The following is a 278,258-nucleotide window of genomic DNA, read 5'->3' as shown; positions in this document are numbered from 1 at the left end:
CTAAACAGTTGTCAAAGGGGCCTTGTTCCTTGTATGTGCCAGGTCCAATGGCATCCTTGCTAAACTACTGGTCCGTGCCCTCGTGTTCCATCATGCAGGAGGAGAGCTGAATATTTTACAGATTTTGGTGACTCCAGGGAAGAGATAATGGCTTCACATGGGGAGGGGAAAGGCAGCAAGCTCACTGTTTGCATCTTCTGTTAATTTTTATGGTCAATGACTTTTTTCACAGCTTAAGAATGTTTTCTTCTAACGAGCAATTTTATAACCAGTTAGAAAACTAGCTTTTTGGATAAATTCCGTTGTCTAGACAAAACGTAGATCTCAAGCAACAGAGCAGTTGTGGCACCTTCTTGATGAGAGGCAAGAGCTGTGATTCCACCAGCTTCTGGTCATTTTTGTGCTGCTCCTTTATCTCATATTTTCTTTCTCTGTGTCCAAGATGGCACCCTCCTGGTGTTTTGGTTTGCACAGCTTGCTCTTCTTGATGTATGAGTCAGTGAGATGCTTAAGGACTTTTACAGAGGAAATGTCAATCTTGGTAGAAGTAGCAATGACACATTTCTGGTGAGCTCTATGCAGTGGAATGTGATTTATAGCCAGCGGACATGTTACAAGGAGAAAACAGATGCAACCTCGTTCAAAAACATTGCATTTAACGTTTTTAAATGTCAATTACGTTTAAAATTGTTAACTTTGATTGCAAATTTGGATGGTCATATCATGGGGAAGTAGGGATGTGTGATGCAAAATGCTTTGGGTTTTTCCAATTTTTCCATTGTTGTATAATAACTGCTGAGAGTACCATAATAACTACTGTTAGAAATGGGGTCTTTGGTTGACAGTCAGGTTACCCCCTGTTCAAGCAAGGACCCTCACTCTAATCAGGGTAAAAGAGACTCGCCCTCAGCTAACCCCTGCTTAGGCCCTTGGTAGCTTGCCAGAGCAGTAGGCTTAACTTCAGAGTGCTAGGTGTAAAGTATTTGTACCAACACACACAGTAACTTAATGTAAACACTACAAAATGACACAACACAGATTTAGAAAAATAGGAAATATTTATCTAAACAAAACCAGACCAAAATGACAAAATCCAACATACACAAGTTATAAATTTTTAAAGATTAAACTGAAAAATAACGCTTAGAAACACAAAATGCATCGATGAGGTGTTAACACAGCCACATAACGGAGTAGTTCCCAACAATCCGACACCAGCGGCGTCGGACACAGTCGCGTAGACCCCCAGTTACAGTACCTTGGTGAAGAAATGAAAACAAGCCGATGCGCGAAGCTGGGGATCGTGGCATTTTTGCGAAACGTTGAATCCGTGCACTTTGAACAGCGTCAGTCACCACGTGGTGCGGCGACTTCCACGGAGTCGCAGACTTCGGCGGGGCTGCAGCAATGTCGGGCCTGCAAAGGTCGTCGCGTTCCAGCGAACATCAGAGTTTGGTGCAGGCGCTGTCACCAGATTCAGCAGCGGCGGCGGTCCGAAGTCGATTTCCACCAGCTTTCCTTTCAAGGGCTCAGGGACTGGCTAGGGCACCACTTATCAGAGCAGGATTCTCTCTAGAGACTCCGGGTGCCGGCAGAGAGAAGTCTTTGCTGTCCCTGAGACTTCAAACAACAGGAGGCAAGCTCTAAATCAAGCTCTTGGAGATTTCCTCTCAAGATGAAAGGCACACAAAGTCCGGTCTTTGCCCTCTTACTCTGGCAGAAGCAGCAACTGCAGGATAGCTCCACAAAGCACAGTCACAGGCAGGGCAACTCTTCTTTCTCAGCTCTTCTCCAGGCAGAGATTCCTCTTGTTTCCAGAAGTGTTCTAAAGTCTGTGGTTTTGGGTGCCATTCTTATACCCAATTTATCCTTAGAAGTAGGCCTACTTCAAAGTAATGTCTCTTTTGAATGTGAAATCCTGCCTTGGCCAGGCCCCAGACACTCACCAGAGGGTCGGAGACTGCATTGTGTGAGGACAGGCACAGCCCTTTCAGGTGTAAGTGACCACTCCTCCCCTCCCTCCTAGCACAGATGGCTCATCAGGAAATGCAGACTACACCCCAGCTTCCTTTGTGTCACTGTCTAGTGTGAGGTGCAACCAGCCCAACTGTCAAACTGACCAAGACAGGGAATCCACAAACGGGCAGAGTCACAGAAATGGTATAAGCAAGACAATGCTCACTTTCTAAAAGTGGCATTTTCAAACACACAATCTTAAAATCAACGTTACTAAAAGATGTATTTTTAAATTGTGAGCTCAGAGACCCCAAACTCCATATGTCCATACGCTCCCAAAGGGAATCTACACTTTAATCAGATTTAAAGTTAGCCCCCATGTTAACCTATGAGAGGGACAGGCCTTGCAACAGTGAAAAACAAATTTAGCAATATTTGACTGTCAGAACATATAAAACACATTACTATACAGGGAGTGCAGAATTATTAGGCAAATGAGTATTTTGACCACATCATCCTCTTTATGCATGTTGTCTTACTCCAAGCTGTATAGGCTCGAAAGCCTACTACCAATTAAGCATATTAGGTGATGTGCATCTCTGTAATGAGAAGGGGTGTGGTCTAATGACATCAACACCCTATATCAGGTGTGCATAATTATTAGGCAACTTCCTTTCCTTTGGCAAAATGGGTCAAAAGAAGGACTTGACAGGCTCAGAAAAGTCAAAAATAGTGAGATATCTTGCAGAGGGATGCAGCACTCTTAAAATTGCAAAGCTTCTGAAGCGTGATCATCGAACAATGAAGCGTTTCATTCAAAATAGTCAACAGGGTCGCAAGAAGCGTGTGGAAAAACCAAGGCGCAAAATAACTGCCCATGAACTGAGAAAAGTCAAGCGTGCAGCTGCCACGATGCCACTTGCCACCAGTTTGGCCATATTTCAGAGCTGCAACATCACTGGAGTGCCCAAAAGCACAAGGTGTGCAATACTCAGAGACATGGCCAAGGTAAGAAAGGCTGAAAGACGACCACCACTGAACAAGACACACAAGCTGAAACGTCAAGACTGGGCCAAGAAATATCTCAAGACTGATTTTCTAAGGTTTTATGGACTGATGAAATGAGAGTGAGTCTTGATGGGCCAGATGGATGGGCCCGTGGCTGGATTGGTAAAGGGCAGAGAGCTCCAGTCCGACTCAGACGCCAGCAAGGTGGAGGTGGAGTACTGGTTTGGGCTGGTATCATCAAAGATGAGCTTGTGGGGCCTTTTCGGGTTGAGGATGGAGTCAAGCTCAACTCCCAGTCCTACTGCCAGTTCCTGGAAGACACCTTCTTCAAGCAGTGGTACAGGAAGAAGTCTGCATCCTTCAAGAAAAACATGATTTTCATGCAGGACAATGCTCCATCACACGCGTCCAAGTACTCCACAGCGTGGCTGGCAAGAAAGGGTATAAAAGAAGGAAATCTAATGACATGGCCTCCTTGTTCACCTGATCTGAACCCCATTGAGAACCTGTGGTCCATCATCAAATGTGAGATTTACAAGGAGGGAAAACAGTACACCTCTCTGAACAGTGTCTGGGAGGCTGTGGTTGCTGCTGCACGCAATGTTGATGGTGAACAGATCAAAACACTGACAGAATCCATGGATGGCAGGCTTTTGAGTGTCCTTGCAAAGAAAGGTGGCTATATTGGTCACTGATTTGTTTTTGTTTTGTTTTTGAATGTCCGAAATGTATATTTGTGAATGTTGAGATGTTAGATTGGTTTCACTGGTAATAATAAATAATTGAAATGGGTATATATTTGTTTTTTGTTAAGTTGCCTAATAATTATGCACAGTAATAGTCACCTGCACACACAGATATCCCCCTAACATAGCTAAAACTAAAAACAAACTAAAAACTACTTCCAAAAATATTCAGCTTTGATATTAATGAGTTTTTTGGGTTCATTGAGAACATGGTTGTTGTTCAATAATAAAATTAATCCTCAAAAATACAACTTGCCTAATAATTCTGCACTCCCTGTATTTCCTACCTTAACCATACACTGCACCCTGTCGTTGGGGATACCCAGGGCTTACATTAGGGGTATCTTCCATGTAAGAAAAGAGAAGGTTTAGGCCTGGCAAGTGGGTACACTTGCCAAGTTGAATTTAAAGTTTAAAACTGCAGAAACCGACACTGCTGTGGCCGGTCTGAGACATGATTACAGAGCTACTTATGTGGGTGGCACAACCAGTGTTGCGGGCCCACTAGTAGCAATTGATTTACAGGCCCTGGCACCTCCAGTGCACTTTACTGGGGACTTACTAGTAAATCAAATATGCCAATCATGGATAAGCCAATTACATACACATTTTGTATAGGAGCACTTGCACTTTAGCACTGGTTAGAAGTGGTAATGTGCCTAGAGTAACAAAAACAGTAAAATCAGAGTCCAGCACACATCAACAACCTGGGGAACAGAGGCAAAAAGTTAAGAGAGACCACACCAAGGACGAAAAGTCTAACAACTACCATCATTCGATTAAATACTTCTTTGTATGTCACATTTGTCCCTTTCTTAGCAAGACATTCCTGACTTTTAGACCTTCCTTTGCACAGATGGTTATTTAGCTCAGGTTTTATGTGGCATTCGTTCACAGACTAGCATGTGGGTGCTTTACATTGTAACAATGTAATTAAATACCTATAAATAAAGGAACTTGAAAACAACTGAGGCACTTGAGCTGTGGGAAAAGTCGGTATAACCACATGTTTGCGGTATGCACAAGCGAATAGAATGAAGGAGAGATCACATTTGGACTGTGGAGCGAAATCAGTAGCAAAGCAGGGGAAAAGAGCAGAAAGCCAAGACCTGTTACAGTGGGGAATGTTGCTTGTCACTATTATGTAGTTAACTTTTTTATGTCTTAGAATTTTGTTTTGCAGAATGCAAGACCTCTTTCTTTTTGTATGAGAGCTCTTTGACTTTTCCATGTAGGTATTGCACAAACACACGCAATTCACTGGTGCATTTCCTCTGATTTTCACATGCTTTTGATATTTGTGGTACTGCCCCTTGCATTCATTTTTAAGTGTTGCTGTTCCTCTGTATCTACTTTCAAGGAAGCGCTTAGAGATTGGCTGCTACACGGATGTGATGCCAAAATCCACTTATAATGACCCTTTCCCTGTTCTGATGGGCCTGCTTGCAATTTTTTTCTTTGTTTTGTTTATGGGGCATTTCCTGCTTGTCTATTGTTGTGTCCTGGCACCTAGGCCCACATATTAGGTAGACGACGGACACCAGAGTGATGGTTACTAGAACTTGCCCACCAGCATGTGCATTTGGCCTCTTGTATTGGCATAGTCTCTTGACCGGTGACGCCTGTGGTGGATGGGTGTGGGGGTGGGTTTAAAGGCTCTCAAGGAGAGGCTGGAGGTACCTGTGTAACTAACACTAAAACGTATCCAGCAGGTAGCGGCATCCCTCCCAGCCTAAAACATAAAAAACACAAGTCCATCTTTAACCCCTTCGCTGCCAGGCCTTTTCCCCCTCCTGTGCCGAGCCTTTTTTGGCTATTTGGGGCAGTTCGCACTTAGACCCTCATAACTGTTTTTTTCACATAAGCTACCGACGCCAAATTTGCATCCTTTTTTTCCAACATCCTAGGGATTCTAGAGGTACCCAGACTTTGTGGGTTCCCCTGAAGGAGACCAAGAAATTAGCCAAAATACAGTGAAAATTTAGTTTTTTTCAAAACAATTGGGAAAAAAGGGCTGCAGAAGGCAGCTCGTGGTTTTTTCCCTGAAAATGGCACCAACAAAGGGTTTGTGGTGGCAAGATCACCATCTTCCCAGCTGTCAGGAACAGGCAGACTTGAATTGGAAAACCCAATTGTTCAATACAATTTTGACATTTTACTGGGACATACCCCATTTTTACAATTTTTTCGGTGCTTTCAGCCTCCTTCCAGATAGTGACCAAAATGGGTGAGAAACCAATGCTGGATCCCAGAGAGCTAACCATTTCTGAAAAGTAGACAAAATTCTGAATTCAGCATGGGGTCATTTGTGTAGATCCTACAAGTGTTTCCTACAGAAAATAACAGCTGAAATAAAGAAAATATTGAAATTGAGGTGAAAATAACAGCAATTTTTCTCCACGTTTTACTCTGTAACTTTTTCCTGCAATGTCAGATTTTTTAAAGCAATATACCGTTACGTCTGCTGGACTCTTCTGGTTGCGGGGATATATAGGGCTTGTAGGTTCATCAAGAACTCTAGGTACCCAGATCCAATAAATGAGCTGCACTTTGCAATGGGTTTTTATTCTATACCGGGTATACAGCAATTCATTTGCTGAAATATAAAAAGTGAAAAATAGGTATCAAGAAAACCTTTGTATTTCCAAAATGGCCACAAGATAAGGTGTTGAGAAGCAGTGGTTATTTGCACATCTCTGAATTCCGGGGTGCCCATACTAGCATGTGAATTACAGGGCATTTCTCAAATAGAGGTCTTTTTTACACACTGCCTTACATTTGGAAGGAAAAAATGTAGAGAAAGACAAGGGGCAATACCACTTGTTTTGCTATTCTGTGTTTCCCCAAGTTTCCCGATAAAAATGGTATCTCACTTTTGTGGGTAGGCCTAGCGCCCACGAAAGGAAATGGCTCAAAACACAACGTGGACACATCACATTTTTTCACAGAAAACTGCCTACCTGTGGATTTTGGCCTCTAGCTCAGCCGGCACCTGGGGAAACCTAGCAAACCAGCGCATTTTTTAAAACTAGAAACATAGGGGAATCCAAGATGGGGTGACCTGTGGGACTCTGACCAGGTTCTGTTACCCAGAATCCTTTACAAACCTCAAAATTTGGCCCAAAAAACACTTTTTCCTCTCATTTCGGTGACAGAAAGTTCTGGAATCTGAGAGGAGCCACAAATTTCCTTCCACCCAGCGTTCCCCCAAGTCTCCCAATAAAAGTGGTACCTCACTTGTGTGGGTAGGCCTAGCGCCTACGAAAGGAAATGGCCCAAAACACAACGTGGACACATCACATTTTTTCACAGAAAACAGAGGTGTTTTTTGCAAAGTGCCTACCTGTGGATTTTGGCCTCTAGATCAGCTTGCCCCGGGGGGGGCAGAAATGGCCTAAAATAAATTTGCCCCCCGGGAAGCGACCCTTGCCTACGGGGTCGCTCCCCCTGCATGACATTGGCGCAAAAAAAAAAAAGATCCCCGGTGCCTAGTTGTTTCTGCCCTCCTTGGGGGCAGATTGACCTAAAATCGGCCGATTTACCCCCAAGGGGGACAGAAATGGCCTAAATACAATTTGCCCCTCCAGGGGAGCGACCCTTGCCTAAGGGGTCGCTCCCCATCTGTAAAACAAGAACAACAAAAATCCCCGGTGCCTAGTGGTTTCTGCCCCCTTTGTGGGCAGATCGGCCTAATTAAAATAGGTTGATCTGCCCTCCAAGGGGGCAGAAATTGCCTAAAATAAATTCCCCCTCCCAGTGGAACGACCCTTGCCTAAGGGGTCGCTCCCCTTGCGTGAAATTCACAAACAAAAAAAACTCCCTGGTGTCTAGTGGTTTCTGTCCCCCTTGGGGGCAGATTGGCCTCATAAAAATAGGCCAATCTGCCCCCAATGGGGGCAGAAATGGCCTAAATATAATTTGCCCCCTATGGGAGCGACCCTTGCCTAAGGGGTCGCTCCCCACATCTAAAATCAAAAACAAAACAAACAAACAAAAAAAAAAAAATGTTTTATCCCTGGTGCCTAGAGGTTTCTGCCCCCCCCTGGGGGCAGATCGGCCTAAAAGGCCTTAAAAAAAAAATGCACTCCCTGGCAGCGACCCTTGCCCAAGGGGTCGCTCCCTCATGCCAGTTTCATTTAGAAAAATAAATCCCTGGTGTCTAGTGGGCGTTTCAAAAGCCGGATTGCTTTACAATCCGGCTTTTGAAACGCTGAGAGAGACTTCAAAGGGAAGGAAATTCATTTCCTTCCCTTTGAAGCCTCTCTTGCCTCCTCCACGTGATCGGAAGAGAAATGCTTTGCATTTCTCTTCTGATCGCGCTGGAAGCTGAGCTTCCAGCACGATGGAGGAGGCCATCTGTGACAATCAGCGTGCGATCGCGCGCTGATGTCACGGTGGGGGGGGGGGGGGTTCGGGGTGGAAGGGGAAGGTCTTCCCCTTCCATCCCTGCCTTGGGGTGGTGGGGGGAACCCCACAGAGGGAGCGCTAGCGCTCCCTCTGGGCTCTGTGCCCAGGACGTAATGGTTACATCCTAGGCACACTAGCATTGTGCCTCAGGACGTAACCATTACGTTCCGGGCACAGAAGGGGTTAAGGATAAAACAAAAACACACTAGACACCAACATAGTCTCTCAGCCTCGAGAGGCAGTCTGCAGGCAGCAATGGACAAAGGGACAGGTGTAGCTAAGAGCACCCGGGCATCTCTGCACGCATCCATGGTATCTCTGCACGCATCCATGGTATCTCTGCACGCATCCATGGTATCTCTGCACGCATCCATGGTTTAACCAGATACACTAGGCATGAACATGGTGTAGATGGAGACCGGATCCTTGGGCAGCATGTCATTTGGGTCAAAGTCCACTCACGCAATGTTGATCGATCTTGCGTGCTCTCAAGGTGATGGAGTTGGTGTCAACAGTTCAAACTTGGTGAATCAGGAGCATTGGTGGAGACTGTTGCAGAGGTTTCTAAGACGGTGTCCTGACCCCATGAAGGACAATCCTGCAAAGACTGGGATGACATTGACTGTGTTTGGATGTCTTCCTCTGAGGCCCGCTGTCTCTTGGTACCTTATTGGTAGAGCAACTTCCAAACCATCTCTTGTGCAGAGACTCCCTTGAGGCCCTTTTCAATGGGTAGCCACAGGACTGAGTGTGGGGGCCACTGCAGGATTGCCGACAGAAACCACAGCCAAGTCATACGAAGCAACCCCAAGGGTGGATGACACATGGTCGGGTGTGCTTGCCAACAGGACCCAGGTGCGGATGGGGCTAGCAGATAGTCTCTGGACAATTGGCCCTTTGTGATATCAGGAGTGCATCCTTGGAGGTTTGCAGGTGTAAGGCTCCACTCTGGTGGTACATTGCTCCTTGGGTGGTTATGGACATGGCAATGATGGTACTGTTGCCATTTGGCAACTTGTACAACAGGTGGCGATGACTTGCTGGAGTAAGGGTGAATGGATAGACTTGACAGCTGTGTGGCTCAGTGCATAATTGGTGCAGTGCTCCTTTGGCATGTGCGTGCTAGCAGGGATGCCATCTGCTTCAAGCAGCTGGTGACAGATGGCTGGATGGTTACACTGTGAAGCAGGTACACGGTTTGTGCATGCAGGTGGGTTACTGTCCATACTCCAGCTGGACTTTTTCCAGTGACATCGCTGCACCCAGTGACTGGCTTGTGTTGGTAGATGCACTCTGAAGTAGTGGTACGAGTCCTGTGTCTTGTCATCCTGTTCATTCCTCCTCCGCACCTGTGGTTGACAGGTTCTTCAGTGTAACAGGTTTGTCACACATTTTTTTTTCTCTTGTCCCTTTCCTTTTTTCTTTGTGACATGGTGTTGTGTCACACTTTTTTTTGCTTGCTGTGATGTGGTGTCTGGCCACATTTCTTCTCTTTGCGTGGACCTCACAGGTCTGGTCCCATCTGAGGAATAGCGTCTTCTCCTCTTCGTGTAGGGGTGGTGGCAGCTTTCCACTTGGGGTTTGCAACCCTCCTCCTGCTTGTTGTGGGTCCCTGGCAACTAAGTCTTAAGGCAATGTGGGTGAGAACACTCCCTGATCAGGCTTTGGCACTATGGAGCAGTGATGGTGCAGTTCGGGTGAATTCGATCTTCTTGCATTTGGGCCATACTGGGCCCCTCCTCCATAGATGGCGGGTAACCTTGATTCTCTTCGTTCAAGGGGTGCAGTGCTTGCGCCTCGAGGCTGCGCCGTCACAGCACTTGGTCCTGCCTGGGTTTGTGCATGCTTGACCAGGTTGGTCACTCCGTGTGACACTTTCAGTGATGGGCCAGTGGTGGCCATTCAGTGCTGGGGTGGCCAGAGGCAGCAGTACAATAGTACTCTGCAACATCAGTCTCTGTCATGGGTGTCACTAGGTAGGTTGCACCTTGTGGTCTGGATGTCCTCTTGTGAGGCCTCAATGCCTTTGTCAAACACCAGTCAGAGTGAAAGCTCAGCTGCTTTCGCTGCTCAGTTCCTTCGATTCACTTTTCATCGCAGGGTCAATGGGCTTTGGGCAGGCTTGTTGAAGGACTTTAGTGGCTGGACTGGTAGGAACCGTCTGATTATGGTGCTTCAATGGCACTGTGTCAACAGTGTGAACCTGAAAATGACTGTGCACTTTCTGGCGGTTTTCTAGCTGCTGTGCTGTGAAGTCCTCCTCCTACTTGGTTTTTAGCCTGTACCTGGAGGTTCCTTTAGGCGGCAGCCGCTCTTCTCTTGGCTGGATGGCATTGTAGGCTTTCAAATCAAATCATTAACATTTATAAAGCGCGCTACTCACCCGTGCGGGTCTCAAGGCGCTAGGGGAAAAAAGGGGGGGTTAACGCTGCTCGAACAGCCAGGTCTTTAGGAGTCTCCGGAAAGCGGAGTGGTCCTGGGTGGTCCTGAGGCTGGTGGGAAGGGAGTTCCAGGTCTTGGCCGCCAGGAAGGAGAAAGATCTCCCACCCGCCGTGGAGCGGCGGATGCGAGGGACAGCAGCAAGTGCGAGGCCAGAGGAGCGCAGGTGGCGGGTGGGGACGTAGAAGCTGAGGCGTCTGTTGAGGTATTCCGGTCCCTTGTCGTGGAGGGCTTTGTGTGCGTGGGTGAGAAGTCGGAAGGTGATCCTTTTGCTGACTGGGAGCCAATGCAGGTGTCTCAGGTGTGCGGAGATGTGGCTGCTGCGGGGTACGTCTAGGATGAGGCGGGCCAAGGCGTTTTGAATGCGTTGCAGGCGATTTTGGAGTTTGGCTGTGGTCCCGGTGTAGAGGGTGTTGCCGTAGTCCAGGCGGCTCGTGACGAGGGCGTGGGTCACGGTTTTTCTGGTGTCGGCGGGGATCCAGCGGAAGATCTTACAGAGCATGCGGAGGGTGAGGAAGCAGGCGGAGGACACGGCGTTGACTTGCTTAGTCATGGTGAGAAGAGGGTCCAAGATGAAGCCGAGGTTGCGGGCGTGGTCTGTGGGGGTCGGTGCGGTGCCGAGGGCCGTGGGCCACCAGGAGTCGTCCCAGGCGGACGGGGTGTTGCCGAGGATGAGGACTTCCGTTTTTTCAGAGTTCAGCTTTAGGCGGCTGAGCCTCATCCAATCTGCGACGTCTTTCATACCCTCTTGTAGGTTGGTCTTGGCGCTGGCGGGGTCCTTGGTGAGGGAGAGTATAAGTTGGGTGTCGTCGGCGTAGGAGGTGATGATGATGTCGTGCTTGCGTACGATGTTGGCGAGGGGGCTCATGTAGACATTGAAGAGTGTCGGGCTGAGTGATGAGCCTTGAGGTACGCCACAGATGATCTCGGTGGGTTCTGAGCGAAACGGAGGGAGGTAAACTCTTTGTGAACGGTTTGCGAGGATGGAGGCGATCCAGTCCAGGGCCTGGCCTTGGATCCCGGTGGAGCGGAGGCGGGTGATTAGGGTGCGGTGACAGACGGTGTCAAAGGCAGCCGAGAGGTCGAGGAGAATGAGGGCGACTGTTTCACTGTTGTCCATCAGGGTTCTGATGTCGTCTGTGACTGAGATGAGGGCGGTTTCAGTGCTGTGGTTGGTTCGGAATACGGTTTGTGAGGGGTCGAGCAGGTTGTTGTCTTCCAGGAAGGTGGTCAGCTGTTTGTTGACGGTCTTCTCTATTACTTTGGCTGGGAAAGGCAGAAGAGAGATGGGGCGGAGGTTTTTCAGGTCGCTCGGATCAGCTGTAGGTTTCTTTAGTAGGGTGTTGACTTTGGCGTGTTTCCAGCATTCGGGGAAGGTAGCAGAAGAAAAAGAAGAGTTGATGATGGTCTGGAGGTGCGGGCGATGATGTCGTCAGCTTTGTTAAAGATGAAGTGCGGGCAAGGGTCCGAAGGGGCGCCGGAGTGGATAGAGTTCATGATGGATTTGGTTTCTTCCGTGTTGATGTGGGTCCAGTTGTTGAGTGTGATGGCCGGGGGTGCGGGTTCGGTGGTGTTTGGTTGGGTCCGGTGTCCGAAGCTGTCGTGGAGGTCACTGATCTTGCGATGGAAGAAAGTGGCGAGGGATTCGCACAGATCCTGTGAGGGCGTGATCACAGTTTTGCCTTGTGTGATGTGTCACAGACATGTTACCGCTCCCCCTTCACAGTGTCTCTGATTTACTTCATTGCGTGTTTTCCTCAATGAGAGTTGTCCGCTTGCAATGCCCGATTGTGTTCTGTAGATATGGGCCCGGCTCTGTCTATGCTCCACTTCTGCCTGCCTGCCTGTGTGTGCTAAGATTTCTCTACTCCCTCGAATTTCTGTCCTGCCTTCAAGCGTGTAGGCCAGATACTGTGCTTGTTCCTTTAAAACATGCTAAAGCTTAATTTTTTTGTTGCAGGCTTTCCCCCTAAGACAGTGGTTCCCAACCTGTGGTCCAGGGACCCCTGTGGGGTCCACGACTGCTTAGGAAATTAAACAGTATTAACAGATTCATAAAGTGCATATATAAATAAAGTGGCTAAATGTACAACTGAAAATTTTAAAACATGCTGTAAATGTCAAAGAATTTGAAATTCAAGGCTAAAAATTAAATTAGTATCCTCAGATTGATTAATGAGAGCAGTGCCGGTGCATCAAACAGAATATAGTATGGATGATGTGTGGCTTCAATTGAATTTAGAAAAGCTCCAACCTTCCTATTAATATATATATTTGTTTAGTTTATATTTGTTTACAAATTAAATAAAATGTGTTATCGTTTGTGTATGTGTTTGATGAATGCTTGTTTTTGTATTTTTTGTGTGTATTGTTTTGCGTTTCAAATCATCTACAATGTTTAGGCCAGGGTCCCTGGCTTCCAGTAATGACTCTGTGGGGGAAGGGTCCCTGGATTCCAATTAGGATTCACTTGGGGTCCCCCGTTTCCAGTAATGATGAATTGGGGGTCCACAGAAGTCACAAAGTTGGGAACCACTGCCCTAAGACATGTGGCAGAGTCCTGTTGTTGCTGGATGTCTCTAAATGTGTTTTTGTGTGTTGAATTTGGCTCACACACCCTCTAGCTGTCCTTCAGTGTACCTCACCCATGTTAAAAAAATATATATAATAATAAATGCCGGCACAGGCAGTTGTCTCTCTATTTGGCTGTGCCCTCGGTGGTGTGGCGCTGCTTATGATTCTTCCCCTCTTGGGGGGAGGGAGGGTAGGGGGTGGGGGGAAACGTAGGGTAATGATGCTGCAGCACAGTTGCTGCTTGAGGAAACAGTATTCTTCCTCTTTCTGCATTGGTGGTAGATGGCCACCAGGGGGCCTTGTAGTTCCCTTCAGGCCTGTCCTTGCTTTCTTTCCTCCCTGCCAGACATTGGTGCAGCGTTGGAAACTGGAATGTGGTCCTCTGACGTGCCTTTCTCCCTTCTCCAGTCATGGCCTCAGTGCCCACGTGCTGCAATCCGGAACACAAGGAGGGAGCCTACCCCAACCACTGTGTGTAACTGGGTGAGGTATGTGGGAGCGCGCAGGCCCCCACATGCTCTTTTTTTCTGCCCTGACATCCGTCTTTCTGATTTGGGGCCTAAGCGCCTCCTCTCCAGTGGAATGCCGCCATCTCCTTTGTGCTGTAGCTGCTCGGGTCAGGAGGGGAGAACTCTGTATCCCCTCATTAGTGTGCTTCTCAACCTTGGCACAGCAAAGACTTTCTTTTCCTCCTGGATAGGTATAGTGCTTTACCTTGCCTACCTTTCAATTTGAACACGTTTTAATAGTACCATAGAATATGTCCTCTCCTTGGCACCTGCAGACTTGGATTCTAATCTCATTTTTTGGTTTGTGGCCAGCGAGATGTTCCTGCTACCTTAAAATCATTCTCTGTAGAGTGACTGCCACTTCCGCTGAGGAGACACACAATTTTATGTCAGGACCGGAGGCTCACATTATGCTTCTCTTTCTTTACTTTTACTTTCCAGCAGCTATTCAGAAGTAAAGAAATAAAATACTACAATACCCATGATTCATAGTAGTCATGTGACAACCATTGAGACTCCCACACTTGATTATTGGGAAAAACAGGATAAGACACTGATCTAGAATTACATTTAGTCCGAGTAATAACAAAGGACACTCCCTCGAGAGAGAAAAAAACGTACCAGCCGGATCCAGAACCCTGACATCTGAAACATGCCTACCGGAAATAAGACATAATAGCATAGTTAGTTTAGCTGAAAGCTGCTTCCTGGACAAGTATTTGTTAGCCGGCAAGGATTCCAAAAAAATGCACACCACACTCACATCCCAAAGAGAGGAATATCTCGGACGGGTAGGAATAGCCATCCAAATTCCCCGAAGGAGCTTACGTGCCAGCGGAATCTCACCCCACCGGCTTACCATCCACAGGCAATGCCCGCCTAAATGGCTGATCGGAACTTATTGATGGACCTATAGGCCAGACCAGAGGAAGCTAAAAAATGTATGACCAGACTGCAATCCACAGAAGCAGGATCTGCATTCTGTCAACTGTACCAATGACACCATCGTTTCCACGCGGAGGCATAAGCACTTGTGAGTTCCAGGAGCCCATGCCTTTGCGATAAAGTCCTCAGATCTTGCAAAAGTCCTGGGAGACTCCATTTTTTTCCTGAAATTTTCCACCCCACCAGGGAGAGGATCCCTGACAGGTTCAATGGTTGGGGAAGAACTGCTGCGTCCAGCAACAGGTTATCTGTGTGAGGGATCAATACTGAAGGGGCGCAAATCATTTCCAAAAGAACTGGGAACCATACCTGCTCCCTCCAAAGCAGAGTCACCAGAATCAGATCTGCCCCTTGCCGGTCATATTGTGCTAGAACCCTGGGGATCATTATGAAAGGGGGAAAAGCGTAGCACCGGAACGGAGACCAATCCTTAAGAAAGGCATCGGTCGCCAACGCTTCCGTATCCGGACGCCAACTGAAAAATCTTTTCAACTGGCGATTGAGATGGGATACAAATAAATCTATGTCGAGGGGATCCCATTGAGCCAGAAGCACCCGAAACACCTTCAGATGCATCCTCCAGTTGCTGTGGTCCAGCAGATGATGAGATTGCCAATCCGCTACAGAGATGTCTTGACCCGAAAGGTATTCCCCTACCACCAATATCCGGTGTTGCGGACAGAAGTGTCAAAAATCTGTGGCGATCTCCGCCAGGATCTGAGACCTCGTCCACCTAACTTGTTGGCATACCTTACTGCAGAAATGTCCATGTGCAGGAAGATCCAACAGTCTGACTTAACTGGTGAAAGGCTTTGGGTTGCAAAGGAGAACACCAGTAGCTCCAGACAGTTGATGTAAGGCGCTAGTTCCACCTAGGACCAGTGACTCAAACACCCCCCCCCCACCCCTGTGGATACTGGGCCACAACATGCTCCCCAGCCCCACCGACTGGCATCGGATTCAATCACAATGTTCAGGGAAGTCATGAAGATCACCCAACTATTCCAGGCATCCATGTACTCTAGCCACCATATCATCTCTGTCCGGGATTCTCCCGAAATTGGGACTTCCTTCTGAAGGTGTGAGATCTTTAACTGTTGGAGGGCTCTGTAATGGAGGGGACCTGGGAATATGGCCTGGATTGATGATGAGGACAACAGGCCCACTACCTGTGCAATCCACCTCAACGATACAGTCGTCTTGGACAACATCGATCTCAATTCTTTCTTGATGATCCACACTTTGTGAGGGGGAGGAATCAGTTGGGCCAAGAGAGTCCACTTGGAAACCCAAGAACTCCATCCTTTGAGAGAGCGATTAAAATCTATTTTTGAGCATTGACAATGAAGCCCAGATCCTGAAGAGAGATTGTCTACTCCAGATGGGACAAAACCTGGAGGGGACTTTAAGCCATGATAATTATGGTGTCAACATAAATAATAAGACGAACACCTCTGGCACAAAGGAATTCTGCTACTGGGCGCATCACCTTTGTGAAATAAAAAGGAGACGAAGACAGGCCAAAAGGAAGGACTTTGTATTCAAAGCATTGCCCTCTCCAAAGAAACTGGAGAAAACGACGATGAGAGGGTAAAATGGGAATGGACAGATAAGCATCTTTTAGGTCTATGCGAACCATCCAGTTCCCTTTTTGTAAAAGATCCTGCAACAGATGGAAGCCTTGCATCTTGAAATTGCAGTAGATGATCCAACCGTTGAACTCTTAGAGATTCAGGACCTCCTTTCTTGTCCACTACAAAAATTGGGCAGAGAAAACCCAAAGGGTGAGAGAAGGATTCGATTACTGCACCCTTTATGAGAAGATCAGAAACCTCTGCGGAGATGAACTCCTGATCTTGAAGGGAAAAGTACATCATTGGAGGGGAATGCATTAGGGAGGGAGAACTGTAAAACTCTAGTCTGAATCCCTGGACAGTCTCTAGGACCCAGGCATCTTGTGTAATTTTGTGCCAATTATGGATAAACAATCTCATCCTGCCCCCACCACAAGACACATCTAGAAATGAGATCAATCTCTCCTGCAGATCTGGAATCTTGATAGGCGGCTTGGATTGCTTTAGCTTTGCCTCTGCGGAACCTTCCTCGACCCGTTTTTGGACGAGAGGGGTAGCAGGTATGGGGAGGGATTGGGATCTTGATAACCTCCCCTGCCTTGAAATTAAGGCCCATATTTATACTTTTTTAGTGCCGCATTTGTACCGCTTTTTGGCGCAAAATCGGTGCAAACTTACAAAATACAATTGTATTTTGTAAGTTTGCGCCGATTTTGTGTCAAAAAGCAGCGCAAATGCGGCGCTAAGAAAATATAAATTTGGACCTAAGAGCCTTGTTGGGGGGCCTTGATAGAGGTTACGGCTGGATGCCCACCCACGGAATCGTCCGGCCCCTCGAAAAAGTGGACAAAGAACCTCCTTTATAGATCCCTGTGCTTTATCCAGATTAGCATACGTGGTTGCGAATTTAGAGATTTCCTTAAGAAAGGGGAAACCAAAGAGGAGGCGCTGGGCTAATGGACCGGCCTCCAAAGTTGTCAAGTGTGCCAGGTTGGGATCCATTTTTATGAGAATAGAGCGGCGACGACGTTCACATGAAATGGTGCAGTTGGGATTTCCCAAGAAGCAGAGGGCGCACTGGGCCCAGCCTACTAAGATCTCGGGATCAACAGGGGTGCCAGACTCCTTAGCTTGGAAACCTGGTTCCAAGAGCACCGTAATGGGTCCTGCAATATCCAAACGTTTGTCCTGACACCCACACCATTCTTGGTCGATGCCCATTTTTGTGGGTCTTTGAAGTACTTCTTAAGATAAGTGACCAACGTAGGGTCGATTTCTGGGGTCTCTGTGACTTTAGAGGTAAATTCAGGACTGGGGCATTCCGATCGTTGCCGAGATCTGACTTCTTTTTAGTATTTTGTTTCTTTACTTCTGATTAGTTGGTGGAAAGTAAAAGTAAGAGAAGCATAATCCTTGCCTCTGTCCGTAATAGAATTGAAAAATTCTTGATGCGAATGCTAGAAAAAAAAATATTAAAAGGTGGTGTGGCATTGTCGAGTAGGGATCAACATAAGCATTCACATGGTTGGCACCGACAATGGAATTTTCTATTCTTACCACTAGATGGCAGCATATGAACAGCTTGTGAATAATAGTTACGGTTCAAAGCTAACTCTGAAGGAAAGTAACGCTGACTTTTCTGTGTCCTATCAAAGAAAAGACAATTCTTTTAAAAGAGAACTCAAAGCGAAACGAAAGAATGTTTTTTAAACTTTTAAACCGTACTAAATGTACTTAAAAGATATTGTAAGTAAAGAGCTGCACAGTTTCTTGAAAATAATATTTCCATAGACCGTGCTTAAAGGAAACTGTGCATAGTCCTAATGAGACAAGTACAGATAATGCGAATACAAAAAACAGCTGCTATTTTTTTCTGTTTATTAAAGCACCCCGTCTAAATGCTATCTACCGTTCCCGATGCGCCTCTTACCAGTAGAAGCTATGCCGGAACATCACTGATACATTTTAAGAACAGTCCTGATGGCCGGCGACACGCTTCTCACTTGGCTGCGCTTTCACGTAGACCTTTTGATAGTGCAGTTTCAAGAAGACGTTTTCGACTTCTGTCTGGAGGGGAAAACGAAGTAAATACAAGGACGAAATGACTGTCTCGGATATAAAATTAGAAATTCGCTTCAAAGAAACTCGCTGTTGGACAATCTTGGCCTTCATTCTCCTTTTGGTTGGACATCATGAACTTCACAGCGCTACTTATGTATAATAGTGCCCTAGAATAAAACATCGGAGGCTTTGAGCCCTGGTCCGCTGTGTTCCTGTACCCTCAATACTTGTCCTTACAGCACTAGCCTTACTGGCTGGTCTCAGCCTGCATGTGCTCCAGAGGGGCAGATGCCCAGATATCACATCCTTTTTATCCAACAGCTTAACAGCTGCGGTGCATCAGAAAAATGTGACCTGGAACTAGTTATAAGTCCTACTTTTGAGGGAACTGAGATCCATTGGTTCCTCTTATGAGAGAAGGGCAGTGCAAAGCATTCCTGTATTTCTAAACCCTAAAGGTGTGGTAGCTCAGGCTCCTTGACTAGAAAGTGCCGTCGTCTGATGTCTCCTGTGATTGTCCTATACTAGAAAGCTAAGTAATCCTTAGAAGAAATGTATGGCTTTTAATATGGCGAGCTCGAATGTTGATCAGATGTGGGTTTTCGCTGTACCTTGATGATTGAGGGGATTATTAATGTTCCAGTTAGTAAGTCTGTTGGAGCCTTTGGTCTGTCCCATGTGACGCACTTTGCTGGTCTTATGACTGTGTGGTACTAGTATGCAATGACAGCGGACCAGGTCACATTGTGCAGATTATGCAAACATTTAGCAATTTAGAGATAGTTATAGCTGCCTCTCTTTGTATGAGCTTCATCCCATATGTATTTCAGACAGGCTGAACAGGGTCTCGTCCCTCCTTCTGTGACAGAATCTTGCACTTCAGTATCTTCTGAATAGGATGTGCTTGTGCATTGCAGACATTCCAAATCAGCAGTTTTTCCTGAGCGACCAGAGCGCTTCTTGGCTACGCAGATAAATGATGACATTCTCTAGTGTGAATGTGTAAGGCCTTCTAGTACCTAGGAAGGAATAGGTAGTGGAACGTGGGGAAGAGACACCCTAATACCCAGAGCAGAACTGTGTATTCTGCCCCTGACATACGCATTGATGGGGGCTCTTCCTCCATTCCAGTGAGATATGTGGCCTAAGGCCCATATTTATACTTTTTTTGTGCCGCATTTGCATAATTTTTTGACGCAAAAGCGGCGCAAACTTGCAAAATACAATTGTATTTTGTACGTTTACGCCATTTTTGCATCAAAAAGCGGCACAAATGCAGCGCTAAAAAAGTATAAATATGGGTCTAAATCTTTTAGCTTGCTCCATTTCAACGTGAAACATACAAAGAAGTATTTGAACCTATGCTCAGTGAGGTGATCACCTCACTTAAACCTTGCATACCCCACCCATCTCTCCAAATACTACCATCCATGATCAATAATAAATGTTGCTTTCTACTCCACCGAGGCTGGTTAGGCCAGAATTGTCAGGTTTTACTCTGGTGAGATCCATGGCAGATGACTTAAGATGTGTTGTGGTGACCCAGCAGATTGACCCTGGTATAGCAGAGGTTACCCCCTCTGTGACGTTGCTCAGGTTTTTGATTCTGTCGAATGGGTATATCTACTATGATAGAGAGAATGGGCAAGGGCAGAAATATGCTGCAATGGGTTTCACTGCTCTACTCTGATTCCTAAACCAGAATCAAAATGAATAACCAATTATTTGTTCTGATTGGGATTGCAGAGGCACGAAACAGGGCTGCCTCTTGACACTAATTCTTTTCGCTCTTGCTGTGGAGCCACTAGCCTGTATCCTGAAGGAATATCCACATCACAACATTATCAAATTCTGTGCCTGGAAAATCTTGCTCTCAGTATGTGCAGCTGATATTTTACTCCTGCTTAAAGTTCCGGAGCGCAATGTAAATCCCATTATAGGTGACGCAAGCACTTTCATAAGGGAGTCACGCCTGTCAATAAAGTTAGCCAAGTCTGTGATTTTACCATTGAACAGGGACACTATGCCACCTGCTCTAGACTTTCCAATTATATGGCAGCTAGAACCAATCCCATACCTTTGCATTCAATACCACTGGGATCTTGACACTGTTATTAAGGACATTTATGGCACATATCTGACAACTATAGCATTGTGAGTGGAGAAGTGGATCAAACTGCCGCTATGAGCAGCGGGGAATATTTTGCTAATGAAAAAGGTGCTGGTCCCTAAGTTACTATAACTGTTTCAGAATACCTGGTCCTTTTGACCAGAGCCTTCTTCAACCAACTCTGGTCACTAATACTTCGCCTGCTGCGGGTAGGCCACCAACCCAGAATAGCGTGGAGTAAGATGCAGTTTCCATACAAAGAAGGCGGCTATAAAGTTTACTATTTTTAGTAGCTCGAGCACAGTTGGCACATCTCTAGTTTTTCAGCCTCAGACAATCTCCTCATCAGGGTCTGGAGGTGAGCCTAAAAGCATGGTCACCAGGTTCTTGGGGCAAGACTTGCTGAGGATTGGTTGAGAGATCTCTATGTGCTGTGAACATTCTGACATTTATGTGTCCATGATCCCAAGTCCCTCCTGGCCATGGAACATTTGGGGCCCACTACAGGCATACTTTGCCTGGAATGCTAACCAGCACTGACATTATGGTAGGTGCTGCCGTCCCGTGGAAGTATTGTGATATACCGTCTTCTTGTTAACTTTGTAGTCTTTGAATTAAGCCATGTTGCTGGTCAACTGTATAGAATGTGTGATAGTGTGACTGTTTACATTTACTTGACTGCTGTAATGATTTACTGAATGTCATGCTGCCTTAGTTTTCATTTATTGACTTGAGTTACCTTATCATAGCCTGAAAAAAATAACTTCACTTGCTCTCCCCCAGGCCTGTATCATCTTCATGGCCAGCTAGATCATGTGCAAAACTGCCCAAAACTATGCTTCTGTATACTTTGCTGATAGACTAGCTGCCTTGGGAGTACAAAGCACACTCAAAGCCAAGACATTTGTTGGCAGGAGATGAGAAAATGCAGAAAAAAGGTTTGGAGGGAAGGACTTATTTGTCTATTGATCTAGAATGTGGAATAGCATTCCAGTCAACATCAGAACTGCTTCCACCCTCCTGCAGTTCAAACAGAAGCCAAGGATGCATCTCTTCAGAGCAAGCCACCATCCCATCTGTAAAGTACCAACCTTCTGACCTCACCTTAAAGGTTTATTCATACCCATGTGGTCTCCGCCCTCATGGTCAACCTGCTATGGCTCTCCAGCTAGCTTTGCATTACAAAAATACCTGTACTTTTGTATTACGGGAACTACTCTAGTATTAGCTTGGGAGGAGACTGAGCTCCTGGAAGCCAGAATCATACAAAGAACAAAGCGGGCAGCACTACAATCATTTCTAGAAGTAATACAGGCGAGCGGCTGCGCCACCAGAGTTCTGGTCTGTGCAATAGCAGAACCTCGTGTTAGCCTCAAAGCTAAGCTTATGAAAGGAACTGCAGGTCACATGTTTTCCCATTTAATAAGTTAATTTGGATGCTATTTACCCAATGTGTACTGAACCTCAGGGCCCGCTAGCTTCTACTGGGTGTACTTAGAGGTTCACATTTGGTGGGACAGGCAGTCCAGCTCAAAATTACCTCTCGATTGTTTGACTTGCAACTGCTTACATACTAGTTCAGAGGCCTAGGAGCTGTGAGGGCTGTTGTCACATCTCTGTATCTTGAAAGCTTTTTCATCTTGTTTCATGTTCTACTTTCTAAACAGTGAGTCATTTACTCTGCGTTTGATCAAATAATAAACTAACGTTCCTCTGACTGAAAACCTTCAACCCTCTCCCCAGTAGCCTACTGGGGTGAATTTGTCAGAACTCCTCTCGAGTTGAATCTAGACTGCTTATCGAAAGTGAATGATTCTGGGAAATACAATACAGGCCCAATACACTACCCAAGGGAGCATCATGGACTCTTGTGCAACAAAGGTAATCTTCTGTGCGCCAAGCTCTCGTCATGGATGCCGTGAGATCAGAATATGTTGTGCAGCCAAGGTGACATCACATTTCTTTTGAATTCATGGATGAAATTGGAGAATTGAGTGGCGAACCCTTTGTCCGCGAGCACTTTCCTATTTCTTGATGAGGGGCAAGAGCGAAAACAGCAAAAAATAACATTTGGAGCTCTGTTTACGTTCTCTTCCTGTGACTGTCTGTGGAACTCCTGAAATCAGCAATAACAAGCAAAACGCCCACCCCTTCCTGACATCCACTTCTCCATCCAGCACCTATCAGGTATCAAATGACAAGCAATGGACAGAACTCACCAAAGTGGGTGAGTAGAATCCATTGCCTTCCAGCTCTTCACTTTCAGCCGCATAGAAACTACAAGGAGCTCTGATGAAGTATTTTTGTTAGGAGATGAGGTCTAGTTGCCAAGGGCCATATGTACGAACACATTTTCCCATAGACACAAATTGGCTAAAACCCTTTGCTACATCTGGCCCTAAATTCCTTAACAGACAAAGAGAGATCTGGGTTATAATCTCACCCTTTGCATTTCACCAAAATGCACTGACCTGTCAACAGGAGTGATGCCCATGTTCTCGCTTCCCTGAAACAACTGACATTCATGCAAGGAGTACCATGGTAGTCGGCAGTAGAACCAGGGAAGGGGGAAGCAGACAAAGAGAGAAATTGAGTCACTAGATAGCTTCACTCTACCTGTTCTTGCAGCTGGGCTTAACCTGCTCTGCAGAAGCATTGATATCTGAAATGAAAAATAACTTTGGGGCATATTTAAGAAAAGTGGCGCTGCAAGCTGTGCAGCACCACTTTTCTTGCGCCCCTTTGCACCCCCATAAAGCCACCATGAGTGCACCGTATTTAGTGTTTGTATTCCAACTTGGGCAACAAGAACCTGGCTGCAGCGTCTAAGAATCTTAATTTCCTAAAATAGAACATTTTGATGTATGAGGAACGTATAGTCCACGAATCGAAGTTGACCACCACCAAAATAAGTCTTGTAAGAGTCTGTTCTGACACTATTCATGTTCTATACCTAGTGCGTGCATTGCAGACGCAAAGTCTCACACAACACCGCTCCCACACTTTTCACACACCTTTGAGCTAACCTACCTTGAAATGAGTGTGCACCCAAAACCGCTTAAAAAAATGCAATATTTCCCCAAATTTCTGATCACTAAAGGCTTGTTCACCTAGCAGCTAATTGTTCATTCTCTGTCTCCTAAAAAGAATGTATTGCCCTCAGGCAAATTAAACGACATCTTGGCTATGGCATGATTAGAAACAATTACAGCTTTTAATTACATATCAGCAGTCATGATTTGTATTGATGTGAGTAAAAAATAGTTATGCAAGTCAGTTTAAATGTGCTTCCACAGTTTATGCTCCCAAACCAATGCCCCCAAGTATTTATTTTAAAGAAAAACAATGCATGGTCCCTCTACAAGAGAACCTCTGTTTTGAACGCTAACTGGGTTATTGGCGGTATTTTGACACAGGGGTAGGAAAAACTAATATAGTGTCCTTTCCTTCTCTGATGCTAGGTTTGTTTCACACTATGTGCAAAGTTAATAGTTGGTCTGTTTATAGAGGGGAAATGATGTGCTGACCAATATGTCCACCAACAAGTGAAGATAAAACTCAGGAGCCTTCTGAGTGGTTTGAACAGCCTGCCCTGGCTAATGAGCAGAATATTTTTTTTAAATCACAGAATAACTTAAAAAAAAGATCATTTCACGGCTACAAAAATAATACTTGATGGGCATTTCAGGTGTCTCCTAATGAGTTGTCCAAAGCTAGGTAAATACAGAAATGGGCAGTTAAAAATATATATCACAAATCACATTTATGGGGTGCCTGGATCTAGGAGTATACCGGATGGCGATATTTGATGGAGAGGCGTGAGTTTATCCTTAAGGGCATTGAGCATACAATGAGATTTTTCTATTGGCAAATTCATAGGCCTCATCTTTAAGGGGGTTTTTCAGCACCTACTAGAAAATGCATAGGTGCAAAAGATGTAGTGAAATTCTGATTCACAATAGGGGCTTTTGAACTCCATCATTGTTATAGAATAATAGAGCATTCACATTTTTAATTCTCTTCTCAGTTAAGAAAGTTTGCAAAATGGGCCAACAAATAGTCTTGGACAGTGGTTCCCAACCTTTTGACTCCTGTGGACCCCCACTTTATCATTACAGGAACCCCCACTGAATTAATATAGGAATCTGGGACCGCCCACTGAGTCATTACTGGAAGTCAGGGACCAAGGCCTATACATTGTCGATGATTTGAAGTGCAAAACAGTACAAAAAAATACAGAAAAAAGCATTCCGTCGTACACAAGTGATAACACATTTTATTTAATTTGCAAACAAAATAAAAAAATACAATTTTAAATTGAATAGGAAGGTTGGAGCTTTTCTAAATTCAATTGAACCCACACATCATCCATACCATATTTTGTTCGATTCACCTGCACTGCTCCCACAAATCAATTTAAGGATGCTAATTTAATTTTTAGCCTCCTGTTGCAAATTCCTTGACATTTACAGTACATTTTAAAAATATCTATTGTACATTTAGCCATTTTATTAATCTGTTAGTATTAGTCAATTTTCCAAGCAGTCACGGACCCCCGGAGGAGGCTTTGCTGACCCCCAGGTGCCCCCGGACCACAAGTTGGGAACCACTGGTTCAGAAGCTTTCCAGACAGTCTTTTCCTTGACCAGCTGATTTGAAAGAGCATGGTGAGAATCATATTTACAAGTAGAAACAAACATCTCTCCTGTTTCAATGTGGAATAAGCCAATGCATATGTAATATGATTCATGCAATGTTAAGCTGTTTAAGAAAACACTGTGATCCCGGTTCCCAAAGAAAGTCGTAAATTTACATCAGTAGGTTGGCATCTAAATTGGATGTAGATGTACAAATATTTAGACTTCCCAAAGACAACCATACTTACTCCTGGTAACCCACGGTGGTTGCTGCTTTCTAGTTGTGAAAATGTCGACTAGTACATGATGCAGATTTAAACATGATTAAATGCTTACCTACATGTTTTCCCTGCATTTCCGGTCATTTTTTCTGACTTACATTTTACCAGATTTTTTCCTGGTGAAATGTGCTATAGAAATAAAATGAGTGTGGTATCCCTGCATTATGAGTAATCCAGATTTGGTCGGTTGGTGAGAGCCTTTCTAAAAAATTTTGCTAAAACTTTGCATAACACTTGCACGTTCCTAAGAAAGAAACAAGCTGTTCAGTCCTTGGGAAAGGCCACAGATTTGAGTTCTCTTTGGAAGGCCATTTTCTGAAGATCATGTGCACGTACTCATGCTGTGTTTTTTCTTTTTTTTTTTAAATCAGGCCTAGGTTTACTATATATTAGCACAGACATTTACAGGGGTGGCTCCTTTGCGATGGCGAGGAGGATCGCCCCGTGGCTAAGCCAGGAGTAGAAAGATAAAACAATATTTCTTTATCGTTTTATCTTCCAGTTGCTGGCTCAGCCAGAAGCATGTGAAGGGAGGGGCGGGCTGGGCCTCGGAAGGTGGGAGGATAAGAGAGTACACCTAAGTGTGCATGTATGTTTAGCCGGCCATCTAAGGCCGGCCAAACACACATGCGCACTTAGGTTTCTCCAGCCTGGCTGTGTTGATCAGCCAGTCTGGAGAAACTGCACAGACCCCAGGGTTGTGTCTGAGTGGCAGTACAAGCATCTCAGACCAATCTTGATGCTGCTTTCATGCTAGGTTAAGCATGAAAGCAGTGCAGAGATTGCTTGGCAGCCTCTGCTGGTGTCCCAGTGAATACTGGGACACCAGAAGAGGATCAAGGCAGCAGGTGGCGGTGGCAGCTATGGGAAGAGGTACTTTAAAAAAAAAAAAAATTATTATCCCTGTCCCTCCCCTCCCCGCCCCTCACCTGGAGATTTGCGGCTGCTGGACATTTACATGCTGCATGGCAGCTCTTCATGGGACACGGCGGCATAAACGGCAGTGCTGATTATCTTTTGCGTGCAAAAATTATTTTGGAAAGAAAGGTGACACAAATGCAGCACTAGAGTTGTTTTTCACCTGAGATTGCGTGGCCCATTTTAACAATACTAAAGGTGCATTCCTGGGCATGAAGGAGGCAACCACCATTGGGTTTTCATGCAATACCAGAGCTACAAAAATAGTGTGCCCTGGTTTTTTGTGAAATCCAAACAACCAATGTATGTGGATGCAAATAAGGGACGACCAAAAGCTTGAGTACTCCTCCTAAAGGTACACATTTAAAGTAGGGGGTGGATGTAACTTGTGTAATTCTCTATAGTGTAATTACTGATAATTACAGCAAAATTACCTGTAATTATGGGCAAATATGTGAAAGCGTAATCCAGCATTTAGCGCTATTTTGTTAGTGCAAAATACACCATTGCATCCAAAACAGGCCTGAGGATGCATTTTGAGCTAAGAAAATAACACTAAATGCTACAGAACACTAATAGCAGTAGCCAGCAGCTGCTCGCTCTCTTAGTTTGTTTTTCCTATGCTCCTGCGGTAGGATATTTGCCCTAAAGTACTCTTAAATCCTCAAGGTGGCATATTCTCCTAATCTCTGGAATTTCACATCACTAGAGTAATACATAAATACTGAAATTACTCCAATTACTCTGGCGTAATAAAAATTTCACCCAGGCCTAGTTTAAAGTAGCATACCTTAAATGGTTGTCCTCAAGTTGAGCACTATAATGGTGAATGTTCAATTTTCACTCAAGATAGCAGTCACTCACCTCTGCGCTGTAGGGCACCTCTTAGCATCACTCTAATACAACGTGTTTAGTGTGCAATTGTGACCAATGACGACACCAACGCACAATTCTCAAATTTGTTTACTATTCGGGTAACCCAGCTCTGCTGATTCTCTCGCTGTCCTGGGAACATTTTGGGGAACAAGGGCCAGGTATTTTTCACCTTGTTTTCATGCACTTCTAGATGAGAATTGGCAATTTCTTGCACAGCAATAAATTGTGCTCTCCAATTTTCCATTCTAGTTGTCATCAACCATTCACGCTTGTTAATATCATGTGCATAATTAACTGAAAAACTGCAGAAGCAGTCGTGATGCAAATGATAACCACAAAAGCCAGAAAGCGCCTACAAGGCATGTCAAATGCTTTTTAGGAACCTAACTCCTCATGCCTGGTTTCAGAACGCTTTCAAATCCAGGTAGGCAAAGATCATACCTCATTCATTTTAGTATTTTCGTAAAATTGTGCCACATAATTACCAACCTGCTGCATATTTAGCAGATTTCACCAAAAAAATTGTTTCTTGCTAAAACGTATTAAAAGTTACTAAACAAAATGCGAGACATGGGGTGCAACACAGTGCCATGGTTTGATTGCATTATCTAGGTATTAAACTTGTACTAAAAAGATGCCAATTTTTCCCAGATTGTGCTAATTCCCCCATTCATGAACTAAGGTATTATGGTTTTGTTGGCAACATGAAAAGCCCTTAGATGTTTAAAAATAATTCACACCTGTGTGAAAGAATGACCCCTTTTTTGTCATGAAAATGTTATCCATTGTTCCTGCAAAGTCATCTTTCAAGTACTGTTATCTCAGCTGCAAGATAATCAAGTGGGCACTATTTAGAAGGAGCCAAAGGCCTGATGTATTTAATCTTACAGTGACTCCTACTGATATATGTAAAGTACAATACTGTTCTCCAATGTTGTTTATTAACATAAAGAGATGCTTTCAGAAGCTACAAAGTTAGAACACATGGTAAAATAAAGAACAGCTTTAAAACATTACTGGCTGTGCAGAATGAAAGAAGCTCACCTTTAATGACAACAAATGTGTACACATGGGTTTGTTTTCTGCTGAATACAACACTGCATGCTGTATACAAACCAATGCACAGAATATGTAGTAAAGCACTACATAATTTTCTTTATGAATAATTTAGCCAACCTGCCACAGAATGTACCCCTCAAATGCTGCATTATTCCAGTGGCCATGTACATGAGGAATGAGGGCCTCATGCGCCTCCGCCCACGGACAGATTCAGAGATCTCACAATTGAATAGATACAAGAGATATTTCTGAGCTAGCCATCACTAGAAGATGACAAGGGGAGGGGTTGGGTAATTTCCCCACCTCTGTGATGATAATGTCAACCTTAACATGGACTTACAGAAGGCCAGTGGGCTTGTTGTTTTCCTTAATGAAGGGCTGAATTTGCCTTTTTGGCCAGTAACCAAGGAGAATGCCTCCTTTGCACTAGTAATTTGACCAGAGGCTGGGATTCTGGATCTACTACTGCCTTTCACTGAATTCAAAACAAATCTCCTTGTAGATGTTTTGAAACCTGGGCTAGCCTCATCTGAGCCCTTGCTTCTATTCAATAAAGTCCTCAGTGACACCCTAACCAGCACTTGGTCTAAAACCTGTTCTTGCCCGCCAAAGAGTAGGCAGGTGGCCAGATGCCATAGACAGGCTGCTGATTCCTGAGATTTCCTTACCCAGCATCTCTTTGTGGTGAATCCATTTAGTTCTTATTGGGACTCAGGAGTTTAGACACCTAGTGACCTTTTACCTAATTAGCTTGCTCTGTTTTATTCCATTTATTTTATTATTTCTTTTAGCTTGCTGCCACTGTTTATATTTTATTTAAAAAAAATGATTTGCATTATCAGTGTCACTCTGAGAAGGCGTTATTAGCATCATGATCTGTGATGTACGTAGGTATTGTCATCATGTCCCTTTCTCACTCACATGTGATAGGAACATCATGCACACTTGTTAGGAATTGTTTATGCAATCGCTGACACAAGTCTGCCTCCTTATCAGTTGTTTAGGAACATACCTGCATCAGGGATCCTACATGATTTGCATAAATACATCTCACACAGACAAGATCATTAAAGGGGTTCCTTCCAGATGTCACCTATGCTGCACATCACCTTGCTGCGGAACTCAGCCTTTGTGTTACCACTGAGTCTGACCCAGAGACCCCATTACAAGGTAATAATGGTTGGGGGGCACTTCTCATGGATATGGTACTGGAAGAATAGGTTTATCATACCTAGCCCTCTCTAAGGTAGAAATTAGTTTCTTTTTGCTAGGAATTTTTTATCTCATGTTTATTGTAAGATGGTGAGGGTATTTATATTCACAACTCTCATCTTCACAATTTTACTTTTATTCCTGTTTATTATACTAATCATTGCAGCACATGCATTTTATCGCAGATTTCAGTCTTTTCAATTCACCTATTGTAAACGTTCCTGCATCTCCTTCATTGCTGTTGTGTGACTGAGACTTGTTGCTAACGTGAGAGAAGGGTAACTTCCATTCCACCACGACTTCCCTGAGAGGTTTTATCTAGAGTCCATGCGTAAGGCTGCCAGATATCACCTTTTACTGTCTGAGTTTCAGTGAGGTACTTCTTGTGAGCAGGGAGGGTTGGGCCGACATTTGTGACTTGTTGTAGGAGCGGTTAGTCACCTAGAGACAAAAGGGCTGTCATCCCTAAACCAGAAGTCTAGCTTAGGAGTGAGAGTCCAACTACAACACCATTCCAGAGTCTGGTGGTCCAGGCTTCCACCAGCATGGTGAATGTGCATTTCATTCCCTATGATCCCCCCACCCTCCCTGACAGGGAGTCAAAGAGGATTGAGGCTTTCTGAAAATAGATGATTTTATCAGCTAACCTCACATTGAAGTCAGTCAGTGCTGTGTTTTATTGGGCTGATGTTCGACCAGGCCCTCTCTGCAGGGTCACCTTCAAACTTTTTGCCTGCCTGGGGGCAGACTGGGACCAGGACAGGGAGGCAGAAAATTCCAGACACTTCTGTAGGGGAAAAATCCCATAAGTTCCTTCCACTTCAAAGTGGGCACAAGGCATAAACAGGGGACCCTGAAACCCACTCTTCAGTACGTTACTGGACCTGTGGATACTACAGAAGGTCTGTCCTGCTGCCTGAAGCCTGCCCTGTTGTGTGAGAAGTGTTTTGTTTTCACTTTATTACTGTTTGTGTGCTGCATAAATAATTTGCACATTGCCTCTAAGTTAAGAATGACTACTTTTGTGCAACACTACCAGAGGGTTAAACACAGGTTAATTTAGTGACTTTTGTGTTTCACCCTGACAAGGATTGTGCCTGCTGCTTGAGAAGGGCTCACACCCACCTCAACCAACAAACCAATTTCTCACAACTGGAATCTGCATACTCTCAGGGATTTGGCCAGTGAGGGTTTGCCGGAAGGTCAGGATGATGTTAGAGCCTCCTTGGCTCAGACCATCCAGTTTGGCCAAGATGCAGCCAAAATATGTGATCCATCCTGGCCTCGATAATACTGTTAATTTAGGACGAGCAGTTGGCAAAAGTGTGGTGCCCTCTCACCATGTGCATATGAGTTACACAGATTTCTTAGAATTACAGGTTTCCCTTATCGACGTGCCTTTTGATAGCTCACATATATTCTGCAAAAAAGCAGATTACGTCTTAGAATGCTTTAAGGATTTATGAAAAAATCATGCAACGCAGCAAGTCACCTTTCTGTGCTGCATGATAGGGAAAGAGCACGAATGCTCCATATTTAACATAATATGGCACATTCCTGTCTTCCCTGCACTGGCACACTATGTGCTGCCAAGTGCCAAAGCAGGCACCCTTGCAGCATTGTGCAAAAGTGTCTGCATTGTAAGCAGGATTGTTTTTGGGAGGGAAGGGACACTTTCATGCACAAAAACTATCCTCCGAGGCATTTTCCGCTTTCTATGTGTGCTGCTAGATCTATCAAGCCATGCAAGACCATGCAAGTTGACCTTGTGCAGCTTGTTAAATCTAACTTAAGAGTTGCATCACTTTTGCACCCCGTTGAATGGTGCAAGGCAATAGAACCCTTTAGTAAGTATGCCTCTTTATATATCCATGCTGTTGTTTCACAAATGTTACCTGTGGTTCAAGAACAACAACAGCATCATTAGTTTGCTGTGCCGCCCTACTGCCTCATCAGTTCCTCAAGCGCTCTTGTAAGTGATGCAAATGGTCTGCGCAGATTTTCAGAGATTGGGTGTGAGGAACATGATTTATTATATGATGTGGATGTGCAACCTCACTGTGTCATAAAGACATGATTCCATATCAGGTCCAATTAGGTCATTTGTAAAACCTTAGCTCAGTCCTGAGTAGAGGTGGCTCAAAGCGGTCACGCTTTATCAAAGGAAGGGTAAAGCTTTAAGAAGTACCAAAACAATTAAATAAGAGAAAAATGCAACACAATAAAAATCTGCCTCAAATTTATAATAAATAGACTCCTTAGTGACAAAATTCCACCTGAGGGTTCTGGAGATTTAAATCTTTAAAGAAAGAATAAATCACTGCTCTTCACAGAATACAATAAATCTTTGTAATCTACATGGCTCGGGGCTTAGGGCTAGTCACAAGTAACTTGATAGGTGCTCTTGTGGGGACCAACTCTTCAATGAGTCAGTCACAGGGACCAGTCAGGTCCAGTTGAAGAGTTACCTCGTGGTTTAAGCAGTCTCCGGTCCACTTCAGGTCCTTTGGTCGAACCGCCATAGAAGCGAATAGAGTGGTCCTGATGCAAGGGATGCAGTATGCTAAATTTGCTCAAGGAATACAGAGCAGGTGTCAGGGTCTTCCTGTGACCACCCCTTGGTCCATGAGCATGGGGGGGGCGACTTTGGCATCAGGGGTCGATGCCCTACAATTTCCGGGTGAAGACCAGAACAAGACCAGTTGCCACTAGTCTATTGGTATACAGTTACATGCAATAACAGTGTTTACTTTAACTTCTAGTAACCTTCATGCTGGGCCACCAAACTGCATGCTAACAACTCTCCTGGGTTCAGCAGTGTCAGTTGCAACATTTGCAGTTCAGGATTCCCAGAGTGTCCCTTGGAGCCCAGCAGCAGTCAGTCTTCTGTGAGCTGGGCTTTCAAGAGTGCAGGCTTCTCAGCTTTTAGATTTATGTTATTTTAATGTAAGTGTTATGTCTGTTATGTGCACTAGCACCCTTGAGGGTATCCTGGCACTGAGCAGGTGTATATGCCTAGCCCTGCCTATTGAAAGTTGGTTAATTGAAAATCCAGGTCTTCAACTTCTTGCAGAATTCAGAAAGAGAGGAAGAGGCTGTGATGTGGAGTTTGAGGCCATTCCAAGTGAAGTAAGGAGTAAGTAGAACAACCGTCCTGCTGATCTTGTTCTGTGTATTCTTGGGATATGTACACGACCTGTGAAGCTGATGTGTTGGTGGTTGGTGGAAGGAAATGTGACTGCTCAGGCAGGTGGGGCCTAAGTTCTGCAGTGCCTTGCATGTGTGTGAAGAGGAGTTTCAAAGAGCATTCTTATGTACTGGAAGCCAGATGAGCTCCCAGAGGTGTGGTGTGATGCGAGTTCTGTGTGGGTGGTTGAGGATGAGCCTTGCTGCTGAGTTATGGCCCCGTGTCTGTTACAGGGTGTCAAACAACTGACTTGGAGACACCATTTCTGTCTGGGGCTCTGGGACTTTTTTCATGAGTGGGACAACACAGGCATAGGCACAGTCCTTTATTTGCTAGCCCAAGATGCAGCATGTGCAGTCCAGCCTTTAGTGCAGCCTCTCCTTGATGGGTCCAGTCCTTCTTCCTCACTCTCTCCAGTGCAGATGTGATCTGAGGTCTGGGTGCCATGGGTGCTGCTTTTATGCCCACTATGAGCCTCGTGGGATTTAGTGATTAACTAGCCAAAAGGCTACCAGGTCTCTTCCCGCCTGATCCCAATTTACTACAGAGTGTGGCCTCTTAACTAGCCCAGATTGCACTATTCTACCCACTGCCAACATGGCAGAATACTTCTCTCGGTGTGTGAGGCTACCAATCCCAGCCCAGAGGTGTGGTTACGTGAGGGCTACACTCCTCTTGAAAAAACGGTTTGGCAACAATTTCTCCCTCTCTGACTGAGACGCAAGCCTGTCTGCTAAAACAAAAGTGCAGCCCCTCTCATGTGTGACTACCATTTCCCCTTCAAAGGCGTTTTCCCCTTTGATGCTCGCCTTCTACCCACTCTGACCATTTTGCCAGTCAGATGTCACACCTCTTCCCTCAGCCGGTCATTTGTTTCCCTTCCTGAGAGTCATTCATGGTTCTCACCAGGAGGGCGGAGGCCTTTCTCACGGACAGCAGCTTGTGTGCAACTATGAACGGCTACTGGAAACTTTGGTCAACAAAGTGGCTACTTTCTAAAGCTGCAATTTGTGCAAAAGTTACATAAAATTTGATTTGAGCAACAAGTCGTATTTAGTGCAGCGACTCTTTTGATACCTTGAAGTACTATATTTTGTAGTTCCATGAGGAATTTAGCACTGCTGTGTGTCTTTACCCATGTTGCCTGTGCGGTCTGTACTCCTTTTATACACCCTGTTTGACCTATAAGCCTCACTGTTTGGGTTACAAAATCTCATCCCTCGGGACTCTGCTTGCAGATACACCCACCCTTGGGCCCTATCATAATTCTGATGCTCATCCCCTGGGTCCTTGTTTATTCATGCATTTACTACATGGGCCCTGTAGCACTCGTACTCATCCCCAGGGGATATCTGTGTTAAAGGCCTCTGTATCGCTGCACTTTTCACATGTAATATTCTTGCGCACAAACCCATCCCGAAATATTGTAAGATTTTGGGAATGGCTGCCATCTTGGGTGTGGTATGATAAATACCACACCCAGTCCTTTTAGCTCTGCTTGGCTTCAGAATTCTAAGAGGGAAAGAGGCTTCGGTACTCTTACAACTTACCTGTTGAAGGTGTCGATGACTCCTGTTGTGGTCAGCTCATCTTTTACTGCCTTGTTGGCATCCACCTCCAGTCCCAGGTCCCGGCTCCTACAGAAACAAGAAAAATAAACTATACATAAAAGTAAAGCGATAAAGCAACATTTTTGTGATAGATGAAAAAATAAGAGCACAAGGTTAGTGCACAAAACTTGTGAACGTGAAGATGTTGTGTTGAAACAACCAGATCTGTTCTAATTGATTCAGGAGAAACAGGAAATTTTGTGGACCAACAAACTGCACTAGACCTGCATATACCCAGTGTCAAGAAAAAGGTTCCAGTAGTGGTGTATGCAGTTGATGGAAGTGAGTTGGCAGAAGGCCCCGTTACTAAACAAACCTCATGAATACAAATGATTTGCAAAGATGATGAGAATCAGAACCACTGAGAGATAATTCACTTTGATATAATCCAAGCATCTCAATATGGTTTTAGTTTAGGAATGCCGTGGTTAATGTTATATAATCCATGCATAGACTGGCGCAACCAGGTTTTGCGTTTTTCTTCTTCTTGTGCAAAGAAATGTTTTCAATCAAGACGAAACCAAGAAGGAAATCTTCAACACTCCATAGCTACTGCAGTTGAGAAGGAAATTGATTTACCATCACAGTATTCAGAATATATCGATGTTTTCAGTGAAAAGAAAGCGAGCTCATTACCACCTCATAGGCCGTTCGATTGTCAGATCGACCTTGTACCTGGCGCCAATATACCAAATTGTAGGATCTATTCACTATCAGAGAAAGAAAATCAAGTCCTACGAGAATACCTTGATCAATGTTTAGCCAACAAGCTAATTCGGCCATCACGATCTCCAGCGGCTTCTCCACTGTTTTTCGTACCTAAAGCAAATGGCAATTTGAGGCCTTGTATTGACTTTAGAGCGATAAATAAGATCACAGTTAAAAATAAATATCAATTACCTCTCATACCAGTCTTGTTAGACCAGGTAAAATCCGCCGTCATTTATACTAGACTTGACTTACGAGGTGCTTATCACCTAGTTCGAATTCGAGAGGGAGATGAGTGGAAAATGGATTTTTAAGACTCCTTATGGCCTTTTTGAGTATCTAGTGATGCCGTTTGGTCTGTGTAATGCCCCAGCAGCCTTTCAATATTTCCTAAACGATGTTCTGAGAGAATATCTAAACATCTTTGTCATCGTTTATATTGATGATATTTTGATTTATTCAAACTCTGAAGATATACATGAAGAACATGTTAAAAATGTATCAAAGACTCTACAAAAACATAATTTGTTTTGTAAGCTAAGTAAATGCGAATTCCATACCAAAGAAGTTGAATTTCTAGGAGTCATTTTATCACCTGACAGCATGCAAATGACTGAAAGAAAAATTCAAGCTGTATCCGAATGGCCCACACCAAGATCAGTTTGTGATATTCAATGTTTTTTGGCTTTTGCGAATATTTATCGATGCTTCATCCATCACTTTTCTCAAAAGGTGGCACCAATCACCAAATTGCTAAGAAAAAAGGCCGTCTTCAACTGGTCCGAAGAGACAGAGAAAACATTTCAAGATTTAAAAAAGGCTTTTACTACCGCTCCCATTCTAGTTCACCCTAATGTGGAAGAACCATTAATCATGGAAGTTGATGCATCGGTTGTTGCCATTGGGGCCATCCTGTCTCAAAGTCATCGAGAAACTGGACAATTGCACCCCATAGCATATGCGTCAAGAAAATGGAATGAAGCAGAACAGAATTACACCATAGCAGAAAAAGAATTACTAGCAATTCATAATGCTTTTAAAGAATGGAGACATTATCTGTTGGGAGCGAAACACACCATAACTGATATTCTGATCATAGAAATTTACAATGTATGAGTTCTGCCAGACTACTAACTCCTAGGCAACTAAGATGGATGCTATACTTTGCAGAATTTGATTTCATAGTGACTTTTAGACCAGGAATAGATAATCGTAAGGCCGATGCTTTATCTAGACAACATTCTTCAATCACACCTACTGAACAAAAACCCATGCCTATTATAACGCCTTCAAGAGTGTTGTGTTTAGTAGCTGCTGAGAAATTTTTTCATCTCATTCGTAATCATTTTCACATCACTAAGTGGCAAGAGAGGTTACAACAAGACACCAAGAGGTCTATTCAACAAGTCTTACCTCTACATGAATCTCGAGTATTCCTGCCTACTGAGGAGTTAAGAGAGACAGCTTTTCATTGGTTACACAAGCATCCTCTGGCAGGGCACCCAGGTCCTCAAAATACAATAGAACTCATGAAAAGGTATTTTTGGTGGCCTACATTCGTTCACGGCCTTAAGCAAATGCTACAATCATGTGAAGTATGTGCAAGATGCAAAATTGAACATAGCAAGCCCAAAGGGCTTCTGATACCTCCACCCGTTCCCAGTCATCCATGGGAAAATATCTCTATGGATTTTATTACTGGTCTTCCTCAAATAAAACAATTTACAACCATTCTAGTGGTAGTAGACAGTCTTACCAAGTATGCTAATTTCATTGCCTGTAAAGGGCTCCCAACTTATGACACCTCAGCGACTATCATCTTAAAAAATATAGTTTGTCTTCACGAACTTCCAAGAGTTATCCTCTCTGATAGAGGAACACAATTTTCTGCGCGTTTTTGGCAACAATGGTGCAAGGCTCTACATATTGATTCAACTTTATCTACTAGTTATCATCCACAAACGGATGGTCAAACAGAGAGACTAAGCCAAACTCTGAAACAATATTTACGATGTTATGCAACAAAGTCTCCTACAACCTGGCTGGATCTTTTGTGGCTTGGAGAACTGGCTTATAATAACTCTCACCACTCTTCAATAAACTCAACTCCTTTCTATGTTTTTTATGGGCGTCATCCGCACATTTTGCCAGTTACATTACCTGCATCTACTCAAACCACTCCAGCAGTCATGGACATGCTAACACACATGAAAAAGATGCATGCACAATTACAAACAAATCTTCATCAAGCAAAGAAAATATATAAAATGCAATATGACAAAAAACACCAGCCTGGTCCTCAGTATAAAATCAAAGATAGAGTTTGGTTATCCTCAAAAAACATTGTATTCAAAAATAAAAATATGTTTCATCCAAAATTCATAGGGCCCTATGAAGTAATACAACAAGTAAACCCAGTAACATATAAGCTAAAATAACCATTGTCTTTGAAAATTCATCAGGTGTTTCACACTTCGCTTCTTATACCTGCTTCGCCCTCAAGCGTCACACAACCTGCTCCTCTATTAGTCCAAGGTCATTGGGAGTATGAGGTGCGATCTATTCTAGACTCTAAATATAGGGGGTCTTCCCTTTGGTACTTGGTGTCCTGGAAAGGATACAGACCGGAAAAAGACTCTTGGGAACCTGCAAGACATGTCCATGCACCACGTTTGGTGCGACGATTTCATCTCCTCCATCCTGATATACCAGGCCCTGGACCGCGCTTGGGAGAGGGGTGTAATGTCAGGAATAAGGCCATGCGCGGTCCAGGTCTCGTCCAAAACTCCGCTGTGCGACAGTGCAGCACTTTATGCGCACCACTTGTCATCCCCACTTGTTACAAAGGTGGCCTTCAGTGTCGTCTGCCCTGTGGCAAAGCTCATAGAGCTGCAGGTTCAGGACATTGGTGGTCAAGATGCACTTATCAGTGCTATTCCATGAAGGGACTACAATTCCCATGTTTTTAGAGGCAGCAGCCATCTTGGGGTGTGGCAGGCCTATAAAGTCCAGCCACACCCAAGCATATTGCTCACTATTTTGAAGACTTCGATGCAGCCAGACCTCGTGGGGGTTTCTCTGGAGAAGAGCAGAGTTCCCGAATGGCAGAGTGTCATCCAATAGAAGTATCCTTGTTTCCAAGGAGCATTAACAAATGAGTAGGTCGCACTCGTAGCGGTAAGACCTTGCTGAATCCAAGTTTGGAGGAAGCCGTTACTTCCAAAAGGTAAAGTGCCCCTTAGCATAACGAGCAAAGCATTTTTAGTTTCTAGAGTACAGCGGCCTTGGCGCAACGATCAAAGGCATTTCAGAGCACAGGTGTAAAGCGCTCTTTGCACAGCAATTCAAGCGCTTCAGTTCACAGATGTAAAGCGCTCTTGGCACAGCAATTTAAGCGATTCAGCTCATAGATGTAAAGCGTTCTTGGCACAGCAAATCAAGCGCTTCAGTTCATAGATGGAAAGCGCTCTTGGCACGACAATTCAAGCACTTCAGTTCACAGGAGTAAAAGGTTCTTGGCACAACAATCAAAGTGATTTAGGCCACTTGAGTAAAAGTGCCCCCTTAGTATAATGAGAGTAGCGCTTTAAGGCAAGACAAGTAAAAAACGCTTCCTGGTATTATAAGTAAGGCGCTTCAAGTTCAATGAGTAAAAACATTTCGGTCTTTATATTTGTGAATGTGAAAGTATTTTTGAAGATTTTTCATTGTTCTTTGAAAAGCTTAAGATGTGAAAAGCATATTTAATTCTTTGAGATTTTCTAGGTCATGATCAAAGGTTGATGTTGTGAATGCAGGGATGTTACAGGATTGATATTCTGGGTGTAATCATAGTTCAAAGCTCTTGCCATGTCTTCTTTCTGAAGTCATAGTTTATTCTTCTTCCATGTTTCAAAGAAGGGGCTTTGCCTTCATTTCAAAAGGGGTCTCCATCTGATATCTTGGAGACGCATTTAGTCAAGAGTCTATTGATAAGTTGCATTTCTATGAATGAGTAAATGCATATCTGTTCTAACCTTTTATTTTCAGATCTCTCTCCCTGCTGCTCCCTACCCTAATTCCCTTCCCTACGACTGGCTACACCATAACTCTGTGCTATAATAGCCTTCTGAGTTGGTGGCGCCGGAAGGTGGGCCTTTTGTTCAGCGACGTGCAGATCCCGAGGAAAGGGCACTGTGGCACATGGTCAATCTCTCCACGTTATGAGGTGAGAGACTGGTCCTTCTCACTGTAACAACTGTGCCAGCTGCACTGAACACACGGTCAGCAGACACACTGACTACAGGACAATCTAGATACTTTATTGCCAGCCTGCTGAGCTCTGGCTATTGGCAGATCTTCCCATACCAATACACCAATGGTTTTGATCCACATTGACTTCTCTTGGGACATCAAATACTCCTGGAGCATCCTCTGAATGGCCATTGGTGCTGCCACTTGCTCAACCTCTTTTGCCTTCGCCTCTGCACTGGGCTTAAGACCTGCCATTTGAAACTATGCCAAGACAGAGGTTGGATCCAATCCTTCTGCTGCTGTTGTTGCCAGTGTTCTTGTTGCTGGTGTTGGCTGCTGTGAGACAAGGCTGCCCTCTCTTGAATTTGACGTCGGCACCCCAGAACTGCAGAGTGGGACTTTAAGCTTCAGCCATTCTTCTTCCAGGTCTCCAGCTTGCTCAACAATCCACCTCTTGTATTTTGCAACATCTCCTTCAGAAAAATTAATGAAAGTGGCTAGAATTGTTTCATACCATGGATCAAATAGTGTGGCACAGATGTACTCTTTGGGTGAGATGATGTCATTTTGCAGCCTTGCATTACAACTCAAGTGAAAGATTAAGCTCTCAACCAAGGCATGCACTTCTGTGTTTTTGTTCACACCTCCGAGTGCGAACCTTGCAGACACCTTCTTTAGCTGGTCCTGTAGCAGATGCAACAACGGTAGAGGTTGGCCCATCATACTGTCCTCCTTGCTAACTTCCTGTGTGAAAACCTCAAAAGAGAATAGCATCTGTGTCAGGCATTTGACTAGTGTAAATTAACACAAGAGTGACCCAGAATGTTGACGTGAACCTGAGTTTAAATTGTAAAGAGGCAGACATTCATATGAAACTCACTTTATATGTTAAAGCAGAAATTTCTGTCACTGAGTTAATCAGAAAGCAATGCTCAGTTACAGACAGTTAAGCAATCTGTCAGAAACATTTTTTCTTAGTTTCTTTTTTTTCACTTTTTTTTACAATGCAACCAGTACTGAAGTGTAGAAGGAACACATATATTTATTTTTGTAAGTAACCATCCAAGCATAAGCTATCTTTTTATAGTAATTGCACAGGCGCAATGGCGAGGAAAAGTGCATCCCAAGTGAAACAGATACCACAAAAAAGCAAAATACTCAGACATTCACTGTTATTTATTCAATTATTGGTATATCTACACAAAGATAACTTCTGTATAATATTCAAACAGAAACATCTATTGAGCAAATCCCTTTGTTTAAATAGAGACAAATGAGGTCTGTCTTGGAGGCTGTTGAGAAAGTTTTGACCCTTAAGAAGGATACTGGGGTCTCATCAGGATAAACAGTGACCTGGGGAATGGTTGCCTTACAATAGGGTTGCCATTATTGGTTAATTAGGAGATAAAACCACATCTTGGCACAGTGCACAGGCTTCGATTTCTGTGTATCAGTCGCAGTCAACCTTCAGTTTTCAGAGCTGCATCTCTAAAAACAGAAAGCTGATTGTGAATGATACACAGAAACCAACGCATTGAATGTTCCATGTACCTCAGTTGAAGCCTATGGACATTTCTTCACCATTGCATCTTGTGCAATTACTACAACAATATAGCTTATGCTTAGATTGTTACTCACAATAATAAAAAAATATGTGTTTGTTATACATTTGAGTATCGGTGCATTGTAAAAAAACAATTACAAAAAGTAACAAAGATAAAAAGGTTTCTGACAGATTGCTTAGCTGTCTGTAACTGAGCATTGCTTTCTGATTAACTCAGTGGCAGAAGGTTCTGCTTTAATGTATAATTTTTCTTCAAGTTAGGCATTTGACATGACCCCAATTTCTCATTATCCATGATCCTAGCTTTCCCAATTGCATCCCCTCCTTTTTGAGTGACATAGCCATTCATCTGTCTGTACTGTTCAAACAGAAGTTGCAACTTATAACAGGCGAGTTCGAATGTGTTGGCACCTCCTATGTCGGGGCTTTAACTGGTACTCTACTAGTGTGCTCAATAATCTGCAACTGCTTCCGGACTTTCAAAGAATGGCTGAAATGTCTGCAGATTCATCTTCAGGTGATCAGCTTATTGCTGACTGTGTCTTCTTTTTTGAGGAAGTTTGCACAACCAGTTTGATGCAGTGCACCAAACACAGGAACCTGAAATAGCCACCATCTGCCATGGCCTTGATTATGTTACTGCCATTGTCCATGGCAAAAAATCCAATTCTGAGACCTCTGGGTCACAGCCATTCAGACACTTTATTGTTAAATGTTTGCAGCTGTATGTGATTTCTCCATGGCAATAATGGCTACCGTTGCATGCTGCCAAATATTCTTAAAACTTTCTTCAGATACCTTTTGCTTTACCCCCCACACCCTCCAAAAGAGATCCAGTGTGCAGTGATGCACATGTAATCAGTAGCCTAACAACTGGTCCTCATGTCTGTCGTTAGGTGGATAGTGTGGAAAACACTTTGCTGCAAAGCTTTTCCAACCAATTGCAACACTGTGTGATGCAGCACTGGAACTGAAACTGTGGCAAATTAGGTCCGACTTGAAAACTTCTATTTTGGGCATATGTCTCACAAAAATTCTAAAAATCCCACTCCTTCTACAAAAGAAAAAGGGACGAGGCCAATATTGTAGCCATCTTCACATTGTACAAACGTGCCATTGGGTGGTGCGGCCATAGGGCCCCTCCTGCCTAAACTTGTCCATAATAATAGCCTGGATTTTCTTCTTTTCTGTGGCCACTGATGCAGGCAACTTTCATGAAGTAGGTTGTGGTAGACTGAAGGTGTATCAGAGGGCAGTCACTGTATGCAGTGGTGTCTCCATCTGACCCTGAGTCTACTTGTACCATCGTGAGGCCGCTGAGGTGGGAGATTCTGGCACACTGCTGGGGACAGAGCTGCATTGCATGAAGATGTCATCCTCTTCTTCATCACCTCCCACTGTTATTGGACTTGTAGCCGATGTTCCCGGCTATCCTCACCCACATTCAGCAATTTCTTTAAGGTGCTCTTCCCCCCGGATTGCATGATATTTTTTCATATGGATTGTTTGCCCACCATTACCCTAGTGTGAACAAGGCTTACCTCGACAAACACTCACATAGCAAATAGTGAATATTGCAATGTTCTCCTCCTGCTTGCTAATTGTAAAAAAAAGTCCCAAACTGGGGAGAAGTACTTTTTTGGTGGGCCAATGCCTAAAGATGAACTGGAGGTAGGAGGGTGTGTCATTGATTGCCTCTCCGCAGTCCATACTTCTACTGAGGTAGGGGTTGGTGCAGGTCTCAGCTGGGGCTTTACAAATATGGGAGTTGGCGGTGCTACCTGTGCCACATCCTTCGGAGCAGGTTGAATAGTAAAGTTGGACTCCTCTGTGCCAGCTTCCACATGACTGACTCATCATAGCCATCCTCTTCATTATCCCCTTTTGCTTGCTGGAGATCTGGGAGCCAGTGGTTCAAAAAGAGGAGGTTCTTGCTTGAAGGGAAGCTCGACCTCCTGTTCTCCTTCAACTTCAGGAAGATCTACTATTGCTGGATGCAGCTGCTGACCACTTTGCTCTGTTTCCTGAAACAATTGGGTACTACTTTGAGAAGGGTACAAATCCAATTCAACATCACTGCTTGTCAGCGTCACTATGAATGCTGTGCTTCCTCACTGACAGACATGGTCTTGGGCTTAGGGTGGGGTGGTGCTGTTGATGCAGGATTCCTGCTTCCAGATTCCTTCCCGGAGGCCAGTGTGACAGGTTCACGTCTCACAAAAAAAAAGTTATGATCAGCATACCACTGGTGGAAAGCTACATCTTTGCAATGACCACTTTCTTGGGAGCAACTTTATTTGGGACCATCTTAAAGCTCTCAGTTGGCAGTGGAACTAATCTGCACAAAAGGAAGACATAGGAGGACTGAAATCACTGTACAAGCCTTCTGTGTGGCAGTACTGTGGGTGATGCCTCTTCTTCTCTTGTTCCCTAAAAGCAACCAAGCAGGACAAACATGTAGTTAGTGAAACATTGCAATGTTGCAGGTTGAAATAGTACAGTCAAATGCAACATTAGTGTGGTATGTTATTTACATTATAAATAACAATGTATCCAAACATTGTCAAGTTAAACCACACCACCATGCCATAAGTTGTCATTTCAAATCAGGCAACACAACATACAGATATAGCTCATTCCTAAACCTACATCTAGAAACACATTTGGTAGTCAGAGAGGTGCATGGGTAAATGGAATCCTTATGGTGCATGGGTAAATGGAATCCTTAAAAACCTATTGCAGGCATTGTGATCCAGGGGAAAGGGAATAATCTTTTTAAAAAATGAAAGATGTTGCTGATGTGTCTGCAGTGCACCACAGCCAGGGTGTCCAGTATGAAATGTATTTATACCTACAGAAACTAACTTCTGTAGGACAGCTGTGCACCTTTAATTGCTGGATGGATGGATCAGGGCAAAGTGCAACATATATAAAAAGAAAGTAAAGATAAAATAAAAAATAAAAAGAAATCTAAATGAGGAGAAATGTAAAATAAAAAATAAAAATAAAAAATGACGTTAAAAAATGATCAATAATTGGTGATGTTTATATGGGACGACAAAAAGAAAGAAACCTATTGTGAGGAAAGGACATACAAAATAAAAAATGCAAAAAAAGCATGTAATAAATGCATTGTTCAAACCACATTCTTAGTATACATATACTACAATGACCCCCAAGCAGATTATTAAACTGGTATGACATCCATCCATGCAAGCATATGGCAAAGGCACACTAACTGGATGCACAAAATGGCCACCAGCCACATGGTCAAACAACAACAACAGCAAGCAAGAAGGCATGGGGAACAAAGAACTAGTGCAAGCCTATGACAAAAACACACTGGCTGATACACAAAATGGCCGCAAGCCTTATTGTCAAACAATAACAGCGAACAAGGGGACAATGCAAACAAAGGGCACAAGCAAGCCTATGGCAAAGGCACACTGGCTGAATGCACAAAATGGCTGCCAGCAACATGGTCAAAAAACAAAAGCTTGCAAGGAGGCATGCGGAACAAAGAACACATGCAAGCGTATGGCAAAAACACACTGGCTGGATGCACAAAATGGCTGCCAGCAACATGGTCAAACAACAGCAGCGACCAAGGAGGCATGGAAAACAAAGAACACATGTAAGCCTATGGCAAAAGCAGACTGGCTGGATACACTAAATGGCTGCCAGCTACATGGTCAAACAACAACAGTGAGCAGGGGGGCGTGGGGAAGAAAGAACACATGCAATCCTTTGGCAAAAATACACTGGCTGGGTGCACAAAATGGCCTCTAGCCATATGGTCAAACAACAACAGCGAGCAAGGAGGCATGGAGAACAAAAACACATGTAAGCCTATGGACAGAGACTACACAAACTGGCCCTGGCCACTTTGCATGGAGAACAAAGACAAATGGTGGCTGATGACACACACACACACACACACACACACACACTGGCTAGAAAAAGGAGGCATGGTGGCAACACTGGAAACTGCTAACATTAATTCAGCAATGCAAAACACAAATATTAACTGAGCTATAAAAAAATTTAAACAACACACACACACCCAACTATGGCATCAAATATTATCCCACATATATACTTTATGCAGAAAAAAATGAAATGCAGGCAATAGCCAACATTTTTCATTTAACCCAATGCCATCCGTGCCCTAAATGAAGTTTTTAACCATATACTACAGAAACATTTCTTTCTTGCACTGATGACTGGTAATAGGCCTACTGGTTAGATCACCCATTGGAAGTCTTGGCCACATAGTAAAATAAATAAATATTGTAAAAGTGACAAACATAAGGTACTATGCTGTGCAACAATTTTCCTTTACAAAAGATGAAAAATTAGGGAAATGCAAAAATATATATATATAACTAGGCCCCTACTTAAACTTCAGGCCACCCACCACAATTAAATTTAAAAATCAAATAAAACTAGAAATAAATACTGGTGCATGCCCTATCAAACAAACCCCACCCTTATACAATAGTCTTTTAACTTACTTTTGTGATATCACAAAAACAAAATCCTTAAATCAAAAGGTATATATCCAGGAGACAAAGAGAATGATCCTTCCACCTCGAAATGCAAGTGAAAAGTGACCAAGAGATGGACAAAACACTGGGAGGAGCCTGCTGGATAGGAACAGGAAGTTGGAGTCTCTGGGACACTTCATTCCTGTAGGACAAAAAAGTAAAAAAGAAAAGGCTTCTTGCACTAAAAAACATATTGAACGGGCCGGTCCATTAGAGAAAAAATCCACTTGAAAACCTATTTTTGAGCAGATTTAGCTTCTTCTTAATTTGAAAATCTATTCCAGGTGTGTTCATGAGCAGCACTTTATTGGCACAGTCATGGCAGGTAGCAAACCAAACAGGCACAAAATCTTGCGTGATTCGCTAGAGACCAGAGAATAATGTGCTGCTTGGTCAAAAACAAAACTTGCGTGCGCACACAGAAAAAAACCTTGCTTCACACCAAATGGCAGAATTTGGGAACTCTGCGTTATAATGCAAAGTGCCTTAATTCCGAAAACTCTGCATGCGGAGTGGAGTTTTCTGCCCGGGCCTAAAGCTTCTGCTATTTTAGAAGCAGGCTGATTCACAAGCGTAGACAAAAGCCTAATTTTCACATCATTCATAGCAACACATATAGGTGAGATAGTAGCTCCTAATATATCCAATACGGTCTGTCTAAAATCACTTTTCACTTTCTTCAAACCAACTGCATCATTTGATCCACTCACGTCATAGACGCTAGGAAACACCAAAGCTTGAGACACTTGAGGAGATAGAAACGTGTTTGTTAAAGATGCTAATGAACTCATTACAGGAAATACCATAACAGTAGCTTGCAAGCAGGTAGCACCTTCACCTGGAGAAGAAGGAAGAAAAGGACATACAAAGCAATCTTTGAACCCCATAATCTCTACCTACTTGCTCAACATATTAGTGTAAATATCATCATGAAATTCACAAGCTATGCTTTCCTTCTGTGTCAGTGTGTTAGGTTTACCTTCATACTGTAGCTAATTCAACCTCCATGGAGTCATATCCAACCTGAGAAAGGAGGCACAACAACAAGCTAACTAAAATTATTAGTGTGATTAACAAAGTGATCGGACTAATAATTTTGCAGCATTTGCTCTTAAAGGATTTCTATTGAGATAAAAAATCAAAGTAATCATGGAACTCCAAAAGTTGACAAAAATGTCTTCAAAACAATAAGAAACTTTTCTTCTTTTCTTGTTATGGCTTTGAAAACAATAGTAAAAAATCAAAACAGACTGCAAAAATGTTCACTTTCTTTTTTCGTTCAGTTTATTCAGTGCATGTTCTCAAAAAAGATTGTTCCTTTCTTATCTGAATCATTATTTGAAATTTCTTACAGTTTGGATTAATCTTTGACAGTGTTGTAGGAATTCTCAAGGTGGTTCTTCTTGGGATCACTTTCAAAAGAGCATTAGAAACAGTTTGTTCCTCTGTAAGTCTCCCATTCTGACTCTTTTTCTTCTTCAGCTACAGATGCTAAATACGTCCCTTTCAGGTGATCATACTTTCTGTTTAGGATTCATTTAATTGCAGGTCTTTTAGCAGCTAGTGATTCACTTTCACTGTTCTAGGAGTCAATTTCAATTACTTCAGGTTCATCATTGATTGGCTTTAATCATTCATTTTGCCAGTGCTTTTTTAACAAGTTTTGTTCAGTGTCTTAATTATTTCAGCCCTTGCACCTTCATTTCTGACTATCACTGATTCTTCTCCACTCAGTGATCGACATGAAATTTAAACAGCATCAGCAGTATGAATCACTCTGAACTATATCCTTCCTCTAAGGGTTCTTGTGCCTTGAATGTTCAACTCAAACTTTTCACTGTTCACTTGGAGACTACTTTCTGCTGCCACTCATGCCTTTGACTTTGACATTGTAACAGCTCTTCACTCTAATCCTTGAAAATAAACGAGTCACTATTGCTCATACCATAACCAGGATCCTTGGTCTCTTTAGCAGGAACTTCATTACCTTTATCAGTTTCACCAGTTTCACTTTTAAATTCTCCTCTTATAGATAGACCCTGTGAACTCTAGCTTGACTCTGTGAATCAGAGGTTTGTTTTCACCACTTTTGCATCCACTGCCTTCACTCTTTTTGTGTGAGTGGTGTGGATTCACTGCTAGACCCCGGCACACTTTGCAGCAGTGTTAGTCAAAAGTGTAATATGATATGGGCCATGCCATATCTCTTCCAAATAGGTTTTGTGAACATGCTTCATGATGGCCACTCAGGAACCAGGATCCAATGGATGGCATTGGATTTCTTTGGTCGCTGCTGTTGCCAAATTCACCTGATGAGAAACGGCTTTCACCATCTTAGCTAGACCATTACAGTAATCTAGAACAATGTCATCAGTTATTGAAACAAGTGTAGCTAAAGGACTGTAAGTGAATTTTATTGCTCTGCCCATCAACACTTCATTGGGCGAGAGACCAATTATTTTGTCAGGGGTTTCCGTTGCTCATCAAAACAAGAGAAAGGTCATCTGGCCATTTCAAACTAGTGACGACACATATCTTGGCAAGTTTGTTTTTGATGGCTCCATTCATCTTCTCAACTATCCTAGAAGATTGAGGACGATTACTACAGTAGAACATTTGGTTGATTTGGAGAGCTGTACAAATTGATTGCAAAATTTAATTTTTGAAATAAGAGCCATGATCTGTCTCAATCTCAATTCTCCTAACAAGAAGTTGTCAACTGTCAAACTGTCAAATCTCCTGGTGGGATAGGCCTCAGCCATTTAGAGAACAAGCAGATGGTTACAGGAATGTATTTCAGGCCATTGTGAACTGGCCTTTCAATAAAACCTGGTAAACGTCTTGCAAGTTGGTCCTATGGTTTGCCAATATGATTCATGAGGACACTAGTCCTTTTGTCTTTATTTTTTCTGACAAACCAAACACTGGTGACACAGATCATATGCAGCATTCCTAAAGTTTGAGTTTGTCCAATATTTATTAAATGTACCCGTTATGGGGTCTCTCCCTGCATGTGACTGATTATGAAAAAACATACCCATGCAATTCAACATAGTATCAGACAGTACATATTTACACTCAGGAGTGATGTAGGTACCCCGGTAAATCTTTTTGCAACCTAACATTTCACATTTCTTTTCTCATCCTCTTGGGCTTCAATGACTCCTTAAATCGAACATACTGCATAAGCAGCCTTCAGTGGTCCGTAATGGTCTCTTAGTCAGGATCCATCAATAAACAAAATCCAGTCAGTCATTCTAAAAGCTGTATCTTTAATGGCTGGACTTGGTTTGGTGTATATCTCTGTCACACTAATGCAGGCATGGTCTGAGTCATCACATCATCACCACTCTTGTCTCTGTCTTCATTATTGTTTGGAACAGGAACCAACATAGCAGGATTTAACCTTTTATTGAAATACTGGTTAGTTGACTGTCACATGCTGAGTCTGAGTACATCAGCAAAATCTCAACAGAATGTGGAACAAACACAATCAATATATGTCCCATCACAATACCTTTACTTTGCACAATTGCAACTGCTTTCACACAACTACTAAATCCAACACAGCTGATAAATAGGCCAACTGGCCTCATGACTTTTCTATTTTTCTGTCTAAGTACAGAAAGTGTACACCTTCCTCTCTCAAGGCAATAGAGAAAGAATTCCAAATTATAGTCAGGCATTCCAAGGGCAGGTGTGTTACACACACTTTCCCTTATTACCCAGAAGGTCTCTAAAAATTCATTATTGATTGGTCCTGGATCTTTAATATCACTGCGGGTCAGTCCTACTAAAAACCTCCCAATCAAGAAAAAGTGTGGGATCCACTGACAACAGTAGGCAACAATCCCCAGGAACATCCTCACTTCCCTCTGGGTGGTAGGAGGATTCATTTTCAGAATTGCAGAACCACATTCTTTTAAAAACTTTCTGCGTTCCCTTTTTCACTGTGATGACCAAGATAAACCACTTCTTTTTTACAATACTGCAATTTTGTGGGGAGAACCTTGCAACTATTATCGGCAAAATTATTCAACAATACGAATGTGTCAAGTATACAATCTTCTTTTGCCTTTGATGCGACCAGTAGGTCATCTGTAAATTGAACCAAGACTGAATTACACGACAACTGTACATTTTCTAGATCTTTCTTTAGGGTTTGGGTTTGACTACAAATCTAAGGACTATTAGTATATCCTCCTGGAATTCAATAGCAAAGAAGAACATTATTTTGGAATTGAAATGTGAATAAGTACTGGCTGTCTTCATGAAGAGAAATGGAGAAGAACACTTGGCATAAGTCAATTACTGTATACCATTCTGGCTCTGAAGGAATCTGGAATAAAACCTCAACAGGATTCGGCACTACAGGACAACATGGAATGACTATTTTATTTATTTTTCTCAATCCCTGCACTATTTTCCATTTACCTCTTGGGTTTTTAATTCCATCACAGGACAGTTGGAAAGACTGCCCAGCACTTCCTGAAGAATTCCCTATTCAATCATTTTTTTTTATGATGGGTGTCATTCCTTTTTCTGCTTCATTCGAAAGTTTGTACTATTTATTTCTGGGGAAAACTGCATTTAGTTTCATGTTTATCCTAACAGGCTTTGCACTTTTTGTTGAGCCTATGTCTTTACCAGAGGAATCCCACACCTTTTCTTTGATAGAATTTCTTAAGTCAAAAGGCAAATCATATTTGGCCGGGACTGGGAACAGCTGAAATCTGCAGTCATGTGTTTTAATTTGAAACACTGAATCATCATCTTGAGTTTCAATTGTGACACTATCCAGTGTAAATAAATCACACAGTTCATCTTTGCAAGCATGTTTTTGCCACACAAATTTCAAGGACTCAATCACACAAAATAAACTGATGATTATTTTCCATTGACCTTTTTTTAATTTAACAGGGACATCAGTTGTTACCTGATTATCAATCTGTTATTTCTAATGATTGCAACTTGAACTTCTCTTCCTGAGAAGGGTAGGTTTGGAAACTCCACGAAACAAACTGTAGAGAGGCTAACACCTGTATCTATCAAGAAAGAAACAGGTTGGCCATTGACTCCACTGTCAAATTGTGGGCCACACTGTTCTACGTCTAGAACCCCTTCAAGTCAGCAATACTCCCCGTCTCAAGTACCGTCAGTGAGAATTATTTTCTGAAGAACACTGAGGAGAATCATTACTTAGGATCAATTGATTCTGTTGTTACCCTGGAATGGTTGACAGTCGTGTTTCTAGTGCCTGGTTTTACCACAGAAATGGAAATCAATGATCTTCTATAACATGTCAATATTTGTATTAATTTCAGAATTGTTCACAACTACTATTCCACTGCCGTCCATCTCTACCATCTCATTTCCCATCTTCACACCTTACATTGACAACATCAGATTTAATGCAGCATTTTCAAAAGGCAAAAAACTCAAATCAGAACCCACCAACCAATCTCTGACATTCTTTCAAACTGCTTTACCTTGACAACCATCAGCTTCTCTTTGATCCTTCTCTGCTTCACGTCAAACCAATAACTACTGTACTTGGCAAATTTCAACATTTCAGCTATAAACCTTGTCTGCCAGCACATCACACATTGTTGATTATGAGAACTAAGCTCAGGATGCAAACCCATAACAAATTCAGAAACGAAACCCTTTCTTCCATCTTTCTCTGTATTTCTTCAAATCTATCCACTTCCTTGTCTTTTCACTCAGAAACGTAATGTGAGCTCTTAATGTTATGAAACCTAATTCTTTTATTTCATCATTTCTCAGATTCATTTTGTAATTTATTCTCATTTTTTTTATTTTACTGATGTCTACTTCACACTCATCAGCCTATTCATCATGTTTTATCATGCACCTCATTTGCACATCTTGTTGCTTCTTTGATCAAGTACCTCATTTTATCAAAATTAAGTGTCTATAATATCAACAGTATGACAATAATCTATTGATTAGGTTGTTCCTTGTAAAATTCCTCCAAACTTAATTTTTTAAAAGCCCAACAGTAATAACTATTTTTAGTAGAGGACATTCTTCAATACCAGTGGTAACAGACATGCTACTACTGGAGAAACAACTGTAGTCTCTACTGCTCCTCAGCAAAGCCATCATTGCAATCTCATGTGGGACACTGGCTATTGCACTCACAACTGTAATCTCCTGCTGCACCTGTTTCAGGGAGTACAGGACAGGGTCTCTGTATTCCATTTGTAAATGGAGGAGGTCTGGAATTTAGAAGATCATTTAAAAATGTATCCTCTTCACCTGAATCTTGTTTTTTTCTTCCTGACTCCCTCTTCCGCTTTCTGTATGTCGTCTCTTTGACTATTGCAGGAAAAACTCTTCCTCCCTTCATCGTATCCTCCCTCCGACATTTCTCCTGCCAAGCCCAATTGCCTTCAAGCCATTTCCTAAATTAACCTTTCAACTACTTCTTCATTTTCTTTCTCTCTTCTGCTGTACCCATCTGATCCCATGTGTTCAATGCCTCTAAATGTGTACGTCTAGGTAACGGATTTCTATCATTCATAGTTTGTCTCAGGAAATATATATTTCTAATGTTGAAAGTAACCTCTAAAATAAACTGCATATCCTTGTCAGAAAGGGCATATTCATGCCACTGAGAAATCAAGGTACACGTATAAAAAGCAATGTGTGTCATGATCTCATATGCGGGCATTCCCTCTGAAAGTAATTACAGACCCTCAGTAGCAGGTACACTAGGAGCTTTACTCTTTCTCAACACATCACCCATTATTTCTGCACAAAAACAATCCAAAAATCACAGAAACAAACTAGCTGACAACAATCAAACTGAGTGCGGCTATGCCAAAAATCAAACAGTCGCAGGGCATATCTGTCAGTAAATAACCAGTGACAATGCAACTCTTTGTTGATGTCTCACAAATCCCAGCGCAACCGCTTGTCTGACTAACCAATCGCAGTGCAACCTCTTTGTGAATGAGAGAACAATTGCACGGCCGTTCTCAATAAACTCACACTAAATAAACCGAAATAAACCTTTTCTGCTGACTCTAAATAGGACTCTAAATAGGAAGAAAGTCAGCAAGTTAAATTAAGATGAGTCTCAGAAACAAGACCAGCACTTCGCACCATTTGTTAAGCCCAATCCACATTAAGCAGACCCCTGTCCAGTAGCAGTCCACTTTTGGTTAATTATTTACTCCTGTGAGCCTAGGAGAAAAATACATCAACCTAGATTAGACACAGATTAGCCACACAAACTGCTAGAAATGAAAACTTGTTCATTTAGAAAACCCTACTTGTGTGCATGCAGCACCTCACAAAACACACTAAAATTTTGCAAATAAGTGAAACCATGTTATCTCAGGATCTTGGATTTCAACAAATCCGATAACCAAACCAAACAATAATAATAGCAAAAAATGTTTTTGATCCAAATCACAAATAAGAATAGAACATCAAAACAGTGATTCGAACACTAATTGAACCAAAAATCATCATCACATAACCTAAGCCTCACAAAAAGCATATTAATCCATCACTCACAATAAGACTCAACACCTTAATAACACCCCAAAACACTCCCAGTCTCCAATATCATTTGAACATATTCATACTTACAATCCAAATTGTTCAGGAACAGAAGTGCAAGTTAAGGTCCCACCAGGAAATTCCACACCGGTAGATCTACTAACACTAACGACTGGGCAAAAAGAGAACTTTAAAAGCAAAAAAGATGTGCTCTTGAATGCACAACTATCCTCTGCTACCAAAATGTGTGAGTGTGGGGTACCCCAATATTTTAAACACCCCAAAATGTTACCTCAATTAGAATGCCCTAATTTACTGATTCAGAAGAATTGTTATGAAGCATGACATCTGGGTAGGCCTGTGAGAGCTTAGCTAACATTTTTGTAATATGTGCACTTTAGTCTGGACATATACACAGGATGGACGCATAGACTGTACACATAACATGGATTAATTCCTCTTCGGGTGAATTTTTAGGTTTTACTTTTTTTGTATGTGCATTTTGGTTCCCAATGTTCTAATCTCTCTGGTTCCTCCCCTGTATATCCCTGAGGCTCTATGTTTCATGGTGAAATAATTACTGGGCAAGCTTTTATTGATAAGTGTGGGTAGAGCTGGAGACCATGTGGTATGCATCAAGAATAGCGTTGAAAGTAGGCAAGCTGTTTGGGACTGGTGGCTTTTACTCACCACCAGATGTTAAGCCATGTATGTTTTATAAATGTTCTAACAGTGCAAGTGTGTCTTGGTGGTTCCTTAGATCCGTCCACCACATAGAAATTAACTGAAAACTTATTTTGAATCTGACAAACATACGTAAGTGTAACCTAAATATTTTCCTGTAGTCCCATTACACTGAATTCTTGACTTCCTAGTCGCTGGTAGCATGCAGTGGAATCTGTCTCCAATTCTTCTCAAGTTATTTGTTTGTATTCAGGGTGATGGGAAACATTGTCTAGTTTCAATCTGAACGAGAATCCTTCCAGTATTCATTCCTCCAAGTAGGCTTCTTTTCTTAGGATGTGTTCTCCTGACATTTTAAATGTATTTAGAGAGCTCCTCAGTAATGGTGGCATTTTTTATAGAAAGAAAAGACAGCCCAGGGGGGTCATTAAACTATTTGTTTTGAGTCAGTGTATTTGGGTGACCGATATCACTTTCATTCAGGATTCAACCAAACTTTGGCATTACCTATAAAATATAAAATGGGCACTTAAATAGAATGTGAAGACAAAGTATGTCAAACAAACTCAAAAATATCAAAGAGGAGCAAAGCATGGGGGAGTACAAGGAAATAAAGAGAATGAAAGTGTAAGGGGCAAAAAGAAACAAAAGGGAATTGTAAACCAAATTGGTGCACCTACATGTCAGAGGTGTAACAAGGAGAAATATCTTTCATCTCCTAGTTACTTCCTCTTTTCATGTGTGATGCATTTTGCGGCACAAATAAAAAGAGGAATATGCCTCTGAAGATTTTTTTAGCAGGAAGGTGCACTAGGGTGCAAGGGCACCTGCATTGAGGCACCGTGTGCCAGTGCAAGGAGAGGCTCAATGTCTCTGTAAATATGGAACATTTCATTTTGGATTGACCTGCAGACAATATGTTTTCATATTTAATCTCTGGTTCAGTCAAGGGCCCACATGTTTGAGCCAATTAGTCACAGTGATTGCTTTCATTAGCGATGCAGCGTTACAACACAGCATAACTGAGCCATTAGACCGGTTACCCAGCTAGGTAACTTTTTACTTGCTGTGCCATATGCGCCCACTAACAGCATGTGGTTTATTTAAAAAGGGCATCAGAAGTGCGCAATTGATTGATATCTGGAAGATAGAAGCATGCATTCATATACATTATTCAAATGGGAGTTCTGTGCCGTTTGCAACTGGAGACCATCAGACTTCCCCAAATCTAATGGGTATTGCTTGACAAACTACTGACCTGCCAGCTCACACGGCTCTACTGAGCATCACACAGTACAGGCTCTGTACACACATATTCCAGTGAAGAGCCAACGTCACACCGTGAGCTGAAGGTGAGCTGAAACCCACTGCAGAGATGGATTGCGGCTTGCGTGCAGAGGCTCCACACTGTTCGTGTCTATCAGATGTTTTGCCACCTCCCCTGGACACGTGCTTTTTGGAGGAAAGTAAGAGGGGCTTCACAAGCCATGTCTTGTTTTAACATTTTGACATTCTCATATTTTCTGCGAGTTATATTGTGCTGTGGTTGTACTCATATATAGTGCTTCATATCCCTGATAAAGTGTCCAAACATATTACCAATGGTTAGTGTCAGGGCCGGCTTTAGGGCGGAGCGAGTGGTGCGGCCGCAGAGGGCGCTGACCTGGATTAGGTGACGCAGACCTCAGGGGGGCGCTGTGTTTAGCTATGCCTTACAAAACCTGCGATTTAAAAGCACCTGCTGAAAAGTTCCTTGTGCGTCCAGCCTTCAGGAAGCAATTAAAATGTCAAGATACCTCTTGTGAATAATGTTCCTGCTAGGGAGAGTGATAAATGTTTTGTCTAGGGAACTCTTAGACTCGCCATAAAGTAGCACAGGAGGTTAATATGCCTGCTGCAAAGAACAGAACTATATTTTATGTGGATAGCTGTGTGGATTAGTAAAGCCAGCCATTGCAAGCGCTCTGAAACAAATGAATATATGTGAAAGGGAGGCTATGGAGAGATGAGGGTAATATTTACTTGGTGGCAGTGAGTGAATCTGAGGAGGTCGTCATGGGGTGGGGGGGCCAAAAAAGACTGTCGCACAGGGCGCTAAAGCCTGCCCTTGTTAGAGTGCTACAATACGACGCAGTACTTGGTTGCAAGGATGTTGTATTGCTGTGTAGTCCACAGAGGAAGCATTCAAGTGTCGTGCTAGTGATCAGAATGATGACCTTGTCCTGTTCTGGACCCTAGCGCTTAAAAGTGTAGTGGAGTGAATTGGAGTGACAGACAGAGACCATGCAGTTTAACATATATGTTTAGCTTAGTCATGTAATTTGACATCGTTGCATTTTGTGTTCTGCTATGATGCCTTAGTTGCTTTTTCGGTGTCAGTTGGTTTCTGGACAACCATATCCCCCTGGATTGTTTGCTTTAGCCTACTCAGTTTTTGGAATGTTTATTGTGAAAGAGTCTCTCCAACTGAGTGAGTTACAGTAGACTGGACACAAACTGACAGCACTAACCACCAGTGTCTGCTCTATAAGGTAAGGCTGCTGCAGTGCAGCTATGGTAAGAGGCCATGGGCCAGTTACAGGCAGACGTGAGAACATGTCTGTGCTCGAATGTGAGGGTTGTGTGTGAGACTACTGTCTTGTGCAGCCTGGTATCTGTGTACAGGTTGTTTGTCACAGAAGGGGCCCTTCAGGGATGGTACTGGCCTGATGTAGGACTTAAAATGCAAGTGTACATTCATAGTGTATGACTATAGTGCTTACTGAAAGTCAGTGATGCTTAACTGAATTACACATTAGAAGTGAAATCTGTGGCAAAGTACATTTCCACCCCACTTATGTCTACAGGGCCCAGTAAGGTATCACCCTTAGGGTAAAAAGGCATCCCAAGTGTGGATTCACAGTCCTTTTCATTATGTCTACACTCATTATGGCACTTTTTTAATATTACCCAGGCTCAGCCATTACTGGCCAGCAGGAGGATCAAACGTGTTCACAAGCAATAGAACCACTAAGAATGTTTGACCCAGTTTCCAGGAAAGAAAGGAGAGGGGAGGAAATCTATGGCCCTCATTCCAACCCTGGCGGGAGGGACGCGGAAGCACCGCCAACAGGCTGGCGGTGCTTCCAGGGCCATTCTGACCGCAGCGGTAAAGCCGCGGTCAGAAAAGGGGATCCGGCGGTTTCCCACCGGATTTCCCCTGGCCCAGAGAATCCTCCATGGCGGCGCTGCTTGCAGCACCGCCATGGGGATTCCGACCCCCTTCCCGCCAGCCTGTTTCTGGTGGTTTACACCGCCAGAACCAGGATGGCGGGAACGGGTGTCGTGGGGCCCCTGGGGGCCCCTGCACTGCCCATGCCAGTGGCATGGGCAGTGCAGGGGCCCCCTAACAGGGCCCCATTAAGATTTTCACTGTCTGCTTTGCAGACAGTGAAAATCGCGACGGGTGCAACTGCACCCGTCGCACCCCTGCAACTCCGCCGGCTCCATTCGGAGCCGGCTTCATTGTTGCAGGGTCTTTCCCGCTGGGCCGGCGGGCGCCCTTTTGGCGGTCGCACGCCGGCCCAGCAGGAAAGTCGAAATGACCCCTGTGGTCTTTTGACCGCGGAGCGGTCTTTCGTCGGTGTTACTTTGGCGGGCGGCCTCCGCCGCCCGCCAAAGTTAGAATGACCCCCTATATCTGTTAATCAACTGTTCACACTGCATCTGGACTGATAAAGCTGCAGCCCACCGAAACAATGGAAGAAGGCCATATGTTTGAAGCCAAACATAGGAGGGCCCCCCTTTGATGTTTTAGAAGGATGTGATAAGGCATCTGTGTCAGTTGATGGCAAAGCTGAGGTTCACAAGGAAGGTCTTTACATAGGTCACTTAAAGTCACCATTGTTAAATGCTGTAGAATGTTATGCAGGAGGGTTGGGGGAGTGATTATGTGGCACCCGAGGATTAGCCAGGAATGCTTGGCTTCTAGAACTTTTCACTCCCACTTTAAAACCCCACCACAATGAGAAACAGATGCGAAGCCACCTGATGCCAAGGCATTGATGGACTTTGGGACACTGATCTCCTCTGGCACCCTGGATGATTATGGGTTTCTACGGGCCAGTGGTGCTGGCCCCCTTATGTGCTTTGAGGAACAGGTGGGGGAATGGACCTTCTTGGGGAACCTAGATGTATCCCTGGGACTTCTGAGAACTGACCTTGACCTCACTGACACACAGGTGCCTTTCAAGCATGAGAGGCAATCAGGGGCCCAGGCAGAAGACAGGTCTGGCACAACAACATCAAGCTCCCCAACAAGACCATTGTTTGCAGCAGGGTTACTGAGGTTCCTCCCGCCCCACAAAGCCCCCAGTTAGAAAAAGAGGCAGCTGGGTGGGACAAGGGCACCTGTAATCAAAAGAAAAGTGTGGCACAAAGCCACTTCTGCAGACGGAAACAAAACCTCCCTGCAGCGGCAAAGCAGTTCATACAATATTCACCCATGAGGATAAAGGAGTGCCTCAGCATCCGTTTGGGCAGTGAAAAAGTTGCATAATTTGGTTCTGTGGTGCCACAGGAAGGGAAAGTCTACCACCAATGAGTGAAGGCGTGTTTTGGGTGCTGCCAGGAGCATAGCAGCCCTTACGAGAGCCATATTGTTGTAGTTGGACTCTTGCTCTAGGCAAGACTGCTAGTTTAGGGATGACAGTACTTTTGTTTGTAGGCAACTATGCTAATCCTAGAACAAAACGCAACTGTCGTCCCAACCCTTCCGGCTCACAAGCAGTACAGCACCAAAAACTCAAAACAGTCAAAGGTGATTTGTACAGATTTAACGCATGGACTCAAAAGTGTGACATCTCAGGGAGCGTCATGGTTAAACGGAGATTACACCTTTCTCACATTAACAGAATGTCTCAATCACACACAGGCAATGAAGAAGATGCAGTAAAGTTTCAATAAGTTTTATTTTAATAAGACTGCAATCTGTGATAAGTTGCATGGGCTGCAATGATTAAGATAATGAACAGTGCAATAAATAAAATGGTAAAGACGAGAGTCATTAATATAAGGACCCCCTCCATTGTGCAATATCATGAAATACCATGAGGTGTGTGATATGTCCTGATACCCTAGCATTTAGGCCTAACCCCTAACCTAGAAGAGAGCTAGGTATGCTAAACCTCAATCTGCCAATGCCATGTCCATGAAAAGAGCTCCCAACCCTTGTTACCTTGGAATGAGGTCTCTACCTCAGACTCCGCAGGAATACGAAGACTGGGTCAGTGTCAAGGCGACGTGCCGCATCAATAGCAGCGATGCCATCTGGTCGGGATCCCTCTGACTATCTGATAACGTGAGGCGTATTTATACAGATCTACTTGGACCCCTGATGTAGGTTTGTTCCCAAACAATAGATAACAAGGTGTGTTTTGGACAGTAATTAATATAAACAATTCCCTTGACAGCATGAAGAGAGAAAGTGTAGGTGTTCACAGTAGGTAGTTTGTTTGTATTTGTCGCCTGATCTTGACGCCTTAGCGTGGTGGCACTGATAGTGCAAATCAAAACATGGGACTAAGTCAAAATGAAGCAGCCATTTTAAAAGAATCAATTAAATAAATGCGCTAAAGCAGAGCAAGCTAAGTAGGGTAAAAGTAACTGGGTGACGGGGGCACGAGTCTGCAAGCCACAGGCTAAGCTAACTTCTGTATCCCATCAAAACAAACTAGTATTCACTACACCCTCCCCATTGCCGTAACAAGTATGACGCCATATCTGGACGCCACCGAAGGTGAAATGAATCTAAATGCTAAAAATACTCTGGACTAAAAGCTAAAAGCATAAAAACTAGCTAAAAATCCTCTACAAAACATGGTACAATCAATACCTAAAAAACCTAACAAGAGATATAGGGGGTTATTCCAACTTTGGAGGAGGGGTTAATCCATCCCCAAAAGTGACGGTAAAGTGACGGATATACCACCAGCCATATTACGAGTTCCATAGGATATAATGGACTCGTAATACGGCTGGTGTTATATCCGTCACTTTACCGTCACTTTTGGGACGGATTAACACCACCTCCAAAGTTGGAATAACCCCCATAATGCCAACCATGACAAGCAAGGCAGGCAAAAGTAAGAACAAATGTATACTTTGATTTTAGTCGAGTATTTACAATAGTCATGATCTTGAAGAGCATCTCTGGAGTCACTGAATGGAAAGGACCCCAAGAAAGAGGCCACATCTTCAGATGTTAGATCGATCACAGACAGGCAGATGAGTCCACGGAGCAGTAGTGCGTAGAGTCTCTTGTGCAGGTCCACCTGCAGTAGTGTCATCCTCCATGGTGTAACGAGCCAACTCGGTGAGCAAGGAAAACTCATAGGAGTCCTCGCGAATCAGCCTTAGTCTCAAGGAGCACGACTGTGAGTGAACCCTCATAGGGGACATCAGCAGTTCTTGGTCCACAGGAGGCACCGGCGTAACAGCAAGGCACACTATTGGCAAATGTTCGAAGAAGCACCATATGCAGCGAAAGACTGGTTGCTCCCACCATAGGAGTGGTCGCATGACCAATCACGATCCAATTCCACCAGCAAGGAAGCACTGAAGATCTGAACCATCCGATCACTGCACAGTTGAGCTGGTGGCAGCAGCTCCATTGCTTTGTGTAGCTAAAAAGACACAACCACTGCAAATCAGAAGAAATAGCAGCAGTATCCCGCCAATCAATGTCAAAATAATAGGAAAGCCGCCAAAAACACTTGGAAAGAGTGAATGGATGGTCGATGGGATGACTCCGAAGACAGTCTGGAAGATGGACACGAATCCAGACCCAACAGCCTTAAAGAAATGGACAATCCTGTCTGCGCTCAAGGTATTAAAAATTCTGGATACCAATTATCTAAAGTGCTTGGGGAAGTTGGTATTTAATAGGGATTGTATCTCGGCTGATGATCCCGCAATTTGCAGAGCATACATCTCTCTAGTTGATGTCAACGCAACCTGTTTTTGAAACAGTAGTGCCTTTAGTCTGCTCAGCTTGTAATAATTTATATACATTTTATCAATGTGAGGCCGCATGTCTGATACTTTTATCTCTTGTGTGGGGGGGAATAAAACATGTCCACAACACGTAACGACCTTAGAGACTGAAATTGAGTAGGCAATTCCTGGTTGCATACCGCAACAGCTTTGGTCAGTCAGCACCACATAACTTCCATTTGAAAGTACATGAAATGCCGGTCGAATCAAAGAGATGGTAGTACCCTTAAAAAAACAAGCCAAGTTCGCGACCCCCGCATTGCAAAGGCCGTAAAGGGACACCTGTTTGCAAATCATTGAATGACTAACAGTAGTCTCACATTCGCTTCCGCTAAGAAAGACCTCTGTTTCGCCATTCAGACACTCGTAATCAAAGGGCAACTCCCACTCTTCTTTAATATAGCTATCGCCCAGTCATTCGTACCTGCCCATGGCAAGATGTTTCATGCATTTCGAAAAGGGAAAAGTGGAAATGGGCATATTAATGATGCCATGTAAGAGCCATACTGTTGAAGGACTCTCTGCAACTGTGAAAGGCAGCTTTTCTAACTTCTCTACATGGAGCATGGTGAAACTCGCTTCCCTTTTAGCCATTGTCTGCTGTTCTTTGGATAAATCAAAAGCAGTGAACAATTCACTACCGTTAATATATTTCCATGGAATTTGGCCATCTTTCAATGTCTATAACTTCCAACCTAACTGCATGATGGAACGCAGCTGACTTTGTCCATGATATAAACGGTACATGTCTGTCTGAATGATATCTACTGCAGATGACACTATGTTCGACAGTGAATAGATTCTGTTAGACAAAGTTTTCATGCCGTTATCGACAACAGCTAAAGCCTTTTCTAAGTATTCTCTATCTATCTGCCTTAAGCGCGCAGCAGCTTCGATCTGAGAGAGCTTCCAGATCTTGTTGTACATAGCATATATGAATCTTTTACGGCGTTGTTTTCTAGGACCTAGCAAAGAGTCCTGCAAGTCTACATCTTCAGAAAGAGTGTTAAGATGTTCCTTAACTGCGGCTAACGTGTTAGACTGTACCCATTGTTGGCACAGTTTACCCACACTATATATTGTAACTATACCTGTGTGTTGACCCGAAATAAAGCGAGGATCTGGCCAGCTAATCTTGAAACCCCCTGAGGAATTAAAAAAACATGTCTGACATCCATTTGTGTCCATTGCCCAAATTAACCACCCGCCGGGACTGGAAAGTGAAGAATTATAAGTACCAGCCTGAACCTTTGCATCTAGCTCTTCCTCAGTGAAATTCAGGAAGAATTGCCAATCATTAAACTCTACAGGTGTCGGGATACTGGGCATGTTTATTTCATTTACTTTTGCTAACCCCAGACAGGATGTCTGTTGAACGGTGTCATTTAAAAAGATCATTTGGACAGGAATCAGGCATGCTCTTAATAAAGCTTCCCTACCCTGTATTTGACATACTTGTGTTCCCCATACACTTTTTAAATCAACAGTGTTCGTAACCTTCAACTGTAGGAGGGGAAACAAAGGACTCTGAATAAATCAGCTTTGTATCAGTTAGCAACATTTTCCTACTTTTCGAAGGAGGCAGCTTGAAATAATATGACGCTGAATTTTTTGTGTTATGCCCAGTGAAATAAGTGAACTTGTCTAAATAGTGTTTCGGGCTCCCCACTGGTGGTGTAGAACAGTGTTCCCACTTTGTGAAGTTAAGTACTGGTCTGTGTCTAGTGGCACGGTGCAGGTAGTAATGTCCGCAGTTATAGTAACAGAACATTTCCCCATAATTCATTGTATGTCTATATGCATCATAACGTTTAAACACTGAATAGTCCTTCATTTCAGTTAACATACAATCAACTGTCTGGACATTTTTCAGTCATCAGATACAACACCAGGTGTAATCACATCTGTCATAGAAATCTTGAACACATATGGAATTTGAATGACCTCGGTAGGCCCGTATATATCAAATGGAATGTTGTCCCACACAATACCATCAGGAATTGGCACAGCTCAAATGTTCACAAGGGACAAGTCTCTTCGGACCTTATGTGAGGAATGATGTGGAATTAAGACTTCATCCACAAGCTCAACTGAGGAGCGTTCAGGAAGGTAATGACCATTTATCAGTAAAAAAGAAAACAGTCACAAACCCAGTCCATAGAAACAATGCAAAAAATGTCAAACAGAACCATGAATAGTTCCATAGGTGAATTAAATAGTTATTCTTAAGCCATAGGTACAGCTTACATGTCATTGATACATTTTCAATTGCTGGAGTGGATGAGTCTGAAGAAAAGTCATCAATGTCAATGAAATAACCAGAGGCAGTCTCTGCAAAAACGGGAGCAGGTGCATTATTGGTAGATTGATCCACTTCATGTGGAGGCTCATGCTAGATGGTGTCGTCAGTCTGTGTAGTGTTGGTGTAAAAAACAGCCAAATCTTGGACAGGTGCTGTCATGGATGCGGTAACCAGAATCAGCAAGAGTTCCTTTTCTGCCCTCCCCATGGTCGAGGAGGTGTTTGAAACATCGTTGGACATTGTTATGTAGTCCGAAGTAGCGTTGTTGAGTCTACTTTGAAGAGGTATGTCCTGTTGGGTAGTGAGAGGGAATCGGGAACTACCCATGGGACTAGGAGGTCTACTGTGCAGGATCGGCCACATGGTGAACTTTGACGTCATCAATGGAAATTAAGCTGTTTGTTCTGGAACCTGGCAGTGGTGGTAAGATGACAGTTCTGGTACCTTGTACTCCCAAGACTGGGACTGATGCTCTGTAGGATGGACCAAATTCCTTTTTCACAGCGATCTTCTCAAGTACTAGATCCCCAACTTTAGGAATCCAGCCAGTGGAAGTTGTTGGTATATCCCTTATTCCTAGGGTGGCAGCACTGGCGGATGATTTATCATCACGAAATTGCTGAAGCTCCAATAAGAGAGTGAGACATTCATTTATGTCAAAAGGTGTGTCTGCTGCCACCAAACCAGGGCCATCAAGATCTGGGACATACATAGGTATCCCAAAGAGAACCTCATAAGGAGTGCGTCCCCCCAAGGACTGTCTTGGCAGATTGTTCGGTGCTCTCTGGACCCCCATATAGGTGATGAAGCCAACTGCAGCCAAAACCTAATACTCTGGCTGTTACTGACTGCTTTAGATGATGGTTCTGCCTCTCCACGACCGAATTTCCCTCAGGATGGAATGGCGAGGAGTAATGGAGTTCAACACCCATCGTCTCCACGGTGTCCCTGAATGCCTTAGAGGCAAATGCAGGGCCCTAATCCGAATGGAATGCCACAACCGCATATCTACCGATAAAGATCAGCAAGTCTTTTATAACAGTTTGAGTGTCAGCCGACCGCTGAGGCCGTATCCACAGGAATCTGGAACAAGAATCAACAGCAACTAAGATGTATTTGTATGCACCATCAGGTTGAAGTTGACCGCAATGATCCAGGTACACACATTGTAGTGGGCTGCTGGACACAAAGAGGGATGTCTGCGGTGGGCGTTTGATATTAGAGCCCTTAATTTTCGGGCAAATGTCACAACAAAAGAAGTATTGTTTTGTCTGTTTGTATAGACCTGGCCACCAGAAGCGTTTCTGTAAGAGTGTTACCGTGGCCGAAATACCAGCATGTGCAGAAGCGACACCCGCATGTGCTGCTTCAATTAGACCTAGTCTCTGGGCTTCGTTGGGGACCGCTCGATCTCCAACCCCAGGAATTGTTGCGTAAGCAACATTCTGTGCACTGGTGTGGTATGAATATTTTGTAGGTTATGCTTTTGGGAGAGACTTGCCTTCAGCCGAAGCCTTCACGGCAGTCAGTATTTCATTATCCAGTCTCATCTGAGAATGAGTCACAGCAGCCACAGAGGCCGTAGCTACTGCGGATTTGTCTGCTTCATCAGCCAATGTGTTACCGATAATGTGTACTCCTTCACATTGGTGGGCCAATGTATATGGACACACGGTAGCTTATCCTTAAAATCAGCCACCCTTCCCTACAATGTTTTGTGTTTTATGGTGTTCCCTGTGGAATCTCTAAACCCGTTCAGCTTCCAATGATTGAGGTAATCATTGTAGGACTGGATGCAGTAGTAGGAGTCACAGACTATCAAAGTCTGCAATCCTGGCTCTGTATGTTCTAGCGCTAGAAGAAGGGCTTTAAGTTCAGCCAGCTGAGCTGTGCAGTCCCCTAGGGTCTGCGTGTAGGTATTATGAGGGTGGAAAGCTCCATCCTTCATCACTCCATTCACGACTGTGAAAGCGGCTGAATGTTGATGTTTGGTACCTACAGCTGGTTGTGCTGAACCATCAGTATAAATGACAGTATGCTATCTATCAAGTGGTAAGATATCTAGAGGAGCGGGGTACTCCTGTTCATATTGGCGATATTCTTGTGTCTGAAGTTTTGGATCAAAGGTGTTTTCAACATCATTGGTGGTCAGGGAGGTAGCCCACTGAATCCAACATGGATGTAGTGCTTTAGCGTTAGGAGCGCTTGCTTTAGTGACAGCCACTAAGGATGGCACCGGGGTAACGATAATAATGCGTTTCCCTTGGGCAAGAGGCCTTTCCTTAATGGCAGCCATTTAAACTGCGGTCAGAATTGTTTTTGTAGGTGCAAAACGTTGTTCTGCATTAGAGTATAAATGGGATTCATATGCTACAGGCACTGTGTCACCCTCGTTAAAGGTGACATAAGTAAACCCAATGGCACCAGCAATTATTCTGATGACCAAATTTATTTTGTTATCACATGTGTGTAAGTGTTAGGCTTCTAGCATGTCCTATTGCAATTCCCTAAGGATGCATGTATGTTCATCTGTCCAGTGTTTGCTAGAAAAATCTGGGCGTATTAAGTCATAAAGTGGCTTGATACGTTATGCATAGTCAGGAATGTATGTTCTGCCAAAATTAAAGAAGCCAAGTAGAGTAGGTGGGTTCAGTTGTGCACATTTCTCTAGGAAGTGTGGGACCAGGCTCTTCCCTTCGTTTGATAGTTCATATCCCAGGAACAATACACTGAGAAAGGCTATCTTACTTTTCTTAAAGATAAATTTGTAACCGAGTGCTGCAAATCCTAAAATGATCCGATCGACCCTGACAAGATGAATGGTGAGGTTGTTGTCTGTGAGATAGATGTCATCCACATAGGATAGCGCCTCGGGATCAAGATCATGTAATATTGACGTTATACGGGCTGAGAACAGTCCTGGACTGTTCTTATAGCCTTGGGGCAAACAGCAAAAGTGTTTCTGTGAGTCAAATGAGAATACACTTAGGTCCTGATTTTCTTGTGCTAAGTTTTGGGAGAAAAACCCGTTGGAAATATCCAACGTTGTTTTGTACATTTTGCGCACTATATTGTTAATAAGTGTTGTGCTATGTGAATTTTATATAGCGTATGTGCGTGTATGACTGTTTAAGTGTCTGTAATCTAAGACAATTCTGTAGGAATGATCAGGTTTTGCAACCGGGAACAACAGGCTATTCATTGCAGAGGCACAGGGCTCAATTACTCCCTGGTACTCGGGCTGAGGGAGGATTTCCCTCACTGGAGCTTTAGCTTTGTGCTAAACAGGATATTGTGGATGAAGTTAGGGTGTAGACCTGATAGGTATTACATGACAAGGAGAGTCCTTCTCCCAACTTACATGATTGCAGTATAATGCAGGAGCCTGCATTAAAGCCCAATCAACAGCGTAGGCTTGTTTTATCACCTCCGGAACAAGGTCAGAGAAAGAAGGCAAAATGACATCTTCCCCATGTGGGAGCTTACGGACGTGCTCAGGTGGCCAGTCTCTTTTGCCCAATAGGATATCACAATTAAGTTCATCCCAGAATATCACTTTAATAGTGCGCTCTATGTCTCCCTCAATTTGAATTTCTAAATCATAAACCCTATCGGGTGGGAAAACGCACCCATCCGCAGTCTCAACTGCAATGAAATCGCTAGTTGCTGTCGCATCCAGATGATCTTTCAGACTCTGGTGACATATCGTGACCTCTGCTGCGCTGTCTAACAGTGTCACTGCCCACATCATGTTCTTCAGCAATGTTCTCAAGTGTACTGGCATTTTTAATTGACAGTGCTGCCACCTTTTTCTTTTTAAACTGTGGCTTCTGTTGTGAGGACTTATCTTCTTTTTTGTTTGAAGACTGTAGTGAGTCTTTCTTTTGCTTCACGTATTCAGGACGTCGGTCAGGACGGATCCCTCTCTCACTACGTCTATCCGGTGCATCCTGAAAGGAATGAGAGGTACGTGAATCAGTATATCTGTCAGGAGTTTTTATACTTTCTCTGTTTCTGAGAGTAAATCTCCTTTCAGAGTTCTTCGGATGTGGAGAATCTGCTCTCTTATTTTGACGTTCTTTAAAATTGCTTCTGCTGATCCCAGTGCTTCTTAGTATTTTCCTATATTTGTTTATTGTTAATACATTGTATTTCAAGCTTTTTCGGTTTGGCTCCCAAACTATCCCATCCTATACTAGTATATGTATCGGAAATAACTTTCGGTAGTTCTCTCTCCTCATCCAAATATGGAATCTCTCAGAGACGCTGGCGTATAGCCAGTGCTACCGCTTCCCTTTTAATGTTACTGGGTATTATTGAGGAAACTGTGTCGAAGTTACGCATTAATTTCACCCCAAATCTAGGGCTGGTGCAGCCCCGTGTTCATTCTATATTTGTTTTAACACTTACGGTAAATTGGCAAGTGTTGGGGTACCATATGTGGTAGTGTGTATTGCAGCGAAGACTGTACCCCATGTGGCACAGTCATCCACCGAGGGAACCATCCCAAAAGGCAAGCATATAGTGAGAATTCTATGTTTCACCTGTGGTCCCGTATGGGAAAACACAGCTTCCAGCGATTTGTTTTCTGGGCTATTCAGAAAGGTATTTTCTCTTCTTCTGTGGGTACTTTACCCATAATGGTATGTACTGTTTGTTGATTAATCCCAGTAGCCAATTGATATCCAGCAGGTGCTGGTGGTGCTGGACATGCTGGTGTCGTGTTTAACGTTCGCATTACGAACTTAACAAGTCTTCTATACATTGTTACTAATTCAAGATATAAGTTTTGCAAGTCTGCTGCCTGCATATTTTGTATATCTGTGTGTATGTGGCAAACATAGGCCACGTTGGTCCATCATTACCTAAGGGACCTAATCTCACACATTGTATTACATGTGGCAGGGTGCCATTAAACCAGTTCTGGTGTTCTTGATAAGTAATCGGAATCTCAAGATACTGGTATGCTTGGTACCGTTGAGGTACGTTTATAATTCTGTGTGTGTGAAATGTGAATGATCTTTGGTCTTCCTCAGGAAAGGTGATGAAGAATTTTGCCTTATGTCATCCTAAGCCTGCCAGGGAATTATGGTCATAACCCCAGGAGAGGATGCTCATTGTTTTAAGCATTCTTGCAGCTGGAGCTTTTACTTATAGGCTCTAGAGTGCAGTAGACCCCTGTTGTTAGCGTTGCTCCGGCTTGAAGGCTTGTGCCCTTTTATCTAGATAAATATGGTCTGTTTTATTATTCATTTTTATTCTTTTTAGCAGTACTTGCAGTTTTTACATTTTATAAGAAATTCTGTGAAAGCATCATTATCAGTAATATACGTATTGGATTGTCATCATGTCCCTTTGCTTCACGTTAGATAAGAACAGAATGAAAACATGTCTGTCATTTTGTTATGATATTGCAGATCCACGTTTGTGCATACCATCTAATACTTAGGTACATACCCATGTCAGGATGTCTGCACAGACAATTACATGGGCCTTATAAAAACACTCTGTGAGAACAAGCTCATTAGAGGGGGTTACACCCAGGATATTCCATCTATATTGCACGTCACTTTGCAGCAGACCTCAGCCTTTGTGTCTCCACACTGCCTGATTTGGAGACTGGAGGCCGACTTTGTTCTAAGGTAATGGGGGTTGGGGTGCTTTTCATGGACATGGCTTGGGCAAATTAGGTTTATCATGCCTTGCTCTCTTTAGAGTAGACAGTAGGCTTTAGGGAGAAATTTGTATATTCATGTTTATCGCAAATGTTGGAATTGTTCATATTCACATCACTTATTCTCACAATTCTAATTTTGTCTCTTGCCATTATCCTAGTCATTGCAGCTCATCTATTTTATGGTTTATTGCAGTCTTTTCAATAAATGTATTGAAAACAGTTCTGCATCTTCTTTCTTGCCTGAGTGTGTGTAAGAGACTAATTTCTAACGCGAGCAAAAGGGTAAGACTTGTTCTACCACAATTGTCCCCGAGAGGCTTCCAGAGTCCATGTGCTAGGCTGCCAGAAATCACCTTTACTATTTGGGTTTTGGTGAAGTGCTGTTAGAAAGCTGGAAAAAGATTGGGCCGACAGCTGTCAACTAAAGTAGGAGTGACTCAGTCGCCTACAGAGGTTCTGCCGCCACTAATCCAGCAGTCTCATAGAGATTTGAGAGTCCTACGACACTGTTAGCTGCTTCTAAAGCTACAATGGTTGTATGGTTAAGGTGGAGGAAAGTCTCTATTATTCACTGAGTTGTTTTGATAATGTTTTCTTTATTTTGACACTGTAATGGTATATGCTTTAATTAAGGCCATGAAAAGATTTTATTGACAAGCTAGAAGAAACCCACCTTTTTCTGATTTTGTGATTCGTCTATTTTCCACAAGTGATGCCTGCACATTTAAAAAAATCATCCACAATAGAAGTAAAAACACAGTCCTTGGTGTGGTGTTTGTTTTCTTGTTTTCTTGTTTCTGTTTCCTGACAAGAGGCAGGAAATAGCCTCTTGTCCCCTGCTCTGTGCCAACATATTTGGCTACCAGTTTGCCCAAGAGGTCTTGAGCAGGGGCACAGACTAACCTCCTTCAGTTTGAATGCTGGACTGCTCTCAATTCTCGAACTCCATGCTGTGGGCAAAACGAGGAAAATCAGCATGTCTCTTTCTTTCTTTCTTTCTTCTTTTGGTAATCTGCACAGCATATCTCAATGACTTGCTGGGATAAACCACATTGATAAAACACAAGCAGACATCATCAGTGTGTAAACCTTTTCAATATGTTTTTCTGTAACCTTGTAACCTCCAGCCCGAGTCCCCTTAAGAAAAAAGTTATTTAGCAATATCAAGGCAGTCCTTCTTTGTTTAAAGGTAGCATTCTAAAGAAACAAGTATTTGCAATACAATAGGTCTCGCATTTGCTTGAGTTAGAGCTATTGCCATTGTAAATTCATAACTGTGCTTTTCTTGACACATAAATTGGTCAACTCTGCCTCCTAATTTAGTCTTTTCCTGGCATATAATTCCAGTGGCCCTGCATATAACTAAAGCACTCCCATTTATCTTCTTCCTCTATCTGCAGCAACAAATGAATTTAATCCTAATTTAAATCTGACATGCTAATTCCAATAGAATTCCACTTTCACCACCCCACCATCAGAGTTGCTGGCTGGCTAACACAATTCCCCAAAAAAGACACAAGACAGCCACAGAGGAGAAATAAACTTAGCAGGTCACCGAAACATAACAAGAGTGTTCTAGCAGTCATAGTGTAATAAGGATGCTAAATTGGCCTGAATCATGGTCATAATTGTAATAAGGAGAAATTATAAAATCATATGCAATTATCATACAAACCTTTTTCAGAAATAAACTTTTGGCATTAGACTGTAATGCTCAAAACAGCTCCTTTAGGGCACCATAACAAAAATATCATTTGTAGGAAACATGGTCATGTAAACATATTGTTAGCCTCTAGCATCGACATTGGCAGTGCAAAAAGAAAAATGTGCTAGAAAGTTAAAGCAACTGATTGAACTTTGAGAACGCATGCTGTCAGGAGAGGAGACAGCATTCAGCAACATTTTTGGCGACAATAAATAGATAAAATATGGAAGACCAGGGGTGCAAAGAGCAACAGGATGAAGTAGAGGAGATGTTGGTAAAAATGAGAATAGAGGCAGCAAAACGAGGGAAGGAATGGCTACGCCAGGAGATGGCAGAAGAAATGGAAGAGGGGCACTGCGAGCGGCGGAGAGGTGAAGGCTCAAGCTCACAAGAGGAGGCAGGTGCCTAGGCGTAGAGCCACGCAAGCGGCGGAGAGTCGATAGCAAACCTGCAAAGAATGCTATCAGGAAAGGACGAGGAGTGAGTCCGCTGCCTGCAGCCACCATGGCGGCTGTAACTTGGAGAAGTCATCAAAGGGTGAGCATATCAGTGCAATAGTTAAAGAATGTCTGAACTTGTTTGCCCCACTGTTATTCAGTAGAAAAGGCGCAAAGTTAAGTCAGGAGCATGAGGGGGTGAGGTTAGAGGATACGAGACCTAATGGTGGGAGAAGTACAGAATGGCAGAAAGACAGGCGCAACCAGTACAATACTGATGCTAGACATCACACACTCATACACCTTTGCACTTTTGTGCAAAAGGTATGTGTGTGGCGCTAGACAGTCTGATTGCACACTGCTAGGAAAGAGAGCAGCAGTTGCATATCTTAAAACATAGTGTTCTGTGATGATCTCTTTCCATAGCACAGCACAGCAACTCTAGTAGCAGAATAGCACTATTTTTTTTATTAAATTCCACCCATATGCTTGCTAAAAACTTAAAGTTACCTGATTACGACTTGCTATGAGGGACATAATTTTCCAATACCAGTATGAAATTGAACACCAAATGCATTCTGAAATGGATAGTTCTACGTCACGTCTATATTAGAAATTGGAGTACAGTTTATGTTTAACAAGCAATAGCAAATACAACATGTCTCACCTTTTGGCTGCTAAAGAACTCATACTGAAGACCTATTGGCTACGCCAATGCTTTTTGTCAGTGTTGTTGTTGTGTTTCTCTAACAATCCTTTCCCCCAATTTGTAATTTAACTTGTAGTATTTAGTAGTGTGTGTAATAAAAGTATTTTTCCTTTTTATAAAAAGATACTGACTGGACAATGATTTATTGAGCGTTGTTGTGGTGTACCGGCAATCCCAATTAAGAGAGACGCTTTGTGTCATAGGCCACTCCTCTTACGTATGTGCCTTAGCTACCTTTAGTTATGCTTCTTCAGCCACGCCCCCGTGATAGCCCCTCCACTGTTTTAACACCACTTAAAGCATTGCAGCCAGGAGGGATGTTCTGTATGCTGCTGCTTCAGATACTTTACAACTGGAAATCAGTAACGTGCGTCTCAAACAGATTCATTTTAAATGCGGAGGAGGCCCCACATTTGCAATTTATTTGTCTATAAATGATTGCACCCCGTTTTTCCAGGACATATTTTCTGCAACACAGTTAAAGCTCTGATGTACGTTTACATCACATGTGACACAAACATGTGGCAATTTAACAGTTATGTTTATTGGTTTAGAAACTCTTACCATGACTGCTAGAAGTTTTTTTTTTATGAAAATGCTGTTTTTTGCTTCTCTAACGGTATGTGAGGCTCTTCTACCCATGCCTACTATACTTTCAATCAAGAGGGCTGATATACGTTTAACAATAGTTAGTAAACACAATTTTGCCAACACTTTTAGAAGGACTGTACCAGCACTTCTTTTCAGAGAAATTCTTAGTAGTGCGTCCAGATCTTTAAAGGGCAACAGCAGCACTTCTCAGCAGGGTTGCTCTACCTTTAGGCAAACAACACCGCCGTTCTCCAGCTTCAATGATCTGATTTTAATCAAACAGCCTTAGTAATTCGGGGAACAGTTAATGTACTTTTAAAAGAACAGTACCAGCCTTCTCAGCAAGGACGCAGTACTTAAAATGGAACAATGTCTGCACTTCTCAGAAGAGCTGCTATTCATAGATGTTCAAAGGACAGTTCCTGGACAGTAAGAGGCCTGCCATGCTGTGCTCCTGTACTCTTAACATAGCAACATAGATGGTGGCCACATTTATGGGCTGTGTGGTGCAGGGCAGCACAGCAAGTCATTTTGTTGTGCTGCTCTGCATCACTGTGAAATGGCAGGAATGTGCCCTATTTATCCAATACGGTGCATTCCTGTCCTTTCCCTCTGTGCTGGCGCCCTTTTGGCTGCCTAGCGCCAACGCAGGCATGAGTGCCTGTGTTGCATGCACCTTCTTGCACAAAATTAATCCTGAGAGGCATTTTCCTCTTTCTATGTGTGCTCCAGAATGCAGCACGCATAGTACCTGAATGATTGTCCCTCCCTTGCCATGTGATTCCAGTGGTTCTGACTATACCTAAACAAGGTAATATGGGTATTTCTCAGAAGAGATGCTCAATGGCTAATATGCCAGTATTTTATACTGCTAGTTATATGGAACTTTTCATACCTCTTGTGAGGCCTAAAATGTATGGGCTGCCATACTTCTAATGTGGCAGTGCTGGCACTTCTTGGAAGGGTTGCTAAACATTAAGGGTCATATTTACGAGAGACTTGTGCCACTATTGCGTCACTTTTTGAGATGCAGTGGGCGCGCAATCCTTAGACTCATATCCATGAGGCCACGTAAAGCCACTTTACATGGCTTTGAATGGCCTCATATATATGGAGTAAGGCACGGCAGCACAAATCTCTGCATTGCCTTAGTCTGCGCCAGGGAAGCATTCCATGGGCATTGGGGTAGGTGTTCCCACACAACACCCATAGATTTTGACGCACCCCCAGATTTACAAGAGGTTGTAAACCTGGTGATGTGCCAAAATCGAACGCCTCCCGAGGGGAGGAGCAACAAGGAGAAATATATTTTATTGCTCCCTGTTTTTTCCTCTTTCTATGTGTCCTACATTCTGCAGCACACATACAAGGAGGAAACAGACTCCCAGGATTATATTTTTGTGCATGAGGGTGCCCCTTCCTGCACAAAAATAATTCTGCATGCAACGCACACACCCGTGCACCATGATGCAAGGGTGTCCGCATTGGCGTTAGACACTCCATATTGCACCAGCGCTGAGGGAAAAGACAGGAATGTGTCATATTCATTAAACAGGGTGCCTTCCTGCCCTTTCACTTTGATGCAGGCCAGTGCATCAAGCCAAATCCCCACACATCTGGCCCCGTGTATGTCAGTATTTCCTATGGCAGTATCTTAATTTGAGAGCGGGCTGCTCTGGGTTTAATGGGACAGTGCCACCATTTTTCGATAGGGCTGCTATACATTTCATAAAACATTACCTGCATTTCTCAGCAGGCTGATATACTTTCAATAGGACAGTGCTTGTACTCAGCAGGTCTGCCATCCTTGAACACCACAGACACTTTTAAGCAAAGCTGCTACACTTTGAATAGAACAGCACTAACACTTCAGCACAAAGGCTACACTTTAAACTGGACAGAGGAGAAACTTCTCATTGAAATGCTGCGTTTTCGCTAGGATGGTGTCTGCCCTTCTCGGTAGGGCTTCCGGAAACTACAGGACACCAGCAGTGCAAAACGTTACAGAAGTAGGCAGGTAAAATGTTATGTATATGTTTGTATGTGGCAGAATTACTTTACATGAAGATGTAAAGGGGTGTGTCAGTGGCGGTCCAGCCCCTCACACTCCGGTCCAGTGACGTCCCCAGGCCCTGACACCCTGTACCAGTGACGTCCCCAGCCCCTGACACCCTGTACCAGTGACGTCCCCAGACTCTCACATCCTGTGCCAGTGACATCCCCAGTCCTGCACTATATCATCCTGCCCAAGTGACGCCCACAGCCCCGGACACCCTGTGCCAGTGACGTCCCCAGCCCCGCACAGCTCTCACGTTGGTCATTGTCCGTCAAGCTGTAAAGCTTTGCACAGCACCGTCCTTTAATCCTGTAAAATAGGCTTAGCTGTAGCAGTCACATACCAAGAACACCCTGAAACGACCCCTGCGTGTCCGCATTCCCCGCCCTAACCCAGGTGCGCCTGAGCTCTGTGTTTCGGACCCTGGTGCGTGCTGGTCTCGCGCCCCCACCCCTGCGCTTCCGGTCACGGTGAGCACATTAAATATCTCATAATCCAAAGCACTGAAGAAGCTGTAACAATAATGACGGGCGTTTGAAGGGCCCCACCCAGGGCGGCTTTTGTGGCCTGATGCTGGAGCTAGGGCGGCCCCTGCAGCGCCCCCTGCCGCCTGCTGACACCTTGCAGGTAAGCCACACGAGGCGCTGCCCGGCGCTGCGTGAAAGCAGCTTCCCCTGACCCGCAAGGGGCGATCCGCACGGCTGCAACAGGTATGTTTTAGCCCCCGCTGTGGCTGACGCTGGGGGAACGTGTGTGCGTGCTTGTGCGTCAGGGCCGGGGGTCGCTCCTAGATAAAGGGTAGGACAAGGGAAGTGAGAAGGGGGGTAGTAAGAAGGCAGTGGTACAAGGATTGGTAGGCGGGGGGGAGAGTACGTATGGCTTTTCTGTTTTTAACTAAGTGAGAGTTTAAAATTGAGCGTCGAGAATACCAGCACAGAGAGGGAGCGGTTTCTGGCGCAGTTTTGGTCGCTTACTCCGTTGGCTCGCCGTACCGTCTCCTCCGTCTGATAAGTTTATTTTTTTTATCTCGGAGACGTGCCTAACATCTGCTGCTGGTGTAACCTCGGGAGGGTGAACCAACCCCTATCTACGTGAGATATCGCAACCCCACGGCGAGGGTGGGGGTTGCACTAAATAACTTAGTACAGTATAACCCTGAACCACATTTCAAAGCTGCGGCATAAACCACCACAGGTGTACAAACTCGGCAAAACTACACCAGGTGCACCAGCCGGACACTGACTTGCACCAGATCTCCAGACTCGCAGATCAGTGGAAAACGACTCTACATTAGTCAACACAGTAACACCTTGCATCAGACGTCCACGCGCCGATTAAAACACGTCCAGGTGGCCATTCAAAAAACTCCCTAGATGCATCAGCCGGGGCTCAGTCTTGCAGGGAAGCCCCGGTTCATCAAACGTCTACACCTGATGCAAGAGCTCAGACCAAAGCACGCACATGATGCCCACCTTCATATCAGAAGAAACACACACACACTCACCCAACAGTGCAAAACCCGGCCCCAGACTTGATGGTAAAATCTAGAGCCAGGTATCCGTGCTAACGAAAATCCACACCAGATGCATTAACCCAAACACGGATATCCACGATCAATTAGCGGAAAACTACAGCTCATTATACAACACAGTCCCCACCTGTCCTAGACTTCAAATATCTCTGATGGAAACCACATCCAGGTGCCCAGCGCAACAAAATCTACACCAGATGCACCAATGCAGACAAGAGAAAGCACCACAGGTCCACTCTCAGATCAGAGGAAAACATCCAGTAAATTACCCAACACACCAAAACTCTGCACCAGTCTTCAACGCTCCCAAGACGGTGCCCAGGAGAAATAAGTGTTCAGGGAAAGCTACACCAGATGCACTGAGGTGCAGGCACACCCTTGCAGCAAATGGCCACACCGACACCAGTGGAAACCCTATACCCAATAGCCCAGCCAGTAAAATTCAGCGCCAGACTTCTCACCTCTACAAAACCTGGGACAGGTGCAACAGGTCTGATAATAACTTACAAACTGGCCACCATATTAAATCACACCTGACCAAGGTGTCCAAGACACATTGATAAAAATCTTCACACAAGCAAAGTCCAGCAGCACATGTTCTAGCCAAGGAAGAACTTGTGACAACGAGCCTCAGATTTCCCAGCATAGGTTCAATCGTGCAGCAAATGCCCCAGACAATACCCTGCACAAGCTATGCTTGTCATGCCAAAATAAACAACGGCAATGCCAATAGGTCTCACCCTGGCAAGCCCGCAATGCTGACATTTTTGTGTAAATATATGCAAAAGTTATTGAAAGTTCCAATAAATTACAAAAGTAAAAATGCCGCAGTCTAACAGTCGCCTGAATATGTTTGCAAAACAGTAAGCAAAAAACACCATCATAAAAATACATTAAAAGGAAAATGAAGATGAACTGAAAGCAGAGATTCATTCGCCAGTCCAGTGAAATAACAGAACAAAAAGCCCCCCGCCCTAGTAAAGTACATAGATTGGCCCCGATCCGGACTTACTCAGGAGCTCACAGGCCTGGGTTCTGTGCTGAGGGGGTCCCCTGGAACTCAGGGCCCCCTGCACCGCAGGGGCTGCGGGGGCCTTTGTTACACCACTGCACATGTCTTAGCACAGAGGTGAATTTGTGTTTGTGTACAAATAAAATGCTATCCCTTACAATGAAGAACGCCACTGACACACATTGACTGACTCATAACACCTTGCTGTAGTTTGTGGTCGGCTGAAGACATTTATTAATGACACTTGTAAAGTCCAAGAGATAAAGAGGTCTGACTGAAAGCCCATATATGTATAAGTATTTTATTTGTATGAATCATTTTGCTTGAAACATGAGGCTTGTAAGACCCCTAAAGCAAACTTTAAACCAAATTTAAATGGCAATAGATGTCACAGTCCAGCCAAAAACCTGAAAGAGATGATTAAGCATGCACATGATGTCCTAGACTATAAGCAAATAACCTTGCATGAAGTGCTAGCGCTGGCAAAATAGTGCACCAGACGCACAACCTAAAAAAAAAGTATTTTCAAAATGTGTTTATTTTCAATGCCCTTGATCTTCAGACATCTTTTGACAAGACGCTTGTAGCCAAAAATTTGTAGCCAACATGTGTTTCAGTCACTGGTGAATTTACCAACGACCAGTTGTAAATCTTAAGCAGCCAAAAGTAGTCAAAATTCCAAAGATTACACGTGGATTTTGGAGTACTCTCTTTAGCAACTTCACATCATATAGTTAGAGGATACACAAATTAAAGCAGAAGATAATATTCTAATATTTTACACATACAGGTGTATGTTATTATTGGTGTGCTCAACTTGATAAATAATTTTGAATTTTGACTATTTATGATTTATAACTGGTGTTAGTCGTTGGTAAACTCACCACAGCGACGTGACACATGTTGGCTACAAGTTTACAAGTTTTTGGCTACAAGCTTCTTGTCAAGAAATGTCTGAAGATCAAGAGGATTGGAAATAAACGAATTTTGAAAATATGGACTTATTATAGTGGCTTGTACTAATTTAAGTTGCTCAGAAGGTTGTAGTTTGATGGGGACATCTTGCGGCCTTGTAAAGTGGTTGGATGCACCTTCTTCTCCTTTGTAGCAACTGTTGTTGATACTATTTTCTGTTGTACTGCAGGAACAAACTATTTGCGGCAATCAAAGGTCTAGCCACCCTTGTGTTTTTTTAAACTAAAAAAAATATATGCATCGAATCACTAGGCACAGACGAAAATCAGCACCAGATGTTCCAGCAGAGATGCATCTTAGCACCAAATGCCTCAACTCGGACACAAACCAGCAACATAAAGCAAATGTCAGCTACATTCCTGGATCAGAACAATTGTGCATGAATAACCATGCAGCCATTGTCTCAGCTCAGGCAAGAACCTCCAAACACGGGCAAACCTGCACCAGTTATCCATCTGTGCAAAACCAAGACATTTGCAACAGATCTGGGAAAGCCTCTATCAACTATCCTACTTCCAAACAAACCCTACCTAATATAACCCTGCTAAGCATAAATCTTATGCTATACATGTCTTCCAAGTTAACACTTGAACCATTTGTCCCGAACCACACACAATTCTACACTGGTTTTCCAATGGCAGGCACAAAAACTGGTCTAGATACCTCAGCCCAAAATACAGCCTTCTAAACTTGGGCAAAAATATGCAACATGTTTCCTAGTACTGGCAAAGCATGTATCATATGTCAAAATCTATTCAATAACATTCATTTATATGTCCCAGCACAGAAGCAAACCTGTTACATTTGATCCGCATGCTTAGATTAATGCTTCACTAGATTTTACAGACCCTACCACTGATGGCTCAGGCCAGTCACGATCTCAAAGACATAGACCTGATGAACCAGACAAGGCAACAAATCTGGACCAGATCCTCAGGTCAGACATAAACCTACGTAGGATATTTCAGTTCAGCCTTCAACATATAACTGATCGGACAGCCTAGACAAACAAGCACTGGCAAAGCCAATTGGTCGGGTATTTCATGTGTGTATTCATGAAGAGTGAGCACAATAGAGAGAGGAACAGGAGGGATCTAGCAGCAGCGAACAGAGGGGATAAAAATGTCCCTTATGCAGTTCAATGCATTCAAATAGAGATGGAAAGGTACACTAAGACAATAGCATTAAGTAAGGCATGAATATTCCACCAGTGTGAGCCACGACCTGATTTACAAATTCTCACACCAATGATTGTAAGAGACTGGTTGGCTGAGAGGGGCACACCCAAAACCCCTTTCTATGTATATTGTTAGCCATATGTCCTCTTGACTTCTGCACAGTAAAAACCCAGGACTAAAAGCCTGAAAAAAATTGCTCCAGTACAATGCTGCACCAGACATCATAGCTCAGACATTAACCTGCACTAGGTGTCCTCGCCTTTAGCTAAAATACCCGCACCGGAAGTACACATGCTTGCAGAAATCTGCACAAATACCCTGGCCAAGAGACACGTCTGTACCACATGCCTCATCCCAAATTTAAACCTGCACCAGATTTTACATAACAAGTTGTAAGTAGATCAGTATACATTCAGATGTTTGTCAGTAACCACTTGCAGAAATCTTGCCCCGTTTATATTTTAGGAGTCCCGCTTGTTATCATCTGAATGAAGAAGTAAGTGTGCACGTCCTTTTATCAGAGAGTACATGATAGTAGAGGTTGGTTTGAGAAACATTAGCACTTTTTTCAATGATAAAACTCAAAAGGAGATGAAAATATCCCCAAAACAGTTTTTTCTCATTGTTTACGCATTGTTTACTGCTTTTAATGAGAAACACTGTATAGAGACAGGGCAGTCTCCAATGTTCGGATCAGGACAAGCGTCACTATACAAATGCCCTCAACAGAGTGAGAGGCTCAGTTAATCAGCCCATCGACCTATAGGGTTGTTAGGGGGAGATTTAAGGAAAGTGGCGCTGCATCCAATGCAGTGCCACTTTTCTTGTGCCCTTAACGCCCCCCTAACGCTACCATGGATGCGCCGTATTTAAGATACAGTGCACTATCGTGGTAGTTGGGGAACTAGCATCAAAAAGGTTGATGCTAGTTTGCCGCTTTCAGGATTAGCGTAGAAAATGTTGACGCTAGTCCTGCAAAGTATATAGAGGTCCATTTTAATAAATGATGGGGCATATTAAAGGTCATAGCGCCACCTTGCGCCACATTTGCGTCATTTTGTTTACGCAAATGTGGCCCAACGAGGCCAAAAACGCAGCACTATATTTACAAAGAGGCGCAATGCTTGCATTGTGCCACTTTGTAACCCTTTGCACCACATTATGCCTGCGCAGGCATAATGTATGCAAGGGGGGCATTCCGGCGCTATGGGGGCCGCAAAAATGGCACAAAGGAATCTATGAGATTCCTTTGCACCATTTTTATCAGCATTTTTTAATGTCTTCTAAGTGCAGGCGTAAAAACAGAGGCTCCCATTGAATACAGTGGGCCTCAAGGTGCTTTGCAGGATTAGCGTCATAATTTTGTACTCTAATTCTGCAAAGCACCGGACTAGCGTAAAAAATTATGACGCTAGTCACCCTAACTACCGCCATGGTGTGCCATATTTTAAATATGGCGCTACCATGGTAGTGTTAAGGGGTGCAAGAAAAGTGGTGCTGCACTATGTGCAGTGCCACTTTTCATAAATCTGTCCCAATGTGCATCCTTTGAATGCCTGCTCAGAGCAGGCGTTAAAAAATGCCGCTAAAAATGGTGCAAAGAAATCTTTTAGTTTCCTTTGCGCCATTTTTTCAGCCTGGCGCAGGTGTGATGTGGCACACGGGGTTACAAATTGGCGCAATGCATGCATTGCGCCACTTTGTAAATCTGGCACACTGATTTTTGTAGCCTAACACCACATTAGCGTCAAAATAATGGCGCTAATGTGGCACTAGAGCTTTTTAAATATGGGCCGTAATGTTTTCTGCATTAGGTACTTTACTCACTGAGCTGTGTTCCACACTTGGGGCCTACTACTAGTTGCATGGTGCAGGGGGCTGAATGACCATGGTTGTAATTATCAATTCTGGCCGGTGATTTATTCCTGTGTGCGCACAATTATGACTGGGCAAAAGCCACGCTGACCCAGGATTTTAGGGCCTATTTTGGAATCTCTATCACTGATTCAGGGGACGTTTCTGTTTCCATTTACCACATGCTGTGACTAGGTGGCAAACAGGAGTGGGGAGTCAATGCAGGTGGGGTTGGCGGGAGGAATAAGGGCAAGCTCTCGTGTGGCGGGGGCGTTCTATGCCCCTCCCATTGGTGAAGGAAGGGGACAGATCAGAAATGTATTGTGACTGTGCTCTTAGATCCTACCCTAGAATCCAAGATGATTTTACTGGATGAAGATGCAAACCCAGTAAAATGGCACCTAGAGTTTCCCCATACTGTCATTTCAGGTGCGGGAACATCGGGCCACATGAAGTCAGCTGTGTGCAATCCCCTAAAGTAGTGGTTCTTAAACTGTGGTCCAGGGACACCTGGCAGTCCGCAAAGACTATTCGGGTGGTCCATGACGACTTAGAAAATTATATAATATTAACAGATTTATAAGTGCATATAAAAAAAATCGAAATGTACAATCGAAAATTGTAAAATGTTATGTAAATGTGAAGGAGTTTGAAATTGAAGGCTAAAAATGTAGTTGGTATCCTCAGACTGATTAGTGGGAGCAGTTTGAGTGCATCAAACATAGTATAAAAATGGACGATGAGTGGGCGCAATTGAGTTTAAAAAAGCTCCAACCTTCATATTAAAAATGTTGATATATTTTTTTTTAGCTTTGTTTGGGACTTAAAGTGTATTTGCTTGATGAATGACTGTATACTTGTTTCTGTATATTATGTGTATTGTTTTGTTGTTCAATTAATCGAAAATGCTTAGGCCGGGGTCCCCAGGTTCCAGTAATTGACTCGGTGGGGGTTCTCGGATTTCAATAAATACTAAGTGGGAGTCTCCAGGATCTGGTAATGATTAAGTGGGAGTCCACAGAGGTCAAAAGGTTAGGAACCATTGTCCTAAATGTACACTGCCCCAGCCCGACTGACTAATAATCATCTCCTAAATGGACCTGTAAATGGTTTGGGTTCCTACATTGGATGTGCTGATATAAACTCCTGTTATTTGAATGGTGTCTAAAGGCAGTCTATAGGTCTTACTGAAGGTTGGAGGGAAAAACATTTTTCCAGTTTTCTCCAGTACATCTCCTATAGCAACAGAGTTCCGTAATGGCTGTCCTGTCCATTGACAGTTTGAAAAGCAAGCAATACCAGTTATTTGAAAAATATCTTGTTCATGTCTATAAATTAGCAGTATTTGGGAACTGAACTTTGGTGATTTTCCTGCCCTTGGGAGCGATGCATTTCTGACTTCTTCCAGGATGGAAACGAGCAATCTTTATGGGCCTTCCTAAGTGTTTTCTCTGTCCAGTCGCCTCGTAGTAAAAGTCAGAGATTCACTTCTGTCAATAGCAAGAGAAAATAAAATTCGGTGGTTGGGAATGGGAAAGCAATATCATTTCCCCCAAATCAGTTGAGGTGTCAGGAAAAAAGTTTCTCCAGGGTTAAAAAAAAAAAATTCTGTTGAGAAAAGTGAGGAAAGAATTTAACACGTGAAATTGCACTCATGTAAGACATTTTCACGTGCTTAATTGTAAATTCTGTCAAATTGGTCGCATGAAAGTGCCTTTACATTAGCAAAAATGGGAATTCGTCCAAAAATTATAAAACCCGGGAGTGCTGCTTGGAGCCTGCGGCTGTCATAGTTTCCTCTTAATATGGCAACCCCTGAGCATTCTGTAAATCTACACCTTAACGTGAATACATACTATTACTGTTTGCGAACTAAACCGTATCTCGCCTTTCATAAAATTGCCTCACTACACAACTCTCATCAAGAGTTCCCCGATTCTAGGGAAGGGATGCTCGTAGAAGGCACGTCAATTCACCATAACGCCAGGGGTAGCAGAAAGCGACATCAAACGCCCTTTGACCTTCCCTTACGCTCACACACTCGTTCACACATGCACACACATTTACACATACTGTACACACAATCTTTCTCACATAAACAACCCCACTGTCAGCACGCACGCAAGATACATTTACATTTTTTTTTTTACTTATTCAGCTACTAGGGGAGGCCATATTCCAGCTAATAGTACTTCTTTTTTATTAGACTAATAGTGAGTAATGTAATATTATTCACTAATAGTGTAGTAAAAATAATTGCCAGAAAACAAGGGGAGTGGAGCACCAAGGGAGCTGTCCCTGTGTTACTGCAACTGAGCTTGCCACCTCTGAGGCCAGGGGCCGCACAGGCAGTGCCAGGGGTCGCAAGGGGCAAGCCAGCGGTCGCAGCTGCGACTCCCGGCGACCACTACATGGCATTCATGGCTAATAGGCATGAATCTTCAGTTCTCTGCATTCAAATTGGGGATTATGATTAGCTTCCCATGGAATGGGAAATAACAAGCGGGACAGGTAATACCAGCACCAAATTTGCACAATATTATTTTTCTAAGGGAAACAGCCTACTTCAATCTGCATCAATGTATCACCTGCTTATAGCAGGTGGCGAATGGGTGCGAGGTCTTTGTTGAGGCCCGTGGTGTGAACGGAGAGTGGGAGGAGAGAGGGCACAGCCTGTAAAGGGAGAGCTGGGGCCCTTATAGAAGAGCAGGTCAGACATGGACCGGTCACAGAAGCAGCCATCAGCACCGAATTGCCAGGTCCAGATTTTGTGGCCCTGGGATGACGGAGTCTGGTATTTTTGGAACTGGTAATTCCAGGCCCGGGGACAGGAGGCAAGAGCGAGAGCGGCATCACCTCCCCAGGGTACTGCTCCAAGGCTCACGTCACTGAGGCTCTTGCAGCAAGAACTCAGACACCTGCTAGTCTCTAACCCGTTGGTCGAGGATGTGGCTCCAAAACTGCACTGAGCAACAGAGCTTGGCCAGCAGAGAAGCGTTCTCCCCTCCGACCCTCCAAACAAATGTTGAAGACTGAGCTAAATAGGACATTTTATAAGGCCATACTGTAATTACTGGGAAAAAAGGCTTAGGTTTTACTGACAGTTCTAAAATACTCCAGTACCACACCGTCATGCTTTGCCAGACCAACCCTCCCAACAATATTCTGAGGTTGTCTCCAAATACATTTTTAAAGAAAATGGCCAAGCATGCACTTTTACAATTTCCCTTTAAATTGATTTTACACGCAGTTCGGATAATACGGTTGTGCAATTGAATATGGCTGTCTACTAATATTCCAACTGTTTATTGCAACTTGATTCACTTCTATTTTCCACTTCCATTCAGTTTTCATCCTTTCCATCTGGCATTCTTAGAATATGAGTGAGAGGTATTTGAAAGGGACAGGAAGGGAACATCTCACAATCTCCAGCTTTAGACAGCAGAGCTGTGACTCACATTGGACAGGTCTACGGGCCTAGACAGCACAGCTGCTGCTCCAGGCAGACAGAAGACATACACCTTAGTTTTCAGTAAGCCTGGAGGCGAAGGACGTTAGGTTACCGTAAGGGTATCCTGGCTCTGAGCAGGCGTGCATGTGCCTAGCCCTGCATATGGTGGGTTTGTTAATTGAAAAAACAGGTCTTCAGCTTATTGTGGATTTCAAGAACAGAGGAGGAGGCTCTGGTGTGGAGTGGGCGGATGTTCCATGCTTTAGGAGCGGTGTAAGTAAATGCTCGTCCTCCTGATCTGGTTCTGTTTATAAGTGGGATGTGTGGGATTAGGGGTCCTGTGGAGCGGAGGTGTTTGGGTGATTGACAAAAGAAGATGCAACTATTCAGGTAGGTGGGGCTTAAGTTATGTAATATCGTGAATGTGTATTTGAGGAGTTTGAAATGAGTGCATCTGTGTACTATGAGCCAGCGGTGCTCCCCGAGGGGTGGTGTGATGTGAGTTCTTTATGGGCAGTTGAGGATGAGTCTGGCTACTGCGTTCTGGAAAGTTTGTAGTCTTCTAGTATATTGCATGGTGATCAGTGCATAGAGGGTGTTCATTTAGTCCATCTTACTGGTGAATAGGGTGTGAGGGACATCCTTTATAGTGTTGCTTGGGGGCTATTTGAAGATCTTCCTCAACATCTTCAGGGTCTGGAAGCAGGATGCAACGATGGTACTGACTTGTGTGTTCAAGTCCAGGTTGCTCTTGATGATTATTCAGAGGTTCCTGGCATGGCTTCTGTGTCCGAGTTCAGCCAGCCACCAGTTGGAGTCCCGTGGTGAGGTGTTCTTGCCAAAGATCACTGCTTCTCTATTGTCAGTGGTGACCTTGAAACAGTTGTCTTGTATCCAGTTAGCGACTTCAGTCATGCAGGTGGTGAACTTGTTTCTTCTCCTGGGGATCTTGTCCAAGTGGGAGAGTATGAGTTTCGTGTCATCTGCATAATAGAGTATGTTGATGTTGGGTGCTCAGATGACATTGGCAAGAGACCATGTATGGTCTATCTTGGCCATGTATGTGTTGAAGAGAGTGGGGTTGAGCGATGAACCTCAAGGTACTATACAGATGAATTTGTAGGCTTCCAAGGACTAAGGAGCCAGGCTGACAGCTTGTTTTATATCGGTCAAGAAAGGGACGATTGTAAAGATAGCATGTGTGAAAGATGCCCACGCCATCATTCAAGGAGGTTTGTGCTTCAGATGCTAGGGTTACCCCCTAAAGGCCAGCAGTATGTTATGCAGTACCTCAGTATTTCCAAGATGTCTCTTCAGTCCAGGGACAGACCCCAAATGGCTTGAATGGCCATCACCATGCAAACAGTGGCCACTTTTAGGTCAGAGAGGCATATGTCAAGGTTGGCCCTGTATGCCAGGGAGACCACCCATATACAACGGAAGGCCTCATATGAGAGTGAGTTGGTTAATGGAAGAGCATGAGAGAAAGTAAGGCCAGAGAGTTGAAATAGGCTCACTGTCAGATACCAGAGGACTGAAGAGTGATTTCATAGGGTCAGTGATAAAGATAGATGGGGAAAAGAATACTGGTAGGTAGGTTAGGTGTGTATGGATGAAGAAGATTGGGTGGGGGATGGAGGGTGTGGAAGCAAAGAGAGTGGGATGGGTATTAGATGGACATGATAGAAGTGAGGGTGGTATATGAGGCATCAGCAGGAGAGGAAAGGAGAAGAGGGTCTATGTCTTGTGCTGTGGTTCAAAGAACAGTGCATGGGTACGGACTGAAGGGCGGTGGAAGGAAGATATGGACTGGACAGTTTTAAAGGCAGAAACAGAACAGTTGCGGGTTGGGCATGAAGATCGTATGTCATGGATATTTGGATATATGGTAATGGAAATATTAGGGAACCCATTCATGAAGGTACTTAAATGTAGTAAAGTTATGAGTGTGGAGTTTCTGCACATGTGGTAGGGTCTCCACACTTGGCGGAATCTCCACCTCGAGAACCACAGTGCAGAGATCCACCCCGAGTGGGGAGATTCTTCCTTGAGGAGGGAAACTCCTCCACAAGTGTGGAGACTCCACACTCATAACTTTACTACACGTAAGTACCTTTGTGAATCAACCAGGCCCAAGAAGAGCAAGCCAACAGCCCGCAGGTAGGTTGAAGGAAAAGTTTCTGCCAGGAAGATATAGAAAGTTATAGTGATATTGGATTAAGAAAATAGAAAGAAAGATACAGGGGAGCGAGGAAGCGGGCTTGGAAATTGTACATTGAATGCTTTGGGAAATTGTTTCTCCAAGGCCCAGGAACAGATGCAGGAGTGCTGGGAAGACTGTAGATGTTTGTGTCTAAAGAAGGATATTGCCATACAAGTTATGCCATAGAAATACATTTTGATATTTTGTAAAGAATATTCAGGTTATTACATTTATGATGGATGATATTTTGACAACAGTATTCTTGTACCACACCTTCACCCAGGAGAGGCAGCAGTGTATGCACACAATACCAGATATCATGACTGGCAAACAGACGAAATAAGTCTTTAGGTTCACCTAGATGTGGCTGAAGTGAGAGAAAACAGAAGGTGCAGCTCCCAAACAGCATCAGATATTACGAGTAACCCACAGATATAGGAAGTGTGTCAATCGTGGTGGAAGTGTAACCTTGGGTAGAGGCAGCTTCAGCTTCCAAAACCTGCCAGATAATATACCTAACCAAGAAATAATAGGACCCTATGGATCAACCAGGAGCAACAAAAGTGCATCCTTATAAAATACACAGCTTCCAAAATCTCCCAGATATAATGAGACTTTTAGTCAACCTAAGAACATTTTGGATACAATGCTATGGAAGTTGCAGCTTTAAAAAACAACCAAGTATTAAGGGAAGGTACACTCTATTAGGTGTCTATGAGACTGAGGTCTCATAGAAATGCAACCCTAAGGAACGTATAACTTCCAGACCCCAGTCATGAAGAGAAACAATGGGTCCACCCAGGAACAGCAAAGAAAATACAATGTCCAAACTCCCCAGATATTGGGAGTAACCAATAAAAAAAGGTGTTGATTTATATTTTTGTGGGAAGAGGTATGTCCCTCGGGATGACAGTGTACATTACCTCTGCCATCCCACGATACCTCTGCCCTTCAAATCTACAGTTGTCCATCAGCCCCATGGACAGTTCTAAACATTGGCAGGAGCCACTGTGACAGCAGTTATTGTCATTATTGTACATTTTTGACAGATGGCTCCATCAAACATGACGGCCCTCCATCAAACTTTTGAAAAGTTTTACATGTTTCAAAAACAAAGTTTGTTACTGAAAAATGTTAAACTAATGACCTTCCCATCATGAGAGTTTCCTCCCATGGTGTGGTCATCATTATTTTTGTTCTAAATTGGCCGGGCAGCGTTTAACAACCTGTGCTCCATCAGCCCGTCGCAGGAATGTCAGCAACCGAGCCAGTGGAAGCTCCGTTGCTGAAACACTTATGGTCAGCCTGCCTCTAAATCAGACGGCGACTGAGAGTTTGGCAGAGAGAATACTCTGTCAAGTTACGACAGAATACCTCCTCTGCCAAACTCTGGATCAGGCCCAAGAGTCTATGGATACACCCAGGAGTGGCAAACCTGTTACCTAAGGAAGACACAGGTTCCAGAACGACCAGAGTTTAGTAATAAGCTAGAGATAATAGAAATCTAAAGGTTCATGTAGATGCTTTGGAGGTACGACTCTAGGAAAGGTCTATCTTCCGAGGGAATCCTGCAGGCCAACCGGACTCTATGGACTCACCCTGGAATGGCAGTGGTGCAAAATTAGGGAAGGCACTTTTTCCAAAAACACAAAGTATTAAGAACCTCTTTGTCCACCTAAGAGCAGCAGAGGAGAAGCTTCATGGCATCTGCAGTTCAGGAACATTAACATAGTTTGGGGTGGGTATGCTAAGTGGCAGTAGATTAAGTGGGGTTAGAGAGGAGGGACGAAAAGTCCCATCAATGCGCCGATGGGTGGGAGGTTTGTGTAGGGTAGATGGTGGGGCCAAGGCCTTTCCAGACCTAGGAGGTCCAAAAAGGAACGTCTCCCTGAACCTCTTCTACCGCTTCCTGAACAACTTCAGTGAGCGTCCTGGACTGAGGTAAAAAGATGGGAGCAGGGAAAGGTCCTAGTTTTCTGATCGCATCTCGACATTTGGCCTCCAAGGAAAACAGCGGGTCTGCCGAAGCTGAGTTCCTAGTCTTCTGAGTGTAGAGTGGACAACTGGTGGGGAACATACAGCAGGGTGGGAATGAAGCACAAATGAAGACAAATGGGTAGGCACTGACCAGGCAAAAGGACAATAAGGCTCTGTACTCTGTACAAGAGGGACTCAAAATGGCGACGAGTGGGTGGTTCTGCTGAACACAAACCTGAAGCCGGGTGGGGTAGGTGAGGCCGAGGTTATGGGTCCCCTGTTCTGGGGCTTTGCTGTTTCTCTAGTTCTACTAGAGTGAATGATCTCCATTGCCAAGCGGGCTGTGATCCGCAGACTGCTTGGGGGGATCCCTTTGACAGCTAAGTAAGTAGCTCTGGTTCTCTGTCACGTGCATTCACGCTATAATATTTCCTGTTGTATCCCTGCGCAATGACAGGTCTTGCAAAATATTCCAAAAGTGAATTGTGGTTTAACTTTGGTTGAGGTTCTGGTTCGTTAATTCTAGAGAATTTTAACGATTGTCCTTCGAAAGTATTAGCGGATCAAACACATATTTACCCTTCCTATTGTAATTTAAAGGGCGCTTACAGCGTGCAGGCAGCGGCGGCGGGTGAGATATGGGTAAGTCAATAGCGATGACTATGAATCATTAACCAAGGTCATACAGGCCGAGAAGGTCCCCGGGCTGCAGAGATGTAACGAAACTTGACGGGGCCACCATGCAAAGTACATGGAAGGTCCCCCCATCGAACTCGCTGAGGAGCTGTCAGGCAAGGGTACTTTGCTGACCGTGACCTCTGGCGCTCGGAACCACACCCCCCCACCACGCACAGCGGGGGCTGCGGGGACCTTTGTTACGCCACCCCACTGACGGCTGTACGACAATCTAAGTGGGGAAATTCGAGTCTTTTAGAAATTTCTACCAAGAACAAAAGTGATAAATCTTTACTCAGAAGACTGTTTAGCGCTGATAAAATGTAAGAATGAAAAAAAACATTGCATGTTGCAAAATATTCCGTTTGTCCCACGGACATGGCTGTGTGCAAAGTCAGTCGCTAACGACTGATGTGGTTGCCAAAAAGATAAACCATTTTTTCAAGTTCACTCATTATTTACTATAATGTATGTTGATGTATAAGTTACACATTATAGATCTCACTAAGGCTTGATGCCTTATGTAGTTTATGTAGTGCTGCATGCTTTTCTATTTATATCATGTAACACTGCTACTAAATCATATTATAAGAAACGATTCTCAAAGCCATTTGCGCACTGAAGTTGAGCTAGGGTGCCCAAAATTGCTCGTCTTACGAGTATACGTTTTGAGTTTGCTCACAAAAAACTGCAAATGTATATTCCCACAGACAGAATGATGCTAAAACGGGGTAGTTTTATATGTGAAAAAAACTCTTCATGGGGTGGAGAGTGTTCTGACAGGAGCCCGGCTGCCTTAGAAAGCAGATGAACGCCTAAAAACTGGTGAGTTTGTGGGTATTCACTTACATTTGGAAGACACATTCTCACCATTGATACAGTAAAAAAGCTTACTTTGTCGAGAGCAGGATTAAATCTGTATTTATGTGGGGTATGGTGGGTTGCAAGGCAATGGATTTCTTCATGAGAAAAAACAAAACAAATTCGTGGTAGATAAAAAAGGAAAGAAACTTTAAACGAAAAATGCAATTTTCAAAATATTTATACTTGTAACTACGCAGCTGTTACATTCATGCATGGAAAATGCTTCCACATTTGAGGAACTTGGATATTACAAAACAATTACAGAAGTAGTCTTGGAAACCGCTATCTGTCGCAGCTAACGAGAGGTGCACCTGTAATCCTAAATGAATTCCAGAATTGTTCAAATGTTCTCCAAAATTGTGCATGGGCTTAGAGGGGTAAATTATCGACATTTTTTAGAATAACTCCACAGCTGCTTTTTGATTGCAATGACATGAATATTCTTTTTAGGTTTGGCGCTAGCCGGGCCTTTTGATTTTATATTTGAACTTAAAATAGTGACTTTCAATCAGCCTGCTTCGTCCATTGGCCACCTTTACTGTCATTCAAATTTCGTTTCTACTCAGCATATAGCAAAGATAGCTCAGCCCACTTCAGCAATTTATTATTTTCTTTGTGACTAGCACAGTTCTGTCATCCTCAAAGAATGTAGTCTCCTTTATGGCCAGGGGCGTAAGACCCATGGTGTGCTTTTATTCATTATTTATTAATGTTTTATTTTAACTTTTGAAAGTCCTGGTAGTTGTCCAGCTGCTGCTACTGGGAACTTGTTGCCGCTTGCAGTGCCCCACATCCTACACGCACACTGCTCGCAGCCTCCATTTTAGCAATTGGCTTCTAACCTGATTAAAGGTGGCCAACCTTGCATGCACAAATGCACACGTGGGCAGCCACTGTTTCTGGGCAGGATTTCACCCCATACAAAGATTGTGTTGTATTGCAGCATTAATGTATTGGGCTTACTCCCCCTATGTGGAACAGTGAAGTGCTTACCTGTATAACTAGCATGCTACACTATGTAGAGTGTATTTAAAAGGATGTTGTTCTTGTTTTGCTCTTATGTGGGAAGTGTTTCCATGTCGTGGTGAGGTATATTTATCATGTTATGGGATGTAGTGTGTAGTAGGTCTCTTTATGGCATTTCATATAGTCTGCTTAGATGGTTACTGCACTGGGTTTTCCAGTTTCAGATTTTGGGCCTCATTATGAACATGGCTGTCCAGACCGCCATGCCGGCGGTGGTGGAAATTACCGCCACCGGCATGGCAGTCTGGACCGCCATATTATGAACAAGGGAAGACCCCCACAGGCGGCCCTCCACCACCTCCAGGCTACCGCCGACAGGCAGCCTGATGATGGCGGATTTCTTTATCTGACTGGCAGCGCTGCTTCCAGCCTTTCCCTGGCGGGTTCTCCTGCCAGAGAAAGGCTGTCAGAAGAGGTGCTCCAGGGCCCCCATGCACAGCCCCGTCGAGCAGGTCACTTCCTGATTTACAGGCAGTGATTTGTGCGATGGGTGCTGCTGCACCCGCCACACTGCGGCGTTGACGACGGCTCCACGTGGAGCCGTTGGCAATGTCCAGGCCCAGCATTCGGCTGGGCTGGTGGGCAAAAACACAGTTTCCGCCCGCCAGCCCTGAGGAATGTTTCGATATTTGGCCAGCGGAGTCCTCAACAGGCTGGCAGTCTGTGTTCAGACTGCCCGCATGAACACGGCGGGGATTCCCGCCGTGTTCATAATGAGGGCCTTTGTGTATAGTTGTGGCCGTGAGCTGCCATGGCTGGTGGGGGGTGGAGAGATCCGTTGGGATGGACCACATTTAATTACCATCCCATGTCTGAGTGGCTATGTGAGATGTAAAGATTATATAGATATTTGGGGCCTGCAATGAACGGACTATAAAAAAGTCCCCCAAATTGCCCAGTAACATGTGACAGATCTCTTCAGTAATTCCATGCCAGTTCATTTGACGATGTTTGTTTTTTGTCTGTAGTGTGCTGGTGATGGACAACTCTCATAGCAGATATGTCTTTTGTGAATTTGAGAGGTATACATTACAGTTTGTTGCTGACTGCTTATGGTTTTAGTATGATTGTGGGCAATAACTGTTATACATAGAAGAACATAACTATATGATGCTATGGTGAACCACAGGTCGGCCTATTTTTGCTTCCCTCCATATTGAAAGCAATTTGCTGGCTGACTTGTTTGCAATTTGTGGGTTGTAAGGTGAGGACTGCTCTTGAGGTTAGAGTTAAGTGTGAAAGCCTCCCTTTCTTTTTTAACATTGTTTTGTCTCTCTCCTGATAGAGAATTTCATCTCCACTCTACCTTCTTTCTAGCACCTTGCAACAACCCCTTCCCTGCCCCTGTCTGAGTGAAATAAGTAAAAGGTCTAGAACTGTCCAGAACCGGTCTCAGAATCAACTGTGCGAATACACAGGTACTGTCTGCAGCTTTGGTGTCAAGATGAGGCAGCAACTTCCAGCCAGGATTTTTCTCCCAGAATCTGGGGTCTCCACACCAGTAGCAACAAAAATACTCTCTAAGATTTTCGATTGTGATATTCACTGCTAACTCATCTTGCCAGGTTTGGACCAGCAATCTGCAGAACTTTGACAAAGACTCAGACGGAACTGCCTAGAGCCTGCCTCATGGGACAGAGGAACAATAGAGGTGCCCTTTCACGAGGAAGATGATGCTCAGAATGAGAAACTCCATGAAGAAGTTGAGTCGGGACAAACCAAAGACGTCTGTTGCAGTACTCAGGAAGGACCTGCACGGCTCACAAGGCTGCGGTCCATGATTCCGAAGTGTCTCCTCAGTGTGAACTAAACTATCTTCCTCCAAGACCTGAGTCTTTTGTGAAGACAAGTAGCAAGAAGTATCAGAGCATCAGAAGAAGCCGGACAAGAACCGTGGACCTCCCTAAAGGAAGAAAAATAGTGAAGGAAATCCTGCATCCACAAATAGGCCTGCACCAAGACTTCATTACTCATCGCTACCACCAAGGGTGGGCATATAGGTTGTTTGGGAGATGGCTTTTTTAATAGCTGGGCCTAAAGAAGAACCCAAGCTGCAAGATCCGTAGAGCTACGAGCAGTGTAACTTCACTGCAGCATCCTAGACTGGTACTGCCTTTGCTTACTTCGATAACCGCAAACAGCACAGGTGCACAAATCGTCTGGGCTACGGTGAAGGCACTGCCTTCTGCACTTGGTGGGCCTTTTGGTTCACACTACTGGAAGCAGTGCTGCCTGCTGACCACCAAATAATGGCCGTGTTCTTGACAATCCTATTGACAACTGGGAGTTGTCCAAACAGAGAACAACAACGAGCAGGGGACCAAAGCCCATGTCTATGTGAGGGGAGTAATCGTAAATGCTGAACCAATCAGGGCAGTCTTTCTGGAAATTCACATAGGTTACAATATACTCGCCAAAAAGAACCATAGAGACCATTTGGGAGTTTATACAATGGTTATCTAAGTTAGGCTATCCAACCAAGAACAGCTTAGGCTTTCTTCCCAATAAATGTTGAACAACTTTTAAAAAACACTTAACAGAATGAGGTGTACCTGGAGCTCACTTTTGGTATTAATATTAAGGTTAAGCCTAGGACACCAGTTACAAAAGGTTCAGATTGCCACCCAAGGACCCCGGTCTGCCATGGAACTCCTGCAAAAGTTCCAATACTTTCAACACTTTCCACCACAACTTTAAAAACTGTACTGTCTTCCTGACACAGTTATGCAGAAGACTCTAGTCACTGGAGCTCTCAATTCAGCACCTGTTAGAAGTTTAATCCACTCAAAAACATCTACAGGTGATTCACGCCAGGTTGTGTCACATTTACAAACTCCTTCTAACCCACAAATTAACATAAACTCATTTGTCACTCTTCCCAGAAGAAACGCCCTCTCTTTTTCATGCTGTTCCTCTGCTGTTTGGAACTCTCTCTATCACAATCTCGGCTCCTCCAAGCACTAGCTCACTTTCCGAAAAAAAGTTGAAAATTCGTGCACACCCTCTATAATTTTCCACTTGCATTCTCCTGAGTTTCGTGGATTGTAGGGCTAAGACACCTCTGGTAATACAATGTTGCAAGAAGAACTGGGAATCGTTTGCAATTATATAAGAATCAGTGTAATTGTGAAGCTAGAAAAAAGGCTTCTTCGTTTGCAAAGGATAACAAGATACAACCATGAAAGATATATACAATGTATGTGTGTATATTATATAGAAACAGGCCAGGTTCACTGGACGTAGACCTATCGATGACAGGTCCTCGCATGAGCAGAAGATCCAAAGAAATAACCATAAAAGCTGTATACAACTTTTATATATACTATACATGACACAAGTCAGTCTGTAACAACCGAAATTGAGTATTTACAGGCACCATCAAAAAGGCATGCCACATGTTTGTCAGCTTCACAGGGACCAAACAGAACAGAATTCTCCATTGATTGCATCTTATTTATTTGCCGTTTCTTTGCTTCCCTGTAAGGTGCATGTTCTATTCCAGAGGGACCAGTAGGAAAGGAGGAAAGATAAAGAGGGCAGGGGACAATAGAGCACATTGAAAGGCATCAATCAGGTACTTTCACTACTTTGAAAGTTGCCATGCAGTTCCTGTTTGTAACACTATGGTTCAAGGGTGGGTGCACTTGACTCCCTCTTTTGGATTGTTAGCAGGCCAGGTGGTTGCACTGCCACTCTTGTATTCAATCTTCCTGGGAGATCTAGCAGAAGGCATGATTTTGCAGTTGCGGCTCAAGGGGATTCCTGGGGGCGGGGCGAGGTGGCGCATGCAGGGGGGATTAATAACTTTTTTTTAAACTTACCTCCGCTCCTGCTCCGCGCCGCTCCTCTGCTCCTCTGCTACACACAGGCACAGACTCCCAGCCTGCCCTGTGGCCAATTCTGACACTGCTCAAAGCAGTATCAGGATTAGCTGGGAATGCCCAGCCAGGGCGCTGCCAGGCAGACTGGAAGCCTGTGCAGGGTCTCTCCAGAGAGCCTCGTGTGCATCTGTGTTTGGTCCGCCCGTGACGGCCGGCCAAACACACATGCGCTCTGAGGGAAGTTCACAATGCACTCTCCTCTGCTCGTCATCCCCAATGCCATGCCCTTTTCACAGGGAAAGGATAATAAACACAGTTTATTATCCTTTCCTTGTGAAAGGATTTCCAGCGGGTGCTGCTGGCGGGGGGGGGGCACGCTCCTCCGCCCTTATGGAGGAGCTGCCCCCGTGATTTTCTGGTCTTACCTGAACATGTAGTTCTAGTTTTGCTCTCTTACTTCTAGTCTCAGTCTATTCCATTCTCCTTCGTCTCATACGTCTAGGGTTTTGCCTCCATTGCCCTCCTAAGGGCTGGCATTAGCCAAAATGTTGCTTTTAATTAAAATATAAATGTTACTGATTCTTACTTACTGGCTTTCAGTCAGCCTTCTTCAGCCATTGGTCTGCAGTAGTATCATTCACATTTTGCTTCTGCCCACTACAGCATAGAGGCAGGCTCAGAGCACTTCCATCATTGGCTTACTCTACTGTGAGCGACAGCATTCTGCTCTGCCACAATGTGCCCATTTACATAACGAATAGCCCCCTCCTTTGCCAGGAAATACTGGTGCAATGTGTGCTTTTTATGAAAATATACACCTATGTGCTTTTACACATTGCTTGTTTTCATGCAATGTATTGTTTCATTCGTTAAGACATTCACAAACAAAACAAGCCTTTGGCAAAGTCAAAAGGACAGCAACCAACAACACAGACCTGCAGGCGTTGTTGACATCCTTGTTGTTGCGGATCTCAGACAATGAGGTGGTATGTAGTGATGAATCTGCTTGTTCCGTTATTTAGGGCCCTGTTATGTTTTACTACATTTACCTCAATCTTTTCCCTGCTTCTCTTAAACCTTTGCACTGCCTCTCTACTATTGAATGGTGGAAGGTCATGAATAACTTATTGGAATGCGCTGAAATGATGCTGCCCGGGAACTGGTGATGGGTAAAAGAGGCTGGATCCAGCTCTTGCTGGGTATCTTTATGTTTCCAAATAATAAAACTACTCTTTGATTTCTGCCGAGACATTAGTGTGCGCTGGAGAAGGTCTCTTGGTTAGTGTGTAGTGTTGTATGTGTGGAGTTTGTGGGAGAAGCAGTTGGCGTCCTCTCAGCGTGGGCCCAGCATTTGTGCACCTTTGCTCATTTTCAGGGATTTTAAGGGTTTACTTTAAGATGTAACACAGAGAATAAATGCTAATTTCCATGAAGCTGTTGTCTCATGTCTTCTCCACTGGACTACAAGCCTCACACGTTGAATGCCCACTTCTCAGTGTGCTTTGTGAACCATACAACACATCTTCAATGTTACTCATCCTTTTCCTTGTATAGTGGGAGTGTTTTCTACACTAGCCTCTTCATAACTAGGCCCTGTCTGGATGTAAAGCTTAGCTGTAGTTGAAATCAGTGAATCTTATGCAGAGCTGCTTATATACAACTGCAGCAGCCCAGGCGAGCTTACACCACCTCTCATCCCCGACAACTATGTAGAAGAAACAAGGCATGGGTGTGATTTTGCTGAGCATGTCTAATGGGAGCTGCAAATGCTTGATTATTGTATACACCAGTAGGTTGAAAGAGAGTGAGGTTTAGGGTAGTCCTTCAGTTTCTAACTCTAGTAACAGGACAGTGACATTGCCTGTTCCCCCTCCACAAGATTGAACTCCTTTTTGACTGCCTGGTGCCTGCGCCAGGCTCCCCGTTTCTGGAAGAGATTTGCATGCTTGAAATAAATAGCTTGATTGACAGCTCAAACCGACAAGGGAAAATAAAAACAAGAAATGATCGTGCTTGAAAGTAGATAATAAGTAATGGGACTTAAATTGTATTTGACCTCAGAAACATGATGTATAAAAATGCATAGGGACCATAATAATGGCACACACCTGAAAGACATTGTTGCTCAGTGCCCAAGATGTTACAGCTTGGCCTCCTCTTCTCTGCACAGAGTTGGCTCAAACTCACCTTGCCTAGAAAAGGCAATTGTGTATTTGACCTCTTGGGGTAAAGATTACATTTTCACGTCTACTCCTTGGCAAGGGTCGAGCAGAGTGAAATCTCAGTGACATCGCTGTCTTCTGCCTAACCGCCCCCAACCTATTCATCATCCACGTATGTAGAATACAGTCAGAGGGCGGGCGGCGTGTGTGGGGGGGGGGTATTTTAATAAATGTAAAAAAAAAAAAAAAACTTACCTCGCTGCTTGCTGCGCCGCTCCTCCGTCTTGCAGTGCAGGCACAGGCTCCCAGCCTGCATTGCGGCCAATCCTGATGCTGATTCACTGGGAACGCCCAGCCAGGGCGCTCCCAGGCAGGCTGGGAGCCTGTGCCAGCTCTCTCCAGTCCGGCAACTATGTGGCAGGGCTGGAGAGAGCCTACTGTGCATGTGTGTTTGACCGGCCCATGACGGCCAGCCAAACACACATGCGCACTGACGGGAGTGCATAGTGCACTCCCCTCAGTGCTCGTCATCCCAGATGCCCTGCCCCTTTCACAAAAAAGGAATAACAAACATCGTTTACTATCCCTTGGTTGTGAAAGGTTTGCAGCTTTTGCTGCTGGTGGGGGGGGGGGGGGCGCGACACTCCTCTGCCCTAATTGAGGAGCTGCCGCTGGTAGAATACCTACAGCAAGAGATTCAGTCCTTGGGAAGTCCCACAAGAGTCCTTAAAGCAAGGCACAGTGAAGGTGTCAGCAGAGAGCAAGGCATAATGAAAGTACAGCAGAGAGCAGGGCACAGCGAGGGTACAGTAGAGTGCAAGGCACAATGAGGGTACAGCAGAGAGCAAGGAACAGTGAAGGTACAGTAGAGAGCATGGCAACCAGAACAGAGTACAGCAGAGAGCAAGGAACAGTGAAGGTACAATAGAGAGCAAGGCACAGTGAAGGTGCAGCAGAGAGGAAGGAACTGTGAAGGTGTACCAGAGAGCAGGGAACAGTGAAGGTGCAGCGGAGAGCAAGGAACAGTGAAGGTACAACATAGAGCAATGAACAGTGAAGGTGCAGCAGAGAGCAAGGAACAGTGAAAGTACAGCCGAGAGGAAGGAACAGTGAAGGTCTATCAGAGAGCAAGGCACAGTGAAGGTCTAGCAGAGAGCAAGGAAAAGTGAAGGTACAGCAGAGAGCTAGGGACAGTAAAGGTGTAGCATAGAGAAAGGCACAGTGAAGGTGCAGCAGAGAGGAAGGAACAGTGAAGGTACAGCAGGTAGCAAGGCACAGTGAATGTGTAGCAGAGAGCAAGGCACAGTGAAGGTACAGCAGGGAGCAAGGCACAGTGAAGGTGTAAAGGAGAGCAATGAACAGTGAAGGTACAGCAGAGAGCAAGACACAGTGAAGGTGCAGCAGAGAGGAAGGAACAGTGAAGGTACAACAGGTAGCAAGGCACAGTGAATGTGTAACAGAGAGCAAGGCACAGTGAAGGTACAGCAGGGAGCAAGGCAGAGTGAAGGTGTAAAGGAGAGCAATAAACAGTGAAGGTACAGCAGAGAGCAAGGCACAGTGAAGGTACAATAGAGAGCAAAGGACAATGAAGGTGCTGCAGTGAGCAAGGCACAGTGAAGGTACAGCAGAGAGCAAGGCACAGTGAAGGTGCAGCAGAGAGCAAGGCAGGGTGAGGGTACAGCAGAGAGCAAGGAACAGTGAAGGTGCAGCAGAGAGCAAGGCACAGTGAAGGTGCAGCAGAGAGCAAGGAACAGTGAAGGTACAGCAGAGTGCAAGGCACAGTGAAGGTACAGCAGAGTACAAGGTACATTGAGGGTATAGTAGAATGCAAAGTACAGTAAAGGTACAGTAGAATGCAAGGCACAGCAGGTTACAGCAGAGAGCAAGTTACAGCAAAGATACAGCAGAGTGCAAGGCACAGCAAAGGTACAGCAGGGAGGAAGGCACAGTGAGGGTACAGCAGAGAGCAAGGCAGGGTGAGGGCACAGCAGGGAGTAAGGCACTGTGAATGTACAGCAGTGAGCAAGGCACAATGAAGGTACAGCAGGGAGCAAGGCACAGTGAAGGTGCAGCAGGGAGCAAGGAACAGTGAAGGTGCAGCAGAGAGCAAGGAACAGTGAAGGTGCAGCAGAGAGCAAGGCACAGTGAAGGTGCAGCAGCGAGCAAGAAACAGTGACGGTACATATTACCATTTCATCACAGGTTGTCTTTGCCGCTGTCCTTATTTAACCTGCTTTTGATTATTTGCAGTAACATTCCGCGGAGAAGTATTGTCGTGCGAGATATGCGCCCACGCCTCCTTACTGTGAAACCGCTTTGGTGAATTTTAACTTAGATCACTTCCTGTGTCACATCCTTTTGCATCCATTCTTGTCTCTGTGCAGAACCATGAAAGCACACTGACTTTAACTCTGGTGAATCAGTTTAGAGCAAGTAAATGGCGTTAACATTAAGATGCACATATTAAACAAACTGATTATTCCCAGGTAAATTGTACAAGAAATTAAGCCTCGGCCTACACAAGTCATTGATTCATTAATTCACTCATTAAGCCAAGCCCAATTACTGTTCCACGGATTTAAGTCACACGGGTTGAGTCTTTCTTCCGGCGACCATGTGTGCTTCTAGGTCTAGTGTTTTCATCACTTCACGTGGCATGTGCTGAAAGGCCACCCTTTGCATGACCACGCACCCCAGGATGCACCACCTTCAACTCTACTTCATTCTGAGGTCAAAAGCACAGATTTGAGCTCCTAATACAAGAAGGTTGAAGCGAAGAGTGCTTATCTCTTTGGTGTATATGTAAATATGTGATTGCACATTCCCGCGCTATTATGCACTAATAGATATAATTATACAGCGAGGTTTATATAAATATCTACATGTACTAGCCTTAGCTGCTTGAAATGTAATACCCAACTATGTGTACAGTGACACAAACACACATATACACACTTTTATTTTGTGTCATGCATGTATGAAAATACATTTCCCTCTTACCCTGATAGCAAACACACCCACCCATGTCTGGAAGTCAAAGCTTTTTTCCTGTTCTATTTTAGCTCTCTCACCTCCAGCCTCATTCTATTCCGTACTCCCAGGCCTCATTCGTCATGGGTTTTACCTCCAAAGATCTTTTTAGTTTTGGTGTTTCATTCATCGGTCTGCTCTAGTGTCGCTCTCATTGTGGTTTCGCCCACCACAGCACGGAGCACTTGGTCAAACCACTTACCCCACTCGTTTACCCGAATGTGAGTGACAGCATTCCCCCCTTGCACAATGTGCCCTTCCGCACAATAAATAATCCCCTGCCTTGCCAGGTACTACTGGTGCAATGTGTAATTTTCCCTAGGAAATATACATATATTTTGGCTTTTAGACATTGCTTGTTTTCCTAAGTGCATTTCTTCATACACCAACCATTCACACACCGTCCACCATCAACAGGTTGCTAAAATCCTCACTAAACTGTCTTCTTCAAAACTGCAGAGTGGCAGAAAACATAAAATCGATATTGCAGAGCTCATCACAGCTAACAACCTTAATTTCTTATCTTGCATTAAACCCTGGCTAAAGGGCGCTTCTCAGTCCTGGTAGACCTGCACATTGTTACCGGGGATTCACATATCCTCCTTGATTGGGAAAGAATCCCTGACGGAGGAGTGGCAGTGATCCACTTGAAACACTATAAATTGCAGGACTCTGAAAAATTTCAATTTTCCCACTTTCCAGTGCCTGTCGGTGTACATAAAACTATTGACCCCAAACCCACCAAACCACATCATCTGCTATGCTCCAGAGGACAATATAATTTTCATAAAATAACTCTTTGAGTTCTTCAATGAAAAGGAAATCTTCAGAGATAACCGTATCTACCTGGATGACTCTGACTTGCTTGGGAAGGCTTGAATGGCCCTGCTTTTATTTCTACTTAACAGTGACCTTTTTGAGCTCCGAACATCACTCACACACCTGAAAGGCTCCATTCTGGATATCTTGATGGCAAAAGACCTTTTGCTTGAGATAGAGTTGACAACACCTGTGTATTGGTCCGCCCACTTCCCCATCCCCTCCTGTCTTATATCCCCAAAAATGTATCACCTTAGCACAACCTACAAGATATAAACAATGGTTTAGAGACCTTGGCATACAAAGCTGCCTCCTCATTACAATCGACTCCATGATCAAGAGGTCATATTTGAGTTAATCAACAATCATTGCCTCATAAAGATTAAAAGGAATAAAAACCAAAAGCTAAACGATGAGCCTATGGTACATGGAAGAAATAATTGAGAAGATAAAAGTTGTCTGAGTGTTGAAAGCATTTGGCAAGAAATATGTTTCCCCTGAGAAAGTGGAAAAGATACAAAAGGAAAGAAAAAAAAAAAGAAAAAAAGTTCTGAGGCCAAATGGACTTTGGTCAGATTGGAAGTCAATCAAGCAAGAAACTGCTTTAAAAAGTCACTTGAAATGGTGAAACAGTATACTAACTCAGCCCCATTGGTTATTATGAACATTTACAATAAATGCTGTGAGAAAGTGTCCTACTTCTTTGAAGAAACGCATGGCTGTCTATTGATTCACAAAAAAGTCCAGGAGTAATGGATGTGACATCGCACACTCTTTAACCTCTCCCCTCCCATGACATCAACGAGTTGACCTCTTATCCCATCCTCAGCCCCTCTTCTGCCTCCGGAAGAGCAATGAGTGGAAATTATAGAAAGTAAACATGGTTCCAAGAGCTCTGTTTACTTTGGGCTCATGTCATTGCTTTCATGCACCCTGAGATCAGGGGTAGTAAAGGGTAGCAGAAGGGTTTTCCAAGCGCCATTGGAGGCTAGCAGTAGCTAAACTGGGAACTCTTCAAATTCAGCCATGAAAAAATGAGGATAAGGTTAAACTCGCTATGGCCCAGTGAACGCCATAGTCTAGTACCAAAGAGAAACGCAACATGGTCATACTTTCAAGAAGTCACTCCAAATGAAGACCTGAACATAATTTCCAAAACTAGACCTTCAATTCACTTCTCCAAGCTTATTATCTATACTTCTGAATTTAAGGATGTCAGTCCATTTACTAGGATAACCTAATTAATGCCTTGCTCACCTTAGATGAAGTCTCCTACTGTATGAAAATTGGCTAATTCACACCGCTCCAAAAATGAAATAAGATGTTGATATCAATGATCTTTACGTCGCAGCTCATACCTACTAATCCTTTTAGACCCATCAGCGTCCTTTTGTTCCTTCAAACACTCCACCCACTTAAATATTTTAAAAAGTGAAGAGGTATTGTTAGCATTGACATAAATGAGTTTACCTGTTTCTGGTAAAACGTGCATCAGAACATAGAAAAGTCTTCTATAAACCCTCCATAGTCCTCTCTAGGGGACCCCAAAGTTCCTTTGTCACTTCCACTCTTTTAAGCCTGTACACGGAATCCTTAAGCCTCTGTTCTTGAAGCCTCCATATTTTCATACAATTGCTATGTTGAAGATGATCACTTTTTCATTAAAATAGCCCCCCTGAATGACATCTCTATTTTTGCTCACCATCTCAAAGTTACTCAACTATGTACGACACACCACCAACCTGCACTCGCCAGCACAATCTTAGCAGGGGGTCACAAAACCACTGCAAAAGGTGTTGGCATCCCAACAACAGATTCATGAGAGATGATCAAGCGTTAGGTGACTACCCTCGAAGACATAAGAGAGGATTTAATTACATTGTAAGATGAAAACACAGTGGAAGTGCTGGCACTGTTTGACATATCGGCAATCTATGCTAAAGGTTGTCTTTAAATCCTCTTCCATACACGGCAAACCTGGATAGGGTAACAGAATCAGCCCTGGGTTGGACTTACTCTTTTCCACCGAGCTACTTTATTAATATCAGAAATGGTCGCACAATATCTTCAAAATTAGAAAAAAGGGTGTTTGCAGGCATCTCTTTTCAATGCTTATATATGTCCCCACAAAGGAGATTTTCCAACACAAAAAGCAGTTATGACTGTACATGGACAATACTCTAATCCACCTTTAGGTCGAGAAAAGACAAGTGTTGTATGGTATCATCGCATAGATTCTGATAACGAGGGGTGGAATTTCACTCTAAGCAATAGCTCTGGGTGGAATTCTACCACCCACAACCTCAAGTGTCTTTGTGCCTGGAATTGTCAGATCAGCAATTTCTGGACCCCAAAATTCCAGGCACAGAGCCCTGCTCTATGCTCCCGGGGGTGCAGGCAAGAGCGCAGATTTATCCCTGCCTGAACCCTGTAGCAACACAGGGGAGCACACAATACTCCTTGCAGACAGGCTCAAGCCTCCCCTGACACCTGGTATCTCCAGGTCCATGAGGATATTTCCAATTGTAGGGAGATCCTAATAGTAGTTGTTTTTTTGGTGTGAGAATATCAACCAAAATTGGTGATTCCGTCCCTCTGGCATCCCGGCATCAAAACTGGATACCTTGAAACCAGGTTCCTGGTGTCTAAAGCACCTCTGGCTGAAGGAGGACTTTTTCTGTCTGTATAGAGCTAAAACTGACATAATTGTGGGAGATTGGACACATAACACAATACCTTTGGCTTTGTCCAAGACCTGGGACAAACTTGATTTCTGACATGAAATGTAAAAGTAATGGGGTGTAGAACGTGGGCCCCCACCTCTCCTGTATACCTCACATCAACACAATGATGAATAAAGCTTTCAATGCTCAGGAGTGTACTAACACTTCTCCAATACAACCACTGGGTAGAAATGACCAAACCCCAGTGCTTTCACAAAAGGGCTAGTGCAGCAGTATCTATTTTGGTGTCCCAGAACAGCAATTTGAGAATCAAAGAAATCAAAACCAGCTCCTACCTTGGTTTGAGCCTGAAGAGAAATAACCACCTTTCTCCCAGCAAGATAGACCTGTACTGGCTCATGGTAGAGCAGATGGCCAATTTTAACACCCTCTGTCCCCTGTTTGAAACGGACAATGGCACAGTTCTAATTACCTCTAGGAAGTCCACACCATTACATCCTTCATTGGCTTCTAAGATCCAGCACCTCCATATCAGTTCACAGAGTCAAGTATAAACGAAAGAAAAACCGGGGAAGATCTGCTAAGATACAAGCAATGTACAATAGGTCACATTGGACCATCAATGGAGAACACCAATTAGCTAAACCGTTTTGAAGAAGCACCTGAGAATAGCCTCACTCAGGGGAGTTTTCCCAAACGGAACCAGCCAGACCGGACCAACCACAATTATCTACCCACAAGGATGGAACTAGACTCAAGCCAGTGATCAACCCCGCAATTCAGGGGAGCTATTCATTCGACTGTCAAGGACCAACTCCCTGAGATCAATGTCCGATCCATGCAACAATCCATGTAACGGTCATCCTTGCAAAGTGGATAAAGGTGGTGCTATGAGGATACAATAAATAAATAAGCAAATGTATGCATTTTTACCGTAGATTTCTACACCACAAATGCTCATAAATCTTCACTTGTAAATCCCACTCAAAGGGTTGGAAGCGGGCATTCCAAGATGTGTTTTGCCTTGGAAAATTAGGACACGCACAAACGTACAATTATCGGTGCAATCAAATCTGCAATCTTAACCACTTTCCACTGTGGAAGTGATCAGAGATTTACTCCAACAGATAGTTCGAGTAACTCTCCTTATAGGATGGGAAACTGAACTGATCACCCCCACATTTGGTATGAACATAAGCGGTTTCTCTATTATTTCCATAAGAAAAAAAGAAACATGTTCTCTTTGTGCTTGACGCTCCATTCCACCTGTGCAGAATTCTCTGCTATGGATATCCTTATACTGGGGGAATAGGAGCCCTTCCAAACATTGGCATTATTTAAATAAGTATGCCTGGACACCTGCATCTGGCACTGCTTCCCAGGCAAACGTTTGGTAATGTTTGGGAATTCCAAAATGTAGTAAATCAACACGTAGATGTAAGTTTATGGGCGCAGATTCACTACTTGTTTCATAAATCAAGCCCAGTGTGTTGGAGCATATTTACAACAGATTGGCATAGGGCAGCACCTCAGATCTTTTTGCTGCACTGCCCTACACCAATGTGAAAGGGGAGGAATGCACCATATTTATGAAAAATGGGGCATTCCTGTCCTTTCACCCAGCCCTGGCACACAATTTGGAGCCCTAGTGCCAATGCAGGAACCCTTGCACCATGGTGCAAGGGTGTCTGCATTGCATGAAGGATTGTTTTTGTGCAGGAAGGGGCACTTTCCTCCACAAAAACAATCCAGACAGGCATGTTCCTCTTTTTATGAATGCTGCAGAATGCAGCACACATGGAAAGTGGAAAAATATTTCTCCTTGTTACACCACCCCTGGGGAGGCGTAAGGTTTAGTAAATCTGAAGTAGCATCAAAATCTATAGGTGATGCAAGGGAAAAACCACCCCAGCACCCATCGAATACCTGATGCAGAGTAAGGGATTACAGCAGCATGCGTTGCCTTGCCTTAACCTATATCTGTGAGTCCATGATAAGCCACGCCAAGTGTCTTTGAATGGCCTCATAGATATGGCATAAAAAAAAAAGTAATGCCAAGGCGGTGCATGGGGTGTGTAAATATGCCACGATTTATTGTGCAGCAAAGCGCTACAAATAGCCCTCATTTGCTCACTTGATAAGATTTATCCAGTAGACACATCATAAATCTTAAATCCTAAAGTTTACTTTATAGGTATAGACACAGACAGATCCTTTTTTATGTAAAATAGCAGTGTTAAAGAGAAACTTTAAAGAAAGAAGAAGGAAAAGCACGAAACTGAACCCTAAGGTTTTCAAACAAAAATGGGGTGCAACACTTTTATGATTCAGACAGAGTAAACCAAAAGGTGCATGAAGTCTTGCAAGTCAAGGTGGCATCAGTGGCACATATTATAAAGTATTTAATTGTATTTGTTTTTTTTTTCTCAAAATTATTTTGCGCCTTGAACATATCGAAATACTATATCGAGAGTGTATATTCAGTGGGCATTGACAAGGTGTTGTGGAAATTTAATATACATAAGTATATGATTTGATGAGGTGGCTGTGACATGCTAGTAGAATAAGTGGAGAATAACGTAAGTACAAACAAGAGTTTGATTTGGGACTTTTTTTTACAGATTTGTCAAGTCTACCACACTAAACACTGAGGGTCAGAGGCTGCACTAGTCTCTGACGTCAGTGGAAAAATGAAGAATCCTCTAGCAAGCTTTTAAAAATTGAGTGAGTTTGTAGTTTGGGACCAAGAGCCAGCATCCCCATAAGTGAAGTTAAGGCAGTAACTTTAGCATACCACTAAGTGTTTCCAAGGTATATGAAAATGGCTGAAGCTTGTGCTTTTAACTAGCCGATCAGGAGCACACAAACAGTAAGGGCCTCATTACGACCCTGGCGGCCTAATGATTGCCAGAGTCGTGGTTGCGGTTGGAATGCTGCCAATGGGGCGGCCCAAGTGCCATATTATGACCACGGCGATAGCGCCGCGGTCGGACCACCAGCACCGCCAGTTTTTATCTAGACGACGGTCTGGCAGTTCTAATCCACCAGGGCAGTGCTGCAGGCAGTGCCACCCTGGGGATTTCAACACCCTTCTCTGCCAGTGGTTTCATGGCGGTAACCCGGCCTTGAAACCGCTGGTGGAGATGGGCTGAAAGCTGCCCCAGGGGGGTCCCTGCACTGCCCATGCACTTGGCATGGGCAGTGCAGGGGCCCCCTTGGCCAGCCCTGTCGCAATGTTCACTGTCTGCTTTGCAGGGACACCCTACGCACTACAGCATTGCCTCCGGCTCTATCCGCGGCTCAAATTAACTCATAATAATACTAAAACTGTACTCATATTTCCCTATACTAATCCACCACTAATTCCTTTTGGGTTCCGGAGTTGCATGCTACTCGCCGAAAAGCGCTTCGATGCCGTGTCAGGGGTAGTAAGCATTATATAAATACTATTACAATACAAATACAATACAATTATGAGCCGGAGACAATGCTGTGGGCTGTTTCCTGCTGGGTCAGCTGGCGGAAACTGAGTTTCTGCCCGCTGACCCAGTGGGAAACTCGTAATGGCCCCGGCGGGGAGGCATCCACTGTGGTGGCAACCTCCCTGTTGGAAATTCGGCGGACGGGCTTTTTTGTCCGCTGAAGTCATAATCAGGGCCAGTAAATAATCGCTGGCTGGTCCATCAAATATCCTTGCACCTTTCCTGCTGGCTGTATTTAGTAGAGTCAAACGTGTTGGTGTACAGGTAAACAAGTTCCTTAGTGAAAAAGACCTTCTGGGTGAAGCATGGCTGTTTAAAGAGGGGTGTGCGACTTATTTGAGAAGCCTGTTACAATTGCATTGAAGATGCGATGCCTATACTAATATGATTTCAGGAAAAGTTGTAGGAAAAAGAGTATCGTTGCTGTGCCCATATTCCATGGGCCTCAGGCCGTGTCCCTCTATTCTGCACACAGATTCCTAGGTATTACCTAGCAACATTTGTGCAAGGGAAAAAATAGCTGGAAGCAAAATTTTCACACGTTAAACACGTTTTGTAATCCATATTCGGGGGCAAACTTCTACTTATGCCTGAAACGGGATTCCCGGGGTCCTCGGAATGAGTCCCAGTTATAGATGTAGAAAATGAACAGTAGGAGGCAGCCACGAGGGGCCTCGCTACATACTTTTACCTTTTAAATGATCTGAAACCGCAGAACACCTCGTTAAAAATGTTTCACATCAAGATAAATCTCATTATGTTTTTATGTCTGTGGGGACAGAATGGGATAGGTTGCTGCTTCTCAAACTAAACAATGAGAAGTGGTGACGCGTAGGCTCTCATTATTCTAATGAGACTACTGGATTTTCAGCAGCAAGATCATCCACAGTGTGGGAGACTGAGTCTGACCCACAGTGGGTGACACCTATCGCTCTAAATCCGAGTTTTGCTCCGGCTAACTAGCAGTGCCTTGTCTCTCCCAAAAGGTAGAGATGATTGGGCAGCCGAGCGCATGACATATCATACTTCTCAGAGAAGTCGTGGTCACTCAGGTCGCATCCGGTTCTCTCATCCACAATTCAGTCTCACATATAAATGACAATAAAAGCAATATAAGTTTTAAAGACTGGTTTAATAAAACTACTGAATTTTAGATAGCAAAGCCTGAGCTGCAATAACCAGATTGACACAACATGACAATATTAAAATGGTGATGATGAGAGTGAAGCATAAGAATAACGCTATCATATTGCCACTAGAATCGATGGATTATTTTCTATCTGAGTCTTAATTTGAGCACACCATGTTAAACTCTAATCCTGCCCTCTAGGTTGCCCCAGGAGGACATCGACCCTCATACCTGAGCAAAGGCCTGTAGTCTGCGTTAGCATGTGCAGCAAAGCATTCAGCATACAGTCGTAGTTCCCTGGCTCGAATCTCCCTCTTGACGTGTAATGGGAATAGGAAGTGTTTTTATAATAACACAGCTAATGTTCTAAGAAAATGTCCCTACGTAAGGATGTGTATTTTCTATGAATGTTGGAGACTAAACTTCTACCACGTTCACTGGCAAAGTACCAAACTGTAGCCTTGACTGAAGCACAAAGTGATCAAGAATGTCTTGTTTGAGAACACAGTGCTGGGCTAAGCAAAACAGTTAGATAGAAGAAATTAAAACGAGACCCTAAAACTGGTTATTGTAAAAATAACAATGCGAAGCAGAATGAAATATATATAGGTCATAGTGCACAGCGGCCTAGTGTATTAAACTAACGTGCATGGAGCTATAACTAAAATAGCTACACAACAGTGGAAAAGTACATATCGCAGGTTTATGGCCCATTACAGACATTTTTTATTGGGTCTGCAGTAAGTAAACAGAGTCTCCAGATAATGTTAAATGAAAAGCATTACTATGTCAGAAAGGATGAGAGTTTACATAGGCAGAAGAGCACCTCTGCACACACAATTGACATAATTGGAAGCAGGTTTAGGCATCTGTCTGAAGGAAAAATATAGCTAAATAAAAGTTTGTAGCATAAAATCTTTGAAAATGGCACAGTAAGTGAGGCAAGTATTTATCGAACCCAATAAAATCCGGCCTCCAGGGCTTCAGAATTATTCAGGTAGAATAAATAGCACCTATTCCATTGCACCCCATTAAATTCCATCTGGTTTCTCCAGCCGAAATTTATCGGGGTGCGGACCTAATCGCACTTGGTAATTACCAGGTGCGATAAAATTCACACAGCTCGTAATTCTGACCTATATGCAAACAGGGGTTTCCGCAGGACTCAGGATTTTTGAACTCATCATAATCAGGGTTATAGAAAAAGTGTTTTCCAAGGGTTTTATGAAGCATAGGGCATTATGTAAAAGATTTATGTATCATTTGTCAAAGAACACATAGATCAATTGTGGGCAGTTCTAGTAAGGCAGGGCAGTGGGAGCAGAACAGTGTAGGTAGTGGAGTGTGTTGGTCTCTTGACATTCCCTTGCTATTCCGGTCTGGATGCTTAACAGGAATCCGGTCTGGGTCTTCCGCTGTCTGATGTAAGGGTGACTGTTTCTGGAAGCCACAGTGTCCCCACACACTGGCATATATGGTAGGCAAGTGCCCTCAAGAAGCTGCCAGTTTCGCAGAAGAAAAAGCCAAAGGCATAAAAAAACCTCCCTGCTGGACGAGGACTTCAGAGGATTGAAGAAGACCCCTATTCTGGAATCCATTAGTGGGATCCTTCATGAGCTAGGAGCCTAGATCAACAAGTGGAGGGATGAGGAAACAAGCACAGAAACATGGTTTTGATGGAGACACACCCGCCAAACAGACAGCAGCTCTTATATTGTAAAAGAACAGGGCAGAGGAATTGGTACAGAGCAGTGAGACGAAGACGAGAAGACATCAGAGTTTGAGGTTCATGCTCTCAGCAGCTTAATGATGATTACTGGTAGAGATAAAAAGAAGTCTTGTGTGATTGCTCACAAAAATAGAATATAACGCTGATAATAATCCTCAGTGTTTTCATCAAGGAACTCTGATCAGAAGAAGATTACCTCTGAGTGCCATCGTGATGAGGAGGGGATTATACAGAGGGAATGTTCAATTGTCACCAGAAGATGGAAGCAGTCATAGTAACATTTCATGAGATATAACAAGAGCACTAGTAAAAAAAAGATAAACGGAAAAACTAATCTAAAATGTGTCCACATTACAGAGGTTTTAAGTACAAAAGTTATGGAACCGGACTCCCACATGAATCAACTCAAATGCACCATGAAAACTGAATTGTGAGTAATGAGGATTGAAACGTATTGTTCAATTAATTAAAAATGTTACAAAACATAACCACTTATCAAAAAGTCATGGGGCATATTGTAAAAGAAAATCATTATACTAAGATGTTAAAAAATTCTAAAACCAAGCAACAATCACTTTTTTAAAGATGAAATTTATGAATGTTGAAAAGCAAGATGCTTTGAAACGTGTACATTTTATCCATATAACATATTCACAGTGATTGCATGCTTGTTTAATTTTAGAAGATTTTGAACACATTGGTTACTTTTTTTAACAAGGGATTATGTTATGTTCTGGAACAATTTTAATTTATTGGACAATACATTTCATTGCTCATCTTAGCATTGTATGGAGTCTGAAAATTCGTGTATGGGGTACATTAGACCATTAATCAAGAATCATATAATTTGGACTATTAATCCAGAAGGATAGAAACTGAGGAGGCTAAAGTACAGGAAAGTTAAGAGAATGTGTTCAGCAATGAGAAATACCAGAGCAGCAAATGTGGCGAGTCCTGATGGGTGTGCTAGTGTTGCTACTCTTAGGTGGTGGGCTCTATGTTATTACCTGCATTTACACCAGATGAATGAATAAATGTAAGACACGGAAAAAAGAGTTCCCTTCCCTTCAGATGGGCCCATTATTGATACAAGTATTGTATTGTAGCATTTATGTAATGCTCCATACCCGGGTTGCAAGGAGCCCTGATTTGGATTTGATTCCTAGGCTCCTTTTTGGTGTGCATGGTTTAAAAGGGTGCTGGTTGAGGTTTTGCTTATTGAGAAGTTTAAGTGAGGTGCGAGTGGTTTTGAGACATTTTCTAGAAATCGTGAGGTGGCCTTGCTTCATGCGTAAGCATGAAGTGTTGCAGACGTTGTGAAGCCGACGCAATCACACATGCGGACCCCTACCACTTTATGTGGCCGTGAATAATGAAGTAGAAGACACCATTAATGGAGCTCAGTGGGGTCACTTGTGAGATCCTTCAGGACTTTCCCCAGTAGTTACAGGCCCCAGAAGTGTTTGAAATCTACGTCTTGTGGTACTGAGTCTACATCTCCAGTGTCTGTTTAAAATAAGTGTTAGAAATGGGGTTTCTGGTTGGCTAGGGTATGCACCTCAGCCAGGCAGAACTTACCCACTCTAGTCAGGGCAAGGGAGTTACACGTCCAAGATAACCCCTGCTCACCCCCTTGGTAGCTTGGCATGAGCAGTCAGGCTTAACCCGGAGGCAATGTGTAAAGCGTCTGCACAACACACACAACACATGTGACGCAATATCCCCACCACAAAGGAAACACAACACCAGATTATATGAAAATATACTGTATTGTACACAACGTAATTATCAGACCAAACATCACATATCAGTACTATCCTGCTACCTTAGCAGTTGTCAGAATGTTACACATTAGTTACTCTGCAAACTAGCAGTAGTCACACATAACACACAGGTTACTTAGTATTCTGCAACATAAGCAGTAGTCAGGAAACACGTTATCACATTAGAACACTTGTCATAAGAATATCATAAAACGCCCATAGTAGGAACATGAGAAAACATATGGCAAGTTAGGGAAACATATTAGCAAGTCATGCCCATAAAAGGAACATTTGCATACACACATGTAAAAACATCAAACGCAGGTAGGTAATATATGAATCAAACAAAAGTCTGTAGAAAGAACTTTGGATTGCAACTATATTGGTCCTTTTAACAGTACCTGGTTGGATGAAGGTACCTCCAGTGCCTAGAAGGCGAACAGTGGGGCCCCTGGCGCTCCTATGCGCAAAACAGGGGCCTACCTTATACTCTGGGGTCAGAGGAGGGCGACATGCACCTCCTCTCTTTTATAGACAGGCCCCTCCGGGGACCGTGATTACTGGGGGCCCCCCAGGACATCAACCGGCCCTCACGAGGGGGGCCAAAGCAAGCAAAAACAACTTAGGGCAGGAGGGGGGGCACCACGCACCCCCTCCGGTTTAATGACAGGCCCCTCCCGGGACCCGCAATCTATGGGGGCCCCCCCAGGCCTCCACTGGCCCTTCCACCAAGGGGGGGCCCACAATAATGCCTGTTTTACCTAACAGCAGAAAAGGAGCGTCCTGCTCCTAACGCAGAGGCCAGGGGGAAGGGGGCACTCCCCACACCTTCCCCTGGTCCGGTCGTGAAGCCACAAGAAGATCGGACCCCTCCTGGGGCCCGAGCAGACACTCACCTGCACCCGATGCAGTGCGCGAGTATTCTTCCAGCTTCCCGGGCCGCTGCGGTGATCTTATTTAAAGGGGCACAATGCAGCAAGGAGCCTACGAGCTCCCAAAGCTCCATAAGCGTGCTGCCATCAGCGCTATGGCAGCCGCAACCACAGAGAAGCACCCCTCGTGGAGAAATGGATGCAGGGGTCAGGGGCCACAGCACCCTGCCCCTGGGGAGCAGAATCTTAAGACAAGGTCCTCAGGTGGAGGGCCCAGCTACAAGCCAGCACAAGGGAAAGGCAGCAAGTGGCAAGTCCTTCACAGTGACCAGGCAGGCCACAGGTCAGCACAGCAGCAGCAGTCCATGGCGGTTCCTGGTGAGTCCTTTCAGCCTTTGGTGTCCAGTTCCAAGATGATTCCAAGAGTCTCCAATTTGTGGGGAAAATTCCCCTGTACTTATAGTCAGTTTTTACAGTGTTTTACAATGGTAGGGAGAGGAGGTTCCAGCCAGTTACAACTGGTTCTGGGAGTGCCCCCTCTCTCCTTTCAGCACAGGCTCCAAACATCAGTGGGGGGTTAACGACCCTATTGTGTGAGGCCAGGTCACAGTCTTTACAAATGCAGGTGTTCCCCGCCTCTCCCTTCTCTCAGCCCAGGAAGACTATTCAGTATGCAGATGCACCTCTGTGACACCTCAATCCTCCCTGTGTTCAGGCTGTCTGAGAAGTATGCACAAAGCCCCAACTGTCACTCTGCCCAGATGTGGATTGGAGTCAAGCTGCAAAACACCAGAGTCATAAGCACAGATAAATGCGCACTTTCTAGAAGTGGCATTTCTGTGATAGTAATAGAAAATACACCCACACCAGTAAGCAGCATTTATTATCACCATCACAACCATACCAAACATGCCTACGCTACCCCTCATAATTCAGACAATACCCCTTACACATAAGGCAGGGCATTTCTAATGCAATCCTATGAGAAGGCAGCACTCACAGCAGTGAGACACCAAGTTAGGCTGTTTGTCACTACCAGGACAGGCCATGCAATATGGCACATGTCCTGCCTTTCTACATACATGGCACCTTGCCCATAGGGCTAGCTAGGGCGTACCTTAGGGGTGACTTACATGTAGTAAAAAGGGGAGTTCTGGGCCTGGCAAGTAAGTTTAGATGCCAGGTCCCTGTGGCAGAAAACTGCGCACACAGGCCCTGCGCTAGCAGGCCTGAGACAGGTTTGAAAGTCTACTTTAGTGGGTGGCGCAAGCAGCGCTGCAGGCCCACTAGTAGTATTTAATTTACAGGCCCTGGGTATAGAGATACCACTGTACAAGGGACTTATAGGTAAATTAAATATGCCAATTAGGTATAAGCCAATCATACCAACTTTAGATGGGAGAGCACCTGCACTTTAGCACTGGTCAGCAGTGATGAAGTGCTCAGAGTCCTAGAGCCAACAGCGAGAGGTCAGAAAAACCAGGAGGAAGGAGGCAAAAAGACTGGGGATGACCCTGCGTAAGGCAAAAAGTCCAACACAACCCCCTACCAGCCAAAAGCCAGGGGAGAACAATCAATACCTTGATGTACTTCCCTGATTGGGGCAATAGAACAAGGACCAAGGCCCACAACAGCAGGGGCATGTTCCAGTTCTACGCCTTCCTGACTCCACTTGGATCGCTCTGTCAATGCTTCCCAGGCAGCCTAGACCAACCCACGGGGGTTCTCTAGCTGCCAATGGCCAGAACCAGGCCCCAGGCCATCTAGGAGCCTCTGGTCTCTGAAACCATAACGAGTGGGGGGGCAGTAGCCCCAGGTGCAAAGCAACCTGTCTCCACTCCACTTCCAATCAGTTCAGGGGCTCTACCCTGCCACTGATCCACCAACCTAGGGTCCGCACCGATAGGTTCTACAGGGGCTAGAGGCGAGGCTCTCCTCCCTCTACCCCTCCGTCTAGGATCCCGCCCTCCTCTCCTAGGAGGGGTATCACCAGAATCCACACTTGCCAGGGTGCTGGGTACAGCAGCCCTGCACAACTCTCTCGCCAGCCCAGGATCACTACCTGGCGACTGACCACCCAACCTAGGGATGACACCCTTGGGTTGCACCGGGGTCCGGGCGGGCTTCCCCCTCCCTGAACCCCACTTCCAGAGTCCTGCATCTCCCCACCTCGGGAGAAGCCACCAGAAGTTTCACACGGGGAGGTGAGCACACTAACCGCCCCCCCAACCAGGTCAGAGTTTACCCCCTGAACCTGTCTATCTAGTCCAGGGACGACACCCTTAGACTGGACCATTGCCCAGCGAACCAGGACTTCCTTGGGAGAACACCTTCCCCCTACCAGATCAGAGCTTACCCCCTGAATCTGACAATCCAACCCAGAGTCACTACCCTGCGGTTGAACCACTGCCTGTCGCACCAGGACTTCTTTGGGAGCACACCTGCTCCCCATCAGGTCAGAGTTTACCCCCTGAACCTGATCATCCAACCCAGAGTCACCACTCTGCAGTTGAATCATTGCCTGGCGCGCCAGGACTTCCTGGGGGGCACACCTACCCCCCACCAGGGAAACACCTTCCCTAAGGGCCACACAAGATTCTGGCTGGCGCAGGTCTCCTGACCTCTGCCCATCTGACAGAGTCTGGATCCCCCCCAGCCCAGAAATGGTCTCACCAAGTTCCTTCCTGGGGGGCTCTGCTCTCAGAGCTGACCCCTGACCCTCCAGGTTCTCCACTGGGGCCCGCAGCCCCCTCTCAACCCTATGCCTGGACTTCCGCCTCCTCCGCTGTAGAGTGAGACTACCAGACACCAGGACCGGCGGAACGCTATCACCAGCCACCCGCCCAAGTCCTAATGACAAAATGGGATCCTTCTGAACAGCTGGCCCTACGGCACAGGCTAGGCTCACCTCCTGGTGTTCACTCATGGAACCCTCCAGGACCTGGGACTGGAGCTCGGGTACCCTGGGCCTCAGCCCAACCCCATTCCCTCTCCTCTGAGACTGGACATGGAGTGCCTTACCCTCCCCAATACACTGGGACCTACCTGGGACACAAGCATTTCCCACCACACCTGGTTGGGAAACACCTAGACCACTCTCATTAGGAACACCCCCTAATGCCACACCACACCCTCTGGTACGCAACCAGAAGTCTGCCTCCTTTGCAAGCTCCCTGGGGTCAGAGAGCTCACACACTGACAAGTGTTGGCGTAGCTCTGAAAAACAACAACAAAGCAGGTGCTCTCTGACAATCAGATTAAACAGCCCTTCAAAATTGTTTACTGTGCTACCCTTCACCCATCCATCTAGTGCAATGCAGCAATCCTCACACAAACTCCTCCCAAGACTGGTGTGACAGTTTCTTACCACCCCTAAACCTTTTTCTGTATTCCTCAGGGGAAAAAACATACTTCACAATCAGTGCATTTTTTACAGTGGAGTACCCCTCCCTGTTACTCTCTTCTAAAGTCAGTAGGGCATCCCTCCCCTCCTCAGGAATAAAGCTCCCTAGGCCAGTTACCCAATCCTTCTCAGGGATCCTGCACTCTACCAGAGCCCTCTCATATTCCTTTAACCACTGACGTATGTCACCCCCCTCTTGGAACCTAGGTACCAGATCTATAGGTATGTGAGGAACATCTTTGCTACAGCACTGTACATTGCTGCCACCACTGGACTCCACCTGCAGCGCTGGTGAGTCCAGAACCTTCAGACTGCGCTCTAGAGCGAGTCTTTCTCTGGCAAAGGCCCTCTCTGCCATCCTCTCCTGTACTAAGGCCTTCTCTACCTCAGCCCTTCTCTCCTCAACAGCTAGGCCTGCTAACTGCAACTTCAGGTCCCTCTCTTCCCGCCTATCTCTTAGCTCATCAGGCATCAAGGAATGAGAGATAACCCTGCTTCTTACACTGGACCCAGCAAGGGACTCCGTATCACTGGGGCCTTCCCTGTCGACTGGCATCCCCAACCGGTCATTCTCACCCTCCTGATCAGTCTCTCTACCACTCTCTAGGGATGAGGTCTGGGAGCCCTCCCATTGGGAACCCTCGCTACACTCAGGATCCTCTGGGTACCCCCTAAGCACACTCCCTCCCTGGGTAAATGTCACAAACCTTTCAAAGAAATTCAGAGATCTCCTGAGGTCCCCTTCTACAGGCAGCCCTCTCTCTCTACAGAACCCCTCTAATTCCTCCTGCGTGTAAAACGGCAGGTCCTCTAAATCAAAGGTAAGCCCCATCTTGAAAAGGTACAAATAACTCAAATGTGACAACCACAATACCCAAGTGTGAGAACTGAAAACAGGAAAAATGACCAAAGAGAGAAAGTTAAGAGAAGCCAAACATGTGATGGTCTAAACGCAGTCCTTGTAGTGAAATAATGAGTCACAATGGTATTGTGCAAGCGCAAGTCCTATCCTCACCGCTGACTTCCAATTTTAGAAATGGGGTTTCTGGTTGGCTAGGGTATGCACCTCAGCCAGGCAGTACTTACCCACGCTAGTCAGGGCAAGGGAGTTACACGTCCAAGATAACCCCTGCTCACCCCCTTGGTAGCTTGGCACGAGCAGTTAGGCTTAACCGGAGGCAATGTGTAAAGCGTCTGCACAACACACACAACACATGTGACGCAATATCCCCACCACAAAGGAAACACAACACCAGATTATATGAAAATATACTGTATTGTACACAACGTAATTATCAGACCAAACATCACATATCAGTACTATCCTGCTACCTTAGCAGTTGTCAGAACGTTACACATTAGTTACTCTGCAGACTAGCAGTAGTCACACATAACACACAGGTTACTTAGTATTCTGCAACATAAGTAGTAGTCAGGAAACACGTTATCACATTAGAACACTTGTCATAAGAATATCATAAAACGCCCATAGTAGGAACATTAGGAAACATATGGCAAGTTAGGGAAACATATTAGCAAGTCATGCCCATAAAAGGAACATTTGCATACACATATGTAAAAACATCAAACACAGGTAGGTAATATATGAATCAAACAAAAGTCTGTAGAAAGAACTTTGGATTGCAACTATATTGGTCCTTTAAACAGTACCTGGTTGGATGAAGGCACCTCCAATGCCTAGAAGGCGAACAGTGGGGCCCCCGGCGCTCCTATGCGCAAAACAGGGGCCTCCCTTATACTCTGGGGTCAGAGGAGGGCGACATGCACCTCCTCTCTTTTATAGACAGGCCCCTCCGGGGACCGTGATTACTGGGGGCCCCCACGAGGGGGGTCAAAGCCAGCAAAAACAACTTAGGGCAGGAGGGGGGCACCACGCACCCCCTCTGGTTTAATGACAGGCCCCTCCCGGGACCCGCAATCTCTGGGGGCCCCCCAGGCCTCCACTGGCCCTTCCACCAAGGGGGGGCCCACAATAATGCCTGTTTTACCTAACAGCAGAAAAGGAGCGTCCTGCTCCTAACGCAGAGGCCAGGGGGAAGGGGGCACTCCCCGCACCTTCCCCTGGTCCCGTCGTGAAGCCACAAGAAGATCTGACCCATACTGGGGCCCGAGCAGACACTCACCTGCACCCGATGCGGTGCGCGAGTGTTCTTCCAGCTTCCCGGGCCGCTGCGGTGATCTTATTTAAAGGGGCACAATGCAGAAAGGAGCCTACGAGCTCCCAAAGCTCCATAATCGCGCTGCAATCAGCGCTATGGCAGTCGCAACCACAGAGAAGCACCCCTCGTGAAGAAATGGATGCAGGGGTCAGGGGCCACAGCACCCTGCCCCTGGGGAGCAGAATCTTAAGACAAGGTCCTCAGGTGGAGGGCCCAGCTACAAGCCAGCACAAGGGAAAGGCAGCAAGTGGCAAGTCCTTCACAGTGACCAGGCAGGTCACAGGTCAGCACAGCAGCAGCAGTCCATGGCGGTTCCTGGTGAGTCCTTTCAGCCTTTGGTGTCCAGTTCCAAGATGATTCCAAGAGTCTCCAATTTGTGGGGAAAATTCCCCTGTACTTATAGTCAGTTCTTACAGTGTTTTACAATGGTAGGGAGAGGAGGTTCCAGCCAGTTACAACTGGTTCTGGGAGTGCCCCCTCTTTCCTTTCAGCACAGGCTCCAAACATCAGTGGGGGGTTAACGACCCTATTGTGTGAGGCCAGGTCACAGTCTTTACAAATGCAGGTGTTCCCCGCCTCTCCCTTCTCTCAGCCCAGGAAGACTATTCAGTATGCAGATGCACCTCTGTGACACCTCAATCCTCCCTGTGTTCAGGCTGTCTGAGAAGTATGCACAAAGCCCCAACTGTCACTCTGCCCAGATGTGGATTGGAGTCAAGCTGCAAAACACCAGAGTCATAAGCACAGATAAATGCGCACTTTCTAGAAGTGGCATTTCTGTGATAGTAATAGAAAATACACCCACACCAGTAAGCAGCATTTATTATCACCATCACAACCATACCAAACATGCCTACGCTACCCCTCATAATTCAGACAATACCCCTTACACATAAGGCAGGGCATTTCTAATGCAATCCTATGAGAAGGCAGCACTCACAGCAGTGAGACACCAAGTTAGGCTGTTTGTCACTACCAGGACAGGCCATGCAATATGGCACATGTCCTGCCTTTCTACATACATGGCACCTTGCCCATAGGGCTAGCTAGGGCGTACCTTAGGGGTGACTTACATGTAGTAAAAAGGGGAGTTCTGGGCCTGGCAAGTAAGTTTAGATGCCAGGTCCCTGTGGCAGAAAACTGCGCACACAGGCCCTGCGCTAGCAGGCCTGAGACAGGTTTGAAAGTCTACTTTAGTGGGTGGCGCAAGCAGCGCTGCAGGCCCACTAGTAGTATTTAATTTACAGGCCCTGGGTATAGAGATACCACTGTACAAGGGACTTATAGGTAAATTAAATATGCCAATTAGGTATAAGCCAATCATACCAACTTTAGATGGGAGAGCACCTGCACTTTAGCACTGGTCAGCAGTGATGAAGTGCTCAGAGTCCTAGAGCCAACAGCGAGAGGTCAGAAAAACCAGGAGGAAGGAGGCAAAAAGACTGGGGATGACCCTGCGTAAGGCAAAAAGTCCAACACAACCCCCTACCAGCCAAAAGCCAGGGGAGAACAATCAATACCTTGATGTACTTCCCTGATTGGGGCAATAGAACAAGGACCAAGGCCCACAACAGCAGGGGCATGTTCCAGTTCTACGCCTTCCTGACTCCACTTGGATCGCTCTGTCAATGCTTCCCAGGCAGCCTAGACCAACCCACGGGGGTTCTCTAGCTGCCAATGGCCAGAACCAGGCCCCAGGCCATCTAGGAGCCTCTGGTCTCTGAAACCATAACGAGTGGGGGGGCAGTAGCCCCAGGTGCAAAGCAACCTGTCTCCACTCCACTTCCAATCAGTTCAGGGGCTCTACCCTGCCACTGATCCACCAACCTAGGGTCCGCACCGATAGGTTCTACAGGGGCTAGAGGCGAGGCTCTCCTCCCTCTACCCCTCCGTCTAGGATCCCGCCCTCCTCTCCTAGGAGGGGTATCACCAGAATCCACACTTGCCAGGGTGCTGGGTACAGCAGCCCTGCACAACTCTCTCGCCAGCCCAGGATCACTACCTGGCGACTGACCACCCAACCTAGGGATGACACCCTTGGGTTGCACCGGGGTCCGGGCGGGCTTCCCCCTCCCTGAACCCCACTTCCAGAGTCCTGCATCTCCCCACCTCGGGAGAAGCCACCAGAAGTTTCACACGGGGAGGTGAGCACACTAACCGCCCCCCCAACCAGGTCAGAGTTTACCCCCTGAACCTGTCTATCTAGTCCAGGGACGACACCCTTAGACTGGACCATTGCCCAGCGAACCAGGACTTCCTTGGGAGAACACCTTCCCCCTACCAGATCAGAGCTTACCCCCTGAATCTGACAATCCAACCCAGAGTCACTACCCTGCGGTTGAACCACTGCCTGTCGCACCAGGACTTCTTTGGGAGCACACCTGCTCTCCATCAGGTCAGAGTTTACCCCCTGAACCTGATCATCCAACCCAGAGTCACCACTCTGCAGTTGAATCATTGCCTGGCGCGCCAGGACTTCCTGGGGGGCACACCTACCCCCCACCAGGGAAACACCTTCCCTAAGGGCCACACAAGATTCTGGCTGGCGCAGGTCTCCTGACCTCTGCCCATCTGACAGAGTCTGGATCCCCCCCAGCCCAGAAATGGTCTCACCAAGTTCCTTCCTGGGGGGCTCTGCTCTCAGAGCTGACCCCTGACCCTCCAGGTTCTCCACTGGGGCCCGCAGCCCCCTCTCAACCCTATGCCTGGACTTCCGCCTCCTCCGCTGTAGAGTGAGACTACCAGACACCAGGACCGGCGGAACGCTATCACCAGCCACCCGCCCAAGTCCTAATGACAAAATGGGATCCTTCTGAACAGCTGGCCCTACGGCACAGGCTAGGCTCACCTCCTGGTGTTCACTCATGGAACCCTCCAGGACCTGGGACTGGAGCTCGGGTACCCTGGGCCTCAGCCCAACCCCATTCCCTCTCCTCTGAGACTGGACATGGAGTGCCTTACCCTCCCCAATACACTGGGACCTACCTGGGACACAAGCATTTCCCACCACATCTGGTTGGGAAACACCTAGACCACTCTCATTAGGAACACCCCCTAATGCCACACCACACCCTCTGGTACGCAACCAGAAGTCTGCCTCCTTTGCAAGCTCCCTGGGGTCAGAGAGCTCACACACTGACAAGTGTTGGCGTAGCTCTGAAAAACAACAACAAAGCAGGTGCTCTCTGACAATCAGATTAAACAGCCCTTCAAAATTGTTTACTGTGCTACCCTTCACCCATCCATCTAGTGCAATGCAGCAATCCTCACACAAACTCCTCCCAAGACTGGTGTGACAGTTTCTTACCACCCCTAAACCTTTTTCTGTATTCCTCAGGGGAAAAAACATACTTCACAATCAGTGCATTTTTTACAGTGGAGTACCCCTCCCTGTTACTCTCTTCTAAAGTCAGTAGGGCATCCCTCCCCTCCTCAGGAATAAAGCTCCCTAGGCCAGTTACCCAATCCTTCTCAGGGATCCTGCACTCTACCAGAGCCCTCTCATATTCCTTTAACCACTGACGTATGTCACCCCCCTCTTGGAACCTAGGTACCAGATCTATAGGTATGTGAGGAACATCTTTGCTACAGCACTGTACATTGCTGCCACCACTGGACTCCACCTGCAGCGCTGGTGAGTCCAGAACCTTCAGACTGCGCTCTAGAGCGAGTCTTTCTCTGGCAAAGGCCCTCTCTGCCATCCTCTCCTGTACTAAGGCCTTCTCTACCTCAGCCCTTCTCTCCTCAACAGCTAGGCGCGCTAACTGCAACTTCAGGTCCCTCTCTTCCCGCCTATCTCTTAGCTCATCAGGCATCAAGGAATGAGAGATAACCCTGCTTCTTACACTGGACCCAGCAAGGGACTCCCTATCACTGGGGCCTTCCCTGTCGACTGGCATCCCCAACCGGTCATTCTCACCCTCCTGATCAGTCTCTCTACCACTCTCTAGGGATGAGGTCTGGGAGCCCTCCCATTGGGAACCCTCGCTACACTCAGGATCCTCTGGGTACCCCCTAAGCACACTCCCTCCCTGGGTAAATGTCACAAACCTTTCAAAGAAATTCAGAGATCTCCTGAGGTCCCCTTCTACAGGCAGCCCTCTCTCTCTACAGAACCCCTCTAATTCCTCCTGCGTGTAAAACGGCAGGTCCTCTAAATCAAAGGTAAGCCCCATCTTGAAAAGGTACAAATAACTCAAATGTGACAACCACAATACCCAAGTGTGAGAACTGAAAACAGGAAAAATGACCAAAGAGAGAAAGTTAAGAGAAGCCAAACATGTGATGGTCTAAACGCAGTCCTTGTAGTGAAATAATGAGTCACAATGGTATTGTGCAAGCGCAAGTCCTATCCTCACCGCTGACTTCCAATTTTAGAAATGGGGTTTCTGGTTGGCTAGGGTATGCACCTCAGCCAGGCAGTACTTACCCACGCTAGTCAGGGCAAGGGAGTTACACGTCCAAGATAACCCCTGCTCACCCCCTTGGTAGCTTGGCACGAGCAGTTAGGCTTAACCGGAGGCAATGTGTAAAGCGTCTGCACAACACACACAACACATGTGGCGCAATATCCCCACCACAAAGGAAACACAACACCAGATTATATGAAAATATACTGTATTGTACACAACGTAATTATCAGACCAAACATCACATATCAGTACTATCCTGCTACCTTAGCAGTTGTCAGAACGTTACACATTAGTTACTCTGCAGACTAGCAGTAGTCACACATAACACACAGGTTACTTAGTATTCTGCAACATAAGCAGTAGTCAGGAAACACGTTATCACATTAGAACACTTGTCATAAGAATATCATAAAACGCCCATAGTAGGAACATTAGGAAACATATGGCAAGTTAGGGAAACATATTAGCAAGTCATGCCCATAAAAGGAACATTTGCATACACATATGTAAAAACATCAAACACAGGTAGGTAATATATGAATCAAACAAAAGTCTGTAGAAAGAACTTTGGATTGCAACTATATTGGTCCTTTAAACAGTACCTGGTTGGATGAAGGCACCTCCAATGCCTAGAAGGCGAACAGTGGGGCCCCCGGCGCTCCTATGCGCAAAACAGGGGCCTCCCTTATACTCTGGGGTCAGAGGAGGGCGACATGCACCTCCTCTCTTTTATAGACAGGCCCCTCCGGGGACCGTGATTACTGGGGGCCCCCACGAGGGGGGCCAAAGCCAGCAAAAACAACTTAGGGCAGGAGGGGGGCACCACGCACCCCCTCTGGTTTAATGACAGGCCCCTCCCGGGACCCGCAATCTCTGGGGGCCCCCCCAGGCCTCCACTGGCCCTTCCACCAAGGGGGGGCCCACAATAATGCCTGTTTTACCTAACAGCAGAAAAGGAGCGTCCTGCTCCTAACGCAGAGGCCAGGGGGAAGGGGGCACTCCCCGCACCTTCCCCTGGTCCCGTCGTGAAGCCACAAGAAGATCGGACCCATACTGGGGCCCGAGCAGACACTCACCTGCACCCGATGCGGTGCGCGAGTGTTCTTCCAGCTTCCCGGGCCGCTGCGGTGATCTTATTTAAAGGGGCACAATGCAGAAAGGAGCCTACGAGCTCCCAAAGCTCCATAATCGCGCTGCAATCAGCGCTATGGCAGTCGCAACCACAGAGAAGCACCCCTCGTGAAGAAATGGATGCAGGGGTCAGGGGCCACAGCACCCTGCCCCTGGGGAGCAGAATCTTAAGACAAGGTCCTCAGGTGGAGGGCCCAGCTACAAGCCAGCACAAGGGAAAGGCAGCAAGTGGCAAGTCCTTCACAGTGACCAGGCAGGTCACAGGTCAGCACAGCAGCAGCAGTCCATGGCGGTTCCTGGTGAGTCCTTTCAGCCTTTGGTGTCCAGTTCCAAGATGATTCCAAGAGTCTCCAATTTGTGGGGAAAATTCCCCTGTACTTATAGTCAGTTCTTACAGTGTTTTACAATGGTAGGGAGAGGAGGTTCCAGCCAGTTACAACTGGTTCTGGGAGTGCCCCCTCTTTCCTTTCAGCACAGGCTCCAAACATCAGTGGGGGGTTAACGACCCTATTGTGTGAGGCCAGGTCACAGTCTTTACAAATGCAGGTGTTCCCCGCCTCTCCCTTCTCTCAGCCCAGGAAGACTATTCAGTATGCAGATGCACCTCTGTGACACCTCCACCCTCCCTGTGTACAGGCTGTCTGAAAAGTATGCACAAAGCCCCAACTGTCACTCTGCCCAGACGTGGATTGGAGTCAAGCTGCAAAACACCAGAGTCATAAGTACAGATAAATGCGCACTTTCTAGAAGTGGCATTTCTGTGATAGTAATAGAAAATACACCCACACCAGTAAGCAGTATTTATTATCACAACCATACCAAACACGCCTACGCTACCCCTCATAAATCAGACAATACCCCTTACACATAAGGCAGGGCATTTCTAATGCAATCCTATGAGAAGGCAGCACTCACAGCAGTGAGACACCAAGTTAGGCTGTTTGTCACTACCAGGACAGGCCATGCAATATGGCACATGTCCTGCCTTTCTACATACATGGCACCCTGCCCATAGGGCTAGCTAGGGCGTACCTTAGGGGTGACTTACATGTAGTAAAAAGGGGAGTTCTGGGCCTGGCAAGTAAGTTTAGATGCCAGGTCCCTGTGGCAGAAAACTGCGCACACAGGCCCTGCGCTAGCAGGCCTGAGACAGGTTTGAAAGTCTACTTCAGTGGGTGGCGCAAGCAGCGCTGCAGGCCCACTAGTAGTATTTAATTTATAGGCCCTGGGTATAGAGATACCACTGTACAAGGGACTTATAGGTAAATTAAATATGCCAATTAGGTATAAGCCAATCATACCAACTTTAGATGGGAAAGCACCTGCACTTTAGCACTGGTCAGCAGTGATGAAGTGCTCAGAGTCCTAGAGCCAACAGCGAGAGGTCAGAAAAACCAGGAGGAAGGAGGCAAAAAGACTGGGGATGACCCTGCGTAAGGCACAACGTCCAACAATAAGGATGTGGTTTTCTCCCTTCCTCAGCTTAGGGCAGGCCTCCTGCAGGCCATGTATTAGCAATAGACTGGCTCAGAGGAGGCTACAAGCATTAACACCCCATATGACATTGACAGTAAACTGGGCCCCTGCCTTGTGGTAATTGGCTTTGATAGGAGGCCAAAAAAACAAGACAATATGCAGCAAGACAACTCTGCACCCATGCATGGATGTACAAAGCCTGTCTTCTGCATGAACATAGATAAATGACCTCTGATCACTATTGGACCCCCAAAGGGAGATGGTCGTGACTCCTTGCATCTTAATGACTGTAATATAGAATGCCGCTTCCCTGAGACCTGTTGAGTCACTAGTGTGCTCCCAATACCTTTTGCTAGAGAGAGTGGGAATCCTTATTGACGCCGTCGACCATGAATTGATTCTGTGTTTTCAAGGGCAGAGCCCCCTAGGCCTTTGTGAATGCGGCAGGAAGAAGCATTCACAGTGAGTGTACCAGGAAGGGATGTGACCAAGCCCCATCACCTTGGCCTTGAGAAACAGAAAGGCCACATGGCAACGATACCCATCCAGTGGGATGACCCTTTCGGGGAGGAAATCAAGAAAAAGGCAAGCAATGTAATTTCATTTATTAGGGCTCACCTGTGGGATGGAGAGGTATTGGGAGACGTGGGGGAGGGTCAGAATGAAATGGCACCATCGTCATTTGTGGATTCGTCCTTATTTAATCCATTTCTTACATAGGACTCTGCGCATGGTGTTGGCTGCTGACGTTGCCAGGGAAGGACTGACATGAAACTGAAGGGAAGGAGGCAACTAACTGTTGGTATTGGCCCAGATCCCATTCCAGAGGCACACTGGTCAGCACTATAAAAGCCTGGATGAGGCTTCCCCCCCCCCAGATCCGACTAGAAATGAGGAGAAGGAAGGCTCGAGCCCTTCTGTAGCCAGACCACATTACTACTTTAGAGGCTGTCACAAGACGCTTTCCTACGTGCTTTGTAGGATCAGATAAACTGCTGCTAACAGGAATGCTTGGCTAGATTGCCTTCCGCCACGACAATCTCTGAAATTTGCAGACACTGCAAGTGCTAAGAGGGAAACCAGACCAGAAGCTCCTGACCAGTAAAAAGACTCTAGATCACGGGGTGATGCTGAAGAATTCTAAAAACAAATACTTTTCAAACACTTTTAGGACAAGCCTCCATGCTGGGTTAGAGGACTTATAATATTGTTATCACTCTGGGTGTACTTAGCTTAAGTGAAAACTGCAGTTTCCATAATGCACATAGAATCCTCAGGGAGGCAGGCAGCGTATTGTCTTCTCCAGCCCTTCTGTCCTCTTTAATTCACATTTGTGCAGAGATTCCCTATGGACCAGTCAGGGCGTGCTGCTTCTGCTGCTCTCCAAAGGGCACTTCTAATAAAATACACTGTTTCAATGGATGATTGCAGAGGGACAAGGCCTATGCATTTTTCATGAAACCCCATATAATTTCTCTATGGAGTTTCATTCCATATCATCATTTTTTATCACCTTAACCATTTTTTTAAATGTTTGTTTTATTTCTCTTCTAAGGTTCTTGTATTACAGTTAGACCGTGCATGGTCTATTGCTGTGTACTCCTTGCTGAATTGTTGGTTATGTGCTGTTACACACACTAAGCGCACGCATTTTCTCTGAGGCTTACCTTTTGTCCAGGCCTCTGCCAGCAAGGGTGAGCTAAGGTTATATTTCTTGAAACTGGTTCACCTCCTCCGGGGTTCACTGCGTGCAGTGAGGGAGCTTGGCCACAGCTGTCACTCGGCCCCTCTCCCCTGCTCCCTAACAGGACACTCACTGAGCGCCTGCTACTCTCTAGTCGGGGCAGCCTCAGCTCCTTGTACAGAGTCAGTTCCCCCCAGCCCTCCCCGATAACTCGGTAATGGGAGCAACACATGCAGCCTGGCATCGGGCACACTGCCTTCTCTGCGTACACCCCTATCTCCATAAGAGGGCCTAAACTTTGGAGGGGATACCTTCCATTGCGTGCAATGATGTGCAGCCGGAATTGAAAGCTTGGATCAGAATGTCGAGAACAATGAAATTAAACCATTTGCGACACAACAAGAGGAATATGGCCTCCAACCATGCCAGACGTGGCAGTACCTGCAACTCCAACACTGTCTCTGATGCACCATGGGAGCCAACCACTGGGCCCTCCAAGCCTCCCCGTCCTGTCTTATCTTATGACATGGCGCCGCTTTAAGGGAGTGATGTCAGGCCTTTATCGAGTGCTCACACACCATCTTTACTTGCTGCCCCTCCTCGACAACTTACGCTGTAGATGGCAGCTCCACCTCCGAACCAAATTTGAAGAGGATTACTGGACAGACATCATGTCGGCCCTCGACAGGGGAACTCTGGAAACCCAGGACTAAAATAGAGAGGTAGTAAGGGTGAAGAACGCCGCACCTCGAGGGGAGTAAACACTGTAATTAGAATTTTACAATTCATAAGTGGTGCAGGTGGTCAAGTGCCTTACTACCCATAAGCACAGAAAATGTGTATGGGTAAACACAAATAACAATGAACAATAAAGACCAAATCACACAGTGTAAACAACAACAATATGTAGGTAATAACATCCAAGGTATGTGAATTCCATTGAAGAAAAAGGCATGTAAGTATCCCACGTTCTTAGAAGAAAGTCTCTTTAATTGAAAACGCAGTTCGCTTCATTGAGAGAAAACGTCCATCAAAACATAGCAAACACGTGTTTCGTCACGCAGGTGACTTTTTCAAGGCTAAGAGACGGTATAATTGAACAGAGATTTAGATTAGTCCAAGTTACAGTGTTGGTTTCAACGCTTGCTTCTGACTTCTTTGGAAACCACACGTTTCACGGCACTCTGCCGCATACGGACTGCGTCCTTGGACTTATCAAGGTCCCTCATTTGCAGTTATTGTCTAATCGTTCTGACATTTTCCATTCTGGCACACTTATACTTACCAGCTCGAATACAGTTCCAGATGTGGAACCAAGCTATACCTGGCTGATGAAACCAAACTAGGGCGAAACTGGTCCAGGATTGCTTGTGTTCCGGTTGAGAGAGGATCTGACCTGGCAGTATGGGCTGGACTGTTCCCTGGAGTGTTTTCTGTATAAACATTAATTTACGGTACTTGTCACATAATACAATATCTGTTACCATATGAAGCTTTTACCAAAAAGAAATTCTAAGTTGAAAGGGATACAAAGTTCCCACAAATGTTGCATACTAGGTGCAATACCAAGCCAGACATTTAGCAAAAGTTATCTAGTCACCTTTTAATTTATTATTGCTGTAATTACGTTTTATGTCAACCCGGATTCCATAATGTTCTAGCACATCAAAAAAGTGACATCCACAGAATATGCCACATAATTCAGCATAACATTTATTTTCCTACCCAATAATTTGGCCACTCTGCCTCCTAATCTGGTCTTTCAGTGCTGCATAATGTAACTGTCTCTGACAATATTTTATGCCAGAGTCCTTGAACCTCATCAAAAGAAAGAACTACAAAGATAACTATGAGCTGACTGATTTGCCTGAAAATTAAATATAGTGGCATGTTGGATGTGCTGTGAAGTATTGCTTCCCGACCATGGGGTTTCCTGCATTGATCTGTGATATAACTAATAAGTGTATCCTACAGTTCTTAATAAACTGTACTGTATGTGTGCATTGCACCTCTAATGCAAGTCAGACGACTCCAATAGGCTTGCAGGTTGGAACGACATCAGCAATACATGTTCCTATGAGTGTTCGCTTCCCTACCACACATGCACATAGCGGTCTATTGATGGGCATGGTTAGTGATAAGACTGTCCAGGAAGTATAATTATTCTTCTCAAAGGGAGATTAGCATATGTAAATTAGCACTCCTGTAGTACTCTTTAGGTGATAGGAGGTCTGCTGAGTCCTCTTTGCATTTTCACGTATAGGGATTCGGATTTTCCAGGGACGATGCACAAAGTCATGTAAAAGTTTGTATGACTACGTAGAAACAATGTAAAGGATCTTGTAGGACGTTTTGAGGAAGTGCAGTGGAATGCAATTTGGGATTGGACAGTCTCCTCCGTCCTCTCTTATTCATTGAACTGGTGTGGCTCAAAACGACACAGAATGAAAATGTGTGAAGACTCCAGGGCTGGGAAATGGAGACTGTGCTACATATAATTCTAAAATGTCCAAAGCGTTGAGGTTTAAGATCGCTCCTTTTTCACCCACTCTTCAAGCCCAGATCACAGCGGGGCATACAGGATCTGTTAGTCAAACACGTCTCCCCTATTGTAAGTGTGAATGTGATTCTGTCATTTCTGATAGGCGTGAACAAGTGCAGATAGGACCCCTTGGAAGATGTCCAGTTGTGTGTCAACACGCACATTCCAAATTGTGTGAAAACTTTGCCCTGACCCTAGGTATTTCCACATGCAAATTCCTCCAGTTGTAATCCAGGGAAATGTGCATGATGAAGACCAGGGGCATTTTAAGGATTGTTGGGGCCAGGGGCTGGACATATTTTGGGGGGCTCTATTATGAAGAGCTTTGAATTTATGATTCAGTTTCGTATCTTTCAAGACCTCTTTGGCCGGGTCACTGACAATGCACAGGCACACTCCTCCAAATACTAAAATTGTTACATCTAATATTCAGGGAAAGTGACCTGTGTTTTCAATATTGTAACAAAGCGGCAGCTCACTAATATTACTGCAAATAATCTCTGCCACACTCTCCCATTTCCCATGCGCAAGGTCCTGTTTGGATCTAAAAGCAACTTTATTTATGGCTGTTGCAAAACCATAAACACTATATTTCTCTACAAAATGTCTGTAACCGACTCTCGCACATCACTAACTTTAAACATTAATTAAGGGGAAACAGTTTCAAAACAATCTGTTGAAGATGTATTCAAGGACATCGGGGTAAGAGACCGCAGAACACAGCTGGCTCTTTCAGGGCCCCCTGAAGGCAGGGGTCCTGGGCCAGGGCCCCCTTTTCTCTACTGAAGACGGGGCAGTAATGGGGAAAGCGTTCACACTTAGTATGTGGCAATAGCACATCCAAACATTAGTCACTATTTCGAATCGAGCTCGAGCGCCTGGAATCGGGAAGCAAACAAGTCATTGGGGGGGTGGGGGGGTTGGACTGCCAAGTGTAGTAACAGAGCCTCACGAGAGCGGTTCTACTTTGCGATAACTAGAGCAGGGTTGTAATGAGCGGCTTGGAGTCAGTGCTTAATTTGTAAATAAAAAGGTGCCGGTGCGCAAAGCCCTCCTCTTAAACACGCGGCTGCTGCAATTAAATGTGTGAACATGGAATACTGAGGTGGCGTAATCCTGAAGCCATCTCGGGCCCCTTCAATCGATTAAAAGTCACTCTATTACCCTTCAGCTCACTCTTGCAGCTTTCTTCTTTCTCTATGTGACGCTGTTTCGTTTTTCTCTTCCTCCGTCTTTCCCATATCTGTCTTTTGCTCGCAGCAAATGCTTGAGGCAGAAGAATAAGCCCCGGCCCTCCAAAATAAGTGCCGGTGCTCAGCACCGGAAACAACAAGCACAAATTAAGCACTGCTTAGAGTGGAAAGCTAGACAATGAGTTTTCTGAATATTCATCATTTCCGGGTTTGGGGTCCATGCTTTTCTTCCTAACACAGTGAATACTGTGACAAAATATGACAAGCTTAAACCTTGAGGTGGTCAAGAAATCCAACCTAGATTGTGAAATCCACTCTGAAAACGATTTGCAGAAAATAGCACTATAGAACAGGCTTCCTTCCTGTGGCTAACATCTTGCAGACATGACAGGATTGCAAAAAATAGAGAAAAAAAAACAAACAAAGACAAAGATACTATTCTTGCTTATAGAGGCATTTCTTGTAAACGGGCTTTGCTTCTCCTTCCTAGCAACCACCTTCCTCGCCGCCATTCAGAAAGGCACAATTAATAGGAAATCGAAGAATGTTTATTTGTGGCAATGTGTGCCACATGTATGCAACTATTGTATGCTTACGTTCTTCGCCATTTTTATGCAAAGCGCGGCAAGGTCCTGGCACACATATAATTCACATTGAGTTACTTTTTAATAACTAAAATTGCAAAAATATTAAGCTTCTCTGGTACTTTCGACTCTTTTCTCGGGCGTGAGCAGAGTCCCTGAACTGCAGCCCGTCCAGGCTTCCAGGGAAATGTTCTCCCGCAACATCGGTTGGCACTGCCCCATTTCAAAAACTGTACTTTGCACATGTGCCGTACATTCTGATAATTTCAGCCAGGCACTACTACAGCAGATTTTCTGAACGGCCAGCAGTACATCTATGTGCACCCTCGGGCTCCTCGTATGCCCTGGAGGACATGGGCCAGAAATGCAAAGATCTAACCTGCTACACAAGTGTTTTGAGTGTGATCTCTGATTTGACTTCAAGCAAAACGTAAACGTCGTCATTAAAGTCCATCTGGTTGCAAGGGTATAGAGAAGTTATTTCCACATCTTCAACCGCTTGCCGCATGCCAGTCCATCAAAACTGGGCTTCAGAATTTCTGGATGAAGTGGCCGGATTACATACACAGATTATATGAACTGACTGTAAAACCTATGACTTTTTAAATACTTTTTTTGGGAAGTTGTTGTCTAATGTGTGGGTATTAATTTGGGGGGTGGGCACCCCTGCCAACTCAATAAAGCCTCTCTGGATAAGTTAAAACACAGTTCTGAGAGAATCATTTCTCAATCACTAGTAACTATGGCGCAAGAAGCTGACAATCCCCAAAGCAGTGCTGGCTAAAGTCAAGTAGTACCGACAATTGTAAGGTAAAGAACACAGCACAATAAAATTCCAAACAATTTAGAAAAATATAGAAAAAACTAATTAGCAAAGAGGCACCAAGATTATCAGAAGAGGTTAAGAAGAACCAGAAATTCAATTTCTACAGTCAAACATAATGGAAAAACAAAAGTTTAACGTGGACTGGGACGTAGGTGCAAACACAGGCCAACCGCGAAGCAGAGGAGGTCAGATACACAAAGCGGATTGTCCTGGTCAAAGGTTTTACTTTCAGACTTACTCTCCAACTGCGCAGGGAGCTTACTGTGGTCAGCCCTGCAGCCCTAGGCCCCAAGGCAAGTATTTGGGCACCTGGTTTCTCTCCAGCCAGGTCTCCTTGAAGGTCTAGTCCTCTTTAGTTAGTTGGGCCCACTTTGAGTCAGTACTCCTGCTTTTTTTGTATCCATGAAGCATGTAAACAGGAGGCCAATCATTTCACCCTTCAAGAGCAGTTACAGTAGTCCCTAAGTGCCAGCAGGATGCATTGGTCCTAGAGTCCTTGTGTGAATCTTTCTCCCAGCAAGAGCCAGTAGTCAGAAGTCAGGATTCTTCCTCCACTAGGGCCTCTTCTCCAAATGGGACCTTCCAAAATCCAGGAATGTTCTAAAAAGGTTGTGGTGGAGGTGCCAGATTTATCCTGTGCACTAGCTAGTGATTTGAGGAATTCTACTGCTCAATCCTAACAATTTGTTCAAAGTCCCCACCTCCTCTTGCAGCACTTCCTTTTTACCTTACTGTAAACTTACCTAGGAGTCTCTATTTCAAGATGGTGGAACCTAGCTGCTACTAGGCAGGCACATCCTCAGCTTCCTAGCCACTCTCTTATCAGTCAGGGGCAAAACCAATGGGAGGACCATTATATTGCCTTAAGCTGCTGGTCCTGGGAATTTAAAGGAGCCCTCCCTGGCATTGCAAAGTCAAAAGAGGCAGTTCTAAAGCTGTTCTTGAGTTCTATCAACTCTTCCTGCTCACTCCACAAAAGGTAACCCCACCTAATTTGTCAGCAGTTAGCACCCATTGGCCTTCCCCAGGCCCAGAGGAAAGCCATTGTCCTTTGAGCCAGGGTTGTTAAGTCTTCTAGCCAATTACTAAATTCTAGGTCTTGAAGTGTGATGATTGGCAGAATTGGTTTTAAGGTAGCTCTAGCTCCGATAGCCTGAAGTACATTTTTCCAAAGTTACAGTTCTGCCTAAATTATCAAAAATTTGATTTCACCATTCAGATTTAAAAAAACTAAGCAGGGAAATAATGAAGTGTTTTTCTAGCCTTTTCCTAAGCAGAGATGGAAAATAAAGATTTTAATCTCACCTGGGCCTATTAGGGAAAGATGAGGCCAGGCCTATAAAGAGAAATAACTTTTGGGTTTTATTTCACTGTGTAGGAACACCATCTTCAAAATGTTGTGAGCCCGATTTCTATATATTAGCATCCTTTTCTGTGGGCTTACAAGGCAATTTTAGAGGTGACTTATGAATATAGAAAAATAGGTGTTTCCTATACGCCAAAAAATGTTTCCCTGCCATGTGCCACTGCAGCGTATTCAAACTACAGACTAGCCAGAGCACAATGGTGCTAATGGCAGAAACATATTTCTTCCATACATGTGACATTAAACTTTTAATGCATTAGAAACACAAACAAAATATATAACCAAATGGGCGCACTTAAGGCACCGTTTACAGTAGACTTAAAGAGAATGTAAATAGGGAGTTCCAGTGTAAAGCACATTGTTAAGAGGGAACGTACAGGCACTTTACTACTCTTTAGCAGTGGTTAAATGCACAGAGCATTAAAAACAAACCAAATTAGGTTTAAGAAAAAGGCAGAACATCTGAGATGACCATGCAAAATAGGCTAATTTGCTATTTTTGTTTTGTAAAATGCACTGCATGGTCTGAACTTTATAAGACACACTCCAGCAAATGCCCCTAGAGTGTTTGAAAATGGTCTCCCAGTGAAGACCCAGCCCTTGGACCACCCCTTCTTGATATGCAGTGAGTTCAATGGCGGAGCTTGCTCATTGCAGTTTAACTGGTTTATGCCCCAATTGGCTGAATGTTCCCCAGGCACAATTGACCAATGGTAGTGAGTCTCACTAGTTTGAACATCCTCACAAATTGGGTATGAATCTGACACCTTGGAGCACAGTCTCACTCATTAGTCTTGTGCACCTCATATTACAAAGCGCAGCATCATACACTAGTTTTGACTCTCAAGCGTTGGAACACAGCCTTGAAATACTGAAGCGCATACTCACTCACTGGGTGTGAGTCTCACACCTTGGGCTTAAGTCTCACTCATTCGCGGTAAGTCTCAAATCTTAGAGCACAAAATCACTCAAATCGGGTGGGAGCTTATCACAGCTCTTAGCCCATCTCAACATTTGCATTGATTTGAAATGAGACTCTAACAACTGGACATGATACATTTACTTTTTTTAAACATGAATGTTAGGTCTAGATGCTTCTGATCGCACTCCTGTGAATGCTTAGACCATAGTATTCTAGATCCTTACTTTTGCCACAAGTAGCTGATGCCACAGTGAACGCCTAATAAAAGGAGCAGACATGCACTGGAGTGACTCCTTATTTTCGTGGGGTCTAGAGAGAGAAGTGTCCAAAGTTAGCTTGCTCCTGTCTGGAGAAGGATTGCTAGCAAACGAAGACCCATGTAGGGCAAATACCAAGATGGCTTCTTATTATTCTGGATGGAAAGGATGTTACGAATATTCATAACCCAGGATAGAACGGAAGGAACTTTGTTAGGGGGGTAAGTACTGAATTCTAGGTAGTCCTGTTAGTATGCAGTCCTGCTTTTTGATTTTTCCACAATCTGGCTTCAATGGAGGAAAAATGATACACAGAGGCATGTGTCAAGCTTGGCAACTCTTCATCAAAGAATTTAGTAAGCGCAGGTGAACTATGTATAGGAAATGGTGCTCATGATGTTCACTTGTGGATCCTCTAAAAGATGGGTCCGTTCACTTACCACATCTTTTTGGTTATGTGAGGGTCAGGTACTGTAGTGCAGAGCCAGGCATATCAACTACATAAGGTTCCCATACGCACCCTCATCAGGGCTATCTTATAATATGACACACTGCTTCATCTACCAAGGCCAACACCTACATGCAGCTCTCATGGGAACTGAAAGTCATTCACACTGGAACTGAAAGTTTCTAACAACTTTAATTTCTGAAAGCCGTGGCTAATCTCCAAAAGCTTCTACCGACCTTTCTATGAAGCAAACATTTTTTCAACTTTGGCAAACAGGCAGAATTCAAAACGTGGGCTCTACCCCGCCCCCCCCCCCCCCGGGCCTCACACCATGCTAGTAGCTAAGGGTTGGCTTAATCAGACTTTTGATGTTCTTATTTGTTTAATTATTGTGTATGCAATATTGTGGTATCAGGATTTGCACAGCACACATTGGCTATTGGACTGTGATCCTAGGTAGAGATAGGGTAACAAGGGTCAGGTTGAAATGGGCTTCCAAGAGCCCCTCTATCTCCAGCTGACTAGTGAATATTAATCATTACAAGAAGGGAGTAATCGTAGCCGAGCCAGCACTGCAGGCATCTGGGCCACAGCACTGGGAGCGGAGCGAAGGGGTGAGTTACATCTGGATGAGGAGTCTTTAGTTACTTCTTGAAGGTGGAGTAGCAAGGGATTGTAGGTGTGTGGTGTTGAAAGGGAGGAAGCTTATCTGTTAGACTATTCTTTTTAGGTCGAGCCTACCAGTCATCGCAGCTGTGTGGTTGGCAAAGACTTCTTGGGAACATTCTGAAAGCTGACCTAGGAATGCATTTCACCCATCGCGTAGCATTGGCTTTGTGGTTTGTAACTAACATTTGCTTGCTTTCTATTTGCTGGCTATATATTTTTTTTTAGCTTTTCAGCATGTCTTTGTCTTCCCAGGGAGCATAGCCTGTTTACAGGCTCTCTGACTCGCTCCTTGTATTCTTCCACGAGTGCTCGCTTTCTGTAAACAGGCCTTCAGATTTCATTTGTACCTTGCCCCATTTGCTGTGCATTTAAAGACAGGGGTCAAATGTCAGGCTCTGTCTTCCGGGTGAGCTAAGTGTATACTTTTACTCTGACTTCAGAGTGATATGATTTATGCCACAATCTGTGTTTGTGAAAGGAAAGTTTTTTTCTAGCACACAACAAAATGTAAACAACTGTAAATGAACTTTGCAAATCTTTCAGAATATTTCAGAATTAGAAAAGCACAACTGAAGCATCACAATTACGAACACACAAATGAAGCACTTTTTTTGTTATTTCTGAAGTGTGTTAGAGACAAATATTTTAATATGATCAGACTGAATCAATGCACTAGGTGATGTCGTTTCCCCACATTATTGTTTGTGCACTGTATAATGTTATCAGTAAAATTGTATGTCTGCACAAATGTAATGGCAATTTCAATTGAAAATGTGTTGCCTGGAATGGCAGTATTACCATTTGTGTGCTGCATAATTTAATCACTAGACCTGTATGTCTGTGCAAATGTAATGGTAATTTAAATGGAAAATGTGTTTTTGTGATGGCAGTTTGCGACCCCACCATGCATACTCCACTTTACAACACTCTACTCCACTCTATTCACTCTATGCTACTCAAATCTACATCACTGTGTGCCACACCACTGCACTCCATTTTACACCACTCTACGCCACTGTACTCTCCTGTATACCACTCTGCTCCACACTACTCTACTCCATTCCACTCTATGCCACTCCACTCTATGCCACTGCACTCTAAGCCACTGCCCTCCACAGCAGTCTACTCTATGCCACCCTATTCCACAACACTCTACTCCACTTTACAACACTCCACTCTATAACACTCCACTCTGACACTCTATTCCATTCCACTCTATAACACTCTACAACACTCTACCCTACTCCACTCTACGCCACTCCACTCTATGACAATACCACCCTCCACTGACAGCATCTTTAGGCAGAACTGAGCATTGTCAGTGCTTTCCTGAATCTAGACTCCATCCTTGCCTTTCAGGATACACCAGGGTGAAAAATGTGGACAGGAATCATGCAGAAGAGTACCACAGTATTGGTGGGATGGGGATGATTTAATAACAACCACTCCAAGGATTGCTCCAATAAACCGAGAAATAGAGAATGGTTGTGCCGAAAGCTGAAACTATAGCGGAGTGGTTCCTATGAGTTTAGTTCTGCAAAGTGTCCCTAAAACATATGGATGCATTATAAAATACCACATTAAATAAATAAAAAGGACCTGTTGTTCTCCGGTGAACATTTTGGAGCACATACTTAGTCACTTGGAGCATTACAGCTGCAGGGTGGTAGTGGTATCCGAAGACCAGGACTACTGGAATTATGCGTCAGGGACAGTCTAAATTATGTGGCAGGGTTGACTAAATTATGCAGCAAGAAAAGGCAAATTATGCAACATAATGCAGCACATTTTGCGATAGTATTGCACCATTATTTTGTAATTTGTATACACCTCATTAGTTCCAGTTTAACACTCAACTATAGCAATAAGCAACAACAAGGTGACCACTCTAGCTTTGCAGAGGGGCTCCCACTGCACAGCACCATGTGTGGCTGCACTTTTTGTAGCTTTCTAACTATTTGGGTTACAAACAATGTTTTGTTAAAATCTGCAGATGATGCAGCAGATGGTGGCCTTTGTGGCAAATGCAGAAAACACATAATTATGGAAAAAGCACCATGGGCGCACAATTGCATGATTTAAGTGGCTGTGCCTAAGACTAACTAGTATGCATGACACACACATTCTTGGTCTGTGTGGACCAGATGCTGTATTTTGCCCATAAATGACAGATACATAAAAATACAGCAGCTGTTAAGTGTGGTGGGAGGTATTTTTCAATTTTTAGAAGGTGAGAATTTGATTAGTTTGCGAGTTCAAAGCTAAGGTGTCTAGTTACGTAGAATTATTGTCAGTGAGGATAAGTGGGGGAGAAGTCCTGGAAGGAAGGAAGGACTTGGTTTAGTTGAAAAGAGGATGTCATTTGTGTAACTGGTGCCTGTGATTTGATGATTATGCTGGTGAGATCATCTAATACAAACACTTAGAAGGAGTTATATTTATGTGTTGGGGGAAGGATATAAAGGTCTCCAACCTTTTTTTAGTAAAAACGACTTGTGTTGATAAAAATCATCAAGAGCTATGAATGTTATTAAAATGTTAATACTGACCACATCAGACAAGTTTACATGTTTGTTTTAAATATAAATGGTTCAGTTTTTTAGGCAGGGCTATCCATTGGAGAGCTGCTTATGGGTAACTCGAGAGCTACTGATAGCTCGCAAGCTACTCGTTGGAAACTGTCATGAGTCTTCACCCCAATCTTGTCAATTTTGTCATTAAAGTGTGAATTACTAGGTGGTCTCTTTGCTAAAGAGTGCATTGTAGGGAGGGAAAAAGGTGAAGATGAATTGCTTTGTTGTTTTAATTTGGGAATAGTTCTGATTGCTGGTCTCGGTAATATTTTTGGGAGTGGTTTAAAATTGGCTGCAGCATGATATGTCCTTTTTAAATTAGACCTTTGCTCTCTTAGCACGGATAATGTGGTGCTTGTGGATGCTTCACCAGTACGTCTTTCGTCTAAAGATTTATTTATTTTTGATGTCAATGAGTGTTTGGCTGTACCAGAGGGCATTTCTATTCACTTATACTTAGTATTGTGTTCAGATTATATACATGTAGGGCACCAGGGCCCTGGGAACTACAGAGTGACCTTGCTCCAGAGGTTGCCAAGTTCTATGAGGTATGGACAGGAAGTGGAGGGCTTGACAAAGGGAAGGGCCATTGGGTTGTACCATAAGGAGATGAGGGGGAGCTCTTCTTGCAAGGCATATGTTATGCTTTCTAATTTAGAATACAACTCAATAAAAATCATAACCTGTTGTCTGCATGATCTTTTCCCCATGATGCATCTCTGGCAGGGAGTGACATTCAGGGTGCCCGGGGCTTAAAGTTCTAAGATTTTGACATGTGATTTGTGTAATGTGTAGTTAAGACCAATTTGGGTGGAGGGTGAGTTTTTAAGGCTCCATACAGATGTTGACGTGATGTGAACATTGAGGTCGTAAGCAAGATATTAAGGAAATATATAAAGGAAATGGCTGTTTCTTCTGACCAATTATGAACTAAGGGCTGGTCACAAGTGATTCTATTCAATTGCCCGCTCATTCTGTTTTACTTTTGTGTTGGGGGAAGGATAAAGATCTCCAAACATTTTTGTAGTAAAAGCTACTTATGTTGATAAAATTCATCTAGAGCTACAAATGTTATTAGAATGTTAATGCTGACCACATCAGACAAGTTTACATGTTTGTTTTAAATATAAACGTTTCAGTTTTTTAGGTTGGGCTACCCATAGGAGAGCTGCTTATGGGTAGCTCGAGAGCTACTGGTAGCTCACGAGCTACTCATTGGAGACCATCATGAGTTTTCACCCCGATCTTGTTAATTTATGTCTGAGAGATAACTTGAATTTGGGTTGATGATGGTTACAGGTACATTTAGTGGGGTATCATTTGTGATGATGCTTGCTTTTATGGTGGTGAAGACAGGGAAAGGTTCTACTGGTGCGAAGGATGAAAGATACATGGCTGTGTTTGGCATCCACGTAAGTTGAATGTATGATGCATTTAGTGGCTTGCGGTCCTCCCTGAGCCTGAAAGATCCGCATGGGTGGTGTTGTAATGACTCATGGTCAGAGAAGTATTTCACCTAAAGCTTCCTGGGCCTTGTTCAAGGCAAGGAGGTAGAGCACTTGTTACAAGTCAGGGAATGTGAAGAAGGCAATATGAAAACAAGCATTGCAAAGCCAATTGAGCTTGCTTTGCCATTGCAGGTATTCTAGTTTTTATATTGCTTATTATACGTATAATATTCCGATATGCCTACCATGTTGTGTCACATTGCATCCATACATTCACTTTGAGTGCTAAAAGTCAAATCTAAACTATAAAATACAAAAGGAACAAACAGCTCCCAGAAAATCGGCACCAGAAGGATACAAATCACCCCATGGGTGAGACAAACACACAAATATGGAGAAAAGGCATCAAATCAGGAGCAGGGAATTTGAATGGACAAGACAGTCATCCAGTCATGAGCAAGGTGCTAAGCGAAGGCCCTTTGTAAGTATATGTTATACAAGTACATACGATGTTGTCTGTAGCAAGGCTAGAAATATATACCAAGTCGGAGTTTGGTTTGGGGAGAGATGATCATTTGAAGCAGCTTTGAGGAACTGAGAAAAAGATTGAGTTTAAATTAAGTTATGCTTCAAAGGGCAGTGAAAGAGGTAACAACATATTCTTATGTAGAGCAAACGTCTCTGGGTTACTGATTTTTCTTAAAATTACAGTAGAAAAGAAAAAAAATACTTATCTACATACACTGAGCCCTGTTGGAGCCAGTCTTTAAGGCAGAGGTCCATAAAGCATGAAGTTGAAGGATTTTACTGCAGAAGCAAGATGCAGACAAAATGTGTAGTTATGCCACACATAGGTATTCAATGGTTACTACTGGTATATCTACACTCCTCTCTTTCTAAGGTGAATCCCTTTAAAGAAACATTAAGTAGAAAAATAAATCATGTCTATAGAATTCTCTAGTGTAAATCGTCTCCACATTGTGTTTATATATTGCCCTGTTCCGATTCCTAGCAACTCAAAAAAAGCATTAGCAAAGCCAATTGGTCTCGCCTATGAAACAGCCATTGGCTTTGCCAATATGTTTTAGCCATACTGTACACCAGCGTGTCTGCTGTTCATGGTGTTAGTGGCGTAGAGGAGACTAGCATGGAGTCCCGTAGAGTGGAGTGGCAAAGATTTGAGTAGATTGTTGTAAAGATGGATTTACACTACAGCACTACACTACATTGTACACCCCTGGTGTACAATGTAGTGTAGTGCTGTAGAATGTAGAGGCATAGATTAGAGAGTTGCATAGTAGAGTGCAGTGGGATAGAGTGTTGTAGTGCAGATTGGAGTGGTGTAGAATAGCATAGTGTACAGTGGTATAGAGTGAATGGTGCTGAGTAGAGCAGAGCAGCACAGAGTGCTGTGGCATAAAGTGGTGCAGAGTAGAGTGGTGTAGAGTGGTGCAGAATATAATATAGTGCTGTAGAGTGCAGTTGCAAACAGTGCAGTGACTTAGAGTGGCATGCTGCAGAGTGCAATGGCCTACAGTGAAGTGATGCATGGTAGAGTGGCATATAATGCATTGGCATGGAATGCAGTAAAGCAGAGGCATAGAGTTCAGTGTCATAGAGTTCAGTGTCATAGAGTGCAGTGGTGTAGAGTGTAGTGTGTAGAGTGGCGTAGAGTGCATTAGCACAGAGGGGATTAGTGTAGATTGGTATTGACTAGAGTGTCATACAGTGCAGCTTTTTGAGTACAGTGATGCAAAGTAGAGTGTAGTGACATGGGATGGAATAGAGTAGAGTGGACTGGGCAGAGTACACTGGCGTAGAGTGCCACAGAGTATAGTAACATAGAATGCAGCAGCATAGAATTAAATGGTAAACAATACAGCATTGTAAAATGCAGTGGCATAGATTAGAGTGGTGCATAGCTGAGTGCAGTGTGGAGTAGCATAGAGCGGCGCAGAGTGCAGTGGCAGAGAGTAGAGTGGTGTAGAGTGCAGTGTCATAGAGTGCAGAAGTGCAGAGAAGAATAGCGTAGAGAGCAGTGGCATAGAGTACAGTGATGCAGAGTAGAGTGCAGTGACGTAGAATGCGGTTGTGTATACTGCATTGGTGTACAGTGCAGTGGTTTAGAGTACAGTGGTTTAGAGTGCAGTGGCATAGAGGTGGTTGTTTCAGGGCAGAATGAAGTGGCGCAGAGTGGAATCGTACAGTGTTGAGTGCAGTGGCAGGGAGTAGAGTGAGGTAGACTGCAATGGCTTAGGGTAGAGTGGTACAGAGTAGAGTAGAGAAGCGTATACTGAAGGGGCATAGAGTGCAGTAGCGCAGAGTGCGAGTGGTGTAAAGTGCAATGGTGCAGAGTGCAGTGGCATGGGGTGGTGTAAAGCAGAGTGGTGCAGAGTGGAGTGGCATTGAGTTGAGTATACATGGTGTTGGAGCACACTGCAATACAAACAACACACATTCAATTAAAATGATCATTACATTTGCACAGGCATACAGTTTTCATGATAAAACAATACAGTGCACAAACAATAATGTGTGGAAATGGCATCACCTAGTGTAATGATTTGTTTTGATCATATTAAAGTATTTGTTTCCAACACACCTCAGAATTAACAAAATATGTGCTGCATTTGTCTTCTTAATTCTGATACATTCTGAAAAATTGCACAGTTCATTCAAATGTTGTTGTGTGCTAGACAAAAAAAACCTTTCAACACCCAGTGTCCAGCAAGATTATCACACAAATACTCTCACTTTGAAATCATAGACAAAAAAGTAAACACCAAGTTCAATGGAAGACGGACCCTAACATGTGACCTCAGATTTGAATTCTCAGCAAATGTGATGAGATAAGAACAAGATTTTCAAGCCTGTTTCCAGGAAGGAGCAAGGAAAAATACAAGGGGAGTTGCAGTGACAAGGCTTTGCTCCTTAGAGAGACAAACTCACCATGGACAGCTTCAAAAACAGATAAAGCCAGCAAACAGCAAGCCAGAAAATGTGAGTTGCAAACCACAAAGTCAATAGTAAGCAAAGGGTGGAATGCATCCCCAGGTAAGTTATTTTTTAATGTTCACAAGATGTCTTTAGCAAACAAGACAGCTGCAATGTCTGGTAGGCTTTAACCTAACTACAATATATAATTTGTTATTTTGTAAACTCAAAATGTTGTTTTTTTGCAAAGTTACCAGATGACATAATGTCAATGTAACTAGATTTTTGTCCTGGACTTGCCTTTTATAATTCATCACTTTTATATGTGACTATAACTCTCCAGATGCATTAGATTACTAAAGACCAAAACAGATCTGATGTCCCTGCAGACAGGAATTAATTAGCTGACATTATTTTTTTCGTTTTTAATGTTGTTATAGTGAACAGAGTCATTGAGAAAGAAAAAAAGTGAAGCTGTTGTGGAGAAAATAAATGTAGCTTAGTGTGGTTTTAAAGCCCTGTTGTCCTATAAGGACATTTTTAAACTTCCTAGCATTCAAAGGTCCTCTGAAAGATTATAATTATGTAAATCTGTAGGCAGAAACCCAAGGTGATTTGTAGAGAAATATGGCCTTTTCTTTCAAGGCCAGAGAGGCAGGCTAAAGTTACAGCTAGAGATTGTACAGGTGTTGCCATCACCCCCTCAACCCAGGTACATTTGCAATGACTGCTGCTTATCCCACACCAGCTAGTAGTCTCCTAGGGGTTACCTTTGACTGAAAAGAGTGCTGAGGTTCAAAGAGATAATTGGTTCGGATTGGGGTGGATTGGATTGGATTGGAGTGGGGTGGACTGAACTGGGATGTGATGGGTGGATTGGATTGGGGTGGGTTGGAATTAGTTGGATTTGAGTGGAGTAGGGTGGGATGTGGTGGGGTCGATAGGATTGGGATGTGGTGGGCTGCAGTGGGATGGATTGGATAAGGGGGTTGGGGTGGGGTGGATTGGATTGGATTGGGATGTTTTGGGGTGGATTGGAGTGGGTTGAGGTGGATGGATTGGCATGGAGTAGGGTGGACTGAACTGAGATGGTGTAGGGTAGATTGGATTGGGGTGAGTGGATTATAATGGGGTGGACTGGAGTGAAGTGGATTGGATTGTTGTGGGGTGGATTGGACTGGTGTGGAGAGGATTGGAGTGGGTAGGGCTGAATGGGTTAGAATGCAGTGCAGTGAACTGAACTGGGATGGTGTGGGGTGGATTGGAGTGGGGTGGACTGGATTAGGGTAGGGTGGATTGTAGTAGAGTGGGGTAGATTGGAGTGGGGTGGAGTGGATTGAAATAGGGTGGAGTGGGGTGTATTGGGTTGAATGTGATTGGAGTGTGGTGGATTGGAATGAGGTGAGGTGGGATGGGTTGGATTGGAATGGATTGGATTAGGGTGGATTGAGTGAGGTGGATTGGAGTGGGGTGGATTGCAGTGGGGTGAACTAGAGTGGGGTGAATTAGAGTGGATTGGATTGTGGTGGATTGGACTGGAGTGAGGTGGATCGGATTAGATTGGGGTGAGGTGATTGGTTTGGAGTGGGGTGGGGTAGATTGGATTGGTGTGGGGTGGATTAATTGGGGAGGGGTGGACTGGATTGGAGTTGGGTAGATTAAGGTGGTTTGAGGTTGGGAGGACTGGACTGAGTAGGCTGGATTAATGTGTACTTGATTGAACTGGAGTGGGGTGAATTAAAGTGGATTGCATTAGAGTGGGATGGATTGGGGTGGTGTGGTTGGAATGCAGTGAGGTGAATTGTGCAGCAGTGGACTTGATTGGAGTGGGGTGGACTAGAGTGGGTGGATTGGGTTGTATTGTATTGGAGTGAGGTGGGATGGATTGAAATGGGGTGGGTGGATTGGAATGGGTTGGATTGGAGTAGGGTAGATTGCACTGGTGTGGACTGGACTGGGCTGGACTGGAGTGGAGTGGGGTGCACTGGGCTGGAGTGGATTGGATTGGGGTGAAATGTACTGGATAGGCATGGGGTAGATCAGACTGGGCTGGATTGGGGTGGACTGGATTAATGTGGGGTGGATTGGATTGGATTGGGTTGGATTGGATTGGTGTGGGGTGGATTGTTTTGGATTGGAGTGGGGTGAATTGGGATGGGGTGGGATGGATTGGATTGGAGTGGGGCATATTGGTTTTGTTTGGAGTGAGTTGTTTAGGAATGGAGTGGGGCAGGGTGGAGAGGCGCAGGTTGTTTTGGATTGAAGTGGATCAGATTGATGGATTAGGGTGGGGTGAATTGGATAGAGTGTGGTGCATTGGATAGAGTGTGGTGGATTGGATAGAGTGAGGTAGACTGGAGTGGAGTGAAGCAGATTGGGGAGGGGTGAGGAGTGTGGGGCGGGGTGCGGTGAATTGGGGTGAAGTGGATTGTTGTGGATTGGTCTGTAGTGGGATTGGATTAAAGTGGGGTGATTTGATTGGAGTAGGGGTGGATTAATTGGAGAGGGGTAGATTAAGGTGGTTTGGAGTGGGGTGGATTGGACTAGAGTGGGGTATATAAATGCGGACTGTATTGAACTGGAGTGGGGAGAATTAAAGTGGATTCTATTGGAGTGGGATGGATTGGGGTGGTGTAGGTGGATTAGATTGGAGTGAGTTGGATTGAGTACCAGTGGACTTGATTGTAGTGGGGGATTAGAGTGGGTTATTGGGTTGGACTGGATTGGAGTGGGGTGGGTTGGACTGGAGTTGGGCGGTTCAGGCTGGAGTGGGGTTGATTGGATTGGAGTGCATTGGATTGGGGTAAGGTGTATTGGAGTGGAGTAGATTAGACTTGTCTGAAATGGGGTGGATTGGACTAGTGTGGGGTGGATTGGATTGTGTGGGGTGGGGTGGGGTGAACAGGGATGGAGTGGGGTGGATTCAATTGGAGTGGGGTAATTAGAGTGGGCAGATTGTTTTGGAGTGGAGTGGGTTGTTTGGGATTTGAGTGGGGCAAGGTGGAGTGGGGGAGATTGGAGTGGGGCAGGTCAGAGTCGGAAAGTTTGTTTTCGATTAATGTGGGGTGGGTGGATTGGTGTGGGTTGGATTGGAGTGGGGTAGATCGGACTGGAGTGGTTTAGACTGGAGTGGGGTGGACTGGGCTGGAGTGGATTGGATTTGGGTGAGATGTACTGGATGGGCGTGGTGTAGATCAGACTGGGCTGGATTTAGGTGGATTGTGTTAGTGTGGGGTGGATTGGATTGGGGTAGATTGGATTGGTGTGGGATGGATTGTTTTGGCTAGGAGTGGGGTAAATTGGGATGGAGTGGTGTGGATTGGATTAGAGTGGAACATTTGGAGTGAGTTGTTTGGGAATGGAGGGGGGCAGAGTGGAGAGGGGCAGGTTGGAGTGGGGCAGGTTATTCTTGATTAAAGTGGGGCAGATTGAAATTGATTGGAGTGGGGCAGACTGGACTGGAGTGAGGTGGTCTGGAGTGGGGTGGATTGGATTGGAGCAGGGTGAATTTGAGTGGGGTGAATTGGATATGATTGGGGTGGATCGGAGTAGGGGGTGAATTTGGGTGGGGTGGATTGGATTGGGATGGGGAGGATTGTAGTAGGGTGGATTGCAGTGGATTGGATAGGCGTGAGGTGGGTTGGATTTGAGTGGGATGGATTGGATAAGGGTAGGCTGGAATGATTGGATTTGAGTGTGGTGGACTGAACTGGGATGGGGTGAGTCAGATTCAGCTGGGGTGGTGTGGGGTAGATTGGAGTGGGGGAGGTTGGTTTGAAATGGAAGGTGGCTTAGAGGGTGGATTGCATTGAAATGGGGTGCATTGGAATAGAGGTGGGTGGGATAGGTTGGAGTGGTGTGGATTGGATTGGTGTGGGGTGAATAACTGGAATAGGGTGGACTGGGGTGGGGTGGATGACTGAGTGGGCTGGATCGGTTTGAGTGGGGTGGCTTAGGGTGGGGTGAGGTGGATTGGATTGAGTGTGGTGGATTAGATAGTAGTGGAGTGGATTGGAGTGGGGTGAGGTGAGGTGGATTGGGGTGGGGTGAAGTAGAGTGAGGTGAGGTGGGTGGATTGGAGTGGATTGTGGTTGATTGGACTGGAGTGGGATTAGATTGGAGTGGGGTGATTGGAGTGGAGTAGGGTGGATTCATTGGAGAGGGGTAGAATAAGGTGGTTTGGTGTGGGGTAGATTGGACTGGAGTGCAGTGGATAAATGTGGACTGGATTGAACTGGAGTGGGTGAATTAAAGTGGGTTTATTGGAGTGGGATGGATTGGGATGGTGTGGGTGAATTAGATTGGAGTGAGGTGGATTGGGTAGCAGTGGACCTGATTGGATTGGGGTGGAATGGAGGAAGTGTATTGCGATGGACTGGGTTGGAGGAGGGTGGATTGGAGTGGGGTGGGTTGGATTTGAGTGGAATAGATTAGATTTGTCTGGATTGGGGTGGATTGTATTGGTGTGGGGTGGATTGGATTGGGTGGATTGGATTATGTGGGGTGGATCGAATTGGAGAGGGCCAGATTGTTTTGGATTGCAGTGGATTGTTTGGGTTTGGATTGGGGCAGGGTGGAGTGGGCCTGGTTGGAGTGGAGCAGGTCGGAGTGGGGAAGATTGTTTTGGATTAAAGTGGAGCAGATCGAAATGGATTGGAGTGGGGGAGACTAGAGTAGGCCAGATTGTTTTGGATTGGAGTGGGGCAGACTGGAGTGGGGTGGATTGGGGTGGGTGGGTGGGGCGAATTGGAGTGGGGTAGATTGCAGTGGGGGGGATTGGATTGGAGTGGGGTGGATTGATTGGAGTGGGGAGGGTTTGGATTTGATTGGAGTGGGGTGGGGTGGATTAGATTGGAGTGGATTGAAGTGGGGTGGAATGGATTGGTGTGGATTGGGTTGGCATGGGTGGATTGGATTAGAGTGGGGAGGGGTGGATTGAATGGGAGTGGGGCAGAATGTGCTAGGGCATTTTGTTTTGAATTGCAATGGGGCAGATTGGTGTGGGGCAGAATGTTTAGTATTGGAATGGGGTAGATTGGATGGGGCGGATCGGAGTGGGATAGCTTGTTTTGGATTGGAGTGGGGAAGATTGGAGTGAGGCCGATTTGAGTTGTACAAATTGTTTTGGATTGGAGAGGGTCCGGATGGAGTGGGGCAGATTGTTTTGGATTGGAGTGGAGTGGGGCAGATTGTTTTGGATTGGAGATGGGTGAATTAGAGTGGGACAGATTGTTTTGGATTGGAGTGGGGTAGATTTGTAGTGGGAGGATTGGGGTGAGACAGATTGTTTTGGATTGAGTGGGGTAGATTGGTTTAGATTGGAGTGGGACAGATTATTTTGGATTGGAGCAGATCAGATTGGTGTGATTGGATTGGAGTGGGACAGACTGTTATGGATTGGAATGGGGCAGATTGGAGTGGGTGGATTAGAGTGGGTCAGATTGTTTTGGATTGGAGTGGGCAGACTGTTTTGGATTGGAGTGGGGCAAATTGTTTTGGACTGGAGTTGGGCCAATTGGAGTGGGGGAGATTGTTTTGGATTGGTTTGGGGCAGACTGGAGTGGGGCAGATTGTTTTGGATTGGAATGGGACAGATTGTTTAGGATTGGAGTGGGGCAGATTGTTTTTAATTGGAGGGAGGCCGATTGTTTTGGATTGGAGTGGGGCAAACTGGATAGGGCAAACTAGATTGGGTTGGGTTGGGGTGACTGGAGTGGGGTGGGTTAGAGTGAATTGGGGTGAGTGGTTTGGATTGGAGAGGGGAGGATTGGTGTGGGGTGGTTGGGGTGAATTGTAGTGGGGTGGATTGGGGTGTACTGCACGTTTATGTGTTCTCCAGAGGCTGTGAGAAGCCTGACACATCACGTACAGTTGATGTTGATCAGGAACTGCCTCATGGACGCTTGTAGATAATCCGTTATCAGTGTTTCCTGTTTCCTCACTGAAATTTTCAGCTTCATTGCAAGTCCAATCCCTCCCCCCAATTCACTGCCATGCACTCAGAACCCACCTATGAACCTAAACCAAAACTCCAGGAGTGTGGAAGGGATCTCCTGCACCCTTTGGCCCACAGCAGCATCACATAATTGAACCCCTCTAGCCCCTCAACTGCCTCCTAAATGCTGATGAACCGCTGAAGGAACAAAATGGAAGAGAAACTACTGAAAGTAATCGAGACTTTAAAATGTCTGTTTACTCTCTGTTCCTGGAAGTGCCTTCAAGGGCCAGCGCCAGGGTTACCAAAGGGCCTGGCAACTCGTACTCCAGACTACCACTCATTGTCATGCACAAGTCTATCACTTCTAAACTTTGCTCCCTCCCACTACCCTTGCAGTAGTATTCTTGGTTCCGGAATGGGATTGCACTGTACTGATATTTATATAGCACCTTCCATACTCCTGTGAGGCTTAAAGTGGTCGGACAGGTCAGTGGGTGGGCTATTTGTTCTTCCACTGTTTGCAGGCCTTTTTTATGGTCTACTGGGATGGTTTTTAGGTCGAGCACACAAGCGCTCTAACCTGTTGTGATCTATCTCTGTGCTTTTAACCATGCCCACCACATGCTCATCACGATCACTCATTCATGGGCTTGCCTTTCAAAAATCCTTTGTTATTATTCGTAAGTGCTTTAAGTTTGTTGCTCCTTGGGGCAGTTTTGTTACCGCCTTGGCCATCGACCCTGTAACATGGACAATTGCACATTTGCCTATACATTTGCCTGCGAGCAAACTTCTTCTTTCTTTTGCGTGTCTCCTTCTCGCTCATGGCGGCCATTGCGCTTTGAATGGGCTCTCTTATGTCAACTGTTTTACTTTTCATTTTCAATTTATGCGGCAAGAAAAGTCCACTTAGGAATTTACAATGCTAATAGCTCTAACTCAAGCAAACATGAGACCCATTGCATTGCAAATGCCTGTTACTGTTGAGTTCCCTGATGTTAAAACAAACATTGGCTGCAACAAGCTCAAATCCATGCCGTCTTCCTTGCGAAACCCATATGCTGCTTTTCTTTACAAGTTCAAAACTGCTTGTTTCTAAACGTGGGACACTTTTTAGCTGTCTGGTTCACTAATAAAGTCACTTTTATTTTGGTGCCCAGGTCTATTTTCTGTCTCAGTCCGACCCCGTGTATCATGTATATGCATTGAGCTTTGCAGCTCTTAAGCACGGGCACTGTGGAGAATATAAAAACAGACGCTGGCCAAAATATATATTTGTGGTTACATACAGCAATGAACTGCAACAGCCATAACATATTTGTGTATTGGTTTTGCGAATCTGCAAGTGTTATTGGTAAAACATTTTATGCAACATTTATGGCTTCATTCCTGAGATTTTGAGCGGTGCATGTGTTTAATAACACTTCAAATAAGAGAAGGAAAAACGAGTTTGAGCGACCAGCCCATGATAGCTGATGTTTTGTTGTTCCAATCTGCAATTGAGTTGGGCGGAGGAGCTCGTGTGCATGGAAAGAACAGGCTGTGGACAGAGCAGCAGTTTGAGAATGGTGCCGTGGTGGGTAGGATGCTCTGATCTCGCGACTATCACTTCCTGTGCTGCGCCGCGTGCAGACCCAGAGTGACGTACGTTTTAAAAATGCCACTTTCGAGCTGCGGCGCGGAAGTCATGTCTACTTCGCTGTGTTTTTATATCATCTGCTACTTTTGCAGGGTGAACCCGGGCTGCTGACAAGAGCTTTCGATGGTCTTCCTGGATAACAAAGTTCCCTAATGTCAGAAGGATGAGACCATGGGTCTGGAGGTGTCGTGCCTGAAAGGTAAGAGTGCTGAAGAAAACAAAATGGTGATGAGTGGAGTGCTTTAATTAATCTCAGCCACTGGTAAGACTGCAGCATCAATGGCGTTGTTGCTGCGACCCAGGCAGTTCTGTAGGGGGGTTATCATATGCATGAGGCAGTAGAGTAACAAAAGTTTTGGGTTCCCTATTTTTAGAGTGACACTCTTTGTTCTTGGTATCGCCTGCTTTGAGGGGTGACCCCTTTATTTCACCCTTTGTTATCTCAGCAGTATCCATAGATCGGAGTTGGGTCCAATGTCATTGCATCGTTTGTCCAAATTGAGCCGCACTTTTGTAAAGTGAGTAACTTGGATATCTATATAGAGTCCATAAGTATTGTGGCGAATGGACACCACTGGTAAACAGTACCCACAAAGATACTGCCTAGTAACTACAGACTTGCCAGTGCCCGCCCTCTCGCAGTAGCTGCGTAAGATAAAAACCAAGACAGTTGTTCTGCCCCATGATCTAGCTGTGAATGTGGGGATACACGGATGTGCTGGAAATACCCGATTCACTCTGTAACCGCTAAGCCCTCAGTGTGCGATGTTCATCCTTAACACCCGCTACTTCACAATTTTGTCACAATTTACCTTGTTCCTTCAGTGTATTCCTTCACCTCCCGTTTCACCAGAAGGATAGCTGAGTGAGTTGAAACCTTGCTTCAGGAGCACGCTGCCCGAGGATGGGCCCATCTCAAAGTCACTAGGTCGAATCCCAACAGGGCTGCCAACCATCCTTTCGAGTCTGGTAGACTGAGTCCCTGGCACCTTGTGTCCAGTTGATGTTGGTCAGGAAAAGCCTCATGGACGCTTGTAGATACTCCGACACCAGGGTTTCCTCATTGACATTTTCAGCTTCATTGCAAGCCCCCCACCCCAGTCAACCGCCATGCACTCAGAACGCACCTATGAATTTAAAGCAAAACTCCAGGAGTGTGGAACCCTTTGAGCCAAAGCAGCAACATATCATTGGCAACATTAGCTGTCTACAATGGTCAGAAATGGGAGTTGGAAATGACAGCAGTGCAGAATGAAACACTAAACAAAAATCAAGCTATCATTAGCATCATTATTGCAGGCAGCCTCTCTGCCATGATTTATCTTGCTTTTCTTAATCTGCCACTCTAGGAAGAGTTCCTATAAGCAGAAACACAGCATTTTTCTGTGTGCTTGAGCACAGAGCCTTTTGTCTGTGTCTTGGAGCACAGCACATTCAACGTGTGCTTTGTTATAGATTTGTTTTCAATCACTGTATATTTCTATGTGTAATCAAGGACTTATGACTATTACCAACAGCCAATGCTTTTCAACTACATTTAGAGAATTATCATCTCTGTGATGAATTGTATTCTGGCATAGCCACATGACACACCAGTAACATATGCGCAGGTTCAGCTTTATACTATGTGTAAGAAATTGCAGCACGTTTTTCTACAGATGCAGAAGTGTCTATGTGTAGTGAACCCCTTTATGTACAGTCAGCAGCACCATATGTACACAAGAAGCATCATGGGTAACAACTTGTTTTAATGCAGTGATTTGTGCCACACTTGTAAGAACCATTATCCAATGTAATAGTATTCAAGATATCAACATCAGAAGGATGGAAGGCTAAGGTGGCCTTATTCCAATTTGAAATTATCAATGGCAAGCATTTACCTAGCTGATGGATGAAAACGGGGAACCAGGCTATATGCTGGCAACTGATACATGATGTAATCTGCAGGTCACAAGTTTGATTCTGTTGCGCCCAACTCAGCCTTCCTTCCCTCTGAGGTTGGCAATTGTATAACATTACTTATGTTAAAAAATACTCCTGCTTTTTACCATGTTTAGAAATGGCAAGAGTGGAGCATGTGGCTCTACATAAAAACAGATAATAAAACACACATTTATTAAAGCCCCCTTAAAAAACGTGTTTCAAAGATACCAATGAGGAAATGTACTTACACTTTGTGCCAGGTTTGCATCACAAAAGTGAAGCAAACCCAGTGCAAACTGGTGTGCTGGGATTTACTTTCTTTCACAAATCCTGATTGCATTGGAAAGTTGCTTAACGTAAAGTAGTCCTATGTGCTACTTTGCATCAAGGAGGATATTCTATGAGTGTTGCATGGGCATTCCCATGCAACCACCCATGGGCTCTGATGCAAATCCCCATCTACTAACATCGAGAGGGAGGTAGTTGCACCAAAAAATACACCTTCTTGAGAGGCGTAACAATGGAATAAGTTTAAAAAAGGCTGCACATTGTTCCACCTTTGCACCGAAGAGCACACATACAATGTGGGAAAAGTATTGAACTACAGTTCCATTACAAAAGTGATACTTGTCTGAATACACAGTCCCTTGCACTATAGTGCAAGGTTGTGTGTGTTGGCGCATGGCAGTGTACAGCACTGGGTGACTAAACAACAGTTCCATATCTTGGTAGATATGGTGCTGATTTTATTTCTCCCTTTGATGCAAACCAGCACGTTTTGATGTTGTTCTGCACAGCTTTGAAACTTAGTAAATCTGCTTCCAGGAAGCTAGAAAACCTGAAACTAAGAGCCATCTTACTGAAAGAGCTACGAAACAGACAGTGCTTACGTTTTAAATGAAAACGTGCTGGTGCCCAAAGCCCTCCTCTTAAACACGCAGCTGCTGCAATTAAATGTGTGAACACTGAGGCAGCGCAATCCTGATGCCATCTCGGGTCTCTTCAATCAATTTACAGCCACTCCCTGCCCCTTCAGCTCACTCTTGTAGCTTTCTGCTTTCTCCCATTATGACACTTTTTCGTTTTTCTCTTCCTCCGTCCGCAGTAAATGCTTGAGGCAGAAAAATATGTGCTGGCCCTCAAAAATAAGTGCCGGTGCCCGGCACCGGAAACAGCAAGCACAAATTAAGCACTGGAATCAGATACTGAAAGAAAAAAAATGAGAGGAAAGAAGAAAAGCAGAGAGTGGGAATAAAGCAGGGCGAGAGAGGAAAGGCACAATGAGAAAGGGAAAAGAGGAGGCGAGAAACCAAAGGAAATGAGGTGACTAGGGCACAGCAGGTGTGATGGGGAGCATGACAGGCACACCAGGACACAATCACTGCGGAGACTGGGGCGGATTTACTAAGACTGTGCCACAGATTTGTGTCACTGAACCGGAGCAAAGTGTTGTTTTGGGAATTACTTTCTATCACAAATCCTGTGTGTATTGTAAAGTATTAGCAACACAAAAGGATGATGGACGGAGTGCTGAACAAAGCAAACACTCACCCCCAGTCACAGATCTGGGTTTAATCCATTGTTCTTTTGTTCACTATGCCACCCCAGTTTGGACCCAGCCATATGCAAATCAGTCTTGACCTTGTACTTCATGGGAACAGTCCAGCCCAAACTGCGAGTGGTTAGGGTATGCCCAGACGTGGGTCCCTTGCTTGCTGTGCCACTGGAGCCTGGCTGATGAAGGGTGATACCCTGAAACCGGTCCTAGGATGCTTGAATCCTGTCCAGGGAGGACCTGGCTTGGCACGTCAGGCTGGACTGATCCCATTGGGAGCAGGGTCAAGACTGATTTGCATATGGCTGGGTCCAAACTGGGGTGAAGTGGCAAACAAAGTAACAATGAACTAAACCTAGATCTGTGACTGGGGGTGAGTGTTTAAAAAGTTTCAACACTCCGTCCATCATTTTCTTTTGTGGAATTGCCTTGTATTGTACAGTAACCATAAAATAATGCAAGGCAGTACTTTGTGCTCTTGGCGTGACTTTGCTTTAAGGAGCATTCCACGGGTGGTACATGGGTAGTCACACGCAGTGATGGGTATGCAGTGTTGGTGAACGGAGCATGTTCTATCCTCATCAACCTCTCCTTGAAAGTTCTTTATGACAAAGTGTGCCTGGAAGGAGTAGTCAAGGTGTAGAGGGAAGCAACATCTTTTGAAAGTGCTGTAAAAATGTTTGGAAACTTGTGGTGACTGTTATTTGATCATGTCCCACTCACATGACCATGCTCAGTTTAGGGGATTATCCGAGTTCATGATTTTTATAATCTGTTTAATTTAATATTTCAAATAACAGAATTAGCAATTGCAGTACTTCGAGGAGGGCAGACTCTTTATTGTTCCTTCGGTGACTGCATTTTAAGTATCTATGAATAGCTTGAAAACGCAACCATCCAGGTAACCCAGGTAATATATGGTGGATCCCCATAACTAAACCTGAACCATAATCCCATTCCATATTCCACATTTCCTTCTGTGCAAGGTGACTACTTGTGTTCATATGCACTAAGGGTACGTAGGTCCTATTGACTGTGAGTGAACTGAAATTTCAGATTCTCCTTGTAACACAAATTGCCAACAATATTAGAAATTACAAGTTGTGCAGGAACACTGTATTTCTGATGTTACACCCATGTACTTTTCTGTTAGTAACGCATAACAAAATATTTTTTATAGAAAATGGACCAGAACATGAGGAAAGCATGCAGGGATTTGTGTATAAACATGAGTTCCCATGATTAAACCTAATGCCAGCTAATGCAGCACATTTCCTCCCTCTAGAATTAATGATCAGTGTGGTATGAAATAAATATAATAAATACTTGGGAGGGAATCGTCACAGACAACTTGTTGCTCTCAAAAGGCTCCTTTACTCCTTTAGTCAAGAGCCAGCTGGGCCCACCTAACACCACCCTTCAGCCATATCTACAAATATGCCTTCGCAGCACTCTAACACATAGTATCTATTTACCAACCTTTTAACAATTGCCATTATATCTTTAACTTTACAACATCTATTTGATGTCTTGCTTGGGCTCTCCTGCCTTTCGTTTTGCTTCTAATGTTTGTGCCACATCGGCCGGCTCGCATCTGACCAAGCCTACCTTCCTCTCATTCCCCCGTCTCTCCTTACTTTCCATTGTTCCATTTCCTGAGACCCCTAACCTTGTTCCTCCACCAGAAGGAACCCTCCTCTATGGGGCTACTTCTGTCCACCTTACACCTATCGGTAGTCTGATCTGCTCAGCCACCACTTTCCAGCACCTCCGTTACCGTCTCCAAATAAAGTTTATTTCCCAGCAAAGATAAATGGACTCTGTTAGAAATGGGGTCTTTGGTTGACAGTCTGGTTACCCCCTGTTCAAGCAAGGACCCTCACTCTAGTTAGGATAAAAGAGAATCACCCTCAGCTAACCCCTGCTTACCCCCTTGGTAGCTTGGCAGAGCAGTAGGCTTAACCTCAGAGTGCTAGGTGTAAAGTATTTGTACCAACACACACAGTAACTTAATGAAAACACTACAAAATGACACAACACCAGTTTAGAAAAATAGGAAATATTTATCTAGACAAAACAAGACCAAAACGACAAAAATCCAACATACACAAGTCAAGTTATGATTTTTTAAAGGTTTAAAATAAAAAAAGAGTCTTTAGGTAGTTGTAACACCACACTAGCGCTGCTAGCGTGAAAATGTACCTGGTTTGCGTCAAAAATAACCCCGCACGGGCGGTGTGCGTCGAAAGTAACCCTGCACGGCTGTGTGCGTCGAAAACAACTCGGCACGGCGGTGCGTGTTGAAAAAGCCAGCCACACGACGATCCGAAAGTCCCGCGGCGCAGGGTGCGATCTCTCAGCCTCCGTCAGCGATGCTGCGCGTCGTTTCTCCTGCTCCGGGCGTCGGTTTTTCGGTCGCGTTTCCTGCGGCGTCGTTTCTCAGCTGCGGAACCGGCGTCGCGTCGTTTTCTCAGCCGCGATCGGATTCGCGTCGATCTTTTCTCCGCACGGCGCTCGGTGCGTGTATTTTTGTCCTTAGGCTGCCAGCCTCTCCTTTCAGGGTCCCAGGAACTGGAAGGGCACCACAGAGCAGAGTAGGGGTCTCTCCAGAGACTCCAGGTGCTGGCAGGAAGAAGTCTTTGCTATCCCTGAGACTTCAACAACAGGAGGCAAGCTCTACATCAAGCCCTTGGAGATTTCTTCTTCAAGATGGAAGGCACACAAAGTCCAGTCTTTGCCCTCTTACTCTGGCAGAAGCAGCACTGCAGGAAAGCTCCACAAAGCACAGTCACAGGCAGGGCAGCACGTTTTCCTCAGCTATCAGCTCTTCTCCAGGCAGAGGTTCCTCTTGGTTCCAGAAGTGTTTCCTAAAGTCTGTAGATTTGGGTGCCCTTCTTATACCCATTTTAGTCTTTGAAGTCACCTTTCTTCAAAGGGGACTCACACCTACTTGTGAAATCCTGCCTTGCCCAGGCAAGGCCTCAGACACGCACCAGGGGGTTGGAGCCGGCATTGTTAGAGGCAGGCACAGTCCTTTCAGATGAGAGTGACCACTCCACCCCTCCCTCCTAGCAGAGATGGCTAATCAGGAAATGCAGGTTACACCCCAGCTCCCTTTGTGTCACTGTCTGGTGTGAGGTGAAAAACAACCCAACTGTCAAACTGACCCAGACAGGGAATCCACAAACAAGGCAGAGTCACAGAATGGTTTAAGCAAGAAAATGCTCACTTTCTAAAAGTGGCATTTTCAAACGCACAATCTTAAAATCAACTTTACTAAAAGATGTATTTTTAAATTGTGAGCTCAGGGACCCCAAACTCCACGTGTCCATCTACTCTCTAGGGGAATCTACGCTTTAATCATATTTAAAGGTAGCCCCCATATTATCCTATGAGAGAGACAGTCCTTGCAACAGTGAAAAACGAATTTAGCAGTATTTCACTGTCAGGACATATAAACCACATTACTATATGTCCTACCTTATCCATACACTGCACCCTGCCCTTGGGGCTACCTAGGGCCTACCTTAGGGGTGCCTTACATGTAAGGAAAGGGAAGGTTTAGGCCTGGCAAGTGGGTACACTTGCCAAGTCGAATTTACAGTGTAAAAATACACATACAGACACTGCAGGGGCAGGTCTGAGACATGATTACAGAGCTACTTATGTGGGTGGCACAACCAGTGCTGCAGGCCCACTAGTAGCATTTGATTTACAGGCCCTGGCACCTCTAGTGCACATTACTAGGGACTTACTAGTAATTCAAATATGCCAATCATGGATGAACCACTTACATACAATTTAAACAGGAGCACTTGCACTTTAGCACTGGTTAGCAGTGGTAAAGTGCCCAGAGTAACAAAAACAGCAAAATCAGAGTCCAGCACACATCAACAACCTGGGGAACAGAGGCAAAAAGTTAAGGGAGACCACGCCAAGGATGAAAAGTCTAACACGTGTCCCCCCCAGCTAAAAGTGGGGAGCAACTACCCAACCTCATGGGAGTTCTCATCACTAAGGCGGAAGAACCTGGACAGACCATCAGCATTGGCGTGCTCTGTACCGGGTCGATGTTCCACCGTAAAGTCCATCCCCTGTAGGGAAATGGACCACCTCAACAGTTTTGGGTTCTCACCCCTCATCTGCATTAACCATCTGAGGGGTCTGTGGTCGGTCTGAACTCGGAAGTGAGTCCCAAACAAGTAGGGTCTTAGCTTCTTCAGTGCCCAGACCACAGCAAACGCTTCACGTTCTATGGCACTCCACCTACGTTCCCTGGGTAGTAACCTCCTGCTAATGAAGGCTACGGGTTGATCTAGGCCCTCTTCATTCAGCTGTGAGAGTACTGCTCCAATACCATGCTCTGAGGCGTCTGTCTGTACAACAAACTCCGTGGAGTAGTCAGGTGCCTTCAGCACAGGTGCTGTGCACATGGCAGCCTTCAGGGCATCAAAAGCGTTCTGGCAAGCCTCTGTCCAGATCACTTTCTTGGGTTGCTTCTTAGAAGTCAACTCAGTTAAGGGGGTAACAATGGTACCATATCCCTTAACGAACCTCCGATAGTATCCTGTGAGACCTAAAAAGGCTCTCACTTCAGTCTGGGTCTTGGGAGGCTCCCAAGCCAGAATCGTGTCAATCTTAGGCTGTAGGGGTGCCACCTGGCCACTCCCCACCTGGTGTCCTAAGTACACAACAGAACCCTGCCCTATTTGGCACTTGCTCGCCTTAATAGTGAGGCCTGCCTTCTGCAGGGCCTCTAACACTCTCCAGAGGTGTTGCAGGTGTTCCTCCCATGTGGAACTAAACACAGCAATGTCATCCAGGTAGGCGGCACTGAACTCATCCAGTCCTGCCAACACCTGGTTGACCAACCTCTGAAAGGTGGCAGGGGCATTCTTCATCCCAAAGGGCATCACATTGAAGTGGAAGTGCCCATCGGGGGTAGAGAATGCTGACCTCTCCTTTGCCCCTTCAGTTAAGGCAATCTGCCAGTACCCAGATGTTAAATCAAACGTACTGAGGTACTTGGCAGCTCCTAACCGATCAATGAGCTCATCAGCTCGGGGGATGGGGTGTGCGTCAGTCTTGCTGACCGCATTGAGACCCCGGTAGTCCACACAGAACCTAAGTTCTGGAGTGGCACCAGGAGCAGCAGCCTTTGGGACCAAGACCACTGGGCTGGCCCAAGGACTGCTGGAGTGCTCAATAACCCTGAGGGCTAACATTTTGGAGACTTCCTCCTTAATGCAAGCCCTCACCCTGTCAGTCACCCTGTAAACCTTATGTTTAACAGGTGTACTGTCCCCAGTGTCCACATCATGTGTGCACAGGTGTGTGACTCCTGGGATCAGGGAAAACAGCGAGGCGAACTGTCCCAGCACGTGGCGACAGTCCCTCTGCTGTTCCTCAGTCAGGGAGGGGGAGAGGATCACTCCCTCCACAGACCCATCTTTCTCTCCTGCAGACAGGAGGTCAGGAAGAGGCTCACTCTCTTCCTCCACCCCGTCATCTGTCGCTAGGAGCATGGATAGCTCAGTTCGCTCAAAGTGTGGTTTGAGGCGGTTGACATGTAGGACCCTCAAGGGGTTCCTGGGGGATTGCAAGTCTACCAGATAGGTGACCTCGCTCTTTCTTTCCACCACCTCAAAAGGCCCAGTCCACTTATCTTGGAGAGCCCTAGGCTCCACTGGTGCCATGACCCACACTTTTTGTCCAGGCTGAAACTCAACCAGAGTGGCATTCTGGTCGTACCACCGTTTCATGTCCTCCTGGCTTGCTTCCAGGTTCTCCTGAGCGAGACTCCTGAAGCGGGCAGTCTGGTTTCTTAGTGCCAGCATGTAGCTAAATACATCCTGGGGTGGTTTACTAGGAGCTTTCTCCAAAGCCTCCTTCACCAGACTGAGCGGTCCCCTCACAGGGTGGCCATAGATGAGCTCAAAGGGGCTAAAGCCAAGTCCCTTTTGAGGCACCTCCCTGTAAGCGAACAGAAGGCATGGCAAGAGGACGTCCCACTTACGCCTCAAGGGCTCTGACAGGCCCTGAATCATGCCTTTCAAGGTGCGGTTGAATCTCTCAACCAGACCATTACTTTGGGGGTGGTAAGGGGTGGTGAACTTGTAGGTTACCCCACACACCTTCCACAGAGACTTCATATAAGTGGATATGAAGTTTGTACCCCTATCAGATACTACCTCCTTGGGGAACCCCATGCGGGTAAAAACCCCCATCAAGGCACGTCCCACCACGGGGGCGGTGACCGTCCTTAGAGGAATAGCTTCTGGGTACCGTGTGGCATGGTCCACCAAGACCAGGATGAACCTGTTGCCCATGGCTGTCTTGGGATCCAGAGGCCCCACAATGTCAATTCCTACCCTTTCAAAGGGAGTACTGACTACCGGTAAAGGTTGGAGGGGAGGTTTGCATTTCCCCCCACTCTTGCCACTTGCCTGACAAGTCTGACAAGATCTACAATAAGCAGCTGACTGCTTGTTCATCAAGGGCCAGTAAAAGTGGGAGACAAGCCTCTTATAGGTCTTGTCCTGCCCTAGATGTCCTGCCAAAGGCACATCATGAGCCAAACCCAGTAGGAAGGTCCTGAAGCCCTGGGGTACCACCAGCATACGAGCTGACCCCGGCTCAGGAACCTTAGGCTCACTATACAGGAGGCCATCCTCCCAATAAATCAGGTGAGTACCTGGCGCCCCGCCAGCCGCCTGGGCTGCAGCCTGCTGCCGCAGTCCCTCAAGAGTAGGGCACTCCTTCTGCGCTGTGCAGAATACTTCCCTGGTGGGTCCCCCTTCCTGCTGCCACTGCGACAGCTCAGGGACCTCCCCCAGTTCAGCCACCTGTTCCCCTGTAGGTTCCGGGGCATCACCCTCAGGCTCTGCCTCCTCCCGGACCGTGGGAACTTCTGGGGCGGGTTTCCCGCGCCTCCTGCCTTTCCTCTTCTTGGCGGTCCCCTGGGCCACTGTTTCAGGCTCCAGGGGCTCTTGACTACCCTGATTGGCTGCCATAGACCGGGTGGATACGCATACCCACCCAGGCAGACCCAACATCTCCAAGTGAGACCTGTGTTCCACCTCCTTCCAAGGGGAATCTTCCAGGTCGTTGCCTAGCAAACAATCAACAGGCATGGTTGGACTCACAGCTACTTTCCAGGAACCTGAGACCCCCCCCCCATTCAAAGGGAACCTGCGCCACTCTGCAGAGGCGCTCAGAATTGTCTACTGCAACTACTTGGTGAAGTACCCGGGGATCGATCTGCTCTTCAGACACCAGGTGACTCCTCACTGTAGTCACACTGGCTCCTGTGTCTCTTAGAGCCTCCACCCTCTGTCCATTGATGGTCACCCATTGCCTGTACTTCTTAGTGTTATCAGGCACTAGGTTTCTCTGGACCATCTCACTGTCCCCTAGTGAGACAAGGGTCATTTCTGCTGGTTCCCACCCACCTGAAACCAACTCCTCCCCAAGCGCTACACTGGCCAAACCCTGGGACGGTGCACCAGTGGGTGCCGGTGTACTTTTGGGGCATTTGGGGTCCCCCCTCACATGACCCACCTGGTCACATGAATAGCACTTACGTAGGGGACCACCTGCCATTGGCTTCCCTTTGGAGAACCATGGCTTCTTTTCACTGGGGGGTTGGGAATCCTTACCCTGGGAATCAGTTTGGGGCCCTTTAGAGAACTCATCCTGTTTGCCCTTACCCCCCCCTTTCTTCTGAGAGGGACCCTGCCCACCCTTGGCGTGGTCTCCCCCATACCTCTTTTGGACCCTGGTGCTCTCCCAGCGGTCCGCTTCCTGTGCAAGCTTCCTGGGGTCAGTCAGCTTGCTGTCAATGAGGTGCTGGCGCAGCTCTGGAAAACATAAACTGTACAAGTGCTCCCAAGCAATTAAATTGTAAAGCCCCTCATACGTGTTTACCTTACTGCCCTTCACCCAACCATCCAGTGACCTGCAACAAGAATCAACACATTCCAACCATGTTTGGGATTCCTTTCTCTTGTAGGATCTAAACTTCTCCTTGTACTGCTCAGGGGTGAGACCATACCTGGTAAGTAAGGCCTCCTTCATGGCAGGGTAGGTGAGACTCTGAGCATCCCCTAAGGCCGTCAGTGTGTCCCTCCCCTCTGCCTCAAAATGCTTCCACAGGGCTGCCCCCCAATGAGCTTCAGGGACCAGGTTCATGTGGAGAGCTGACTCATAACCCTTGAACCACAAGTAGATATCATCCTCCCTCTTATAATCCCTCACAAGGTCTTTTGGGATGTGTACCCTTCTCTCAGGCTGCACTGTAGAATTGCTGCCACCATCCCTACTGGACTGACTCCTCTGATCAATCTCTTTTAAACTGAGCTCATGAGCCATGTTTATCTTCCTTTCCTCAAGGGCCAGCTTTCTCTGTTCCACCTCTAGACTGAGCTTTTTCAGCTCCAACTGGTACTCCCTCTCTGCCTGTCTGTCCTGTAACTCTCCAGGTGTCAGACTCTTGGAGGACACACTGCTACCTGCCCTGGAGATTCTCCCCTGAGACATAGCAGGCCCACCCACTACATCAGTGTGAGTGACTTGCAACTCCTCTTCCCCCTCTGGCTCCTCATCTGTGTGCCCCTCAGCTGCTTTGGCTGTCACCCAGGCCCTCAGCGCCTTTTGCAGCTCATCCTTCTTGGATGAGCTCTTAATGGGACAGCCAACATTACTACAAAACTGCTTCAACTGAGCCACTTTGTAGCTCTCCAATTTCTCCAAGTCAAAAGCAGCTTCAGCTAGGGCATCTCCAGACTGAGACATGATGAGAGGTTAAAAAAATATGCACAGTTCCAAAAACAGAAAAGTAAGTTCTCAAGTGAAGTTCCAGAAAAGTCAATCACGGGATCAGCGAAAAAAAGAAACTGAATGCAGAGAAAAACAGTCCAAGTAGAAAAAACAAAAATCACAAGACTAGTAGTATGTGGTCACGTAGTGGTCTGAGATCAAAACAGTAGTGTACACTTAATTACTGTATGTCAAGTACAAATACAAGTCCAAATCCCGACCGCTGGTCACCAATGTTAGAAATGGGGTCTTTGGTTGACAGTCTGGTTACCCCCTGTTCAAGCAAGGACCCTCACTCTAGTTAGGATAAAAGAGAATCACCCTCAGCTAACCCCTGCTTACCCCCTTGGTAGCTTGGCAGAGCAGTAGGCTTAACCTCAGAGTGCTAGGTGTAAAGTATTTGTACCAACACACACAGTAACTTAATGAAAACACTACAAAATGACACAACACCAGTTTAGAAAAATAGGAAATATTTATCTAGACAAAACAAGACCAAAACGACAAAAATCCAACATACACAAGTCAAGTTATGATTTTTTAAAGGTTTAAAATAAAAAAAGAGTCTTTAGGTAGTTGTAACACCACACTAGCGCTGCTAGCGTGAAAATGTACCTGGTTTGCGTCAAAAATAACCCCGCACGGGCGGTGTGCGTCGAAAGTAACCCTGCACGGCTGTGTGCGTCGAAAACAACTCGGCACGGCGGTGCGTGTTGAAAAAGCCAGCCACACGACGATCCGAAAGTCCCGCGGCGCAGGGTGCGATCTCTCAGCCTCCGTCAGCGATGCTGCGCGTCGTTTCTCCTGCTCCGGGCGTCGGTTTTTCGGTCGGGTTTCCTGCGGCGTCGTTTCTCAGCTGCGGAACCGGCGTCGCGTCGTTTTCTCAGCCGCGATCGGATTCGCGTCGATCTTTTCTCCGCACGGCGCTCGGTGCGTGTATTTTTGTCCTTAGGCTGCCAGCCTCTCCTTTCAGGGTCCCAGGAACTGGAAGGGCACCACAGAGCAGAGTAGGGGTCTCTCCAGAGACTCCAGGTGCTGGCAGGAAGAAGTCTTTGCTATCCCTGAGACTTCAACAACAGGAGGCAAGCTCTACATCAAGCCCTTGGAGATTTCTTCTTCAAGATGGAAGGCACACAAAGTCCAGTCTTTGCCCTCTTACTCTGGCAGAAGCAGCACTGCAGGAAAGCTCCACAAAGCACAGTCACAGGCAGGGCAGCACGTTTTCCTCAGCTATCAGCTCTTCTCCAGGCAGAGGTTCCTCTTGGTTCCAGAAGTGTTTCCTAAAGTCTGTAGATTTGGGTGCCCTTCTTATACCCATTTTAGTCTTTGAAGTCACCTTTCTTCAAAGGGGACTCACACCTACTTGTGAAATCCTGCCTTGCCCAGGCAAGGCCTCAGACACGCACCAGGGGGTTGGAGCCGGCATTGTTAGAGGCAGGCACAGTCCTTTCAGATGAGAGTGACCACTCCACCCCTCCCTCCTAGCAGAGATGGCTAATCAGGAAATGCAGGTTACACCCCAGCTCCCTTTGTGTCACTGTCTGGTGTGAGGTGAAAAACAACCCAACTGTCAAACTGACCCAGACAGGGAATCCACAAACAAGGCAGAGTCACAGAATGGTTTAAGCAAGAAAATGCTCACTTTCTAAAAGTGGCATTTTCAAACGCACAATCTTAAAATCAACTTTACTAAAAGATGTATTTTTAAATTGTGAGCTCAGGGACCCCAAACTCCACGTGTCCATCTACTCTCTAGGGGAATCTACGCTTTAATCATATTTAAAGGTAGCCCCCATATTATCCTATGAGAGAGACAGTCCTTGCAACAGTGAAAAACGAATTTAGCAGTATTTCACTGTCAGGACATATAAACCACATTACTATATGTCCTACCTTATCCATACACTGCACCCTGCCCTTGGGGCTACCTAGGGCCTACCTTAGGGGTGCCTTACATGTAAGGAAAGGGAAGGTTTAGGCCTGGCAAGTGGGTACACTTGCCAAGTCGAATTTACAGTGTAAAAATACACATACAGACACTGCAGGGGCAGGTCTGAGACATGATTACAGAGCTACTTATGTGGGTGGCACAACCAGTGCTGCAGGCCCACTAGTAGCATTTGATTTACAGGCCCTGGCACCTCTAGTGCACATTACTAGGGACTTACTAGTAATTCAAATATGCCAATCATGGATGAACCACTTACATACAATTTAAACAGGAGCACTTGCACTTTAGCACTGGTTAGCAGTGGTAAAGTGCCCAGAGTAACAAAAACAGCAAAATCAGAGTCCAGCACACATCAACAACCTGGGGAACAGAGGCAAAAAGTTAAGGGAGACCACGCCAAGGATGAAAAGTCTAACAGACTCCATCATGTTTGAATACTCCTAAACGAAGTCTGCGTGCCTCACTCCTTCAATCTCCTGCACCTCCACCCAATCCTAGCGGTGTACCCGTCCTTTTACTGTCAGCCTCCACCCCACTTCACTTAATAATACACTTCAAACAGGGGGAATTCCCAGGCTAAGGCACAAGCATATCTTGCCTGCCTCATCGCCTCCTCCAATATCGCCCAGGTTATCATCACCGCCCATCCTTCTTCATCCACTTCACTAGCCCATCACACCAATATTCTTTTCACCAAATCTCCTTTTCCTGTTTGATACCGCCAAAAGCATTCCTGTAGAATGCAATGCCTGCCAGCTTCCCTGCAATTGTCACTGAAGAGTACCCTTTTCCTAGCTGGCCCATTACAAATCACACTGGTCATCATTAACCCTCTGTGGTCCATCACCTGACTTGTCCTTTCTGATTGCTCCTGACCTCACAAACTAACTCCAATGAGCCTGGTATGACCACCTTGTAGATTTCACGAGCAAACTCTCCATCTGCCATGCACTGGTATTGCTTCCTTGTCCACCTCCAAAGCTAAACCACGGAACCTCGCCTAGTGAGAATGTGACAGTGCGTCAGGGACCTGGTTTTCCATTCCAGGTATGCGTCCAGCTCTGAATCGTATAGTCTATTGTAGAGTAACACAAATTCCCTCAACAAACATAACACCAGTAGGCCTTTCGTGGTCTGCCTGTTCACCACATCAGTCAAAGTATAGTTTTCCCTGAAATTAAATGCTGTTTCATTTGGGTAACCTGGCAACAGTCTGAAAACCAATTTTATAGCCACCCTTGCCATCCCAGCTCCTAGCCCACAGTTCAAGACCATGCTTACTGCTTCATCTATGTTCGCATCAGAGACTAAGCACTCCTTATGGACTGCATGATCATTTACTGATGACTCTTCTGACCACAACAGATAGTGTATCAGTCAGAATTCTCCCCTAGTCCTTTTGGACATAAGTCCTATTGGTGAAATCACCAAATCATCAATTAGGGGGCTGTAAATGGACCCGTCATCCTTACCACTGCCACTTCTTTTTTCCCGTTTGTCCAATATAATGTGTTTCCTATCTCTGCATGACTTCAGGTTTTCTGCCCGCCTCCCTCCTTGGGCCTGAGTAGGTATTCAGAATCCTTCACCCGATCTGCATACAACCTCAGCCATGTTTGAACTTGTCTTCCTTAATTGGCTTAACTACCTTTTCTTCATAACCTCTTTCAGCCTCCTCTGCCTCCCTAATAGCATCCTTGTCCTCTGTGGCTTTCTAATAGAAGGTGTATGCCACAGCACATTTGACATTCACGTTCCAACTAGAGTCCCCTGTTGTGGTTCCAACAAGCACCTATGTTGCCTGCTTTCCCTGCTTGCCCCACCCACCCTCATGGGTGGGATGCTCTGGAAAATGCTGTATGGGAAGTTGCAAACCACTCATCATGTGGTGATTCGTCAGTGGCCTGGCTGGAGTCAAGAATGCTGCCACCATTCATGGTCCAGTCCCGACCATGTCTTTGCCAGGTTCTGGCTCCTGTAGGACTTGAACACCTCATTGTATCTCAGCCAAGCTAATCCCTGAAAACTCGTATCTTATCACATCCATTATTTTAACACTCCCACATTAGCTTTTGGTTTCTTCTCACATACGATGTTCGCATAAATGGTGAACGCTACTATACACATTTCTATGTTTGTCAGCACCCTCTGCCTCTTTGCCAATTCCCTCTCTTCGGCTTTTGATCCTTCTTTGCATCTCATCTCCCTATGTAGCAACTTGATGATGTCCATGTATGCATTCCCCCTATCTTTTGTTTCCTACTCATCAGTAGATGACTTCCCAGGGTTTCCTTCACTCCCATAAATGAGGTTTGTACCCAGCGTCACTGGCTGCTTCTTTCTCTGTGTCTTCTTTGCCCCCTTCCCCTTTGTCCTGCCAAACAATTGTCCCCTTCTATTTTCTGCCAATTGTCTCTTGTTCCTGAGTGTCCATGTCTCCCCATCTCCCTTCAACACCCCTGCTAGTCTCTCTCAACATTTCCTACCCCACCTGTTCTTGCTCACCCTTCTTCTCATCTCTCCCTTTCTTCTTTTTCTACAGGAATTTTCCAGGAATCAGTGTTTCAGAAATTGGGGCCAGCCTTTAACGTTCCAACGTCCTCTCTATTTTTTTTACCTTCCTGTCCTGTCTTTCAGGAGCTCGCTCACACGGATCTTTCCTCTTCCCACCATCCATCATCATACTCACTCCCTGTGTGTTCCACTTCTCCCCACCCTATCAGTGTTCTTCATGGCCTCTGTCCACCACGACCAGCCTCTCTGCTGTTGCTCCCCCTGACCACGCTTGGGCTACTCTCCCCGCCATTTTCTTTGCCGACTTTGGTGTAACCACTTCCCCCTTCCTCTTCTTTCCTTTTTCCCTCACCCATCCTCTCCTGCCTTGTTCTTCTCTTTCTGAAGCTGATGGCAGCTCTCCTTTCTCTCCTCAGTCCCACCTGGCTTCCCCCTGTCGATCACTCTTCCTCATCCTCGCCTGCTGCCCTTTCTATTCCTTCTACTTCCTGCCATGCTACATATCTGCGTCCCAGTCCTCGTAATTTCCTCTCGTTCATGTGGCCCTCTTCTTCATCCACCTTACCTGTGGCCTGTGCGCCATCACTACCACTGACCAAATTGCTGAATTCTCGCCACCCTTCCTGGGTTGCCTACATCACTCTTGCCCAGTGTAAAAGAGTACTCACGTTTGGTCTCTGAAGCTTATGATCTTCTTGAGGTAGAGGGTGCCCTGTCCTCCTCTAGGATATCTGCTAGCCAGCCATACCTTGTCGGCTATCTTTACTCTGCACTTGAGGGGGGCTCACTATGGAACCTGTCCCTTCTTACCGGAATCTTCGACCTTCTGGGAGGCCAAGAAATTGCTACTGTTTTTGGCCACTCCTGGCGCAGTAAGTCCCATATTTATGCTTTTTTAGAGCCTCATTTGCATCATTCTTTGATGCAAAAGTGGCGCAAACTTACAAAATACAATTGTAATATGTAAGCTTGTGCCACTTTTGCATCAAAAAGGAGACCAAATGCGGCGCTAAAAAAGTATAAATATGGACCTAAGTGCCAGTGCTGGGAACCAGAAAACTCTGACACAAATTAAGCACTGCATTACAAGCAGGTAAATGTTACCCAGGCGATTTTGAAGATGACTTGGGCATTAACACATAATAAGTGTAAAGATCCCCTTTGTTCAGAGATATTGGGCCTGATCTAGATCCTGGTGGAGGGGATTACTTCATCACAAACGTGATGGATAGCCCATCCGCTGTATTACAATCCCATTATAGCCTATGGGGATCATAATACGGTAGACGGGATATCCATCACGTTTGTCACAGAGTATTAACCCCACCGGGATCTAAATCAGGCCCATTATATTTTCACAAAGACCATGGCTCGGTCTGATGGCAGTGTTTTGAGCCGGCATATAATATGGCATCTTCAATATTTTCACATTGTTTTGTTGCACATGATTATGATACTTGCATTTGGCCAATAATGTAACAGCATATTCAGTTGGTTTGTTTGTATATTATGTGACACGTGCATAGTTTGGGCCATATTTACCAAAGGTCTGCACTGGTGGTCGCCAAACATTAAGCAACATAAAGCATCTCAAACTTCAGCACTGAAACAACCTTCCCACTTATAAGACCTTTGCCGCAAAGCCACGTTTACTAAAATAGCATCATCTGGCTTTGCCACAGAACCTAACAACAAAGGAAAGCAGGTGCAAGCAAGTGGTCAGGCAGTATATCCCCTGATATATTTACTTGTATCATGTTGTCTTTACCGCAAAGTATACATCTTAAGTATCTAGCTACCGTGCTGGTGTCTAGACCTGGGAATTTGTACTGGAGGGTGCACCTCCCACCCAGAGTCTCGAGTCTGGGTCTGTGTGTGACACAACAAAGCCAGATGAAGCACAAGCACTGCTGATCACATCTCCGGCAGGTGACTCTTACTAAGTCTGGCACTGCGATATTTTCTGCTCTTAAGCGTGGTATCTCTGCAAGGTTCAACACCAAACGAAAAGAAAAGCGATGCATACAAAACCAATTACTTTTATATTTATTAAAATGCCCTCCCACCTTCCCAAGATCACTTTGTGATTTTTGGGATATTGGTAGACAGAGTCCCACAAACTTACATTATAAACCTAGTGCTTTAATAATGAAGGAGACAGGATCTGACCCCGAAATAAGACATTGAAAAGAAGCTCTTTCTTTTCTTAAAAAGACTGAGCAGTGGAACCCTGAACAAATGTCTTTGCATTGACCCCACAGCTTGGAAGGCTGCCAGGCTGATGTTTGCCCTTGTAGGTCTCTGAATGATTTCCCTATCTCCTGCAAACACTCCTTCTTTGTTGTCTTTTAAAGCCGTAATCAGAGAAAAAGAAGTTCAGTAACTAAATTTTGAAGGACGACTGCATTTAGGGTGCAATTTCAATAAAATGGGTTTATCAAAATCTCTAGGAGAGCGACATTGAGGTCACTAGGGTGGTCTTAAACACTGAAACCTCTCCTCTGAAGGCATGGAGGTCTATGAATATGAGGATGTTGGTTGGTCTGACACCTGTGTACAGTAGAAAGGGGTGCTCAGATGATGGCTAGAAAGTGGTTCCAGTCAAAGAGTGCGATAACATCTCACATGAGGTGCACGGGAAGGAGGTGGTGTTGACATGGCAGTATGCTTGGATGTTTAATTATGACAATCAGTGGTGGCTGCCACTGAACAGGGGTGGTGAGGTGGGACAAGCCATGACGGGATGTGGGGGGTTAAAAAAAAAACACTTATCTTCGAGGAGAGACAAGTTCATCTCCCCTCCGACCTCTTCCTGTTCCTGGGTGCAAACAGGCTCCCAGCCAATCACAATGCTGCTGTCACCAACATGACAGCAGCGTTGTGATTGGTCTGAGCGGCCTGCTTCGCTGCTCAGACTGGGAGTAGGAGCCTGTGCATGTTCTCCACTCGGCTGTGCAATACAGCCAGGTAGAAAACATGCAAGGTGTGCATGTATGTTTGGCCGGCCCAACAAGGTGGGCCAAACAGACATGCACAAATTGTGGTGCATAGGCCTCCTCTGGCCCCTCCCCCAGCCCAGCCCAGCCCCACCCCACCCCACCCCTTACTACAAGGTAAAATAAAATGGTAATAACATGGCGTACATTATTATTATTTTATTTTTCCTTTTTTGAAAATCCAGCGGGGCGACGCTTGTCCGCCTTAGTGGATGAGCATCCCCTGATGACATTGGCAAGGAGAATGGATGTGGGTTGGAGACAAATACACATCTTCAGTGGTGGTGGTATGTGTACATGAGTCCAGTGCGTGATGGTCAGAGATGTACTCTGATTGTGGCATGCTGAGGAGAAATAAGAGGGAGTGGAAATTGTGGTTGTAGTATAGAAGTATGCTCCTTTGAGGTCTGTGGCACAGTCGTCAGTCTGAGTGAGTGGGAATAACCAACACTTGGTGTGGGGAAAGGCCCTAAAACAACAAAGGTTCCTGACGAGGACACAAAGGCTCTCCATAGTGTTGCTCTTTATCTTTACATAGTCGATTCCTCAAGTTGGGATCCACTGAATCTGGAGGTTTTAGTTTGCAGATGCACCTGGGAGCTGAGCTGAGCAGAGATATGTAGGTGCTGGGAGTTGTCTGTATAAACATCGACCGTGAGAGAGACAGTGTCTACATAACAGATACCACAGTGAGGCAGGTTATAAGCAGTTAGTGTGTCCTGGGACAAGACCAAGTTGGTAATACAGTGAGCACACACCAGGGCATGGATGGGCAATACACCACGGAAAAGCATCAGAAGCAGGAGTCCAAATGAGCCCAGGCACCATCCGAATGAGGGATATTAATACACCGAGTAACATCTCACAGCATGGAAAAATTATTTCTCAGTGGGGTTCGATGCAGGGCCTGACCTGTAGGCCTTAAGCCATGTACAGTGGGGTTGGCTGCATTTCTGTGTGGCTGGCCAACTCCTGCAGTACACAGCCTTCAGCAAATCACAATGGAAGTTGGCCTTGAGGCTAGGCCTGTACCGAGCTCTTAGCTGGTGGATAACCTCCATTGTGCACAGCCTTTGGCCAATACCAGCGGAGGGTTGGCTGTGGGACTAGCCTCTGGACAGGATCTATAGCTTAACCACAACGGGTGTCCAACCCTTGCTGCTCATGGCCTTTGGCCTTGTGCTGGGGGTGGGTTCGCCGTAGGGTCTGGCATGCAACCAACACCTGCTCCCTCCCTGCAATCTGCAGCCATTCCCCACATGTGGCCACGAAATGTGCAGAAATAGTCCTCTAAAAACTTTTTAATTGTTTTTGCGGGATTCACCAATCCCATAAAAATGATTTTTGTTATTTTTAAAACAGGGTTCCCTTTGTGCCCCCATCTGCATTGGGCCGGGGGGTCAGGATGTACTCACCCAGCCCTCCAGTGGATTTTTTAACATTTCTACCAACATGATGCTCTATGATGCGTTTTTACCAGCAAGGTCTTTCTACCAGTGAATAGTTAGTCCGTTGTCAACATCAGTATGCAGCGCTCAAGTCCATTTAATTCTTGATGCACTTTAATGATTCATCTGGAGAGTTGTATTTCATCAACAGTTCAAATGACTTCCAATGTCCAACCAGGTGAATGAGCGCTGAATTTATCTTTGAGTAAGTAGACCTGGTTTCCATATGTTGGTTTGTCAACTGATTCATATTATGTATTAATAGGACCCCCCTAGTAGCCCATCAAAGTTTCTTATTTGAGCACTATATAGGATTGAAAGGGATAAAAGTTAGAGATATCAGGAATGTTATTCCATTGACAGTCGTGAAACCTGGGCTCAAGGGGTCCGGACCAAACTATAGCTAATAAAGGAACCACTTTGGATAAGAGATTTTTTTTGCATCCATTGTAGATTTTGCGTCTGTGGTCCCAAAGTTCTGATAGGCTGGGTGTTACAGAAAAGTGTCTGTTGCAACCGCCTTTACAGGATGCTGCACTCAGACATGTGGCCATTCTCTGCTTGCACAAGTAAGAAATAATATCGCTCTCCTGAACCTTTAGACAGTCAGTTCAATCCAGGATGGACAGAAACTGAGATATAACTTTCTTTGATAATGATCAACATTTATTCACAATATCTATATACATTCAAAATCATATTCCTTTAATCCTTAATCAATAGACCCCCCTTCCCCAGATCTTATAAAAACAATACAGACAAACAAAACCATGAACAATTCACTATACACGACACCAAATAACACATACAAATACGACATTCACATCAAATCACACTAAAATCCCCAGTATTGTCCATGTGTAAATTCAACTCTTGGCTGAATGAAATCAAAATGGTTTCCTAATAATTGTCAATAGATCAAAAACGTTGCTTATCGAAGTGAATGTTACAAAGATTGGTGCTGGTACCGTCAGTTCGCGTATTCACTGACGCTACTCAATCCAGTAAATCTTTGGACTATAGTCCATTTCCAGTGCACATCGTTCACTTCAATCTTATGCTATTAAACTTGCCGACGCGCGTTTCAGTGGACTTCTGTGTCGGGGTCAGTACCCCTTATTCACAGCCACCTTCATCAGGGCAGTCAATCCGTAGTGATGCACAAAGTCTTCTCTTCACATTGAGTATCAAGTATAACCCACAACTCAACTCTTCTCAAAACTCCACTCCTCCCCTATTCCATAAAGCGGGGCTGCAGCTGTGTCTTTCTTTTCCGAGGGCTCTGGTCGGGAGGACCATATACTGCCTCATCCCTCCAGCTACAGCAATCTCTCCTTGGTCGTCCTCCTCCGTAACCAAGCTCCGAGCTGTGCTTGACCATCCTCTGCTTGCAGCCTGGCTTGGCTGTCTGTGGCAGGTTGGCCGCACTGCCTGGCCATAGACCTGTCTTTTGCCAACCCGCTCCGCACATGGCTGAAGGTTGTGTGCAGTTGGGGTTGGCTGCCTGTGTCGGGAAGACCTGGCCTATAGCTAGGCCATGCAATCAATTCCAGCTAAGCACAGCGAAATGCCAAAGGCGGCGTACAGTAGGAAAGTAAATACTTTCATGGAAGTTGGATATAGTACATTATTACAAAACCCCCACAATCATACATGAAAATGCTTTACCTTAAGCACACCTATGGTTTGGATTGGTAAAAACATCTTAAGGTATGTTTACAAACCCTGAAATTCATTTAAACATCACAGTTAAAGTGCAATTATGGTTCAGAATCGAAACCGAAAAAACACTGAAATTTGTAAGTTATTGTTAGAAATAATCCAAAACCATCCCATCAGCCATGAAAACTTTAACTTGCACTCAATGTGCAATAGTCATGACCTCACCATTGATGTGACGGATGCAATCACAAATGTCCAAATAATCTTACAGAAGAGATTATAAATATTATTCTCACCACTATAGAAGAGACAACTGTGAATGTATTATTATTCGTTGGTTCGAGTATGAATTGTTACATAATCACGTTGTGTTTGCAGGTGTGGTTCACTTTTTGGTATAAATATTGTGAGGTCATAAGCATTGCCTTTGGTGTACCAGCTATGGTGTGAGTTATATATTGTGGGTCTAACTATAACTCTTCTTTTCCTCTTTCCCCATCTTTCATGTCACCCTTTCCTTCTAACCCAAGTTCTCTTCCCATCTTTATGTTTCTTTCTCTGCCTTTCTTTATCTTCGTGTCCTGATTTTCTTTTCGCTTCTCCCATACTCACATTTAGGATGCAAAAGTGTAACAGACTAGTGATGGTAAAAACAAGTGGACAGGTAAAATGCTTCACCACACTCCCTGAGCCTGGGTACAGTGTTCAGGTTGGTGTTTGAGTCTCACACAGAGCAGGCAGTTTGGAGATGCTGTAGAGACGCCTCACCCACATATCCCTTGAGTGTAGCCACGGGGAGGGGAAGGCTTATGAAAATCCTATCACTGCTTTCAGTGCTGCACATGCAGTGCTTTTTCCCAGTGCCAGAGAGCCCAAAGCCATGCTCTCAGAATTGCTACTGCCTGACATTTTCTGAGGGCTGGTTACTGCAGACAGTCCATCCATAGGACAGATATGTCTTAAAAGTGTGGTGACCACAGGCCTCTCCATTTGCTCCAACTTTTCCTTCCAGCCTGAAAAATATTTTCTGGCAATCAAACCACCTGAGACTATGATGTATACTCTCTAGGGCAGGCTATCTCCTTGACTCTTCCAGTTCAGCCTGAATCATATGCATGCCATAATTCAATAGTTATCCCATGGAGACCACTCTGTGCTGGTCCATGTGCAGTTAGTGCAAATAAATAGTTTACAAAATTACACCAGGCGCAAATGCTGACCAATCGCACTTTGTAGGCAAAAGAGAAGGGGTGTGTCAATGTTTTTATCATTTTGATAGGGAAGGGACATAATGAATTTCATTACTGAATTTCCCGAATATTGCCATAAATATTGCCTGTGACAACTGACAAGCAACAATGCATGCATTGCACCACCTGTCATAGACTCTCAGACAGTATGTCTCAAAAAGTTCAGAGTTGCTTGATTCGCAAATGTGGGCAGACGTTTTAACTACATAATATAGCATGGAGGCACTTTTATTTTGATGCCTGAGCCTATCTTCTGTACCAGTCGAACTTTAATGACATACACGGATCCTCTGGGAAGGGAAAGATGACCTTCCTGGTGTATAAGACATATGCAAATATGAAGGCAACAAAACAAAGACCAGACCGCCACATAGTTCAGTACAGAAACTCACAACCAGCAAGCAACACATTGACAACCTAGATAGCCATCAGTGCCAAGAGGCCATGCAAATGCCAAGGTCTTTTTTTAGGAGACAGTCATAACATATTATAGCAAAACATAACAGAAAACATCATAGAAAAAGTGTAGCTCAAGAAGCTGTTTCAGAGTTCAGTTCCACCACTTTGGTGAAATAGACTATTGTTCTGAAGAAAGCTTGGATAACGAGGACATTTCTAAATGATTTCCTATATTTGAAATGGCCTGCTGAGTGTGTAGGTATTTGCTTACAGAACCTCAGAGGAGGCTCTTCACACAGTTAGGTGTATTTCCATGTGGTGAAGTGGTCCATATTCAGGGTTGGCACACAAAGCAAAGCATCATTCTCGAATAGTAGGCTTTGTGAGTGTATCTCCTTCTGCATACCTTTAAACTTGCCCAGGGCCATTTGTGTGTACTTGTTTCTATGAAGATCTATGATTTAGTTGCTTGTGTAATTCTTGCAAGACATTGTTTGATAAGCATCTTGGGACTGGTTTAGGGGTATCAACCCTCATCAGCCAGGATAGCTTGAATCCAATGGTGCAGTGAGCATGGGACCAACATCTGGGCATATCCTTCCCACTTAGGGTAACAAAAGCAAAAAGAACAGTTGATGGACGGAATGCTGAACAATGCAAACATGCACCCACAGTCAAAGAGATCTGGGTTTAATCTATCATTTTTTTGACCACCACACCACCCCAGCTTGGACCCAGGCATATGCAAATCAGTCTTGACCCTGTTCTTTATGGATGGATTAAAACCAAAGCTTTGTGACTGGGGATGAATGTTTGCATTGTTCATCATTCCATCCACCATCTGTTCTTTTTGGTAATATACTCAGAGGTCACTTTCTTGTGACCTAATGGTACATCATATGTGCACTGTCCATGACATAATAACACACAGAAACCCTCCCTGGTCAGAAATAACAAGTTAATGTTAGCACCGCAAATGTGAGAGCACAATTCAAGACAAATGATTGAGGTAAATAATGTTGCTTCTAGAAAAGAAACAAGGGTGACAGGACAGATCTCAGGACACTGATCATTATTAAGTAATGAGGACATACACCTAAACTTTCGACAACATGAGAAGTCTATGGGATCTGTCTAGAAAGATCTTAGCAATGCTTCTATAAATTTGGATAATGCCATAAGATGTTTTAGAAGGATGTTGGCCAAACTAATGCAGATTTAGATATTCCAAGAGATGCTTTTTTTCTAGAAGGTCCTTGGCCATTTTACCACAGATTCAGGTATTTGGATAAGGTGTTCTAGCTTGTAAGACCTGTGAAAGAAAATGTAGTTGTGAGTCCACGTGGAGTCTAAAATATGTTTCTTAAGCAAAAATAGTGATAGCACAGCCAAGAGAGGCAAACTGTCTCCTCATTAAACAGTTGAGCATCTAATGCCAGCCACTCCCCAAATTTTCCTAACATGTATATCCTACCTTCATATAGATAATTGAAGTAGTATGTATCTGACAAAAACTTAAGGTAAGAATGAAGAAGGACCTTGACAAAAGATACAACAGTAAAGATCTCAGATGGTGAAATAGCTGGATTGAAAATTCTTGCTTTGCCGTGGTGGGCATAAAAGATGGGCTGGTTATCAGAAGCGAGAGAACTCAAGCATGATATTATAAGTTGGTTATACAGAGTGGTTGAAGGTTAATCAACCTGGCGGTTTGCAAATGGAGTACAGATTTGTTATATATTTGTTATAAAACAGCAAAAACAATCTTCTCCAATGTTTGCATCGAGGTGCAAACCTAAAGCTGATCTATCCTCTTTAGTCTACTAATTTCTTTATTTCAATGTCATTTTCATTGCATTTTTCACTTACCTATTCACTTTTTTTGTCCTCTTCAGTGATTATCAAAGCAAATGAATGGACAAGGCCTTTTTGCGTTGTCAGATGACAAATAGCACACACCCATAATTATAAAAAATTGCAAATGATCAGTAGAAGAATGAATATTGCAATGATTACTTTTAAAATCTTCATCTCCCAAACACTCCCCAAAAAAATATCTTTTTTTTCAATCAGGAACATGCTCTGCTTCCATCTAGGCCAAACCTATCATGGACTTGATTCAGTTCCGTGGCACTAACTCTAATATGATCTGTCTGTTCATGGATACTAAGTGAATTGTTGGGGATATAGGTACCTCATTCAGAACCCATACAGGTGCGTGGCTAGACACCAACCAAGATTGCCGCACATTAAAACAGCTCTGTAACCGCCAACTACAAAATTCCTATAATATGTTGAATTCTTTGGCCGTACATATCAATCCAGCGGCAAAGGTGGGCCACGTGATCCCAGCTGCCTACCGATAGCACTGCAGAGGCTGTGGAGGCTCTGCTGAGCACAACACCAAGGAGCGAACTGAGCGAACAGGCAAAGATGGTAGCCTGCAGTGCAGCTGCCCACTAGGTCTGGTGACTGCTTCTCTGGGTGTCCCTCCCCCCTCCTGGCCCCAAGGGAGAGGCTTGCGAGACATCACAGAAGAAGACTGGCTTGTTGAGGGCAGGCCGACACACTGCTGGGTCACTGTGGGGGAGTTGCTGCGGTTGGGCCACCTCTGAGTGTACTGGCGGCAGCCCACGTGGGATGGCCAATCGACTTCTCAATGCTGCGGCCTGCCCGGGGGCTGGGAAGGCACCTGGAGGCTATTGACTGTGGGTCCCAGGGCCCTGGAGACCCTATGCCACAGAGGGAAAGAGATAAGACCTGACCGTGAGACCGCAAAAGGAGGATGGAGTCAGCGGCTGCTCAGGAGCACGGCACCCGTTCAGAGGGCTGCAGTGACCGGGGAGAGGCCTGCAGCTCTCCTCCCTCTAGGTGGTGGCAACCCCACTGGGTCCAGCTTAAGACATTGAGGCAGTAAGTCGAGCACCTGCCCTGGATTACTCCTACTGAGACAACCTTGAGCGTGGGGTCAATGCAGTTACCGCAAGGCATGTAAGGATAGCTGGCGGTCCTGGTGGAGTGGTGCGAGGGACTTGTGAGAAACTGAGTAGCTTAAAGGGGCGATGGCTATATGTGATGCACTAAACAAGCATTTTGATACTACTGCACCACCATCTCACCATCGGCTTGAGTAGGGCTGGAGGTTACTAGCATAACCGAATTACTGCTGATGTGGGCTCTCCCCTGTTGCCTCCGGGACTCTCCACTAACCCATGGTGTTGTTGACTGGGTGCTAAGCTGATGCTGTGAAAGTGGTGAACGCATTGTGTGTCTGGTGCCCAGAAAGAGGGCTCTAGGGCTGCAGATGATACCCCACGATTGCTGTCGGGAAGCAGTGCTTGACTGATTGGCTTCTGTGGGTAGAAAATCGCTGGACACTCCAAGTAAGTCCCTGTTGGGACTGGATCCAGGGTCATGGTGAGAAATCGGGGCCCAAAGTGTACACAGGCCAATAACCTGAACAAATATACAATTTCGATGGTGGCACCAGGTGCTGCAGTGGGAGAGGACGCTACTGATGACAATAACCTGAGGAGTCAGACTGTGCAGGAGCCCTCACTCCGTAAAATCATGTTGGCCATGCAGTCACTCAAGGGAACCATAGAGCCTAAACTAGATGCAGCAACCTCTTGAGAACTGACTTTAGGAAAATCACAAAGTAACTGTAGAGGAGACTCAGATAAATGGGCTTCAATCGATGACCAAATGATTCGAAGAGCTAGTACAGACACTGACAAAACAAATCTGTCATCACGGCCAAATTGGAAGGCCAGGAAGGTTGAGAGAGGCAAGTGGTTGGGATCCCCAAAGGAGCGGAGGGGTCCAGTGTGGAACTCACTGGAAGATCTTACTCTGAATACCATATGCCCGGAGACACTGTCCAACTATTTCTCCATAGGAAGAGTCCACAGGGAAGCCACCCTGAAACCCCGACCAGGTGCCCTACCGTAAACATTCATTGTCCAAGTGTTTAACAAGATGCGATCCTTCAGGCCACCTCCACCAGCAGAGAGTACCAATATGAAAATGCAAGTATTCATTTCTTTCCCAACTTTATATTGCAAGTCCAAAGGCAACAACAGAACTTTAAAGAGGTGAAGAAAGCACTCATAGCCAAAGGACTCAAGTACATGATGTTATTTCTGGCCAAACTGCGAGTAGTGGCAGAAGGCAAGTTGTGGCATTTCACCTCACTGGAGGAAGCTTTGAACTGTCTCGAGCGCTGGCGTGTTGTGGGCTGGAAGGGAGATCAGGCCCAAAAGGGACATGAGCAGGCAGCAACCAAGAATCTCAGTGATCTACATCCCCAGAGGAATGCTTGTGACAGTATTCACTTGCTAATATGTAAACATCAGTCTAGATCTGGGAGAATGCTGGCAGACTACTAGGTGATAAAGGGACAAAATATTAAGCCTACAGGTTTGAGTTGGATGAGAGAGGAGGGGAGCGTCCTGAAGATATGCAGGGATCTTCCTCCCGCCGGGAGGGTGGTGGAGGGATGGACAAAGGAGGGCTCCAACACGAAATTGGCAATCATATACAACTATTGAAAGGGATGTAGCAAACCATATATGTACGTTTATTGAAAGTTGGTGGGATGGTACTAGCCTACCCACTGTAGTGTATGATTGTTCTGAGGTGGCAGGCCCTCTGCCGGTTGTGGGGTGGGTAGTTCAAAGCCCACGTTGCAGGGTAGCAGGGAGGCGGGGGCTAGCAAGGTTGGGATACTTGTTTAAAAGTTATTGTTTACTGTTAACTACTCATATGTGCTTGAAGACAGTGGGACAAGTGAAATTTGACATGATAGGCATGTTACACAGTGGCAGAACTCAACGACTCAGTCTCCGAGGAGAATGGGGACAGAACCAGATATTCCTTCTATTGATATACTTATGGAGCTTCAGAGACAGGGCTGGTAAGCAAGATTAAACGTGCATTAGTCCTGCAATATCTCTGTCATCATGCCCCTGACGTGGTGTTGCTGCAGGAAACGCATCTTTGAGGTAACTACTGCTAAGACCTGGACAGATTTTTGTAAGTCCTCGTGGCACATGCCGGGCACTCAACTGACGGCAGGGGAACAGGTATTCTTATTAGAAAGACAGTACTTTTCATACTTGATCGTACATGGTCGAATCCTCTCAGCCGATATGTGGCCCTAACGGGGCACTGGGAGGGCCTCACTCTTAATGTTTGTTTCCTTTATGTCCCCCCATGACTGCATGAGGTGACACTCCCGGACGTGACTGCTCTACGTTTGGAAATGCCACCTGGGATCATGATACTGGGGAGTGTTATGAATGCTGTGGCAGATCCAGCGATAGTAAGACCAGTCGCTGCAGCCTTTTATATATGCCATGGGCCTGATAGACTTGTGGCTCGCCCATCACCCGCAACATAGACAATATAAATAGTTCACAGTGCCTCAGGGGAGCTTCTTCCACATTGATCATATATACACCCAGCGGATACATGCGGCCAATTTTGTGATGCAAAGCACCAGCCATTGGGTATCTCGACCACTTTCCTGTGACAGTGATTCTGAGGGGACTAGCTCAAAATTCCACTCTTGGTACCTGCAGGTTAATGCTGTTACAAAGAAACTTAGAGAAGGGGCAGAATGCTACTTCAAAGAAAATAGGGGACCATGGACTCGGCATGTGTGCTGTGGGAGGCCTTTGAAACAATGAATTGTGGATAGGCCCATGCTCTAGTCAGGGGTAAGAAAAAGAAGAAGAAACTTAAATATGAAGCTATGGAACAAGACATAGGACCTCATTACAACCCTGGCGGTCGGTGTTAAAGAGGCGGCAATACCGCCAACAGGCCGGCGGGAAACAAAATGGGATTACGACCGTGGTGGAAACCGCCAACATAGACAGCCACTTTAACACTCCGACCGCCACGGCGGTAGAAACAAACAGCACCGCGGACACCGCCAACAGACAGGCGGAAGACAAAGTACCGCCCACTGTATGACAAGAGGCCTATCCGCCACCTTTTCCGGGGTGGAACCAACGCTATCAAAAGCACGGCGGAAACAGTACACAGAAGGGAAAACACTCACCTCTCGACACCCAACGAGGAACCAGGACGCCATGGAGCCCGAACTTCATGTGTTACCCATGTTGGATTACCTCCTCTTCTACCAGGAGTACGAACGGCAGCGGCGGTGACCAAGGTGAGTACTGCACCTACATCACAGGGGAGGGGGGAAGGAAAGAGAGTGACACACACTCACACACAACATGCAACACCCCCACCCTCACCCTCACACACAACAACATACACACAAATACATGCAGCAACATTACATATACACCCCTCCACCCCCTGGAAGAACGCAAGGACTAAAGGAAATTATTGTAACAATTGTAATAATTAAAAATCCATTAGTCAAAAGTCAAAATTCAGTATATTCAAATATGTACACCCACTACACAAGTCCGGATAGTGTACCAATCAATGTCCGTGGACCACTGGGCAAGGCCCACAAATGATACCTGACTGGTAAAAACGGAGAGAACACTGCTGGGCCATCAGATCGAAAATATACAGGCACCTCAGGGGGAGGGGGGCACCTCAGCCTGATGAACGCACGATGCCACTGCTGCACGAGGGGGCTCCCTGCCCATTGATGTATCCTGGGGAGTGCAAAGCCACAGTCTCTCAAGTCTCTCAAGTGGGTGGTTTGCCCACTGCTTGGTCTTGGGGAGTACAAAGCCACAGTCTCTCAAGTCTCTCAAGTGGGTGGTTTGCCCACTGATTGGTCCTGGGGAGTGTAAAGCCACAGACTTTCAAGTCTCTCAAGTGGGTGGTGTGCCCACTGCTTGGTCCTGGGGAGTGCAAAGCCACAGTCTCTCAAGTCGAAAACAGTCTCCACTGGTTCTGGAGGGGGCTTTGTGCCCAGAGTGCTTCATCATGCCATGGACAGAGGTAGTGGATGTGATACTCACATGTGCCCAGAGAGCTTCATCCTGCAAAGGACAGAGGTAGTTGATGTATCTCTCCACTGGTTCTGGAGGGGGCTTGGTGCCCAGAGTGCTTCATACTGCCAAGGACAGAGGTAGTGGATGTATCTCTCCACTGGTTCTGGGGGGGGGGGGGGCTTTGTGCCCAGAGTGCTTCATCCTGCCAAGGACAGAGGTAGTGGATGTATCTCTCCACTGGTTCTGGAGGGGGCTTTGTGCCCAGAGTGCATCATCCTGCCAAGGACTGAGGTAGTAGATGTGATACTCCACTGGTTCTGGAGGGGGCTTTGTGCCCAGAGTGCTTCATTCTGCCAAGGACACAGGTAGTGGATGTGATACTCCACTGGGTCTGGAGGGGGCTTTGTGCCCAGAGTGCGTCATCCTGCCAAGGACTGAGGTAGTGGATGTGATACTCCACTGGTTCTGGAGGGGGCTTTGTGCCCAGAGTGCTTCATCCTGCCAAGGACAGAGGTAGTGGATGTGATACTCCACTGGTTCTGAAGGGGGCTTTGTGCCCAGAGTGCTTCATCCTGCCAAGGACAGATGTAGTGGATGTCATACTCCACTGGTTCTGGAGAGGGCTTTGTGCCCAGAGTGCTTTATCCTGCAAAGGACAGAGGTAGTGGATGTATCTCTCCACTGGTTCTGGAGGGGGCTTTGTGCCCAGAGTGCTTCATCCTGCCAAGGACAGAGGTAGTGGATGTGATACTCACATGTGCCCAGAGAGCTTCATCCTGCAAAGGACAGAGGTAGTGGATGTATCTCTCCACTGGTTCTGGAGGGGACTTGGTGCCCAGAGTGCTTCATCCTGCCAAGGACCGAGGTAGTGGATGTGATACTCCACTGGTTCTGGAGGGGGCTTTGTGCCCAGAGCTTCATTCTGCCAAGGACACAGGTAGTGGATGTGATACTCCACTGGTTCTGGAGGGGGCTTGGTGCCCAGAGTGCTTCATCCTGCCAAGGACAGAGATAGTGGATGTATCTCTTCACTGGTTCTGTGGGGGCTTTGTGCCCAGAGTGCTTCATCCTGCCAAGGACTGAGGTAGTGGATGTTTTACTCCACTGGTTCTGGAGGGGGCTTTGTGCCCAGAGTGCTTCATCCTGCCAAGGACAGAGCTAGTGGATGTGATACTCCACTGGTTCTGGAGGGGGCTTTGTGCCCAGAGTGCTTCATCCTGCCAAGGACAGAGGTAGTAGATGGGATACTCCACTGGTTCTGAAGGGGGCTTTGTGCCCAGAGTGCTTCATCCTGCCAAGGACAGAGGTAGTGGATGTATCTCTCCACTGGTTCTGGAGGGGGCTTTGTGCCCAGAGTGCTTCATCCTGCCAAGGACAGAGGTAGTGGATGTATCTCTCCACTGGTTCTGGAGGGGGCTTTGTGCCCAAAGTGCATCATCCTGCTAAGGACTGAGGTAGTGGATGTGATACTCCACTGGTTCTGGAGGGGGCTTTGTGCCCAGAGCTTCATTCTGCCAAGGACACAGGTAGTGGATGTGATACTCCACTGGGTCTGGAGGGGGCTTTGTGCCCAGAGTGCTTCATCCTGCCAAGGACTGAGGTAGTGGATGTGATAGTCCACTGGTTCTGGAGGGGGCTTTGTGCCCAGAGTGCTTCATCCTGCCAAGGACAGAGGTAGTAGATGTGATACTCCACTGGTTCTGAAGGGGGCTTTGTGCCCAGAGTGCTTCATCCTGCCAAGGACAGAGGTAGTGGATGTGATACTCCACTGGTTCTGCAGAGGGCTTTGTGCCCAGAGTGCTTCATTCTGCCAAGGACAGAGGTAGTGGATGTGATACTCAAATGTGCCCAGAGAGCTTCATCCTGCAAAGGACAGAGGTAGTGGATGTATCTCTCCACTGGTTCTGGAGGGGACTTGGTGCCCAGAGTGCTTCATCCTGCCAAGGACTGAGGTAGTGGATGTCATACTCCACTGGTTCTGGAGGGGGCTTTGTGCCCAGAGTGCTTCATCCTGCCAAGGACAGAGGTAGTGGATGTGATACTCACATGAGCCAAGAGAGCTTCATCCTGCAAAGGACAGAGGTAGTGGATGTATCTCTCCACTGGTTCTGGAGGGGGCTTGGTGCCCAGAGTGCTTCATCCTGCCAAGGACAGAGGTAGTGGATGTATCTCTCCACTGGTTCTGGAGGGGGCTTTGTGCCCAGAGTGCTTCATCCTGCCAAGGACTGAGGTAGTGGATGTGATACTCCACTGGTTCTGGAAGGGGCTTTGTGCCCAGAGTGCTTCATCCTGCCAAGGACAGAGGTAGTGGATGTGATACTCCACTGGTTCTAGAGGGGGCTTTGTGACAGAGTGCTTCATCCTGCCAAGGACAGAGGTAGTGGATGTGAAACTCCTCTGGTTCTGGAGGGGGCTTTGTGCCCAGAGTGCTTCATCCTGCCAAGGACAGAGGTAGTGGATGTATCTTTCCACTGGTTCTGGAGGGGGCTTTGTGCCCAGAGCGCTTCATACTGCCAAGGACAGACGTAGTGGATGTATCTCCTCACTGATTCTGGAGGGGGCTTAGTGCCCAGAGTGCTCCACATGCAGTGTGGGCGGTACAATTCCCTCACCTGGGTGTTCGTGTCACGCGATTTGTGAGGTTCAGGTAGCATGATACGCCATGGAGGCAGTGACGTACCCCACACTGCTGCGGCTGCGCCTTCCACCTGCAGGTGCAAACAGTGATGGAAGCTGGCTAGGGTCCGGAAACTCTCCTCCAGCCTCAGCCGACAGACCACTGGGGATGGTAGCCATGTCAGCGGTGGTGCCTGTGACCGAGGACGCAGCGGGGCCGGTGGCGGTGCTTGCGGCGGTGTCTGTTGCAGCAGTGCTGTCGGCGGTGCATGGGTCAGCACCTCCTGATGGACACAGCAGGACGTCTCCTGCAGCCTCGGATGGCTGCCCACTGGGGAAGAGGCTGGGGACTACCGTTGAGGCTGTAGACGTGTGGTGGCAGGGCAGCTAGCGGTGTTTGCCGCCATACAGGTTGGCGTGGTCGTGGACAGAAAGTGTGACACTGGTCCCTCAGTCGGTGCCACCATGCCCTCTCTTGACCTGCTCTTCAGCTTTTGGCCCTTCCCCAGCTGTAATGGTGCCGCAGTTGTCTTGCCACTATCCCATTTGTTTTTTGCTGAGCCCTTGGTGGCAGGTACTTTCAGCTTCTCCCTCTGGGATGTTCGCACCTTTTTCAACTTGGCAGGTGGCCGAATGTCCTTGGCCTCGCTACGTGGCACACTGGCAGCCCTGATGGGTGGCGCACTCGATGACCCCACAGTTGCTGTCACCACTGTGCCTGGGGTTTTGGTGGCTGAGGTACTGGGCTGGGACCTGGAAAGCCTGGCCTGAGGGGAAGGACCGGGGGAGGGGGGTGGGGGGGGGGTAAGGGGAGGTGAAGGGAATAGGTGAAGGTTTGCCAGGAAAAGATTTTTAGACACACTGGAACGGGAAGATGGAGGGGGTTTGGGAGTGGAGGAAGAGGTAGTGGTTGTAGGAGGTGTACATCTGCTGAATTTGGGTGAAGGTTCATGGGCCGGAGGCTGTTGTGAGGTGAATGGCTGTTGGGTGGGTGGGTGCCGGCGTTTGTGTACTTTGGGAGGAGAGCTCACTGACACACTGGGAGAGGACACTGGGGATGTGTGAATGGTAGTGGGGGTGGTGAGTGCACGTGAGCGGTGTGTGGTGATGGGCGTGCTGGTGATGGAGGCAGTGGCTGAGGATGTAGTGCATGCAGGTATGAGTGGAGACGAGGCTGGGAGGGAGGAGGAGGACGTGTAGGAGGGGGACACAGTGGAGGCAGTGGATGTTGCTGTGTATGCATGGGGATGGTGCTTGTATGAGTGCTTGTGGGATGTGTGGTGCTTATGTTGGCCATGTCCACTCTTGTGTGTTGATGAGTGTGCATGCTGGTCTGATGGTGTGCTTGGGATAGGCTGAGGTACAGGGGATTGGGTCTGGGTAAAGGAAGTTGGATGGGGAGGCTGGACACAGGGACAATGGCTGCCATCAGTGCTAAGGCCAGAGCCTGAAATGCTGTCTGTTGGGCTGCCTGGCCCGAATGAATGTCCTCCAGGTATGCATTTGTTTGTTGCAAATGCCTCTCTACACCCTGGGTGGCATTCACAATGGTAGATTGCCCAACAGTGAGGGATCTCAGTAGGTCAATAGCCTCCTCACTGATGGCAGCAGGACTGACTGGGGTAGGGCCTGAGGTGCCTGGGGCGAAGGAGATGCCCACCCTCCTGGGTGAGTGGGCACAGGACGCACGCTGAGGGGCTGCTGGGAGGGCGGTGCTGGTAGGGGGGGTGGTGGCTGTACCTGTTGATGCAGTGGGCACAGAGGTGCCCGCCCCCGCAAGGGGGCTTCCATCAGAGAAGGAGTCGCTGTCACTGCTGTCTGCTCCTGTCCCTGCCGTGGAACTCCCCTCGCCTTCCATCCCACTGGTGGCTTCCGACTCCGTTGTTTTGCCCTCCAGGACCAAGTGGGTTGCAGCTCCCTCCTGCTCCGGTGCCAATGCTCCTCCGCCTGCACACAAGAACAGAGAGACCACAAAAGGGGGGGTGGAAGACAGAAGAAAGACATATTCAGGCCATGCAACACGACTACTGTTGGCAGACACAACACACAGGGAGCAGCGCTCTGCACTACGCCATGCACTGACAGTTCCTAGAAATTTCAGCTGACTATGGGGTACGAGGCCTAAGACCAATTGCTGCACACCTGGAAGTCACAGGAGCCTGACTAGGTGTAGATGGCTCTTACCACTGGTGGGGTTGGGGTGTCACTTAGCCTGCCTCACAAGGGACCTTGTCAACCAAGTTCGCCCTGGCCTAGGGGAACCCACTGCCCACCTCCCCCACCCAGACACTTTGTAATGCACGCAGAGTCAGCTGAATGAGAGTGTACTCACCCCCTTGTGGCTGCTGTGATGCCCTCAAGTGCCCATCCAACTCCAGATAGGCCACCACCAGGATCCAGAACATCAGGGGGGTCATAGTGCAACAGGCACCCCTCCCACATTGGGAGGCCATCCCTAACTGGGCCTCCACCATCTTCTTGCTCCAGCGGGGCAGGTCCTCCCATCTTTTCCGGCAGTGGGTGCTCCGTCTGTGGTAGACACCCAGGGTCCGGACGTCCTTGGCGATGGCACGCCAAATACCCTTCTTCTGGTGGGCGCTGACCTAGAGGAATGGTACAGGGGGAAAGGAAATTACTGACCCGTCCGAACCGTCATACTCATTGCCCCCAAGTTCCCACCCTTGCCCTGACACACATACGCTCCCCATCCGCACATGCAGGCCTCAGTCCCCCCCATGTATCTTCCATCCACACCACTCAAAACAGGCATTGCCCATGCAGCATGCTCATAGTGTACTCACCTGTTTGTCTGGAGGACCGTACAGTTGCGTGTACTGGGGGAGAACCCCATTCACTAGTTTCTCCAACTCCCCCGAAGTGAAGGCAGGGGCCCTTTCCCCAGACACATGAGCCATCATCGCTTCCAGACACAGGTCACAGGAGCACTTGCAGTGTAGGTCCTCTCCTGTTGAAGGTCAGGTATCAAGTGAGTGAACAGACAGAAAATGGTGGTCACGTCCACAGTGGTGCGTACCGTCACCACCGGCGTACATCGTCATTGGCTCCTGGGACCCATAGGGCCCATTGTTAACCAATGCAGAATTGCGCCGCGGTCTTCGACCACCCACCGCAACGGTGTAGAACGCCAGCGCAGTTACCTCATATCCCCTTGTCCCACCTTACAGGTCAGGTAGTCGCCATTTCAGGAGGCCACATGGGATGGATGTTAACTGCGTCACACCTATCTAGGCCGGGAATATAGACAGATACCGGCACATTGCGGATTAATAAAGTTTCTGCAAATAACGCATTGTGATACCTCAGTGTTGGATGACTTTCTGCTCGCTGTTCTCCTCCATAGGGCACGTCCGCTGGGGCAGGTGATGAGATGGCGGCATCCTCCGGTGTACACACCCCTGGTGGACTTGTCGACAATGGAAGAAAGACACATCCTAGTCACATACAGACTTGATCGTGCAACAATCCAGGAACTGTGTGCCCAGTTGGAGCCAGACCTGATGTCAGCTATCCACCATCCCACAGGAATCCCCCCTCTAGTGCAGGTCCTGTCTGTACTCCATTTCCTGTTTGGGTATGGGGCTGTCCCTAAGGGTTAGTGTGTGTCTAACAGTTGTCCCTCGACATTTACAGGTGACTCTGGTTACCCCAACCTGTCATGGCTACTGACCCCAGTGAGGAATCCCAGGACAAGGGCAGAGGAACGCTACAATGAGGCACATGGGCGAACTGGGAGGGTGATCAAACGCACCTTCGGCCTCCTGAAGGCCAGATTCCGGTGCCTCCATATGACCGGTGGCTCCCTATACTACTCACCGAAGAAGGTGTGCCAGATAATCGTGGCCTGCTGTATGCTGCACAACCTGGCTTTGCGACGGCAGGTGCCTTTTATGCAGGAGGATGGGCCAGATGGTGGTCTTGTGGCAGCTGTGGAGCCTGTGGACAGTGAAGAAGAGGAGGCAGAAGAAGAGGATATCGACAACCAAAACAACATCATCATGCAATACTTCCAGTGAGACACAGGTAAGAAGATGTCACTGCTTCCCACATCTCATTCTATTGTTGGAACTAGCATAAGTGTGTCCTCTTCATTTAGTGTATGGACCCTGACTTGTCACTTTGACTTTCCATTTCACAGATCTGGGTCCCACTTTGTGCCCTCTGCTATGTTTACTGCTGGCCTACAGCTGTGTTACATTGGTATGTGAACAAGTAAATTGACATTGCTATATTCCATAGTTATTGCAAGTACACATTTGTGAAAGCACAGACTGACTCCAGATTGTTTTGTGATTGAAGTGTGTTTATTCCTGTGCAAATAAGTGTAGGGGGTTGTAAAATGGGCTGGGGGGATGGTGGAGGAATGTCCATGACAGAGTCCAGTCTATTTGTTTCACATGTGCATTGTCCAAAGGGGCATAGGAAGTGGAGCAATGGTAGTTTAAGGATGGACAGGGTGACATAGTGGGACAGAAGAGTGACATTCAGGGGGGGTCTTTATTTCCTGGTGGGGGTCTTGGCAATGTTCTCTGTCTTGTTCCTGGATCTCAGGGACCGTGTGCGGGGTGGTTCTCCATCTGCAGGGGGTGGGCTGAGGGTGTCCTGTTGTTCCTGTGGTGGTGCCTCCTGTCCACTAGCGCCAGCAGAGGTGGAGGGCTGTTCATCGTCCACGCCAGTGTCAGGGGCCCATTGGTGTGCCACTGTGTCCCTCATGGTGTTGACAAGGTCTGCCAGCACCCCTGCAATGGTGACCAGGGTGGTGTTAATGGACATCAAGTCCTCCCTGATCCCCAGGTAGTGTTCCTCCTGCAGCCGCTGGGTCTCCTGAAACTTGGCCAGTCCTGTTGCCATCGTCTCCTGGGAATGATGGTAAGCTCCCATGATGTTGGAGAGTGCTTCGTGGAGAGTGGGTTCCCTGGGCCTGTCCTCCCCCTGTCGCACAGCAGTCCTTCCAGTTTCCCTGTTATCCTGTGCCTCTGTCCCCTGAACCTTGTGCCCACTGCCACTGCCCCCAGGTCCCTGATTTTCTTGGGTTGGTGGGTTTGCCTGGTTCCCTGTAGTGGTGGACACACTGCTGATTGATGTGTCCTGGGGATAGAGGGATGGGCCCACTGGGTGGGTGCTGTGCTGGTGTTTCCTGAGGGGGCAGGCTCTGTGGTGGCTTGTGACAGTGTCAGGGGAACCGACTCTCCTGAGGTCCCAGATGGGCCGGGCTGGTCATCTTGATCCAGGCGTGCAGAGCTGCTGTCATCACTGTGGGCCTCTTCTGTGGGGGGACTGGATATGTCTGGCACCTCCTGTCCGGTGACGTTGGGTAGGGGTCCTGTTGGGGTGTAAATGAATAATTAGTGTATCTGTGTGTGCCATTGTGTGCAATGGGTGGTTGAGCCTCTACTCCAGTGCTTGCATTATTGGCTTGGTCCTTGTGTGATTGGTGAATTTGGGGCATGAGTGAGTCTCTGTAGTGAACATGCTTGGGTGATGGGTGTCCATGCATTGGTGTTACATGTAGGGCTTGGTTTTGGGATGTGTGGGTTGTGTTGGTTGGGTATCTGTGGCTTGTTGGGGTGATGGGTGTGAGGGTAAGGGTGGGAGTATGTGATGGCATGCAGGTGGGGTGGGGGGTAAAGTAGTAAAGATTTGCCTTACCAGAGTCCAGTCCTCCTGCTACTCCTGCAATGCCCTCAGGATGCAGTATTGTCAAGACTTGCTCCTCCTATGTTGTTAGTTGTGGGGAAGGAGGTGGTGGTCCACCGCCAGTTCTCTGTACAGCAATCTGGTGTCTGGAGACCACAGAATGCACCTTCCCCCGTAGGTCGTTCCAACTCTTCCTGATGTCATCCCGTGTTCTTGGATGCTGTCCCACTGCATTTACCCTGTCAACAATTCCACGCCATAGCTCCATCTTCCTAGCAATGGAGGTCTGCTGCACCTGTGATCCGAATATATGTGGCTCTACCAGGACGATTTCCTCAACCATGACCCTGAGCTCCTCCCCAGAAAACCTGGGGTGTCGTTGAGGTGCCATGATGTGGTGTGGGTGATGTGTGAGGTGGTGTCTGTTGTGATGTGTGAGGGGGTGTGTTGGTGTGTGTTGTTTGATGAGCGTGGATGTTGTGTAAGTGATGGTGTTGTGTGTCTGTGGATGCTAGTGTTGTTTTAGGTGGTGTCTCTCTCTGGCCTGCTTTCAAATTTCTGGTAGTAAGGCGTTGTGGGTAATGTGGGTGTGTGCTTTATATTGGATTGGGTGTGTGGGTGTGTGGGTGTGGTGTGTGTATGTGTATCAGGTGTGTGTATTTCAAATTGTCCAATGTGGTTGTGTTTTGTATATGTGTGTGTATTTTGAGTGCGGCAGTGTGTACAGCCAATGGATTACCGCGGTTGAAAGACCGCTGCGTTGATTCGTGGTTCGTGATAGTGTGGGCGTATTCCTGTTGCCGTGACGATGTCGGTTTTGTTATCGCCAGTTTATCACTGACCTTTGGTGTGGCGGACTTGTGTGGGTGTCTGTATTGTGGCGGATTCCAGGCTGTAGGTCGTAATACCTGTAGCGGAATTCCGCAGCCGCAGCAGTATGTTGGCTGTCTTCTGCACTGCGGTAAGCGGGATTTACCGCCAGGGTTGTAATGAGGGCCATAGTGTGCTTGGTGATTCCCATCCTGATAGACAGCAGCACTGACATCCATCTTCGCTTTTAAATGAGACAGGTGTTGTTACATGATCTAGAAGACAGGGCCATTAGCTATGCACTGACAACATAGCACAGACTATATGACGTGGGTGACAATGCCAACAAACTACTGGCATGACTTCACAGATGGGACTCGGACAGGAACTGGGTTTTGGAGGTTCTTAACAATGACAATATACCGCAAAGAATTAGTGCAGCAATAGCAAACACCTTTGCCACATACTATGAAAACCTATATGCTTCCATGACGATAATGAGGGAGGGAGACTGTTTTAAATTTCTGAAAGACATAGACCTAACAACACTTAAGGCAGAGGACAGAGCAACTCTGGAGGACGACCTGATGATGGAGAAAACAGGAGTGGTGATTTTTGCCCTCCAGTCAGGGAAAGTGATGGGGCCTAATGGGCTACCAATTTAACTGTATAAGGGCATGGTAGATAAAGTTGCAGAATCCATGCTAGCCATGCTCCAAGAAGCACTTACCGAAAGTGGCCTAATTGAGGACCAGCGCACGGGGATTGTTGTATTCATACATAAATGAGGGAAACCAGCAATGGACTGTGGGTCGTATCAACCTATATCCATGCTAAATGTTGAAGCCGAGTTATTGGCCAAAGCCCTAGCAACCAGGTTGCAGAAGGTCATCTCCTCAGTATTCCATATGAATCAATCTGGTTTAATGCTGCATAGGAGCACACGCCTTAATTTACACCGACTTTTTGGAGTGCTGCACATAAATGGGTCCTCACAAACCGAACAGGCAGTGCTCATGGCCTTGGATGACAGAATGGTGTTCAATACCATCGAGTGGAACTACATTTTTGCAACCCTGACTAGGTTGGGCTTTGCACGCGCAGTCAGGCTTATCTCAGAAGCAATGTGTGAAGCATTTGTAATACATGGAAAACACTACAAAAGGACACCACACCAGTTTTAGAAAAATATCTGATATTTATGTATGTAAAGCAAGACCAAAATGAGAAAAATCATATATGAAAGTAGCCTTTTTCCAGCTTGGTTACCCCCACTTTTGGCCTGTTTGTCAGTGTGTTTTACTCTGTTCACTGGGATCCTGCTAACCAGTACCCCAGTAACTGTGTTCTCTCCTCTACATTTGGTTGCTGGTAACTTTTTATCACCACAATTGACATACTGGTGCCCCATGTAAGTCCCTAGTATATGATACCTAGGTACCGAGGGCATTGGGGTTCCAGGGAATCCCTATGGGCTGCAGCTGTTATTCTGCCACCCATAGGGAGCCTATTCAAAGGGTTCTGCAGGCCTGCCATTGCAGTCTGCGTGAACCGGATGCATGCACCCGGTTTCACTACAGGTCACTGCACCAGGTCACTGTAAGTCACCCCTATGGTAGGCTCTCTAAGCCCAGGGGGCAGGGTGCAGGTACGTGTGTGTGAGGGCACCCCTGCACTAGCAGAGGTGCCCCCACAAACTCCAGCCTCAGTTTACTGGACTTCGTGAATACGGGGATGCCATTTTATATGTGTACCGGCCAGGTAGGTGACGGCAGAGGCACCCTCTGATAGTTAGTTATCTAGTTAGGTGACCAAGCCCCCTCTTTGGACTATATAGGGTCTTCCTCTGGGATGGGTCCTCAGATTCGGCTTGCAAGATTCCAGCAGGACTCCTCTGTAACCTCTGCTTTGCCTTCTGGCCTCCAGAACAGCGACTGCACCCTCAAGGAACCTACAAGCTGCAGATCCATGAGGAAGACTCTTCTGCAACATTGTATTCAGAATTCCTGCCAGCTTTGCAACATTTCCCGACTGTGCGTCCTCTGAAGACTGCAACTCTTCAGCCTGCACAAGAAGAAGGAATCTCCCTTGGGGTGAAGGAGTCTCTTCCCTGTAACTACAGGTACCTGGCTGCAACGGCAACCGGCTGTGTGGATCTCCCATCATCCTGAGTGGCATGGGTCCTGCATCATGGGTGGTGGTCTAGAGAGTTGCCCTTGGTCCTCTCTGCCAACTGTCGCACTTTGGTGGTGGTAAGTCCTTTCCACTCCATGAATGACAGTACCCTCTTGCACTGCATCCTTTGCAGCTGCCAAGGCTTGTTTGCGTCACCTCCAAGGAGAACTTCAAGGGACTTGTAGCTCCAGCCCCCAGCATTCCCTCCTGCAACTCCTGGGCCTCTGCATGGTCCTCTGACGACATGGGAGCAACTTCTTTGGTACTGCATGGACTGCTTCTGTGACTTCGGTGTCCCTGTTATGTGGGACACCTGTGGGTGCTGCCTCTGCTCCTGTGGGCCTTCTGTGACACAGAGGGTCCCCTGTGACTCCCCCTCCTGGGTAGAGTCCTCCTAGACCTTGCTGGTCCCCAGCAGCACCCCTTATTCTCCAACAGCGAGTTTGCCTTTGCCACGGCTTGTTGGTGGAAATTCTTCACTGAAACCCATCTGCAATCCAGCTTCTAGAGTGGGACACCTTTTCATTGCATCATGAACTCTTCTCCAGGTTCTATGCTACAGTGGTGACCTGTCTTCCTTCTTCTTCGACCAACTCCAAAAGGTACCTCTGGGTGGGTAGTAACTCCTACTCCCCCTGGACTCCACAGACACTTCTGGACTTTGTCCCCTCTCTCCACAGGTCTTCATCTTTGGTATTTAATGGCTGGTTCCTTGCAGGCTGTTCTGGGTGTCTTCTTTTTCTTATTTTCATCCTTTTGGGTGGTTTTGGGGAAATCCAGTGTTGACAACAACAAATCCAACCATTCAGGCCGGCCGTGGGTATCACTGGCCAGTTATGGTGTCTGGAAGACATGCAAACATTACCTTGGAAATGCAGGGTGTTGTGATCCTCACAATGAGATCTGGAGTGCGGCATGGAAGGCATCAGTTCCGGAGGTTGGTGCAGGGGTTGCTGGGCCCTTGAAGTCACCCATGTTACAGATTGATCTCCAGCTTAACGCGACGTCAAGGGCACTGGCATTGATGGCGTTGGCGCTGCGATGTGAAGCTACCCGATGTGATTTGCGGTGCCTACAGGTCATAGTGCAGGCAGCAGCTCGGTGACGGTGACCTTCGGCATCGGTGAGACCAGGGCTGCAGTGTGAAGCGGGGCAGTGCAAAGTGTGGTGTCTCCAGGTTGTGGTGCTGGAAGCGGCGGCAGCGTTGCTGAATCGCTGTCGACAGTAAGCCCAAGGTGGTGATGTGACATGGGATGGGCTCCGTGCAATGCCCATGGTGGTGGGGCAGACAGGGGCATCTGTTGACAGTGCTGAAGTCGATGGCGTAATTGGACTGGGTCTGCGGGACAGGACGGTGCTTTGTGTACCTCACGAGCAGTATCCTTAGGCCACAGTGCAGGCAGCGGTGGCGGTGTCCGTGCGTATGGAGTGGTGTCGTCAGGGATGCCAAGGCTGCGGTCTGAGCAAGGCAATGTGGAGTGCAGAGCACAGAGGTCACAGTGCAAGCAGCAGCTTGGTGATGGCGTCAGGTGGTAGCTTCGGTGAGACCAGTGTTGCGGTGCGACGTGGGCCACGGTTGCATGTGGCATTGTCAGGTCACGGTGCAGGCAGCGGTGTCATTGACAGCGTTGTGGTGGTTTCTCTTCTGTTGCAGCACAAAAAACGCCTAGTTCCCAGTGTTGTAGGCAACGGAATCCAAAGTCTTTGATATCTCTGAGACTTCCAACAAGAGGCAAGCTCTACTTCAAGCCCTTGGAGAAACTTCACAAGCAAGCCAGTCTTTCTCCTCTTTAAGGCAAAAGCAGCAACAGCAGGCCAACCTAGCGAAGCACACACAGCAAAGGGGCAGTACTCCTCCTCCAGCTCTTCAGCTCTTCTCCTTTTCAGAGGTTCCTCTAGAAGTGTTCTAAAACAGACAATCTAAAAACCAACTCCACCAAAAGATGCATTTTTAAATTGTGAGTTCTGAGACCCCAATATCTCTATCTGCTCCCAATAGGAAATTGCACTCAATAGGAATTTTAATGTAATCTCTATGTTAACCTATGGGAGAGATAGGCATTGCAATAGTGAAAAACAAATTTGACTGTAGTTCACTATCAGGACTTGTAAAACGCACCAGTACATGTCCCACCTTTTAATTACACTGCACCCTGCCCACAGGGCTACCTAGGGCCTACCTTAGGGATGCCTTATGTGTACTAAAAGGGAGGATTTGGGCCTGGCAAGTGGGTGCACTTGCCAGATCGAATTGGAAGTATAGAACTGCACACACAGATACTGTAGTGGCAGGTCTGAGACATGGTTACAGGGCTACTCATGTGGGTGGCACTATCAGTGCTGCAGACCCAATAGTAGCATTTGATTTACAGGCCATGGGCACACATAGTGCACTTTACTAGGGACTTACAAAGTAAATCACATATGCCAATCATGGATAAACCAATCACCAGTACAATTTACATAGGGAGCATTTGCACTTTTATCACTGATCAGCAGTGGTAAAGTGTGCAGAGACAATAAACCAGCAAAAACAGAGTCCAGCATACCATAAAAACAAGATGTCAGAAGGCAAAAAGACTTGGGAAACATACCAAAAGATGCCAAGTCTAATACTTACTAATTATGCTAATGGGCAGGGCTGCCCTGTATAAAATGATGACACTCCCCCGCCACCTATATATTTTTCAGAATACACCTTTCAAAATTCCTCCCTAATTTTTTTGAAAAATAGATCAGGAGGTTAGGGCACCTCTAGCAGCTCACATATTGCATTGTGCAATCTCCTTAGAGGGGTTTAAGACGGAGGACCGGCAGTACCGGACATACAGGACATACTCAAATATTACTGGGTGATGCAATTAGTGGTGGTGAATGAATGGGTATTTGCAGACTGTGAGGAACTGGCTTACCATATGGATAGAGAAGCTATGGGCCACAAAGGGTAGAAGGGCCCTATACCAACATGCACCCGAATGGGTCCAGCCGACACACACACACAGTCAGTGGTGAGAGTGTAGAAGGAAGCAACTCACTATTTAGGATGGAAGGACAGGCTTACTACTCAGACCCCACTGTGGGACAGCAATTTCCTTTGGGAGATGGATACCCTGATTGGCATAAAGCACCTGGGGGATATGTGGAGGGAAAACACCCTAATCACATTTGAGATCATAAACCAAGAATATGATGTAGCAGGGTACAAAAGATATACATACCTACATTTGGGTCATGCCCTCAAGAGACATATAGTGGAATGAGGACAACTGCCAGAGGTGACATGAAGACCATCTACTCACGGAGCCCATAACTGATCGCGCCATCTCCACTGTCTATAAAGAACTTAATAACGCCCATGATTCCATGGTGACACAGAGGGAGTCATGGGAGGGAAACCTGGGAGCCCTTGAAAATAATGACTGGGCATAGGCTCTCCAGAGCCAGCGAGAAATAGAGATCCAGGCTCAGACTAATACAACTCAGAATCCTAAATAGGTCGTATTTCTCCAGGGTGTTATTCCACAAGATAGGAAGAGCTTTGGCTTGAGGGCGTGGGCAGGAAGGCACATTCTACCACATACTCTGGGAGTATCCCAAGAAAATGATCTACTGGGGAGAGATAGTGCAAAGAATGACTCAGTAATAGCTATGACATCCCCACCAAAATGTCTACTCATGTCCATTACAGTGGAGGTCTCATGGACGAGATATCAACAAACATGGCTGAGGCTTGCAGGAGGGGTAGTCAAGCGAAACTTGCATAGACCTGGGGCACAGCCCACCCCCCACGAATCAAGGATTGGGAGACGGATTTGGACTGGTATTGGGGGGCTGAGCATGTAGTTTATCAAAGCAGAGGCTGCCCTAGGAAATGGGAAAAGGTGTGGGGCCCCTGGAAATTGTTTTGTGGGTACTGCGGGAAAGGGTAGAGGGCAGGGTGGGTGGGGGCAGATACTGCAAAGTAATGAGTTAGCATTGTGGACTGACATTATGCACAGCCAAACAGGTTCCACCTCAAATGTAGTAATGTATATGTGTGTTTACTCCTGCCTTTATGTTTTGGTCAAACTGTATTCTACCATATCCACTGTATGCTGTGCACGGTTTAATAAACAGAGTTTTAAAAATAAAGAATAGAAGCAACATTTAAGCATGTGAATAAGGCCAATCTGCACATGACCGTAAGGCTCAAAAGAAGGTGGGTGTTCAGCCGAGGTGGTCTAGGTGCCTTTCCAAGTATTGTGGTTTGGCACAAGACACAGGAGTGACAATCGTTCTAAGCAACCCAAGGAAAGAATGACATATACTATTGGGTTGCTGCGGCATGAATCATACCATCCCTCTGGACATGGGCAATACCAGTAAGTTGAACAGTGTCAAATATTTTTTTCTATTATTTGGGGTGGGCGTTTGCCCATCTCAAGGAATATTGATACTAACTTGTCAGGGTGAATGCCCCAAAGTCACAAAATTAACCGGAGCTCAGTCCCCAGGTAGCTATGGCACAGAACAAACAAGCTTAACATATGTGTAAAGTATTTATGCATTACAAAAACAGTAAGAAAGTCAAAACATCAAACAAAAATTCTAAACTGAGTAGAAAAATAGGCTTTTTTATGGAATTAAATATCTACCAGCTGGGCAAGCTTGAAGCTGTATCCAAAGAATATATATCAACGTGGCCCAACTGGCATAAGCAGGGCCACTGGAATTATGCGATTGTTCAGCTGCAGCGATTTTTGCATAATTAGGGATTTGCTGCATTTGCCACATAATCCATCATCTGCTGCATAATGTGCAGAGTTTAACAAAACTGCGTTCTAGCTCAAATGGTTCAAAAGATACTAAGAATGCAGCAACGTATGTTGCTACGCAGTGGAAGGCCCTTTGAAAAGGCTGATCACCTTTCTGTTGCTTATCGCTACATTTGGTTGTTAAACTAACGAGGTGCAGCCAATGCCCAGACAGTGTTATCAAGTTTCAAAATGCCGAAATAATTAAGTACTACTATGACAAAATGTGGCACATTAAGTATAATTTGCCTTTTCTTGCTGCATAATTTACTCAACTCTGCCCCATAATCTGGCCCTCTGTTGCTGCATAATTCCAGTGGCCCTGGCCATACGTTCCCCCTGAAGGCACCAGAGGTCATTTTCTAAATCCTAACTTTTCAGAGTTCCTGGAGAAGCTCCTCAAGTAACTTCTAAGCTTCCTGGGACCTCAAGAACAGCACTTATGGCCCAGGACTCACTCCAGCATAGGCCACCAGCAAGGTCCAGTTCAGATCTAGATGGATCAAGTAAACTTGTTATTTCCGGAAAAAAGCCTCTTGCAGCTTGTTGTGTCCTTGTCGTCCAAGTGACCTTTGGAGTTTACTTCTTTTCCCTGAGTATAGGTTCCATCCTTCAGGGCTCCTTTCAAATAACAGGTAGCAGGCTCAGTCCTTTTCTGATATTCTGCAGAGCTAGAAAGTGTAGTGAGGGGGGTGCCTTGGGTGCCACATATATGGTTGGCCCTGGCTTGTGGGTTGAGGGGTAGGGGGAGTTACTTCTGGTTCCTCCCTAACCAATGGGGAAAACGTTTCCAGGGGCATCTCTACCCACTTTTTGTAGCAGTTCCTATCTGCCCTACTGCAAACAATCAATCAGTACCCTCACTCCTAAAATCCAAGATGAGAGAATCCTTTCTCCCACTGTGTCGAGCCTGTGTGCCCACCCACAGGTGTGTCTAGGAAAATGAGTAGTCCCCTTCTCTGTGGTTACTAAAAACTGGTCTGGCTCATGGGGAAAAAGTTGACTTCACCAGACTTCACCTTACATTTGCTTGTAAAAGGACAAGCCCCTTTACAAGTTAATGAGATTCCTGGATTCATTTTAATTGGTCTCCCTGCAAGGAAAAGACAAACACCTCCTCCCACCAAGGCTGTTGTTCCTACTCTGAGAGAAGCGTTTATGCCTCATTAAGATTATGCACTTGGCTGGACAACTTCTAGCGAACTAGTGTAAATTGAAAAACATGTAACATAGTCTTTGAATTACCATTTTAGCCATTTCTTGTCAAAAGCTACAGATCAAAATTCATAATCTGTACTTTGACATTCTTTAGGATTCAATTACCTAGCTACCCCATGCCACTGAAAAGAGCTTTAAGAAGCTAGTCACTGGTGAAACATGCCAATTTTAATTTCCCACATCTTCCACTTTTAAATATCAGGCCCCTAACATGGTGTGTGATGATGTGTTCTTCTTGGGAGTGCATTTTTACGCAGGGTGTCATAGTTGCCCACTAAACAACATCCCAGCTAGCCCTGAAAAACCCCAAAAGGTAAACACTCAGCAGAAACATAGGTGGGTGGACATATCACATGTACATATGGTGATTCCAAGCATGGTCATCCCTTGGATGCACACAACTGAGAGGTTTGGATGACAATCCAGAGTGAGACATAGCCGGGCCTGGAGCTCTGACCTATGGCTTGTACTCACTAGGGATGCCATGGAGGGATGCAGCGGTGTGGGATGAGAAAAGCCTACCGGACCAGATGGCAGTGGACCGGGTACAAGACAGGGGACATGTCAACAACAGCTGCACGACAGCTGTTGGGTGGGAATTCCCGGCAATAATCAAGTGGCTGTGGACATTCAGAGTAGTCCCCGTGATTGTGGCATTGATTGTGTGCAGAGGTGTGACCAGTGCTTAATTTGTAAATAAAAATATGCCGGTGCCCAAAGCCCTTCTCTTAAACACGTGGCTGCTGCAATTAAATGTGCGAACACGGAATGCTGAGGCAGCATAATCCTGAAGCCATCCCGGGCCTCTTTAATCCATTTAAAGCCACTTCCTGCCCCTTTAGCTCACTCTTGCAGCTTTCTGCTTTGTCCCTTTGTGACGCTTTTTCGTTTTTTTCTTCCTCCGTCTTTCCCATGTGTGTCTTTTACTCGCAGTAAATGCTTGAGGCTGAAAAGTAAGCGCCGGGCCTCAAAAATAAGTGCAGGTGTTCCGCACCGGAAGCAACAAGCACAAATTAAGCACTGGGTGTGACAGGTGACAGCTTGGGGTTGAGTAAAGACTCCATTGACACGAATAAGCAGCACTCTTTATGGGGAAAGACAAAACTACCTGGGCTTCAGCTTCACAAGAGTGTATTGACAAATGTCTAAAGTCCAAATAAACTCCTCTATTCTTCATTGACCGGTTGGCAGCTATCCTGCAGGCCATCACAGACTCCCACTCCTCCCTAGAGGAGAAAATTGGAGAGCTCCAAAGAGACATCTCATTACTAAGGCAAAACCTCTTCAACACAGTAGCGCGAATCACAAAGGTTGAAGGGTGGATTTCAGAGACCAAGGACACCATCAAGCCTCTACAAATCACGGTTGCTGTCCTAAAAAACTGGTACACCAACTTGAGACATGAGCAGAATATGCGGTGGTGTGCTCCTGCCGCACTAACCTTAGAATTGTAGGATCCCAGCAGTATCCGAGGGCACGTCATTGCATGTGTCATCACAGATCCACAGGGTTCAATAACAGAGATGCTTGTTTTTGGAAGTGAAACAAAAGTTGAGGTCCATGCAGTTGCAGTACATGTTGCTTTTCCCAGCCCACCTTAAAGTAGCATTAAAATATACGACCTTCTTTTTCCATATACCGATGGCCGCTTGGTTGCGGTTTTGTGGGCTCTCGTGCTTTGTGGGTGGGACTGGCGGGGGTCTGCAGTGGAAACAGTCATAACCCAACACCTGGACAACCCAGGAATGCCACCGTTCAAAGGAAAATGCCCCCACCGAGGGGTACTATGGATCCAGTCCCTCACGGTCCTAGCCATGGTCCAGGTTGGTGGTCTAAACTGGCTTCCATTTGGCACCCACTTCATTTTTGTCCAGTGGTGGTGAATTCAGCAGCAGAAGCAGCCTACCCCAAGAGACCTCTCTTTTACTCTTTTTCTTCTATAGTTAGGGATTGTGTTCCCATTTTGAAGCTGCCCCCAGTTGACTCCATGATAGATGCTTCCAGTTTCCAACGCATATGGAGGGGGTGTTGTTTTGTTTTGAAGACACTCAGACACAAGTATTTTCATCTCACTGTACACTCATTCCTTGTAAATCCTGTCTACTCACACACGCCCTCACCGGATGACCCCTGAGACTGTTCAGCCCTACGGCCGTGTACATCACCTCACCTGGAACGTCAATAGTCTCTTTGACCCAGTGAAATGGGAGGCAATCCTAAAGGCAGCCACACAGTAAGGGTCTGACATTCTCCTCTCACAGGAGACAAATCTAGTGAGCAATAGGTGTCTGTTCCTGGCTTGAATGGGGTATGCGCAAGTGTTCCACACAGGCTTCATGCTGGGGTCACGAGGGCTTGGCGGTGTCGATTCACCAAAGTTTACTGCTAAAAGTGACAGGTGTGATAAGATGGGGGTGGGGATGTGGCAGTGGCTGGTCTTCTGGACAGCGACACATGATGATCCTTGATGTATACAACCCCCAGCTCACTGTAGACTTCTTACACACACTGGGAGCACTAGCTGTGCAATTCCTGGCAGGGGCTTGGATTTTGGGGTGGAACCCCCAGCCTTAACCGATCCTCTGAGGGAGGTCAAGCACAAACCCTGATGTCAATGGTTGCACAGTTTCCACAGGCTCTGGACTCTAGGATGTCTGGTAGAGCTTCAACCCTAGGAGAGATGCTATACATTTTACTCAGGGAAGCACTGAGTTTTATCACGCTTCAACTACTTTATCATGCTGAAGACGTATACTTGCCAGAGGGCTGTCAAATTATGCCACAGTGGTGATGAAGATGTGGATGGGTCTGGGAGAGTCGAGAGCAAACTGGCACTTTAAAACATGGTGGGTCCAAGATGCTGAGTCTAGAACATACACTTCCAGAGCCATCACTCAATATGTAGAGGTCAACACAGTCTTGGTGGCATCTCCAGTGATCCTATGTAAGGTGATCAAGGCCACACTAAGGGGAAACATCCTCAATTTCAAAGCAGGATGAAAGCATAGGCAGCAGCAAGAGGTAACTGACCTTGAGACTCGCACGCTGAGATTAGAGTTCATGGTGTCCCCCAGTCCGGCTCTTCTTAGAGACTCCCACCACACACAAAAGGTCCTTCAATAGATGCTCTTAAATTAGGCCTGGATGGTATGGCTTGCTAGGCAGAGGCGTATTTCTCAGCGGGGAGAACAAGACAAGCAAAACCCTACAGTAGTTATGAACCCATGTCACCAATCATGAACTAGTTGCATATGCTTACATCATAGACGTCACCCGGGTGTCTGGTGAACAAAATATTGCATGGTATTTCACCTCCTACTACACAGTGTTGTACTCAGATACAGGCCAATCCAACCAGACGGACTTAAGTGAATTTGGAAAAGTTGGCTTGCTGCATTGCGTTGTGCCAAATGTTGATAAACTTGGACCAAAGAATTTCTGTCTACAGAAAAAGGTTGGCATTGGAAGGTGAATAGCAACAAAATAGTAATTTTAGCACAAGAGCTTTGCAAAGTGAAAGGTTGTTGAGGGACAAATGTTGCACCTCTGAGCATTGCAAAGAGTGCACTGGAATGTTGTTTTGTTTTTGCTTTCAGTACTGCTCTGCTGTTGTGACCTCAAACGTAAAGGGGTGTCTGCCAGCAGAAACAGCCCTACTGTTATTGAACTACTGTTGGGTAAACAGAGGGATTGGATTTACTGGGACTTTTGCAAGGCCTCAGAGTCACTGCAAGTAGAGGCTGACATTAAGGCCAAATATTTTGTGCTTAAATATAAACAAGAGTGTTTATTTATTAACCTATTTCAACACATTAATATATCACTAGATGGGTAAACATAGGAATGCCAGTGCGTTGAGACATCAAAACGTAGAAAACAGGAGCAATACCACTGACCTGGTCAGTGCACTGCTCTGCCTCCCGTGGCTCCACCTGGTAAGTAGAGCCCCCTCACTCCTCACCCCTCACTCCTCTGAACTCCTGACTCCTGTCAGGAGTTCGAGGCCCTCCTCCACCCGCTGGCACCTGCCTGCGCCTCATCCCTGGTGTCTAGTGGAAGAGCTCTGCTTTCCTACTAGGCTGCCCTCTGTCTCTCTCCTCCTTTTTCTGCTTTGCTGTCTGTGTCTGTCCCTTTTTGTACTCCTTTTGCCCTCTGCCTCTCTCCCCCTTTTTCTGCTTTGCTCTCTGTGTATGTCCCTTTTTGTGCTCCTTTTGCCCTATGCCTCTCTCCTCCTTTTTCTGCTTTGCTCTCTGTGTATGTCCCTTTTTGTGCTCCTTTTGCCCTATGCCTCTCTCCTCCTTTTTCTGCTTTGCTCTCTGTGTCTGTCCCTTTTTGTGCTCCTTTTGCCCTCTGCCTCTCTCCTCCTTTTTCTACTTTGCTTTCTGTGTCTGTCCCTTTTTGTGCTTCTTTTGCCCTTTGCCTCTCTCCTCCTTTTTCTGCTTTGCTGTCTGTGTCTGTCACTTTTTGTGCTCCTTTTGCTCTATGCCTCTCTCTTCCTTTTTCTGCTTTGCTCTCTGTGTCTGTCCCTTTTTGTGCTCCTTTTGCCCTCTGCCTCTCTACTCCTTTTTTTCTGCCTTGCTCTCTGTTTTTGCTTTCACTTCTGTATCTGCCCTTTTTGTGCCCCTTTCCTTTGCGTTTCACTCATCGCTGTTTTTCTTTCACTCCGCTCCCTCTCTCACACTTCGCTCTCCCTTCTCTCTCTCTCTCCCTCCGCCGCTGCCCCTGCGGCCCGCACCCTCCTCTCTCTCTCGTGCTGCACTCCTACCGCTGAGCTGTTTTTTGCCACCGCCTCCCAGCTGTCCTTTCCTCCCAACCACCTACCCGCTTAATGGCAGCTGTTGCACGGCCGCGCCGCTGGCGCGCCAAAGCACACCAGTTTGCACCATTCCGCCCCTAGACCGTGCCCAGCGCCAGAACCCCTGGCTCTCGTCCCCCCTCACCACCACACACATCTTCACTATGACGACGCCACCCTCCGTGCCCTCAGCACCGGCCGCCCTCCTGCCTGCCTTCAAGCCTCCCCGCAGACCACCCACAGACCCTTCTCCTACCAGAACTGTACCTTCACCAGCTTCCACGCCAACGACCCACCCACCAAGGCAGCACACAACCATCTCCGATGTATCCTCCTCAACACCCGCTCCAACCAAAAGCATGCAGTAGAGCTCTGGAATCTACTCGACCCAGCCTCCCCAGAGGTCACCTTCCTGACCGAGACATGGATGAACCCCTCCTCAGTGCCTGACATCGCCATAGCCTTCCCGGACGGCTAATAGATCACCCGCAGGGACCGCTCCAACAAATCAAGAGGATGCATTGCCATCATCCACAAGAACACCCTCAGGATCCCGACCAGCACTGAAGACACCCTCAGCAACGCCGAACACATACACTTCCAGATCCACACTGACCCTAACACCATCCTCCGAGGGACCCTCGTCTACAGGCCCCCCGACAGCAGTTCAGCGACTCCATCACCGACTTTATCAGCACGCACGCTCTCGCATCCACTGACTACATACTCCTCGGGGACTTAAACTTCCACCTCGAGAACACCAACGACAACAACACCGCCACCGTGCTCGACAATATCTCCAACCTCAGCCTCAAACAGCTCATCACAACTCTGACCCACTCCGCAGGACACACACTCGACCCTATTGTCTCTGTCAGCAATTACGTCTCCTTCAGCCACACCACCAAACTCCACTGGACAGATCACCGCTGCATCCACTTCTCCTTCAAGAAACCTACAACAACCACCACCCACAACAGATCCCCCTCCGCAGTTGGAACAAGGTCACCGAAGACCAACTTATCGCGACCTTCTCCCGGAACCCACCCATCAACACCACTGACGCAGCTGCCCGCAACTTCAGGCAATGGACCGACACCTGTGCCAATACTCCCGCCCTCACTCAAGAACCCCTCCAACAGACGCACTGACAGAAGGGCTTTTTGGTTTACCTCTGAACTCCATGAATCTAAGCAAAGCTGCCGTAGACTCGAAAGAAAGTGGCACCAAGATCAGACTCTGGACAACCACACAGCCTTCAAAAACACCATCCGCAGACACCACCAACTCATCCGAACCGCCAAGAGAACCGCCTTCAAAGACCGAATCAACAACAACGCACATAGCCACAAGGAGCTCTTCAACATCGTGAAGGAACTCTCCAACCCCAGCTCCAACACCAACGACATCCCGGCATCCTAAGGCCTCTGCGACACCCTCGCCTCCTACTTCCACCGCAAGATTGCAGACATTCACGACAGCTTCAGCACCCAGACCTACCCCCCTCCCCCCGGAAACCACCAACACTACAGATTCACCTCCAACCAACCGCCTCCTCTCCTGGACCCCCGTCAATGACAACGGCACCATCGAAATCATGAACACCATCCACTCCGGCTCGCAATCTGACCCCTGCCTTCAGCACATCCTCAACAAAGCAAGCTCTGTCATCGCACCCCAACTACGGAAGATCATCAACAGCTCCATCGAGTTCACCACCTTCCCGGAGAGCTGGAAACATGCTGAAATCAACGCCCTCCTCAAAAAACCCAAGGTGGACCCAAAGGACCTAAAGAACTCCCTGCTCCCCTTCCCGTCAACAACTAACCCACTTCCTCGAGGAGATCTGCACCCTGGACCCTCCCCAATCCGGATTCCGCAGGAACCACAGTACCGAAACTGCCCTCATCGCTGCCACCAACAACATCAGGGCCATACTGGAAAATGGCTAAACTTCAGCCCTCATCCTCTGGGATCTCTCGGCCGCGTTCAACACTGTCTGTCACCACACCCTACGCTCACGCCTCAACAGTGCAGGAATCCACGACAGAGCCCTTCTCACGCGACAGAGCCCTTCTCACCGGCAGAACCCAGAGAAGTGACACTCCCCCATTCCGCTCAGAGGCCACCAAAATCACCTGCGGAGTAGCCCAGGGTTCGTCCTTCAGCCCAACCCTCTTCAGCATCTACATGGCCCTGCTCGCTAACACCACCCGATCCCACAACATCAAAATCATCTCATATGCCGACGACACCCAGCTGATCCTCTCCCTCACCAAGGACTCCATCAAGACCAACCTCCACGAAGGAATAAAGGACATCGCCGAATGGATGAAGAACAGCTGCCTCAAACTCAATTCCGACAAGACGGAAGTCCTCATCTTTGGTTCCACCCCCTCCGCAGGGGATGACTTCTGATGGCCTGCCACTCTCGGAGCTGCTCTGACTCCCACCGACCACACACGCAACCTAGGATTCATCACCCAGCAAGTCAACGCCATCGCCTCCCCCTGCTTCAACCCCCCCCTTAATGCTCCGAAAGATCTACAAATGGATCCCCACCGAAACCAGAACAGTCACCCAAGCCCTCGTAAGCAGCAAACTGGACTATGGCAATGCCCTCTACTCTGGAACCACAGCCAAACTCCAGAAGAGGCTGCAACGCAACCAGAACACCCCCGCACGCCTCATCCTGGACATCCCCCGCCACTGCCACATCACAGGCCATCTGAAAAAACTGCACTGGCTCCTAGTCAACAAGAGAATCACCTACAAACTCCTCACCCATGCTCACAAAGCGCTGCACAACACCAGACCAGAATACCTCAACAGACGGCTCTCCTTCTACTCCCCGACCCAGCATCTCCGCTCCTCCGACCTCGCCCTCGCAACCGTTCCACACGTCCGTGGAACTACAACCGGCGGCAGATCATTCTCGCACCTCGCTGCCAAGACGTGGAACACTCTTCCTACCTACCTGCATCAGACCAAAGACCTTCTTACCTTCAGGAAACTTCTCAAGACCTGACAGTTCAAGCAGTAGCAGCACCTCCCCCCCCCCACCTCAGCACCTTGAGACCATCACAGGTGAGTAGTGCGCTCTACATATTTCTGATTGATTGATTGATTGATTGAGGAGACCAACGCATATTAAAGTGCTGATATATCAACTTATGGATAAATCACAGCATACAGTACAGTGACATATTAATTTATAAGTAAATCAAGGCAAATCAGTACATCGGTTCGTCAATACATATGTGTACCAAAGGATATCTATACATTGGAACATAAATATATTAGTATAACCCTTTATTTGTAAAGCAACGTGCAGCAAATCTTTGGTCAATCAGGGAATATCAGTACATCGGTGTTGAACGTAAATGATGCCATTGGATAATTAAGGCATAAGTCACACTAAGTGACTGGTTGGTGTATCTTTAAATGTACTACACACTAGAAGGAGAGAACTGCCTTGAGCAGAAAATAAAATAAGGTAGATAATAGGTCTTCCCTGTTTGAAGCACAGACGAATCTCTCCCTAGCTGAGAGCTACAGAAGGGTGCCTCCAGCTTTGTCTTCAGTCTCTGTTAGTTGCAGTGGCCTCCTCCTGATCCAAGAGGCCTATAGAAGAGTCCAGGTGTTGCCACAAAAGCTGACTGGCCCCTCTCGGACTTCTTTTCTGTGGTCAGAGTGCGCAGGAAGTGCTGTAGCCAGGAAAGAAGATCAGATGGGCATTTCTCGTGCTTGCCCCAGTGAAATATCCTTCCTGTTACTAGAGGATGTAACAGGTCCTGTGAACAGAGGAAGATGTGCTTCTGTGGAACAATCCAAAGGACCAGTCAGATATGTGTATGTTTCTATTGTCCTGATTACACTGAATCCGTCTTCTGTCTTTTTGTCCAGTATATGATTTAAATAGGAGCAAAATGGCTGTTCCAATTATTTCGTTTAATATGGAGGGGATCATAAAAATGTGATAAGAATATGTAAAATTCGTACTTCGGCTCTGATGACCTTTGCCATTTTGCATTATTTTCTGGCTGTCTAAAGGGTTTATTGCCCCCTTTTCAAATCTGCAGTTTAATTTTATGAATCTTTTTTTTTATAATTTGCGATAAAAAATAACTTAAGATCATATATGTTTGTGGTGATTTTAATGATCTCGGTTACTGTGGAGTTATGAATTGGTGTTTTTATAGTTGAAATCTATTTTGAGTGGCTCATTGGCTAAAGGACGTGTGTTATCAGCAGCAGGCCTGGGTGTAGTGTTCGTCCGTCTAAGCTCTGGCAGGTTTCTGGTTTCTAGGTACATAATGGTAGCAGTGTGCATTGAATCTGTGGTTCTAGCAGCGTAGAATTTGTGGCAATGTTAGAGGGAACATGGAATCTATAGGGGGCGAAGAGTGAATATTGAATCTATTAGGGGCTGAGAGGGATCATGAACTATGTGAACACAGTATCTGTGAAGGTTGAGGAATGAACATGGGGGCTGTGGGACTCTAGAAATGAGCATGAACTCTCTGGGTCTAGGAGTGAACATGAAATCTGTGGGTTCCTCAGAAGGAACATGGAATCTGTGAAGGTCTAGGCCTGAACGTGGACTCTGTGAAGGTCAAGGATGGAACACAGAATCTTTGAAGGTCTAGGAGTTGAACACGGAATCTGTGAAGATCTAAGACTCAATATGGAATCTGTGAAGGTCTAAGACTCAATATGGAATCTGTAAAGGTCTAGGACTGAACATGGACTCTGTGAAGGTCAAGGATGGAACACAGGATCTTTGAAGGTCTAGGAGTTGAACACGGAATCTGTGAAGATCTAAGACTCAATATGGAATCTGTGAAGGTCTAAGACTCAATATGGAATCTGTGAAGGTCTAGGACTGAACATGGAATCTGTGAAGGTCTAGGACTCAACATGGAATCTGTGAGAATCTAGAGATGAGCAAGAATTCTGCGGGTCTTGGAATGAGCATAACTTCTGTGGGCTCCTAAGAGGGAACATTGAATCTATGTGGTGGAGAGGACTTGGAGGGAACTTGTAACCTATGGGAAGATTTCAGGGAAAATTGAATGTTTGTCGAGCTGGGTATCAACATGAAATCTTGGAACCTAGCAGTGGACATGAATTATGTTGGAGTCTATAAGTAAACATAGATTCTACTGGGATCCAGGAATGAACGTGGAATCTGTCTGATCATAGAAGTAATTGGAGTGAAGGAGGAATCTATATTATATCTTGAGTTGCCTAACTATGCTGAGACTCAGGAGCCGAGTCTCCAGTCACCCCCACCACGCATCTTGAATGTTTCCCCTTTCGAAATATTCAGGATACAGCTAGAACGTTTTTTTTTCATCACTGAATGACTCTCCATGTCTCTAATCACCTACCTGCAATCAGTTGTTGTATTTGAGTAGGTGTTTGCCAGGACTCGGTCCTTCAACATATTTTAGAGCACGGATATTTCAGTGTGGTGCTTGCAGTGTTATCTGTTTTGCTATGTGTCATGTGTTTTGTGCTTTGTGTTTTGTAATGTGTTACGTGTTATGTGTTTTGTTTTGTTATGTGTTACACGTTGTGTTATGCATTATGTTCCATGTTAAGTTACATTGTTATGTTACGTCATGCTTTGTTATGTTCTGTGTTATGTTATTTTATGTTACGCTATGTTATGTTTTGTTACATTAAGTTATGTTTTGTTATGTAATGCTATGCTATGCCATGTTTTGTTATGTAATGTTATGCTATACTATGTTTTGTTTTGTTATGTTTTGCTATGCTATGTTACGTTATGTTGTGTTGTGTTTTCTTGTGTTGTGTTTGCTTGTGTTGTGTTATGTTAATCATGGTGCCTGAGAATGATGGTGCAGCCCTGAGTGAAGTCTATTTTTATCAGGGCTGATTGTCCAGTGGCCAGTTCGTTGCACACCTTGGATGAAAGAACAACTGCTAATGAGCAACATTACTAGCTTTGTGAGAGAAGGAAACACTTTAGTATCAAGAATGGCACCTCCACCACAGAAAGGCTGCAGTGACACCAGTAGCACTGGAGGCCTCTTCTTGGCCCTGCCACACTCCCAAGCAGGGACAACCATTGGCTGATTGGATCCAGGGCTGGCCAGCTCAGCACTGCGTTCCATGAGCACATCTGGGGAGCCATTCAGCGAAGTGGGGATCAGTTGCTGATCTGGCACCCGCAAGGGCAGACTTGGGTTTAGAACCCTAGCAATAACAGACAGAAAAGGCCAGGGGGACCCCAGGCAAGCAGCCGATTCATTATTGCTTTGTTCCTTGACTGATAGTGCTAGTTGTTTCTTTCTATTGTAAATACTGGACTACAGGAACCAGAACGCAGAGACGGAATCGCAGAGGCCAGGCTATTCTCACCTGACATGGAACGAGACAGGATCAAATCCCCTCTATGGAAAAGAAAAACTCTACTTTGTTCTAAAAACAAGTGGCAAATTGCAATGCATGTATTGATCGTGCAGCGCAAGTCTAGTTGGATCAATGGGGCACTGTTTATAGCAATAGGGGTGAATGGGATAAACTAAAACGTAAACGTCAACTTCGCACTTGTGTAGCGCACTACTCACCCGTTAGGGTCTCAAGGCGCTGTACGCATACCGCTGTGGAACCCCTCCTGGCTTTTCCCTGTGAGGTGCCCACTCCTGGGCAACCCCCAGGGTGAAGCCAGGCATCCAAGCGCTGTCAGGGCGGTTGTGGAGAAAGCGATTGCCCAGAGTTACAGAGTGGGACCCAATAATTAGATTAGGCACCGAGGCGAGAAATGAGATACTGTGTCGGAGAAAGGGAGAGGATTGTAGGGATGATGCCAGCAATCGCAGGTTGCAGAACCAAGGGTGAAGAGGCCCTGGCTTTTTTTTTTTAATAAACACTGACTGTGATCATCCCTTTGACCTTCACCACAAGTCTGTCAAATGTATCACTGTCTGATTGCGAGCTCTGTGACAGTCTGTGTGTGCTCTCTGTAATCCTCCTGGCCTATATCTACCATGTAAAGGGCTCCACTAACCACCAACGACACGCCTGGGTCATATAAATACCCTGCAAAAGTTACATATATTTCTTGAAACTGATCTTTGTGTCTCTTCTTTGTTAAAACCCCTCCTCTCTAACATCTGTGTTAAATATCTAACTTGTGCATATCATAGGGGACCTTATTCTTGATGGCAACATTTTCTGACTCAGTAATTCTGATTATAGTAAATAGCAATGGATGCAATGCTTGAATTCATCTCAGCCATGGGTAATTACTCAGGACTGTATACCAGTCTGTCGTTATTTTGTGCACCATGCTACCTCAGTTTGGACAAAACCATTTGGAAGGGCTACTCAGTTCGGAATAGCTTGGTTCCACTGACACAATGTGCAGTTCAGGCTGGACTGTTCCCACTGCAGCAGGGTCAAGACTGATTTGCGCATGGCTGGGTCCATACTGAGGTGGCATGGTGTGAGGCCATGAGTAGTTACTAGTTAATTCAAACATTCCATCCATCACTTTTTTAGGTGCAGTAATTCTGATGGCACAGTGAGTGCCACAACATTACGATGACCATCTCTGGCACAGTTATTCTGTTAGCGTATTCTCTGGCACAATAGTTTGGATCCTTCTTCCTTGATACAACTATCTGTGACACAGATCACTGGGGCATCCTGAAGTAATGCTGTAACATTTTCCTCACTTTATAGACAAATCAATCTGCATTCTTTTTCATGTGCACAAATTGACTGTGGGCTGTATTCTTTCCCAGAGTTATCTGGGAGGGTGGGTTCTCTGAGCCAAACAAAGTAAGCAGCATTCTCTGGCAAACTACTCTGTGAGGTATAGCATACACTATATCTGGAAATCTCTATCTGGATGTCCAGTATTCTAAAAAAATATTAAACCATACTACCATAGTTACTATTGCGGGGTATAGTACTTTAGATATCGCTTACAGACAGCTTTTTGTCCTGGGTTATATCAAGGCCCACTTTAGTTCAGGTGTGCAATGAAACCTCACTTCTAAGAAGGCTTGCTCCAGCCAGAAATCCTATGAGGTCATGCTCCTGTATATTAGTCGTATGAGAGCTCACTACAGTCTATGCGTCCTATAATACCTTTTCCAGTTAATGGGTCCTATGAGGGCTCATTCCAAATCATGAGGACTATTTGTGCTTGCCCCAGTCTATTGGTCTTATGAGAGCTCCTTTCAGTCCTTGGGCCAGTCAAGGACTTCCTCAGGTCCATAGGTCCCACAAGGACTTTCTTCAGTTCCTGGTTCCTGTGAGGGCCCATTCCTGTCCTCGGGTCCTCTAACAGCTCACTTCAATCTGTGGGTTCTATGAGGCCTCAACTCAGTCCAGGTGTACTATGAAATCTCTCTTTAAGAAGGATTGCTCCTGTCATAGGCCCTATGAGGGCATCCCTGTGTCCAAATGTCCTATGAGGGCTTGCTTCAGTCATTGCGTCCTATATGACCGTCTCCAGTTAATGGGTCCTATAAGGGCATGTTCCTGTCCATGAGTCCTACAAGGGTTTGCTTCAGTCGATGCATCCTATAAGACCTTCTCCAGTCAATGGGTCCAATGAGGACTCATTCCAATCCATGGGCCCTTCAAGGGCTTGCCCCAGTTTATGGGTCCTACAAGGGCTTTCTTCTGTCCATGGTCTCTGTGAGGGCTTGTTACTGTCCACTCCGATAGCTCGCTTCAGCCCGTGGGTTTTATGAGGGCCTGTGTCAGTGCAAGGGTCCAATGAGGGCTTGCTTCAGTCCATGAGTTCTACGAGGGCTTGCTCCAGTCCATGAGTTCTACGAGGGCTTGCTCCAGTCCATGGGTCTTACAAGGGTTTTCTAAAGCCATGGATCCTATGAGGGCTCACTCCACTCCATTGGTTCGACGAGGACTCACTCCAAGCCCTGGGCCACACGAGGGCTCACTCCAATCAACTGGTCCTGTGGAGCTCGCTCCACTGCATGGATTGAACAGGGGCTTGCTTTAGTTAATGGGTTATGTGAAGGGCCAATCCAGTCCGTTAGTCTTATGAGGGTTTGCTTCAGTCCATGAGGATTTCACCAGTTCTAGTGGCTCCAGTCCATGGGTCGTCTAGTGGCTCCAGTCCATGGGTCGTCTAGTGACTTGCTCCAGTTCAGGGGTCCTTCGAAAGCGAATTAATTGTTTGTTTTTGATGTTGCTTTTATCACCAGAGTGCATACATTTTGAGGTTGGTTAGAGAAGCTTGTAGTATTAAATAAAACAACAAACATGTTTACAATTTCTTAGCTGTACTCTTAATTTTAGGCAATATAATTGGAAATTTTGATTTCAAATGTGCAATTTGTTTCAAAATGTGTGAACTCAGAGTCTTGGAAAAGTCTGGAAACAAACAATTTTGGACAAATATAAACTAGATTCTGTGGGAATATAGTCATCTGTTACTGCAATAAAATATTTCAAATATATTGTCCTGAATTGGACTAATGACACTTAGGCATAACTGATAAAACATACAAATATCACGTTCATAAACTAAATTATGTTTAAAGAATAATTTTTAAAACCAGATGAGTCGGATTACTGTGCACTCTCCTGCTGGTGCTTAGAAAAATTCAATCTTTGTTTCGCTGATCCAATTGCACGGTCGAATATGCAACACATTTCTAAAATTGGGTGGTGAGAGTTTTATAACCACGCCCATCAACTTTCCACGTGTCAACCCTACAAATGCCTTTTAACCTACAAAAACACCGTATAATCTAAGGACATCAGTCGGACAGCCTTACACATTTTGCTTTCTACAAACACCCTGGTTTAACGTGAGTTGAAAAAATATTAAGAGACCCCAAACATCTTGTCCATTCATACAGGGTGAGCATGGGTCCAAACACGTCTATGATATATAAACACATTCACGAACAGTCGTCCTTAAAGTTCATATCTGTACATTCTTCTTACAGATTTGTTTTTTGTTTTTGCCCGTGTAAGTGATCATTTCTAAGGAACAAAACGCATACTAGATTTGATTATTATCTCGATCAACTAAGTAAAACCGTTAATTATAGCTAAAAGGCAACACAGGCAGGTTTTAAGAAGAGCTTTACCGGTGCAACTGAACGAGACAGACACATTAACCATCTCAAATATCAATATAGAGCTGTAATCAAATGGACTAAAACCACTCCACAACAGCAGGAGTGGTCAAAGCTCTGGGAATCAACAACAGTAAACATTGTGACAGTGTCTTGTCGCTGATAGTCTCTGGCACTGCTTCCTATAGAATAGTGAATGATTATTTTACCCTATATAATATCTCGAAAGTATACATAAAGAAGCTTTATACTAACATTATTTCTGCTTCTTTCGCAATAGGCCCATATGTCAAAAAAAGCCTTAGGGTTACTCAAGAATAAGTCATAACTTTGATAATAAATTCTAGACCTTCCTGTGCCCCAAGGCAATCGAAGGCATTACTTGACCTTATTGTATCTTAGAGGCATACTGCACCCATGACTGTTTAATCGAAATATGCTTACAGGTCAGATTCCCTCAGGATGGAAGGGTTCCATAATACATCCATTCACAGATATGGGCCTAAAGGGCAATGAAAAATACTTCCCCCCTATAGCTTTACTTGGTGCAGAAGTAAAGCTATTTGCTAAATACCTGGTGACCAAACTAGCCAACTGGATGAGCGACAGCAAGCTACTGACCATGAATCAAACCAGATTTTGCACTGGCCGCTCCACCGTTGATAACATTTTAGCCCTCACTCTATTGGCAAAAAAAAGCAAACTGGAACAACAAGGCTCTTTTAAGTGACTTTTATTGATTATACCCAGGGGAAGCTCCTCCATTAGGGTGGAGGAGCATCGCCCCCCAAAACCCCGCCAGCAGCGGCAGCTGCAAAACCTTTCAAAGAAAAGGATAATATGTTTATTATCCTTTTCTTTGAAAGAGGCGGGGCCCCGGGGTGACATACATTGAGGAGGAGTTCACAGCACTCCCCCTCACTGCGCATGCATGGTTGGCCGGCCGTCTCGGGCCAACCAAACACACATACATACAGGGCTCTCTCCAGCCCAGAAACACAGTTACACCCTAGATATTAGGGGGTGGCTACACCCAAGATATTAGGGGGGCACATTTACTAAGCTTTCACTCAAGCAAAGCTGCTGCTCTGTGCTGCATGCAAGAGAGCAGAAATGCTCCTTATATAGGATGGCGGGGGAAGATACCCTAAAAAAGATGGTTTCAGAGGATCAAGTAATTAATGGCTCAAAAGATTTTGATTTCAAATTCACCACCATTGAGAACCATCTCAAAGAATATAACTTACCTTAACTGGATTCACTATTAAGACTGCTTAGAACTGGACGTGAAGGCCTATGGAGAACAGTCGGGATAATGATTTAACGGTATTACTAAAACATTTAGATTTCACTTCAGATTTACACTTCTTCATAAAACAACCTTATATTGACTTAGAATTGGAGGTCATCAAGAAGTTGAAATATCTCAATTTTTGCTTACCATAAATCCCTATTCTCAGGCTTGGCAGCTCATGGAAAATGTGATCAGTTGATAGTCCTGATAGAGCATAAGAACAACAGTGGAGGCATGAATGTCAGTTCACCAAAAGGTAGGGTGACCAGATGTCCCAGTTTTACCCGGACAGTCCAGTTTTTTAAGGACTGTCTCAGTGTCCTGGCACTTTTTGTCAAAACAAAGACATGTCCCGGTTTTTGAGAGAGGGTCGGATGAACGTAGACATAAATCACAGAGTTGTACAGGCTCACGTTTCATCCAGCCCTCTTATCACACCAGAGACACAACTTAACATTTGCAGAGTCACCTGATGTGCTGTCTCGCATCATTCAAGCAGCATAGCAGGATTTAATGAGCGGTGAATAAGGTCTCCCATGAGCTAGGACCTAGCTCAACACAGTCAACACAGGGGTAGCGGAAGTGACATCATCACTTGACCATTACCTTCACTCACAGGTGCACACACAATCACAAGTACACAGACACTCTCACACAAACACACTTTCATCTGCACACATGCCCACAACATACATGTAAAAACATTTTTACTTACCTCTGCTGCCCGGGAGGGAGGGTGGGGGGGTCATAGTCAAGCTAATTGTATGCCATTTTTAATTACCGTAATAGCGAATAATATATTTTTACTCACATATAATGTAATAAAAAATTACAAAAAATAAGGAACATGGAGTCCCAACCTATGTCCATAAGGATGAGCTACCCCTGTGTTCTTGGCACTAATTTTGCTGCTTCTAAGGCCTGGATCCCGAGTGCCGTGCCGGGGGTCGCAAGAACCAAGCCAGGGGTTGCAATTGCAACCCCTGGCGTCCTCTAAATTGTCGTGTTGCTGCAAGTCTGCTGAGTAACAACACGGACTCGGGGTGGAGGTTGAACACTGGTAACTTTATTCTCATGCCGCTACTTTCAAAGATCCTTTTCCCGCGTCCCCGTGCCCTTTTATCCTCCTCTACAACGTCACCGCAGGCACGCTCAAACTTGCACGGTGCCAGAGGGGAAACACCTGTAAACCCTCTTGGCTCCACAGGGGAGTGGGCTTGCCCATTCCTACGATAACACTACATTCCTCCCCAACGGGGATACAAACGAAACAAACAGTGTTCCAAAGCAAACGGTGGATCGTTGAAACCCCACGCCCTGAGACAGTGCTGGGTGAGGTGGCACTTGCGCTGTGTCACGGGTGCCGGGATCAGTCACACGCAAAGTCCGCAGATCGCCGGGACGGATCTGGGTTGTACCTCAAATGGTACCGCCCGCCCCCTGGACCTTCCTGATGCTGGCACCTGGTTTGGGCCCTCAGCAGGTGTCTCAGTCCTTGCGGATGACTCTTGTGCCTGCACCGATGTTGGAAGAGCCGCCTGCTCTTGTTGGCTCATCGTGGGTCCCTCAGCTGGGGGCCTCCCTCTGTCACCTGTGCTCTCCTGGTGGACTGAGTCTCCTCATGGATCGGTCCTGGTGTCTGCTACAACCGTGCTGTCTCTTCCATAGTCATGGGACGTAGAGTGAGATAGGAGTTTGAACTGTGCTACGTTGCGGGTTACCATCTCTAAACCCCGGCGGGCTGTCACCATAGTGCCTTTTACGGCGATCACTGTCCACGGTTGTGCCTCGAAAGGCAGACGTAACTTGCCTCCTGGTTGGCGTTCTTTGACCAGGATGGCGTCTCCCACTCGCACTTGTACCGCTTGTGCTCTCTGCCTCCTGGAGGGATAGGAGTTAGTGCGGGATCTTCTCGTTGCAGACTGGTTTTGTGGTGGTAGTTGTGTTGCCCATGAGGGGTGATGTGGAATGGCATTTGTTGTTGTCCTCCCGAAGCAGAGTTGGCTTGGGGTCACACCAGTGGTAGTGTGGGGTGTGACCCGGTACTCCTGTTGAAATGCATAGATGGCGCTCTCTAAGTTCCTGGATTCCGCCGTGGCAATGCGGACCACTTTGTTCAGTGTTTTGACGAATTGCTCTACCTCCCCGTTCGCCTGTGGCCATCAGGGCATTATTCGCCGATGTTTGGTGTTGGTGGAAGGCAGAAAGTCTGCCCATTCTCGGCTGTTGAAGGGGGGGCCATTGTCCGTGCGTATTTCACAAAAAAAAGCTGTGAGTAGCCATTAACTTCTCGAATTTAGGGATGACTGTGTGTGCGGATGTGGACAGTATCAGCTCTACCTCTGGGTATCACGAGTAGTCGTCGACCACTACCACCATTTATGATCCGTCAGGTAGACTCCCGAAGTCAGCGCTCACCCTTTGCCACGGGGCCGAGGGGCCTTTTTTGGTGATGACCGGCGCTGGGGGGGGTCGGGGGAACCACTGGCCGGGCAAACTAGGCACCCCTTTACAGCGTCATCTACCAGCTGGTCTAGTCCTGGGAACCAAACTTTGTTCCGGAGCCGTTTTTTGGATTTGACGATACCCTGGTTGGCTCCATGGACGAGGGACACGGCTCGGGCCGTCAGACTGGACGGTATCACCAGGCAGAGTCCTCACAGTAGGCAGCCATCCTCGCTTACCGAGAGCTCGTGTCTGACGTTGAACAAGGCGAGGAGTCTGGATTGGGCACCCTGCATGCGGAAGGTGTCTGGGTGTTCGAGTGGTCGCCAGTCCTGCGACCGGGTGGCTGTTATTGCGATCTGTAGACATTCATCTTGGTTGGTGGTGGCTACCACTTCACTGAGCGGTATGGGCAAGGGTCTGGCTCAGTCTACCACAAACTGCTCATATTCCTCCGTCTCCTGGGCTTCCGCCACTTCTTGGGGGGTGGCTAGGCGGCCAGGGCGTGACAAAAAGTCAGCGGGGTTCCTCGTTCCTGGTTGGTATTCCACAGTAAAGTTGAATTCTTGGAGCTGCAATATCCACATTTCGATTCTGGGGGAGGTTTCGAGGCTGACCCCCTGAAGAGAGGCAGCAGTGGTTTGTGACCAGTCACTACTGAGAATGGTTTGCCGTACAGATGGCGATGGCCTCTCGTTTGATTTGGGAGTACCTCTGCTCCATTGGCGTGAGTGTGCGGCTGGCAAAAGCGATGGGGGCCCACTCTCCACAGTCTTGCTTTTGTGCCAGGACAGCCCCTAGGCCCGTGGGGCTGGCATCAAGGACCAGCTGTGACTCCTGTCGGGGATCGAAAAACGCCAGTGTGGTATCGGCGGAGAGCGCGTCTTTGGTGGCTTGGAATGCGCACTCCTGTTCCTCTCCCCACACCCACTGGTGGTCTGCTTGGGTGAGCCATCTTAGAGGGCCAGTGATGTCCGACAAGTTCCTCATGAACCAGCCACAATATGTGACAATGCCAAGGAAGCTTCGGACCCCTGAAACAGACGTGGGGGACGGGGCCTCTTGAATGACTCTGACTTTGTGTAGGTCTGGTCCAATTCCATGTTCAGAGAACCCGTATCCAAAGAAACAGATCTCCCGCTTGAGGAAGTCACACTTTTCTCTGTAAAGTATCAGCCCCTGCTTCTGCAGTCTCATGAACTCAGCTCGCAGTCTCCTCATGTGTTAATCCAAGGTTGGGGCATGTACCAGGATGTCATCGCTCACGTTGAGGACCCCCGGGAGCCCTTGCAGGACCCCTTTTACTGCGTGTTGAAAGACTTCTGCCGCACTGGAAATGCTGAAGTTGAGCCCTGTGCACCGCCAGAGGCCGTCGTGCGTGGAAAAGGTTGTTATCGGCCGAGAATCAGGGTGTAGCACGATTTGATGATACCCCGATCTGAGGTCTTTTTGGAGAACCACCGGGATCCAGCTAGTTCGCTGAGGATGTCATCTATGGTTGGAGGTAGGTGCCTTTCTCTCTTAATTGCCTGGTTCGGTAGGCACATGTCCATGCAGATGCGGATGGCTTCTGGTTGCTTGGGTTTCTGCGCCACAACAATCGGAGACACCCATGGGGTAGGGCCTGAGACTCTTTCGATGATGCCCGCCCGCTCCAGGAGTTGGAACTCCTGCTCTACTTTTGGGGGCAGGTGGAACACCACCCTTCGATGTCTGAGGGCTACAGTGGTGACCGATTTGTCTATGTGGAGACTGAGTGGTGATCCTTTCAGGCAGCCAATGCCTTCGAAGTGGGAGCTGAACTCCTCCACTAGGTCCTTCAGAGTGCTAGCATGGATGCCAAATGCAAAGTGTACTAGGTTGAGGTCTTGGGCGGTCTGGCAGCCAAGCAGAAACCCTGAGCCTTCTTTGGACACATAGATTTTCGAGGCCCTGCTGGTGTTGTCGTGAGCAATTTCTGCGGTGAACATCCCAGATATTTCCAGAGGTTGGGTGTTGCCGAATGCGAAAACTTGCACTCCTGTGGGTCTGAGTGGCTGCAGCGGCTTGGATAGCTTCTGATATTCATCCCTGGCCATCAGGTTTATGGAGGCACCGGTGTCAACTAGTGCCGATACGGGAACCCCTTGAATGAGAACTTGGCACGTGGGTAGCCTCCGATTTCCGATGGTGTGTATCACATGGACTATCTGGTGGTCACCATCCATATCACTTTCCGAGTCAGGGCCTGGGGCGGTCTCAATTGCTTTGACTGACCTCTTCGGTGTGGGGGTCACCGTCTTCGGCGTAGACCAGCAGACTTTTGTGAAGTGGTTGGCCTTCCCGCATGCGTTGCATGTCTTTCCCCAGGCTGGGCAGGTGACGGGTGTGGTGCCGGGCCACCGCACCACTTGCAGGGTCTGCCATTTTGCCTCCCTTTGTAGCTGTCGACTTTTGCTCACTGTGTGTTAGTGGTCACTGCGTTGACCGGCTCTGTTTTGACTTGCGTTGTCGGCGCTTGCTCCATGTGTGCAGCACGTGCTCTTGACAGTTCTTGGGATCGCCCAAGGGTGAGGATGTCCCTTGTTAGCATGTTCGGTTGTTGCAGGATGTGCTCCCTGAGCTTCAATGACAAGCTTCCTTGGATGAACTAGGTCCGGATTTTGTCTTCTTCATCCGGCAGTGTGCAGGTGCTGGCTAGCTCTTTTAGCCGTGTGTAAAAGACATCAACTGACTCGTCAGGCATTTGGCGGGCTTGACACAGTAAGAACCGCTCATAGTCCGGATTTGTGTACGGTTCGAAGTGTGCCATGATTGCTCCTTTCAGGGTGTCGTATGTGTTTGGCCTTGCCTCTGTCACCGACTTGAACACTTTGTGGATGTCCACTCCGAGGTGTAGGAGGAGGGGTCTCCGTTACTCTGCTTGGACAGCCAGAGCCTCGAAGTAGGTTTCGAGGCGCTCCAACCATACCTTCCACCCCGTGGCCTGGGTGGGGGGGCTCCTGTGATGGTGAATGGTTCCAAGGGAGGTATGCCAGCCATGGCGAGGGGTACTGGGGGTTTGATAGTGCGCTGTGTGGTTAGTGCTTGGGGTCACCGGCTTCCTCACCTCCATAAGTGGATGAATGTTGCCTCCTGCCGCATCACCTCCTTGCGTGTCTGGGAGGAGAGATCTGCGTTGTGTGGCCTGGAAAAGGTTGCAGGGTGATGATCCAGGGCCGTAGACGGCTGGGGGTGGCAGTATGGCCACAGAGTGCTGGGCAGGGCCTGGTGCAGGGCAATTTACTCGAGGGGCGCCTCAGCCATGGTCAGGGGTTGTCCAGGGAGGGCCTTGCAGGGTGTGGCGTACCTCTACTTCGGTTGTTCTTCCTGCGGGTTGCTGGTGAAGTTGGAGTGTGTGGCAGTACTCTCTAGGCTCCGGGGAAGCGCACGCGGCTGAGGGTGTGGCAGTGGGCATTGTCCGCTGCCTGGAAATATAACACCACGGGCTGGTAGAACGCGGCGTCGTCACATGTTTTGTCTGCCGCGGCTTTTTGCTGCTTTGTGCTGCGGGGGGCCGTCTCAGGGCGTATCCGGCCGGGCCGCAGTGGATCTGTGGCTGGGCAGCAGCCAGGTTGTGCATGCCTCCGTACGCGCTGGGGTCGATCAATGAGCGGCGCGGCATGGAGCAGGAGCGGTGCCACGTATTGGGGGTGCAGGCACTACCTAGAGAAGGTAGGCCCACCTTCGTCGCCAAATGTCGTGTCACTGCGAGTGTGCCGAGTAACGACATAGACTTGGGTGGAGGTTGAACACCGGTAACTTTATTCTCATGCTGCTACTTTAAAAAATCCTTTTCCTGCGTCCCCGCACCCTTTTATCCCCCTCTACTACTTTTCCATGGGCATGCTCAAACTCGCGCGGTGCCAGAGGGGAAACACCTATAAAACCCCTTGGCTCCACCGGGGAGTGGGCTTGCCCACTTCTTCGGCAACACTACATAAATCCATGAAATGGACTACTTCTTTTAGCTTTTTTATGGTACCGTTTTCATAATTATTTAGTTTAGTAATTGATTTATTTAAAAGCAGTCAAACATGTGATGCTTTAGTGAAAATATAAATAGACGTCTTCTGCAGCTTTTGAGACCTGACACAACAAGTGATTTCGGATTAACGAAAATGATAGGGGATTAGGAAAATATGCAACATGGCCTCAAGAGGGCGCTAAATCCATGTAAATGGAAATGATAACGTGAAATGTTTAAGTATGTTGACGATGTAGTTTCACTCTGCTATTAGTAATTCTCGGCTCGTCTTGTGGTTGGTAATATTGCAACCAGAGTCGCAGCCATGGAGTCGTGCGTACAAGTTCAAGAAAGGAAATACCCCAACTCCCCTACGGCCGCTGTTTCTACTGTGAAATACAACAATAATCAGGGTTCCGTGGGCACCTAAGGCCTCTGGGTCCCGGTGCACTGCACTTGCTGCACCAATGGAAGATACGCCATTGAAACAACTTGTTTCATGAACGTTTTGTAAAAGAGTAAAAAAGGAGGCAGGGCAATTAAACAGGGGCATGACCTGGTCAGTAATATTTGGGGGTCTGGGTTCGGATTTTCCAACTCCCTGGCATATTAAAATACACTATAGGACAAGCAGGACCATTGAGAGTGGCTAAGGGGGCAGTGGAAAGGGAGGCGAATGCGAATTCCTAGGGCTACTAAGTGACAGAAAACACCACTATTTTATCAAATAACCAATATTTTTCAAGACTTTCAAAGCAGAGAGGGAAAGAGTGTATGTGTTTATGCAAAAATTCCTGGTGAAATCCGACAGAAATTCACGATACCCGACTGAAAGAACCTGTATTCAATTTTATTTTTTTACCGGAAAATACATTTATTACGGGGTGCAACATCCAAACACCGCTACCCCCTGAAGCTACGTCCCCTGCAATTAACGTGATTTGGTGAAGTGGAAATATGTCCACCAAAGTGTACTGTTCCCTATTGCGTGACGGTTCTGGGCATACACAGACCTCGTGTTACGAGACACATCGGAAACGACCGTCCACTTGTAATGAGGTTCACAGATCCCTATCACTTTCTGTTCCTGTTGATACCGTCAAACCCTTTGAGAAGAGTCCGCACTCCCTGATCTGGAGCTATGAACGTTACTCCAGCTGTCACCCCTGCTGCCCCCCACCCCACAAGCAGCACTACAAAACAGGTACACGTGGACACAGATTTGATATGCTCTTTGGCACATTCAGTGCACATCAGATTGCTATGAGCTTTGGGTACATAGCTGCACGAAGCCACAGCCCAGCCCTGCTTATAACTGGCCATCTGCCCCCTATTGGATGCCTCTAGTACTCGAGAGCCAATAAAATAACGCCCTGAGATGGGAGGAGTTACAATGGAACATCTAACTAAATGGATGCCCAAGGAGGAGACGGTGATGGTTAAATCTTACATCCGAGCCTTTAAGGAACAGGCATGGTAGAAGCTGCGGAAACCTTGACCAGGTATCTGAACTTTGTGAAGGAGCACAGTATAACTTAAACTGTAAACTTCGTACTTGTATAGCACACTACTCACCCACTAGGGTCTCAAGGCACTGTACGCATACCGCTGTGGAACCCCTCCTGGCTTTTCCCTGTGAGGTGCCCACTCCTGGGCAACCTCCAAGGTGAAGCCAGGCATCCCAGCGCTGTTGGGGCCATTGTGGAGATTAAGCAAGCAATTGCCCAGAGTTAGAGTGGGACCCATGAATTAGATTAGGCACCAATGCAAGAATTATCTGGTCCGAGGAAATTGAGCCCAATACCCAGCAAAGTGGGAATTGAACCCTGGTCCCAGGCCAGATTCCTGCATCAGGGTCTGCTGCTCTAACCATTGAGCCACACTTCTCCACTTACAGCTACATAAGGGAAGATGCTGATGGGGCAACCAGGTGAGACAGCAATGTGAATATGAGAGACCTAAAGGTTTTCCTCAGGCAGGGTCAAGACCCCCAGATGATTGGAAACACAAGACGGTGGTAGAAGCACATGGTGAGGTGCAAAAAGACACACGGGAAGAAAATGACAGAAATTCGGCCTTACAGTCGGAGAAAATGTAACCAAATTGTTCTACGAGATGGTGACCTGAGGATCAGTCCGAAACACGGTGACCCAAGGTACGGTAGTAACTCTAGGACAATGGGCAGAGCAAAATTATTTTACCTTCAGAAGTCCTTATAAAAAAAGGGACCTTAAGAGGCTCCCATCGTTAGCTAAAAAATAAAGCTTTTTCCCTTGCGAGACCACGTTGCCCATTCACCACCGGGAGTGGAAATAGCTACAGCTGAGGAAAATGACTTCATAAAACAGTTGTCAAATGAACAAAAGTAATGTAAAGCCTCCAAGAGAAGGCCCAAGGGATGGGTCTTTTGACGACCAATTATTCAAACGGTGGCCGACGTAGTGCAACCTGTTTGAGTTTTGCACAAGCTCTCTAGAGTTCCTCAAGTCGTGGCATAGCTCGGTCATCCTTCCACCACACAAAAAGGTGAAGACAGAAACCCAGAGCCCTGGCACAAGCTGAAGTGAACGTGCACCAAATGATGACAATGCACAAGCTACAAGAATGCCTGGGAGATGAAGAAATCATTATACCATTTCAAGGAGAATTCCGCTCAGGCCTGTCCACTGTTGACCGAGCTTTCACACTGAACCATCCAATAAGAGGCCTTTACTGGGTTCACAGACTAAACATCTCCATTTGAGAGAGGTTATAGGGCAGACTGAGCTGCATCTTCATCGTCCATCACTTGGTGTACCTGATCCAGTACCTCTACGCTGACAAAACACTACATTCGAGCGTCATGCCGCTAGATTAATTCTCTGAAATGTTCAACACCAGTAATGAGGGAAGGAAAGGGTGTATCCTGGCTCCACTGCTGTTCAGCATCTGCATCCGAGGTGCACCAGCACTCGGCATCTGTGGATGTGCCTAAGATGGGCTAAACGAGTGATGATAGGCCCTGGTGTACCAATGTATTGCTCTACGGGCACAGAATGGGAACAGCCCTTTGATACATCAGGCCCATACTGCTGTACAGAGATCACTGTCATCTTTCTAAAAACATCAGCACTATGCGCCACTCACGTACCTTGGAAGTTGTTATGTGTTCTGTGATGTTGGCACAAACAGTAGCCATCACTAATGCGCACACACTGTCCATAAAAGAGCCAACAAGCCTTTTGACTTGAAATAATTCACTGTACAAAGTTCTTACAGCATCAGAGCTTTGCGTGTTACAGGGTCCCGTAACAATAATTGTTTTATTCCAAATTGAAGTATCAACTAAAATGTACACAGGCAGAAGGTGGTTCCAAGTATCCTCAACACATAATCTCGTTCCCCCCCCCCCCCCCCTTCAAAAGGTGTACACGTGTTTCAGTTTGGTTATTCTGAACGTGGGTACATGCTGATGCAAATAAGATTTACAAACACCTAAATGACAGGTAAACATATCAAAGCCCCCTCTGTTGGCTACTTGAATGAAGTTGTCATCTGCTACCATCTTAGTATGACAAATAGATGTCGTCTTTGGAATAATTTGATTTCCCAGTGAATATGAAGCCAAAGGTAGCAACATACTATATACTTCTAAAAAGAAACAAGGAAATCAGACCTCCTCCAGGATAAACCGTTGTGAACGTCCTGGAGAACATGTCAACTTCTATAGATAAAATATAGGACAGAGTTTTTGTAAAAAAATACATGAAATTGACTGGAAAATTGACATACGGGTGGTGATCATGGATGTCACACCGCTGTACGCATCAGCTGGTAATATACATGGTCTTTCAGCAGTAAAATGTTTTTGGGGGGGAAAGGAGATTCTGTGAGCTTTAAACAACATCCAAGTAGGCTCATGTCTTTAATTGAATCTGTCTCGACACATACATGCTTTGTGTTTAACAAATAAATCTTTCTTCAAACCTGTGGAGTTGCTTCATGCAATCCCTGGCAGACCTAGTGACCTGGTGGTGGGAGGAAAATCATGTGAAGCAGCCTAACCCCTTTAATTTCCTGAATCATGCATGTGCATGGCTGCGTTTCATGAGTGGCACTGTTTTAAGATGGAATGGGACTAAGGCTTTGTTGAACCAGCTGTAGTTTAATCCCAACATTTCTGGGAGAAACAGAGAGAATGGTGGATAGATTTAAAAAGCTGTATGTAAACCTCAAGCAATACAAGTTAGTTTCATTTGGGCCAAGAAATTAAAAAGGAAAAACATCTTTTAGTTCACCCACCATGTAGACCAAAAGCTTTAGATGTAAACCACACACATTTAATTTAGAGCTTCGTAAAATTATTAATAAATATTGGCACCTATTGACTCAAATAAGGTATTGAGTGTCAATGAATACCCTTTCGTAACGTATAGAAAAACTTCCAAACCTAAACAACAAAATTTTGTATGAGCTGTTTTTGAAGCAAGAATTAATTGAGAGGTTCGCACCCATACCAAAAGGCGCGGAAATACCGTAAAAGGTGCAATTTACATCAGGTTTGGCGAAAACATTTGATAATAACAATGTTAAATTAAAAGCATATGAAAATGCATCTGTTATTTGTATGACAACTTTCATGGTGCACATTCTTGAATACCCATGTCCCAAACAAGATATTGGAAGCACCATGACTTTAGCATTACGCAACGCGGAACACATAAGAGCCACAGACCTAAGTCATACTACAACCAAACTATATTCAGAAATGCACAACAGCTAAACAGAGGGGTTAAAACTATTTGGAATTTATAGAGTGCCCCAGAAAATCAGAAGGGGAGACAGGGAGCCCTCTTTGAGACAAAATGAGGCAAAATGGATATGCTGTTTAGGTTTGAAATCTAATCATATTCTGAAAAAGGATTGTGGTTTCTCGCAGTTTTATAATCATGTTTGTTTAGTGCTGCAATTCTATAAATACATGAAGAGGGAATGTCGCATTCCAGTTTTGAAGAAAAGACTGATACTTCAGGCCAGCAGTGATGTTCCTTGCATCTCATGATGTTTAGAAAACGTAGCTGATATTTTGTAGCCAGTAGATGGTGATAGAGTCTGCTAAATGTTACCTTTTATTGGGGCGTATACCTTGTCATAATTTAGTGGGGCTCTTTTCTAACTGACTTTTTTAATTATGTGACATGAGGCTTGTTTCAGCAAAGGCCAGTCAGAGTGGACTGAACGCGGGACCAATTGCTTCACATTTTTAAAAGTATTAATTTTCACATGCTATTGGGTCGCTGAATGCACACAATTAAGTAGTTCCTAATTGTTCTGTAACAACAAAGGGCTGTTCAGTGAAACTATTTAATGTGTCATCGCACGCTCATATCTGTTTTGGAATTTGCACCCTGTGAGACCCCGAGGAGGGCAGTACCAGGCCTAAAATGCGCACCGAGGCTGAGTGAGAGAGTAAAACATGGTTGCCGTTCCACCCAGGTTCACGCGAGACTAGTTAGTCTAGTCCCAGTTTTTAATTAGAATTCTGGGATATGTAGTCCTGGTTTTATACTAAATTAAATAAGACTACAAATCCTTGGATTATAAATAAAACAGTGATTGGACTAGCTAGTGACGTATAAAGCTGAACAACCTGGCAACTGTGAGTAAGTGATGATGGCACCTGCATCTATCTACCTGCTGCCCGAATATATTTTATTGATACTTCGGTTTCGAATAAAGAATTTTTTTTATGGAACCCTGTGACAAGTGAAACTCCGCTGCACTAACAACATTGTGCGGCGTGAGCATTTCCAGTCAAAAGACTTGAGGGGATTTGAGGTTATGCTCTGCATTCTCGACTCGCACTGCGACGAACTGTAAAACACACATAAAATAAAGAAAAAGTGAGATTGCCAATCAGTGACTCGGCGTGAGTGGCTAAAGCACGCGCCACACAAGGAAGCCACTGATGCACAGTTTACAAGGTGGAGCGAGCGCTCAATGGCAGGAGAATCTCACCCTAGTCTAAGGTTTACATTGATTAGGAAACTTCACGTCCAGCAGCAAAGTGCAATCGTGCCTGACACCCTTGGACTAACCGGAAGTGACGCATTTTGTCCTTGACCAGGGCGCCGCTACTGAAATAGAGGTCGTGTGACAAACCATTATTGGCTGATAATGGTATATCAAACTAACTTCTCTCTACAATATACTTACTTGTGTATGAAACACCTACTGCTGTAAACTGAATTCGCTAGATTAATGCCAATAAAAAACGTCTTGTGACAGTGACGGTGTGTCACCAGTGATGCGTCTGTGCCCAAACTGTGAGACGCACACTCTCTGCATGTTTTGTCCAGTGCTGGATTACCAAATAGGCAAAGTAGCCATCGTCCTAGGGGCCCCACTTCTTTTAGAGGCCCCTCGACAAAGGATCAAAATAATATTGATTTGATCTTGAAAGAAAATTACAATCAAGCTTTCTTAAATTATTTCCAAAAGAGAGAAAAAAGTGAATGAACTCAAAGAAACGAAAACTTTACATTAATGACTATGTAGAGAAAATACTGTATTAATATAATGTACCAATTAACAACTTAAAGTACAGAAACCATAGACATGAGATTCACATAAACTTTGTATCCTAAAAGCTCATCTTCTGTCAGCTGTCAGTTTATAAAAACATTTGGTGCAAACTACGTACATGTAATTATACAAACAAAGGGAATGCAGTAGGCTCATAGATAACGCACCAATCCCTATCGGCTCCCAACTGTCCACAACAGAAAAGAGAAAAGTAATTAGTTCTGATATCTGTAGTGTGCAACTTCACCAAAGCTCCTGCTGCAGGAGAAGCTTAAGAGGTAAAAAGAACCCCAATAATGAAAGCTATAGAGGCGGTGCACCACTAGATTAGCAATTATTTAGATAGAGTATGAAAAAGGTCCAATTCTCCTATGGTAGAGATGAAACAAATCTTTTGGTTATTTCTTTCCAATTCCAAAATATTGTGTTCACAATAATCTTGTTACAGCATGAAGTACATAGTAATGACAGCCAACACGTTTCACCCTTCAACATAGGGCTTCTTCAGGGCTATATGGTATCCAGTCGTTCATAATTGGTAATATTCTTTTTGGCGGATATTTATAATGTGCCCAAGAGGCATCTGGGGCCAGCATGGTGCTGCCAGACCTCCTTTGATATGATTGTTTTTTTACCGCTATAACGGCCATGGACATTACTTTGCTGATATTCTGAATCCCTCTTGGGCACATTATAAATATCTGCCAAAAAGAAAATTTACCACAAACATACAGGGACAACAGAACACGAGCAGCTGTTGTTCATGGTGCTTTTTTGCCTTACTTATTAAGCAAAAGGTGTCCTTGCATCAAAAATTTGACATGATGACGCATTTCATGATAAAGTATAGCGCCAATTACATATTTGCATTTCCCATTATTACACCTAAGTTCACGTACTTATGTGTCATTTCGTGCAATTTTGCCTAAATTACACGTTGTGAAGCAAACACAAATTCTGCAAGTTACACACACCCTTAAACAGGACCAGGTCTCAGACCAGTCAGCTGGTCGCCAGAGTAGCCCCAGAACACCAGGGGCTCATGGAGAGGTATTTCACCATTTCCTTTATCCTGCTCTTGAGTCAAGATGGAGCAGGCTTGCAACAACGAAGAAGACGTGTTCTTTCTCACACTGGTAACACCTGAAAGAAAAGATGGAGGCTCAGCCAAACAACTTAGGTACTGAATGGGTAAGCAAGCTGAACTACACAGCCCTGACTCTTCTCCCGCTGAGACTCAGAGACACAATAACACTTCTCTGAAAAAGGGCCAGCCTCACTGCCCTACTAACTCTAACTAATCCACATGAACACAATGGCCACTAGTTTAGCCTCAGTTCTTATTTATTGTACAGGTAATTACAAATCTTCACACAAAAAATGTATACCTTAATGCCAATTCAGAACCATCAGTCTAAAACAGGACTTAACATTCTTTTTGGGACATAAAAATGTGCCACCGAACCCCAGAGAAATGAAATAGGGCCTAAAAAAATAAAATGGAAACCATTGGTGTAAATCAAAGTAGTTTGAAGATTGGCTAGCACATTAAAATTGGCCACGAGGCTCTTGAAGAGAGTAATTAAAAGCCCCAAGGAGTTAGGACACAAGGCAAGCTGTCGATGTTCATCAAGTGCCACTATTGTATACAGATAGGCAGAGAGGAAAATGACAATCATTCCATCCAATCAAACATCGGTTTCAGACAACATCATTCAGTTCAGCCATTCCGGAAACAATTTTGGTCTCTCATATCTCCAACCAATCCACATAGCTTTCAGTTACACCAGCAGATGACATCACCTATTCCTAACATGCATTGACACTCAATGACCACCTGGTGGTGCTCAGGGCCACCATGCAAAGAGCACAGACACTCCCTCCAGGTCACACAGATTTCTCTCACCCATCCCCTTGCCACAAAGTAAAATGTATGAAAAACAGCTAACTACACTGTCCAGAAGTCCAAATCTAGGGCAAAATTCTGACTTATTTTGTTTTGCCTTCAAGATAGTCGGCTTTGCTTAGGATTGGTAAAGCTGAAACATGATAAAGTATGGCTTCTGCTTGCGCCTCAATTCTTTGTTGAAATCCCCAGTTAAAGGGTATGGTTTGCTGAGTGCTATGTAGATTCTTACAACAAATGAGTTGTCTCTAGGACAGGTTTAACAGGGTCTTCAGTGCTTTTCTAAATATCATGCAGGCAGTTTTGTTTGACATTCACAGGGGCGGACTGGGAACTCAATGCAGGCCTGGCATAGTTTGACGGAGCAGCCCCCCTAGGGTGTATAGCGAGCAAGCCTGACAACTACAATGGGGTTTGGGGGGTTCCCCGCCCATGCCACAAGAAAATTTGGGAAACACAGTGAATTCTACAACACAATTTTTCATTATATTAAATTTTATTCGTTTTTAAAGCATAGGAACTGATGATATTACAGTGCGCTACGATACCACAATCTTTATTGGGGTTCTTCAATGTTTCCCTCACCATCCCACTCTAACAGTGCCTCTCATCGCTCCATATCCCTTGTCTCACGTGTATTTCATTTGTTTCATTGTGCCGCTCTTACCAGCATAGAGTGTTGGAGCACTTTACAGAACACACATATACAGAGACAATGAATCATATGTGTGTAAATCAGTGTATAGAAAATGTTGACAAAGGAGACAACAAGGTGTAGGATTCACGTAATCCATGCTGGTAGGCATTTTAAAGCGTGCTTGGTCTTTGGAAGCATAAACTTAGGATTCAGAACATAACACAGTGGTTAAGGTTGAACTTTACTAATAATAATTCATTTCTACCCAAGCAAACACTTTTTAGCTAAATTAGGATAATTTCTATCCTGTACCATGCACTTAGCATGTAGCTCTTTGATGACAGTTCATAACTCACTGTGCTAGATTATGAATGTAAGATTATGAATTTAATTAATGAACTGCACAGTAACAAAAGGATCTCTGTGACAAAAGCAGTATCCCACTGAGCTATGCACATAAAATACTGTTCTGTGGTCTGCATAGTGCAGGTTCTTTGCAGCAGGTATATTAACCCAATGGGCTACCTTAGATGAGTGAAAACTGCCACTAGACAAAACCCTTCTCTACAGCAGGTACATTAATCACCAGCGTTATCTTGCCACTTTTATTGTTGCATGAAAACTATGGATATAAGGTTTCGATTAGTGCAACTGCAAATTCTCCATAAGAGTTATTATGCTTGTACCACCCTGGCTAAAATGGGCAGAATAGCTTCACCCTTATGTCCCCGAAATTGTGGGAAAATTGTGGGCAAAATGGGTCATTCTATCACATGCTATGGGGGTGCCTGACCATACAGCGATATTGGAGCTCAGTGGTGTCCTGTTTACATACTGTATGTGGTAACATTGCAGAGCCTGAACCCAAGTGGTGTGCACTAAATATTTGGGCTATAACTGACCTCACCCACATGAATCAGATATGGATGACTTTGGGACTGATAGTGGCAAAAGGCAATATAGCCCGTGCTTGACTAGACCACCGGAGTTAGAGGAGTAGAAGCTTGACCTAGGTTGGTGCATGCTGGCAGAGAAAGTGATCTAGGGGAGCAGGGGGTGTCCCAAAAAATCTGAGGAAAATGGAACAAACACAGGGGTGGATTGTGTGCGTTGCCAGCGACTGGAGGACCTGAGATTGATTTTGAAAATCTATGAGATTTGGGTGGGTAAAATAGAGAGTGGTCTTGGGGTCGGGATTAAGAGAAATAGTGATGATTAACTGTGTTTTGACCAATATGACTTCTGAGGCTGCAATGTGAATCTGTTTCTGTTGTTTCTCTTGTAATAAAAATAATTTAAAAAAATGTTGGAACATTTACCAGGCTACATCAAGATTGTCTTGATTGAAAACCCTGCTTTGTAACTATGGTCCAAGGTTTGGGCTCTCTCAAAGTATCCGGAAATGGAGTGTTGGGTAGCACATGGCCCCCCTCCAAACTTTGGTCTTTCTCAAGATTTGTTGTAGCCTGAGTTAACATGAGTCACCTCACCAAGGGTTCTTGTTGCATTTTCTAACTGCAACATCTGTCGACCATCCCACAGCATTTACTAGACATGGCGAAAAATTATGCCGAAATGCAAAGCACAAGAAATTTGATTTGAAGAGGAACATTATATGCCATGGGTGTCAGGAAACGGTTCCACCTCGTGAATTTGAGTATAATTTTTGATATTTCCCTGTTTTATTGACATTTAGTGAGTATTTGGTGTGTTTTGCAAACTATATCGAAACCCCAAAACGTCCCCCAAATTGTATTTGTTTTGGCTAACCTCTGGTGCTTTTTTTACCTCTTGGGCAGACCATTCTTGCGCAGAAACTGCAGCAGTTTCATGAAGAGTGTTCCACCAAACAAAAAGAATTACCTAGGCCTACCTCTTACCAGTGTACTGCTCATTTTATCTTAGAGTGCCTATTTGAGCTTTACAGCCCGCCAGCACAAACAAGCCTTGGCAAATATTAAGAGTGTTCCTGCCCAATGCCTCTAAATTTAACTTTAATCCTCATAATGGCTGAAACATGTAAATAATAAGGGCTGCAAAGTTGCTGTGGGGGGAATTTCACCTGAGCTTCTCCTCTAGCTTATAGAAATAAGGAACTTTATATATATATATATATATATATATATATATATATATATATATATATATATATATATATATATATATTAAAGGACCACGTAAAATACGTTTCTATTCTGATAAATTCGTTGTAAGTCATGCTGATGAGGTGGAACATCTGAGAGAAAAAAACAAGTTTGTGGACCGGCCGGGGACAAATTTGCACGAGGAACCCAAGCATGCATCAGCCATATGCCACGCCATCTGAAAATGGAAATCAGTTTTAGACTGTGCCAGGTGCGTGTCACTCGTTTGATGATCTTTTTTCCTATTTCAATAAAAACTCGAGTTGCACATTGATCAAATTAAACCTCGTTTATTACATCTGAATGTGTCAAGTGCATGAGTGCCTAAGGATCAACGCTCCCCAGATATTTTGAGTAAATAAATGGGTTTAACCTCCAGTAATGTGATGCATAAAATGTTGTCATTCACACAAATGTATTTAGTTTTTAGTTGAGAAAGTCTGTGAGCTCACCCTTGAAGTAGTTGTACTCACACACAATGCAAGTAAAAATCATTAAAATTGTCTAATTTTGCTGTGGCACAACATAGTAACAAGAATGGCAAAGATCAAACACAAAAGACAGATTATGAATGAATGAGAGAACAAATGCAAAGTATATCGCTGGCATGTTGTATAGAGCATGGGCCAGACGACTGTACATCTTTGTGTGCTCTACAAGCCTCCATATCATTGTTGGCCCTCTCTATAGACAGGCACTTTGTGTATTTCTTTCTTGTCATCTCTTGACCCTAATGCATAGGGGCAGGTACAACCCATTCCTCTTTGTGGGAGCAAAAGACTGTCTAATTTTGTCCTAATCCTCTTTTGTATTGTATCGTATTCTGTTATCATTATACAGCGCTTACTAGGCCTGACAAGGTACTAGCGCTTTATGGCGAGTAGGACACTACTTGGGAACCCAAAGTTAGTGGTTAAATCCACCAGTTAATTGGTTTTTGGGTTTAGCCTCATACTGTCAGGGAAAGCATTCCATGTACTTACTTCTGTTTCTTTTGAGGTAGAGTCAATTACTAAGAGTTAGGTGACGTAAGAGTTAGGTGACGTCAGGTGACGTTAGGTGACGTCAGTAGTAGGAGTTTTCTGGCATCTTGCTGCCCAGGTTACCTCTCCAAGGCGCTGTGCAAGGTATGCCTCAGATGACTAGACACTTTGCATTCAAATGTATTTGCTATCTAAAAACATGGATGAGAAGTAAACTCTTTTATAGACCAATCTAGAGATTTTTCACCAGCGGGTGTCTGAAACTGGCTTCATTTTTTCCCATCTTTTTAAGACTGCTTTTGAAGTGCATGTGCTTTCTTTCTTTTCTGAGGAAAGAAAAACTAGTTGTTTTTGCCTTCGGTGCAAGTATATATTGAGAGTATATATTGAGAGCATGACGCAAAGGTGAGTGACTATGATTTAATAGGTACAGAAAATACATGTCACTAAATTGTACGTTTGTCTTTGTTGTTTTAAACCGTAATCGTTAATAATAGCCTCTCAAAGCATATATATATCACAAAACAGAGTGACGTATATATGCTTCATATAGGAGTTCAAAAAAATACACAACTTAGGGCTAGATGTAGCAAAAAGAAAATTTGCGAGTTGCAAATTGCGAGTCCATGCGACTCGCAATTTGCAACTCGCAAATTGGTATGCAGTACGGTGTCTCAGACACCATCTGCGAGTCGCTATGGGGTCGCAATGACCCACCTCATCAATATTAATGAGGTGGGTCGCAAATTGCGGCCCCATAGCGAGTCTAGGCACTCGCAAACATGGAGGCCTGCTGTCGTCAGCAGACCTCCATGTTCGTGACTGCTTTCTCAAGAAAGCATTTTTTTTTTTTTTAAGTGCAGCTCGTTTTCCTGCACTTAAAAAAAAAACGAAACCTTTAGTTTCGGTATTTTTTCAGGGCAGGTAGTGGTCCCTTGGATCACTACCTGCCCTGAAAAAATAGTATTGGGTCCATTCGCAAAGGGGAAGGGGTCCCATGGGGACTCCTTCCAATTTGCGAGTGGGTTACCATCCACTTGAAGTGGATGGTAACTGCGACACCCTTGGTCGCAAATGGTATTGCATGCCACTCCGAATCGCAAATAGGAAGGGAACACCCCTTCCTATTTGCGATTCTGAAATGCATATTGCTAGTCGGTCCCGACTCGCAATATGCATTTCTGCATAGCAAAGAGATATTTGCGCTTCGCAAACAGCGATTTTCGCCGTTTGCGACGCACAAATCCTTTGCTACATCTGGCCCCTAGTCCCTAAATCAAGAGTTTTATTGATAGTTGCGCAGCTTGTTGACGAGGTCAGATGAGTAAACGCTAGTAAAGGGGTTCAGAAGGCGGTAGCCAACGGGGACTAAGAAAAAGTGCTAAATATTTTTTTCCATTCACGTTTGCTCTCTCAAAACAGTTCCAGCAGGGACCTCCGGATAGGCCAACGTAATCAAATATTAGTTAAAAGTGGACTGTTCTTCTGTGGTCCGATATCAATTACAGGTGAGCTGTCCTTCTGAGGTCAGATATTAGTACCAGGTGAACTGTCCTTCTGTGTTCAAACATTAGTTACAGGTGAGCTGTTCTTATGTGGTCAGATATTAGTACTAGGTGAACTGTCCTTCTGTGTTCAAACATTAGTTACAGGTGAGCAGTTCTTATGTGGTCAGATATTAGTTACAGGTGAGCTGTCCTTCTGTGTTCAAATATTAGTTACAAGTGAACTGTCCTTCTGTATTCAAACATTAGTTACAGGTGAACTGTCCTTCTGTGGTCAAACATTAGTTACAGATGAGCTGTCCTGTGATCAAATATTAGTTACAGGTGAACTGTCCTTCTGTGGTCAGATATTAGTTACAAGTGTACTGTTCTTTTGTGGTCATATATTAGTTACAAGTGTACTGCCCTTTTGTGGTCAGATATTAGTTACAGGGGAACTGTCCTGTGGTCAGACATTAGTTACAGGTGAGCTGTCCTGTGATCAAATATTAGTTGCAAGTGAACTGTCCTTCTGTGGTCAGATATTAGTTACAAGTGTACTGTTCTCTTGTGGTCATTTATTAGTTACAAGTGAACTGTTCTTCGGTGTTCAAACATTAGTGACAGGTGAACTGTCCTTCTGTGGCCAAACATTAGTTACAGGTGAACTGCCCTTATGTGTTCAAACATTAGTTACAGGTGAGCTGTCCTGTGGTCAAATATTAGTTACAGGTGAACTGTCCTTCTGTAGTCAGATATTAGTTACAAGTGAACTGTCCTTCTGTGGTCATATACTAGTTATAGGTGAGCTGTCCTTTTGTGGTCAAATATTAGTTACAGGTGAACTGTCCTTCTGTGGTCAGATATTAGTTACAAGTGAACTGTCCTTCTGTGGTCATATACTAGTTATAGGTGAGCTGTCCTTTTGTGGTCAAATATTAGTTACAGGTGAACTGTCCTTCTGTGGTCAGATATTAGTTACAGGGGAACTATCCTTCTGTGGTCAGGTATTAGTTACAGGGGAACTGTCCTTCTGTGGTCAGATATTACTTACAGGTGAGCTGTCCCTCTGTGGAATGGAATGAGACTCTAGGTTAAGACATTTTCCTCAGGCAACATTTGAGAAAGAACAGTCATTTATCATATTTAACAAGCAGTTATGCATAGCACTGTAAATTGCAAGCAACAGTACAAAACGTCCTTGTTTACATACAAATTAACAAACATATACATTTACATAATACATTTAACAGGTTTATGTTTCTACAGATGGGAAATTGCCTGGTAAGCTACAGACGGAATGTGTGTTTTTAGAGATGGAAAAGGCAGGCGGAGGATGGAAGGGCTCCCGATACGTATTCACATTAAAGAAAACAAAACGTAAAAGTCGCCAAAAAGCTAAAAGAGGAGAGAGAGAGAGAGAGAGAGAGAGGGAGAGAGAGAGAGAGAGAGAGATTTTCCTTATTAAATTTATTTCTAAAGTGCAAACATGTCACCTGAGGCCCCTTTGTATCACTGCAGATGTTGGTGTTGAAATAAAAGAGAACCGTTCCCAGTGGAACAGTTCCTTCATGTGAATTCTGATAATGATGGGTCGCTGCTAAGTTATAAAGAAGACATACAAATAAACTGACAATGGTTAGAATAGGGGAACCAAAGTCTGGAGATTTGTGGGGTGAGTATGGAAGTGTTGTCAGTAGGATTATAGCTGTAGGAAGCTGCCCTGGTGTGTGGTGAGCACCTATGGTGTTATCACCTTATACCAGGTCCAGCTATCCCCTATTAGTGAGGTGTAGACAGTGTCTAGGATGCCAGGGCTCTCTCAAGGTAGCTCTGGATGAGCAGCCAAGACTTATCTAGGAGACATTCAAAACGTATGCAATACCACTATAGTCACACAGCACTTACACACATGAAAGAACCAGACAGTGTTACAAAAATAAAGGTACTATATTATAGTAACACAAATACAAAAAGACTGTATAGGCAATACTCCACTAGAAGGTGAGTAAACACACTATTATATACACATTAGAAGTCAGTGATTAGCATAGAAAGCATTAGTAAACAGTAAAACAATAGAAAATAGAGAAGGCCCTAAGGGGGGGACCAAACCATATTCTAAGTAAGTGGAATGCGAAAGGCAGTCCCCCACCAAAGGAAGTGGTATCTGTAGAGTGGAGCTGGAGGAACTAGGATACCAAAAGGTAAGTACCAGGGTGTCCCCCAGCGACCAGGAGAGAAGAGGTAAGTACCCGGTTTTTCCCCAAACCCACAGGTAAACTTTGGGAAAGGACTGTGCAAGACCCAAGCACGACTGGAAGACACCAAAGGTGGATCCTGACAGAAGAGGACCTGCAAATGAAGAGGTTCAAGTCCAGTTTGAGTTGGAGAGTTCGGTTGGGCCAAAAGCCACTACCCACCTTTCTGGAGATGCAGGACCAGGTGAAGACAAGAAGTCAGCTGTGCAGCACTGAAGCAGGAGAAGAGTTCCAGAAGTGATGCAGATGATGTCCCATGTCGGAAGAAGAGTTGCAGTTGGTCAGTGGTGTGGAAAAACCACCAACAAGCCTTGGCAAAGGCAAAAGTCGCAGATGAAGAGTTGCAGAGCTGGCGGGGACCAGCACAGTCCAGCGTGACTCAACCCAAGGAGGGGAGTCCCATGCAACCCTTAGCAGTGAGAAGAATGAGAAGACGAGGAGGCAGCCCCCACAGGCAACTCACAGACAGCAGGCAGCAGGCAACAGGCACAGGAGTCACAGTGAGGCCCACTCAGCACGCCTGGAAAGGAGTCCCATGTCAATGGAGCAGCAGGCAGGAGATTGTGCTTTACAGGGAAGAGTGCTGGAGGCTGGGGCTACACAGAGCATAAAGATCCCCTGGAAAAAGAGCCAATAAGCCTTGGTAGCTGTTAGAGTCGTGGTGCACAGGGGAACTGTCCTGCGAGGACAGGCAAGGGCTCACCTTCTCCCCTATTGGACAGCTGGTAGAGAGGACCAAGGGGACCACTCCAGAACACCACTTGCATTGCAGGATCCACACAGTTTTGCAGGAGAGACGATCCAGGCAGCTAGACATTTTTGCAGCAGGTGCCTGCAGATGCAGGAGAGTGAGTCCTTCACTCCAAGGGAGACTAAGACTCGCCACCCTTAGAGGATGCACAGCTGGGGAAATGTTGCAGTTCCTGGGAGGAGACGGAGAAACGATGTTGCAGATTAGAGTTGTCACTGTAGTTGCATATTGTCGGTTGCTGGAGGGTCCAGTTGCAGTCCCAGTGGCCAGAAGATGAAGTAAATGATGCCAACGGGTCCTGCTGGAATCTTGCATGTCGAATCTGATGACCCACCCTGGAGGGAGACCCTAAATAGCCCAGGAAGTGGGATCGGTCACCTGGCAGGGTGACCACCTGTCAGGAGGGGGCAGTGACGTCACCTGCCTGACCTGGCCACTCAGATGCTCCCAGAGGCCTCTGCCCATCTTGGACTCAAGATAGCAGAATCAAGTAGCCACCTGGAGGAGCTCTGGGCACCACCCCTGGGGTGGTGATAGATAGGTGAATGGTTACTCCCTTTTTCCTTTGACCTGTGTCCAGTACACGGATAAAATGGCTTCCCCGCACGTATGAAGTCCAGAAAAATGGAGCTGGAGTTCGTAGAGGCACCTCTGCTCATGCAGGGGTGCCCTCACACACAGGTACTTGCACCCTGCCCTCAGGGCTAGGAGGGCCAACCAGAGGGATGACTTACAGTGACTTGGTGCAGCGACCTGTAGTGAAAAGGTGCATGCACCATTTCATCCAGGCTGCAATGGCAGACCTACAGACACACTTTTCATGGGCTCCCAGGGGTGGCATAATACGTGCTGCTGCCCATGGGGAACCCCTGGTGTCCCAATTCCCTGGCTACCTAGGTACCATATACCAGGGACTTATGTGGGGGCACCAGAATGCCAATTGTGGGGTTTACTAAGTCTGGAACAACCAAATGTAGAGGAAGAGAGCTCTGGTTAGCAGGATCCCAGTGAACACAGTCAAAACACACTGACAGCAGGCAAAAAGTCAGAGTAGCCATGCCAAAAAGATGGTGCTTTCCTACAGTAGGTACAGCTGAAAATCGATTTTAATTGACTCGGAGAGCAGGGGTGGCTTCTCCGCTATGGTGGAGGAGTGCCGTCCCCCCACCAGAAGCTGCAAAGCTTTTACTATAAAACGATAATAAACTATTTTATTATTGTTTTATAGTAAAAGGGGCGGGAACATGGGGCTGTGACTGACTGGAGGGGGAGTGCACAGCACTTCCCCCACAGGGTGCATGTATGTTTGGCCGGCCGTCTTGGGCCAGCCAAACACACATGCACACTGGGCTCTCTCCAACCCAGCAATTCAAGCACTGCATTGCTGGGTTGGGTACAGCAGGCAGAGACTTCCACTCTGCCTCAGAGTGCCCTGGCTGGGTGCTCCATCCAATCCTAACACTGCTTTCAAGCTGCCAGCAGCACGAAAGCAGCATTAGGATTGGATACAGGGCAGGCTGGGAGCCTGTGCTTGCAGTCCAGTTGAAGAGCAGCTTGGAGCGGCGCTAAAGGTCAGTTTTTTATTAATATTATTGTTTTTGTTTTTTTGTGGTCGTGCTACCCCTCCACGCGCTGCCCCTTTTCCCTCCCGCGAGCTGCCATTTGCAGAGAGTGCTCTCAGTGGTGAAGGAGAGAGGAGAGCTGTAGTGAAGATGTTTTAATACAGGTGACACATTGATGATCTTAGTTTAGCAAAATGTGATTCACGATCATGTCCTATGAACATTGTACTTCTGGAATCTAGAAGTGTGGGAAACCATAGAAAAAGCCGGGCCAAAGGCTGCAGTAAGACACTCTCATTGCATGTCATAATATGGCTGACACTCACTGAGGGCATTTTACTAAAATTAGGGGTTTAACAGGCCAGATAAGGGGGCAGATTTACTAAATGTTCAAACAATGCAATGCAACGCAACAAGAGAAGTTGCTGTGCTGCGTTGAATGAATGGGAGAGAGCTGAAAAGCGCCATATTTACAAAGATTTGGCCCCGTCCTGCTCTCTCTCTGCACTGGTGCACTTGTGGCTGCCTAGCTCCAATGCAGGGACTCTTGCACCACGACACAAGGATGCTTGAGTTATGAGTAGAACTGTTTTCGTGCAGAAACGGACACCTTCATGCACAAAAAGAATCCTTAGGGGTATGTTCCTCTTTCTATGTATGCTGCAGAATGCAGCCTAACTGGAAAGAGGAAGAAACAAGGAGAAATCAAAATAGTTCCCCCTATTACGGCTGGTTGGGGACGCACACCATTTTGGCACAAACCCTGGTTTACTGCCTTCTCGACTAAGTGTAATGCTGTGTTACTTTTTTTTTTTTTACAAAGCCAGGCAAGGCGATGCAAATTGGCCCTTTTGTTACTTTGTAAATCTCAACTAGCATTATGTCTCGTGGCTGTGCCAAAAAAAGTGGGGCTACCACAACGTAAAATGTTAGTAAATCTGGGACAAAAGATGTTTTTTGTTTTACATTTCTAAATCTGAAAAACTACAAGAATGCAAAGCAAACACCTACATTAGCAAACAGCTAGTACTTTGGCTAATGTGATGAAAATCACACCTCACGCACACAGCAAATTAGCTACAACTATGGGCAAAATGAAGAAATAATTGAATACTAAGATGTGATTAGCATTCTCTGTTGTATGGTAACAACGAAAGCAAGACTGAAGATACAATCATGAAAAGCAGCAGGAGCAGACAGCCAGAAGTGAAATTAAAAGATATTCATATAATAATTATATCGATTGCATCTATCCTGATAACTCCAAAAGAAATTACACCGTAAATGAAACGAGTTAATATTTCTAGGCTCGCTGCTACTGACTTTCTCAACAATGGCAGTGTTATGGGCAGTCATACGGGATTCAAGTGTGTGACTGTAGGTTACAGACAGACAGTGCTTAATTTGTGCTTGTTGTTTCCGGTGTGGAGCACCGGCACCTATTTCTGAGGGCCGGCGCTTAGTTTTCTGTCTCAAGCATTTACTGTGAGCAAAAGACACGTGAGAAAGATGGAGTAAGAGAAAAACGAAAAAAGCGTCAGAAAGGGGAAAAGCAGGAAGCTGCAAGCTTGAGCTGAAGGGGCAGGGATTGGCTGTAAATGGATTGAAGAGACCTGAGGTGCTTCAGGATTACACCTCCTCAGTATTCCGTGCTCCCACATTAATTGCAGCAGCCGCGTGTTTAAGAGGAGAGCTTTGAGCACCAGCACCTTTTTATTTACAAATTAAGCACTGCAGACAGACCTCAGTGCACTTGCCTGAGTGCCTGTTGCAGTATTACAGGGAGAAACGGTGGGCCAAGATTGGTAACACTGTGAGGGGATGTGCAGCAAATTAAAGCAGATGGTAAACAGACCTCAAACCTGGGTGTAGGCTACTCAAAGTAGCAGAACATTGACAGGAGAAGACCATTATCCGAATGAACAATGCAGAGTGATGGGACTAGATGAGAAACTCAGAGGAATTATCACATAAAGGGGTTATCGATTCATACCACCTCCCTTGCACCTCATCCAACTATAAAGAGTACACTGCTGAAAGTTTAAACAGAACATTACGCATTTCAAATATAATAAATGTTGATGTTTTCACTTACAGAGTTGTAAGAGTGTTTCGATAAGTGGCTGATTTTCATACCTTACATTAGATGAAGTTGACTTATCAGAGAGTAAACTCAAAATGATGTTGTTCTGTTATGTCACTTATATATAGAATGCCCTACAAGCACTGAACGATCATCTGTGGCCTAGTGAAGAAGACCAGGTTTATTTATACCCATTTCAAAAGACAACTTATGTTCTCCCTTTGTCATTCTTCATTTTGCAGCATTTTCTACTGCATTGTAATTAATTTATTTCAGTAAGATAAACATTCCAAATCATGCATTCAAGGGTAGACCTATAGTGCTAAAGTTTATAATCTTCCCTCAAGTAGTATCAACCCATCAGGGGTGAACAAGAAAATATCCACAGGCATCACAGTTTTAAACACCCTGCTTGTTTGATAACAAAACTGTTAGGATAGTCAATAATGTGTTAGTTAAAGATCTGATTTGAGAAAATTATATAAAATGTATTTTAGAGATACTGAGGAAAAGAGGTCTTACTGTTGCTTTCATTTTTTTCATTTCTTTATTTCTTTTTATTCTTTATTTTTTCTTTTTCTTTTCTTTTATCGTTTTCCTTTATCATGTTGTTCTTTTTAGCCTTTTTACATTTATTTTGCTTCGCTTTAAAAAGTACCCTATGGTATGATTTAGAAAGGGGTTCAATCAGTTTATTCCTAAGCTTTCAAAGATCGGAGATCTGAATATAAAATACATAATTATCCTAGCAATAGGTTTCTTCAGGTGAGTCATTCCAGTCAGTACTCCACAACATTCACTACTAAAAAGTGCAAATCTCCAAGACCTAATAGACACCAGATCAGGTTCTACCATGATATAAGGTGATGTCTACTTTCACACCACTACTGAAATGCTCAATAACATTACTGAAGCTCCACGTGATTGCACTTTCACATACCTGTTGACTAGTAGGGTAAAAACAGCCTTGCTTCTGTATTTATCCTTTACAAGAACATAGAGATATAGAAAGCCTAAGACAGTGGCCATACTAAGCAGGAGATGGGCAGAGTGCAATGAGTGCAGGGTCTGGCCAAATGCCAGGTCCTTTGCCCAGAATTCACTGGGGATAGCTAACAGCCATGCTCACTAACCTCCTCAGGAAGTGGTGAAGTCGTGAGGGCCCAGCCAAACGTCAGGCCATGTACCTATTTATAACCAAAGGACCAGCCAAATGATCCTGGAGGAAGGTATATTACTCATAGGGGCTATTCAGACCAGGCTGTGTGCGCCAAGGTCACTGGGCTTTGACAAAGTTGACCCAGTTGTGATGATGATATCATACTGGATGGATGAGTAAACGAAATAAGACTTCTGGAGCACACAGCTACCACAAGGGCATTCAGGTGCTGAGGATTCTGAATAATTGAAAGCAGAGATTAGATTACACATCCTATCAGTCATGTTTAAATCTTTTCTTGGAGAGGTTGAGAGTGGTGAAGTTGCCCGAGGGTAGGGGGGATGTTATTGCAAAGACTGCCTGCATCATATGAGAAGGCTCTTCCTCACTTTCTAGCTCTTGCAATCCCAGGTACCTTTAGAGATGGAGTAAGGCTGAGCAAAGACTCTGCCAGCCTGACAAATGAAGCCAAAATTGCCACCTTAGATAATAGGGCCCTTAGAATTTACGATTTTATGTCCCAGATAGAGGGAGTTATCGTAGTCCAGACTCCAGGATATCGGAGGTTGGGCCACAGTTTTATGGGCTGTTATGGGTAGGAAAGGGAAGATTTTGTGGAGGGATTTAAAGAAGGCAAAACAGACCAAACTACATTATTGACCTGACATAATAATGACAAATTCACTCCAAGGTTCCTTGCTGATTTAATTGGGGGAGAGTCAATTTCTTCAGCCCAACGAAGTGGAGACGAAGCCCATAAGTGCTCACTGAAGACTAAGACCTTGGATTTCTAGCCGTTCAATTTCAGATGGTTGCCTTTCATCATCCGGGCAACTGCTTTCATACAATTATGGAAATTTGACAATGTTTTCTACAGTTAGTTATTGATACAAAATTGTCAAAAGATATCAAACTGAATCCAAAAGACCCAACTGTGGCTGATAAAGGTGGGTCGAAACATTAAAGAGCATAGGGCTGAGAGATGAGCCTTGTGTAACCCCACAGTTTAAGGAGACTAGTTTGGACTGAAAAGGAGGAAGAGTGGTTGTTTGTTCTCTGCTTAACAGATATGCTTCCCAATCCAATATCCTAAAGCCTATTGAGTAGGACATCGTGAGCAACAGCTTTGAAAGCCTCTTAATGTTCCCAAAAGAGGAGGGCGGCAGAGACTTCCTCCTCCAGGATTGTTCTAAGGTCATATGACACTGCAAGTGAGGTGGAGTCAGTGCTGTAGCTTGGTTTGAACCCAGACTGAGAGGTGCCCAACAAAAGATCTTGTTAAACATACTGAGACAATTGTCAGTTTACCATATTTTCAATCACGTTGGCTGATAAAGGGAGCAATGAGATGGGCATACATTTGGATAGTTTAGAGGGATCTGCCCGAAGGCTTCTTAAGCTGTGGTTTAATATCATTTATTTCCACAATGAGGGAACTTCTGCCTCTGTAAATCATTGGTTGCAGAGGACAGTAACTGCTGGCAAAATGTTGTCCAAGGCCAGCATAAGTATGTGAAATGAACAAGGATCCATGAGTGATCCAAATTTAAAATAGAGTAACCTTTAGAGACAGTATTGGCAATATCTGATTCAGCCGTAGCATGTAGCCAGGTTTTAACAATAAACATTAATTGAGGGATGTGATTATCTGTAAAGTCCCAGATAGCAAACACATGTTTGATTAAAGACAGTGCATTTAGAAGAAATGCTTCGATTTCAGCAGTAAGGTAATCTGTGATATGTATGAACTCATGTGTGAGCAAACGAACAGCACACCACCTATTTGAAAGTGCCTACTAAAACAGAAATTCTGAATTTCAAAGATATTGTAGGTTTTGAAACATTAAAAAATGGCATTCGTTCAATTGAAGTTTTTCTTTGAGATTTGTATAGCTTTTTACAATGTTAAGTTTTGTACATGATTAAAAAACATATTCTCTTTTATGATTTCATTTTTAGTGCTTTCTTTTGGGGTGTTTTGTTATGATATAGCTATGCCTCTGTTCAAACTTAGTTTGGCTAAGGCTAAGGTTGTACCATGTTTTCTATGGCCATGCCCTGAGACAAGCTCCCTGAGCAGCGATGCACCACAAAATGATGGGTCGCCTGCAGAATGTGAAGAGGGACCCCTGATTCTCGCATTTCTCACGATAGTCATTGACATTGGGCTGAATATTTTCCCCTGAAGGGCAATGGGGCCCCTGTACTTACAGTTGCCTTCACCTCAATGGCTACTAGGGCCTGCGTTATACCCCTGCCCCAGAGCCTGCTGTGCATGGTCCTTTACTGTGAGCATCAAACTCTGGGTTCAGGGCATAACCTTTGTCCATGCACTGTACCACTGCCCCCAATGCTAAAGCCATGCACTGCAAACTATTGGTGCAAGAGGGGAACTCCAGTCAGATCTTAGGTGTAGTACAGTGTTGTATACCATGGTTTCTGTGACCAGGATATGGTAATTTACCATGACCAGTAACCACTGAGTGCACCCCTAGAGGCCACTGTTCACAGTATATGGTCTGGCTCTGGTACAAGACATGGCAGGTGGCCACAAACTCTGCCCACTTCCCTGTCCCCAGAGCACGAATGAAATCGCCTTTAGTAGTAATCATGGGTTTCTGAGCACAATATATGGTTTTATGTAATATCATGAACCCATCAAGCTGGCCATAAGAGAACACAGGGTAAGGCCTTCACATGTGCCCAATAAGCTGTGGCACAAAGCATGGCTTTGGGCCACACCATGTGCCTTGTAAGCTAGCAGTTGGCTCCTGGGACCCTAAACCATTTATACAAGGTTCTGGCCTCAGGGCATGGCTTTTGCCCCAATCTAGACCCAATATAGCACCAGCAGTACTTGTTTAGCATGGGATGAAAAACCTTGTGCATCGCTGATAAAACTGGTAATAGAAGCATTGCTCATGGTTCAGAGGTTAAAATCATCATACTTTGCTATACACTGAGAATCATCAACTATCAACATGTTTGTAGGAATTCAAGTTGCTTTGAAAATCCAAAGTTCTTTAAACTAATGAGACCCAAATTGTGTTGAATGCATTATGTCTTATTTTATAATATCAGAAATTATCTCAACCTGGCCTTCCTGAACTCATTCCACAAACTTTACGCTTTAAAGTAGACAGGTTACTGAATGTGGAAGAGCCCACAAAGAAAGGTGCAGGTAGTAATTGCATGAGTAGTGTTAGACTTGGCTCTCTCTGCAGGGTCACTCACAAACATTTTGCCTTCTCTCCTCCTGTTTTCTGAAATTCATTTTTGTTGGCCTTAGAATTCGGTGCACTTTACCACTGCCAACCTGAGCTAAAGCGCTCATGTTCACTCCCTAAAACATGGTAAAGTTGCCTATTTGATTTAATTATAGGTCTGTAGTATGATGGTACTGCATGTTCCCAGGGGGACTGCAGCACGTATTGTGCCACCCACTGAGGTATTCTTTTTAAACATGTCTCAGGCCTGCCATTGCAGCCTATGTGCAGGTTTAAACTGCCAATTCGACTTGGCAAAATAAACCTTTGGCCCAGCCCAAAACGTACTTTTAATATATATACAAGTCACCCCCTAGGGGAGGCCCTAAAAGCGTATAGGGTAGGTTGCATTGTATTTAAAAAGTGGGATATGTAATTTTAAGTTTTACATGTCCTGGTAGTGGAAATGTAACAAATTTGTTTTTCACTAGTGTGAGGCCTAGCTCTTCCATAGGATAACATTGAGTTAACTTATTACATTTAATAAGTGATAACATTTGTTGGGGAGAAGGTAGAAATATCATGTTTGATGTCTAAGGAGTTACAGTTTAAAACCCTCTTTAATGGTAACGTTGGATTTTAAGTCACAAGTCTTAAAATGTCACTTTTAGAAAGTTCTCATTTTCTTTTCCTAACCATTTGGTGTCTGCAGCCTGTTCTTTGGTCACATGACTAGGCAGCTGGCCTTTGTGTATTCCTCTCAGACAGCCACACAATAGAGGGCCTAGGATGTTGGCAGGATGGGCCATCAAAACAGGATGGGGGGGCTCGAGGCGTGGACAGACCATCTTAGACTTCAAAGACACTGCCTCAGCATACAGACAAAGAACATCACACTGGTCTTTTGTGCCTCCAAATATACGGAGACCAGGGCAGTGCAGCAGGAAACTTAGACACTTCTGTGGGTGGAAAACTCCAGACGTTTCTTACACTTCAAAGCTGGCACCAGATATAAAATTAGAACCCTCAGACCCACTCATCAGTTCACATCTGGACCTGAGGAGGACTCTCAGAGGTCTGCCCTGCTATATGTGGCCTGCTGCGTACTTCAGAGGACTGATCTGCTGCACCAAGAGGACTACCCTGCTGCTTGATTCCTGCTGTGTGCCCCAGATGACTGTTGCTTGAGCACTGCTTTGCTGCATGGACCCAAGACTACCAGAGTGACTCCAAGGGCTAGTTGACTGGCAACCTGTTCAGAACCTCGAGGACAGGAAACACTCCAACCATCTTGTACCCTCACCTAGACCCAGCCTGAGTCAGTCCTGATTCTCCAAGTGGTGCCCTTCCAGTCCCTGACCCTGGAAGTGGTGGTATAGGTGCCCAGCTAGCCCGAAACCAAACCTGGGTCATAAAATAATTTAGTCAAAAGAGGGCTGAGCCCAAGGGGAGACGGGGACCTACCTGCTCGCTGATCCGCGCCAGGAGCATTGCCGGTCAGCCTGGATTCACAGTAGCTTCTGCTACGTTTTTCCCCAAAGCAGCAAATCCTGTTCAGCGGCTCTTCGCAGAAGGAGCATCTGGTCTTGTGGAGCTCTTGGTAGCTACAGTCTGCAACTTTGTTCCACTGAAGATCTTCAACTTCCAAAAAAGAGGCTAAGTCTGAACAAAAGAATCTTTACCGCAACTTCGTTCAGCAGCTCTACAACTACTATGCCTTCTCCTCAGACAACGTCAGCTGCCATGCTGCATCAAGCTTCACCCTCCTAGACATTTTTCTTTTAAATTTGTTCTAACTCTAAAGGCAATGGGAGACTGGGCCCCATCCACTTTGTGTATGCGAACCGTGCTCCATCTCGGGTGGCCAAAACTTTTGACTTTTCCCTGGTCACTCATGACTAGATGTTTGAGAGTGGAGCTATTTTGGATGCTTGTTTCCACTTTAAACGTTCGAAATTCTTAACTCCAGTTCTACTGATTGGAGATTTGTCATTTTGGGGTCAAATTATTTATTAAAATGTACTATTTTTCTAGATCGGTGTGGGATTTTTCTTGTGTTGTGTTTTCATTTATTATTGTTTATGGGCTCCATATTTTATATATTGCCTCTAAGTTATGCCTGTTTGCTTTTGTGCCAGTATCAGAGGGCTAGGCACAGGTTAATTTAGTGACTTTTTGTGGTTCACTTGGACTAGGATTGTGGCTGTTACTTGAGAAGGGCTCACTCCCTCCTCAACCAACAACCCAATGTCTCACCAGCAGTAGTGCAACACATGGCACGAGATGGTCCCTTAATACATGTGCATACAATGGGACTCTTTATCAGAAAGATACATATATATGATATTTCTCTTAAAATCTAACAAACAATGCTCCCTCAGCCAATAAGAGCTAGATTGATAGAAAAAAAAACTAACAGAATTAACAAGACATTTTAATTGTCCTTTGAAATCACGCGCAGGTTTGCGTAGAAAGTTATTTTGGCTCAAGGAAATAGCTTGCACCATGTGAACTTAAGATAAAATGCCATCAGCCCCATACGTTTCTGGATGCAGTCAGCTGGAGTGCTGCAATAAGCCCGGTAGTCCTTCTTCGCTCTCACTTTCTATGAATCTACAAATAAAGGCGCGAGCCTCTCAGGTTCCAGTGATTGACACATCTCAAGAGCATGTGTGCTTGTTTCTTGTGGGGCTGTCACTCCTCCTACGTCTCTCGCCCACGCAGAGCACAGCACACTGATAGCGTGAAACTGGCAGGACGTTGCGAGTCTAACGCCTTTAGCCGTCTGTCAGCACAGACCCCTACCCTGGCACCACATCTCCTTTTCCTTTCGATGACTGTCAGCCGAGCTCCCGTGGAGGCTGCCTGTTTTCAATGCCCACATAGAGTGACCTTGTTTTCTTTCTTCTTTCTCAGAATGGATGGAGCGGGGAGGCATCTGCCACCCAAACTTAGGAAACACGCACATTCCGACGTGTGTTTCAAACCCAGGCACATGCTGCGGCCTCCTCTCCCTCAGACTGAAACACTGCCATCACCTGACACTGCGGCAACATTCAACAGCTGCCACCACAAGGCCAAGCCCTCCCACAGTGACTCTGAAGGCACACAACAAATTAACACCTGCCAATCACAGGCAGGTGTGCCAGCAACCAGTGCTTATTTTGTCATTTAAATTTAAAACGTGCCGGTGCCCAAAGCCCTCTTCCTAACACCCGGCTGCTGCAGTTAAATGTGCGACACGGAATAATGAGGCAGCGCAATCCTGAAGCCATCTCGTGACGCTTAATCCATTTACAGCCACTCCCTGCCCCTTCGCTCACTCTTGCAGCTTTCTGTTTTCTCCCATTATGACGTTTTTTCGATTTTCTCTTCCTCCGTCTTTCCCGTACGTGTCTTTTCCTCTCAGCAGTGGCGGCCGGCAGCTTTAGGAGGGAGGGGGCGGGACACACACACACACTCATTCTTTCACACACAGACTCGCACGCACGCACGCACATCCATTAACAACATTCATACCATTCAAACATGCACGCACGCACCAAACATTAATTTTAAAAGATCGCACACACTCATTCTTTCACACACACACGCACGCACGCACATCCATTAACAACACTCGTAACACTCAAACATGCACGCGCGCACCAAACATTCAATTTAAAACTTCACACACATACACACACACACTTACCTTCAGCTTCCAGGTCCCAGTAGAGCTGGGACTGCTGCCTTCCTAAGGTCAGCCAATGAGGGAAGGCAGCAGTCCCAGCCTCGTCACAGAGTGGGATGGGGTCAGTGAGACTGCTGACCCCATCCTACTCTGTGACGAAGTGTTACTGATTGACACTCGCCCTGGGCATTTCAGGGCTTAAAACTGAAGCACCCAGTGTAGGAGGCTGGACTGGCTTGTAGTGAGTACCAAGGGGTACTTGCACCTTGCACCAGGCCCAGTTATCCCTTATTAGTGTATAGGGTGTCTAGCAGCTTAGGCTGATAGATAATGGTAGCTTAGCAGAGCAGCTTAGGCTGAACTAGGAGACATGTGAAGCTACTACAGTACCACTTAGTGTCATATGCACAATATCATAAGAAAACACAATACACAGTTATACTAAAAATAAAGGTACTTTATTTTTATGACAATATGCCAAAGTATCTTAGAGTGTACCCTCAGTGAGAGGATAGGAAATATGCACAAGATATATATACACAATAGCAAAAATATGCAGTATAGTCTTAGAAAACAGTGCAAACAATGTATAGTTACAATAGGATGCAATGGGGAAACATAGGGATAGGGGCAACACAAACCATATACTCCAAAAGTGGAATGCGAACCACGAATGGACCCCAAACCTATGTGACCTTGTAGAGGGTCGCTGGGACTATTAGAAAATAGTGAGAGTTAGAAAAATAACCCTCCCCAAGACCCTGAAAAGTGAGTGCAAAGTGCACTAAAGTTCCCCTAAGGACAAAGAAGTCGTGTTAGAGGAATAATGCAGGAAAGACACAAACCAGCAATGCAACAACTGTGGATTTCCAATCTAGGGTACCTGTGGAACAAGGGGACCAAGTCCAAAAGTCACAAGCAAGTCGGAGATGGGCAGATGCCCAGGAAATGCCAGCTGCGGGTGCAAAGAAGCTTCTACTGGACAGAAGAAGCTGAGGTTTCTGCAGGAACGAAAAGGGCTAGAGACTTTCCCTTTGGTGGACGGATCCCTCTCGCCTTGAAGAGTCGTGCAGAAGTGTTTTCCCGCTGAAAGGACGCCAACAAGCCTTGCTAGTCGCAAATCGTGCGTTTGGCGTTTTGGGACGCTGCTGGGGCCCAGGAGGGACCAGGAGGTTGCAAATTGGACCTGAAGAGAGAGGGGACGTCGAGCAAGACAAAGAGCCCTCACTGAAGCAGGTAGCACCCGGAGAAGTGCCAGAAACAGGCACTACGAGGATGCGTGAAACGGTGCTCGCCGAAGTTGCACAAAGGAGTCCCACGTCGCCGGAGACCAACTTAGAAAGTCGTGCAATGCAGGTTAGAGTGCCGTGGACCCAGGCTTGGCGGTGCACAAAGGATTTCCGCCGGAAGTGCACAGGGGCCGGAGTAGCTGCAAAGTCGCGGTTCCCAGCAATGCAGCCCAGCGAGGTGAGGCAAGGACTTACCTCCACCAAACTTGGGCTGAAGAGTCACTGGACTGTGGGGGTCACTTGGACAGAGTCGCTGGATTCGAGGGACCTCGCTCGTCGTGCTGAGAGGAGACCCAAGGGACCGGTAATGCAGCTTTTTGGTGCCTGCGGTTGCAGGGGGAAGATTCCGTCGACCCACGGGAGATTTCTTCGGAGCTTCTGGTGCAGAGAGGAGGCAGGCTACCCCCACAGCATGCACAAGCAGGAAAACAGTCGAGAAGGCGGCAGGATCAGCGTTACAGAGTTGCAGTAGTCGTCTTTGCTACTATGTTGCAGGTTTGCAGGCTTCCAGCGCGGTCAGCAGTCGATTCCTTATCAGAAGGTGAAGAGAGAGATGCAGAGGAACTCGGATGAGCTCTTGCATTCATTATCTAAAGTTTCCCCAGAGACAGAGACCCTAAATAGCCAGAAAAGAGGGTTTGGCTACCTAGGAGAGAGGATAGGCTACTAACACCTGAAGGAGCCTATCAGCAGGAGTCTCTGACGTCACCTGGTGGCACTGGCCACTCAGAGCAGTCCAGTGTGCCAGCAGCACCTCTGTTTCCAAGATGGCCGAGGTCTGGAGCACACTGGAGGAGCTCTGGACACCTCCCAGGGGAGGTGCAGGTCAGGGGAGTGGTCACTCCCCTTTCCTTTGTCCAGTTTCGCGCCAGAGCAGGGGCTAAGGGGTCCCTGAACCGGTGTAGACTGGCTTATGCAGAATTGGGCACATCTGTGCCCAAGAAAGCATTTCCAGAGGCTGGGGGAGGCTACTCCTCCCCTGCTTTCACACCATTTTCCAAAGGGAGAGGGTGTCACACCCTCTCTCAGAGGAAGTTCTTTGTTCTGCCATCCTGGGCCAGGCCTGGCTGGACCCCAGGAGGGCAGATGCCTGTCTGAGGGGTTGGCAGCAGCAGCAGCTGCAGGGAAACCCCAGGAAGGGCAGTTTGGCAGTACCAGGGTCTGTGTTACAGACCACTGGGATCATGGAATTGTACCAACAATGCCAGGATGGCATAGAGGGGGCAATTCCATGATCATAGACATGTTACATGGCCATATTCGGAGTTACCATGGTGAAGCTACATATAGGTAGTGACCTATATGTAGTGCACACGTGTAATGGTGTCCCCGCACTCACAAAGTTCAGGGAATTGGCTCTGAACAATGTGGGGGCACCTTGGCTAGTGCCAGGGTGCCCTCACACTAAGTAACTTTGCACCTAACCTTTACCAGGTAAAGGTTAGACATATAGGTGAATTATAAGTTACTTAAGTGCAGTGTAAAATGGCTGTGAAATAACGTGGACGTTATTTCACTCAGGCTGCAGTGGCAGGCCTGTGTAAGAATTGTCAGAGCTCCCTATGGGTGGCAAAATAAATGCTGCAGCCCATAGGGATCTCCTGGAACCCCAATACCCTGGGTACCTCAGTACCATATACTAGGGAATTATAAGGGTGTTCCAGTAAGCCAATGTAAATTGGTAAAAATGGTCACTAGCCTGTTAGTGACAATTTGGAAAGAAATGAGAGAGCATAACCACTGAGGTTCTGATTAGCAGAGCCTCAGTGAGACAGTTAGTCACTACACAGGTAACACATTCAGGCACACTTATGAGCACTGGGGCCCTGGGTTACCAGGGTCCCAGTGACACATACAACTAAAACAACATATATACAGTGAAAAATGGGGGTAACATGCCAGGCAAGATGGTACTTTCCTACACAACCCCCCCCCCCCAAACGAAGGACAATAAGACTAGCCATGACCTGATGAGTCTTCATTGTCTAAGTGGAAATATCTGGAGAGTCCATCTGCATTGGAGTGGCTACTCCCAGGTCTATGTTCCACTGTATAGTCCATTCTCTGTAGGGATATGGACCACCTCAACAATTTAGGATTTTCACCTTTCATTTGTTTTAGCCAAAGTAGAGGTTTGTGGTCTGTTTGAACAATGAAGTGAGTGCCAAACAGGTATGGCCTCAACTTCTTCAGAGCCCAGACCACAGCAAAGGCCTCCCTCTCAATGGCAGACCAACGCTTTTCTCTAGGGGTCAACCTCCTACTAATAAAAGCAACAGGTTGATCCTGGCCCTCAGAATTAAGTTGTGATAGGACTGCCCCTACTCCTAATTCAGATGCATCAGTTTGGACATAGAATTTTTTAGAGTAACAAGGGCTTTTCAGGACAGGTGCAGAGCACATGGCCTGCTTCAGCTCCTCAAAAGCTTTCTGACAGTTTGCTGTCCATAATACCTTTTTAGGCATTTTCTTGGATGTGAGGTCATTAAGAGGGGCTGCAATGGAGCCATAGTTCTTAATGAACCTCCTGTAATACCCAGTGAGGCCTAGGAAGGCTCTCACCTGAGTCTGAGTGGTAGGGGGAACCCAATCAATAATAGTTTGGATTTTCCCCTGAAGTGGTGCAATCTGTTCCCCACCAACAAGGTGTCCCAGATAAACCACCTTACCCTGCCCTATCTGGCACTTTGAAGCCTTGATAGTGAGGCCTGCCTTTTGCAGGGCCTCCAAAACTTTCCATAGGTGGACCAGGTGATCATCCCAGCTGGAGCTAAAGACAGCTATATCGTCCAAATATGCTGCACTGAAAGCTTCCAGCCCTTGCAGGACTGTGTTCACCAACCTCTGAAAAGTGGCAGGTTCATTTTTCAAACCAAAAGGCATTACAGTAAACTGGTAATGTCCTCCAATGGTAGAAAATGCAGTCTTAGGTTTAGCATCTTCTGACAATTTGATCTGCCAATACCCTGCAGTCAAATCAAAAGTGCTTAGATACTTGGCAGATGCCAGTGTATCTATGAGGTCATCTGCCCTGGGTATAGGGTGAGCATCAGTTTTGGTTACCAAGTTGAGACCTCTATAGTCTACACAAAACCGCATTTCCTTCTTTCCATCTTTGGAATGGGGTTTTGGTACCAGTACCACAGGAGAAGCCCATGGACTGTCAGAGTGCTCAACCACTCCTAGTTCTAACATTTTCTGGACCTCTTGCTTTATGCAGTCCCTGACATGGTCAGGCTGCCTATAGATCTTACTTTTGACAGGTAAACTGTCTCCAGTATCTATAGAGTGCTCACACCAAGAAGTGGTACCTGGCACAGTAGAGAAGAGTTCAGAGAATTGATCTAGGAGATTTATGCAATTATCTTTCTGCTCAGCAGTAAGACAATCAGCCAAAACTACACCTTCCACAAGAGCATCTTGATCTGTGGAAGAGAAGAGATCAGGTAGAGGATCACTGTCTTCTTCCTGTCCCTCATCTGTTGCCATGAGCAGGGTGAGATCAGCCCTGTCATAGTAGGGTTTCAGGCGGTTGACATGGAGCACCCTAAGGGGACTCCTGGCAGTGCCTAAGTCAACTAAATAGGTGACTTCTCCCTTCTTTTCAACAATTGTGTGGGGACCACTCCATTTATCTTGGAGTGCTCTTGGGGCCACAGGCTCCAAGACCCACACTTTCTGCCCTGGTTGGTACTGAACCAAAACAGCCTTCTGATCATGCCATTGCTTCTGGAGCTCTTGGCTGGCCTGAAGGTTTTTACTGGCCTTTTTCATGTACTCAGCCATCCTTGATCTGAGGCCAAGTACATAATCCACAATATCCTGCTTAGGAGCTTTTAAAGGTTGTTCCCAACCCTCCTTTACAAGTGTGAGTGGACCCCTAACATGGTGTCCAAAAAGAAGTTCAAAGGGGCTGAAGCCCACTCCTTTCTGGGGTACCTCCCTGTAGGCAAAAAGGAGGCATGGTAGAAGGATATCCCATCTCCTGCGGAGTTTTTCAGGGAGACCCATAATCATGCCTTTGAGAGTTTTATTAAATCTCTCCACCAGTCCATTTGTTTGTGGATGATAGGGTGTTGTGAACTTGTACGTTACACCACACTCCTTCCACATGGCCTTTAAGTATGCAGACATGAAATTGCTTCCTCTGTCTGATACCACTTCCTTTGGGAAGCCCACCCTGGAAAATATTCCCAGGAGGGCCTTTGCCACTGCAGGTGCTGTAGTGGTCCTTAAAGGAATAGCTTCAGGATATCTTGTGGCATGGTCCACTACCACCAAGATAAACCTATTGCCTGAAGCAGTAGGAGGGTCAAGGGGGCCAACTATGTCAACCCCTACCCTTTCAAAGGGAACCCCAACCACAGGCAGTGGGATAAGGGGTGCCTTTGGGGTGCCACCTGTCTTGCCACTGGCTTGGCAGGTTTCACAGGACTTACAAAATTCCTTTGTGTCCTCAGACATCCTAGGCCAATGAAACAGGGGAACAAGCCTGTCCCAAGTTTTCATTTGTCCTAGATGCCCAGCTAAGGGAATGTCATGTGCCAGTGTTAGGAGGAACTTTCTGTACTCCTGAGGAATCACTAATCTCCTGGCAGCTCCAGGTTTAGGATCCCTATGCTCAGTGTACAAGAGGTTGTCCTCCCAGTAAACTCTGTGAGAGTCACTGACATCCCCATTAGCCTGTTTGACAGCTTGCTGTCTGAGACCCTCTAATGTGGGACAGGTTTGCTGTGCCACACTCAGCTCCTCTCTGGCAGGCCCCCCTTCACCCAAAAGCTCAGCAGTGTCTGCTTCCAGCTCCTCTGGTGTAGGTTCTGCACAGGGAGGGAATTCTTCTTCCTCAGAAGTAGAATCCACTGTAGAGGGAGGGATAGTAGGAAGTGGTTTGCTTCTACTAGCCCTAGCTTTAGGGAGCACTTGGTCCATTGTTCCAGGATCCAAGCTTCCCTGTCCTTTTTGCTTTTTGGCCTGAGCCCTTGTCAAAGCAAAAATATGCCCTGGGATGCCCAGCATTGCTGCATGGGCCTCCAACTCCACATCTGACCAAGCTGATGTCTCCAAATCATTCCGTAATAGACAGTCTACAGGTAAATCTGAAGCTACCACAACTTTCTTTGGACCAGTTACCCCCCCCCCCAGTTGAGATTTACAACAGCCATGGGGTGGCTTTGTGTTATGTTGTGAGCATCGGTTACTTGGTACTGGTGTCCAAGTATGTGTTGTTCAGGGTGCACCAGTTTCTCAATCACCATTGTGACACTGGCACCTGTGTCCCTGTAGGCCTGGACCTCAACACCATTTATTAGGGTTAGTTGCTTGTACTTCTCCAAGTTATGGGGGCAAGCAACCAAAGTGGCTAAATCAATAGCCCCTTCAGAGACTAAAGTAGCCTCTGTGGTCTCCCTAATCAGACCAACCCCAACTAAATTACCAAAAGTGAGCCCAGCTACTCCCTTGGATTGGCTATTAGTAGGTTTGCTCCCACCACCACTGCTATTAGTAGGGACACTAGGTGTAGCAGTAGGGGTTGTAGTGGTAGGAGCAGTGGTGCCTTTCTTTGGACAACTGGGATCTGTTGTCCAATGGCCTTTTATTTTACATAAATAGCACCATGGTTTCTTTTCCTTGTTCTGATTAAAAGAGGATTTGGGCCCACCCCCCCACCAGAGTGTTTTTGTGGGCCTGATGAAGACTCATTTTTAGATTTGTCCCCACCCTTGTCAGAAGACTTACCATCCTTCTTTTTGTTGCCATCTTTGTCACCCCCTGTATGAACTTTTCTGTTCACTCTTGTTCTGACCCATTTGTCTGCCTTCTTTCCCAATTCTTGGGGAGAGGTCAGATCAGAGTCCACCAAGTACTGGTGCAACAAATCAGACACACAATTATTAAGAATATGCTCTCTCAGGATTAAGTTATACAGGCTGTCATAATCAGTAACTTTACTGCCATGTAACCACCCCTCCAAGGCCTTCACTGAATTGTCAATGAAATCAACCCAGTCTTGTGAAGACTCCTTTTTGGTCTCTCTGAACTTTATCCTGTACTGTTCAGTGGTTAAGCCATAACCATCCAGGAGTGCATTCTTAAGAACTTGGAAATTATTAGCATCATTTTCTTTTACAGTAAGGAGCCTATCCCTACCTTTTCCACTAAATGATAGCCATAGGATAGCAGCCCACTGCCTTTGAGGGACATCCTGTACAACACAGGCCCTCTCAAGTGCAGCAAACCACTTGTTAATGTCATCCCCCTCCTTATAAGGGGGAACTATCTTGTGCAGATTCCTGGAATCATGCTCTTTTGCAGGATGACTATGGGGAATACTGCTGCTGCCACCATGGGTATCTAAACCCAACTTCTGTCTTTCTTTCTCTAATTCAAAAGACTGTCTATCCAAATCCAGCTGTTGCTTTTTAAGCTTCAGTCTGGTTTGTTCCACCCTCAACTTATTGAGTTCCCTCTCTAACATTCTGTCATCAGGGTTGGTGGGAGGGACATTTCTAGAAACAGAGCTATGATGGGAATGAACAGAAGGAGACCTGTCCCTTACAGAAGCCACCCTAACAGCTTGGTTAACAGAAACATTACTACCAGTATGGTGAGAATAAATGCTTTTGCTATGATGTGAGACAACACTATTTATATGGTGTGGCTCATCATCATTACCATCTATGCTAGACTGTCTAGTAATGGGCAGGCTAGGAAGTTTCTTTCCTGAATCTTTTCCTGGGGGAGTCCCTGAATCAGATTGAGAACTATTAGGTACTTTTTCAACAGATGAGGCACCTATGGCCTTATCCTGTTCTCTAAGCATATTAAGTAACAGTTCCAAGGAAGGATTCTTCCCTACACTCAAACCTCTCTCTATACAGAGACTCCTTGCTCTTTTCCAGCTAAGGTTGTCATATGCAAGTTTGGACAGATCAACATTTTGGCCTGTGCCAGACATTTTTAGAGAGAGTTAAAGTGATAGAAAAAGAAAAAAAAAGTTTTCAGAACTTTTTGGAAAGACAGAAAAAACTTTTTAAACTTTTAAGAACTTTTTGAAAGTTTAGAGATACTTTTCAGCACTTAGAAAAGAGTGAAAAGAGGAAATGCAAAACTTTTTGGCTATGTGTATATACACTGACCTTGTTTTGTATATTTTTCTCTTATGAAAAGTACAATGACAAGAGTGGTAAGTAGTCTCAAGCACTTATCCCACCACTGCACAACCAATGTAGGAGGCTGGACTGGCTTGTAGTGAGTACCAAGGGGTACTTGCACCTTGCACCAGGCCCAGTTATCCCTTATTAGTGTATAGGGTGTCTAGCAGCTTAGGCTGATAGATAATGGTAGCTTAGCAGAGCATCTTAGGCTGAACTAGGAGACGTGTGAAGCTACTACAGTACCACTTAGTGTCATATGCACAATATCATAAGAAAACACAATACACAGTTATACTAAAAATAAAGGTACTTTATTTTTATGACAATATGCCAAAGTATCTTAGAGTGTACCCTCAGTGAGAGGATAGGAAATATACACAAGATATATATACACAATAGCAAAAATATGCAGTATAGTCTTAGAAAACAGTGCAAACAATGTATAGTTACAATAGGATGCAATGGGGAAACATAGGGATAGGGGCAACACAAACCATATACTCCAAAAGTGGAATGCGAACCACGAATGGACCCCAAACCTATGTGACCTTGTAGAGGGTCGCTGGGACTATTAGAAAATAGTGAGAGTTAGAAAAATAACCCTCCCCAAGACCCTGAAAAGTGAGTGCAAAGTGCACTAAAGTTCCCCTAAGGACAAAGAAGTCGTGTTAGAGGAATAATGCAGGAAAGACACAAACCAGCAATGCAACAACTGTGGATTTCCAATCTAGGGTACCTGTGGAACAAGGGGACCAAGTCCAAAAGTCACAAGCAAGTCGGAGATGGGCAGATGCCCAGGAAATGCCAGCTGCGGGTGCAAAGAAGCTTCTACTGGACAGAAGAAGCTGAGGTTTCTGCAGGAACGAAAAGGGCTAGAGACTTCCTCTTTGGTGGACGGATCCCTCTCGCCTTGGAGAGTCGTGCAGAAGTGTTTTCCCACTGAAAGGATGCCAACAAGCCTTGCTAGTCGCAAATTGTGCGTGTGGCGTTTTGGGACGCTGCTGGGGCCCAGGAGAGACCAGGAGGTCGCAAATTGGACCTGAAGAGAGAAGGGACGTCGAGCAAGACAAAGAGCCCTCACTGAAGCAGGTAGCACCCGGAGAAGTGCCAGAAACAGGCACTACGAGGATGCGTGAAACGGTGCTCGCCGAAGTTGCACAAAGGAGTCCCACGTCGCCGGAGACCAACTTAGAAAGTCGTGCAATGCAGGTTAGAGTGCCGTGGACGCAGGCTTGGCTGTGCACAAAGGATTTCCGCCGGAAGTGTACAGGGGCCGGAGTAGCTGCAAAGTCGCGGTTCCCAGCAATGCAGCCCAGCGAGGTGAGGCAAGGACTTACCTCCACCAAACTTGGGCTGAAGAGTCACTGGACTGTGGGGGTCACTTGGACAGAGTCGCTGGATTCGAGGGACCTCGCTCGTCGTGTTGAGAGGAGACCCAAGGGACCGGTAATGCAGCTTTTTGGTGCCTGCGGTTGCAGGGGGAAGATTCCGTCGACCCACGGGAGATTTCTTCGGAGCTTCTGGTGCAGAGAGGAGGCAGGCTACCCCCACAGCATGCACAAGCAGGAAAACAGTCGAGAAGGCGGCAGGATCAGCGTTACAGAGTTGCAGTAGTCGTCTTTGCTACTATGTTGCAGGTTTGCAGGCTTCCAGCGCGGTCAGCAGTCGATTCCTTATCAGAAGGTGAAGAGAGAGATGCAGAGGAACTCAGATGAGCTCTTGCATTCGTTATCTAAAGTTTCCCCAGAGACAGAGACCCTAAATAGCCAGAAAAGAGGGTTTGGCTACCTAGGAGAGAGGATAGGCTACTAACACCTGAAGGAGCCTATCAGCAGGAGTCTCTGACGTCACCTGGTGGCACTGGCCACTCAGAGCAGTCCAGTGTGCCAGCAGCACCTCAGTTTCCAAGATGGCAGAGGTCTGGAGCACACTGGAGGAGCTCTGGACACCTCCCAGGGGAGGTGCAGGTCAGGGGAGTGGTCACTCCCCTTTCCTTTGTCCAGTTTCGCGCCAGAGCAGGGGCTAAGGGGTCCCTGAACCGGTGTAGACTGGCTTATGCAGAATTGGGCACATCTGTGCCCAAGAAAGCATTTCCAGAGGCTGGGGGAGGCTACTCCTCCCCTGCCTTCACACCATTTTCCAAAGGGAGAGGGTGTCACACCCTCTCTCAGAGGAAGTTCTTTGTTCTGCCATCCTGGGCCAGGCCTGGCTGGACCCCAGGAGGGCAGATGCCTGTCTGAGGGGTTGGCAGCAGCAGCAGCTGCAGGGAAACCCCAGGAAGGGCAGTTTGGCAGTACCAGGGTCTGTGTTACAGACCACTGGGATCATGGAATTGTACCAACAATGCCAGGATGGCATAGAGGGGGCAATTCCATGATCATAGACATGTTACATGGCCATATTCGGAGTTACCATGGTGAAGCTACATATAGGTAGTGACCTATATGTAGTGCACGCGTGTAATGGTGTCCCCGCACTCACAAAGTTCAGGGAATTGGCTCTGAACAATGTGGGGGCACCTTGGCTAGTGCCAGGGTGCCCTCACACTAAGTAACTTTGCACCTAACCTTTACCAGGTAAAGGTTAGACATATAGGTGACTTATAAGTTACTTAAGTGCAGTGTAAAATGGCTGTGAAATAACGTGGACGTTATTTCACTCAGGCTGCAGTGGCAGGCCTGTGTAAGAATTGTCAGAGCTCCCTATGGGTGGCAAAAGAAATGCTGCAGCCCATAGGGATCTCCTGGAACCCCAATACCCTGGGTACCTCAGTACCATATACTAGGGAATTATAAGGGTGTTCCAGTAAGCCAATGTAAATTGGTAAAAATGGTCACTAGCCTGTTAGTGACAATTTGGAAAGAAATGAGAGAGCATAACCACTGAGGTTCTGATTAGCAGAGCCTCAGTGAGACAGTTAGTCACTACACAGGTAACACATTCAGGCACACTTATGAGCACTGGGGCCCTGGGTTACCAGGGTCCCAGTGACACATACAACTAAAACAACATATATACAGTGAAAAATGGGGGTAACATGCCAGGCAAGATGGTACTTTCCTACACCCAGGGAGAGTGTCAATTGGTGACGCTTTCCTCATCACCCAGGAGAGGGCCTCAAGGCACCTTTGCTGAGCCGAGGAGGTCACGCCCATAGGAGCTGTGACCTCCTCAGCCCAGCAAAGTTCAGCTCAGGCAGCCAGTAGTGTGCGCAAATCGTGCATGTCTGCTCCTGGCTGCCTGAGCTGAACATGGAGAGTGTCTGTCAGGCTGACCTTTGTTCAGCCTGACAGACACTCTTCATGAGGGGCAAACGGTGGGGGGGCGTGGCCCCTCTTCCCTAAAGGACGGGCCTCCACCAGCTCGCAGTAATTGCTTGAGGCAGAAAAATAAGTGCGGGCCCTCAAAAATAAGTGCCGGAGCTCCGCACCGGAAACAACAAGCAATGCAGCCAACAGTCACACCACATGCCAAGACACAGCCAGGTTGCATGATGTGTAGTTTACCATGGGGAATGTATGTGCTAAAGTGCGTATAGGAGCAGATTTCTTTCCATATTTTCATGAAAAACCAACCAAGCACCCTCTATCTCAGGTGCACCAGCTAGTAGTGTAAGACTGATGAATACACGTGACAGCGAAATGTGAGGCCAGAAACAAGCAGTGGCGTCCAATGTTCGTCTGTTGACATAACTAGGTGCATCTAGATGACAAAATGTATTATTTCAGGGGCGCAAGCAAGCTGTGGCCAGAAGAAATGTAAACTTTCCATGCAGTGTTGAAATACTTCCTCCGTTCTTGTGCTTCTGTGCTTTGCGCTGTACTTCCCACAGTGAGAAAGCCTAAAACTAAAGCGACATATCAGCCAAGTGCAGGGCACCTACCTTACAAGGGTGTGCGTGAGTGTGGCCATGAGTCACGTGAAGGCAGCACGTGCACTGCTAGCCTGCCTGGACCACAAGCCGGCCTCAACTTTGGATGAAGCTGGCAATGAATCTTCTAGGAAGGCAGAATGAGATAGTAGCCGACGAGGTAATGCGGTACTCAGTGGTGCTGGAACAATTTTTCTGAGTGGGGCTGTTGTCCTCAATGTTACATCACTGAAGTTATAAGAATTGTGAATATTCCAAGCTTCACACAAAGAACAAGTGTGTAAAATTAACCGGTGGTGCATTTTAGAGCAAACTGTCACAAAGATATTGCTAAAGCTTGGTGCATTTTCCATTGAAATAGCCACTTCATTTAAACAGATGTACGGTTACAGATAGAACAATGTAAGGCACTATCGATAATGTTCTGAAATAGAGATTCAACAAATATTTATTATTTGTGCATCACCAGTGAAAGTGTCTTGGATCCAGCACAATTCATATATACAAAAAAAAGTGCTTCATTTTTTCTTTCCTAATTGCTGATATATGCGGAACTATTTGTACAGTTAATTTACATGTATTTAGATGTGTGTTACAAAACAAATGACAGCCTACAGCTATCCTTTCACACTCCCTATACCCAAGAGAGTGTCACACAGTTCACTTTACAAAATCCTCTCTTTTTGCAGCCTCAAAAAGTAAACACCAATTTCCTTGATAAAAGAATAAGCAGCCATTTGTCAGACGACACATCTTGATGTTTGACCAGCCTTTGAAGTACATCAAATGTGACAAGATAAAAGCGAAATTGAAGTATCTTGTTGCTCATTCACCCCCCCAACCCCAGTGTGGTTATTGTGGGAGTGCCGCAGCACCACTGAACCCCTACTTCCAGCACCTATAAAGATTATTGCTGATTGGAGAACAGCTTTCATCTGATTGGCTGCCATGTATGTGCTTGAGGGTATGTCTGCTGGAATCTTCTAGAAGGAGCTGGTTGGAGAACAGAGCTGGTCTCTGAGAAAGCATAGCGGTACCTTCAGGCTCTGCCCATGGGGTAGCTCTGCAAGAGCTCTGCCTTAGTGACCAGACATGGTTTCAGGGACCTGACATCATCCTTGAAGACAGGGATCCTTCCTGTCAGACCAGTATTTTAAACCAGAGGCCAGAACCATGGGACATGAATTTTGGATAACCTAATACGATGGGCCTCATTTCGAGGCTGCAGTGGCGGTCTGTACCGATGCTGTTGTAGTAGTCCGACCGCCACATTAAGATCCTAGCAGTCAGGTCGCCAGGGTTCCACCATCACCACCGGGATCAGTGATCCAGATGGGTTTACAGGCGGTGGAGGTCGTTATCCACCAGTGCTGGTGCACCCTGACGGCCACAGCATTGCCACCGGCTCAATTTTGAGCCGGAGACATTGCTGCCGCCTGTTTCCTGCTAGGCTGATGGATGGAAACCAAGGTTTCCGTCCATTAGCCTAGTGGGAAACACCAAATAGCTCCGGTGGGCTGGTTGCCACTACGGCAGTGGCCACCCTGTCGGGAGTTTGGCGAAAGGCCTTTCCCGTCTGCAAAACTCAAAATGAGGGCCTGTGTCTCTATGCGTCACTGGTAGGCAGATTCCCTGAGGTTCTCAGTCTATGCAGTCTATGCTCAGGAGGAGAGAAGTTGCCGGACCTGCAATTCCTTACAAAGGCAATGCTAGGTGAGCCACCACTAAAAAAGCACCAACTTCATGTGCAAGTAACAGGGCATTGAGAAAAAGGCCTCAGAAAGCAGGATGGAAAGGAAGGCATAAGGAACCAGAATGGACCATGTTCCCAGGGAGTTTTGGCCCATGGTCATTATGAATCGCCTTGCATTTTTTAGCCAAGGATTACAGGTGCAGTTGAATACATAACTGGACCAGAGAAGGACATCGAATGAACTAGCTCCAACCTACTTGCAGAATACGGTTTTGCCTCCCTGCTTATTGAGATACCAATCAGAATATGTGTTAGACACCTCTGAGAAATGCAATGGAGAGAAGGTTGTCATCTCACAAGAGTGTATGTAAATATCCTGGGCAAGAATAGGGCCACCTGGCAAGTATGAGGCACAATAAAGATCGTACCACTTTAATTGTGTTAGCCGTGCAAACAGGTGATGGCCACATGTTACCAGGCCCCTTCTGATTCAGAAAGTCTGTACCAACCAACAGCATTGTAGACCATATACAATTGAGATTTTAAGTTTTGAGACCACGTATGTTCAATGCAGCATATGAGCCTTTAGGCCCTCATGATAAGTGTCTCGGTATTTGGGCCAATATTTATCACACCAATGAAATCTGACCGCACTGGGACTAGAATTCACCTGGTAGGATAAATAGTACACAATTATGACTTTGTTCCAAATAACATGAACGACCTGCAGATTTTGGTGCTTACCACACAAAAAACCACAAGTCCTGGTAATAATAGGGTATTTTTCCCCTCGATAAACTTCAGGGGATTTGATCTGCTGAAATGTATCCAGGTAAAGCTGTGAGAGTCTAGTGTTAGCTGCACAACTCATAATTCTGACACACTAGTCACAGCACATACTGGAATTATGTGGGGTGGGGTGCACTCTCAAGTAGGGTGTCTAGAGTACGGTTCAGAAAGGTACTTTTGACATCTATCCATCTATGCCCAGAACATGTTTTACAGACCTCCTATGGCGTGAGGGAGTGAAGGACAAGGAGATTGTTGATTAACAACAATTATACTAACTCAGAAAAGGTGGAAAGTGCATATCAAGCTGGGAAGCCAATACTGGTTCTTCTTCTTATTTCATGGGGCTGTACCCCAAACACACCTCCATCAACCTGGGGCTAGAAGGCTACGCCTACCGTTAACAGGCTGTATTTAGCGATGGAAATGACCATTCTGCCTACGAGGCCGCACAGATGGACATGCCCTGGACATGTACACTTAAGCCTGAGCACTCGAGGGCATACGTCTGGATGTTAGAAATTTAAGGCCGGACTGGTCTATGAGACTAAACTCTTGCACACGAAGATGCCTTGTCGGGCTAGTTCTGAGCACAGCAGGTTGTGTGGAGCTTCCTACGCCCAGTTCCTCCACCACCCAAAGTGTGCAATGCATGGCTTAAAGCATGCCTTGAAGGCTCCCGGCACGTGGTGCAGCATGCATTTCACCCATGCCCCTTCCGATCAAAGCCTGATGATCGGGCCCACAGGCCATGCCCTGTAGCAATGATGGCTTCCTCTCCTGATCAGCAAATTGAAGTTGCAAAGAGCAACCCTGTGTCGTCTCACTGATGCCACGTATGATTTCACTAGTCAATGCCGTGGCTGATATGGTTATGTAAGATGAATTACAATTATAATTCTAAGGCAGCACCACTTTGAAAATATAGACATCATTGCAATGGATAAAATTCAAAAAATATGTCTTTCCACTCTCATCAAACAGTTATTTTATTTATGTATTTATTTGTTTTTTTTGCTTATACATATTGAAAAGACCAGACGTTTGTGGTTTAAATAATGAGTCGTAATGTGAATGGAGATGGGACATGTAATGGCGTCGGTGATGTCACTGATTATCTCATTTCAGATGTCGCTGATGTGCACAAAAATAAATGTTGCTGTAATTGCACGCACAAGTGAAACAATACACTTTGCGCAGCAGCTCTGTTTTGAAGATGCAGATAGTCTTCCAGCTGACGACTGTAGAACAACGCTGTATTCCACTCCTGCCAAGTACACTCGTTTGTGGCCTCAGTGACATTATGGGTCGCATTAATGGTGATGTAATGTGTAATGTCACCAGTGATGTGATGAGTGAGATAACTTCTGATGTCACCTGTGTACATACAAAATAATGGCTCCTGTCGTTACTGTCACTAGCAAAATACAATAACACAATATGAAGTTTGAAGAAAGACTTTTTAAAATACATGTGTGTTGTTATTTTGTGTCATGTCAGGACGTTATCAACATTTTAAGGCACACGTCTACCATATGCCTCATTGCATTGGGTGTCATTTTTTATCATGGGATTCTCACTAACCAAAGTCAAGGTGCTCTGGTGTCATTTGGTTTGATTAGCAAAGATTTGAACATATACATATTGTTTAGTAATGGCTGTTACTCAATAATGGGCCATAAGTGGTGGGTATAATCCTGGTAGGGCCTTCGTAGTGTTTTAAGTGACTGCTGTCCATGCAACAGAACTTTGACATTTAATTTACTGCATGTTAAGTTGTGCTGTGTTGTGTTGTGTATCTTCTAGACACTGCTCCTCATATATTCCTCTCTGTATCTCAGGGAGTAGAGATCATGGGTGCCAATCTAATGTCCTAGTTCAAAAAACAACATTTGTACTTGTCACACCCGTTTCCCTTCTTAGGGAGACTGGAAAAGCATTCGAGCAGCTGGATCAAGCCCCACCAAATGAGATGCTTTCCCTGTACAAGCATCCCTAGCGTGGACAGAGATGTCAAAGTCGTGGGTGATGAAGAAGGGGGTGGCAGCCAGTTGCAAGCATAGTAGGATGACGTTTTGGGAATACATTTTAAGATAGAAGTTTTTCTTCCAATGGGCCCTCTATCAGGAGGACTTGGAATTTTACTTGAGCGTTGGCCCAGTAGGCAGTGAAGAAGAGCTATTTTCAAACTAGCAGGATCTCGGGGTTTTAGATTGCAAGATTCATTGCAAGTGAAGTTCACAGACTCTTGCTCTGTCTGAAATCAGGCTGAGAATGTCTACACCTCTCCTGTCTCTGTCTCACTTTCTGGCACCAGCTGCCCCTTATCCACAGGCTGTAGCATTGTTTACATGTCTAGTGCCAGAGCTGAGCAAAAGGGAGTGATCACACCTTTCCTTAAAGCTTCTATGGTGGCCCCAGGAGAACTATGTATCACAGGCAGGCGTGTAGCTTCGCGACGTGGGAGGGGGTTACACCCCATTAATAAATGTACTTTGGGATAAATAGTTGGGTGCAGGTGCTTTCAGTCGGGTATGGTGAGGTGTATGTTGGATTTCACCAGGAATTTTTACAGAGAGAGACAAAACCGCCCACACGTTCTCTCCCTCTGTCAGTTCGAAGACTTCAAAAATGTTGGTTATTTCACAAAATAATACGCTTTCTCTCACTTAGTACACCTACCAATCCGCATCCCTCTCCCTTTCTACTGCCTCTTAAGCCCCTCTTGTGCACCTTGCTTGTCGTATAATGTATTTTAACATCATGTGCTGGTGTGATTGTCAGGAAATCTGAAGCTAGCACCCTCCTAATCATACAGACCAAACTGCACCCCTGAGCGATGAAAATCTTACAAAGTCATCTGGGCAGTATTACATATAGTGCCCTGGGGGCGCAAGAAGAGTGAGCGCCCATTTTCTGCACCTGCAGGGCACTACAGTATTTAAAAAGAAGGCGCAGATGCTTGTTGCACCCTCTTCTGTGGCACAGCGCCGGTGCACATAGAGTGTCTGCACTATCTTCAGTGGGTGTTCCTTCATTAGCATGGGGACCCCGCCCTATGCTAATGAGGGTAATACTAAATACTTTGCCTCTGTGCCGTGCCCTATTATGGAGAAGAAGGCAGAGACAAAGAGGCCACCAGGAAGCACTCTGACTGTGCCCCACAAAAAGGTGGCACACAGTCAGTATACCCCCTGATGGCAAAACCTGCAAAGGGATTTAGGGGATCCCATGGATCCCCCTGACACCTCACTACAGGCAGGTGCAGTCACTCACTGCATCCAACTGCATGGAGATTTCTGTTCCCTCTCTGAAGTGCAGGCGGGAGCTGTCAGCACAGAAAAAGACAGAGTGGCTGCTTTAGTCAGCAGATCCATCTGTCAGTAATGTCCTGCCCTTTAGGCAGCGCAAGTTTGTGACTGCCCTAAGGCAATGCATTACTTGTGATAAGGTGCACGGACCATGTTTGCACCCAGAATTCCTGTTTAAAGGTGTGTCTGTGTCTTGCTGCAAACAGGGAATGTGTACCCATTCCATATTACGCCACTGTCACCTGGATGGCTCACAGCTTACTTTTATCCAACCGTGGCACATAGCCATGGTTCCTTATTGTTCTTGACATGAGGTAGAACTGGCAGGATCTTTAATCTCTCCGTTGCCTTCGATACATTTGATCACAACATTCAGATCGATCGGCTGATAGTGGTGGCCTTGCTTATTTTGCTTTCGACTGGTTTAGCTACTTCCTGAATGGTCTAACACTGGCAGGGTTCTGAGCCAGTTATGGTGTACTACATTGATGTATGCCTCTTATCTTATTTGGTGTTTACGTCCACACACTGTGGAAACATTCAATATTCTGGCTTCATGGCACTCTCGTACAAGAACATTACGCAGGTTTTCTGACGTTTGATCACTTATTATAGTGACACTTGTTTACAACCTACAAAAACACTCAGCCACCAATCCAGTGCTCATGACTTCCCAATGATGTCTCAGGTAACATGACACATTATATGCATCATCAGTGACATCAAGGTGACATCTCATCATTTGCTGATTCTTTGCTACTCCGTGCTGCATAATAGCCTGCTACCAGAGGTACTCACAGAGGTTAAAGGCCTCATACCCTTAGCTATAACAAGGGTAAGGTCTTTTAACAACCATTATAGCCGAAGAACAAATGGGGTATGAAGCTGTTAGAAAATTCCATCCACTGGGGAGAGAATGGCCTAAATTAAAAATGGAGAAACAGAAAGACCAGCAGTGGAATGTTAAAGCAGAAGTCTGTATCATCCTTTGAGACATGAGCCACTTCAGTTTTCACAAGTGTGCTCAAATCTATATGTATTTATATATATATATATATATATATATATATATATATATATATATATATATATATATATATATATATACATACACATATATATATATATATATATAGGCATTGGCATTTCTAAAGTGCAAACCTAGCCAAAAGGCAGCGGAGCACTGTATAGGGACAAAGAAAAGCATAAATTCTATGAGCGATAGCAGAGATAGGTGGGTTGTGGACGGTTAATGCACTGCAATGTATTGTTCTTAAAAGAAATTAGCCTTTAGCTCTTCCCTACCATGGAGCATCGTTGTGGCAGTCCTGGTTGATACAGGGATGTAGTTCCATATCGTAGGTGCATAGATGGAAAAGTCGTGTTGCCTTTCTTTTTCACGCTTCTTAGTCTGTTGTATGATGGTGTTCTGGCTGTGTGTGTGACGAGAAACACCAAAGATGGTGAGTATGTTTACAAGATAAACAGAGGTGCTGGTCGTGATAGCTTTCTAAATGATGCACCTTGTCTTGAAGATGAGGCAAGTTGGCAAGGGGAGTTAATGGAGATCCATCAGGTTGGGGATGATGTGATTAGATTACGTAAGCCCCTGGATGAAATGTGCTGTGGCATGTAGGATGCCCTTAACTGATTAGTGTGGAGTATCGGAGACCGTGGAGCAGACCATTACCACCATCCCGTTGCAAGACTACGATGGACTAAATAGCAGTTCTTAAGTTGTTTAATTGAAGAATCATTTCCACTTTCTTTAGAAGAGAGAGCTGTTACCAGGCAGTTTTTGTTGTTTTTTTGCAATATGTTCCTTGAGTGTGAGGTTGGTGTCCAGAGTGAATCCAAGTGACAGGGCATTTGGTCAAAGTTGGGGTTTAAGCCTGTCAAGGTGCATTTCATTGAGCACAGTTTGTATTGTTTCTTGTTTGTTGTTCTCGGCAAATAACAGGAATTCTGTCTGGTTTGGGTTGAGCTTTAGGTAGGCACTGGATATCCAGGTCTGAATGATGTGCAGGCAGTGCCGGAGGTTTTGGATGTTTTGAAGCAGAGGAACATTGCAAGTAGGGTTGTATGTCATCAGCATATTAGTGAATCTTGATGGTGTTATCTGTGAGTAGAGCACCAAGCAGCTCCATGAAAATGCTAATGATGATAAGAGATAGTGTTCAAACTTGGAGGACTCAGTGATTCCCATGTGAACTAACTGTTGTAAGTTGGAAAGGTTGAAGAAGGACCAGTGAAGGACATTATTGGTGAATCCTGTTCAAGACTCCATAGAGTGTAATGAGGGCGGGATAGCCGACTGTGTCAAAGGCAGCTGAGCGGTCCATGCATATCAGTATGCAGGGGTTATCTTAATCTGGGATCAAGAGGGCACTGTCTGTGATGTGTAAGGCAGTGGTCTCCTTATAAGAGATGGTTGGCATTGATGTGAGTTGAACATAGACAGCTTTTTCAGTGGTTTTGCAGATGAATGGTAGGTGAGTGATCGGCCTGTATTTGGTGAGGTCACCCGGGCCTAGCGTAGGAATCTTTAAGAATAGGAGGACTTGGCCTGTATTGAGAGTTTCGGGGAAAGTGCCTGGAGTGAGGGAAGCATTGACAATGGTATCGGAGGAAAGAGCACTCTGATAGAGAGCTCTGATGAAGGATAAAGTTAGGGCATCATCGCCATTAGATGTGGCTTTTTCAGGAGTTTAGTATGTAAGTATGATCTGTGAGAAACAGGGCTTTGAATGCTCACCGTCATGAGATTCTACGGGAAGTGTTGTGTTTAAGAGATGAAGAAGGCTTGATGTTATTGTAGTGTTTTCAGATCTTCCTTTTTTTAACTGAATTAAAAATTGGTGGCATTGTTCTTTTCTGTGGAGCGAGGAATAGGTAGGTCTGGCAGAGGACTGATGCAGTGCTTGATTGTTTTGAATGCATTCTGCTACTGTTGACAGCTTCACTGGTGGTGCTGGTTTAGTACTTTCCTTAAGCTGATGTGATGAAAGTTGTGTGGGCATGTTGGATGGACGAGGTGGCAAGGAGAACTGAGTAGCCATCAATAAAGTCCTTGTTCTGCCCGGTAGGCCTGTAGATGAGCTGGAAGGTAGTGGTCTGATTTGCAGAAAGTAGGAAATGGCATGCAGCAGTTCCATGGAGCTCAGTGTTGCTTGTTTGCCCAGGGTGCAGGCCCAGCAGGACTTATGGATGACAGCTGCAACCACTGGCTTGCCCCCGTGACCCTTTGGCATTGTCTTTGGAAAGCTTGGCCTCAAAGGTGCCAGGTACACAGGGGCAGCTCGTCTTTATAAACACTGGTTGGGGCTTCACTCCCCTGTTTTCTGTCAATTTTTTACTACACTAACCGTGAAAAATATTATATCATTCACTATTAATTTAGTAACAAAACGGAGTAAAATTAGCTGGAATGGGACCTTTCCTAGTAGCTTAGGTAAGTAAAAAAAATGTTTTCAATGTTTGCTGTGTGTGCTTGCAGTTGATAGTGCATTTATATGACAGACAGCATGTGTATGTGCAAATGTGTGTGTATGTACAAGTGAGTGAGAGTCAATGAGAGTGAGTGATAATGTGCAAAGTTGAGTGTCAGCAAGTGAATGTCAGTGAGTCAGAGTGAGAGTAAAAAAGACTGCAAGTGAGTGAATGATAATAAATATGTTTGAGGAGTGTTACAGATTGTGGGAATTAATGTGAATTAGGGTGACAGTGAGTGAGAAAAAAAAGAGTTAGTGAGGGTAAGGGGGAGTGCAGTTGAATGTTAGTAAGAAAATATGATTGAGTCAGAGTAAGACTAAATTTGAATGAAAGTGAGTGTGAACCAGTGAGAATGTGTGAGTCAGAATGAGTCATAATAACTGAGAGTGAATAAGTAGAATTATGGGACAAGAATAATAGTGAGTGCAAGAGAATGGTTGACAATGAATGAGTGATTGGAAGTTAGTAAAAATGAATAAGTGAGAGTGAGTGAGTGTAAGTGAGCATGATTGTGAATGTGATATTATGCTTGTGAGTTTGCTGTTTGCCCTTTCATAGTGAAGGTAATCCTTGTCTTAGTGATTCATGGCAAAATACTGGCACTAGCAATCATTGGCAAGACATGCACATGTGACAAAATACTGGCAAACAGGATTTAATGTTTGGCATAATGGTCAAATACTAGCAGTTGCATTCTAGGGGTGCTTCCTGTCATGTAGGCCACCTGTGGAAACATGCTGGAGCAGACATACTTGAGGAAATTCTTGGCATGGGCACCTGTGGTAAAATGCTGGCACTAGCACATTGGAGATAATTATGATCCTGACTGTGGTGTATGGGGGGGGGGGGCAACCCATGACAAAATGGTGGTACTCACATACTTAGGTAATGTTTGGCAGAAGTGTCACCCATGTTACATGGGTAGCATTAGGGGCAAAATTCTAGCTCTTGTATATTGTAATTGTTGGCCTAAGAGGGCGCCCATGACAAAATGCTGGCAGTAGCCCATGGAGGTTACTTGTGACATATAGGGGCAAAAATTGAGTGTCTGTTTTCATTGGCTAGGCACACCATGAAATCATTTGAATATTTAAGGAGTGTCTCTTTAGAGCCTACAGCTTTTAAACAAATTTAGATGAAGGTCGTGCTTCATTCAAAATGCATTATTTGACTTCATTTTTTCAATATTTTCTCTGAGGCAGGACCCCCAGAACACTTTTAGAAGAGATCTGGCTCACTTGCTTAGATACAGAGCTAGTATTATGCCCCAGCACTTTGAAAGATCGTGGAGCACCCTGCTGTAGGTGGTATTTAAAATACACGTGTACAGGTTGTGTTGTTATAATAATTGTGCAGTTAAATGAACATTCAGCTATGTCACTAATTTTGATGTCATCAGGGTTATGATCATAAAACGTGATCTCCGGGGACAGTTTAGGTTCAAAAGTCATATGATGTCACGACCTGTGATGTCATTAACATCAAAGCGCGTGTGACGTCACTTCAATATCCCTGGCATTTTGGTGAATTGGCATTCATCGGGGTGGGGGGCTCTGTAAAATATGATGTAGGGTGGGTGGGCACGTATGAGGGTGGGTGGGTTAATATGTTATGGCGGATGTTGGAGTATGATGCACTTAAGGATATTACAGATTATGATATGTGATCATTTTAGTGAAATTGTACATAACGCTGCAAAGACTATGCTGGAGGTGTGAGCTGAGGTTGACTCAGCATAGCAGGACAGTGACATGAGGTGAAGGTAACAACTTTCTTATAATTTTTTACTCTATCAGATTTTGGGAATATATATTTGCTCGTGCATTGTGAATCTAATAAACATTTAGGGGCTGATCAGAATTCCGCCCCCATAATACCGCTCCGCGGTCAGAAGACCGCGGAGGGTATTATGAGTTTTTCCCTGGGCTGGCGGGCGGTCTCCAAAAGACCGCCCGCCAGCCCAGGGAAAAACTCCCTTCCCACGAGGATGCCGGCTCGTAATCGAGCCTGCGGAGTGGGAAGGTGCGACGGGTGCAGTAGCACCCGTCGCGTATTTCAGTGTCTGCAAGGCAGACACTAAAATACCTTGCGGGGCCCTCTTACGGGGGCCCCTGCCGTGCCCATGCCATTGGCATGGGCACGGCAGGGGCCCCCAGGGGCCCCGCGACCCCCCCTACCGCCATCCTGTTCATGGCGGCTTTCCCGCCATGAACAGGATGGCGGTAGGGGGGGTCAGAATCCTCATGGCTGCGGAGCGCGCTCCGCAGCCATGGAGGATTCAAACGAGCAGCGGAAAGTCGGCGGGAGACCGCTGACTTTCCGCTTCTGACCGCGGCGGTCAGAATGCTCGTTGGAGCACCGCCAGCCTGTTGGCGGTGCTCCCGTGCCAGGGTCAGAATGACCCCCTTAGTGTGAAACGAAATTCAAGCAATCCATTTGAGGTGCAGTGAGAATGCCTCCTTTCAAGCCTAACAAAGCGTTAACAACGACATGTGATACGAGCGACACCTGGCAGGGATTTGTGTCCCGCAGACAGAGCGGATCTGTGATCTGAAAGTATTCATCACTTTTTCTGTCTTCTCTCCTCAGGCTTTAAAGTGTGTGTTTCTGGCGGAGAGCAGGAGCGCGAGGCGACCTCAACCTTCAAGGAGGAAGGCCAGCTCCAAGTGCCCAGCATCATCATCACACCTCCGACCCCTACTGGAGAGACGAGCAGCAACGAGGAGGAGGGCGGCCAAGACCCGCCTGCCAAGCCCTACTGAGGCAGCTGGAGTCCCCGACGAGCAGGCCGCGGCTCTCCGCCATCCCTCCCCACCGGCGCGGCCTACCAGAGCCGACAACCGCGACAGATTGCCAGGGAGGCCCATCTGTGCAATTAATTTTTGTTTTCCTGTCGCTGGGTTTATTAAAGATTTATTAATGGATGTGCCGAGTTCTCTCTGCAGGGACCCACACATGGTGGCGTGCAAATGACAAGCAGGCTGCGGCGTGTTAAGTGATTAGCTATGCGGCGGCACTCGCCCGCCAGAGCAGCGGGGCTGGGGGAAGGACAGGGGGCACGGGGGTGTTAAGTGCCTCTAAAGTGAAGGTCCACCTAACGCCCCCCCGCAGACACCCACACACACCGGCCCCGGAGGATGGGGAACTTTTGTTCCAGGTGGACTTCTCAGAACTTGTGGTCTACATGGTACTTTTCTGAGGGTGCCCCACGACTCTTAAGCAAGCAAGGGGCCTTTGATACATCCGGACACGGTGATGCTACATCCAAGCATCTCGCACACCATAACCTTCCATAACATGGCCGTCAGCACGTATAGCATGCCGGATCCCAGCGAAGAACTGTCATGACAAATCGAACAAACAATGGTCCCTCAGCCAAGATGAAGCCAGATTTATAGAAGCAAAACCTGACAGACGGATTGGTGCTGTGATGCTGACGTCTGGGATAAACTGCATCAGAAGTTATGAAAAACCGGAATAAGTTGACGTTTCGAGTCCGGGAAAAGCGTGGATCACAAAAGCAAAACAAACTTGTCTGCTCGGAGTTTAGCAAGATGGCGGGACCGAAGTTCCTTATTGGGACAGTGTTTGTAGATGCATCTTCACGCCGTGCAACGCGCCGCTGCAATGTACTGCCCAATAAATGAAGAATGAAGGCGCAAATTCCTTATATAAGCGGGTGGGTTTGAACTGGGAAATGATATCCTTTTAAACAGGAGTCTTGGCAGGTTGCAAAGGAGCACATGCTAAATCAAGGAACGCCTGAAATGTTTGTCTGTTATTTTTTTTAGTTTAGTTTAGTTGTAAAGCACAATGTAATGCCCAGTAATTAGAGCTTGAAGGCTCACACATTTCAATACTAAATACATAAATAAACACATCACAAAACACATGATCTACAATAAAAGAATACAGATACAAAAGCTATGGAGAAAGTATAAATAATTTACCACATCCGATAGGTATTCGTTCAGTTTAATTTTAAAAGAGAGGAGATGTAATGTGACACAGGTAAAGTGTTCCAAAGATTGGTACCCGCGACACTGAGCAACTTGCCTCCAAATCTTGTACATTGCCAACCTAGAGTAATCAAACTTGGATCTCTGGAGGAGTTCATCCCTCGTGTACAGTTTTGAAAATGAAAACCGGCTTCTAAATAGGTGGAGCTCATTCCATTTACCGTTTTCAAAATTATGTCCAAAACATTGAATTCAATGTATTGCTTGATAGGAAGCCAATCAAGAATTCTGTGAAATTCTAATAGATGATTGCAACTTCTTCAACCTGCTAAAATCTGATTGCACGGTTCTGAACTGTTTTGAACTTAAGTAGGTTATATGGAGGGATATCCAAGTAATAGCAGAACACTGTGGTAATCTCGGAAACAACTACAGTCTGGATTATATTTACGAGATAAGAGGCCTCCAAATCAGGTACAGTTTTGGATTTATGGCAGAGATGGAAATGTGCTGCATTAGTGACTGTGATCAGTGCCTTCAATGATAGTGACGAGACAAGCACTGCTACCAAATGCATTCCTGCTTGCACAGGTAGAGGCAGCTCAAACAGTTCTGTTGGCCAATACCGAGGATCAGGCTCAATGTTCCTGATAAAAAATCTTGTTGCCTTGATGGCACGGAGAGGAGAGTCACTGGAATTATGTGATTCTGCCGCCAAGGAGTATTCTACATAATTATGGATTTGCTGCCTTTACCACATAATCCATCGTCTGCAGCATAATCTACAGATTTTAACAAAAAATGTCTCTAGTTCAAACAGCTTAAACGTTACTAAACACATAGCAACATATGTTCCTTTGCAGGCCCTTCTCAAAGGTTGACTCGTCATCTTTCAGTTGCTTATTATTGTATTTGGGTCTTAAACTGGTACTAATATGGTGAAATATTTGCCCAAGCAGTGTTCTCATGTGTAAATAATTACGAAAAAATCAAGTAAGATTATCACAAACTGTGCCACATTACACAACATAACTTGCATTTTCTTGCCGCATAATTCAGTTGACCCTGCCGCAGAATTTGGTCCTCCCATGCCTCCTAATTTCAGTGGCTCTGACAGAGATTTAGCAGACATTTATTCTCTAATGACCTTCAAGTATGTAGTCACATTTGGAGCAGTGGCCAGGACTTCTTCAAAATCCCTCAATATTTCCATCATCCGCATACACCTAAAACTGCAGATCATGGCACACAATCACTCGGGTGAGTGGGATCACACAGATGTCAAACAGGAGGGGTGTGAGAGAGAAGAGCCCTGGGGATACTGTAGGTCAGAGCATGAACTGCTGGTCTAAACAGACCAAGCTGACCGCACTGGACCCGGTCAGTTGAAAATGCGCAGATCCAGCCCAGTGCTCTGCCTCTCAATCTCAGCTCCCACTCTAGTCTCAAGCAGGATTCCATGGTCTACAGTAGTGTATGCCACAGAGAGATCCAACAGGGTATCAATGAATGTCCCTTGTCACGTAGATTAAGACTGTTATTGGATATCTAAGATATCACCTTTTGTTCTTTTCTGGGGCCAGATTGACAATCATCAGACATTGAGTTCTGCGCAACATAATTCTGCAGCTGGCTTTCTGTTATATTAGCCAAAAAGGGAGATTTAAAATTGGCCTTTACTATTCCGGCACTATCGGGCCAAGTGAAGGTTTTTTTTCAGGGCATATATCTCTAGCCTTTTTTAATTGAGGCGTACACACTTGGGGGCATTTTTACAAGCCCCTTGTGCTGCTAGCGCATCACTTTTTGTGACGCACCGGCATCACATAGTGCAGACCCATACAAGGCCACGTAAAGCCACTTTGAATAGCTTTTCATGAACTTGTGCATATGGTGCAGGGCATCACAGCAGAAGTCACTGCGTTGCCTTACACTGCTTCAGGGAGGTGTACGCTGTGTGTTGGGGTGGGTGTTTCCACGCAACACCCATGAATTTTGAGGGATTCTCATATTTACAAGAATCTGTAAACCTGAGAATGTGTCAAAACTGTCTGCCTCCCCAGGGTAGGCGCTAAGAGGAGAAATATCTTTATTTCTCAGCTTTTTTTCTTCTTTCTATGTGTGCTGCATTATAGAACACATAGAAGGAGGAAAATGCATCCTAGGATTGTTTTTGTGCAGGAATGCATCCCCTCCTGCACAAGAACAATCCTGCTGACAACGTAGACACACTTGCACCATGGTGCAAGGGTGCCTGCTTGGTGCTAGGCAGCAATTTGTGCACCAGTGCAGATGTAAAGGACAGAAATGCACCATATCCTGAAATACAGTGCATTTCTGCCCTTGGGAATTGGTGTAGGGCAAAAAAGGCTTGCAGCGCTGCTCTACACAGATTCCTTGTAAATATGCCCCTTCGTTTCAGGAAGGTATTTGTTAAGGTGGAGATGTCATCTAAGAGTGACTTAGTATTTGTCTTAATTAAAGCGGCAAGAAAAATATCACCTGCTTTCAGCATGGGCACCACATGTCACTTGTAGAAAGCCAGATCAAAATTATTAATAGAAACTTATTTAGTATGGTCAAACCAATTCAAGAACTAGTTATTTTTTCCCAAAATGTATGGTCTCTGAAGCAATTTTCATAATTAAATCAGTATTGTTTTTGAAAATTTGAGAAATAATAGTGTGAGAGGAGGCGTAGCGCCGCTCCAGTGATTACAGCTGCCATCTTCACCTACCTGTGTGGCATTTTTCACCTAAATCAGAAGGTGAAACTCGGCCGGACACAAAGACTGTTTGTCCCCAATTCCGCCATTACTGCAGGACTCAGAATGAGCCCACTAACAACTCTGAATTCCTGTCCCTCGCTCCTCTTTGTTGCGTGGTCCCCACTGAGACTTGTTTGAACCAGTAGTGTAGCAACAATGCCAGGGCCCCGGGTGCAAGCAAGGAAACTGACCCCTTTGACTGAGGACTGATGTTGGGGTAGTAAGATGCAGCAATCATGTGGGTACATTGTGCCCCTCTTTCCTTGGTGCCACTGCAACCTACTCCACAAACTTAAGATACATCGCCAGTTTGTACGACGCCTAGCCCTTTCCTCAGGAGTCGCTAAACCATCGACTGTTGAAAGGCAGGACTGGGGAAAGAGGTTGGTGGTCTTGATTTCTCACGCAGATCAAGTACACAAGGATTTAAATCCCATTAATCAA

General features: G+C 45.7%; 1 protein-coding gene across 5 annotated transcripts; it reads left to right on the top strand.

Annotated features, from left to right (window-relative positions):
* The first annotated feature begins 74,270 nt into the window (after positions 1-74,270).
* Positions 74,271-275,014, top strand: C12H16orf74 (chromosome 12 C16orf74 homolog). Of its 5 annotated transcripts, none has more exons than XR_011199977.1 (3): positions 74,271-74,357; positions 149,842-149,948; positions 273,678-275,014. XR_011199977.1 is itself a non-coding variant. In XM_069217888.1 (2 exons), the coding sequence occupies exons 1-2, from the start codon at positions 220,691-220,693 to the stop codon at positions 273,848-273,850; spliced, it is 267 nt and encodes an 88-aa protein (XP_069073989.1). In that variant the 5' UTR covers positions 220,636-220,690; the 3' UTR covers positions 273,851-275,014. The 5 variants fall into 5 exon arrangements, 1 of the variants encoding a protein (XP_069073989.1); XR_011199976.1 differs by lacking the exon at positions 74,271-74,357 and adding an exon at positions 74,364-74,514; XR_011199978.1 differs by lacking the exon at positions 74,271-74,357 and adding an exon at positions 74,515-74,597.
* The last annotated feature ends 3,244 nt before the right edge of the window (positions 275,015-278,258 follow it).

This window comes from Pleurodeles waltl, chromosome 12 (genome assembly GCF_031143425.1).
Source record: "Pleurodeles waltl isolate 20211129_DDA chromosome 12, aPleWal1.hap1.20221129, whole genome shotgun sequence".
NCBI classification, from domain to species: domain Eukaryota; kingdom Metazoa; phylum Chordata; class Amphibia; order Caudata; family Salamandridae; genus Pleurodeles; species Pleurodeles waltl.
The sequence above is the reverse complement of the archived record's forward strand: the minus strand, read 5'-3'. Positions and strand labels throughout refer to the sequence as shown.

Excerpts from the sequence above, each read along its gene's own strand:
- C12H16orf74 (XM_069217888.1), top strand. The coding sequence starts at position 220,691 with ATGCCTCCGTACGCGCTGGGGTCGATCAATGAGCGGCGCGGCATGGAG. Across the intron at positions 220,785-273,677 it reads GCAGGCACTACCTAGAGAAG|GCTTTAAAGTGTGTGTTTCT; the intron begins GTAGGCCCACCT and ends TTCTCTCCTCAG.